The following is a 288,358-nucleotide window of genomic DNA, read 5'->3' on the forward strand; positions in this document are numbered from 1 at the left end:
ATTTTCCCAAAGTTGAGTTATAGTTTCTTTTTGTACTCTTGTAATGGCAGTACTCAAATTTTGCCTGTTGAAAATAAGTAATGACTAACCATTCTGTTCTTTTAATTTTAAAGTTTGGCTCAAATGAATACAATACAATAAATGTGATGAAAAAATCCATGGTGGCTGCGTACGTAATATCAAAATTTCCTATCAATGACATTGTTTCTGTTTCCAGGGCTGGTTCGAGAACATTTTCCCACGTAATCTCTTATTTCCCACCTCCTCCATCCATCCCCTTAAACACTTCCACTTGTGTTGGTTTTCCCAACTAATTTTGATGCGCCATTGTATACAAGTCTTGCAGTTAAACGCCTCTCCTAGCTTGGTGTTTCAAGTGTCCACTACTAATTCCCTCTCAGCTTGGTGCCCCAAGTGGCAACTTGGGCCTTGTTTGTTTTATTAAGCTGTGTCATGAATTATTTCCTGATATGATACCAATAGAACATGTTGTTTGCTGCTCTTGTGTAATTTGTGCATCTCATTATTTCAGTTTCAGTAGTATGTGTACTAAAATATAATAAAACTTACCTGTACTTACAGGTTCCTAAATTTACATTATCACAGTGACAGATAATAAATTTTGTTTATTGAACAAAAAATTTCACACTGCAATCAATAAAATAGAATGACTGGCATAGAGAGAAATATACACTCCTGGAAATTGAAATAAGAACACCGTGAATTCATTGTCCCAGGAAGGGGAAACTTTATTGACACATTCCTGGGGTCAGATACATCACATGATCACACTGACAGAACCACAGGCACATAGACACAGGCAACAGAGCATGCACAATGTCGGCACTAGTACAGTGTATATCCACCTTTCGCAGCAATGCAGGCTGCTATTCTCCCATGGAGACGATCGTAGAGATGCTGGATGTAGTCCTGTGGAACGGCTTGCCATGCCATTTCCACCTGGCGCCTCAGTTGGACCAGCGTTCGTGCTGGACGTGCAGACCGCGTGAGACGACGCTTCATCCAGTCCCAAACATGCTCAATGGGGGACAGATCCGGAGATCTTGCTGGCCAGGGTAGTTGACTTACACCTTCTAGAGCACGTTGGGTGGCACGGGATACATGCGGACGTGCATTGTCCTGTTGGAACGGCAAGTTCCCTTGCCGGTCTAGGAATGGTAGAACGATGGGTTCGATGACGGTTTGGATGTACCGTGCACTATTCAGTGTCCCCTCGATGATCACCAGTGGTGTACGGCCAGTGTAGGAGATCGCTCCCCACACCATGATGCCGGGTGTTGGCCCTGTGTGCCTCGGTCGTATGCAGTCCTGATTGTGGCGCTCACCTGCACGGCGCCAAACACGCATACGACCATCATTGGCACCAAGGCAGAAGCGACTCTCATCGCTGAAGACGACACGTCTCCATTCGTCCCTCCATTCACGCCTGTTGCGACACCACTGGAGGCGGGCTGCACGATGTTGGGGTGTGAGCGGAAGACGGCCTAACGGTGTGCGGGACCGTAGCCCAGCTTCATGGAGACGGTTGCGAATGGTCCTCGCCGATACCCCAGGAGCAACAGTGTCCCTAATTTGCTGGGAAGTGGCGGTGCGGTCCCCTACGGCACTGCGTAGGATCCTACGGTTTTGGCGTGCATCCGTGCGTCGCTGCGGTCCGGTCCCAGGTCGACGGGCACGTGCACCTTCCGCCAACCACTGGCGACAACATCGATGTACTGTGGAGACCTCACGCCCCACGTGTTGAGCAATTCGGCGGTACGTCCACCCGGCCTCCCGCATGCCCACTATACGCCCTCGCTCAAAGTCCGTCAACTGCACATACGGTTCACGTCCACGCTGTCGCGGCATGCTACCAGTGTTAAAGACTGCGATGGAGCTCCGTATGCCACGGCAAACTGGCTGACACTGACGGGGGCGGTGCACAAATGCTGCGCAGCTAGCGCCATTCGACGACCAACACCGCGGTTCCTGGTGTGTCCGCTGTGCCGTGCGTGTGATCATTGCTTGTACAGCCCTCTCGCAGTGTCCGGAGCAAGTATGGTGGGTCTGACACACCGGTGTCAATGTGTTCTTTTTTCCATTTCCAGGAGTGTATATTGCTGGATCTGAGATGTTATATAAACAAAAAACAATACAATACAATGTAATCTTTCACTGTGACTCGGTACATACAAAAGAAAAATTGGGAGACTCATTTTCACAGAGAAAAACCCACAACTTTTTGAGGGCAACAGCTTAACAGCTCCTTGCATCAGTTTGAGATTTGGCATAGAGCAAGTTACATGTTACCTAGCACAGACTAAAACTATATGAGAAACTTGACACTATATGTACAAGAAATTTATAAATAAATATGGAAGTGGATGTAACTCAAATCTAAAAAATAGTGAAGGAGACCTGAAAAATACATGAAAAGTAAATGTTACTGTGGGGTAGAAGATTTCTTGAATGATAACCATGTAAAATGTTTCTAAATAAGTAACACCAAATGTATTGTAACCATAAATGATTTTTTTAAATGACAACCATCTAAAACAGAATCTGTCTGAAGTAGTTTCAACATATGTATTATAACAACATGTACAGACTAATAAGATTATCTAGTGTTACAATTGACAAGTCTCATAAATCACAACCTTTTATCATCTGAGGCATATTTTGTGATGAGAAAGATTTGCTTTAATTTAATTTGATTGACAGTTTGACTTTATGGCCACACATAAAGAATGACTCCAAACTGGAAACAAGGATACCCTGGTAAATGAATCTATAGGAAATGGGTACACAAGCAAAAGACAGGCACTGTAGGAATTGAAGTAAATGGTTGGAGCTCCCATTGTAAGTTCCATTGTGAAGTATCTAATTTTTATTTCTTGATGATAACTATTTTTGGACACCTGTGTCCATTTTCAAACCATCCCTGCTGTAAGTCACCATCAAGAAATAAAAAATGATACTTCGCAATGCAACTTATGATTGAGCTACAACCATTTATTTGAAATAAGACAAGTTGTGGACCTATACTTCATCCTACAACATGTTGTAATTTCATAAACTGTAGGAACATCTGTAACTTCCTGAGACATGAAACAGACAGTTGGTACCAAATAGTTAGATGCTTTCATCTTTAAAAACTATTTCGATATGATAATCATATTTCATATGCACAAACGTGTAGTGTTAAGTGTACTTAACAACCCAATTTTGAAACGTTAAGTCATTCCAATTACGTTTTATGGGATTGATTAATTATGAAGCATAATAACTATGATCAGTATTGCAAAAGATGGGAAGCATAGTATAGTTGTGCAATAGTAAAAGTTTAAATGCCAACTAGCTCGACAGGTGAAGAGATTAAAAGAATTTATGATGAGATAAAAAAAAAATAATTAAGATAGTAAAGGAGAGGACAATGTAAATGTGATGAGAAGCAGGAATTTAATAGGTAAAGGAAGAGAAGGAAAAATAGTAGAATATGGATAGGTTTTTTTTGGGGAGGAGACCAAACAGTGAAGTCATTGGTCTCATTGGAGTAGGGAAGGAAATCAGCCGTGCCCTTTTCAAAGGATGCCTGAAGCGATTTAGGGAAATCATGGAAAACCTAAATCAGGATGGTCACACTCGGGATTGAACTGTCATCCTCCTGAATGTGAGTCCAGTGTGCTAACCACTGCGCCACCTCGCTCGGTAGTAGAATATGGACTAAAGGAAAGAAATGAAAGGGGAACTCACTTGGTGGAGTTTTACACAGATGATAATTTAATTCTTGCTAACACTTTGTTTAAGAACCATATAAGGCATACATAGAAGCAACCTGGAGACACTGGAGGGATTTAGATTGATTATACAACAGTAAGTCAGAAATTTTGAAACTGATTTTAAACTGTAAGACATTTCCACAGGCAGATGTGCACTCTGGCCACAGTATATTAGTTATGAAATGTAGATCAAAATTTAAGAAATTGCAAAAAAGGTAGGAAATTAGAGATATAAGAGCTGCATAAGTTGTAAGAACCCAAGATTATAGGGAGTTTCAGAGTGAGTATTAGGCAACATTTCAGTGAAACAGGGAAAGGAAATACAGTATAAGAACATATGGCTGGCTTTGAGAGATGAAATAATGAAGGCAACAGATGATCAAATGGGTAAAAATACAATGTGTAGAATAAATCTTTGGATAACACATTGAATTTACTACAGTAAAGATATGTACTGCTTTACAGGAAGATTAAAGAGACCTTTGGAGAAAAGAGAAATAACTGTATGAATAGCAAGAGTTCAGATGGTAGCCAGTACTAACAGGGTGCCTGTAAGTAATGAAAATGAACAGATAGTCATGAATGTTGTTTTGTGTGTCAGTCGGGTGCGTCGCAAGTTAGAGCTACCTCCAAAAATGTTGTATCCAGCAGTCCATTTACTAAAAAATCATATATAAAGATTCACCAGAATTCTTAAAAGTTTTTGTTATGTGTAGGTGACTTCAGTGTCCATCTGGGCAAACCATGTTAGCAAAGCCTCTGCTACTGCAGTTTGTAACCCTGAGTGACATGTGGATGTAGAAATTTGGAAGTGTGGCTTCATTGAGTTGTATGTGGCGTACACACCTAGTGGAAATGACATGTAAATTGTAGCTCCACCCATAACAGTGCTGTCATCTCATGTGTTGTTGGACAACCATCAGTTGAACCAGCTGTTTCTTCAATTCTGTCCTCTCCAACTTCTGTTTAATTTTCTTTGTTGCTGGAAGACCATCAGTTGAACCAGCTGTTTTTTTCAATTCTGTCCTCTCCAACTTCTGTTTAATTTTATTTAGTCCGCACCTTTTGGAAAGGCATTTCCTTAAAAAGGTTTTAGTAATTTATACAAAACTATTGTAATTTTAATCTCATTAAAGGTGTTAAAGATGATCAGAGTAAAATCGATTTCTTGCTAGCCAAAACGTTTCCCACACCATATTAGTACTATTCGCAGACTGTAGTTGGGCATCTGTTGAACATTTTATGCAAATGTGACTTTGGCGTTAGTACAAATGACATTTCATGTATAAAAACAAATGAAAGAGACATTCAGCAATGGTTCATTTGTTAGTGTCAAGGCAGCAAAACAAGTTGTCTTTTCCTTAGTAGTAAAAACAGTACCAGTATAGTCACAAGTTTCTTCTGAACAGAACTTGAATGGCAGTAATGAGTTACCATAACTTGCTCCTGCTGCAAACTCTCAAACTCCAGTTGAAGATAGTTCCAAAATAAATTCATTGAAACATATTTTAGTTATTGATGAGGTGGTAACATCTGAAATTATATGGACTATGAATAAAGTCATGTCTCCTTCTTCAGCAAGAAATTCTGGAACCACAACAGACATATTCCAATTACGTTCCCCAATAGTATGATTGCAAAAAAAAATACAGTTTCACAAGGGTAAGTTTTCATATATAATTACTTATGGACTTTGCCCTCATTTCCAGAATCTCCTAGCCAACAAAGTCAGGGAAGTTGGATTTGGAACAATTGGATTTGATGGTTCGTTTCTGGGACGAACAAAATCAATCTATCTATAAGATACATAACATCTGTTTTTGAATTTTGCCGCATCTTCTAATTTACAGTTAAATTTTGTGGAGGATTTGAATGGTTGGAATTTGTCACCTAAGAGTATAATTCAAATTTCAAAGGATGAGCCAAATGTGAACTTGAAGATGTTGCATGATTTGCAAGCATTTCTAATCAGTGACAAAGATGATCAACAATACATGTTTTATTGTGGCAATTGCTCTCTTCATATGGTTGGAATGTTCACGAATTTCATAGGGTGATCTGGTACTTTATGAAGTATTTTCCCTCTCAAATATAATCGGGTTTTACATGTTTCCTCTCAAATTTTGTTCTATAAAAAGGGTTGGAAATGCTGAAGTCATGAAGAGAGCACTTGAAGTTACTCCACATTTGAAAAAGTATGTTGATATGTTGATGAAGTACACAAAAGACCCTGGAAACAAACTTTATTATTTTTTTTTTTTCTCAAACATTACTTAGAAGATAAATTCCTTTGTCCAATATTTGAATTTCTTGTATCATTAGCAGTTGACCTTGAGGAGTTTTTAATTGTCAGTCAAATGACTCTCTCTTCCCCTTTTTTGTACAAAAACTTATTCAGTTTGATGTATACCACTGCTTCTCAGTTCATAAAGAAAACTGGTATGGAAATGGTGACAAATTCAGACACTTTCTGAGGCATCAAGGAACTGTCAATCCAGTATTAGAGGGAAGTGTGGGAGAGGGAATTATTGTAGAGTGGAACCAAAGGATGGGTACAGTAAGCTTTTCAAATGAATGTAGCAGTTATTTGGAGATGAAGAGGCTTGCACAGGATAAACCAGTCTTTGGGCTGAAGATCACAACAGATAGTTCATTATAAACTAATGTGAAAACATGGACTATAAAAAGTGCCATTTAACTAAACAGTATCCATAAATTCATTTGAGGAAAACTATGGGCCTGTGGTGAACAAAACATGAAAATTTAAAAATTGCTGTTTTCAGTGGTTTAACAAGAACTAAAATATAACTTCACCCACAGCTACCAATGAAGCAACCTTTACCTACAATAGAATCTATGAGATCATTCAATTTAATATTCCTAAAACTTTTTGCAACCAGTTATTTTTAAAATTTGTTGCAGCCAGTTATTTGTATGGGGTTATTGTTTCCAGTCGTGATCCACTGATATTGTAATTCCAAGATACTAAGGGTTTTTTTTTCCTTTTGTGAAATGCATAATTTTACAGTGCTGAGAATTAATAGCAAATTGCCCATCTTTGTACTACTTTGAAATCTTATCAAGATCTGACTAAATCAGTATGACCTATAATATAGAGCTATACACATAATGAATGCAGGCACTGCCAGGCTCAATTCTGCTGTGGCATCAAGAAAAGTGTATTGTGCAGTGAACTGACTATATGAAAAATTTTTGAACGTGTGGTGAAATTCTTGCCAGTTTGTTCTGTGTCTTAAACTGTCATATCTTAGAGGGGGACAGTTTTATGCATCTTAAGTTCACTGCAAATTTCCCACTTCTATGTACGAGCTATTTCATAATACTCCAGACTGAATTAACCCATTAACGGCGGAATGAATTTTTTTCGTGATTTTTTTTTTTTTAAATTGTTTTATTATGTCTGTAAAAGGCATAAATTACGCAACAGAGTTGTTTCGACGAAAGTCATTACCGCCATTAGCGAGATATTTGATGTTGCCATACGGCAATGTTAGGCGCTTTCGCTACCTAAATTTATTTGGATTACGACTTCAACTAAAATAAGTAGGTTATTGAAATTTCTTATTACAAATACAAGTTTTGTGCAAATTTATTATTCAGCCTTCATCATACAATTGATACTTTATAACACAGTACAATTAATAATCAAAAATCAAACCTTGAACTCAGCATTATTTTACATGAAATGGAATAAAACAGTCAATACACAGCCCCACATTACACTTTGAACACAATGTTCTCACAATAGATTTACAGTCCTTGTGTGCACACCTTTTCTTCTTCTTTCCTTCTGGATGAGGTGGTCAGTCTTATCAAACCTAATTGAATCTGATATGCGGATGTTGGAACATGCCCTTGATGCAGATGATGCTCCTTTTGGTAAAGCTTGGTGTTTTTGCAAGTACACTTTTGCTACTTCTCTCTTGAAATCAAGCTGAGAAATAGTTTGGTTTCTTGCTTTATTATACAAAATCCACCTGTTTTGTATGGCGACATCTAACATCCATGTAAAGAGACACCAACACCATTTCTTGCTTTTTATTGCAATGCGATAGCATGCTAGATTCTGATCCATCTGATCAGTACCTCCCATATATGTATTATATTTGGCTACCAGGTTTGGTCTGGGAATCATTATACTTCGCTTTTTTTGGTTGTGAGAATCTCTTGACTTGGTCAACTTCTTGTGCACCACAAGAAGAGATCATTGTGACAACTGAGTTGTCCAGCCACCGCACATACAATATTCCATCATTCTTCTCTATTCGGATCTGGGGGCTCAACAAATGCATCACCTTCAATATCGTCATTATAAAGAATCTCGAGCGCCTCAGCAAGCGAGAAACCTCTTCTAAAACAAAAAAAGAGAAAATTCGTCCTTTTACTGAGCACAAGCGCCTAGTGTTGCCATATGGCAACACCGACGTTCAAAAGGCCTAAATGAACGTTATTTATTTCACAGCAAGCAGTAAACTCCAAAGAATATATATTTGAGTATTTAAAGCACAACCATACTAAAAAACCAAATTATATATCGTACATTACTGTGTAAAACATACTTACTCGAACTTATGCTCCATTTTTCTTCGTCATTCAGCAAACGACGACTTCCAACACTGCTTACGCCGCAGAATTTAAATGTATTGTTAAAACTGTTGCATTGTAGTGATCTTTACAGTTTTGCGGAACGAAATCTAGTGCTGCCAATACTCTCGCTTCATTGATGTCATGGAATCAACGATTTTAAAAAAGTGTTACAAACGTTGCCGTATGGCAATGCATGGCACTAATGGGTTAATGCAAATGTGCTGCAACTAACATACAATCCAACATTTCTTTTAACTTCCAGGTTATCACTATTTGTAATTTCCAGGCAGTTTATGTAACACTCAACTTAAAAAAAAAAAAATAATAATAATAATAATAATAATAATAATAATAAATAAATAAATAAATAAATAAATAAATATTGCAGAATTACTGTAATCTCTGAAATGGTTTCACAATAGAACACAATCTGAATTTATATGTTATTAGATCTTTGATGAAAAATATGTTGTTTGAAACAAGTTTTAGACTGTGTGACAATAAGTTAGCAATTCTTGCCCGCTGTGCTGAAATACTAAAAACTGAGTAATTATATTTATGTATTACACAATAAATGTTTCTGTAGTTCAGTTTCTTACAATAAGTTCCTTTAATAAGTGGTGACAATGCTGAATTGAATGGAATCTCTGGGAGAATGAATCATGTAAAAATAATTTTCGCAGGTCATCTGGCTTATCTTCAGATATGCAGTTATAATGAAACATCAAGTACAAACGAAGGCACAATTTTTATTTACAATATTATGTACAATGTTCATTAGTGGGAAATGGCCCATACCACTGTTATCTTAGACTCCACTGTCTTGAATACTCCCATATAAACATGGCTCCTGTAACATGCACATTAAGTGAGCGGATCACACCCAGTTGGGGAATTTCAACACACGTGTCCATTATAGGGAGCAGATTAGCGGGAATGCCTTCTTTCTCATTGCTAAATAGGAGAAAAAAATGTGAACCAATAAGAATGTAAATAACTGATATAAACATTGGAAATGGATGACATATATTGCACATACCCCAACAACACAAGAGACTTCTTTGGAAAGTTGTACTCATTGAGCTTAACACTATTGGAGGTTTGCTCTGCTCCTATAACAATATAACCATGTCTCTTCATCTCCAACAAATAGTGTGGCAGTAGAACTGATTTAACCTAAATCACAAAAGAAAGCAAAATATTTGATGACAAGAATTTAATAACCAAACATGTATGCATATATGAAAGCGGATGACATAAAAATTCACTGAATCTGCAGTCCAAAAAATTCTTATTATAGGATTTATTTTTAAAAATGTTAAATACTCAATACATTTATATGAAAAGTGATAAATGATGTGGATTTTTTTCATTCTATTGATTCTTTTCCCCTTACAGTGAATCACAGTTAGCCATTTTAAGTGTTGAATAATTTGTTTTGGATTAGATAAACCACACACAGAAAAGAACTACTACCAAAAGTGTAGCGAAATTAAAAGACAAACATATTACAACTTCCAATTGTACACAATCCAGCCACCTCTACGTAATGCAGAACTGACCACTAGATGTTATGAGAGGCAGACTCGCCAGTTTAAAAGGAGGCTGGGAATAATGTGTTGTCAGTAGACAAACAGTTATAGCAGAATAGATCTGTGAGGAGAGCTCAATGATTATGACATGGACTAGACATTAGATTTCATCGTAGTAACAAATCCATCAGGAGCATTTCACTTCTAAAACTGCCCAAGTAAACTGTTGGTGATCTGATTGTGAAATGGGGATGCAAAGGAAAAACCACAGCTAAACCAAGGCTATAGGCAGACCTCAGAAACTTAGGGACCTTCGAGCACTGTTGAGTGTGGTGGTAAAATAATCACATGAAATCAGTGGTAGAAAGCACTCTTGAGTTCCAAAGTGCTACAAGCAGTCGACCTAGTAGAGTGACTATGTGTAGGGAGTTAAAAATAAAGGGGAACAATGGTGAGCCGCTACTCAAAAGCCACATTTTTCTGTAGGTAATGCTAAGCGACGCTTCATTTGGTGTAAAAAGCAACGGCACTAGAAAGTGAATGACTGGAAACAAGTGATTTGGGGCGATGAATCGTACATACACTGTGGAGTGACGACTCATACATACACTGTGCAATCCTATGGAAACGTTTGGGTTTGGCGAATGCCTGGAGAACATTACCTGCCATCAGGTGTGGTGACAACAGCAATGTACAGAGGAGCTGGTGTTACAGTATGCAGGTGTTATTCATATTTGGAATGTGGTCACCTTATAGCAGTTACAAAAGTGATAAATGTAGAAGGATATGAACATATTTTACAATGCTGTATACTGAGTACAGTAGAGGAATCTAGAGATGATGATTGTATCTGGATGATAATGCATCCTGTCGTACAGCAGCATCTGTGAGGCAATGGTTTGGGCACAACATTCCTGAAATGGACTGGCCTGACCCGAGTCCCAACCTTAACCCAATGGGATACCATAGGGATGAATTGAAACATTGACTGCTCCACAGCCCAGCAACCAACATGCTACCTTCTCTGGTTTTGGCTCTTGAGAAGAATGGGCTGCCATTCCTCCACAGACAATAAAAAACTTAATTGAAAGTGTCTAGGCAGAGTTCAAGCCATCATAAAGGTGAAGGATAGACACTTCACATATAGTTCCTACATATTGTATCTTAGAAATAGACGCTATACTTGCCCCTAAGCATGAGAAAGACTCACAACTACAATACAAACAGATGAGAATCCAAATGAGCATCTCATAATGCATCGCAAAACAATGCCATGACATAGGAAGAAACCTTTTGCTTTTGTCAGGGGTAAATTAGACACTTAAACAGTAAGCAGATGCAGTGAAAATTTGTGTAAGCACTACTTTAAATGAGAGCCGTAAAACTGAAATGTCACATGCCAAAGAAATTGTATGAATAAGCATACTGTGATTCACCAGAATGTCAGGGAAAGAAATTCTCTGTGTAGCAGGTACCCCAATTTGCCTGTAATAATTTATAAGTACACAATTAGTTTCTGCCTTCTATGCCATCCTCAAGTGATTTTGTGATCCTGCAGTAGATACTAGTTGTGAATTACCAAATTATTATAGAAAAAGTGGAAAGAAGCTACCCTTTTTTACTAAAAAGAACAAAGTCAATGGACCTTATCTGTTAACATAATTTAGATTCTGTTTGAGCACCATGTAAACACAGGAATTTACATGTTAAAAATGTTACTAGGAAGGCAAAGAGTATGTGGTGTGCAAATGTTGTTGTTGTTCACAGGATAAAATTAAAACCATACGGTAAGTTGTGAAGGTAGTGTCTGATCAGCAGCACAAGGTCGAAGATATAGTCAGTTGGTTGTAAAAATATTTATGTTACTCATAAATCAGATATATGTACAGTGTTTAACAATCATTTTCTGAGCATTGCTGGTGAATTAAATAAACATTTGGTTTCTACAGGGAATCATATAACTCTCTCGGCAAATGCCTTTCTGAGATTGATGTCTGAAATACTCCTCTGTGATACAGACAAGGGGTAGATTGAGTTAATAATTAAATCACTGAAAACTAAGGACTCTCATGGGTATGATGGAGTGCCTAGCAGAATATTAAAGTACTGTGCTGCACATGTCAGCCCTGTATTTAGCCATATTTGTAATTTTTTCCTTTAGGAATGGTCAGTTTACTGAATGATTAAAGTACTCAGTAGTAAAGCCGCTTTATAAAAAGAGAGAAAGGGATAATGTAGACAATTTTAGACCTATTTCTATGCCACCAGTGTTTGCTAACATTACTGAAAAGGCTGTGTATGTAAGGATAATTGATAATTTTATATCACATAATTTGCTATCACATGTACGGTTCGGCTTTAGAAGTCATTTAACAACTGAAAATGCTATATTCTCTTTTCACTGTGAGCTACTGGATGGGTTAAACAAAAGGTTTTGAATGCTAAGCTTATTTTTTGATTTAACTAAGGCGTTTGATTGTGTTGATCACAAAATATTGCTCCAGAAGTTGGACCATTACGGAATAAGGGGAGTAGCTCGTAATCGGTTCACTTCTTACTTTAGCAACAGACAGTAAAAGGTTATTATTCACAATGTTGAGAATGGCTGTGTTATGGGGTCTTAGTGGAAGACGGTCAAGTGGGGGGTGCCCCAGGGATCAGTGTTGGAGCCACTCCTATAACTTATTTATGTAAGTGATATGCCCTCTAGTATTACAGGTAACACTAAAATATTTCTCTTTTGCTGATGACACTAGCTTGGTAGTAAAGGATGTTGTGTGCAACACTGGCTCGGCTTCAAATAGTGCAATTCATGACATAAGTTCTTGGCTTGTAGAAAATAAACTAATGCTAAATCGCAGTAAGACTCAGTTTTTACAGTTTCTAACACACAATTCAACAAAACCTGACGTTTTAATTTTACAGAATGGGCATATGATTAGTGAAACTGAACAGTTCAAATTTCTAGGTGTTCAGATAGATAGTAAAGTATTGTGGAAAGCCCACATTCAGGATCTTGTTCAAAGATGTAATGCTGCCATTTTTACTATTCGAACGGTACCTGAAGTGAGTGATCATTCAACACGAAAATTAATCTACTTTGCTTATTTTCATTCGCTTATGTAGTATGGTATTACATTTTGGGTTAACTCTTCCCGTTCTAAAAGGATATTTTTGGCTTGGAAATGGGTGGTTCGGGCAATAAGTGGTGTAAGTTCACGAACCTCTTGTCGACCCCTGTTCACAAGCTTGGGTGCTTTGACACTGGCCTCTCAATATGTATATTCCTTACTGTCATTTCTTCTTAATAATATTAGCTTATTCCCAAGAATAAGCAGCTTTTGCTCTGTTAATACTCGGCAGAAATCAAACCTGCATCTGGATCGGACTTCCTTAATTCTGTTGCATCCATTTTCAATAAACTACCACTAGAATTCAAAAATCTTAGCAGTAATCCACACGCTTTCAAATCGAAACTGAAGAGTTTCCTGATGGGTCACTCCTTCTATTCTGTGGAGGAGTTCCTTGAAAAATTAAGCTGATTCTTGTTGTATTGTTGATTGTGTTTACTTAAACTTATGGATTGACTTTTTTCAGGTTCGACTTTTTTCAGGTTCATAAACATTTTATTTTATCTGTTATTACTTTTATGTTGCAGTTTCATGTACTGACATGTTCCATGACCTTGGAGATTTGCTCCTCAATTTGGTCCTATGGAACTTTGACGTGTAACTAAATAAATCTCAAATGCATTTTATTAAAAGGTTAAATGTGTCACTACTGGTGGTCATTCTGAACAGATAAGAAGCCTAATCAAAATTGTGTGTCATTAGTGAGGTGTTTTTCTGTGGCATGTTTCTGGTATTTATGGAGCATTTGCTGTTAAGAGGAGTTGGAACATCCTATCCCGACAATGTTAAATTTAGTGACTTGGCTTCCCTGTATTTCAGGAACCACTGTAGCCACTGACATAAAACTTTTACAGGACATTAAACTGTTTGTTCTGAGTCTACTGAACAACAATAACTGCATTTCAGCCACTGCCTTCGGAAATACAATTTTTTAATTATATGATTAAAATTATGTGTACTTTTTTGTATGCTATCCTAAATAATTTTAATTAAATAAAACATTATGTTCTTCTTTTAGTTCAGTAGACTCAGGATATGTATGTTATTATTCCCTGAAAATGTAAATACTCTACTCGAAGTGGTTTCTGAGATTTAGGGAAAAATGCAACAGAAAATGTAAATTTTCAGGAACGGCTTCTAAAGTTTCAAAAAAGACTGTAACTCACTTAATATATGCTTAGTTTTTTTTATTTTTAGTCACTCAGAAGCACCCTGCGCCGTACTGTATATCATCCTCTTTATCTTTTTCCAAGTTTTTTCTTCTTTCTGGACTCCTCAGTGGCCAACCAAGGAGTCCAGAAAGAAGAAAAGTGGCCAACTGTGCTGTGTACTCTGCTTTATCAATGCAAACCTTGTCCATCCATTCAAGAGAAGGATTCAGAGAGAAGTACAGCGGGGTGTTAAACACAGCTAAATGTGTGTTTGGTCATCAAGTCGATTTCCTGGGTCACTGAATATCTACATCAGGCTTATTACCACTCACTGAGAAGGTTGAAGCCATATTGCAATTACCCAAGCCATCTACAATAAAAGAGCTATGCAGGTACTTAGGAATGTTCAATTTTTACAGCCGTCGTTTACCACGCTCTGCTGAACAACAGGCGCAGTTGAACGCAGCACTGGCTGGTCCCAAGGTTAAGAGCAGTCCTATAGTACAGTGGACCGTGGAGATAAATGCAGCTTTTGAAGCAACCAAAAAGAGCGTAGCACAAGCAGCACTGTTGGCGCACCCCAAGCTTGAAGCCCCGCTGGCATTAGTGGTGGATGCAACAGCCATTGGTGGAGCCCTCCAACATTGGGTGGATGATGACTGGCAGCCGCTGGCTTATTTATCGCACAAGCTGTCACCTGCACATATGATGGAGCACATATGATAGGGAACTTTTAGCCATATATCAAGCAATCAAGTACTTTTGACCACAGGTGGAGGCACGAGAGTTTGTGATGTACACTGACCACAAGCCTTAACATATGCCTTCAAGAAAAACAGCAATACTTGCTCTCCATGGCAGTACAGCCAACTTGAATTTATTAGCCAGTTTAGTACAGACATCCACCATATGTCAGGCATCGCTAATGTGGTTGCAGACTGTGGCTAGTGTCTCACAGCCTGTGGACATGATGGCACTTGCCAGGGCACAACAAGAATATACCAAGCTACACACCATATGGCTTGACAACACTGCAGAACTCAAGTTACAGCAAGCCGACATTCCTGGTGTGAATATGAAATTGTATTGTGAAGTGTCACATGACAGATCACACCCTTTTGTTCCCGTTGCATTTTACAGGCCGGTGTTCGAATCCTTATATAATCTTTGCCACCCAGGAGTCCGGTCGACATTCAAGCTAGTGTCTCAAAGGTTCATGTGGCCAGGGATAGAAAGAGACTGCTGCGAATGGACGAGAACTTGCCAGCATTGCCGACTTTGCAAAATCACTCGCCACATTCATTCCCCAATAGGAGAGTTCCCGGACACTTCTTCACACTTAGCCTATGTTCATCTTGATGTGGTAGGACCACTTCCTCCATCGGATGGCCAGCATTTCATATTCACATTGATTGACAGATATACGCGATGGCCTGAAGCAGTACCTAAGGACAACATCTCCGCAGAAACACTAGCCAATGCTTTCACATCAACCTGGCTGGCGAGATCACCACCGACAGAGGCCAACACAGTTCACACAGTTGGCGAAGTTTGGTGGCTATGTCCATCACAAAATGACAAGTTATCATTCCGACCAGCAATGGCATGCTTGAACGTTGGCATCAAACGCTGAAGGCTGCGCTAATGTGCCATGGGACATCTTGGATGTCTGCACTACCCATAGTCCTGCGCTGGGTCTACGAGCCACATACAAACCAATATAGAGTCCTCGGCAGCTGAATTGGTTTATGGCGAGACTCTGTGCCTACCTGGGGAGTTTGCTGACACAGGCCTACTGTTAGAAACGGATGACCAACCAGAGTTCCTTTGCAAGTTACGGGAACATGAAAGCCAAATCAAACCCACAAAGGCCTCCAGGCATGGTTGTCCAACAATTTTTGTGCATAACAACCTCGAAAGCTGTTCGCACAATATGTTACGTACAGACTGCTCCAAGCCACCACTGCAGCCACCGTATACTGGACGCCATAGCGTACTGCGCAGACACACACACACACACACACACACACACACACACACACACACACAATGGTCATCATAGTAAGTGGCAAACAGGCCACTGCGTCTCTTAGATGAGTGAAGCCAGCTTACATTTTCAAGGAGGCATCACCCTTCTTATGGTCAAGAGCTCAACATCTGACAGACGCAACACCTCTACTTCCAGCACCGCCGCCACAACAGTTTGATGCAGAACCTACACGCACCACCCGCTCTGGATGACATGTCCGCTTCCTGGCCAGGTTCAGAGAAGATGCACCACGCTCCGCTTTCACCAAGAGGGCTCCTGTAGCGACCGCTTCTTACATCAACTGCTGTGTCCGCACATGTTAGTTCCGTTCGCGCCATCCGTAGATACAGAATTCAGTGATTGCACAGCAACAACTGAATGGTGTAAACCAACAAGTTCAAATCCGCCACTTGGAGCACTAAATAATGTTCTTGCCTACTCCCTGGAGTTACAACTTTTGTTTTTATGTTATTCTGTTCCTTAGTTATTGTTTTTGTTCACAAGTTACCTATAGCAACTGTGCTTCTTTTTCTGTAATACCAAGTAATAAACAGTTTAAGTATATTCTCAGCGCGTGTTTGAATATTTATTAAGTAAGGGTAGCTCTAAATGATGAAAATATATCCGTCAATGAAATAAAAATCCGAAAATGTGAAAAAAAAAATTCTTTTTCGTTCTATCTCCCATTAACAGATAGGGATGAAGAATTACAATCTACTGCAACTTCATCTTCCTAATAATACTGTTGAGGTCAATATGACCCATAAGGACATCTGAAATATACATCTCCCTTGTTTTTAAAATCGTTATTTTAAAATATTTGACTTTCTTTCTCTCTCTTTGTCAATTGTATCCAATGATGTTTTTTTTTCAGTTTTATATTTACAACTCATTAAAATTCATTTGTGGTTTTGCACTGAGCACCACTGGAGTCTGAAAATATGAAATTTGAAAATAATATTTCCTACTTATTTTTGTACCCATTGTTAGTGTTTCTTACCTCAGCCATTGCTTTGTATTGCCTCAGTCATTAGTGTTTTGACTCAATGTGTCATAGAATTACATTATGAGTGGAAAATGTTTCAGTAGTTTAAAATACAAGCAGTTCTGAATGAAGAACAGGAATTAAGTGAAATATCATCTAATGGCAATGGAGAGATTGATTTCTGAAGGCAGTAAATAAGCTGAAGATTTTGATGATGAAACTATTGTTCCTCGAAATTGTCAACATCTCAAATCAGAATATTTTTAAGTAAGTATATTTCATCTATCCATTTACAACAGTAGTAACAACAACAACAACAATAATATGTAAGTAAATGTGTGAGATAGTAATCCTGTTGATTACTTAGCTAGAAATGGAAAATAAATGTGGGGAAAAAAATGCTAGGAAGCCAGCATGAAACATCTTGAAGACTGCTCTATGTCCATTGTGGCATAATGTAAGGAATGTAAATACTGTGGAGTCAGCATTTGACTTATTTATGAATGATTTTTCTGCGTGCAGAACAAGCCGTAGCAAGAGCAAGAACTGCAGCTTCATTCATTCCCCAAAAACGGGGAAGATAGTGACAATATAGAGTACCATGTATTTCACAGATGAAATAATGAAACTGAAACAAAAAAACCTTCTACGACATCTAGACTATAATGCAACTAAGTCAAGTGTAGACACAATGGGCAAATTAGTCAATACCTACACTGCAAAATGTATGACAAAAAGATGGGCCACAGTTATTTTTGATGATGTTTTGTATATTAGCGCCCTCAGTAATTTCATAATTTGGCTGGACTTAAATCCTGACTGGAAGAAAGAAAACCACTTCAAAAGGAAAGAATTTGTTCTTGGACTGAAAACAGCTCTAGTACAGAAAACCAAAATTTGACAGTGAGGTTTCTTTTCTTCTTCAGCACAAGTGTAAAGGGGAAAGGGAGAGGAAAATGTGGACACTACTCGCTATGAGAAGGGTTTCTTAATATTAAATGTAAGAACGTTTCTGGTAAAGTATGAATATAACATGTGTTTATACACATAGTTTTTCTGTTTTCAATTCAGTAATTATGTTTTTATGTCAGTTCATTAAAGGAAATGAAACACAGACAATATAACCTGTGTAAATTAATTGGGGTCTTTATGACCCCAGTGATACTTAGTGAAATAACAAAATGTGGTGGTAAAAGGGTTAAGCTTGTAAAAAATTATATAGTGACTATGATTTTCTTTCAGTGTTTTGTCATTTCTCACTAACTTACTGGTGCTAATGCATACTGGTTTTCAAGTCCACATACTCCTTGGTAAGGTACAACGCCCCCCCCCCCCCCCCAAACAAACAAACACACACACACACACACACACACACACACACACACACACACACACACACACACACCACTTACTTTTAATGTCTGGTTATGTGCTTCATAGATTCATAAACACATTCAAGGGAAAGTGTACCATATTTGTTGTTTCACTTCAATAAGGTGAAGAACCATACTCATGAACCAAATTACACAGAGCAACAAATAAACATGCAAAACTAAAGTAAGTGTATCAAAGTTCCCACCAGGGAGCACGTGATAAGTGAAAAAGCAGAGCATAAAAGTCAAAATTAAGTTTTAAATAGACACCAATTCTCCATCCTCAACCCAAATAAACACTCCATGCATACCTGGGGGAATACACCAGTAACAACCTGCAGAATGTCACATTGATGAACTCATGGACATGCATTCTAAGTGGCCACTTGTTGATGGTGATGATGATGTGATAGTTGCAACAGATAGTGACATGTTTTATCTAGTAATAAAATGCATACATCATAAAGTAATACTTGTTCTCTGACTGGTATCATTAAATCTTTCACGTCACTAAAGAAAGTTGTCAATAATAAACACTGGAGAGTACTGGGTAGAATACAATAATTGTTTGATTAAAGGTAACAGCTCACCATACAACAAAGGTATTAACAAGCACAGAAAGAAGAATGAAACTATTATTAAGCTTTCAGGCAATGTCCTTCCTCAGAACAAACTGACAAAAAACATTCGCACACACTGAAATGCGTGAAAAACTGCCACATCATTTATGATGTTTAAATTCATTACTTCTGTGCTACTAACTCTATTCACAGTAAATTTCACACACAGTATCCACACATGCAGTGAAATACACCTCAAATTTATTTCATAGTACCACATGTAGTTAAGGAGATATAACATCATAAACACTGAGATCTACGAAAATCTGCCGCATTTTGCATGACATTTTAATTTATTACTTTTTTTGCTACTACCTCTATTGATGATTGATGACACATTTTGTAGATCGTATCCACCTACATCTAGACAAATACATCATTCTATGACACACATTTCAAGAGATAAGATGCCCCTTTACTACTAAGACACTCCTACAGTCGAGTCCACTTAAGAAAATCCCTGACACCTTGCTGTGCTTTTGACAGCCTCCAACTGCAAAGTGCAAACAGCTACAGGTGAAAACAATTGCCATCAACAGAGCTATGAAGAGATGCTGCCCTGGAAGTGTTTACAAAAATCGCAATGCCTGGTTTGTCAGATTGTAGTATATACTCACATAATGTTCAATGGTAAAATTTTAGTCACGTTAGATAAATTCTATATTTTCAGATCAAGTTCTATGATCCAAAATGGTTATCGAATTCTTGTTTGTTGTTGTGGTCTTCAGTCCAAAGACTGGTTTGTTGCAGCTCTCTCTGCTTCTCAACCCTGTTTAAGCCTCTTCATCTCCAAATAACTACTGCAACATGCATCCTTTGGAACCTGCTTTGTGCATTCATCTCTTTGTCTCCCTCAACAGTTTTTAATTTCCATATTTCCCTTCAATGCTCCCTTTATGTCACAGAATGTGTCCTACCCAACTGATCTCTTCCTTTAGTTAAGTTACGCCACAAATTTCTTTTCTCCCCAATTCTATTAAGCACATTCGCTTTGGCTACATGATCTACCTATCTAATCTTCAGCATTCTTATGCAGTCCACAGCTCAAAATTTTCTAATCTCTTCTTGTCTACACTGTTTATCATCCACATTTAACATCCAATCAAGGCTGTACTCCAGACAAGCGCCTTCAGAAAAAGACTTCCTAATACATAAATTTATATTTGATGTCAACAAATTTCTCTTCAATACAAATACTTCTCTTGCCATTGCCAGTATACATTTTACATCATCTCTGCTTTGACCATCATCAGTTGTTTACTGCCAAAATAGGAACACTCATATACTACCTCCTGTGTCTCATTTTCTAATCTAATTCCCTAAGCATCACCTGATTTAACTCAACTACATTCTATTATCCTTGTTTTGCATTTTTTGATGTCCATCTTGTATTATTCATTCAAGACATTGTCCATTCTGTTCAACTGCTCTTCCATGTCCTTTGCTGTATCTGATAGAATGACAATGTCAGTGGTAAACGCCAAAGTTTTTATTTCTTCTCCCTGGACTTTAATCCCTTCTCCAAACTTTTCTTTAGTTTCCTTTACTGCTACCTCAGTTTACAAATTGAACAACACTGGTGATAGGCTATATCAATCCTTTCTCAACCACTGCTTCCCTTTCATGCCACTCAACTCTTCTAGTTGCCATGTTGTTTCTGTACAAGTTGTAAATAATTTTTCAATCCCTGTATTTTACCCCTGCTACCTTCAGAATTTCAAATAGTATATCCCAATTGACATTGTCAAAAGTTTTCTCTACATCTACAAAAGCTATAAATTTAGGTTTACCTTTCCTTAACTTATCTTCTCAGATTTGTCGTAGTGTAAGTATTGCTGTGTGTGTACCTACATTTCTCCAGAATCGAAACTGATCTTCCCTGAGGTGAGCTTCTACCAACTTTTCCAGTCTTCTGTAAATAATTCATATTAGTATTTTGCAATCATCATTTATTGAACTGATAGTTCGATAATATTCACACCTGTTAGAAATTGCTTTCTTTGGTATTCAAATTATTAAAGTCTTAGGGTATTTTGCCTGTCTCCTACATCTTGCATACCAGGTGGAATAGTTTTGTCATGGCTGGCTCTCCCAAGGACATCACTAGTTCTGAAAGAGTGTTGTCTATTACAGGGTCTTGTTTGACTTAGGTCATTCAGTGCTCTGACACTTTCTTCTCACAGTAAAGTATCTCCCATCCCATCTTCATTTACATCCTCTTCCCTTTATACAATACTGTCTTCAACATAATTTCCTTTGTACAGACCCTCTATGTACTCCTTCCATCTTTCATCATTTCCTTCCTTGCTTAGTACTCGTTTTTCGCCTGAGCTCTCGATATTCATACAGCTGCTTTTCTTTTCTCCAAAAACCTCTTTAATTTTCCTATAGGCTCTATCTAGCTTCCTCTAATTAAATAAACTTATGTATCCTTACATTTGCCGTCTAACCATTCTTGCTTATCCATTTTGAATTTCCTGTTAATCTCAGTTTTTAGACATTTGTATTCTCTTTCACCTGCTTCACTGTTATATTTTCTCCTTTCATCAATTAAATTCAACATCTCCTGTGATATTCACAGACATGGCACTGGCTTGTTACCTATTATGTCCTCTGCTGCATTCACTCACTGTTTCATCTCTAAGCTACACACTGTGTTACTTACTCCAATTTCAGTCAATCATTGGCAAAAGCTTCCTCTGAAACTCTCAATATCATCTGATCCTTTCAACTTCTACCTATTTGCAGTTTCTTAAGTTTTAATGTACAGTTCATAACCAATAAATTGTGGTCAGAGTCCACATCTGCCCCTGAAAATGCCCCACAGTTTAAAATCTGGTTCCAAAATCTCTGTCTTACCATTATAGAATAAATCTGAAACCTTAAAGTGTTTCCAGGTCTCTTCCATGTATAGAACCTTCTTTCACGATTTTAAACAAAGTGGGTCTTGGCTTTGTGTTTATCTTGGCTACAATAATGCATTCACTATGCTGTTAGTAGTGGCTTACCGCATTCATTATTAGGCATACTTCTGCATTACCCTTATCTGTTTTTGTATTTACAACCCTTTACTCAACTGACCATAAGTCCTCGTCATCCTGCCATCGAACTTCACTAACCCCATTTACTTACTTCAACCTATCCATCTCCCTTATTAAATTTTCTAGCCTACCTGCTCAATTAAGGGATCTAACATTCCATGCTCTGACCTATAGACTGCTACTTTTGTTTCCCGACGATATCATCCTCCAAAACAGTCCCAACCCAGAGATCCAAATGGGGGACTATTTTATCTTCGGAAAATTTTACTACGAGGATACCATTATCATTTAACCATACAGTAGAGCTGCATGCCCTCAGGAGCTGTAGTTTCCCTTTGCTTTCAGCCATTCCCAGTACCAGCGCAGCAAGGCTATGCTGACTGATATGTTGCAAGACCACATCAGTCAATCATTCAGACTGCTGCACCTGCAACTAGTGAAGAGGCTGCAGCCTCTCTTTAAGAACCATACCAGTGTCTGGCCACACAACAGATACCTCTCTGTTGTGGTTCCACCTATGGTACGGCTACTTGTATTGTTGAGGCATACAAGCCACCCTGTCATGGCAAGGTCTATGGTCTGCTGTTTGTTGTTAGTTAACTAAAACACTGTTTGAGGCACACTTGCTGCAGATAAGTTAACTAATGACTGTCTTTATATAATAAATAATTGGATTTGGTACATTCTACTGTGAACTCAGATATTGTACAAATTAATCTACTTACTTCAATAATATTTAGCCATCTCTCAGCTGAAACACTTAAATTTTGGAATTGCTTGTCTTCCAGGTATTTCAGATTACCAATAACATACTGAGCAATTCCAAAGACTTCACATGTTCTGCAGAGCCCACCCAAGTTTGGTGCACGGTCAATGAGAGATGCAATAACTATTAGGCCCTCCTGGGCAACAGCCTTTTTGTCTTGGAGCATAGTTTCTGAGAATACACTCAATGAATCTGCATCATGCAACATATACTTCCAAGGAATAACTTTTTTCTGCACATTATTCATTTCTTCGATGACACAGTCTTCTTCAGGCTGATCTGTAAAATTGGTAATTTAGTAACAACACATCTGTAAAGTAACTGAATGAATAAGACTCACATTTTCATAGTAAACACAAATACATGGGAATATCAAAGTCATAAATTGTGTATGAAGTACAGAAATGGCTAGAGCACTGGAGTGTGTGGCCAATATGCATGGTCTTTAGCTGGTTGTGGGCTAGAAGAATGATGGTCAACAGACATTGAATAGCTTAGTAGAAATAGTGGAAGATAATAAGACACTACCTCACCCTCACCTAATGACATAGTCACTTGTTCGGGGTGTATGGCCTCATGGGTTTCATGGGATTGAGACTGCTTGCACAAAGTTACATAGTCGCACATTATCCAGGAATGATGCACCTCCTTTACTCTCCACTACATCTTGTGCAGTGTTTCCTTATATGCTTAGTAGGGCCACATGCCTGTGTGGTCACACTTGGTGTGTGCATACCCATATGAAGGTCAGTGAGGGAACCACTGATTGAGTGAAACCAAGCTCCATGAAAAGTGTGCAATGTAGAAACAGAGCCACTCACGTGGCTTCACCATTTGGTATCAGTTCTCTAGAAATGATCATCCAAATCTATGGCTAAGCTTATAAATTGTTTCGGCATTGATCCAAAAAAGTATGCATAGTTCTTTAATATAATAATATAAGCTAATTTTAATTTACCAAATACTGTTGATGGTAAAAACTGTTTTAATAATTTGGTCAACACTATATTTATGTTAAATTAAAAGGACAGATTGCTGCTCAACATATTCAGGAAATCTTGAGTCGCAGACAGGCACAAGACTGCTATATGTATAAGTTTTCAGCCAAAAGGCCTTCTTCTGAATAAGAAAACACACACGCACACACACATATTCACAGAAGTATATCTCACATGCACATGACCACCGTCTCTGGCCTCTGAGGCTTGTGTTTGTGGTGTGTGTGTGTGTGTGTGTGTGTGTGTGTGTGTGTGTGTGTGTGTGTTTCTAATGCAGAAGAAGGCCTTTTGGCTGAAAGCCTAAATTTATATTTTAAATTTAATTTCATTGTGCCTGTCACCAACTCAGTCTCTACTCTATCTGGTAGCAATCTACCCTTTTCGTAATACTGTCATTATTCCATCCTGGACTTTCCTTTGCTTGATTTTACATTTATGTTAGTTACTTAGTAGATCATTTGCACAGTTGCACATTTTCTATGAAAAGAATGAACTTGCAAATTGCAATTACAGTTCCACAACAACTGTAAAATATTCCAGAATAAATTAAAATTTGTGCTGGACCTGGACTCAAACCTGGATTTCCCACTTGTCACGAGCAGTTGCCTTAAGCATTTTGGTCATCTCGACACGCTTCCAGGAGTAGCCCACACTTCCATGTATCGTGGTTCAAATGGCTCAGAGCACTATGGGACTTAACTTCTAAGGTCATCAGTCCCCTAGAACTTAGAACTACTTAAACCTAACTAACCTAAAGACATCACACACATCCACGCCCGAGGCAGGATTCAAACCTGCGACCGTAGCGGTCGCGCAGTTCCAGACTGTATGTATCGTGGTGTCTACTCTTCCTTATGCTCACTCTATGTTACCATGATTACTGCTCTGGGTGAGACATAGTTCTGTCTTGTCATTGCGTTGTTATGGCATGAAAAAATACTGCTGTGCAGTGTTGCAGCACTGCAGTACTTGATACTGTAGCAAGGCAAAGATGAGAGAAGACTGTATCTCACCCTGTGCAGTAATGATGATAACGAGCACAAGGGAGAGTACACACCAGGACAAATAGACATGTGGGCTGCTCCTGGGAGCGTGTTCAGGTGACCAAAGTGGTTAAGGCAACCACTCGTGACAAGCAGAAAATCCAGGTTTGAATCCCAGTCCGGCACAAATTTTAATTTGTTTGAAATATTCTAAAATTGATGAGGAACCATAATTGCAATTTGCAAGTTCATTCTTAATTGAATGCAGCTTCTGATCATCAGTGCAGTGTCTGGACACTGCACTATAGAATTCCTGTAAAGAAAGTGTGAATTATGTCAGCTTTCCATATGTCCTTCAATAGCCAGTCAGAGATTATGAAATAGCACATCAGCTTACATTAAAAAAAAAAAAAAAAACACTGTATTATTCATTGAAACTGCCAAAGTTACTAGTGGAACATACTTAAATTTAACAACAAAGTACACATATCTAGAGTTTCAATAACAACTCTTTTATAGAATGTAGTAAGTTCTCCACAATAAATGAAGTGAGATTAGATTTAAAATTTGCTTTGCTACCTGACACACATTTTATGTTATGTGGCAAATTATCAAAGTTTGTGGCTGGGTACCAAACACCTTTCTAAGCCATCACAGTATTAACTGTGAGAGGTGATATATTGAAGGCAGCAGAGAATCAAACAGGTAGAGAGCCAAGGCCTAGAAGAAATCCTTCGGTATCAAGGAGGTATTGAATTTAATTGATCAAAGGAGAAAATATAAAACTGCAGCAAGTGAAAGGGAATACAAACATCTAAAAAATGAGCTTGACCAGATGTGGGAAATGGCTAAGCAGGAGTGGCCAGAGGACAAATTTAAGTCTATAAAAGCATGTATAACTAGGAAAAAGATAGACACCACTTTCAGGAAAATTAAAGAAGTCAAAACCTGGTCCCTGGAGTAGAGGACATTCCGTCAGAACTTGGGAGAGCCAGCCATGATTAAAGTAGTCCACCAGGTGTGCAAGATTATGAGACACGGTAATAACCTAAGACTTCAAGAAGAATGTCATAACTCCAATTACGATGGTGAGTCAAATGAAAACCTTAAATATTTTTTTAAATATTATTTATCGTGCAGAAGTGGTACAAAGCTGTATCACTTTTCAACATAATCTCCCCCATGCTCAATGCAAGTCCTCCAGTGCTTACAAAGTGCATAAATTCCTTTAGAAAAAAATTCTTTTGGTAGTCTGTGCAACCACTCATGCACCGCAACGGTTTCATACCTTCACTACGCAAAAACTGAATAATAGAATGCTGTTCTTCCCTGGTGCAAGTCGCAAGTGGGGCGGCCATCTTTATACTGATACTGCGACGGTATGTGTGCATCTGCACTATGCTGCCACCTACAGTCCATTCTGCATGCTGTTTGTAGCACGCTTACCCACTTACAGGATAACGGTGCAAAATTTTGATTTGTTATTACAGATTTAAGGTTTTCATTTGACTCACCCTCACACAAATAAAGCACATGCTGACAGATAAGAACATTACCCAATTATCAGTTTAATAAATAATTGTTGCAAAATACCAACATGAGTAGTTTACAGAAGAGTGGAAAAACTGGTCCTACAACTTATCTTAGAAAATAGGTTATGGACAGCCAAATCTATGTTTATAACATTTGTAGATTTGGCGAAAGCTTCTGACAGTGCTGAGTGAAAGATATGCTTTAAGTTTCTGAAGGCAGCAAGGGTAAAATAAATGGATAGAAAGGTTGTTTAAAACTAGTACAAAAACCACATGGCAGTTATACAAGTCAAAAGGCATGAAAAGGAAGCAGGGGGTTGAGAAGAGAGTGAGACAGGGTTATAGCCTATCCCCAATTTTACCCAATCTGTATATTGAACAATCTGTGAAGGAAAGCAAGGAGAAATTTGGAAAGGTAAATTACAGTTCAGGGAGAAGAAATAAAAACTTTGCTGTATGCCAATGACATTGTAATTCTGTCAGAGACAGCAAATGAGTTAGAAGGGATGCTGAATTGAATGTCTTGAATGCAGGAAATAAAATGAATACCAACAAAAGCAGAAAAAGGATAATGGAATGTAGCTGAATTAAAGCAGATGATGCTGATATATTATGGCCGAAGTAGAGACAATACAAAATGTACAATGGCAATGGCAAGAAAAGTGTTTGTGAAGAACAGTAACTGGTTAACAACGAATATAAATTTATGTGTTAGGAAGTCTTTTCTGAAGTTATGTGTCTGGAGTGTAGCCTTGTATGGAAGTGAAATGTGGACAATAAACAGTTCAGAAAAGTAGAGACAAAAAACTTCTGAAATGTGAACTGCAGAAGAGCAGGTACTTAATAGAATTGGGGAGAAAAGAAATTTTGTGGCATAACTTGGCTAAGAGACGGGATTGATTGATAAGATTCATTCTCAGACATCAAAAAATCTGAAAATTTGGTACCGGAGGGAAGTGTATGGCTGTAAAAATTGCAGAGGAAGACCAAGAGATTGGTACAGTAAGCAGGTTCAAATGGATGTGGGTTGAAGCAGTTAGTCAGAGATGAAGAGGCATGCATAGGATACAGCAGTGTGGAGCACAGCATCAAACTAGTCTTCAGACTGAAGACCACAACAACAACAACAGCAATAACAACACTGCAGCACCATTAGTAGAATGGAAGGAATACTGGATCATTACTACTCGGGCAAATATATAAATTTCTCTTTCCTGTTTACTAGATATTGGAATCCCTTCTGTATAAGTTGTGAAATTTTTAATGGAATTTGTGCACAGTCTTTTAAGTTAAGTAAAGCTATCATCAACCTGAATATTGGTTTGAAGACCACAGTGCTTTACTGTGTATGCTCCTAATGGACGTAAAAAATTGTGCATTTTTCACATTAACAACCACTTCCAGTGATAAATGACTGATAAAAATAATACGACTAACTGGGGATAAAAACCAATACCTCTGGATCTATAATCTGAAACACTACCACTGAGCCATCAAATCATTTTGGATGGCTACTTTTAAATATTGGCCAGAATTTAGTATGAAATATATTAAACATTAACATCCATTTCCACATATTCCTAATTTTATTTCAATCCTAACAGAGTACCCACTAAAAATGTGTTTTGGTATAATTTACAATCTACAATTCTGTTTGGACAAGTCTAAGAGCTTAAGTGGCTAGACTGCTCATTTGCACAAGCTGTCCACATTGGTCAGACAGTGCACTTACAATGCCGTAAAAATTAATTTTTCAGTCTGAACACTGATTATGAAAATATTATTACATTGAAATCTCACTATCTTGCAGAATACGTGTTTGAATACACATTAATAGAATCAGATTGTAACTGAAGAATAATGTTGTGAACACTGCCCCCCCCCCCCCCCCCCCCCCGCCATAACCTTTTAAGAAATTTATATTGAAATCTCCACAAACTGTTAACAGTTTCTTTTTGGTTGGCTGTTAGTTCAACAATGAAGCTCATAAATAGCTGAAAGTTTTCCAGTGGGGATCTATAAACTGTTAAAATTATTAACAGACATATTCCTCAGTAACAACTCACAATCACTTGTTTCTAAGTTCTAGGCTTGTTACAATGTTTTTCACCATTATCAACCTTTCCGCCAACTCTTCCTTTTTCCATAGTCAGCCCACATGAACGCGATGCTGGTCTGTAACCACTTATTAAGCTTCTGTATCCCTATGATTACATTGCTTTAAGGGAAGCAGTTTTGTGTTTGTGCCACACAGCTTTATTTAAATGAAAATAATCAGTTTTCAAAAACATAATGTAGCTGGATAGATAAAAAAATCTACTCACCAAGTGATGGCAGGAGAAAACATACATGCAAGTTAAAGAAGTGTGCAAGTTTCTCAAGCCAGTGGCTCCTTCTTTTGGCAGAAGGGTTGAAGGGCAAGGAAGAAGGACGAAGGAAAAAGAATCGTGAAGTTTTGGAAATGGGGAGAGTTTGGAAAAGTCACCCAGAACCCTGGGTCAGGGGAGACTCACTGTACTAAACGAGGGGGAAAGACTGATTTGGGAACTGCACCATCCAATAGGCCTTCCCCGACTCAGGGTTCTGGGTGACTTTTCCAAACTCTCCCCCATTTCCTAAACCTCACCAGTCCTTTTGCTTCATCCCTCTTCCTACCCCTTCAATCCTTTTGCCAGAAGAACGAGCCACTGGCTCCGAAATCATGCACATTTCTTTAGCCTTCATGTGGGTTCTCTCTTGCCAATGCTTGCTGAGTTATTTCTTTTATCTATCCAATTATATTAACATTTTATTTTAGCTCTTCAGTGATAGCTAGGGATTAGAGTATATAAATACATACACTATGAAGCATTGAACACCAGTCATTATAGGCCAAATAAATATCTAATAAGGAACATTCAAGTAAGTCCAGTTCTGGAGCAAAACATTGAATACTGGACTAATATAAATTATCCAAAGCGAAGTCCAGCCATAAACAGAGTCCATAAAGTATACCAGAAAACTGAGTCCGCATGAAGTTGATGGCAAACAAAGAATGATCTGTAGTGGCTAATGTGGCCTTTTTATTTGTGAATCATTACCAAAGGTGCTGCTCATGAGACTTGCCGAGAGTGTGGTTTATGGTAATATTTAGAGCTCAACAGCTGTGGTACAACTACTACTCTTGAGCTGTGGGAGAAGCAATCAAGTGCCTGCTGTAAACTTTGGTCTAGCTGGAAGCGGTGTGCCTCTTTAGTACATAATTCAACCTTTGGGCTCATTGGAGGGCGTGGTAAGCAATTGGCATTGGAGTGCTGTGCAGAAGGATGATAATGAACAGAATGTTGAAAATTATTCAGGTGGAGCTCACATCTATGTAACAACTGCCTCTTTTTTTGCAGCAGAAGGGCGAGTGGGCCAAACCAGGTGATGAGAGGCTTGTTGTCCATTATGACATGATGTTCTGTGCCTTATAAGAACCTATTATACTTCAGGAAGAAGGTACGGATATACCACAGCCAGCAGGATGATTCTGAATATAGTAAAGTTGTGTTCAAACTGATCTTCAGACTGAGTACAGGTCACTGTAAGAAAAACCTATTTTACGGATGGTGCAGATTATGCCTGATGCCTGTTTCTCAATTTGGAATAATTCATCTGAGTTGGCATTAATGTTTTTATTGCATATGCTATAGTGGGATGTCCATCCCCTTGAACCATGGACCTTGCCATTGGTGGGGAGGCCTCCGTGCCTCAGCGATACAGATAGCTGTACCATACGTGCAACTACAACGGAGGGGTATCTGTTGAGAGACTAGACAAACCTGTGGTTCCTGAAGAGGGACAGCAACCTTTTCAGTAGTTGCAAGGGCAACAGTCTGGATGATTGACTGATCTGGCCTTGTAACATCAAACAAAACGGCCTTGCTGTGCTGGTACTTCGAACGGCTGAAAGCAAGGGGAAACTACATTCATAATTTTTTCAGAGGGCATACAGCTCTACTGTATGGTTAAATGATGATGGCATCCTCTCGATTAAAATATACCAGAGATAAAATAGTCCCCCATTCGGATCTCCGGGCAGGGACTACTCAGAAGGTCGGCGTTAGCAGGAGAAACAAAACTGGCATTCTACAGATCGGAGTGTGGAATGTTGGATACCTTAATTGAGCAGGTAGGTTAGAAAATTTAAAAAGGGAAATGGATAGGTTGAAGTTGGAAATAGTGGGAATGAGTGATTTTGGTGGCAGGAAGAACAGGACTTCTGGTCAGGTGAATACAGGGTTATAAACACAGAATCAAATAGGTCAAACAATGGAAAATCCAGGATGGAATGTAACAATATTATGAGAAGGATAGTTGCTACTCACCATATAGCGGAGATGCTGAGTCGCAGATATGCACAACAAAAAGACTCTCAATTACAGCTTTCAGCCGTTAACGCATTTGTCAACAATGGACACACATACACGCACAGACTCACGCAAACGCATTTCACACACACGACTGCAGTCTTAGGCAACTGAAACCACACCAAATAGGAGTAACGCAGGAGTAGGTTTAATAATGAATTTAAAAAATAGGAATGTGGATAAGTTACTATGAACAGCATAGTGCACACATTATTGTAGCCAAGATAGATACGAAACCCACTCCCCCCAGAGTAGTACAAGTTTATATGCCAACTAGCTCTGCAGATGAGGAGGAGATTGAGGAAATATATGGTGAGATAAAGAAATTATTCAGGCAGATAAGTGAGACAAAAATTTAATAGTCATGGGGGAGTGGAATTCAATAGCAGGAAAAGTTAGAGAAAGAAAAGTAGTAGGTGAATATTGACTGGGGGACAGGAATGAAAGAGGAAGCCGCCTGGCAGAATTTTGCACAGAGCATAACTTAATTACATCTAACACTTGGTTTAAGAATCATGAAAGTAGGCTGTATACATGGAACATGGTTTCAGATTGATTATATAATGGTAAGACAGAGATTTTGGAACCAGGTTTTAAACTGAAAGACAGATGTGGACTCTGACCACAATTTATTAGTTATGAACAGCAGATTAACACTGAAGAAACTGCAAAAAGATAGGATTTTAAGGAGATAGGACCTGGATAAACTGAAATAACCATAGTTTGTAGAGAGTTTCAGAGGGAGCATTACGCAACGATTGACAAGAACAGGCAAAAAGAATACAGTAGCAGAAGGATGGGTAGCTTTGACAGATGAAATAGTGAAGGCAGCAGAGGATCAAGTAGGTAAAAAGATGAGGGCTAGTAAAAATCCTTGGGTAACACAAGAGATGTTAAATTTAATCGATGAAATTAGTAAATACAAAAATGCAATAAATGAAGCAGGTGAAAGGCAATACAAACATCTAAAAAATGAGACCAACAGAAAGTGCAAAATGGCTAAGCAGGAATGACCAGAGGACAAATGTAAGGATGTAAAGCATACATCACTAGGGTAAGATAGATGCCGCCCACAGGAAAATTAAAGAGACCTCTGAAGTAAAGAGAACCAGCTGTATGAATATCAAGAGCTCAGACAGAAAATCAGTCCTAAACAAAGAAGGGAAAGCAGAAACGTAAAAAGGAATATATAAAGGGTCTTTACAAGGGAGATGTACCTGAGGGTAATATTTTGGAAATGGAAGAGGATGTAGATGAAGGTGAGAAGGGAGATAAGATACTGTGTGAAGAATTTGACAAAGCACTGAAAGACATAAGTCAAAACAAGGCCCTGGAAGTAGACAACACTCCTTTAGAGCTACTGATAGTCTTGAGAGAGCCAGCAATGACAAAACTCTTCTATCTGATGAGCGAGATGTATGAGACAGGCGAAATACCCTCAGACTTCAAGAAGAACATAATAATCCCAATTCCAAAAAAAACACATGCTGACAAGTGAGAAAATTACTGAACTATCAGTTTAATAAGTCACACTTTCAAAATAATAACACAAAACCATTACAGATGAATGGAAAAACTGGTAGAAATCGACCTCAGGGAAGACCAATTTGGATTCCGGAGGAATGTAGGAACACACAAAGCAATACTGACCCTGCGACTTCTCGTAGCAGATAGATTAAGGAAAGGCAAACCTATGTTTATAGCATTCGTAAACTTAGAGAAACCTTTTGACAATGTTAACTGGAATACTCTCTTTCAAATTCTAAACGTGGCATGGCTAAAATACAGAGACTGACAAGCTATTTATTATTTGTACAGAAACCAGATGGCAGCTATAAGAGTTGAGGGGCATGAAAGGGAAGCAGTGTTTGCGAAGGGAATGGGAAGGGCTGTAGCCTATCCCCAATGTTGTTCAATCTGTATACTGAGCAAGCAGTGAAGGAAACGAAATAAAATTTGGAATAGCAATTGAAGTGCAGGGAGAAGAAATAACAACCTTGGTGTTTGCCAATGACATTGTAATTCCGTCAGAGATAGCAAAAGACTTGGAAAAGCAGTTGACTGGAATCGGCAGTGTCTTGAAAGAGGATACAAAATGAACATCAACAAAAGCAAAATGAGGATTATTGAATGTAGTCGAATTATGTAGGAAATCTGACACTTAATGTAGTATATGAGTTTCGCTATATGGGAAGCAAAATAACTGAGGATGATCAAATTAGGAAGGATATAAAAGGTAAACTGACAATGGCAAGAAAAATGTTTCTGAAGAAGAGAAATCTGTTAATATCGAGTATAGATTTAAGTGTCAGGAAGTCCTTTCTGACAGTATTTGTATGGGATGTAGCCATGTATGGAAGTGAAATATAGATGATAAACAGTTTAGATAAGAACAGGATAGAAGCTTTTGAAATATGGTGTTACAGAAGAATGCTGAAGATTAGATGGGTAGATCACGTAACTAAAGAGGAGGTACTGAATAGAACTGGGGAGAAGAGAAATTTGTGGTACAACCTGACTAGAAGAAGGGATCAGATGGTGGGACATATTATGGGGCATCAAGGGATCACCAATTTAGTTCTTAAGGGAAAAGTGGGGGGTAAAAATCGTAGAGGGAGACCATGAGATGAATACAGTAAGCAGATTCAGAAGGATGTAGGTAGCAGTAGTTACTCAGAGATGAAGAGGCTTTGTAGTGCCTCAAGAATTTCGGGGTAAATTCTAGAAACACTCGGCCGTCCACCGTCTCGAACACCAGATATTTTAGGTACGAGTGTGGGAGAGGGAGTACGTTTCTACCGATCCACCTGTTCCTATGTGCAGGTCGGAAGTTCGTTATTAGAAGATTGTAAGAGGGGCGAGTCACTGATGACGACAAGTGTTTGCCGCCAGTGCCACAGAAGACGTGAGGAGAACTCAACGAATAATTATGTCGTATTCTTTGATGTGTTAGTGTCTGTGGTGATAGTAGAAAAGACTATTGAACAGTTGAATATAGAGTGCTATGCACATTCATGTATTGGACTCGCTTGAGACTAGAGACTTTTAAATCATTTCATGTCTTAGTTATGAACAAAAAAAGACACACGTATACAATTTGAATATGTGTAAATAAGTTTAACGTGTAAGGAATAAGTTAACCTGCAGAAGTTATTATCTGTGAAAGTTGAAAATATAAAGTGTTGGAACTGAAAAGTATTATAGGAATACCAAAATTATTTCAATGATAGAGAAGTATTTTAATAAATTCCCTTAACCAGCTATACTCTTCAGAGAAGAAGCTTGTGGGAGATCGATGTAGCTGATTACCCAGAGAAGAGGATCAGATACTCACAAGTTAACTGAATTGAGAGGCGTGTGTGCCTTGCAACACAATACCACACTGTCTCTTGTCATCTGAAAACAATGGAACGCGGCGATCTAAGTGACAGAGCCCGAAGAAAACGGGGATTTAAAAACAGAAATGGAAAGAAGATATTAGGTGTTGCCATAGCAACCAGGCCTAACAAGATATGAGAACTGTTTCCAGAAATCGTATTGAGTCCAATAAAGAAATGGAAGAATGTTGCGAGTGCAATGCTATAAAAGATGTGGGAAAGTAATAGCGAAGAAAACTGGAGAGAAGACCTCAACTTTTCGACTAAGAAGATTGGGTGTGGAGAGTAAGCAGTCTTCACACACGTACATCGCACCGACGCCGACTGAGCCAGCTGCTGCTCACTGGTGCTGACTCCACGTCCGCTTGCTGATGAAGATGCTGAAACCAACGTCTGATGCCGCCAGTGCCAGTGCTGTTCTCCAGTGCTGATTACACATTCGCTCACCAACACAGCTAAAACTCTATGCCGAGTGAGCGAAAAACAATAATGTTTTGATAAAAGTTGAGGGGATGAGTGAATAATAAACTTTTAGTGTAGTTATTGTGCTCAGTGGTGAATTTTCTTTTATACGATTAATAGGTCGAAGATCAATAAAATTATGGATCAAGAACAGCAACAAACTTCACAACCAGCCATGGCAATGAAGAGGGACACGCCAGACTGGACTGAAGTAGCAAATTTAATCAAAGGACTAAGTCTAAAGTTAGACTCGATAAATACTCAACTAAATGCTAGATTAGATGACAAAAGTGCTAAGTTGGATGACCAGAAGGGTGATTCAGCCACTCTAAGTGAAAAATTAAATGCTCAGAATGAAGCCCTATGGAGAGAAGTAGGTTTAGTATATTCTAGTTTAAATGCTCAGAGTGAAACCTTGAACAGTCAAGCAGTGAACATAGTTCTATTAAAGAATGAATTTGACTCTTTAAATGATAACGTAGAAAATCTGAAGTTAGATATAAAGAGTGAACTTACTAGTTCTTTGAATACTCACGTTAAACAAGTATTTACTGAATTTAATCAGAGACAGGATGAGCAACTTCAGGATTTAACTAAAAAATTAGAATTTGACAGTGAAGATAAATGTAACAATTTAGAAAAGGAACTTGCCGAAAGATTAAAATCATTTCAAAGCGTATGCAATGTTACCTTCGACGTTGTAAATCAGAGGTTGCACACCCTGAAGGAGAGTATTGAGAAACAAGATAATTTAATTCCTTTTGTCCAATCACAAATTGCAGGTGTCAAGACTCGAGTTAATATCATGGAAAGGGATTTTAAAGAGAAACTAGCAACATCAGATACCTTAAATATAAGCAATCTAGAGGAACAAGTAGAAAAGTGGCCAAGAGGGTAACCCCTAACAACATTTCTTCAGATTTAGCTTTGGAACTTAATGATACAAAGAAAGGCATAGATAGTTTATGGAAATAATTCAAACTTTTCCAGGATAAGGTAGACAAAAAAGTGACTTCTTCTAACGTGGCATTAACCAGTGAGGCAATAACCGACTTACAATGGGGAGCAAATTCAGGACTATCCAGGCAGTTTCCAAAATTTAAGCCAGAGTATGTGGGGAACAACGAGAAGGAATTTTGACTGGCATTTCACACGGGCAAAGTACTCAGATAAACCCATGGAGGAAGAAGGGTTAGTTAGGATCTTAAGAAGGCAATTACCTATCTATGCTAGGAAAGATATATTATGTAGAGGGTGGAAGGCCGTAGAAGAATTGTTATCCTTTGTAGATGCACTTGATGTCCTAAACAAAGACAGGAATGAGAACGTACATCAAAGTGAAAGTCAGAATTTCCGAAGAAATAACAATAGTAGTAATAGTAATTATAAGAAACATTAAGCTAATCTAGCTAGAGTACACCAACGTAGTCGGAATAGTGGTAACGAAAGTTATCAAAGAAACATTCACCTTTGAATATAGGCCCAGTAACATCACAGGAATTTGTACCTAGTAGCAATAGAGTACAAAGTGGAATTGTAATACCCCAATTTGGTAACCAGCCGGTGATTACAAACAATGATGAAAACATTATGCGATCTGGATCCAGGACCAGGGACCAGGTCGTAGAAATACATTAGGAGGCCTAGCTTATAATAAATATGTTAGCTTTACACATAAAGTACCGACCAACTAATTGTTGTTGCTAGAAGAACCTTGCTTAACTACCGTTAGTCCACAACCAATTATAGTTGGAAAGGTAGAAGAGTTTGAATTTAACATATTTATTGTTTCTGGTAGTGAAGTGTCACGTATTTCTAATGGTTTCTTTAACACACTATGAACTAAACATTGCTATTACCGGTAACAGGAGTGTACATAGTAGGTATTACTGGGACCAAAAGTAAAGTTGTGAAACATGAGACCCAGGTGAACTGTGTCATTGGGAATATCCTATTTCGTCAGACACTTTTAGTAGTGGAAAATATCAATAGAGATGTGTTGTTCGGCACAGACTGGCTTTCAAGATTTAACATCATATAGAATTTTGAGGGAAATTTTCTTTATTTTGGAATAGGCGACGATAAATATTGTGTAAAGTTTGTGACAGACCCTATAATGGTAAACAAATAACAGAATCAGCATTTATCATTAACAGTGACAGCACAATTGTCAACAGAGATTGAAAATGTAAATCATGCATCACATCAAGAAAAGTAAATGAATCCCCAACGTTAACCAACTACCAAAAATTCGATTTATCTAAAATTCTATTGGAATATGAAATGGTATTTTCTGATAGTCCGGGTAGTATTAGTGACTATGTATGTAAAGTTAAGATCAAAGATAATACTCCATTTTTTTGTAGACCCTATCTGATACCGGTAAGACTGAAAGAAGCGATTAAGGAAGAAATAGATAAGATGATTGAAAATAAAATAACAGAACTTAGTACGAGTGTTATGAACAACCCTTTAGTAGTGGTAAAAAAGGCTACAGGAGGCGTGCGGTTAGTGCTGGACGCACACACTTTGAATATGCATATAGAGACGGAACGAGACAGACCAATTAACATCGATGAATTACTGTTCAAATTTGAGAAAGCACAGTATTTTAGCACGATGGACCTGACTGCTGGGTATTGGCAAATTCGGTTACATCTGGATTCAAAGAAGTATACAGCTTTTCTATTTGATGGGAAATCATATCATTTTAATGTGTTACCGTTTTGACTCAATATCTCGGTATCCGTGTTTACATGCGCGCTGGACGAGGCATTAAGAAGGAAATTGTTAAGAGAATTAATTATATATGTGGATGATATCGTTATAATCTCCGCTACAAGGGAAGAACATTGTAAAACCTTAAGGAAAACCCTGAAAAAATTTAAAGAAAAGAGTATTACAGTAAAATTATCTGAATCGCATTTTGCGAGGCAAGAGCTTAAGTTTTTAGGCATATTGTAGGAGTACAGGAAATTAAACCCGATCCGGAACATATAAAGGCCGTTAAGGAGTGTCCATCCCCTAGAAACATAAGACAATTGAAGGGATTTATTGGAATAGCCAGATATTGCAGACGATATATACTAAGTCAAGAGCTGAATGACCCAAGACTTTTGCGTTTATTACGGAAGGCAATACCGTGGAGTTGGGAACAAGAGGCTAATGATGCATTTGAAAATGTGGAAAAAGCACTGGTAGAATCACCTATACTACACCATCCGGTTATGGGCGAGCCATTTAAAATTTCAACAGATGCATCCGACTATGGTATAGCAGCGGAACTTTTTCAAGGAGAATGGGGTCTGGAAAGTAAAAATCACAGATCTATAGCTTTTGCTAGCTGAAGCCTAACAAACATGAATTAAACTATATGGCTACAGAGGAAGAACTATTAGCAGTAGTATGGAGTATCCAAAAATTTCAAACGTTAGTAATGGGGGGTAAGAGATCCATGTATATACGGATAATCGAGCTCTATCTTTTTTAATGAGTAGTCTCTTATTACATAGTAGATTAATGTAAAAGGTTCTGAGAATATAGTACCTGATGCTTTGTCTAGATTACCTGTATATATGAAAGACCTAAAACGTACAGAAGGGCCCGGTGTAATTTTTGCGATTAATTTTATAACAATAGAATATCTGCACAATAGGGTACAAGAAATGGCTCAAAGAATAACAGACATTATCCATCATGATTCCTACTTTACAGAAATATATGCTATGTGTAACAGAAAATCTTTACCTCCTAATCAAGCAGAGAAATGGAAAATTATAGGGCAAAATTTACTTTGGAGAGACAGTATAACACCTTGACAGTGGAGTTTATGCATCCCGAAGTTGATGGAGGACAAAATTGTGTGGTATGTCCATACAGGATATGGACACTTCGGAATAAATAAGTGTACAGCCCACATGAACAAGTTCTATTATTTTAAAAATTTGGGACATAAGGTAGCATCTTTAATTAGAACTTGTGAAACCTTTCAGAAAGTCAAAAAGAGAGTAACGCTCATGTTAGATTAAAAATGTATCCAATCATTCCTAAGGCATTACACGATTTTAAAGCAGTGGACTTCTTCGGACCAATGGACCACAATTTGTCAGTAATGACTTCAAAGAATTCTTAGCGTGGGAAGATATTTGTCAGGTATTAATCTCCAACTATAATCTGTCTTCTAACACGTGTGAAAGGGTTATGAAGGAAGTTGGGAAATTATGCCGTACATACTGTCATGAAAAACATACATCATGCGCAACAAAAGTTAAAGGCTTTGAGCTTATTTTAAATGAATTACCGCATTTGTCAACTGGATTAACATCTTTGGAAGTAATAGGTAAACCTTTTATGGGAGAACTCCTTATTAAATATTTTACTTGGTCAGAACAACCTACTGTTGATTACCATCTTAATCGTCAATAGTTTCTAAAAACTTAGTTAAAAGAGCACAACAACGAGTGAGTAAATGTAATGAGAAGGCCGTCGAACCTAAGTATAACGTTAATGATCTAGTCTTAGTAAAACAGCATCTTCAGAGCTCTGCCCTGAAGAAAGAAACACACTTATTTTTCCAAAAGTATGAGGGACCTTACCAACCCCAAAGCTTTAATTTTAGTGGATCCTCTAACAGGATCAGAAAAAGGAAAATATAATGCAAAAGACATAAAGTTGTGTATCTCCCAGGGACATTAATGTTCTGTGTTAATGCGCAGGGTGACAACCGTCGGATCCCTAGTGTTGTTTTCGGTGTTTCTTCTGTACTATTCTTCCTGCACCGAATTCCCTTCAAATCTTCAACTATTCTGTAATCTATTCTTGAATTCTTATACTATCCTACTATCCTATTGCTTCTGCATACTTGTCTTTACTTGGCTGACAAGCAAAGCAAGTCATTGATATCAAGACCATACTGCTTCTTGTAGTAATAGCAATAAGTGATTGTATCACTATTCATGGTCTCAAATGTGTTACGTGGACTTCTGGTCCATGCTATGTAATCAACACGATAAATTTTGTTGTTATACCGAATCAGAACTGAAGCACCTATTATTGTTTTCATAATTTGCTCCTTACAAACAGTTGGATACGATTTGATAAATCTGCAATTACATCCAGAACAGTCTGTGTTCTCAGTACTCGGTTGTTAGTGCCCGATAAGTATATAAGTCACCTGCATGCACCACTCAAGTCAGCGTTGATCTCAAATCCCTGCATCAGTGTGGAGTTCGGAAGAAGTTGTCTTAGGTATTTAAGTCGTCTTCACGCTTCACTCTAGTCAGCAGTGGTCTCGAAGCCCAGCATCAGAGTATAGTTATTCTTTGAGAGTAATCAATGAATATTAAATTAATAGAAAATGGATCTTTAAATGAATCATTACATAATTGTGATAACATGACACATAATTTTTACCCTTTGTGAGATATAATGTAAAAGGGAGGATTTGTATTACTTTCGGAAGGGGTGGGTAGTGTAAGTACAAGCATGACTAACACTAATCACACACCCCACCTTTTCAGATAACCCTCGCAGACAAGTGTAACTGATTCTTCACTACTTGCCATTCAATAGGTGTTGCTAAGATTTTTCTTCAGGGGCTTCAAAGTTGAAGGCAAGAATGTCCATTCTGTAGGAGACATTTAACATCATACCTCCTCCGGCTTCTCATTCAAGTACCGGCGAAGTACGGATCCTGGGGAAGGAGGATTATCCTGTCTTTGGGGCTATCTTCTTCTTCTTCTTCTTCAATCTTCACAATCAATTCTACTTTTTCCTGTCTTATTTCTCATTTTAGTACCGGTCTATCTTTCTCTCTTTCCATATGCATATACTTCTATCACTGAAGTCCTTATTTTCCGTCGTTTCCAATAACCTTCAACTTATTTCATAAAAGAAGGTCGAAGAATCAGGACACACAAACACACATCTACATACACACAAAGATACACTTAAACACAAACAGGAGAATTACGAATTAGAAACCTGAAGTGATGTCAGAACCACCAAGGGATTTGGGGAATAAAGATATATGTACATCTTTTGAGTCGATGCACATAATACATTGTTGATATGTGATGGTTCTACATCACTATTTTTTTATGGCTATCAAAAATATATTTACATATACCATGCTAGTCCTTTGAGAAAAGGCATACTATCTACTGGGAGTTGATAAATACAGGTAGACATAGCATCTGCTGTGTGTGGGCATGATGTCTGTTTATATGGTAAAATTGAGGAGTGAAAGAGGACTCTAGGGTATTAGATGAGGTATTAGAAAGTGGAATAGAAGTGTACAGTAGGTTTGTAATTTTACCAGAGAATATTTAAGAACAGTATCCATAAAGATGTAGGCTAGGGCAATGAACCAGGAGGCCTACTCAAGAAGGTTACGGAGGGCGCACTGGATGTTTATTGGATGAGAAAAAGGGTGTATAGACAGGCCTTTGAAATGTTGACCTATACTATGCAGACAGGGGCACCAAGAAGGGGATTGACCTGTACCATAGGAAGAGAGGAATAAGAAAGGGGTACCTAACGAAATGGAAGGAGAAAGGATACTACGATCAACCCATGTAAGATATAGGTACTGTTCCTAAAAGGAAAAAGGGCAGTTCGTGACAGAAGTCACACGTTTAAAGGGATGAGTCTGGTAAGTTTGAATTCTATGCAGCACTAGAATTTTTACGTTTTAGATTTACAAGTGTCAGAAGAAGGGAACACTTTATTTCACCCAGAGTTCCTCCGGATTACTAAGTAATGAATAAGTGCATACTTAGTGAGAATAGTATGGGAAGTAAGAACAAAGCAGTAGAGTATTCATGGGTTATGTACCCCTGGACTTTATGATTGGAAGAGGAATAGAAAACAAAGATTTTTTTTTTGGAGATTGAAAAGAGCTAACTCACGACATGGATTGAAAGGTTTATATTTTGTAATTGTGGTAAAATTTGCATGGTTGTTAGTAAAAAAGAGAGGTACTGTTAAAAGATAAAGAATTATCATCTTGTGTAGTATTATTGTACATAATGAATATGTATAAAATATTGCGTGTTCGAGCTAAGGGGAGGGATATGTAGTGCCTCAAGAATTTTGGGGTAAATTCTAGAAACACTCAGCCTTCAACCATCTCGAACACCCGATATTTTAGGTAAGAGTGTGGGAGAGTGAGAACGTTTCTACTGATCCACCTGTTTCTATGTGCAGGTTGGAAGTTTGTTGTTAGAAGACTGTAAGAGGGGCGAGCCACTGACAAAGACAAGTGTTTGCTGCCAGCACCATAGAAGACGCGAGGAGAACTCAATGAATAATTATGTCATATTCTTTGATGTGTTAGTGTCTGTGGTGATTGTAAAACAGACTATTGAACAGTTGAATATAGAGTGCTATGCACATTCATGTATTGGACTCGCTTGAGACTAGAGACTTTTAAATTTTTTCATGTCTTGGCTATGAATGAAACAAGACACATGTCTGCTATTTGAATATATGTAAATGAGTCTAACGCGTGAGGAATAAGTTAGCTTGCAGAAGTTATTATCTGTGAAAGTTGAAAGTAAATTAGTGATGGAACTGAAAAGTATTATACACGTACCAAAATTATTTCAAGGATAGAGAAGTATTTTAATAAATTCTCTTAACCAGCTATAGTCTCTGGTAAAGAAGCTTGTGGGAGATCGACATAGCTGATTACCCAGAGAAGAGGATCGGCTATACACAACATGCAAGTTAACTGAATTGACAGACATGTGCGCCTTGCAACTCAATACTACACTGTCTCTTGTTGTCCAAAAACGTTAGAGCTTGCTGCACAGGATAGAGTAGTCTGGAGTGCTGCATCAAACCAGTCTTTGGACTGAAGACCACAACAACATAGTGGGGTGCACAAAAGAGGGCAGCAGTGCAATGTGTTCTGCATAGTGAGAGACAGAGACTACTTTGTGGCATCACTAGTATTACCTTGGTCTCTGCCCATGCCACATACTCCAGCTGGTAACAGGCAACGCAGGGATGAGTGCTATAATCAGTCACAGTTTCTGCTGCTAACTCTCCTTAGTACAATTTATATGCTTAGAAAAATATTGTTGTCACTTCTTAACATAATAACTGCCATGTATGCCTTATGTCACCCATAATGAACGCTATATTGGCTCAGTTGCTCCACCAAACTTGAACTAACACGAAAATCGACACTAAATATTCTACACGCACCATAATGTGCATGCTACAATGAGGTGCAGATAGATGCTACTGGCTGCAGCGTCATGTGGTACACTGCTCCTTGCCACTGTGCATTGCCCCACCAACTGCCTTCTTATGTGGACACCACAATAGCAGTTGTTCTGAACCATCCTTATTTTTGTGCAAGGGAACTGATCCGACACTGTGCTGGGTCACACCTGACAATAGAAACAAACATTTCTTTGGATTAAATATTGCTAGACAAGAAACCATGACCCTTGCAGCATTTTGGATGTCTTGTGTACCTAAACAAACAGCAGCTGTTCTGACGTTGCAAACATATCAAAGGAGTATCTGTGCAGAAGCCTGAATAACTTAGTTTCAGAAAGAAGGGCAGCAGTCTTTCCAATATTTTCAGTAGTTGCAGGGACAACAGTCTTAATAATTGTTTGATGTAGCTAGGAAACCTTAACCAATATGTCCATGATATGTTGGCACTGTGAACTGCTGAAAGCAAGAGGAAACTATGGCTGTTATATTCCCTAAGGACATGTACCTCTAATGTATGGTTCAATGATGATCCCATCCTCTTGGGTGGGGACTAGTCAGGACAGTGTTGTCATCAGGAAAAAAACAAACCTGGTGTTCTACACATGGGAATCTTAATCAAGGAGGTGAGTTAGAGAATTTAAAAAGACAAATATCAAACAATGGAAAATCCAGGATGGAATGTAACAGTATTAGAGAAAGAGAAGGCAGATAGGCACAAAAAAGATTCACACAATTATAGCTTTCAGCCATTAAGGCCTTTGTCAACAATAGACACACAGACACACATGCACACACACACTCACGCAAAGGCAACTCGCACACAACTGCAGTCTCAGGCAACTGAAACCACACTGCGAGCAGCAGCACCAGTGCATGATGGGAGTGCTGAGTGGGTGGGGGTAAGGAGGAGGCTGGGACGGGGAACGGGAGGGATAGTATGGTGGGGCTGGCGGACAGTGAAGTGCTGCAGTTTAGACAGAGGAGAGGAGAGAGGTAGGGGGGGGGGGGGAGAGTAAAGGAAAGGAGAGAAATAAATAAAAAGAAATAAAATGAAATAAAAAGAATGGGTGTGGTGGTGAAATGATGGCTGTGTAGTGCTGTAATGGGAACAGGGAGGGTGGTTGGATGGGTGAGGACAGTGACTAAAGAAGGTTGAGACCAGGAGGGTTACGGGAACACAGGATGTATTGCAGGGAAAGTTCCCACCTGCACAATTCAGAAAAGCTGGTGTTGGTGGGAAGGATCCATTTGCCACAGGTCGTGAAGCAGTCAACATGTTTAGCAACAGGGTGGTCCACTTGTTTCTTGGCCACAGTTTGTCGGTGGCAATTCATGCAGACAGATAGCTTGTTGGTAATCATGCCTACATAGAATGCAGCACAATGGTTGCAGCTCAGCTTGTAAATCACATGACTGGTTTCACTGGTAGCCCTGCCTTTGATGGGATAGGTGATGTTAGTGACTGGACTGGAGTAGGTGGTGGTAGGAGGATATATGGGACAGGTCTTGCATTTAGGTCTATTACAGGGGTATGAGTCATGAGGTAAGGGATTGGGAGCAGGGGTTGTGTAAGGATGGACAAGTATGTTGTGTAGGTTCGGTGGACAGTGGAATAGCACTATAGGAGGGGTGTAAAGGATAGTGGTCAGGACATTGCTCATTTTAGGGCATGATGAGAGGTAACTTATGTGTATGTGTGTCTATTGTTGACTAAGGCCTTAATGGCTGAAAGCTATAGCTGTGTGAATCTTTTTGTTGTGCCTGTCTGCAACTCAGCACCTCTGCTATATGGTGAGTAGAAACTTTTCCTTCTCTAATATTGTTAAAAAGGCAAATAGATACACTGTATGAATTAATGATGTGTGATGGAGGAATAATGGCACTTTTGGTCAGGTGAGTACACAGTTATAAACACAACTGTGTGGTCCTCAGTGCCGGTACAAAGTCCCAATTTTTACACAGTTCAGTTTTTTTACACAGGCCAATCTAGCCACTGTCACAAATGATGATGATAATGAAATGATGAGGACAACACAAACACTCAGTCCCCGGGCAGAGAAAATCTCCAACCCGTCTGGGAATCGAATACGGGACCCCGTGATCAAGAGGCAGCAACGCTTGACTCTAGACCACGACACAAGCTGTGGGGGCAAGAACAACATGGACTGGCAGAAAGGAGTGAAAATGGGATCCCCCTGGTAGAATTTGGAATAGAGCGCAATTTAATAATCCCTAATGCTTGGTTTAAGGATACTGAGTGAAGGCAGTATATATGTGGAGAAAACCTTGTGTCGCTGGAGGTTTGATACAGATTAAATAATAGTACAACATAATTTCAAAACTAGATTTTAAACTGGAAAATGTATTCATGAACAGATGTGAACTCTGACCATAATCACAGAGTGTGAACTGCAGAGTAAAACAGAAGAAACTGCAAAAAAGTGGGAAATTAAGAAGACGAGATCTGGATAAATTGAAAAGAGGTTTTTGAGGGTTTATAAGGCAGTATTGACAATTGCTAACTGGAACATGGGAAAGAAAGACAAAAGAAGAGGAATGGGTAGTTTTAAGAGATGAAATTGTAAAGGCAGCAGCAGATAGAATAGGAAAACAGACAAGACCCAATAGAAATCTTTGGACAACATGAGGTACTGAATTTAACTGACAAAAGGAGAAAATATAGCAAATTCCGCAGGCAAAGGTGAATTACAGAAATTATAACTGGGTCAGAATAACAAAGTGTTTGACAGCTGGACATGGAAAGGGATGATGATGGCAGTTCGCTGTTACCTGCACACCTAACATGGTCACGGCAGCAACAGCTGTGGAATCTAATACTGAATTCTTTAATATGTTACCCATTAATATTAACCCTCCGCTACATGCGCGATTTTTTTACCTCCGCTACATGTGTGCGGACTGAGAGTCCGCATTGCGTTTTATACAATTTTCATGAACAATTCTGACATTACAGTTGGCAAATATAATATATTCAAGTCTGGATAACATAAATAAAACAATGACTTCGTAAACACAATATATTTCAGCATCAGTAGTGTACATAAAATATTTTAACTCGTAATTTACCCGTAAACCAATAAGAACTTTTATTGTACTCGCTGAAATTTATGTTCATTCTGTTTTTTCACTGTTTTTCCAAATGAATATTAACCAACACTTATCTTACGTTAATTAGTTCAGAAACTTTTTCAGAAAACTATAGTTTACAGCCTCAGTGTCAATTCAAGCAAATCACTCGTGGTGGTTGCCATTTTCACTGCACAGATATGCACTGACGTGTTCCAGGCATACAAATTTATAGCACACATTGCAGGAAAATCTCGTTGGTATGTTTTCTTTCCTATCACAGAAGTTGCATCTTCCTTGAGTTGTTGCTTGTGGAGGTCTAGGAAGAGCTTCAGCTGTTGGTAATCCCAAAATTTCCTTGATACGATTCTTGATGTTCACCGGTGTACTTAGATGATTGACCTTCATTGTCATATAATCATGCAACAGTTCTTTGGCAAGAACTTTTAGATAGTCTTTTCTGGGAATTGTTGAATCCAAATTGCTCTTGTAAATTATGTATCTATTGATTCCAGCAATATTTAGAAGAGAGGAAAAAATTATAAATGGCCTTCTTCTGGTAATTCTTGTCACAGCGCATGTACATTTCATCTCATCAACTTTATCCACACCAGGTTTAGTCTCGCTGTAAAATGTTATTATATCCGGCTTGCACTTTTCCGAATCACTGTCAATACTGTCATCATCAAGTAAAGTAGACAGTACCAGAACAACCTTTCTTAGGTTTATATGAAACCAGTGTTGTATTCTTCCTAAATGCAAAAATGCTGGATTCCACAGGATGATCTTTTGCTACTGTCATAAATGGAGGAATTTCACGTTTATTTTTTCGAATTGTTCTAACCATTGTCAGCTTGTCATTTTCCAACAAGTCAGCCGCAAGTGGAATTAATGTGAACCAATTATTACATGTTACATTTCTGCCAGATTTGGATATGCATTTCACCATTCTTTTGACAATAGCATGAGGTGTGTTATCACAGAGATAAGGCCTATCCACTTGCTTTCCACAGTATATTTCTAAATGGCTGGTATAGAACATCCTTGTATCTGTAAGTGCAAACACTTTTATACCATATTTTGCCGGTTTTGATGGAATGTATTGTATAAATCCACATCTGCCCCTGAATGCATCCAGCATTTCATCTACTGTACCTAGTTCTGATAAACTATGATGTTTCTTGCAGTTTTCATTGAACTGATCTATCATCAAGAATTGGACAGCAGCTAATTTGTCTGTTTCCTTCCAATGAGCTCTGTTTCTGACGTCATCAAATCTCAGACAAGTCAGCAAGAAACGAAAACGGTTTATGCCCATTGAAAGTCTGAAGTACTCCACTCCAGTGCCATCTATAGCCCAGAGACCTGGTAAATTTGTGTGTGATGTTCGTAGCACACCCGCCAAGAAAAGGAGTCCTAAACGAGCTATGATTTCTGTAATGTTAGTGTATGCAGCATCTCTTTCTCTGGAATATTTAGAGCGGATGGTAGCAATGTAAATATTAGTGCAGTGAACAATTTCTTCTAAAATGTCATCTGTGAAGAAAAGTTGCAAACAATCAATTGGACGCTTGGCATTTTTTGCTTCGCCTATGACTCCCGGTAAATGCTTGACAATATTATGTGAGGTCTTCTTACTCTTCTGTTTTGGATTAGAAGTTGATGGCTCCATTGCATACTGTCTTTCCCAAAACACAAGTCAAATTTTTCGATAGAATCTCTTTCGTCCAACGACTGTTCACTATCTGAATAGTGATCACTTTCGAATGTTGACTCCAGATCACTACATTCTTCATTACCCAGCTCTTCACCCAACCACTGCAAAACCTGATCATCATCCACCATTCTTCTGAAAAAAAGAAGAAGAAAAGTGTATAACTTATTTCACTAATCGGTGTAGGTCAATGAAAAGGCTCATAATTGTATGACAGTTTGGATAATAAATAAATAAAAAAGTTTCTAAATATAACTGTCTATGTTTTGTAATATTATAAAGGAAGAAACCTCCTTACCTGCAATACAGCATAAAAGAACTGATGATAGAACCGCACAACACGAATGCACACACGTGGACTGACACTCTGCACCTCATAAGACTGCTGCTTCTGGCAATAATGCCTAATTTCAATTGTTGCCAATAATTCGTTACGGAAGGAGGAGAAGGTAGAAAAAGCCGCTAATGGAAATCTTGAATTTTTAAGTGATTGTTGATGGAAAGATAAAACTGCGGACTCACAGTCCGCGGTGCGTATAACGGAGGGTTAAGGGATCACAATAGACTTATCATTTTCCAGTCACATCCAATATTACCCGCAGACTTGCTTTTGTGTATTATAAAAAAATCTTCTGAAAGAAACAAAGTACATGACAAAAACGAATTACAACAATTATGTCAACAACTAATTTTTGTCGGTGCAGGATATGTCAACAGCAAGCAAAACAAAAGGAGTGACCAAGCTTATTCTAAGCTTCTTTTGTAAACAACTAGCTGTCAATCACTTTCTTATACTGATATGAGTAGAGACTGCAGTTACAAGAATTAAAGGACATGAAAGGGACAGTGGTTAAGAAGGGCTGCTGAGCAGGCTTGTAACTTATCAAATAAACATTGTAATTCTGTCAGGGATGGCAAAGGACCTGGATGATGAGATTAACATGAATGGATAATGTCTTGAAAAGATGTTATAAGCTGAATACTAATATAATAAGTAAATAATGTGAATGTAAAATAAAGTTAATAAATGAGGTGAGTTCTGCTATTTGGGCAGCAAAATAACTGAGGATAGCCGAAGTAGACAGGATAGATATGGCAGACTGGCAATAACATGAAAGGCATTTCTGAAAAGCAGAAATATGTTAGGAAGTCTTTTCTGGAGGATGTTTAACTGAATGGTAGCCTTGTATGGAAGGGAAATGTGGATGATAAACAGTTCAGACAAGAAAAGAATGGACATTTTTGAAATGCTGTGCGACAGAAGAATGTTGAAGACTGGATGGGTGAATTGGATAACTAATGAAGTGATACTGAACTGAATTGGGTAGAAAATAAATTTACTGTACAACTTGACTTAAAGTAGGGATCAACTGATAAGGACACACACTGAAGCATCAAGGAACAGTCAATTTGGTAACGGAAGGAGTAAAAATTATAAAGGGGAGAAAGGCATGTCTAAAGTAAGCAGGTTGCAGCAGCAATGCAGAGATGATGAGTCTTGCACAGGGTAGACTAATGTTAACAGTTGCATCAAACCACACTTTAGTCTGAAAATCACAACAACACACAAGGAGCTAATTTGTGGCTGATTTAGTGTATGGAATGCATTAAAATGTTCCTCAGACCATAGAAATTGGTACCTTTTTACCTTAGTTGATTTAATGGACAAGAAATATGAGGAACTTATGGTAAGAACTTAGCATAGTAATTGATCCTGCCAAGAAATGATTATAATTCTTTGGGATTGTTAGGAGTATGCTGGTTACTGACTGCTTTAATGTGTTTTTGAGTATTTCTCAGGTCATTCTTGCTTAACTCCACTGTGAACTAAGGGCTTTTACGTAAGGTATATTTGAGATTAGCACTTTTGAGAGAGCATAATAAAGTTTCTTGATTTTTAATAGAATTTTCTTGTGCCAAACATGTTACAGTGACATCATTAACATAATTTGCACAGTGATAATGTTATTTATAAATTATTTTAAATAGTGCTGAAAATATCATAGGGATACAAGCAATTTCACAAATTATGATGATGTACTGATAGAGTCTGAAAGATGTATAAACAACCATATCCATTTTTGCCTCATTGGGAAGTAATTGCAGATAGGCACGTGACAAGTCAGTCTTTGAAAAATATTGCCTTCCAGACAGTTTGATCATTATTCTGGTTGGAGTATCGAATAAGTTTTTATGTCTGATTGATCACTGACCATAGATTTTAGGTCACCACTGGCTCATAATGATGTATTGGGCTTATGGGTGACATCCAATGATACCACTGGTTCATTTGATAAAACAAGTGTAAATACTTGGTGTTCAAGGGATCAGTCTAATTCCTTCATGCAGGGCAAATGGAATAGGTCTGGGTTTACACAAATGTGGCAATGAGGATGATTTTCTTGTGATGTGATCTTTGAAGTTGGCTGTACAACTTAAATCTGGTTTATAAAGAGAAACTGTAATCACAGCATAGTACTTCAAGGTCTGCAAACTAGGTTAACTGCATCACAAATTTGGAATGCAAATACAGAGAAGGCATCAATACCAAATATACTGGAAGCCTAAGGATTTGCTGCAACTAATAATTTTAATCTTTACCTAACTTTCTTATACCTGAATCTTGCCTTGTTAGAGTGATTTGTACATAATAAATAAGAAGTCTGTGCTTTATTTCATTAGAACACTGGTGATCCAGCAGTCTAATAACAGACAGAGGCACCAATGCCCAGCTGAAATTGTACTTCTGTATTTTGTATTGTTAAAGTCAGCACTAGCTTCTCACGAAAAACTGTTTTTTGGTTAGGGCCAGAGACTATGTTGTTTACTACTGATTGCTGGAATGGTGGAGATGTTCCTGTTTTCCAGGATTTGTCTGATATCCACCAAAACAAAATGCATAATGTTGAACTAGGGCCTTTCAAGTCAGCCACTCAAGCTAAGTATAACTACAAATGCTTTTTAAAATGCTGCACACATTTCAAGCTGGATGCAACTACATATGTTTGCATACTGAAAGTCGGGATAAAATGGTGCACCAATATTTATGCGAGATATTGCTGGTGGACAGGTATTCTGAATCAACTTATAAAGTTAGTGAGTAAATTTTTTATCTATCCAATTGCAGAATATTTTCATAAAGTTGTGTGCTAGAAGACAACAGGTAGCTACACTGTAAATAAGAATCAAATACATTACTTGCATGGAAATGGAGTCTAAACCAACACTGATAGGAGTGCCAGTCCTCATTTTTCTCATAATCCACAGGGAATTGCATAACCATTGTGGTCTGATTGACTGTGCTCGCTACAGGACCTGCTTGGACAGGTGCTACTTCTGTTATTGTTCTAATAATTCCTACTTTGTGCTTATTGTGCACCAACTGTTATTATTATGTTGTCATGTGCTCTTGATGTCTTTGCCATCATTCAATTTTTCTTGTTGTTCATGCCATAACTTTTTTAAAAATTCTGAATCTATCATAAAGTTCAAGTTCACTAATAAAATGGCTGCTTAAATTATACAACTGTCACTTAATACCTAATCATCAAATTTGGTTTGCACTATACAACTTTATTTACGCTAACAAACTGCAAGTTGGCTTCTGTCTTGAGTTCTTTGGCCACTGTTTCTTTGATGATTTTTCTGATGTTTCATCAGCACGTGTGGCTGCCATTGTCAAAGCTTCACCTTCTATTGTAACTGCTTGCGGAGTATATATGTAGACGCAGACATTGACATAGCTCAGATAACTGGTTCAGGGTGACAACAAATGTAGTGTTGAATGGTAAATACAGAATTGGCTGCTGTGAGTCAAGTGAGATCTCTGAATTTAAAACTGAAACATTCTTTCACTAACAGACTGTTTTTATCACCAATATCATATCCTGTTGCTTCCCATATTGTTTATGTAGTCGGCCGTAATTTTTAATTTTCCAACTGACTTACTTATCTTCAGAAAAGTAATGTATTTGCGTCTTTGTGTGTCTAGCATACCTTCTGCCATTATGAAACAGTACTGATGTAGGGCTGTCTCTATGTAATTTTTCCACCTCTTTCCACATTTCTTCGTCTCTTATTCTTGTTTCTCAAATGCATGTTTTAATCATACCTTAATCTTTAGTTCTTTCCAAACAGCAAAAAATTGAACTTGGCAGTCATTTATTGGTGTTGTATAGTTCACAATATGAAGGAAAACCTTAGGAATATGCAACAAGTCAAGGTACACATTAACAAAGTGAAACAGCTGTTAGAAACTGCATTAATAATTAACTATTATTAAACTGACATAAACGATATTTTTTTGTTAAAGAGCTATTTGAAATTACTCAAGCAAAATTTAACATAGAAAAATTAATAGGAATAAAATTAAAAACTAATGGAAAGTACTAGAATTTCACCATGAAAGTAAACGCATGTACATGAAAAGGAAAAGATTGTCTTTCTAACTTCCATTGATGAATGTGAACTGTTATTCAAATAATAACAGATTGCGATAAAATAAATAGCAGGTTGTTTCTTGTCGCAAATTACATGTTACAGCTGTTATCTTTGAAGTCCAGTTTCCTGTATAGCTTAATTTTCCACTGTGTGACACCATTTCCCACATTTTTGTCTGACTGACCTCTTTCTTCATATATACCATTTTAAATTAAATAAGAAGTTGCCTGCATTATTATTTACTCCCACAACATTATATTTTTTTTATTTACTCACACAATTTTACTACTACTGTTAGGAAAGTGTTTACGTCTCTTTGTTATTTGTTCCATCAACACAAAAGAAAACTGATGCCAGTAATTTTACCTACATTTATTTTGTGACATATTTCTCACAGATCTGCTGGTTTCACAAATGATTCGTACATTGACAGCAAATGCTGATTTCTAGTTCAAGAAAAGCAATACCTCATTCTAAATTACTTCATCAAATATTGTTCTTAGACAAGAAAGACTTTTTGCTTCATTTTTGTTTGTACTGGGCACAAAATCTATCAAATCAAATTAAAATGTGCATACAGATCTGTTAAAATAAACTATAGTTAGTACATATGGTACTATTTTTACCTGAAAGTCCAGAATTACTAGAGATGCTTTCACAGTTTTTCAGTGACTTGTCAGCGTTTTCCAGTAGTATTGTATTATTAGAGTCCAAACCACATTCTTTCAAGGTCTCAACTGCAATCCATTCATCAGAGCAAATACTAGAGAGCCTTGGGAGGTCATAAAATATGGTCTGGAACCAAATGTTAACTATTAACTTAAAATGAATGCTGAAAATGGGTTATAAGCCTTCCTCACTAACAACTATCAAAACTGCAGCACAGACATATGTAGGAGATGTTGGTTAGCTTTTTTTGTATTTCCTGTGTGTGGCGTGCAGTGTTTTGCAAAAACACTTCAGGATGTAAAACATGTCAGTAGTTTTACACATAAGGTACATTTCTGCTGTGAAAACACAGTTACAGGCTGGACATTTACATAACTGGATTTTTTGTTTTAATTTTAATCTACAAAAAAATCTGATGAAAGCAATCCAAACACATACATATTAACTACACAGTAATTAACATATGGACTAGAAGTAGACAACGAGTAAAAATGAGTTCAAAGATATATTTACAACAGAAGAACTTGCAGTGTCACAAAATTTTTAACAACAAACACAACAGGGTGGGGGGGTCTGTTAATTGCCAGCAATTCAAAAGTGCAGTGAATAATGGTACCCATCAGGCAAATTGCAGCAAGGGACAGGGCAGAACACCAGGTGAACTCACTGTGTATGTCTGAGGGTCTCATTCAACAAGTTGAAGAGGCTATTAAGGCAACCTTAGAGAGAACTTGGTGCAACTAACTGCAGATTGTGGCGCACGTTGAAACGAATGATGCCTGTAGTCTGGCCTCTGAGATCATGCTTGGGTCGTTCCAGTGACTGGCAGAGAAGGTTGAGAAGATCAGCTATGCTTACAGTGTTTCAACAAAGCTCACAATTAACAGAATCGTCTCGTGTTTTTGTCACAGAACACAAGAAACTCAAATTCACTGAGACAGAACTGAGGCTGCATGTGTGACTGTTTGGGCAAGACTCAGTATCAGAGGTGGACATAAAATGGTAATTGGAATCCTTCCATCACCCACCAGACACACCTCCTGATGCAACCAAAAACTTTAGAGAGAATCTCAGTTTTCCTGTATGTAAGTTCCCAAATCGTATTGTAATCATCGTTAGAAACTTTAACCAACCAACAATCAACTGGAGAAAATTACAGTTTAAATTCTCTACCGACGTTATCTGAATGACACCATTCCAAGTCGTTGGATTGGAAAAGGAGGAGCAGAAGACAAACTTCATTGCTGGTGGCCTCCCAGCTCTCCAGATCTCACACCTTGTGATTTTGGGGTTATGTAAAAGACTGTGTTCCCCCCCCCCCCCCCCCCCTATTGATGATATTCTTGAAAGTCTGTGACATTGCATTGCTGAAGTTGTGAATTCGATAACGAGAGACCACCTGCTTTGCAGTGGCAGGAAATGAGCCACCATTTTGATACTTGTCATGTAACACATGGTGCTCACATTGAATGCGTAAAATTTGAACTTTTCTCTTTCCAGGAACTTTGGAATTGTGTGTCTATCTGTTCCTTCTTTTGAATAGTCTACGTATGATCAATAAATTAGATAAAAAAGCAGTAGTGTTGTATCTCAATGACAAACTTGAAACCTTTAGCATAGGGCATGAGCATATAGAGGAACTATGGCTAAAGTTTACTAGAATAGTTCACCATGCACTGGATAGATGTGCACCCTATAGAACAGTTCATGATGGGAGGGACCCTCCATGGTATGCAGTCACTGTAAAGAAACAGGGAGTATTGCATAATTTGTGTAAAACAAAGAGTAGGGTTATAGACAGAGAAACTAACATAACAGAATATTGTCAAATGATCTTTCACAAAATTCAAAGAAATTTTGGTTGTATGTAAAGGCTGTTAGTGGCAACAAATTTAGTGTCCAGTTACTCGTGAATGAGACAGGAACAGACTTTGAGGGTAGCATATTGGTACTACAGTGTACAGATTAAGTTCTAGTAAGTTCTTAACTTTTGTTAATATATAATTCTCTTGGCTCGTTCAACATCCCTGAAGATTCTCCTTCTTATTGGGATCTACAGAACATGATTGAAATAATAATAATAATAATAATAAATGTAATAATAATGCACCAGCACTCCTGAAAGAAAGGCTATTGTACAGTAATGGATAGCTTGTCTCCAAAAAGCAAGGTTCTGGATTCGAGCCTCAGTATGGTACACAGTTTTACTCTGCCAAGAAATTTCAATACGGTGCACATTCATTTATAGGTGAAAGATCTGTTCTGAAAATAATTCTCTAGGCTCTGGCTAAGTCATTTCTTCGAAATGTCCTTTCTTCAATGAGTGCTAGCCTAATAAGATATGCAGGAAAACTCCTGTAAAATTTGGAAAGCAGGAGAGGGGCACTGGTGTAAGTGAAGCTAAGAGGGTGGATTCTGAGTCATGCCTGGGTATCTCAACCACTAAGAAAATTCCCTTTGAAAAGCAAGGTTCTGAGTTTGGGTCCCAATCCAGTACACAGTTCACTATGTCAGTAAGTTTCAGTATCTCCTCCCTCCCCCCTCTTGCAAGGTGGTATCCTACCATCCACCAAATTTAGTAATATCCTGGTCCGTTGTTAGGCCACATCTACTCCCAACATTTCGCAGTATGAGTTATATCTGGGTGAAAACCACTGATTCAAGACCTACCCCATGCATGCATCTAGCACACCTTATTCCAGTCCTGTCATAGGTCTGTCCTGTTCTGTCAGAGGCAAGAACATTTTTGAAAGCAGGTGTATCACATAAATCATCTCTACTGAAATTTTATGTGGGCATGATTACTAAGCAGCTATCTACCGACGTGAACCGCCATTGCCAAACTTTGACCAAGCAGAAGCAAACATACCATTGAGCACAAAATGGGTGCTCCACAAGTCATGCCATCCAAACCCCCCCTCAATACAAACTACTCTGAATTCCACTGTTGGGAATTATTCATACACTGCCCTTTTTAATTGCACAGTTCCATGGCCTCAATTTGTGATAGCCCTTAGTCCACTCCCTCCTCTATCACTGTTCCCATACTAACCCCCCCCCCCCCCACCACCATCACTGAAAACAGCTCTCCATTGCCTCACTTCAGTTTGATAAATCAGTCTATTGATCTACAGCCATACTATTCTTTCTCTGTTATCCCCTAGCAACAACCGCCTTAACCCACACATTCTATTTCATCGTGTATGAGACTTGACTTCCACTGCCTATGTATTTGTAAGGTGGGCTTACGGGTGACACCCTCCTATTCAGTTCCTTTCTTGTCCCACCCTACATCCCCTAATCCTCAATCAATCCCTCTCCTCCCCTTTGTTCCCCTCACCCACTTCATCCAATAAAAATTCAGAACACCTCGCCAAAGCCTCAATTATATGATAAGTGATTATCTTGACGCTTTTTACTGTTTCTACAGCACCCAGGACAACATTTTGTACACCCATTCTATTTTGGGAGTTATTCAAAATATGGTAACTGAAACTGCATCTTAACCATGAGGCATGTAAATTCCTGTGTTTGTGGCAGCTCATGTCACTCATTACCATCACCAACACCATCTCCTTTTCCTTCAGTTCACGGGATCAAGCTAACTGCCTATATTCCTCTTCAAAGATTATTGTTCATCCTATCTCAATTTGCGTCTATCAGGATTCCTTCCTCCGTTTGGCCTGAATCTCAGCAGCTGTTTCATCAGTCTTTCTTCTAGTATTCTGCTCACATGCTCTTTCCAGCTGTTTCTGTATTTCTGTTGTTTTGTTTATCCCTGCAACATTCAGTTTTTCTGTAATTTGTTCATTCCTAATCCAGTCTTGGTGTATGCAATCTTTCACTGTTAATAGAAATCTCATTTCAGCTGCCTATATTTCACTTTTATTCCTCTTTGTGGGAACCCAGGGTTCACACCTATACAGCAGAGACATCACAGAGACTCAAGTATGTAGATGAGAAAATCATAAATTACTTGCCATTACTGTACAATCTCCAGAAAACTTAGAGTAAGTAAGACTACTAATTTCAAGAAAATTTGTTACAATAGTTAATAAAGTTTAAGAACTGAGTATTTTAGCAAAGATCCAAGACAATTCAAAACGGTTTGAGTATGAGTCTTTTGATAACGCAGTGCAGCCACAGACTAAATAGAAATTTAGTTAATTTCAAATTTGGTCTCTGTTTTCTGGATTAAGACATTCTGTTTCCTGTATGTTACGTATGAAAGGTTGGTGAGCTTTTTCCCAAAATTCCAGAATGTTCCCACTGATGTAAAATTAGGGAATGGGTTACAAAATATAATGACTTTCTTAAACCAAAGAAGAAGTCCATTTTTTCAATTTGCTATTTGGATCTGTAAGTGGCCCCTCACACACGAAAGAATAAATTGTATTTCTCATTGATGTTTACATTATCAGTTTCCATTATTTTGTAATATGGTTTTGCTAATGAATATTTCCAATTTGTCTGAAAGATAACCCCACCTCAAAGACATACTGCACTGGCAAATGAGAACAATACTAACACATGACACACTGATATTCATAATCCAACTTGTTATTTCACCATACCATTATGAGTCTTCCCCATTCAACAACTTAATAGTCGATGGACTCATTTATGCTTCCTGTAGCTATATGTTGCCGTAACTGTGCTGGAACACCCTATTATTGAACTTCATCATATATGCCTGTGTTAATAAAAATTTAATTTAATTTAATTTAATTTACTAGTTGTTGAGATGAAAGGAATTTTAAATATTTTTATCAACTACAGTTGATCACAAGTAGTTCCACTTTCCACAAAAAGTGCCACACATTATGCACCCAACTTACACCACAATTTTTTTTTCCAATTGATCTTGTACAGAGTGTATCAAAAAGAATCATCTAATTTGGAACATCTATATTTCTGAAATTAATGAACATATACAATGAATTTTGTTTCTTGATGAAATGGAAACTCAAAAAGCTTTTTTTAATACCTTTTCATATGTGTTCGATGTGGTCCCCCTTGAGATGCACGGCACATGTCAATGCGGTATTCAAGTAGTTCCCACACTGCTGTGAGCAGGTCTTGATTAGCAGCTTCCACTGCCGCTGTTGTGCAATGTCTCAGTTCATTCACTGTTGTTGGTAACAGAGGCGCACAAACAAAATCTTTTATAAACCCCCACAAGAAATAATCACATACAGTCAGGTCCAATGAGCCTGGAGGCCAGTAATGTAAGACTGACTCATGTGGTCCACTGGGGCCTATCCATCATTCAGTAATAATTTGATTTAAAATTTCCCATATTTCCATCCTGTTGGTAAATGAAGTCATTTGAATCAGCCTCCAACTGTGGGAAAAGAGAGTTCTCAAGCATATCGAAATATGTGCTTCCTTTAACAGTGTTCTCAGCAAACAAAAATGTACCATGCACCTTTTCCTGTGAAATTGCACAAAACACATTAAATTTTGGAGAGTCGCTCTCATGTTATACAACTTCATGTGGTTGTTCCGTACCCCATATTTTCACATTATGACAGTTCATCTTTCCATTCAAATGGAATGTTGCCTTGTCACTAAACACTAAGTGTGGAAAAAACTGTCCTCCTCCATCTTTCCAAGCACGAAATTACACAACTCCACTTGTTGTTATTTGTCACCTTCACAAAGAGTTTGCAGTAGCTGAATTTTGTATGGTTTCATGTCGACGCAACACACGCCAGACAGACATGGGGGGCATGTCGAACTGCATGGTGAATGGATTTCTGCGATCTTCTTGTGAAACTATGGTGGATGCATTTGACATCTGTGTCAGCCACTCGGGGACAGCCGCGATTTGCCTTTACACAAACAACCTGTTTCTCGGAGCTGTTCATGCCATTGATGATGATGTTTGGATCATGGGGGTGCTCAACTGCGCATTTATCAGTGCCTGTACAAATTTCCAACCTTTGCTCAGTCCAATCTCGCCACCTGCATGAATGATGATGAAATGATGACAGCACAAACACCCTGTTGTCTCGGTTCAGGCCATTGTCTAATGCTTTGTGCTGTAGGTGTATTCATTCCATACCTAGTACAAAAGTCACACTGAACAGTTATTACTGAGCCACACTGCACAAAACTTAGAACACAAAACGCTTTCTGTTGTCCTGACACCATTTTTACTAGAACGGAAGTGGGTGCACACAGCTGCTACCTAGTGGAAAACCATGTAAAACTCGAGAGTCTGCTCTTTCCAACAGTACGTTGTTCACGCACATATCTCAAATAACATAATAATTATGATTTTTTTTTAAGTTGGATGATTCTTTTTGATAACTCCTGGTTTTTATTTCCAACTCACAGACTTAATACAATGTTTTAGCTTGTCAAATGACTCTATTTTGCAGTAATCAATTGTTCTTTAAACAAAATTTCTTCCAACTGCTGCCAAAGAACAGTTCATAGGTAAAAATCCCCTGACTGTCTTTATGCAAAGGCTGTATATGGAGAGTAACACATCTCCATCTCATCTACATCCATAATCTGCAAATCACTGTGGAGTGCATGGCAGAGGTTATCTACCACTGAACCACATGTTAGTGTTTCTTTCTGTTTCATTCACATCTGTAATGTTGAAAGAGTGCTTAAACGCCTCTGTGGGTGATCATTTGTGCTACTCTCCTTTTGATATCATGAATATCTCCTGCATGGTATCTGTCACCCACAATAGAGCCGTATTCTAGGATGAACCACACAGGTCCATTATAAACAATCTTCTTTGTAGACTGCCCGATTTTCCGTATTGTAAGGCTGGATCAAGAAAAGCTTCAGATGACGTTAGAACAGAATGGTTCCATACATTTTTCGAATTTTGTCATGTTCCTACATTAGTTTTAAAAAAGTACATTTTAACTTGTAAATATTAACCTGTAAAAATATACCTAAAAATCTGCATTTGACAAAACATATAGATATGATGGGCATTTATTTACAATATGAACTGCTCCAAGAGCTATCTCAGCTTATTTAGTTTCTACAAATTACATTTTATGCAAGTATGGATAATCTTCTCAATGTAGTCTTAATTTTTTCTCTTTTTATAATCTAATAGCATGGCATCAATTCACTGACTTGGTACTACAAATCAGTATTTAAATGACCAGTTACGTATTAGAATGGAAATACTTATTACCTCAAAAGTGTAGTGCTGAACTGGATGGAACACCCCAAACCAGAAATCATTCACTAATTTATGCACATTCTTGACAGCATTAGCTTGAGACAGACTTACTTCAAGACAACTCAGCATCACTTGGTATTTCTGCAATACTTTTGAGCAATTATGCTTTCTACTTAGATCCCACAACTTTTTTAATGCTACCTGTAATGAAGATTTTTTAGTGACTAACACCTGATCTGTTACTGAGGCCAAAAATAGCACAGAGCAGTACAATGAAGCTAAGGAAAATAAATAGCAAAATACAGACACAAATAAAAAACAATTACATGTACAATGTACTAATAAACTAAAATAAAGCAACACAATATTTAACATTATAATGAAACTACTTTACACAAGAGAAGAGGTGGAACTAGATATAAAACTGAGGATTATCATGAAAGGTTTACATAAACACACCGGCTAAATACACAATTCTGCCAGCACGAGAGTTTTCAGTTTAGCTTGTGTGCCCATTGATGACGGAACACATTTACTATTTAGTGAGTTGTCCCTTTACTCATAAATTATTTAATTAAGTATGGCAGGTTCAACATATGTCTCCTGAAATGAAATGATGGTGTGCCATTCATTGCTAGGAGCCCTACCTGGGGACGTTTGGTCGCCAAGCTGTACGTCTTTTCAGTTGATGTCACATTGGGCGAGTTACATGTCAATGATGATGAAATGATGGTAACACAACACTCAGTCCCCATGGAGAAAATCTCCAACCCAGACAGTTGGTTGGTTGGCTGGTTGATTGGGGGGGGGGGGGGGGGGGGGGGGAATCAAACAGCGAGGTCATCTGTCCCATTACATTAGAGAAGGGTTGGGAAAGTAGACACCTGTGCTCTTTCAAAGGAACCATCCTGGCATTTGCCTGAAGTGATTTAGGGAAATCACGGAATACCTAAACCAGATTGGCTAACTCAGGTTTGAACCCAACTGGTAACTGAACCCACACCTACTGCATGGCAGATAGATGTGCTGACCGCTCAGCTAAGGGGGTGGACATGTACTGTCATAAATCCCTCATGGTATTCTCCCAGTTGTATATTTAACGGTGAGAAGTAAGCCCATGTAAGTGGAGCAGTGGTATCTGATAGGACGTATGGTGAGAAAACAGAAGAAAGTGTAGAGTGGTGAGAGGGATGAATGGGACAGGTGGAGGTTTGGAAAGCCAATGATGGGATAGAGAAAGAAGCAATATTCAGGGTCAGGTTAGGTAATAAGCATGCTGATGGGAACACAAAAGAGAAAAATGTAGGGACAAATAAAGAATAGGAGTGGCCATAACAAAGCCCAGATTGAAATGGAACTGAAAATCTGTAAAACAGTACCAATAAATACATTGACTGCTCTAAACAGAAAGTATTGAAGAATTTTGGATGGGTGTATTAAAAATTAGTATTCAGCACCTGAAAATAAGTGTAGATACCTGTATTTGATGAGTGAAATGAGTAGAAGATGTCAAACACTGGTGAATAACAAAGAGTTCCCTACAAAGTACTAGTATAAACTGTGGTAAATTTGTTTAAGTGACTATAAATTTGATCCAAAGAAAAATGACTTCTGTAATTGTTGTAACACTATACAGTGAGCATACATAATTTAACAGCATACATCTGCACAGCCGGCCTAAAGAAGCCACCTCACTCAGCACAGACAGCACAGCTGGTGCTGAACCATGTGCAAACAGGATATATAAGTCGGCACACTAGGCCCTCAAGTACCTTAATGTTTCTGTGACTAAGGAACATTTCACTGTTAAACAGCACATTTATGAAACACACTATTTCATGTGCTTGTTCTTATTGCAATATCCTTCAGTGTGTCTGTATTTGTCTTTATGTGTAAGCGAATTAAAGTTGTGTTGGTGCAACATTACAAAGCTTTATTTGAACTAATGTAAATACATGCAATCATCCATATTTCCCACTAGGAAACAGTATCACTAGCAAAAGAGCTGAGTGTGCTACTGACGCCATCTAATGGCAGATGTGCAAACCATACATGTGACCAAATGTATACAAAGAACAACAAGACACTTCAGTAAAGTATGTGAACAGTTTGTATATTGTGAGTGCATACTGTAGAAAGACATACAAGGGTGGTGGTGTAGGTATTTATGTTGGAAATAACGTTCAGTGTGAAAACATTGATTGGGTTGAGGAGCTGGCTATGGAGATGGCATTTGAATCAGCAGCAGTAAAAAAGAAGATTGGCAAAAACAGCTGAAAATTGTTGGCCTGTACCTTAATTTGGTACTTGCTCTTTCAGTATTTGATCTGTTTATGCATGTTTTTAGGTTATCCAAGTCTGCACAACGCGATTGTGATTCTTAAATAGATGTATTTGGTCTCTGTTTTCTATGTAGATCAACCTGAAGATGCCTAAATAGGCAAAACGCATAGTTGAAAAATAAAAAAAAACCTAAAATTGCAACCAAGACTGTTTTTAACCAATAATATTCACTTACTAAAACATCTGTCAAATGTAACAACTCCTCCTGTCCTTTAATGAGTGTACTACGGATTAATTCACATGAATTTGCAAAATGGGGTTGAAATTTGTGTTGTGGCACTTATAGTCTATATGGGCAGGACATTCAAGCTTCTAAAGAGAGCAGTTAGGATAACTACTAACACAAGCAAAGACCAGTCCTGTTGGGAATCGGAAACATCGTCATCATCATCATCATCTTCTTCTTCTTCTTCTTCTTCTTCTTCTACTACTACTACTACTACTACTACTACTAATACTACTACTTCCTAAAACATTTCTGCTTATGCAGGTCATTCAATGTAGGGAATGGAATACTTTATAAATTATAATTTACTGACTGTGTATTCATTGTATGTCCTTAATGCCATAATGTTTGTAAAATAGAATGATGAAATAAGCATAATGAAAAGAGGCAGTCATAATTACAATACACAAAACAGGTGTGATTATAATAGAATACTGAGTAATAAATGAGCTACAGCTAACTGGCCACTTGAAGCTGGAAGACAGTTCTGTAGTCGGAGTGTAAAGCTAGTTTGCGTCTGTAGTGTAACACTACACGTGCACCCTGGGTAACGCTAAATGAACTAGCACATACTGGCAGTCAGATAATCTGAGGATCTCCTGACTATAAGATACTTTCAGTAAGAGTTATGTCACCAGACAGACCAAACGGCCCTTCTCAGGTCCCTCTGACCAGGAAACTCGGACCCATGGTTCGAATTTGTCACATAAACATAGAAGGCATAAGCTATGCTAAGTGCCAGTTTCTATCAAAACTATTAAAAAATGACAACATTGACTTGGTTGCTATACAGGAAACTCATTGTGATACAGTACAACAACTAAATAAAAGGGGTAAAATACCAGGATATGAACTGTTGGGAGCGACCTATCATAGGTCTTATGGAGTAGCCACATATGTCAAACAAGATATTGAAAACGGTTTCCTAATTTCTACATCCACCAACGAAGACATTCATAACGTTGTCACAAAAATCGGAAGCATTACTGTCTCCAATATTTATAGGCCACCTGCTACACCTTGGCCAGCCCACGTTCTTCAAACTCGGCCACATCCTGCTGCATACGTTGGGGATTTCAATAGTCATCATGAATAGTGGAAGTATAAAGACAATGATGCAAATGGAGAAGCACTAGCAAAATGGGCAGAAGACGAATACTTATACCATGTATTCAATGCTAAGGATCAATTTACGTTTAGATCAGCTGCCTGGAGACAGGAATACAACCCTGACCTGTGTTTCGTCTCGTGCAACAACAGAGACCAACCTCTCACGGCCTCGCGTAGAGTTCTGTCCGACTTTCCGCACAGTCAACATCGTCCAATCATAATAGAGGTAGGAACTCAAATTCCCCTAATTACCTCTATTCCTCGCCCATGATGGAATTTTAAAAAAGCCAATTGGACTGGGTTCTCTACAGATCTGGACAAATGTTTGGGATGGATACCACCTACTAGCAAAAATTACCAAAGATTTGTTGGTGCCATGATAAGCACGGCCAAGTAGCACATACCAAGAGGGTACCGCAAAGAATACATCCCTGGATGGTCCCAAACCAGCGAAGAACTATACCAGAGCTTCCTTGAATCCAGAGATCAGGAAATAACAGATGAACTGCTTCATAGCTTGGGCCAGAAGACAAAAGTGGACGGGAACTGTAGAAAGCCTCAATTTCCAAACATCTAGCAGGCAAGCATGGTCACTGCTGAGAAAACTAGGTAGCAGCCCACTAGCACAACGACAAAAAGCAGCTGTAAGACCAAATGTCATAGCTGCACATCTAGTTAACACGTCTAGGACACCAAAGGATAAAACTCATACAATCCAAGTGAAGCGAGAACTCAAAATCTTAAAACATGAAGCCACAGAAACTGAACACTCTCGCCCTTTCTCTAGCGAAGACATAGAAAAAGCTCTGAAAGATGTCAAACCAACAAAGGCACCAGGTTTCGGCAACGTTCACCCTGAATTCACAATAAACTGTGGCAAGTATACAAAAGTATGGCTGGCTCAATTTTTCACAAACACAATGCAAACTGGCAATATCCCACAAGAACTCAAACGATCTAAGGTAATAGCTATTCTAAAGCCTGGGAAGCCAGCTGACAACCCAAAAAGCTACAGACCAATTGCCCTGCTGTCTGTAATTTACAAATTACTAGAGAGGCTTATATATAACAGAATTAGCCCAGAATTGTTCAGGTCGATCTCAGTTGAACAGGCAGGCTTTCGCCCAGGAAGAAGTTGTACTGACCAGGTGTTGTCACTCACTACTTACATTGAGGCGGGATTCCAGAGAAAATTGAAAACATCAGTCGCCTTTATTGACCTCTCAGCAGCTTAAGACACTGTGTGGAGAGAAGGCATCATGTACAAAATTCTTAGAGCAATTCCTTGCAAATCTATAGCACGCTTAATAGACAGCATGCTCAATGATAGGGTGTTCCAAATAAGCATGGACACTGACTACAGCTCCATCAAAAAACTAAAGAATGGCTTACCACAAGGACCAGTGCTTGCACCACTGCTGTTTAGCCTCTATATTGTAGACCTGCCGGAAACACAATCAAGAAAGTTCGGGTATGCTGACGATTGGGCCCTCGCTACAAGTTGTAGCACAATTGAAGAATCTGAGAATATCCTAACGAAAGACCTGAAGATAATGGGTGAATATTTCCGTAAGTGGAGACTTCAACCAAATGCTTCCAAAACAGCAACCAAATGCTTCCAAAACAGAGGTTAGTTGCTTCCATCTCAACAACAGTTGCTTCCACCTCAACAACAAACTCACTGGAAAGGAACTCAACATTCGATTTGAAAACACCATTCTCAGGCATAATAAAACTCCGAAGTACTTGGGCATGACACTGGACAGAACACTATCTTTCAAAGAGCACCTAACAAAGACTGCCGAAAAATTAAAGACAAGAAACAACATTATTCAAAAGCTCTGTGGTACTACCTGGGGAGCAACGGTCTCCACTCTCTGCACCTCTGCTTTAGCAATTGTATTCTCGGCTGCCGAATACTGTGCTCCAATTTGGCTAAACAGCCCACATGTAAAAAAGGTGGATGTCCAGTTGCATAACACTCTAAGGATGATTTCTGGAGTAATTAAACCCACTCCAACGCAATGGCTCCCAATATTAAGCCACATCCCGCCGCCACATCTGCGACGTACTGACACCCTTGTACGTGAATACAAAAACATCATGGGAAATCGAAGCCTGCCAATCCACCAAGACACTGAGGCTGCAAACACTAAGAGGTTTCGATCTAGGAACCCGCCAACAAGAACAGCAAGGAACTATGTATAAGAAGGTTTCAGTATCACAAACGCATGGTCTGAAAAATGGAACGCATGGCAAAATCATAACATGCCTTGCGTCACACGAAAGCCACCTGGTTTTGACCAACCACGCAAAACGTGGTCCACTCTAAATAGGATTAGAACTCGTCATGGCAGATGTGCTTACTCCCTGTATAAATGGGATAAAATACCATCCCCTCAGTGTGACTGCAGAGAAAGTCAGACCATCAGCCACAATGTTGAAGAGTGTTCCAGAAGAGCCTATAATGTGAGCCCCGACGACTTCCTGCTCGCAACTCCAGAGTCGATAGATTATATTAATAGACTTGATGTTTGTTTATAATCCATAAACTTTGTTATATTAGTAATGTTGGTTTGCAATTATTAATGTTTGTTATATTAGTGATTTCTCTGTTTGTTTCTTATGTGTCTGTATTGCCATACGATAAATAAATAAAATAAAAAGTTCTGTAGTAGAATACCAAATAATATAAAGTGACTTCACAGCTATCTTTTTACGGACAAATTGAAACAGTTATTAACTGAGAGATGTTTATACTCACAGATTAATCAATAGTTCTACTTATATATACAGCAGTATATTAGTGGTGGTAAATGTTTACATAATATTACGAGGGGCACTCGGTAATTAAATAGCCGAATTGCTGCAGAAAAAAATGTGTTTTTTTACAAAGTGAAACTTTACTTCTCAATATAAACCCCCACGAATATTAATACACTTATACCAATGATGAAGCATTTTTTTATACCTGATGCAAAGAAGTCTTTGTCTTATTGTCTGAGACACTTTCACACAACCTCCTTGTTGTTCGCCTCCTTGAGTGGACCAAACAAATAAAAATGTGAAAGGGCCAAACCTAGACTGTAGGGAGGATGAGGTAGTATCTCCCAAGGTTTTTTTTTGTTTTTTATTTATTTTTTTGGGTCAGCTGGGTCATATGAGGGTAAACATTGTCATATAGCAACATCACAAGTTTTCTTTGAGATCCATAAAGTTTTTGCCTCACTGCTGGCTTTATTTTGTTCAGCAGTATGTCTGATTAGTAGGCGCTGTTTATTGTCTGCTGACCTTCCAAATAATCAAACAAGATAATACCTTGGGTATCCCAAAAGGTGGTCAAACATGACATTTCCTAATGATTCTTGCCTTCTGAATTTCTTTCAGACTGGTGATATGGTGTGCTTCCGTTCCCTGCTTTGCCTTTTGCACACGGGTTCAAGATGGTGACCCCAATTTTCAACAGACATTAAAATCTAGTTTTTAAAGCGGTAATCCTCCCTCACACAGCATTCTTTGAAATCTGTACATACTCTGAGTCTTCTTTTCTTGTATTGTTGCATTAACTCTTTTGGGATTCATCTTGCACGTTTTGCTGTACTTGAGCTTGTCACTGATATGTTATGAACTATGCCAACACTTACTGCAACTGTTTTTGCTACATGTTCAATTGCGACATGTTGGTCTTCATGAGTAATGTTGTTCATGCAGGTTTCAAGAGAAGGAATTGACACTTCAACTGGCCAATCAAGACAATTCTTGTCAATCATTGAGGTTTTACCATTTTTGGATTGTTCTACCCATTTATAAAAATTTCTGCAATTCACACCACTTTCACTATTCATACCACTTACACTAAAATGTAAAATCATACAAGAAAAGATTTTAGCTGGTTTTTCACCTTTAGAAAAAAAAAAAGAATCATTGAACATTGTTCAACTAATGTAGAAACTTCTACATCTACATCTATACTCTGCAAACCACCGAGAGGTGCATGGCAGAGAGTACATCCCACTCTGCCAGTTACAAGTGTTTCTACCTATTCCATCATATATGGAGCATGGGAAGAATGATTATTTGAATGCCTCTGTGAATTCAGTAATTATTCTAATTTTATCCTCACAATACCTATGTGAGGGATACATAGGGTGTTGTAGAATAGCCCCGGAGTAATCATTTAAAGCTGGTTCTTGAAACTTTGTTAATTGACTTTCTTGGGATAGTTTACATCTACCTTCAAGTCTTCCATTTCAGTTCCTTCAGTATCTCTGTGACACACACCCATGGATTAAACAAACCTGTGACCATTTGTGCTGCCATTCTCTGTATATATCCCCTGTTAGTCCTATTTGGTATGGATCCCACACATTTGAGCAATACTCTAGAACTGTTTGCACGAGTGATTTGTAAGCAATCTCCTTTGTAGACAGATTGCACTTCCCCAGTATTCTACCAATAAACTGAAGTCTACCAGCTGCTTTACCCACGACTGACCATATGCTGTCATTCCATTTCACAGCACTATGGAGTGTTCCACCCAGGTATTTGTATGAGTTGGCTGATTGCATCGGTGACTCATTGATATTATAGTCATAGGGTACCACATTTTTTTCATTTTGTGATTTGCAAAATTTTACATTTCTGAACATTCACAGCAATTTGCCAATCTCTACACCGTTTTCAAATCTTATCAAGATCTGACTGAATACTTATGCAGCTTCTGTCAGACAGCAATTCATTATAGATAACTGCATCATCTGCAAAAAGCCTGATTTTACTATTAATATTATCTGCAAGATCATTAATATACAATATGAATAGCAAGGGTCCCAACACAGTTCCCTGGGGCACACCCGAAGTTACTTCTACATCTGATGATGACTCTCCACCCAAAATAACATGCCCTGTCCTCCCTACCAAAAAGTCCTCAGTCCAGTCACAAATTTCACTTGATACCCCATATGATCATACTTTCGACAATAAGCATAGGTGCGGTACTGAGTCAAATACTTTTCGGGAATCAAGAAATACTGCATCTACCTGGCTGTCTTGATCCACAGCATTCAGTATGTCATATGAGAAAAGTGTAAATTGGGTTTCACATGATCGATGTTTTCGAAATCCCTGCTGGTTGGCACTGAGGAGGTCATTCTGTTCAAGATACCTCTTTATGTTTGAGCTCAGAGTAAGTTATAAGATTCTACAACAAATTGATGTCAAGGACACTGGACGGTAGTTTTGTGGATCACCTCTACTGCCCTTCTTGTAGACAGGTGTGATCCGTGCCTTTTTCCAAGAACTGAGCAATTCTCGGCTCATCCCATTGATGTTAACCTCCTACAAATGTTTCATTTCTACATCAATTTGTCTCTTTAACTATTGAATATCCCTTTATATAATGTGCTACTTGTTGTATATGTTCATTATATGTATGGCACAATCTGACTGCTGTATATGTACAAAAAATGATGATGTGCAAGACTGTAAAGTTATAATGGACAAATAAAGATTATTGTTATTTCTTTTCTTTCTCAGACGTTATGTCTGGTTAAAAATGGAAAGTGACGCGGATCTTGATCAAGTGTGACTTCCTTTTAACTGTACGGTATATGTTACATTACATTTAGGAACTTTCGGGTAATTGAACAAGTATCAATAATTACAGATTTCTGTAGTTGTATATATAAGTTTGGATGTAGCTGTATTGCGTTGATGTACTGGTGGATATTGTGTGGTATGACTCCTGTAGTTGATAGTATAGTTGGTATAATGTCAACTTTATCCTGATGCCGCATGTCATTGACTTCCTCAGCCAGTTGGATGTATTTTTCAATTTTTTCTCCTGTTTTCTTTTGTATATTTGTTGTATTGGGTATGGATATTTCGATTAGTTGTGTTAATTTCTTATTTTTATTGGTGAGTATGATGTCAGGTTTGTAATGTGGTGTTGTTTTATCTGTTATAATGGTTCTGTTCCAGTACAATTTGTATTCATCATTCGCCAGTACATTTTGTGGTGCATACTTGTATGTGGGGACGTGTTGTTTTACTAGTTTATGTTGATTGGCAAGTTGTTGATGTATTATTTTTGCTATATTGTCATGTCTTCTGGTGTATTCTGTATTTGCTAGTATTGTACATCCGCTTGTGATGTCATCTACTGTTTCTATTTGTTGTTTGCAAAGTCTGCATTTATCTGTTGTGGTATTGGGATCTTTAATAATATGCTTGCTGTAATATCTGGTGTTTATTGTTTGATCCTGTATTGCAATCATGAATCCTTCCGTCTCACTGTATATATTGCCTTTTCTTAGCCATGTGTTGGATGCGTCTTGATCGATGTGTGGCTGTGTTAGATGATACGGGTGCTTGCCATGTAGTGTTTTCTTTTTCCAATTTACTTTCTTTGTATCTGTTGATGTTATGTGATCTAAAGGGTTGTAGAAGTGGTTATGAAATTGCAGTGGTGTAGCCGATGTATTTATATGAGTGATTGCTTTGTGTATTTTGCTAGTTTCTGCTCGTTCTAGAAAGAATTTTCTTAAATTGTCTACCTGTCCATAATGTAGATTTTTTATGTCGATAAATCCCCTTCCTCCTTCCTTTCTGCTTAATGTGACTCTTTCTGTTGCTGACTGTATGTGATGTATTCTATATTTGTGGCATTGTGATCGTGTAAGTGTATTGAGTGCTTCTAGGTCTGTGTTACTCCATTTCACTACTCCAAATGAGTAGGTCAATATTGGTATAGCATAAGTATTTATAGCTTTTGTCTTGTTTCTTGCTGTCAATTCTGTTTTCAGTATTTTTGTTAGTCTTTGTCTATATTTTTCTTTTAGTTCTTCTTTAATATTTGTATTATCTATTCCTATTTTTTGTCTGTATCCTAGATATTTATAGGCATCTGTTTTTTCCATCGCTTCTATGCAGTCGCTGTGGTTATCCAATATGTAATCTTCCTGTTTAGTGTGTTTTCCCTTGACTGTGCTATTTTTCTTACATTTATCTGTTCCAAAAGCCATATTTATATCATTGCTGAATACTTCTGTTATCTTTAGTAATTGTTTGAGTTGTTGATTTGTTGCTGCCAGTAGTTTTAGATCATCCATGTATAGTAAATGTGTGATTTTGTGTGGGTATGTTCCAGTAATATTGTATCCATAATTTGTATTATTTAGCATGTTGGATAGTGGGTTCAGAGCAAGGCAGAACCAGAAAGGACTTAATGAGTCTCCTTGGTATATTCCACGCTTAATCTGTATTGGCTGTGATGTGATATTATCTGAATTTGTTTGGATATTAAGTGTGGTTTTCCAGTTTTTCATTACTATGTTTAGGAACTGTATCAGTTTAGGATCTACTTTGTATATTTCCAATATTTGTAGTAACCATGAGTGGGGTACACTATCAAAAGCTTTTTGGTAATCAATGTATGCGTAGTGTAGAGACCTTTGTTTAGTTTTAGCTTGATATGTCACCTCTGCATCTATTATCAGTTGCTCTTTACATCCTCGTGCTCCTTTGCAACAGCCTTTTTGTTCCTCATTTATAAGTTTGATCTGTGTTGTATGTGTTATTATTTTCTGTGTAATGACTGAAGTTAATATTTTGTATATTGTTGGTAGGCATGTTATGGGGCGATATTTAGCTGGGTTTGCTGTGTCTGCTTGATCTTTAGAATTCAGATAAGTTATTCCATGTGTAAGTGTATCAGGGAATGTGTATGGGTCTGCAATGTAACTGTTAAATAATTTAGTTAGATGTGAATGTGTTGAGGTGAACTTCTTTAGCCAGAAATTTGCTATTTTATCTTTTCCAGGGGCTTTCCAATTGTGCGTAGAATTAATTGCTCGGGTGACTTCATGTTGCAAAATTAACACTTCAGGCATTTGTGGTATCATCTTGTATGTGACTGTTTCTGCTTGTATCAACCGTGCATGCCTGTTATGTTGTACTGGGTTTGACCATATGTTGCTCCAGAAGTGTTCCATGTCTGTTATGTTTGGTGGATTGTCTATTTTAATGTGTGTGTTATCTATTGTCTGATAATATTTCTTTTGGTTTGTGTTGAATATTTGGTTTTGTTTCCTTCTATTTTCACTTTTTTTGTATCTTCTAAGTCGTTTGGCCAATGCTTGTAATTTCTGCTTCTTTTCATCTAATTGCTCTATCGCTTCTTGTTGTGAGATTTTACCTAACCTTTTTCGTTTTTTTTCTGACATTTCATTTCTTATAAATTGTGTTAGCTGTCCGATGTCTTTTCTCAGTTTTTCTATTCTGATCTGTAGCCTGTGTTGCCATGCTGGTTTTGTGGGTTTCTTCTGTGTGTTGGTTGGTTCTGATCTCTGCCTAGTGTGTATATTTAGTGTAGTGAGTGCTCCTATATAAACCAGTAGTTGTAACTCTTCCATAGTTGTGTTTTCATTTATTTTGTTGTGTATGATTGTGTTGATAGTTTTTATCGTTGTTTCGACTTGTGGGTTATTTGGCGGTCTATGCAAGAATGGTCTAATGTCTGTATTTGTGTCTGCGTGTTGTTCTTTGTTTGTTTGCTCTGGGATGTTTGAGTCCATTACTGTATTTTCTTCTTCTTCTGATTGAACATTATTTTGTTCCAGTATTTGTTGTACTTGTTGTTTGATGTTTTCTAATTCTGACTGGGGTATCCTGTTATTTTTTATTATTACACGGATCTGATCAGCTAGTCGTTGTTCTGTTAGAAAATTTAATTCTGGGTATCTGGTAATAAATGTTGTGTATACTTGTGATCTGTATCCAGTTGTGTTGTTTCCTAGGTTTGTTGCTTCGTAATAACAGAACATGAGGTGTCGATTAACTTCATCTGACCATCTCATCCTCTGACTTTGTTTTCCTTCTAGGGTGGTTGCAGGAAGCATATCCTGCAAAACACCTCTATTTGGATTTAAATCATTTTCCAGTTTGCTAGCAGTGTCGTTACCACTGTGGGCAGGCATAGGGTTCAAGCATCATCCCCGACCATGACGGCACTTGTCCGAGGCTTCTTTAGTTCTGTCCTGAACCAACTAATCACACTAGAAGGGGGGTTAGCCCTATTAGTGGTTTGTTCTTTTCGTCGCCTTTTACGACTGGCAGAACATACCGGAGGCCTATTCTTTTTTTACCGGGCCTCCACGGGGTTTATTGTTATTATTATTATTATTCTCTTTTTATGTACACTGTGATGGCCGTCCGCGCATGCACACGTGTGTGTGTGTGTGTGTGTGTGTGTGTGTGTGTGTGTCACACACACCATCTCGCTTCCATGAGGTCATATGTCCATGTGACACTGCACCTGGTGCAAATGACAGGTATCAAGGTTGCCGCTTGACCACTCGGTGGCCAATTATGCTCCGGGCTCCACACCAACTGTTCAATACTTCCTGAATTTCCATCAGCTGCTCCCGATGGCACTGCTTCTTTGTACCTGTGTGCTCACCACCCACAATTCCAGAGCTCACAAGATTTGGTCACTACTTGTCCTCAGCACCTACTGCTCATCACCCACTATAGCTTTCAGGGACTTTGTCATGGTGAGCACGTTCCAGGCAACGTCAGGGATTGCTCCCGCACATGTATCAGGTAGTACGGATCTTCATCTCCAGGAACTATATTGCTTTCTGTTCTCGGTTAAGTAACAAACAGTTGCTATTGCTAATTGTGCATTTATTGCTGTCTGTTGCAATTCTTGGTAACGGACAGAAAAAATGGCAATAATGCTGCTTCTCTCGTGTGTAGTAGTGCATCTTGCTGGAGCACTGTCGCTCCATTTTTTCTAATTTGTTTATGTGGGCTTTCAAACAGATAGATGTTCATGTGTGTAACAATTCATCACATTGGAGCAGCTTCTTCATACTTAATAGATGTTCATGTGTGTAACAATTCATCACATTGGAGCAGCTTCTTCATAATTACTGTGTCCAACTGTGTACCTGATAAGTATTGTTATACCATAAAATGAGCATGTCCAACTGTGTACCTGAGAAGGGCTTAGCAGTTGAGTTCAACTTGTGTATCATTTTCATTGTTAAGCTGGCATCACAAGTAGACGTGATTTCTTGAATCAATTTCTTAACATTTTTTCTCTCTTTCTCTATGTTGTTTGGGCTCTACCTTTGTGTGTTTGTTACAATGTCAGTTACCTTAATTGATGTTAGCCTGCGTTGTTTTCACTGGTTACTTAGTGTGATTGTCAGACTTCTATGTAAGCTCAGGTTCTACTGTAACTAGCAATGCATTATTTTCGATTCTCAAACTTAGGGTCAAGTTCTAGATCCTCTGACAATGTACTACCATGTTCAATTTGCGAGTGTATTTTGTTTACCATTTCTATGCTGACCCTGTCAAGTCGCCCCTTCTTCAGGTTCCCATTCCCACTGTTGATCTTCCCATTGCTTAGGTCTTTCAGTGCTCTGTCAAACTCTTCATGCAGTATCATATCTCCCATTTCATCTTCATCTACATCCTCTTCCATTTCCATAATATTGTCCTCAAGAACATCGCCCCTGTATAGACCCTCTATATATTCCTTCCACCTTTCTGCTTTCCCTTCTTTGCTTAGAACTGGGTTTCCATCTGAGCTCTTGATATGGGGAGAACAACAGTGGGAATGGGAACCTGAAGAAGGGCGACTTGACAGGGTCAGCATAGAAACAGTAAACTGTATCATGAAACAGGAAAACAATGTCACCAAAAGGGAAGCACCTAGCATCAGCGTACAGAAAAGGCCAATTGGCCACTAAAGGGCTCAACAGGAAGAGCTGGTGTAGGTAGGGCTTGCAGTGAAATTTTCATGAAGGCACAGCCCAAGGCTTGGAAGAACCCAGATTAGCAGTGGTTGCACAAAGTGAAGGCTCCAAGGTGCCACTGTGGGGCACTGGCTGCACAAGGCCGAGGGACCCAGGAGAGGCAAGGTGGTCAGCACCACCAGTTGTTCCTCTCTGTCTTGGCGTGACAAGAGTTCTTGTCTGCGACCATCTCACCCAGAGTGGTGCCTTCCTTCCCTTCTCCTGCAGTACATGCAGGCGAACACCACTGGTGCTGCTGCCACTCTACCAAGCCTCTTAGTTTTCAGGTGTGGGTAGTGCTCCTTTGGTACATGCTGCACTCAGCTCTCCTTGCCTCTCCTGGGTCCCTTGGCCTTGTGCAGCCAGTGCCCCACAGTGGCACCTTGGAGCCTTCACCTTGTGCAACCACTGCTAATCTGGGTTCTTCCAAGCCTTGGGCTGTGCCTTCATGAAAGACCTAAGTCGAAACAAGGCCTCGGCGTAGACAACATTCCATTAGAACTACTGACAGCCTTGGGAGAGCCATTCCTGACAAAACTCTACCATATGGTGAGCAAGATGTATGGGACAGGCGAAATTCCCTCAGACTTCAAGAAGAATATAATAATTCAAATCCCAAAGATAGCAGGTGTTGGCAGATGTGAAAATTACTGAACTATCAGTTTAATAAGTCACAGCTGCAAAATACTAACGCGAATTCTTTACAGACGAATGGAAAAACTGGTAGAAGCCGACCTCGGGGAAGATCAGTTTGGATTCCGTAGAAATGTTGGAACACATCAGGCAATGCTGACACTACGACTTATCTTAGAAGAAAGATTCAGGAAAGGCAAACATACGTTTATAGCATTTGTAGACTTAGAGAAAGCTTTTGACAATGTTGACTGGAATACTCTCTTTCAAATTCTGAAGGTGGCAGGGGTAAAATACAGGGAGCGAAAGGCTATTTACAATTTGTACAGAAACCAGATGGCAGTTATAAGAGTCGAGGGGCATGAAAGGGAAGCAGTGGTTGGGAAGGGAGTGAGACAGGGTTGTAGCCTCTCCCCGATGCTATTCAATCTGTATATTGAGCAAGCAGTAAAGCAAACAAACAAAAAAAAAAAGTTCGGAGTAGGTATTAAAATCCGTGGAGAAGAAATAAAAACTTTGAGGTTTGCCGATGACATTGTAATTCTGTCAGACACAGCAAAGGACTTGGAAGAGCAGTTGAACGGAATGGACAGTGGTTTGAAAGAAGGGTATAAGATGAACATCAACAAAAGCAAAACAAGGACAATGGAATGTAGTCGAATTAAGTCGGGTGATGCTGAGGGAATTAGATTAGGAAATGAGACACTTAAAGTAGTAAAGGAGTTTTGCTATTTGGGGAGCAAAATAACTGATGATGGTTGAAGTAGAGAGGATATAAAATGTAGACTGGCAATGGCAAGGAATGCGTTTCTGAAGAAGAGAAATTTGTTAACATCGAGTATTGATTTAAGCGTCAGGAAGTCGTTTCTGAAACTATTTGTATGGAGTGTGGCCATGTATGGAAGTGAAACATGGATGATAAATAGTTTGGACAAGAAGAGAATAGAAGCTTTCGAAATGTGGTGCTACAGAAGAATGCTGAAGATTAAATGGGTAGATCACATAACTAATGAGGAGGCATTGAATAGAATTGGGGAGGAGTTTGTGGCACAACTTGACTAAAAGAAGGGATCGGTTGGTAGGACATGTTCTGAGGCATGAAGGGATCACAAATTTAGCATTGGATGGCAGCCTGTAGGGTAAAAATCGTAGAGGGAGACCAAGAGCTGAATACACTAAGCAGATTCAGAAAGATGTAGGTTGCAGTAAGTACTGGGAGATGATTCTTGCACAGGATTGCTGCATCAAACTAGTCCCAGGACTGAAGACCACAACAACAGATGCAGTTTGGTGTATTCACACAAATTGCGCTGTGTTATGCGGTAAATGGTTGTTATGTGTTTTTTCTATTCCCGTTTTGCGCACTTGGGTGACAGATGTCAGATGTTTCGAGCACATGAAACCTCCTGGTACATTAAAACTGTGTACTGGACCGAAACTCAAACTTGGTAACTCTGCCTTTTGCGGGCAAGTGCTCTACCGAGTGAGCTAACCAAGCACTACTCATAACCCATCCTCATAGCCTGACTTCAATCAGCAGCTGTGAGAATGGATTGTGAGTCGTGCTTGGGTAGCTCAGTTGGAAGAGCACTTGCCCATGAAGGGCAAAGCTCCCGAGTTCAAGGCCCTATCAGGCACACAGTTTTAATCTGCCAGGAATTTTCATATCAGCATACACTCCGATGCACAGTGAAAATTTCATTCTAGTTATAACCCCATGCTGAGCAGTCATATTTCTTTGTATCTTGTATTCATCTTCAGAGGCTGCTACTTTTTTATGGGTTGCTCTAAGTCTTTTCATTTGCAGTGTGTCTAGTGCTTTGGATGTTCAATAACTGTGGTATGTGAGGTTGTGTTACAGTCAACAACAATTGTTTGGTTATAAATTCTCTGGTGTATGTTTGAAAACTGGCTGCAGGTACTAATGCTTCGTTCAAATCGATGGGAAACTCTGCTTTGGTGGATGAGTTTTTCCTCCTCCATTGAGTGTCGCCCTTTCTGAGATGGCTGCACAATCTGTCTCAAGGTGGGGAGGGATGAGATACACACTGTGTTGCACTCCTGGATATGCTGCCATCACACTTACTGACGTATATTGCGGACAAGTTACGGTTCCTGCTACTAGCGACTGTACTCTGGGACATTGCTTGTAAGTAGAAGATGACTACATAATTCACTGGGTTGTTTTCCTCCAAGCCGCCTGCAGCTGCCATAACAACAGGTGACACAAGCCATCCAGATATGCAGCATGCGTGTCATGGTAAACAGTGCTGCAGCCTCAGACATCAATTCGCTACCACGAGGTCATGTTTCTGTATGACGTCTTACCAGTATTTATCCGCTGACGGATATTTAGGTCACTGCTCATCCACTTAGTTGTCAGTTACACTCCACGGTCCACACTGAGTGGTCGACACTACCTGGACTTCCACCAGCCACTACTGAGGACACTGCTTCATTGCAATTGCATGCTGACTGCTCCTAAGATCACAGCCTCATGAGACTGGGTTACTTCTTATTCTCGGTACCCTTCCACTCTTTGGTTGACTGCTCATCAGCCACCGCATCGCAGGACAAGGTCATTAATCCTCCTCAGCACCTACTATGGCTTTCATGGTCTTTGTCATTGTGAGCATGTTCCAGGGAATGTCAGGGATTGATATTTCAGTTGTAATCACGTAGTGTGGACCTTCATGCCCGGAAACTGTACTGTGTTCAGTTATAGGTTAATAAACAAATAGTTGTTACTGCATCTCTTGGTAACAGACATTCCATCCACCATTCGATCTTCTGTTCTTCATTTAGTGCTGACTTCCTGTCTGAGCTCTTTATGATCATAAAATTGCTTCTCTTTTCTCCAAAGCTTTCTTTAGCTTTCCTACAGGTGGCATCTAAAGCTTTGCGTTTCTCCTCTGTTCATGTTTTGCATTTTGTACCTTCTATCAAATTCATTTTTCAGATGTCTGTATCCAGTTTCAGTTGATTCATTTGCTGCATTTTTATATCTTCTCATTTCATCAGTCAATGGAAAGTCCAGACTGGAATAAAAATAATATTATGAAAAGGATAGACTGCTACTCACCATAGAGAGGAAGCAATGAGCTGCCAACAGATACAATGAAAAGACTGCTAAAAGTGCTGGCTCTCAGCCAAAAGGCCTTCATCGGAAACAGAGAACAAACACCCACACCCACACCCACACCCACCCACCCACCCACCCACACACACAAACACACACACACAAGACCACTGTCTCCGGCTGCTGTGACTGGACTGCAAACTGCATCTGTGTCTGACAGGAACATAAATCTGAGGTGTGTGGTAGGTGGTGGATGCAACAAGGAGGCATGGGGCCAGGAAGAGGAAGGATTACGGGACTGTGCAGGGACGCAGTTGGGACAGGATAGGGCTGCTAGATGCAGAGTCAGAAGATGGCGGGAGAGGGGGGGCGGGGGCAAGGAGTGAAAAAGCACACCAACTCCCCCCATCCCCACCCTGCTATTCCTCCCCCTCCCTGCTCCATGTCTCCCTCTTTCCTCCCCCATCCTCCTCAGATTGCTGTTCCATCCAACAAAGCTGCAGTCCGCAATATGCCCACAAAAACCAGAGAAGCAATCATCTATATGAGATGTGCGTATGCGAATGTGTGTGTGGTTTTTGTATGCAGTATGGCATGCCTTTTGCACTGATGATTTTTTAATTATTTTCACACGTCTTTGAACTGTTGTAATAATCTTCAATGAAGTGATCAGCATAATGCCTTTACTTGTGGTCAGCCACTGATGTTAAAACTATTAACCGATGGAGCAAATACACTTTTTCTCATTCAAAAACACAATTTTTCCCTCCCACAGGCTTCCAAATAAATTATCTGCACTAAATGGTCTCATAATACGAAAGTTAAAACAATGTTTTCAGGTCAGACATTAGAGTATATTTGTAACAGCAATTCACTGAATAAAGAAGCAGATGATGCAAGAACTTACTTGAGCATACAGGCGAACACTGAAGTGCTGTCCCATGCAAAAGGGAAATATTTCACTCATGCTCTTGTCTAAAAAGTTCTCTTTGTCTAATTTATCATCAAGGGTTTGTGCCAGGAACATCACAACAGCTGTAAAAGAACACAGGCTACCAGTCCTCTTCTCACAAGCCTGTTGAAGAAATGTGCTACATTTCAGCAAATTGTATCATCAACTTTTAAAATATGAATATAAATTATTTCCAAAATAGCCTGCAATGAAACAAAGACAGAAAGGAATTTGAATGAAAATATTGGCACATACATAACAGGTGACACAATTATTAGAATTTGGAACCACTGTTGGGGACCCTTAAGATGGAATAACAAGAAGATGACTTTATTCTAGAACTTAAGAGGAAATGTGACCAGGATCATTTTAAATATAAATATTGCACTTCAAAAATGTGTGAAATCTTATGGGACTGCTAAGGTCATCAGTCCCTAAGCTTACACACTACTTAACCTAAATTATCCTAAGGACAAACACACACACACACACACACACACACACACACACACACCCATGCCCGCGGGAGGACTCAAACCTCTGCCGGGACCAGCCGCAAAGTCCATGACTGCAGCGCCTTAGACCGCTCGGTTAATCCCATGGGGCTAAATATTGGACTTTAGTGTGAGATGATTGGGCACACTGTATTTAATACGTTTTCAGCAACTGACTTAGTGATGATTTTGATTTCCACTAGCTATGTTGTGCATGGCAGTGACCTACCTAGTTTATGTCAAACTAATGCAAAAACTAATACATAAAAATTATCTCTATCTGTAATTTCATTTTACAACTCTCTTCTGTTACTTTAAGTACAAAGAAGCATTTGACATTAGTTAATAAAGTTCCTTAATTTTTTGTACCATTTACATGCTTTTATTCATTTGTGGGGGACACACAAAATGTCATTTCTTTACCTCTTACCTAGCTTCTACTGGTACATAGTCAATACACTGTAATGCTTAACTACAATAATTATAGTAATAAGAATTTTTCCATAAAATGTTCTGTATTACTGTTGCAACTTTTTATAGGTGAACAATACAAAAGTACTGAATTATGATGAGTGGATTAACTGTTTTGTATTGATTTACTGATCTGCTTTTGTTGTCCTTTTTTATTTTCCAGGCACTTGGAAAACTGATATAATAAAATTTCCAAACTCAAAAGAAAAACTGAAGAAACAGAAAAATGATTTAACGTTTCTTATTCGTCTGAAGGTCACTGTCAGTACAGGAACCCAGTTCTAAACACTGTTTGCCAAGTTCTAAACCAACAAAACAGAATTCCAGTGGTTCAATGTTCAAATCATACACTCTTTTATAAACTCACCTCTTTCAGTTTTAGCCACATGTCATCAATTAGCTTGCGGTGGCGAAATAGAATCTTAACCAGCAACCATTCTTGTTGATGACGCACACTTGGTTGATGATTCTCATTGTGCAGACTCACATATAGCCATGATGCAAGTTTGAGATCAGCATCCTATATATGCAGGATTAATTTGGTGAGTGCTTCCCATTATTTGGATAAGCAATTGTTAACGGCAGATTATGGTACGAGTAAAAACAATGGAAAACATGGAGTATAGTACACAAAGTCACATTTCACCATTTCATTTCTCAGGATTTAATTCTGCAAATGCTATGTGATGTCATCAATTTCTGGTAGCTGTTAAGAAATGTAACTAATGAAACTGCAACAACATGTTTAGAATGGTTCACTGGAATCATATTATTCTTTTACTTAATGGGTGCCTTTGTTTTTGGGGAAGAGACAGTTAACATGAACCGCTTCCCCTTCCATTACCCATTTTAATTCATTGTTCAACCTCCTAGAATGGCCTATACCTGCTATCTTCCGATCCTAGGCACGCCCTTTGTACTCTTTATATTGAAATATATCCTATTTATTGCACTTAATTTCCTGTTTTGTCATTTAACAGCAGCCCTGGATTCTGACCGCTCAACCTCCTGAACACTGCCGCCACAAGGCATATTTAACAACCTTCTTCCCCCTTCCCTGCCATTTTATACATTAACATTGCTGTCAGAAGTTTCTCTCCCCACCCCCAAACCACGTACTCTTTTACAAATAGGTGTCAGGAGTGGGATGTAACAATTATATCCCCCCTTCCTGGCATGAACTCTTTTACAAGACAAAGCCTTTGCTAAACTTAGGATGCTGTGCATGTCACAGTCTATAGGGTTCAAATGGCTCTGAGCACTATGGGACTCAACTTCTGAGGTCGTTAGTCCAGTCTATAGGGTACTCCACAAATAAACCTCCAGTGAGAGTTGTGATGTCGAGTAGTCTGTCACTGTCTGATGAATAGAAACAAATTCTCAAACTTATCTTCCTCTCATTTATGATTAGACTCGGACTGTGTCCCGTCAAGATTGTACTTTTTCATGTAGAGGACTCAACATATGGAAACATTAAATTGTGTGTATGCTAATGCTCTCTGGTTGTTCATCCAAATCACTGGGAGTGTTATTATGAGAATTAAGGAGCTTCAATGAAGCTGTATGAAAAGATAGGAAATAGGAATTGATTGAAACATGTTGCAAGTGACCCAGAAGTTGCTTACTGATGAGTATTTCACATAAACAATTTCTCAAATTCACAACCTGTAGCTCAGCCTGAGGTTGAGGTGTCTTCCCTTTATATATAGAGGCTCAACATTCAACTGAAAGATCACTGGAGCATGCCTAGAGTTTACAACAGCACAGTACTAGTATCACTGACTAGTCTCCAGTTCAGTTGCTCGAAGTTTGACAGAACTAAATCCAGTCATTTTTGATTGAGTGTGCATCTAACATTGCTCAGAAGCACATTTGGCTCTAAAATGTGATGGATGTAGTGGTGAGGAAAGTAGGCTTTCATATACATGGTGTAAATGCTAGGAGAGGGAGAGGAGTAGAAATCTTATTCTCAAGATACGTAAAAAACAGAAAAATGCAATAAAATTATAATGCTTGCAGTTCTATCGCAAATTAATAGTTATTATCCCCTTTAAATTATCATTCACATACTATTGTACCAGCAATGTAAGCGAATGGGGAAACAGATTGCACAAATAAAGGAGAAAATGCATGAAGGGGACAAAGAATTATGAAAGAATTGTTAGAAGAAAACAGAAAAATAGTAGAAAAAGAGAAAATAAAACAGAAAACAGGGGTATTGATGAATGAATGTTAATAAAACTTGAAAATAAACACATACACACTTGCCACTATTACTGAGAATCAGTCAAAAGTTTTCGTGGCAGAAGATATTACAAATTACTGCAAAGTGTGTGATTTAGTTTCTTCATGCTCACTATGGTACTGAAACTTGTACATGTAGTTGGTACAATGTATGAAGATAGGGAGACATGTAATTGCCACTTCACACCAGAACTGAAACAGCAATCAAACCAGAGGATCAGAGGCGGTGACCCTACATACAAAAAGGTACAAAGTTGACTGTATCTCCCGGAAAGATTATGCCCACTGTCTTCTGGCTTACATAGCCAAATGGTTAACAACCACCGCTTTCAGTGCAGAAGGACCCAGGTTTGATTCCTGGTACCTCACCAGATTTTTTTCTGAGGTAGTGAGGTCTGTAACAGGGTCCACTCAGCCCCATGAGGCCAAAAGAGGTATAGCTGGATTAAAGAAGCAGTAGCACCAAAGGATTCATCTACTGGCGATAACAGCTGGAGGAATTGGTGACATATTGATCACATGCCTCTCGATCATAGATCATTCTTCGTACTGTCAAGCAGGCAACAGCCGGACAGCCAGAAAAGGCCTCAGGTTTAACCCTAAGTGGCGTTTACCTTTTACATATTCTGGTTTTATAGAAGGTAAAAGGGATTCTTCTTACTGATTATTACGTAATAGATAAAACAAAAACTGATAAATACTACACAATTACACTCCTGGAAATGGAAAAAAGAACACATTGACACCGGTGTGTCAGACCCACCATACTTGCTCCGGACACTGCGAGAGGGCTGTACAAGCAATGATCACACGCACGGCACAGCGGACACACCAGGAACCGCGGTGTTGGCCGTCGAATGGCGCTAGCTGCGCAGCATTTGTGCACCGCCGCCGTCAGTGTCAGCCAGTTTGCCGTGGCATACGGAGCTCCATCGCAGTCTTTAACACTGGTAGCATGCCGCGACAGCGTGGACGTGAACCGTATGTGCAGCTGATGGACTTTGAGCGAGGGCGTATAGTGGGCATGCGGGAGGCCGGGTGGACGTACCGCCGAATTGCTCAACACGTGGGGCGTGAGGTCTCCACAGTACATCGATGTTGTCGCCAGTGGTCGGCGGAAGGTGCACGTGCCCGTCGACCTGGGACCGGACCGCAGCGACGCACGGATGCACGCCAAGACCGTAGGATCCTACGCAGTGCCGTAGGGGACCGCACCGCCACTTCCCAACAAATTAGGGACACTGTTGCTCCTGGGGTATCGGCGAGGACCATTCGCAACCGTCTCCATGAAGCTGGGCTACGGTCCCGCACACCGTTAGGCCGTCTTCCGCTCACGCCCCAACATCGTGCAGCCCGCCTCCAGTGGTGTCGCGACAGGCGTGAATGGAGGGACGAATGGAGACGTGTCGTCTTCAGCGATGAGAGTCGCTTCTGCCTTGGTGCCAATGATGGTCGTATGCGTGTTTGGCGCCGTGCAGGTGAGCGCCACAATCAGGACTGCATACGACCGAGGCACACAGGGCCAACACCCGGCATCATGGTGTGGGGAGCGATCTCCTACACTGGCCGTACACCACTGGTGATCGTCGAGGGGACACTGAATAGTGCACGGTACATCCAAACCGTCATCGAACCCATCGTTCTACCATTCCTAGACCGGCAAGGGAACTTGCTGTTCCAACAGGACAATGCACGTCCGCATGTATCCCGTGCCACCCAACGTGCTCTAGAAGGTGTAAGTCAACTACCCTGGCCAGCAATATCTCCGGATCTGTCCCCCATTGAGCATGTTTGGGACTGGATGAAGCGTCGTCTCACGCGGTCTGCACGTCCAGCACGAACGCTGGTCCAACTGAGGTGCCAGGTGGAAATGGCATGGCAAGCCGTTCCACAGGACTACATCCAGCATCTCTACGATCGTCTCCATGGGAGAATAGCAGCCTGCATTGCTGCGAAAGGTGGATATACACTGTACTAGTGCCGACATTGTGCATGCTCTGTTGCCTGTGTCTATGTGCCTGTGGTTCTGTCAGTGTGATCATGTGATGTATCTGACCCCAGGAATGTGTCAATAAAGTTTCCCCTTCCTGGGACAATGAATTCACGGTGTTCTTATTTCAATTTCCAGGAGTGTATTATGGGTTATTTACATGAACAAATACATGAGAAGAGGCTCACATTGCAATAAGGAAAAAATAATAAAAAGTAAATAAATTCAAATACATGAGAAGAGGCTCACATTGCAATAAGGAAAAAATAATAAAAAGTAAATAAATTTGTAGATGGAAAGTGTTTTGAGTTTGATACAAAGCCATAGCATGTGTTTTACATACCTTCGAGATTATACTTCAGGGATGAAGTGTACTTGCTGGAAATAAATTAGAGTGCAATGACCTAAAAGTTTGAAAGTTTTGTCACTTTTAACATTGAGACATCACAAAATGACACTTGCTAACATTCTGAAAATAAATTACCAATGTTTTATTTATCACTCAAACAATGTGAAATTTGGAGGTTGTATTACTCTGTAGTATAAGAATTGCAGGGAGAAAATCTCATACCTTTAGGTAAAACCATCAATGCAGGGGAGAAACAGTTCACCATTACACTGAATATCACATAAAGGGAAAGGACATGGGCTCTCTCCTCCAAATTTTCATGTAGCCAGAGTGAAAAATTCAGCAGATGTTCTCAAAGCAGACTTAGGACTGTTGAGGTATTAGATATGCTATAAGAGAAAGCCAGAGATGCTGAGATGCTCAAAGTAAAAGAACTTGATCTGGGGTTAAAGTTCACTGCACTCTAGGGGACAAATGCTGGGAACTAAGATTACAGATATTCTTCTAAGGTTCTCATTAGAAATTAAGTGTGCCCATTATTTCAATGGCACAGCTACGTCAATTCTTCAAGAGAATCTAAATCTGGAAGACTGAAATATCTACATCTACAACCACAGTGACTGACAAAGTGTAACAACACACAGTATCTTAGTATCACTGGCAACAAAGCCACTGGCTGTCACGGGCTTTCTTTCAGTTTTCCTTTAATCCGGCCTGGTGGGGGATCCCAAAAACTCTAACAGTACTCAAGAATGGGCAGCATAAGTATTCTATACATGGTCTCCTTTGTAGGCGAGGTACACTTCCCTAAAATTCTTCCAATAAATTTAAGTCAACAATTCGCCTTCCGCATTACCGTCCCTACGTGCTTGTTCTGTGCCACATTCACTTTGCAACATTATGCCTAGACATTTAACTGACGTGACTGCGTCAAGCACCAGACCACTAATACCATATTGAAATATTACAGGATTGTTTTTCCTACTCACCCACATTAACTGACATTTTTCTATATTTAGATCAAGCTTCACCCCAATTCTATCGAAATCATCCTGTCCAGTGATACAGTCACTGAACGATAATACTATCCCACATAATACAGTGGCCTTTTCCCTTATACTACACTGTCATCTGCAAACAGTTGCACTTTGCTGCTCACCCAATCTGTCAGATCATTAATTATGTACATAGAGACCAAGCACACACAGCAAGGAAATTGCCAGCAAGACTGAAACACGCAGAAACATTGTATGTTCCTGAAGAACTGTCTCCTGAATGAAGATTCAACACAGATGTGTTTGAAATTCTTGATCTCCTTCTGAATGAGAATGATCAAAGGTTGAACTAATGGAATCTTAAGCACCTATCCCATCTTGAAGATGTAGGTGTTATGTCCTTCACAACAAATACATCTACATGATGTTTGGAAGAGTTGCTCTGAGCACACACAGCAGATTTTGTAAGATGGACAGGCTTCAGGCACACCTTAAATGCTGTGAACCATTACAACTGGTGTACAACCTTATATCTCGTATTGTATGACAACTTCTTGCTGAATGTGGCAATGTTAAAAAACTTATCCAAAAGTTATGTGCCTGATCAATCTGATCATAAAAATTCCAGTATCTCAGCATCCTCACAAGGTCATTCAGTACCTTGTGACAACTTAAAACTTGCCTTGGATCAACAAGACTTGGTCAAGACTCACCCATCTATTCCTCCTCCATGTTCACCAAGCCAAGGCTGGGAAATTAATATTATGGATGTCATGAAAGAATTTGTTTCAGAAACAGAGAAAAGGAAAATTACATTTGCAAATTGTGTGTGAAATTTTTGGAGTCTAAAAAGAAACAAAATAAATTCATTCCTCTTTTCCAGAGAGACTACATTTTTCCTTTTTCCATTAAGATATGATGCACACTTTCTGTAAACTATTATTATTATTATTATTATTATTATTATTATAAGGTTTAGCTGAACTGGTGTCTTCCCAGCTATATATCTTTTTCAAAATTAAAAGAATGAAATTGTTTCCACAAAGAAGGACCTATAAAATCTAGTACATATTTATTACAGTGGAACCTCACTTAATGAGCACCTCCCAAAATGTGCAATTTGCATAACAAGCAAAAGAAATTATAAAAAAATTAATCACTTAAAGAGCAATGTTTTGCATAACGAGTGACAATGATTTAGTGTGATGTCGTCAGCCATTGCATGCGGAGGGGGAAATGTTCAATAATATGAACACCTTTCATCGTCGGCAGCGGCATATGAACAATGTCTTTAATACGTACTGCAGTCTGGGTTTAGCGCTCTTTCTGCTACCACCTCAGTGCAGCTTGTGATCAAACATTTTTCTAAACTTGTGTTCACGAAGTGCTTTTTTTTTTGTGTGCAAATTTTGATAACCTACATAGAAATGCCCCAAAGATAAAGCCACAGGAAGACAGCCATAAGAGAAAGAAAATGTCTTAAAAAAGAAACATAAAATCATTGACAAATGTGAATGTGGTGTGAGAATTGCTGATTTAGCCCGCACATACAACTGGTTTACATCAACTATTTGCACTACCCTCAAAAACAAGAGGAAGATTAAGGAGCTAGATGCTTCAAAAGGAGTGACAAGAGTATCTACACAACACTTTCATATTCTGGAAAATGTTGAAAGGTTGCTCCTTATATGGATAAATGAAAATCAATTGCAAGGAGACACTATTAATGGGAATATCATTTGTGAGAAGGTGAGAATGACTTTTGCTGACCTCATTAAGAAGATGCCGGGATCATCAATGGCCGAAGAAGTGTTTAAGGGAAGCCATTGGAGAAGTTTATGAGAAGAACCAGCATCCACTGCATTGTAAGGCACTGCGAAGCAGCCAGTTCTGACAAAAAGGCAGCAGAGAACTTCATCAGCAACTTCAAGATGCTCACAGAGTTTGAGGATTATCTGCTGCAACGGGTTTTTATTTGTGATGAGATGGGTCTATTCTGGAAAAAGATGCCGAAGTGTACCTTTATAACAGTAGGTGAAAATGCATTGCCCAGTCACACCCAATGAAAGACCACTTCCCACTGCTATTCTGCGCCAATGCAAGCAGTGAGTTGAAAATTAAACCACTGCTTGTTTACCATTCAGAAACTCAACAAGCCTTCAAGTGCAGATTAAATGTGATGTTATGGGTCTAACAACAAGCCTTGGATAACACATGATCTTTTTTGTGATTGTATCAATGAAGTTTTTGGTCCTTCAGTGAAAAAATATTTGCTTGAGATGAATCTGCCACTCCAAGTCTCGCGTGTTATGGACAATGCTCCTGCCCATTCTCCAGGCCTACAAGACCACCTCTTTGAAGAATTTCAATTCATCATGGTCCAATTTCTGCCTCTCAACACCACTCCGTTACTCCAACCTATGACCAGCAGATTATTTCTAACTTTAAGAAGCTCTATCCTAAAACACTCTTCGAGCATTGCTTTGAGTTTAATGAAGCTACCAATCTCACTTGCAGAGAGTTATGAAAATATCACTTCTACACTGTTGCCTTCATCAAGACGATCAAAAAGGTGTGGGAAGGGGTTACCAAGAGACCTCTCACTTCTGCTTGGAAGAAGCTTTGGCCGGAGTGCATTGTTGAATGTGACTCTGAGGCATTTGAGTCAGTACCTGTGGAGCCTGTAGTCAATGAGATTATGCCTTTGGCCAAGACCATGGGACTAAATATGGATAACAATGATATTGATCATTGTGGAAGATCACAGCCAAGAAATGACCACCAAAGAGCTTATGGAGTTGCAGTGTGTTCCATGGCAGGAAGCTGTAGAGAGGAGTTCTTCAGGGGAAGAGGAGAGGAGTGGGGGAAGGAGGAGGGGGGTAAGGGGGAGGGGGAGGTGGATGGGGGAGGAGGAGGAGGGGAAGGTAACAGCTTAGCAGCAATCTTCTGGCACAATAAGAGAAATGCTGAAGGCAGAGGAATTGGTTGCATCATACACTGAAAATCACCACCCAAATACAGCAGTAGCTAGGCGCACTACAAATTTATTTGATGATAATGCTGTGTCGCATTTTCGCCAAGTGTTGAAGCATTAGCGGAAACAAATGACTATAAATAGCTTCCTAGTCAAAAAGAATTAGTAGTGTATCATGAATAATAATGTACATAATTCTGCGTGTATAATTTTCTTTCAATAAATGGCATGACTAAGATAAAACTGCACTTTTTCTTCATGGAATGCATTATCATATTTTACATTAATTTATATGGGATAAATTGCTATGCTTAATGAGTGTTTCACACTACAAGCAATATTCTGGAATGAATCATGTTTGCTATGTGATGTTCCACTGTATTTTCAATATTATTGAATTGTTTCTTTTTGGAGAGCAATGTAGCACTGATTGTCTAACACATCTTCTCCCACAACATTGGTCTCCATATGTGCTTAATGGTTTTGCTGAAAGATGTGTGTCTAATCCATATTAGGCAAAATCTGTGAATATGGTTGGGGGGGGGGGGGGGGGGAAGAGGTACACCACTGTTCACATATGCTATATTTGTAGCCTGAGAAGAAAAGAGAAGGAAGGAAAACCTGATTTCGGTAGATCAATATTCAGAACTATCATCTGCCTCCTGCCATCAGCAAATTAATTTTCCAAGTTTCTGGATTGAATGAAAATATAATTATTTTAAAATGTAACATGGAGAGTGATATAGTAATATGGTTTTACTTACGTATGACAGGTAAGGTTCCAAAACTAACAAAACCTGCATAAGTCGATTCTTCAAGCGATGATGATGGGAGTCTGAGAAATATCGGGCTTTCTGAAGTTGACACTTGTCTTTCTGCAGCAGCATTTCAACTATTTGAATCGGGATATCTTGTCTCACTGAACATAAATCAAGCAAGATTTGTAATGCCCTGGCCCGAACTTCACCATCTGAGATGCAGGGCCTGAAAATCAAATATCAGGTTGTGAAGCTAATATTCACTGCCTGCCATAAAAATTGCAACGAAGGGGCACATAATGAATATCAAACTGGCATGATGTCTGATGCATGCTGGGATATGCAAATGATTAGTATTTCAGTGCAACCACACAAAGCACATAGGAGTGACACCGTCTACAAAACTACAGGCCAGGCCTATCTCTAATGTCAGTCTGTTGTAGTATTTTGGGACATGTTTTATGGTCACTCATTAGGAGGAGGAGTGCTCAATTGTAGTTGACAAAAACATTGTTCCTATTGAGGTCAAGGTTGAGCATGACAGTGAAGTCATTTGGTCATGTATAATAGGTCTAGGAGAAACTAATTTAAATGGTGGATGTTTTTACCGGCCATCTGACTCTGCTGTGACAGATCTAGAGTCCTTCAAATGATGTCTACAGTTAATAGGGTATAAATGTCCAGATCATGCATTACTAGTTGAAAGGCGACTTTAATCTACCAACTGGGATGTCTATGGGATTCACTGCAGGGGGTACTGACAGACAATCTTGTGAAGAACTTTTGAACATGCTGTCCGAAAACTGTCTTGTGTGCTACTTCGGCAGCCCACATGTGGAAATACCTTAGACCTTGTAGCTACAAACAGGCTGGATCTTATTGACAATGTCAGTATAGAAACGGGTATTAGTGACCATGATGTCATTATAGCAACTATGGTTATGAAAGTTAATAGATCAGCTAAGAAGGCTAGAGGAATGTTTCTGCTAGAAACAGCAGATAAGCAGTTGTTAACATCTCACTTAGACAGCAAACTGACATCACATCTTACTGGTAAGATGGACATAGACGAATTATGGGTGAAGTTTACGCAGATTGTAAATGGTACTCTGGAGAACTATGTGCCTAGTAAGTGGATTAAGTACAGAAGAGAGCCACCATGATTTAATAAGATTCTTGAACGTGAAATTTAAAACTTCGGGTTTCATTTTGCTATCTCCAACTGCGACACCAGACTGGTCAACAAGTGACTGGATGGAAGTGGTCAACGAGTGACTGGATGCAAGCCTTAGACACAATTAGCGATTCGACATAGGACCAGAATTTTCTTGGTTTCTCTGCAAAATGAAAACTGAAGTTTTAAATTTCATGTTCAAGAAATTGTTCACACAGGACAACATCACAAATGTATCGTTGTTTGACCATTGAACAGACTCCCACATGGACAACATAGTAATAAGAATCCCTGATGCAGAGAGACAACTGTGGGAGTTGAAAAGAAATGTCACCAGGTCTAAATGGAATCCCAATTCGGTTTTTCAAATAGTACTCTATGGCACTGGCCCCTTACTTAGCTTGGCATTTATCATGAATCTCTTGCTCAGCACAAAATCCTAAGTGACTGGAAAGCAGAGCAGGTGACTCCTGTATGTAAGAAGGGCAGAAGAATGGACCTGCAAAATTATAGACCGATATCCCTAAGCTAGGTTTGTTGAAGAATCCTTGGACATTGTCTCAGTTTGAATGTAATATGTAATATACAATCAGCATGGTTTTAGAAAGCATTGCCCATGTGAAACTCAGCTTGCCCATTTATCGCACAATGTACTGCGAACTATTAATGAAGGGTAACAGGTAGATTCCATATTTCTAGATTACAGGAAAGTGTTTGACATGGTGTTTCATTGCAGGCTGTTAAAGAAGGTACAAGCATATGGAATACTCAAGTGTTCATCAGAGACAAGGGTTTATCAGGAGTGCCCCAGGGAAGTGTGATAAGACCACTATTATTCTCTATATACATAAATGATTTGGCGGTCAGTGTGGGCAGCAATCTGCGGTTATTTTCTGATGATACTGTGGTGTACAGTAAGGTGTTGAAGTTGACTGTAGTGACTGTAGGAGGACACAGGATGACTTAGATAAAATTTCTGGTTGATGTGATGAATGGCGGCTAGTTCTAAATGTAGAAAAATGTAAGTTAAGGTTGATGAGTAGGAAAGACAAAACCATAATGTTTGGATACAGCATTTGTAGTGTCCTGCTTGACATAATGGTTGACTTTGGTTTATTGGGAGAATTCTAGGAAAGTGTAGTTCAGCTGTAAAGGAGATCCCATACAGGAAGCTAGTGTGACCTTCTCTTGTGTATGGCTCCAGTACTTGGGATCCGTACCAGGTTGGATTAAAGAAAAACATTGAAGCAATTCAGAGGCGGGCTGCTACATTTGTTATTGGTAGGTTCGAACAACATGCAAGTGTTATGGAGATGCTTTGGGAACTCAAATGGGAATCCCTGGAGGGAAGGCAACATTGTTTTTGAGGAACACTACCGAAAAACTTTGGACAACTGGTACTCGAAGCTGACTGCAGGAAGATTCTGTTGCCTCCTACATACATTGAGCATGAGGACCACGAAGAAAAGGTACAAGAAATTAGGGGTCATGTGGAGGCATATAGACAGTCATTGTTTCCTCATTCTATCTGCAAGTGGACCAGGAAAGGAAATAACTGGTAGTGGTTTGGGATACCTTCTGCCATGAGCTGTAAGTTGGATTGTGGAATATTGATGTAGATGTAGATATTATGACATTTCTGTAGGAACCATCACGGGTTCTGAAAACAACTATCATGCCAAACTCAGCTTGTTCTGTTCATCCGTGAGACCCAGAAAGCAGTAGACGTAAGTGTCCAGATGGATTCCATGTCCTTGACTTCTGAAAGGCACTTGATGGCAGTTCCGCACTGCTGCCTAACGAAAAAAATAAGAGCATATGGAAATAAGATCAACTGTGTGGCTAGATTGAAGAGTTTCTAGAAAACAGAAAACAGCATGTAATTCTGAATCGAGAGAAGTCTACAGATGTAAAAGTAACTTTGGGAGTGCCCCAGGGGCGTTTTATAAGACCTTTACTTTTCACAATATATAGAATTGGCCTATCAGATAATGTCAGAAGTTCCATGAGGCTTTTTGTGGATGCTGTTGTATACAGAAAAGTCACAACACTAGAAAATTGTAATGAAATGCAGGAAGACCTGCAGAGAATCAACGCTTGGTGAAGTGAATCACAACTGTCCCTCAACATAAACAAATGTAGTGTATTGCAAATACATAGGCAGAAAGACCCTTTATTGTATGGTTAAAACATTGTAGAACCATAACTGGAAGCAGTTACTTCCATAAAATATTTAGGAGTTTGTATAGGGAGTGATCTGAAGTGAAACAACCATGTAAAATTAATCACAAGTAAAACAGATGCCAGTCTGACAGTCACTGAAAGAATCCACAGGAAATGCAATCCACCAACAAAGGAAGTAGCATATACTTGGGTATTGCTTGTCGTCCATATGGGATATGTACCACATACAACTGACAGAGGAAACAGAACAGAGCCATAGATGAGCAGCATGTTTCATTACAGGTCCATTTAGTAAGCACGAAAGCATCACAGAGATGCTCTCTCAACTCCAGTGGCAGATGCTGCAAGAGAGGCAGTCTGCATCACATTAAGGTCTACTGTTAAAGTTCAAAGGGCATACAATACTAGGAGAGTCAACAAATATATTGCTTCCTCCAAAATATATCTTGCGAAAAGACCATCAAGATAAAATTAGGGAGATTCAAGTCAACAAAGAGGCCACGAACCATATGTTACTGTCATTCAGAAATTACATTTGAAAGTTGGTTTTTGTGAGATCATCATCTTACGTCTCGTGCAAAGGCGGAGAAATATCTATCAGCATGTGTCGGAATTTTACAGCAGCAGGAATCTTGGCCTTTTGGGACTGAGGTTTATTGTTTGGTGATACTGATGCTTGTGTCAGTCAGGATCCTATGACTGTCATGTGAATATGGAATTGATGGCTTCAGGAGGGCCATACTCAACATCATGCAGATCTCCATGGCTAGGAAGATGGACATATTGTTCTATTGGCTATGCAGGACTATACAGCTATGACACATATCTTGAGTCAGGAAATGGCCTTTATTGCAGCAAGACAGATGAACGAGGTGTGAAATGTGGGGCAGGTGCTATTGAAGAAGATCGGAATGCGACTTAGAAGGAACTCTATGAAGCCACGGGAATTCCCACATCATCAATATTCCGTGTTCTGACAAACGATCGATCTCAGTTGCTTGAGGTTGGGCCACTCATTCTCCACGAAAATGTTTGCCCACATATCAGCACTACTGTAGCCCAAAAACTGCACAAATACGGATGGGAAATGTTGCCACATTCTCCCTTCATCCCAGACATGAGTCCACCAGACTTTGAATTGTTCCCGAAGTTGAAAAACCCTATGTGTGGACATCATTATCTGGAAGAGCTTTCTACCACCATTACCCAACCATTTGACATATGAACAGAAATGATGTCCTGGATGGAATAATAGGGCTTCTGAGATGTTGGGATTCAGTCATAAAGAAGCAGGGAGGCTACATCAAAGGACTGTAAAGATCTATTTAAAAAAATAAACATGTAAGTAAAAATAATTAGTGTGCATTGTTTAAGAAATGACTATCGTACATACATCACAAGCCACCATATGGTGCATGGTGGAGGATACATTGTACCACTACCAGTCATTTCCTTTCCTGTTTCACTTATATATAGAGTGAGGGAAAAAACGGCACTCTACATGTCTCTGTATGAGCCCCAATTTCTCTTATTTTTGTGATCCTCGTGCGACTCAATGCCCAGCAGAGTTACAGTCATTGTCACTGCTAGAGATGACAGCTCTGTATGTTAAATTTTGCATCCTGTGCACCCCCACAATCACTTACAAATTTATTCATGTATTCCTTCTGCTACACTCTATAGGCACAATTAGTAAAATTTTGTTGTTTTCTGTCCTTCTTGGTGTTGTAATTTTAATGGCTAGCTGTGTACACTATGAGTTACTGTGAATGTTGAATATTTCCAGTTAATGCATTGATGGAAAATCCTGAATGGAAGGCCAATGATCATATGAGAACAAGCTGACATTCATTTCAAGGAGGAAGCACTGACTGGAGGAGAAAGCCACAGAGCAGTGATGGTTACTATTTTTCAGCCTCTAGTGTTATTTAAAGGACTGGATTTGCATTCACGAGAACTGGGGTACAAATCCCAGTTTGGCCATTTAGATTTAAGTTTCGGATGGTTTCCCTAAATCACTTGAGGCAAAGCCATAAGTCTTCCTTTGAAAAGGCTATAGTTGCTTCACTGTCCCCTTCTTTTCCAATCTGAGTTTGTGATTCGACACAATGCCACCAACAGGATGTGTGATTCTAATTTACCTTTCTTCACTGTACATAAGTAATCCTCTCGTGCTTGTTTTCTTTACCTTGTGTTGTCAGTGTCTCTTCAAATGTTAAAATTACAAAGAGAGAAAATGGCTGTCCACTACTTAGCTACAAGAAGTAAAATTTCAATACAATAGCAATAGACAATGTAAAAGTGAAAAAAATTATTATATCTTTCAGAAATATTAGTTCGAACAATGGAAACTCCAGGTAGGAATACCAACAGTGTAAGAAAAGACAGACTGTTACTTACCGTAAAGATGACAAGTTAGATTGCAGACAGGCACAATTAAAAGACACTCAAATATATGCTTTCGGCCACAGTCTTTATTAGAAAAAGAAAGAGAAACACACACCACTCATTCAACACAAGCAGCACACCTCGCGTTCAAATGACCGCTAACTCCAGTAACTCGGACCACAATATGCATTCAGGTCCAAGTTGCGCGAGTTGGTGGTCATGTGTTTATGAGGTGTGCTTGCTTGTGTGAAGAAATATTAGTTCTTTTGTCAAGGAGGAAAGAGGGCTACATTTGCTGGAAGTCACCCAAGCCTCAGGATGAGTGAGAGAGGCACCTGTTGTATGGATGATGGGAGAACAAGGATACAATGAGGGAGTGTGGCTTCAAAGAAAATAGAAGGTCAAAGACATTTTACTGATAAGCCCCAAGATAACATAAGGTCATAGTAAGAAATAAATATGGATAGAGGACAAGGAACGAGATGTGAAATGAACAGTGGAATTAAAACCTGAAGAGAAGACAGGAAAAGAGAGTGAGAGAGAGAGAGAGAGAGAGAGAGAGAGAGAGAGAGAGAGAGAGAGAGGGAGAGGGGGGAGGGGGGAGGGGGGAGGGGGGGTATTGGGGAGGGGAGGGAGGGAATGGACATAAGAAAGGAACAGAGAAAATAACTGAATGAATAAACAAACAAAATATATAATAATGACAATAAAGGGATTGAGGGGACTGTGTGTTATTGGAGGTTAAGTCCAGGAGGGAGGTGGGATGAGAGAGAAACTTCACAGGGAAACTACGGTAGTATCAGGTGGGAGAATCCAAATGGCCTGTGTGGTGTAGCAGGCACTCGTGTCACTTGAGAGATACTGCAGAGCATGGTCAGCAACTGGGTACTGGGTGTTCTCAAGATATAATGTTCTACCACGTTCACTTGCGCACTCAGTCAGTTTGGTTGATGGTACTCCTATATATAAATGTCATGCAACAAACAGATATACATTGATAAACAACATGTGTGGTTTCATATGTTGCTCTGCCTTTTATATTGTAGGATTTACCCGTGGTGAGGCTAGAGTGAGTGGTGACACACAGGTGCACAAGGTAGATTTTACAGCCGGAACAACTGCTGGGCTAGCAATTTGGGAGAAGAGATACATATTCGACAGTGTATAAGATACTGCATTGTAAAAGATGCACCCCAATTTTTAAGACTTTTTTTAGGGAAATAATTTCTCACTTGAATACATCTAATACAAAACAAATGCGACACATGTGCACTTCACAGCATAAATATGAAAAAGTGCTCCTCATTTTAATTTTCATCCTCAAATCCACAAAATTCATCCTCAGAGCTGAAGGAAGAAATACTTGAAGCTACTATGTCAGAATCTAAATCCTTATAAAATAAATTACCCTCTGTACCATCCAATGCATTACTAATTCCACACTTATTAAACAATTTAACCACTGTTCCAGTTTTTATAGTCCCCTGAAGTTTTGACACATTCACAAACTTGAAAAATGCTAGGTCTCTTCCTCCTTCTTGATGGTGTAGTTCCAAAATCTATATATTGCATCCACCTCCCCCCCCCTCCCACCCCTTTTGTAAGTCCCTTAAACAGTCTGTTGACACATACATGTTTGAAGTAAACTGGTTAGCCCTCCTGGAATTACAGCTAACTGAGTTTTCAATTCATTCAGAATATTTTTAAAGTCTTCTGTTATGTGAGAATGAAACTGATCCCATACTAACAGAGCAGGCTTCTTCAGTAGACCTCCATGTCACCTACACCAAATTTTATCTATCCACAACCTATACCTCCTCCATCCATCCAGCCTTTATTGTGCACATGGACAAATACTTATTTTGGCAATTGTTCCTTAGGAAGCATTTTTCTTTTAAAAATCAAATGTGGCAGCAATTTTGTCCCATCAGTACATCAGTAATAATGACTGTTAATGAGTCCTTTTTTTTGCCTTGAAGTTTTAAAAATAACGCTCTTTGTGCCCTTGGAATCCACAGTTGTGTTAGAAGGCACTTTGCAAAAGTTCAGACTTTACTGATTTTCTTGCGCTGATGACAAATCAATGAAATTCAACAATTAGATCTTCGTACTTGGCTGGCATATTCTGTGATATTTTCTTGTTGGTTCACATACATAGCCTCCTAATAAATCTCGAACTTCATGATATTGATCCAGTAAAGTCAGCGACTCCTTTGTTAGTGGATATCACTTTCGCTTGGTGAATGATCATGTGTGTAAAGAGTGAAATTCCCACCTGTCTGCTCTCTAAAACCACAGTATTGAATTCTGCTTCAAATTTTGGTCATTTAAATAATTCTACCTCTCAAATTTTGTTTACTGCAAGGTGCTTTCTTTAAAACATCTTGCGGATTCTACCAAGTTATTATCATTTTTTCAGTTGGAAGTGACCCGAAAAAGTCTTTCTGCAGCCCTGTTTCCATGCTCTTTAGCATATGCAATCACCTGCAGCTTAAATGCAATAGGATAACAATGCTGTTATTCAACCATAGTTTGCAAATATAACAACAATATGGGTATGACACACATGGATCTCCACAGTATGCACAACAATAACTGAAGCTTGAACTAACAATATAAAAATTATTAAAAATTGGTGCATGTGCATCCACTGAAATTTATACAACTGGAACACTCAAAATTAACAAGGAAGCCAACAATGAATCACTTCAAGCCTAAACATACAAATTTTGATGAAATGGTGCTTAAAGATACACTACCTTAACTTGCTACATCCAGTTTTCCGGCCTATTTTCGAAGTAAAAAAAAGTACATGTTATATTTTGGTAAATATAACAATGGTCTGGGATTTTCATGTGTCATACTAGGAAATTAGAGGCCTGGGTGACAAGGTGGTTGCTTCTAAGTCAGCATTTCTTAAACTGTGTTCTGCAGAATGCTGGGGTTCTGTGGAGATCACTCAAGGGTTCTGTGAAACTTACATCCATTTTTAATAACATTTGAAAAAGTAATTTTAAAAAAGCGATAAAAATTAATACCTTTAAAAAATTTTAAAAAAGTATAAGAGCTAACCATTGCTTCCAGTTACTACTCTGAATTTTCAGCATCACTGTAACAAATAACACTATATTATCAGGGAACAGAGAACAACCTTGCAGATGGCAATTCAACAATGATCGAATGACGGCACAAAGTGTGACTGTATCAGGTCATTCAAACTGTAAGTGCCGTCCATCTCAAAGTGCACCTGCATCTACAGCAGCCCTTATCATTTTGTTATCTATCATCAGGAAGGTGAGCCACGTTTTGCTCTGTAACTGAATAAGTATGTATGAACGTATGTGTGTGAATTTTTGTTACAGAAATTTACAGTTTGGTTTCTAGTTTGAAAAATTTTGAACAACTGATCCTAAAAAAAATTGACTAATGTCTACAAACTTTGTCAGTTTTGTGCTGCACACAATCCATTTACAGAATGTTGAATTAAAACATGCAATACAAACACGACCACAGGGTCCACAATAAAGCATTTCATTAAAAAGGGCTCTACTTAGCAAAAAGATTGAGAAACATTGTTATCTGAAAGTAGGAGCAGAATTAGCCAGAGAGTATGAGGACAATTTTGTGCTCAGATTTGTTTGTGGATAAAGATCTGAGTGGTAGTTGTGAGAGAGGAACAGCTGGGAGATAGTATTGGTATAGTGTCTGAGGGATGTAATGTTGAAACAGATATATTTGCCACAGATGCCTAAACTATAACTGAGGGATCATAGTGTGTAGGCTTTCACGGCCGGCGTCTTCAGTAATTAAAACTTCCGGGCTAAGAGGCCGTGGTCCAATAGTAGAAATACTTCTCCCTGAGTCGTAGACTCACCTCAGATGATGTTGCTCGCAGCTGGCAACGAAACGTCAGGGAGAAGTATTTCTACTATTGGACCACGGCCTCTTAGCCCGGAAGTTTTAATTACTATAACTGAGGGAGTTTTCCATGTGAAAGGGATGTCAACAGTTGTATTGAAGGGACCGTTAGTTATTGCCTTGTTTTCTGTGGACTGAGATTTGGATATGAGCTTCAGTGAGATGGAGGTAAACATCAAGAAAGATGGCTTTGCAATTGGAAAAGAATAAAGTGAATTTGAGATGGGGAAAGAGGTCAATCTGATGCACAAAGCAAAGTAGATCATCTTCACTGTGAGGTCGGACCACAATACTGACATGGATAAATCTGCGTAAAGTCCGGATGCCCAGCTTCTCGATCTTGAGGAATGCTTCTTTCAAACTGACCATGGAAAGTTCAGCATAGGATAAGGTTGTTCTGGTTCCCATAGCAGCCACATTGATTTTTTTGTTTATTTTAACATGGGTAAAAAGAATTGCTCTTACTAACAACTAATACAAAATCGATATACAGACAAGAGTTTTAAATTAATAACATCACATGAATACAACAATGGTATACTGGGTATTATACTTACTTTCTTCTAATTCCATTTAAAACTGTGTCTTCTTCCAATGACCTTATATACTTGCATGTGTCATTTTCTGCTCTGTAAGGAAATAACAAATCTCTAAAGATTTGAACTTCATGATTCTAAACAACAAAATATTGCATTAAAGTACATGTACACTGTCTCAAATGTAGCTAGACTTCATGTGTGAAAGAATATTTACACTTTTTGGTAAAGGCACATATCACAATTTTGCGGTCTCATTCCTATCCTAAAAATATTGGAATTGCAGTTTTGCTGGGATTGATGGCTACATACTTATGCATGTCCTCTTTCTACTTACTTTGCCCTTAAATACATATAGAACAATGCTATTTTAATCTTAAACAATGTTAATACAATATAATGAAAAGGATAGATTGCCTCTCTCACCATATAGTGCAGATACTAAAAGACTGCTAAGCAAGTAAGCTCTTGGCCAAAAAGCCTTCTTCACACACACACACACACACACACACACACACACACACACACGACCTCTGCCTCTGGCTGCCAAGACAAGACCCTTGCCATGACAGCCAGAGACAGTGGTCATGGTTGTGTGTGTATGCAAGTTGTGTTCGCATGAAGGTGCAAGAGTGTGTGTGTGTGTGTGTGTGTGTGTGTGTGTGTGTGTGTTGTTAGGAAGAACGGTTTTTGGCCAAAAGCTTACTTCTTTAGCAGTCCTTTTATTATGCCTATCTGAGACTCAACATATCCACTATATGGTGAGTAATAGTCCATCCTTTTCATCATGTTGTCGTTATTCCATCCTCGATTTTACTTTGTTAATACAGGAAGATTTAACAATAAGTGGGATCATGAAATTTAGCATGGATCAGTGTGATGGACCAAGACTTACGCAGGCCTTGTGAATGGCGTTGCAATAAATTAAAGCAGCGCAATCATGAGAATTGTTTACTCACTCTTATTTACTTCAATTTAAGAGAATCACATTTCTGTCGTTGTGGACATCAATGCCCTTACACAATTGAATTAAATTGCAAATTATGTTTATAGAGACCATAGAATGCCAGTGAAACAACAAAAGGTACATAGAAATGACTGTACAGTAAGCAACTACTATAATTTATATTAGTGATATGTTTTGAGCCATTTGTGCTCATCATCAGGCATCATGGCATACAAATCACTTACATTAAATTAGATTCAGTTTTTGTTCCATAGACCCAAAAACGAGATAATTCTCGTGGGTGCGGAACATGACAGAAAGTATAACATAAAAAAATAGAATATTTGAATAGAATATTCACTTCCCTGGTCATTTGTGAGATCATCTGTGAGTACACTACAGTAAATTGGAACTGCTAATATTTACAGAATTAATACACTGTCAGAATGAAACATAGTTATGCACTTTTAATAAATTTATGATACACAAAATACCTAATCTTGACTGTTGTGACCAAGTGCTGTCAAAACTGAAATCTGACAGACATTTTTACTTAAGATGGTCTAACAGTCCGTGTTAAGATATTCATCTATAGAGTACAAGGAGTTGCCTATCAAAAAGTCTTTCAGACTGTTTAAACCATGCTTTACCTGAAACCAAGTTTTTAATGGTTGCTGGCAATTTATTGAAAATAATGTGTTCCCGAATATTGGACCCCTTTTTGGACCAAGGTAAGTGATTTTAGATCTTTATGTAGATTGTTCTTATTCCTAGCATTGATACTATGTATTCTAGAAAAGCTAATACATGTGAGAATTACTGATCATCTCATGAAGAATGGAGTTCTCAGCAAGAGCCAATTTGGCTTTCAAAAGGGCTGTTCAACAGAAGACGCAGTCTACGCACTTGCAAATGAAGTCCTAGAAACACTTAATGAAAAAATGCTAGCACTTGGTGTCTTCTGTGATTTATCCAAAGCATTTGACTGTGTTCATCACCAGATTCTCTTGCAAAAAGCAAAATTAGTAGGAATAAGTGGTGTTGCAGGCAATTGGCTACAGTCGTACCTCCAAGACAGAAAACAAAAAGTTGTGTTGAATAGCTCGGGTGGAGTATGTGACACTTCCTCAGATTCTGAATGGAGTTCCATTACATGTGGAGTGCCCCAGGGCTCAATTCTTGGGCTACTATTATTCCTGATTTTTATAAATGATCTACCATCATGTACAAGCCTGCTGTGTAAATTTACATTATTTGCTGATGATACCACAATTTTTATGAGCAGTAGAACAGACAACAATCTTGAGGAACTCATTAATCACATACTCTCAGATATGGTTAATTGGTTCAAGGTGAATGGTCTCTCATTAAATTCCAGTAAGACCAGCTTTATTCAATTCTGTACAAAAACAGAAAAAGAGAGAGAGAGATAAGTGTGACATGTGGTAATCAACCAATAGTTAGAATGGAAACAACAAAATTTCTTGGAGTGCACATTGACAAGAAAATGAACTGTTCTTCACATATTATTGATCTCTGTAAGAGGCTTAGCTCTGCTACCTATGCTTTACGGGTTGTCACTACATGTGTTGAACCTAACAATGCAAAAGTGGCATATTATGGCTATTTTCATTCTCTCATTGAGTACGGAATTATTTTTTGGGGCAACCAGCCATTAGCAAGGAAAGTGTTCATTGCACAGAAGCGAGCTTTAAGAATTATATGTGGATTGCACCCAAGAGACTCTTGTAGTAATAGTTTTCATAATCTTAAAATATACACAACTACATGCCAATATATTTTTTCTATCATGTGTTTTGTTTGTAAAAATATAGATATATTTCAACCAAACAGTAATTATCATGAGCATAACACATGGAGGTAGAATGACATACACAGTGAACTCAGAAATTTGAGCTTGGCACAAAAGGGTGTCCACTACACTGGAGCAAAACTCTTCAATGCTCTTCCTCCCAAAATAAAGACAAAGATTCATAACAAGAGTGAGTTTAAGAAAGCACTAAAAATATTTCTGCTAGAAAAAGCTTTTTACAGTCTAGATGAATTTTTAACTAAATAAATTGTAATATTTTAATATTATATAATACAAGTTGAATAATGCCACTAAGAATTTTATTTAACCTGAGCTCTGTATCTGGGTGTGCTCTGTATCTGTTTTCTGTAGCGTTTTAATGATTCTAAGAAAATATGTATTTTCTTTTTCTGTATTGCTGCCCAAAGAATTGACTATAAATTTTTATATAATTATGTACTTAAATTTCTGTATATGCTATAAGATTATCAAATTGTATTTGTAAAAAACTGACTCGTTCCACGTCCTTGTGTATCCAACACAGTTGGACCTATGGAACACGAAATAAATCAAATCAAATCAAATCAAATTGAGCTATTGGCTGGAAACAGCCAATTTGAAACAAATTTCACTAAACAATACATATACTAAGAAGCTGTGGTTAGAATACCCAGTTTCTTGAACAAGTTTACACATGATGTTCTCTAAGTTGCACTACAAATGAGTCTTATTACATGCTTTTGCACTTTAAAAACTTTTGCTCAGTTTGATGAGTTACTCCAGAATATGATTCCATATGATATAATGTAATGAAAGTAAGCAAAGTATGCAACTTTTTATATTTATACCTCCTACATCTGACATCATTCGCATTGCAAACACATACAGACATTATTTATGTCATTAATATTATCAACCAGATTATCAGCTATATTATAATCTGGTACTATAAATTCCAAAATTGTTCTGTATGCCGATGACACATCCATTGTGTGTAAAAAGGAGTCATGTAATGAACTAGAGGCCGAGTGTAATAATGTGATAAGAAATTAAATTACATTGGCAACAAATTGGTAAAGAAAGTCTAGTGTAAAATTCCTTGGCCTAACAATCCAAAGCAACCTGAAATGGGACACACATTTTGGCTACCTAGCAACTAAGTTGTAAAAAAAAAAAAAAAAAAAAAAAAAAAAAAAAATTGCAATCAGTACTATTAGCAAGTTCTGTAAAGACACTGTAGTCCTAAAGACTGCATACCATGCTCTTTTCTCCTCTCACTTGAACTACAGTATTGAAATTTGGGGGGCAACAACCAAAGCTAATCTAGATAAGCTACTCATTCTTCAAAAAAAGAGTGTGAGAATAATCTGTGGAGCAAAATATAGGGAATCTTGTCGTGACTTGTTTCCAAAAACAGGGGTGTTAACTGTTCATTCTAAAAGCCATATTGTTTGTGAAAAGACTGCACCCAAACGCTTATTTGGATTTGCACCAGTACAATACTAGAAATAAAGAAAGATTTTACATTGGCAGCCACAGAACAGCACTTTTTGAAAAGGGACCTCAGTATGCAGGTATAAAATTAGCTAATGAACTGCCTAGTGAAATCATGGCTCTTCCTACAATTAAACTGAAACATCTGCTTAAGAAATTTTTAGTAATACACCCTTTCTACACATTAGAAGAGTACCATACTTATATGAAGAACAACAAATGCTTTGTGAAATTATGTAAATAGAAATCAGTAAACATCTTATTGTAATTTTGTTGAAACTTAATGACGCATTCATAAGAATGTGTCTTGTGTATTGTACAAATAACTGTAATCATTACTGTTTCTTTGTACATGTGCAGTGTACCATTTGATGTTGAAAAAAAGCTATTATTATTATTTCTTTCCTTTCTCAGACGTTGTGTCTGGTTAAAAATGGAAAGTGACGCAGACCTTGGTCAAGTGTGACTTCCTTTTAACTGTACGGTATATGTTACATTGCATTTAGGAACTTTCAGGTAATTGAACAGGTATCAATAATTACAAATTTCTGTAGTTGTATATATATGTTTGGATGTAGCTGTATTGTGTTAATGTACTGGTGGATATTGTGTGGTATGACTCCTGTAGTTGATAGTATAGTTGGTATAATGTCAACTTTATCCTGATGCCGCATGTCATTGACTTCCTCAGCCAGTTGGATGTATTTTTCAATTTTTTCTCCTGTTTTCTTTTGTATATTTGTTGTATTGGGTATGGATATTTCGATTAGTTGTGTTAATTTCTTATTTTTATTGGTGAGTATGATGTCAGGTTTGTAATGTGGTGTTGTTTTATCTGTTATAATGGTTCTGTTCCAGTACAATTTGTATTCATCATTCGCCAGTACATTTTGTGGTGCATACTTGTATGTGGGGACGTGTTGTTTTACTAGTTTATGTTGATTGGCAAGTTGTTGATGTATTATTTTTGCTATATTGTCATGTCTTCTGGTGTATTCTGTATTTGCTAGTATTGTACATCTGCTTGTGATGTCATCTACTGTTTCTATTTGTTGTTTGCAAAGTCTGCATTTATCTGTTGTGGTATTGGGATCTTTAATAATATGCTTGCTGTAATATCTGGTGTTTATTGTTTGATCCTGTATTGCAATCATGAATCCTTCCGTCTCACTGTATATATTGCCTTTTCTTAGCCATGTGTTGGATGCGTCTTGATCGATGTGTGGCTGTGTTAGATGATACGGGTGCTTGCCATGTAGTGTTTTCTTTTTCCAATTTACTTTCTTTGTATCTGTTGATGTTATGTGATCTAAAGGGTTGTAGAAGTGGTTATGAAATTGCAGTGGTGTAGCCGATGTATTTATATGAGTGATTGCTTTGTGTATTTTGCTAGTTTCTGCTCGTTCTAGAAAGAATTTTCTTAAATTGTCTACCTGTCCATAATGTAGATTTTTTATGTCGATAAATCCCCTTCCTCCTTCCTTTCTGCTTAATGTGACTCTTTCTGTTGCTGACTGTATGTGATGTATTCTATATTTGTGGCATTGTGATCGTGTAAGTGTATTGAGTGCTTCTAGGTCTGTGTTACTCCATTTCACTACTCCAAATGAGTAGGTCAATATTGGTATAGCATAAGTATTTATAGCTTTTGTCTTGTTTCTTGCTGTCAATTCTGTTTTCAGTATTTTTGTTAGTCTTTGTCTATATTTTTCTTTTAGTTCTTCTTTAATATTTGTATTATCTATTCCTATTTTTTGTCTGTATCCTAGATATTTATAGGCATCTGTTTTTTCCATCGCTGTGGTTATCCAATAAATAACCTTCTTGTTTAGTGTGTTTTCCCTTGACTATGCTATTTTTCTTACATTTATCTGTTCCAAAAGCCATATTTATATCATTGCTGAATACTCCTGTTATCTTTAGTAATTGGTTGAGTTGTTGATTTGTTGCTGCCGGTAGTTTTAGATCATCCATGTATAGTAAATGTGTGATTTTGTGTTGGTATGTTCCAGTAATATTATATCCATAATTTGTATTATTTAGCATGTTGGATAGTGGGTTAAAGAGCAAGGCAGAGCCAGAAAAGACTTAATGAGTCTCCTTGGTATATTCCACACTTAATCTGTATTGGCTGTGATGTGATATTATTTGAATTTGTTTGGATATTAAGTGTGGTTTTCCAATTTTTCATTACTATGTTTAGGAACTGTATCAATTTAGGATCTACTTTGTATATTGCCAATATCTGTAGTAACCATGAGTGGGGTACACTATCAAAAGCTTCTTGGTACTCAATGTATGCGTAGTGTAGCGACCTTTGTTCAGTTTTAGCTTGATATGTCACCTCTGCATCTATTATCAGTTGCTCTTTACATCCTCGTGCTCCTTTGCAACAGTCTTTTTGTTCTTCATTTACAATTTTGTTCTGTGTTGTATGTGTCATTAATTTCTGAGAAACGACTGAAGTTAACATTTTGTATATTGTTGTCAGGCATGTTATGGGGCAATATTTTGCTGGGTTTGCTGTGTCTGCTTGATCTTTAGGTTTCCGATAAGTTATTCCTTGTGTAAGTGTATCAGGGACTGTGTGTGGGTCTGCAATGTAACTGTTAAATAATTTAGTTAGATGTGAATGTGTTGAGGTGAACTTCTTTAGTCAGAAATTTGCTATTTTATCTTTTCCAGGGGCTTTCCAATTGTGCGTTGTGTTGAAAGTTTGGTTTTGTTTCCTTCTATTTTCACTTTTTTTGTACCTTCTAAGTCGTTTGGCCAATGCTTGTAATTTCTGCTTCTTTTCATCTAATTGCTCTATCGCTTATTGTTGTGAGATTTTACCTAACCTTTTTCGTTTTTTTTCTGACATTTCATTTCTTATAAATTGTGTTAGCTGTCTGATGTCTTTTCTCAGTTTTTCTATTCTGATCTGTAGCCTGTGTTGCCATGCTGGTTTTGTGGGTTTCTTCTGTGTGTTGGTTGGTTCTGATCTCTGCCTAGTGTGTATATTGAGTGTAGTGAGTGCTCGTATATAAACCAGTAGTTGTAACTCTTCCATAGTTGTGTTTTCATTTATTTTGTTGTGTATGATTGTGTCGATAGTTTTTATCGTTGTTTCGACTTGTGGGTTATTTGGCGGTCTATGCAAGAATGGTCTAATGTCTGTATTTGTGTCTTTGTATTCTATACATGTCAGCTGAAATTTTCTTCTATATCTAGCATGTGTGTCACTTCGTGTTCTATTTGTGCTTGTTCTGGTGGCTGTCTTAAGATTTCGTTTTCCTCTGATTGTTTAATTGATGCGTGTTGTTCTTTGTTTGTTTGCTCTGGGATGTTTGAGTCCATTACTATATTTTCTTCTTCTTCTGATTGAACATTATTTTGTTCCAGTATTTATGGTACTTGTTGTTTGATGTTTTCTAATTCTGACTGGGGTATCCTGTTATTTTTTATTATTACACGGATCTGATCAGCTAGTCGTTCTGTTAAAAATTTTAATTCTGGGTATCTGGTAATAAATGTTGTGTATACTTGTGATCTGTATCCAGTTGTGTTGGTTCTTAGGTTTGTTGCTTGGTAATAACAGAACATGAGGTGTCGATTAACTTCATCTGACCATCTCATCCTCTGACTTTGTTTTCCTTCTAGGGTGGTTGCAGGAAGCATATCCTGCAAAACACCTCTATTTGGATTTAAATCATTTTCCGTGTGGCTAGCAGTGTTGTTATCATGGACGGGCATAGGGTTCAAGCGTCGTCCCCGACCATGACAGCGCTTATCTGAGGCTTCATTAGTTCTGTCCTGAACTAACTAATCACACTAAAAGGGGGGTTAGCCCTATTAGTGGTCTGTTCTTTTCGTCACCTTTTACGACTGGCAGAACATACCGGAGGCCTATTCTTTTCCCGGGCCTCCACGGGGTTTTTTATTATTATTATTATTATTATTATTAACCACTGCTTCTCGGTATATTTATTCTTCAATGAAATTTGTTGCAAGTAATATATACCTATTTCCAACCAATACCTCAATACATAGTATCGATACCAGGAAACCAGGAATAAGAACAACCTACATAAAGACGTAAAATTAGTTATTTTGATACAAAAAGGGGTCCAATATTTGGGAACACATTATTTTCAATAAATTGCCAGCAACCAGTAAAAACTTGTTTTCAGATAAATCATGGCTTAAACAGAGACTGAAAGACTACTTGACAGGCAACTCCTTGTAGTCTATAGATGAATATCTTAACAAGGACTGTTAGACCATCTTAATTAAAAATGTCTGTCAGATTTCAGTTTTGACAGCACTTGGTCAAAACAGTCAAGATTAGGTATTTTGTGTATGATAAATTTATAAAAGTGCATAACTATTTTTCGTTCTGACAGTGTATTAATTCTGTAAACATTGGCAGTTCCGGTTTACTGTAATGTATTCACCGACAAATGATGAGGGTGGTCAGTATTGTGTTTTCTATTTATTTATGTATTTATTTATTCATCCAGTAAATCTCTACAGATTGTTGGATGTCATTTGCGTGACACACACACACACACACGCACGCTACATATAACTTCAACGTTTATTTTAATAGTACAATAAATTAATTATATTTGATCTTGCTTTAGCAGCAGTAGCAATGTTTGCGTATTCTTGCTTCATGTCTGTTTTACTTCATGTGGTTTAAGAATTCTACCCTTAGGGATTTGTGAAACAGAGAAAATGAAGAAATAACTTTAATTATATGTGGCAAACTATTGTACATTTGTCTTGTGCTATTTGTACTGGAGGTTTTATGAGCTGTTGTCCATGCTGACTGAACATGGAGTTTGTCTTTCTGCCTGATATTATGCTCATGTTCTTTTATGTTTTTCCTCACATATTTACAATTTTCTAGAATAAAAAGACATTCTTTCTGACATGTTGCACACCCACGAAAATCGTCACTTTTTGGGTCTATGGAACTAAAAGTGAACCTAGTCTAATCTATTCTTGAGTTGCCACAATCTTAATTAGGTCTAGAGCATATGCCACCCTACATAGAAATAGAAAACATGTATGGTGTATTTCTTGACAATGTTGTATTGTCGTGTAAATGTTTATGGTCATACGACGCTCATGGCTTACCACATGCATGTCCATTGCTTGCTGTGAAGACTGAGCACCAGCTTAGTACCACAATAAAGATTTACATAACAATATATTTTTTGTCAATAAATATTTAACACATTTTCTATTTCTACATAGAGAGGCGCGTGCTCCAGAACTAATGAAAACCGTGGCAACTCAAAAAATTTGACAATGATCTAATAAATAGTATTCATAGCACATGAACCATAGACCTTGCCGTTGGTGGGGAGGCTTGCGTGCCTCAGCGATACAGATAGCTGTACCGTAGGTGCAACCACAACGGAGGGGTATCTGTTGAGAGGCGAGACAAACATATGGTTCCTGAAGAGGGGCAGCAGCCTTTTCAGTAGTTGCAGGGGCAACAGTCTGGATGATTGACTGATCTGGCCTTGTAACACTAACCAAAACGGCCTTGCTGTGCTGGTACTGCGAACGGCTGAAAGCAAGGGGAAACTACGGCCGTCATTTTTTCCCGAGGGCATGCAGCTTTACTGTATGGATAAATGATGATGGCGCCCTCTTGGGTAAAATATTCCGGAGGTAAAATAGTCCCCCATTCAGATCTCCGGGCGGGGACTACTCAGGAGGACATCGTTATCAGGAGAAAGAAAACTGGCGTTCTACGGATCGGAGCGTGGAATGTCAGATCCCTTAATCGGGTAGGTAGGTTAGAAAATTTAAAAAGGGAAATGGATAGGTTAAAGTTGGATATAGTGGGAATTAGTGAAGTTCGGTGGCAGGAGGAAAAAGACTTTTGGTCAGGTGAATACAGGGTTATAAATACAAAATCAAATAGGGATAATGCAGGAGTAGGTTTAATAATGAATAAAGCAATAGGAATGCGGGTAAGCTACTACAAACAGCACAGCAAACGCACTGTTGTGGCCAAGATAGACACGAAGCCCACGCCTACGACAGTAGTACAAGTCTATATGCCTACTAGCTCTGCAGATGACGAAGAAATTGAAGAAATGTATGATGAGATAAAAGAAATTATTCAGATAGTGAAGAGAGACAAAAATTTAATAGTCGTGGGTGACTGGAATTCGATAGTAGGATAAGGAAGAGAAGGAAACGTAGTAGGTGAATATGGATTGGGGTTAAGAAATGAAAGAGGAAGCCACCTGGTGGAATTTTGCACAGAGCACAACTTAATCATAGCTAACACTTGGTTCAAGAATCATATAAGAAGGTTGTATACATGGAAGACGCCTGGAGATACTAAAAGGTATCAGATAGATTATATAATGTTAAGACAGAGATTTAGGAACCAGGTTTTAAATTTTAAGACATTTCCAGGGGCAGATGTGGACTCTGACCACAATCTATCGGTCATGAACTGCAGATTAAAACTGAAGAAACTGCAAAAAGGTGGGAATCTAAGGAGATGAGACCTGGATAAACTGACTAAACCAGAGGTTGTACAGAGTTTCAGGGAGAGCATAAGGGAACAATTGACAAGAATGGGGGAAAGAAATACAGTAGAAAAAGAATGGGTAGCTTTGAGGGATGAAGTAGTGAAGGCAGCAGAGGATCAAGTAGGTAAAAAGACGAGGGTTAGTAGAAATCCTTGAGTGACAGAAGAAATATTGAATTTAATTGATGAAAGGAGAAAATATAAAAATGCAGTAAATGAAGCAGGCAAAAAGGAGTACAAACGTCTCAAAAATGAGATCGACAGGAAGTGCAAAATGGCTAAGCAAGCAAGGCTAGAGGACAAATGTAAGGATGTAGAGGCTTATCTCACTAGGGGTAAGATAGATACTGCCTACAGGAAAATTAAAGAGACCTTTGGAGAAAAGAGAACTACTTGTATGAATATCAAGAGCTCACATGGAAACCAAGTTCTAAGCAAAGAAGGGAAAGCAGAAAGGTGGAAGGAGTATATAGAGGGTCTATACAAGGGTGATGTACTTGAGGGCAATGGTATAGAAATGGAAGAGGATGTAGATGAAGCTGAAATGGGAGATATCATCCTGCGTGAAGAGTTTGATAGAGCACTGAAAGACCTAAGTCGAAACAAGGCCCCGGGAGTAGACAACATTCCATTAGAACTACTGACAGCCTTAGGAGAGCCAGTTCTGACAAAACTGTACCATCTGGTGAGCAAAATGTATGAGACAGGCGAAATACCCTCAGACTTCAAGAAGAATATAATAATTCCATTCCCAAAGAAAGCAGGTGTTGACAGATGTGAAAATTACCGAACTATCAGTTTAATACATTACAGCTGCAAAATACTAATGCGAATTCTTTACAGACGAATGGAAAAACTGGTAGAAGCCGACCTCGGGGAAGATCAGTTTCGATTCCGAAGAAATATGGGAACACGTGAGGCAATACTGACCCTACGACTTACTTTAGAAGTTAGATTAAGAAAAGGCAAACCTACGTTTCTAGCATTTGTAGACTTGGAGAAAGCTTTTGACAATGTTGTCTGGAATACTCTCTTTCAATTCTGAAGGTGGTAGGTGTAAAATACAGGGAGCGAAAGGCTATTTACAATTTGTACAGAAACCAGATGGCAGTTATAAGAGTAGAGGGACATGAAAGGGAAGCAGTGGTTGGGAAGGGAGTGAAACAGGGTTGTAGCCTCTCCCCAATGCTATTCAATCTGTATATTGAGCAAGCAGTAAAAGAAACGAAAGAAAAATTCGGAGTAGGTATTATAATCCGTGGAGAAGAAATAAAAACTTTAAGGTTCGCTGATGACATTGCAATTCTGTAAGAGACAGCAAAGGACTTGGAAGAGCAATTGAACGGAATGGACAGTGTCTTGAAAGGAGGATATAAGATGAACATCAACAAAAGCAAAACGAGGATAATGGAATGTAGTCAAATTAAGTCAGGTGATGCTGAGGGAATTAGATTGGGAAATGAGACACGTAAAGTAGTAAAGGAGTTCTGCTATTTGGGGAGCAAAATAACTGATGATGGTCGAAGTAGAGAGGATATAATATGTAGACTGGCAATGGCAAGGAAAGCGTTTCTGAAGAAGAGAAATTTGTTAACATCAAGTATAGATTTAAGTGTCAGGAAGTGGTTTCTGAAAGTATTTGTATGGAGTGTAGCCATGTATGGAAGCGAAACATGGACGATAAATAGTTTGGACAAGAAGAGAATAGAAGCTTTCGAAATGTGATGCTACAGAAGAATGCTGACGATTAGATGGATAGATCACATAACTAATGAGGAGGTACTAAATAGAATTGGAGAGAAGAGGACTTTGTGGCACAACTTGACTAGAAGAAGGGATTGGTTGGTAGGACATGTTCTGAGGCATCATCAAGGGATCACCAATTTAGTATTGGAGGGCAGAGTGGAGGGTAAAAATCATAGAGGGAGGCCAAGAGATGAATACACTAAGCAGATTCAGAAGGATGTAGGCTGCAGTACGTACTGGGAGATGAAGAAGCTTGCACAGGATAGAGTAGCATGGAGAGCTGCATCAAACCAGTCTCCGGATTGAAGACCACAACAACTACAGCACAAATAATGAAATTTCATGGTCAAATCAAGGGCATTTACTGAATTCTGGAATTGTTCCTTCATGACAACAATAACCCACACATGGAAAATTCCTGGCAGGTTAAAACCGTCTACTGGACTGAGACTCGAACTCGGGACCTTTGCCTTTCACGGGCAAATGCTCTACCATCTGAGCTACCCAAGCATGACTCATGCCCTATCCTCACAGCTTCACTTCTGCCAGTATCTCGTCTCTCGGTCCAGCACACAGTTTTAATATGCCAGGTATTTTCGTATCAGTGCACACTCCGCTGCAGAGTGAAAATCTCATTCTGAACCCTCACATTGTTGCAAAAATGCATCTGTAGTAACAATGGCCTCAACCACTTGCTATGCTGCTCAGTTCAGATTAATCCTAATTATTACCTACTATAGTGAGGAAGATGTTATCACAGTGATGATAACCTGAAAGAAATGGTTACTACACTACTCAACAACATGATATTCTTAGAGTAGGTCTATTCATGACAAGTCTGTAGTCTGGATTCTGAAGCATTCTTCTATCACATTTAGATGGCTGTCTTTTCTAATCAATGAATTAATACTTTAAATCACCTAGACATCGAGTGACACATTGTAATAAAAAACTCATATAAACATCGTTCTTTTTTGATAATAAAATAACACAGGACACTATAATAAGTGTAAGCTCTCTCCATGTGGTTGTGGGTAAATAATTTACCATGTTTTGTATGTTAGTTTTAATCACGCCATAGATAAATGCACCTTTAAATTTCAATGTTGCTCTTGCATATAATAAAGTTTTAGCTTCGTGCCTGTTACTATAAGGTATAGATGAGAAGCTAAATTACATGTCTCCTGATTTTTGTTAGTGTAATTTTCAATATTATATAAAACTTTTTACAATTTTATTAAAAAAATGTTACTTTATAAAAATAGAGTCCATATTATTGCAGATCGCCCCCCCCCCCCCCCCCCACTGTTACAGTGTTAGGAATATGTATGCCTGTAGTTAATAAATAAAACAGTTTCTTCCAAAAACGTTGCAGGTTTTATTTTAATAGTAAGTGACAAATAACTTTCTAGATATTGACTCATTTATTTTGGCTTAGAACAACCGTTTCACTACAGTCTTCACAGCTGATTGTGAGTAAAGAAACTACTGTCTACTTATGGCAAGATGTGCAATATCCAAAATTAGGTTTGTTGTGAACACTATACATGAAGTTTCAATTATTGCATACTCCTTTTTTGAAACGAAAAGTTAATCTTTAAAGAAGAATTTTGCACAGCTCATATTTCAAACATAAAATTTCTAACCTCAGATCTCGCCTGTGTGAAGGTCCATAAAGCAGTGCTTCTAATAGGATTTCCGATAATACATCAACAAAATTAAGTTTGTGGTCTTGATTGATATTCTGTATAGTAAGCATTAGAAGACTACAAACACCTGACATAGACTCTCCAAGTTCCATTATCTGCTGCGCGTACTGAAAAATACAATTTAAAAAATATTTAAGTGCACACATGAAAAATGAAAGAGAAATACTACAGTAAAAACTGCAGACTTGATTTCATGATCCAATAAAATGTTGACAGATTAAACCAAAAGAATTACTACCTAAACAATAATGAGAAATTTGCTAGTAAAATTTGACCACTCAGATCCAACCTTCTAAAACATATGGACCAGCAAGGAAGTTAGCCAAATCATTACCTCTGCAAAATTTACATTCTGCTACCATATGGTATTCACCTAATTTTCAGGATCCTGATGATATATGACAACCTATTATGCAAAATGATCCATGAACATACAACTAACTAATTCTCCATCCAAAATAACATGCTGCATCCATCCTAGCCAGAAATCCTCAGTCCTGTCATAAATTTTCCTTCATATCCCAAAAGATTGTATTTTCAATAACGAGAGTATGTGTGCTACTGAGTCAACTTATTTTTTTGAAGTTCAAGCAATACTGCATCTGCATGATAACCTTGACCCACAGCTCCAAGTACCAGTGTTTCATGTGAGAAAAGCACAAATTGAACTTTGCACGACTGATATTTTCAGAATTCATTCTGGTTGCCATGGAAGATGTTATTCTGTTCTCGATACCTCATTATGTTTGAGCTCTGAATTATTAATAGTAATCTTAGATTTTTTGCAGATGATGCAGTTATCTTTAATGAAGTACCACCTGAAAGAAATACCTGTGGTAACACTTTGTAAGGATATGAAATGGAATGATCACATAAGCTCAGTTGTCGATAAAGCAGGTGGAATGCTGCATCTATGCTCTGCAAACCACTTTCAGGTGCATGGCAGAGGGTACGTCCCATTTTACTAGGTATTAGGGTTTCTTCCTGTTCATTCATGTATGGAGTGTGGGAAGAATGACTGAATGCCTCTGTGCAAGCAGTAATTATTCTGATCTTATCCTCAAAATCTCTATGGGAGCAATACATAGGGGATTGTTGAAAATTCCTAAAGTCATCATTTATAGACAGTTTTTGAAACTTTCTTGGGATAGTTTACACTTATCTTCAAGATTCTTCCAGTTTAAGTCCTTCAGTATCTCTGTGACACTTTTCCACAGATTAAACAAACCTGTAACCATTTGTGCTGCCCTTCTATGTATACCTTTAATATTCCTGTTAGTCCTGTTTGGTAAGGGTCCCACACACTTGAGCAATATTCTACAACTGGTTTATTGGTAGAATACTGGTGACGTGCAATCAGTCTATAAAGGAGATGCTTACAAATCACTTATGTGACTGCTTTTAGAATATTGCTCAAGTGTGTGGGACTTGTACCAAATAGGACTAATGGGGGATACCGAATGTATACAGAGAAAGGCAGCACAAATGGCAGGAACTCAACTGGAAGACTCTTAAAGATAGACGTAAACTATTCTAAGAAAGTCTATTAACAAAGTTTCAAGAACCGGCTTTAAATTATGATTAGGAATTTACTACAATCACCTACATATTATTGACATATGTGTTGTAAGGATAAGATTAGAATAATTACTGCATTTACACAATCATTCTTTCTGTGTTCCGTGTGGAAATGGAACAGGAAGAAACCCTACTAACGGGTACAGTGGAAAGTACCCTCACAGTGGTTTACAAAGTATAGATGTAGAGTATAGAGTAGAATATGTTCTAAGATCCTGCATCAGATGGCTATCAAGGGAATTGGATAGTAAGCTTGTGGGTCACTTTCTGCTACCCCCCCCCCCTTTTTTTTTTTTCTTTTTTTTCCATCTATGGGGCACAATGTTTCCTTCACGGCATCTACAATATATTTTGATTAAAAGAGGTGCTACCTCAGCTAAATTTCTGTGTAGAATCTGACAAGGATTACATCGTGCATTGAAGCCTTGTTTAGTTATAGCAATTTCAGCTCTTTCTCAACATCACTGGCACTAATACTTCTGGATTTTCCATTATAAAGGAAAATTTGAAAACAAAGTTCAGTATTTCTGCTTTTGCTTATTACCCACAATTTCAGTTCCTGTGTTATCCACGGGTGTCTGGACATTAACTTTGGTACCACTAACAGATTTTCCACATGCGATTTTCTTTGGGATTTGTAACACATCTTTCAACAAGAGTATGTTAAGAGAGTAATTCATCAAGATTTGCCCTCTAGAGAAAAAAAAAAGTGTTTCATCCACTATCTGTCTGTTCAAAGCTTACTTTATTTTACACCTTTTATCTCTGTTTCTTTAGAATTTTCTTTACAATGATTTTATGCCATGGAGGCCCACCCATCACGAACTGTTCTAATGGGTATATATATCTCCAGTGCTTGGTCAAGTACATTTTCAAACTTAAGCTACAGTATTTACATGCTCCTTTCCAGAGCTCAATGTTTCAAGTTCTTTATTGAGAGTTACATTTGTTATGACTACAAGTACACACATATAACAATAAATACAACATTTTATTACTTGAAGAAAACAGGTATACAAAAGCACTTGCCACAGAGTGACTGTAGTACTATTCCAAGACACAAAAATGGCTCTGAGCACTATGGGACTTAACTGCTGTGGTTATCAGTCCCCTAGAACTTAGAACTACTTAAACCTAACTAACCTAAGGACATCACACACATCCATGCCTGAGGCAGAATTCGAACCTACGACCGTAGCGGTCACGCGGTCCCAGACTGTAGCGCCTAGAAACGCACGGCCACTCCGGCCGGCTCCAAGACACATGTGCTGATTGTCAACGTATAGGTGCGTTTACACTGCGATTTGTAACGGCACATGTATGAGATACATGTATATGCGACTTTGCGACATGTATCGCGACTTGTATGAGTTGACAAGTATCAACCTTATACATGTATGAGCGTGCGTTTACACTGGTTGATATGTATCACTGTGCGATAGCTTCCGACGACGATTTGGAAGATTTCACATTTTTATGTGCTGATACACTTGCTCTTTTGGAAGATGATAGGAAGAAAAGGCGGAGGAAGCGTAGATGGTGGCACAGAGAGTTTCTCGCGAATTAACGCTAGAGGATGGCGCATATTTTAGAAATTATGTTAGGATGAGTATGGAGGATTTCCGCGGTTTGTTATCGCTTGTGGCTCCTCTTGTGTCCAAAACCAACACAAACTTTCGGGAAGTGATACCACCAGAGGATCAGTTGGCAGTAACACTCCGTTTTTTAGCCACTGGGGATTCCTCGTAAAACGAAGATTTCATGACAAAACATTTGCATTGTCGCGCGATTGCTAATGCCAACGTCTCACACACGATTGTCGGCATCCGTTGTCAACATTATCACGTGAGGCCGCCGGAATAATAGCAAAACATTGATATATGTGCCAGATGCATGAAAAAATTATATAATGTATTACATACTCTGATATATATATAAAACTTTTAACTTCACTTCTTGGGATAAAACTTGCACAATGGTCTCGCAAACACGAAGAATAATGTTGCATATGGCACTTTTTGATATTCTATGCAGATACATTAACGTCGAAACGACAGTCGGCACCTTCAAAACTCAAACAGCCGCCAAAGAGCCTGGTACTACGCATGCGCTAATCATCGGAATAAGCGGCAGTCGACAAGACGACAGGAAATGATAGTACTGCGCATGCGCGAGTTCTTCAAATGTCGCTCATACTTGTCGCGTATATGGCCAAAAAGCGATATACAAAACGTATATGCGACATGTATGAGCTCGAGGGTCCGCATACAAGTTCCGTGAGTTTTTGTATGAGGTGATGTATCGCGACGTGTCAAATTGACATGTCGCTCATACATGTCACGATACATGTATCCCAGTGTAAACGTACCTTTCGATTGACAACGAGGCTAGCCAGGCCTGATTCTATAAGCCATCGGCTGGCCACAGAGTGCACTACGGAGAGGCTGCTTGTGCATCGAAGATTGAAGGCCTCTGCCAGTGCTAGCATATTGCAATTCCTGTGGTGTGCCGTACAGCTGCACACCCAGATTGTGTGTGTAATCTTACATGGTTCACCACATGCCTCCCCTCTTGGGGGCGGATCGTCACTGATTCCGCAGGCAAGAAGAGGATGCCTGCGATGTAAAGATGTTGTTCAAATCCAAGGAGGCCTCAGAGGCAAGGGAGGAGAGCAATTCCTGGTTGTGGTGACACTGGAATATGGGCGAAAGTGGCCAGCATGAGGAGTGCCCTGCCACCCCAGAGAAGCAAGAGATGACAGGACTGTCAACGGGCAGCCCAAGCTGGGATCAATGTCCAGTGGCAGGCAGGCAGGAAGGTGGAGGTGGCTCCGGCTCAGGCTGGGGTCACCCAGGATACATCAAATCGGCAAGGGGCATGTCCAACGGCTGGAGGGCACCAGAGCTGCTGGCGGAGGCTGTGATATCATAGTCTCATAGGGTGGCATTGACACAGGTGGACACTGAGGCTGCAACACCTGTGAATAGGCAGCACAAAGTGACTGGGGCACCAGCAAAGGTGGTGGTGCAGCTGGGACAGGTGGGTGGGTGCCCACCCAGGCTTGGAGCTGATTTTGTCTGCAGAGTGTAAACATGGCAGCCATTCTGATGTACAATGATTGCTGGTAACTAACAGGGGTTGCTAACCAAAACCATGTGCCCACTCTGCCTGGCAGGAAGTGTGATACAGCGTAACATGACGGTGGGCAAGAAGCCGGATGAAGGTCATGGAGCAGCGTCCACGGCTGGCACCCATGGGGAAGCTCTGTGGAGCAACAGGGACCAATGAAAGCCATCCAGTAAGCCATCAGAATAGCATTAACGCCTCCTTGATGGGAAAATAATGCAGACAAGTTTTTCATCTGAGTGTTAAACATGCCAACCATGTGCTCGGCCTTCTCATTAGATTGGGGTTGAAAGAGAGGAGAGCGAACATGGTGAATGCCTGATCGCATGCAGAAATCATGCAATGTGTAGTATCTATGAATCCTGCATACTCAGTTCGCTAGATAAACAACCAAAACAAGTGAGTGTTATTGAAATAAGAAAATTATAATACTTCACTTTGGCCATTACACAGATGTGTTGCAAGCAAATGGCGACATATGAAATAATCAATCTTCTTCAGCATAGACAATTCCAAGTCTGTGCTACATAGAGAATAGAAGCGAAGTGACTAGCACTGACGCCGCTATCAAAGTCGCTAGTCTTGAAGCTGCTATTGAACTGGGCGGTCACCAGTCGGTCGCGGCGCTTATGTCGTCTTCACATAGGCGTTGCTGCCAATGTGTTGTCATCCCGGACGGAGGTCTGGTCAGCGTGCGAATGGTGACTTCTTCTCACAGCCTTCCCTTTCCTATCATTCCCGCCTGGCGTGCCGACGCTTGACTTTACGCCGTAACATTCCTCGCCCCCTCCTCCAAAGCAACGGACCATAGTCGTATATAGTGCACAATAACAGGAGGGGAGGCAGGAGCGTGGATGCTTTGATGGACTGGAAGCTGTGGATGCAGGAAAAATCAGACTTCGGTCATACCCCACCATCCGGCCTTCGCTCTGGTGGAAATGTCCCCCAGAAAATACCCAGAAGGGTACACGTCCACCTCCTGAGGCCCATACCATGATGTAGAAGGTGTCAGCCATTGCAGTGTGGGCGGGTAAAGCTCCATCGGTAGGACAAGAGGAAGTGGAGGAGGCAAATGCTCCGTCTCCATGGGGTCACCCATGATGTCATGATGACACCCTCTGGCAGCTGCTGTGGCCATGCTGTCCTCGGGATCCACGAATGTGGAGGAAGACATGCAAAAGGATCACCGTGCACATGACAGTGGCAAATTTGATTGTGATGTCGGTGCTGCAATCCATATGGGCCTAAAATGAGATAAATGTATGCGCCAAGTCGATGAAGGATCTCGCCCGCACCAACCGTCTGCTGCTGCCAAAAACCCTGTAAAACACAATATCATGCGGCGCAAGGCGATACTTGCAGCCTTCCTTTGGCACCAGATGCTAGGGAGGGTAGAGCAGATGGAGCAGTGTCCAGTAGCGGTGACCGTGAAGCAATTCCGCCGGCAATAGTCCATCTTGTGGATGCGAACGACCGGAGGTGAGGAACAGTTGCAATGCTTGATCCCTGGTGTGTGCGATGTGAAGTTTGGCCATTGGCTGCTTGAAGGTTCTGACAAAATGTTCCGCTTTGCCATTTGACTGTGGATGGAATGGTGCATTTGTAAGGCACTGTATGCCATTGCATTCACAGAATGTTTCAAATTTCATTTGATGTGAACTGAGGACTGTTGTCCGACACTATGACATCAGGCAAATCTTTGAGTCAAAAAATAGAGAACAATGCCTAAATTGTGCTATGTGATGTTGTTGAGTTCACTTGCACAGCAAAAGGAAACTTACTATAAGAGTCTACTACAATTAATCAACGAGTGTTCCAAAAAGGTCCCACAAAGTCTATGTTCACACGTTGCAATGATGATTCCAACTTAGGTCAAGCAGAGAAATTTTGTGGCAGAGCGGACTGATTTTCCACACATGTGTGACACTGTGATGTCATCTGTTATATTTGAATGTCCATACCGTGTCAAGTACAGTGCCGAGGCGCTAACTGCTTCGTACGAACAATCCCCCAGTGTCCTCGATGAAATAACTGCAACACTTCTTTTTGCAAAGCTTTAAGGATCAACACATGTGACTGTCCACTGTCTTTCTGAACAAGAACCACTCTTTGCTGTGTAGTGTGGCTATGCCGACGTGCAAAGTATTGGTGCACTACAGAGTTCTTTATGCTATGCAATGAGTGTGGGCAAGCTGTGTGAATGTGGTGTAGCAAAATGTTCAAATCAGAATCAGCTGATATGGCCTGTGCAATTTTCCTATAGCTCAGAGGAAAAGATTGAAGCAATTCAGAATCCTGAGTATCAATATGACAACAAGATGCAGCTGCTATTGAACTGGGCGGTCACCAGTCGGTCGCGGCGCTTATGTCGTCTTCACATAGGCGTTGCTGCCAATGTGTTGTCATCCCGGACGGAGGTCTGGTCAGCGTGCGAATGGTGACTTCTTCTCACAGCCTTCCCTTTCCTATCATTCCCGCCTGGCGTGCCGGCGCTTGACTTTATGCCGTAACATTCCTCGCCCCCTCCTCCAAAGCAACGGACCATAGTCGTGTATAGTGCGTGACTGCGTGTGAGATCGCTCTCTAAGTTTTCATCTATTTTTAGGTTTCAGATATATATTTTAACTGTTTTTGTGATAATATTTACTACATAAGTGACTTATTAGTGGTTTCTTCATTCACCTCTGCATTTCTTGTGTTGTGGCCTGATATTTGTGAGTGTTTCGTATCGAGCAACTTAACCTCTTACCCGTGTTTACATTCCGCGCTGACCAGTTGCAGCTGTAGCGGCGCATCGAAAGCTAAGTACTAATTAATTGTTTGTGTATAGTAGTTTATTTAGGAACTTTAGTAGTCTTCAACCGGTGTTCTTGGTGTTTTCCGGTGAAATAACTTCAGAAGAAATTTTTGCGAACTGCTTTCAGTTTCGTTACTGTCATTAGACGTTTAATTTTCTTTCTGTGTTAGTATTTTGTTATATTCTCATTTGTTGTTGATTAATACTGTCAATAATAGTAGTTACTTCCCTTGTAGAGCAAGTTTGTGATTATTGTAGTCAGTTTTTAACATCTTCTTATTGTAGTAGCAGAACTTAGATAAAGTTGTTTTCTTGTTTCAATAATTGTAAAATTTTACCATGAGTGAGAAGTGTGGGCTTTGCCGTAGGTTCGTGAGTAGTGGATTGCGGTGTGAGACTTGTTCGAAGTTTTTTTACTGGGGGGAATGCAGTGGGGAAGCCAGTGGGCATCCTGGTGAGATCCTCTCCTGGAACTGCAGGTTATGTAGCAAGAGTAAGTTGATAGAGGAGCAGGAGCGTAAGATCTGTGCCCTTCAGGTGCAGTTGAAAAACGCACAGGAGGAGCTAGATAGGATGAGGAGGGAGAAGGGGGTTGGGGAATGGGAGCTGGCTGTTGGCAAGAGATCTGCTAGGAGAAGGAGATTTTCAGATAGTTTTACTATTGGTGTTTGTAATAGATATGACCAACTGTCAGAGTCTAGTGGAGAGGGATCTCTAGTAGCTGTAGATGTAGGAAGTATGCAGCAGACCTCAGCAGTTACGGTGGCTAGGACAGTTGCAAAGTCTAAGAGAAAGAAGAAGGTTCTGCTGTTAGGTAGTTCTCATGGTAGAGGTGTAGGCCAGCAGTTGCAGGAAGTTTTGGGGAGTGAGTACCAGGTCACCAGCATTGTGAAGCCTAATGCAGGATTGGCTCAGGTGACTTTTAACATAGGGGGGTTATGTAGGGATTTTACTAAAGAGGATCAGGTAGTGATTGTGGGTGGGGCTGGTAATAGTATTGATAGGGATGGGGAGTATGACATAGATGGTGACCTGGAAAAGATAGCCACTCAGACTGGCAACACGAATGTGCATTTCGTGGAACTGTTTCAGTGTCACGATCGGCCTCATCTTAATACAGCCGTCAGGCGTAATAACATGAGACTTGGGGGTGCGCTGATGACAGAAGGCATGAGTCACATTTCAGTGGTGTCGGTGGAGTCTATCAGCAGGACGGGTTTCACTAGACATGGCCTGCACCTCAACAGGTATGGGAAGGGGAGGTTGGCAAAACTTATAGGTGACAGCATAGGGGGTGGTGGGATCACTCATGGGAAAATTCCGGTAGTTGTGGGTGTTAGAGCTGTACCTTTTTTAGATTGAAGTCAGCTGATAGGTATTCCTGCTTAAGGGAAGTCTCTCTAACAAAGAAACCACTTTCTACAAAGCTTGGGTATCCGATTAATGAGGGAATTAGTATATTTCATCAAAATATACAAGGTATTAGAGATAAAGTTAGTGAACTGCTTATAGATGGTGACTCTGAAATTATTGGTATATCTGAACACTTCTTAAATAAGGAGATAATTCAGAGGCTTCCTTTACCAGGATACAGGTTGGCTGGCAGCTTTTCTAGGAGCTCTCTGCGGTGTATGTGAAAAATGGTATCCCATTTGAGTCAATTGATGTTTCAAAGTACTGCACTGAAAAGGTGTTTGAATGTTGTGCAGGTGTGGTTAAATTTAGTGGAGCTAAACTTCTTACTGTTGTTATTTATAGATCCCCAGACTCCGATTTCACAACATTTTTGCTAAAGCTAGAGGAGGTTCTTGGTTCACTTTATAGGAAATACAAAAAGTTAGTTATATGTGGTGACTTCAATATTAATTGTATAAGTGATTGTGCAAGGAAAAGGATGCTGGTAGACCTCCTTAATTCATATAATCTTATGCAAACCGTATTCTTTCCAACGAGAGTGCAAGGGAACAGTAGAACAACCATAGACAATATTTTTGTTCATTCGTCATTATTAGAAGGGCATTCTGTTAGCAAAAAGGTGAATGGCCTTTCAGATCATGATGCACAAATTTTAAGTCTAAAAGATTTTTGTGCTGCAACACATGTTAAATATAGTTACCAACTTTTTAGGAAAGCTGATCCAGTTGCTGTACAGACTTTTGTAAACCTTATCAAGGAACAAGAGTGGCAAGATGTTTATAGTGCTGATACAGTAGACGATAAATATAATGCTTTCCTCAAGACTTTTCTCGTGCTCTTTGAAAGTTGCTTTCCATTAGAACGTTCAAAACAGGGTACTAGCACAAACAGGCAGCCTGGGTGGCTGACTAATGGGATAAGAATATCTTGTAGAACAAAGTGGCAATTATATCAAAACGTCAGAAACAGTCAAAATCTAAATGCAGCAGCCCATTACAAACAGTATTGTAAGGTGCTTAAAAAAGTTATTAGGAAGGCAAAAAGTATGTGGTATACAGATAGAATAGCTAAGTCTCAGGATAAAATTAAAACCATATGGCCAGTCGTAAAGGAAGTGGCTGGTCTGCAGAGACAGGTCGAGAATATAGAATCAGTGCGTAGTGGGGATGTCCGTGTTACTGATAAGTCGCATATATGTACAGTATTTAATAATCACTTTCTGAATATAGCAGGTGAACTAAATAGAAACCTAGTCCCAACAGGGAATCATATAGTGCTCTTAGAAAAAAGTGTTCCGAGACTGTTACCTGAAATGCTCCTCCATGATACTGACAAGAGGGAGATTGAGTTAATAATTAAATCACTAAAGACCAAGAACTCTCACGGATATGATGGGGTATCTAGCAGAATACTGAAGTATTGTTCCACGTATGTTAGCTCAGTACTTAGCCATATCTGTAACTTTTCCTTTAGGAGTGGTCGGTTTCCTGACCGATTAAAGTACTCGGTAGTGAAGCCACTTTATAAAAAGGGAGACAGGGATAATGTTGACAATTATAGACCTATTTCTATGCCATCGGTGTTTGCTAAAGTTATCAAGAGGGTTGTATATACTAGGTTACTGCAGCATTTAAATTCACATAATTTGCTGTCAAATGTACAGTTTGGTTTTAGAAATGGCTTAACAACTGAAAATGCTATAGTCTCTTTTCTCTGTGAGGTTTTGGACGGATTAAATAAAAGGTTGCGAACGTTAGGTGTTTTCTTTGATTTAACGAAGGTTTTTGACTGTGTTGACCACCAAATATTACTTCAGAAGTTGGAACATTATGGAGTAAGGGGAGTAGCTTACAATTGGTTCGCCTCCTACTTTAAGAACAGAAAGCAGAAGGTAATCCTCCGCAATATTGAGAGTGGTAATGATGTTCAGTCCCCATGGGGCACTGTTAAATGGGGCGTTCCCCAGGGGTCGGTGCTGGGGCCACTGCTGTTTCTTGTTTATATAAATGATATGCCTTCTAGTATTACAGGTGATTCAAAAATATTTCTGTTTGCTGATGACACCACCTTGGTAGTGAAGGATCTTGTGTGTAATATTGAAACATTATCAAATAATGTAGTTCATGATATAAGTTCGTGGCTTGTGGAAAATAATTTGATACTAAATCACAGTAATACTCAGTTTTTACAGTTTCTAACTCACAATTCAACAAGAACTGACATTTTAATCAGACAGAATGGGCATGTTATAAGCGAGACGGAACAGTTCAAGTTCCTAGGCGTACGGATAGATAGTAAGCTGTTGTGGAAAGCCCATGTTCAGGATCTTGTTCAGAAACTAAATGCCGCTTTATTTACCATTAGAACAGTATATGAAATAAGTGACATTTCAACACGAAAAGTAGTATACTTCGCATATTTTCATACGCTTATGTCATATGGTATTATTTTTTGGGGTAATTCTTCTGATTCAAAAAGGGTATTTTTGGCTCAAAAACGGGCTGTTCGAGCTATGTATGGTGTAAGTTCGAAAACCTCTTGTCGACCCCTATTCAATAGTCTGGGAATTTTGACATTGCCCTCACAGTATGTATTTTCTTTAATGTCGTTTGTTGTTAGCAATATTAGCTTATTCCCAAGAGTTAGCAGCTTTCACTCAGTTAATACTAGGCAGAAATCAAGTCTGCATGTGGAATGCACTTCCTTGACTCTTGTGCAGAAAGGAGTGCAGTATTCTGCTGCATCCATTTTCAATAAGCTACCACAAGAACTCAAAAATCTTAGCAGTAGCCCAAACACTTTTAAGTCTAAACTGAAGAGTTTCCTCATGGCTCACTCCTTCTATTCTGTCGAGGAGCTCCTGGAAGAGCTAAAAAATTAAGCAAATTCCAGTGTTACATTCTTGATTTTCTTTATTTAAACTAACGACTTGTCGCCTGAATATGTTTCTTATATTTCATTTTATCTGTTTCTACAATCGTGTTATAATTTCATGTATTGACTCGTTCCATGACCATGGAGACTTCTCCTAAATGTGGTCCCACGGAAAAATAAATAAATAAATAAAAAAAATAAAAGTGTCAAAATCTGTATGAGGGCCAATCGGAAGACATGAAAGTGTGTTCAAACTACCATGTTGAGCTGTCTGATGATACACGATCTCATACTGGTATTAAGACAACAACAAACCCTATCTTTGCAATTTGTGGGCAGCTCGTACAGGGACCGGCTTCATCAGATGAAACAAAGACTGCAATGGCTTGTGATCATTACTAAGCAGAATTTTCTGCCATACAAATAGTGGTGGAATTTGGTGACACCATACACAATAGCCAGTGCCTCTTTCTGTATTTGTGAATAGTTACACTGAGTTTTGGACAATAATTTTGATGCAAAAGCAATAGATCTGTGTTTATCATCAATTCTCTGCAAAAGCACTGCACCAATTCTGCAAGAAGTAGTATCAACTTGGAACACAACAGGTTCGTCAGATCAAAGTGAACCAAGCATCGATCACTGAGCATAGCTTCTCGGCACTCATCTGCCCAAACAAAGGGGATGTTATTGTGACACAAGTGATGCAATGGAGCTACTATTTGTGCAGCATCTGGTATGAACCGAATACAATAGTTGATTTTCCCTAAGACTGACTGCAAATCTGTGACAATGCGAGGAACTGACAGGTCTCGTATGGCTAACAAATGTAACTGAAGAGGATGTACACCTTGACTGTTTATGACATGATCAAGATACTGCAATTCAGGTTTAACAAAGGGACCAAACTGCTGAGGTCATCAGCCCCTAGACTTACATACTACTTAAACTAACTGATGCTAAGAACAAAACACACACACACACACACACACACACACACACACACACACACACACACCTGAGGGAGGACTCAAACCTCCGTAAACCGCGCAGCCACTCTGAGCGACTACACTTTAGTCCTGTAACAGATAACACACGAAAAAAAGCATGCAGAACTGCAATGTGTTCTTCAGATGTACGACATGCTATGACAATATCGTCCAGATAGTTTGACCAGGTTGGTACTTGAGCAGTCAGCAGTTCCAAATACCATTGGAAAATAGTGGGTGCAGAAGCACTGCCAAAAGGCAAACACAAATATTTAAACAAGCCGAAATGAGTGTTCACAAAACACACGGTTTGAAATTGTTCATCTAGTGGTATCTGAAGATAGGCGCCGCACAAATAAATTTTTCAAAAGTAGCGTCCAGCACCTAATCTGTCCATGTGATTCTCTGGGCATGGCAATGGATAAGTATCACTCACAGTTTGTGGGTTGACTGTAGACTTAAATTCAACACAGATGCGACTGCGACTGGAAGGTTTGGGGAGCAAAACCAGTGGACTTGCCCATTGACTAGCTTGTACAGGTGCAATAGCTCCTCTATCTTGCAATTCTTTAAGTTCAGCAGCCACTTTGTCCCATAATGCAATAGGAACAGGTCTGGCCTGGCAAAATTTTGGCTGAGCAGTATCTTTCATAATAATATGGACAACAAAATTGCTAGCCTTGCTTAACCTTCAAAGAAGAGTTCAGGAAATTCTTTGAGCAAGCTAGCTACACTGTCTTTGGCATTGAATGCAGTCACTGACAACACATTGTCCTGAATCAAATTAATCAAGGCCAAGTATGTTCTCACAATCACGCGGTTGTAACACAGTGAGCGTCACAGTTCTCGTATGCGAGCGATGCAAATGAACAAAAAGTGTATTGAACTGGCATAGCACTGAAGAAACTGTTTGCTTGCGAGTTTTGCTAATGCTTGGAGCAGGTGTGGAATACACAGTATTGATTACATGGGCCTTGCAACTAGATTGTTGTGAGTGGGCAGAATTCCTATGTTTGTTCCGTTGCAAACATACGGACTGTATGTGACCTTTCTTGCCACAAGCATACACTGTGCTTGTCTGGACGGATAGTCTTGGTGTTTGTGCCATGAACAGCACTGAGGGCATGACTTAATTCCATTCGCCTGTTTAGAGAACTGTTTACATGGCTTGGTGTGCACATACTGTTGCTGCCTACTGGGCTGGTCATGAGCAAGGGATGATTCATCCGGACAAATTGGCGGCTGCTCAAATTTATTGGCTAATATGGCATTGGAATCATACTGATCTAGAATATGCACTACATGCTGAAATGATGGATCTGACTGTTTCAAAATCTGTTCTCTATGTTTGACATCAGTTAACACAGTACATGATCGCGTCACGCAGCATAACATCTGAATATAAAGCGCCACAAGCACATCTGAATTTGCATTTTCTCATCATACCCTACAAATATGTTACCCACTTGTGGCGAGTTTGTTCTGACCTTTTCTTGCAACAAAAGAATTAGTACCTAGCTGCCACCACATTCACTTGTCAGTCATAATAATTAGATAGAGAACCTACAACATGATCATATGAAAGTTCACTCAGAGTGGTGTTAGGGAACAATTTCTGATTGAGATGAAAAACTGCACTTCCTACAGTTGACAAAATGTAATGTAGCTTCACAGCACCTGATACATAGTGAGCAATGATGTGCGCTTCATACTGTTGCAACCACTCGAGCTATTACTCTTCATTTTTGTAAAACTGGCAAAAAGGCGGTATGGCACTCAGAGCTACAGTTGTTGCCTGTTGCGCATGGTTCATTTGGTTTGCTAGTAACTGTTGTACTGTACTGAGAAGAGAGACAATCTGAAACTGAAACATCTGTGATAACTGCACTGCATCTATTGCTTGCAGCCGAGGCACCTGAGCAGTGTGTGGGAGAGGTAGGTTGCTCATTTTGGAATAGGCAAATGCAGTAAACACACTATGCAAGCAAAAAAACTAAGCACACAAGCAAAGAAACTTTCTGCAGCACCTACCTGAAAACACTACTAAAATATGTAAACACACCCCTGCAAAGAAACGACAAGGTAGAATTAAGGTGCCAGTAAAACACAAAAGCCCACGACAAAACAAAATTGTGGCAGCCAGGGTCTGAGTTGTCACTGTGGTATTTGTTCTCCTTGTCGCCAAATATGTAGTGTCTAGGAAGCCTGCATACTCAGCTTGCTAGATAAACAATCAAACAAGTTGTAATAATGAGTTTTATTAAAATAAGAAAATTACAATACTTAGCTTTGGCAATTACACAGATGTGTCACAAGCAAAGTGCGACATATGAAATAATCAATCTTCTTCAGTATAGATAATACTAAATCTGTACTACATAGAGAGTACAAGCGAAGTGACTAGCATAGACGCTGCTATCGAAGTCACTAATTTTGAAGCTGCTACTGAAATGGGCCGTCATCTGTTGGTTGCGGCGCTTATGTCCTCTTTACGTAGGGGCAGCTGCTATTGCGGTGTCGTCATGGAGGGAGGTACGGTCAGCGTGAGAATGTATGACTTCTTCTCACAGTCTTCCCTTTTCTATTGTTCCTCCCTGGCTTGGTGGCACTTGACTTTATGCCATAACAAAATGCTTGGGATAGGAACTGAGACCTATTGTCAGAAGTGAGAATAAATGGGAGGCCTTCCAAAGAAAAACATTTTTAAGTGTCTGAATACTAACTTTGATAGTGGCTGAGAAGCACTGTACCATATATGGAAAATGCACCAATGACAATCAGGTAAAACGCATTCAGAAACGGACATTCAAAATCCGCATGAATGAGTTCTCAGGGTTGGGTTGGTGGAGACCATGAGGAAAACAAAGCCATGGGAGCTGCCTGTTGATTAGTGCACTGGGAACATGCAGCAACCAAATGCTCCAGCTCACAGTTACTGCTGGGTCAGCACATATGTCTGTGATCCAAGGCTTTGGTGCAGGAAACTCCTCAATGACCCTCATGAAGAAACTGTAAGACCTCCCACTGCAAACTCCCAGGAATGACTCCCCTGGGAGCTGTGTCCTCCATGGAGAGGAGGAGGACAATGTCTAAGACCATGAGTTGGGGGCACAAAACAAAGTAGTTATGAAGCAGATCTGAAGCACATATGACAAGATGACCAACCCTGCTGGATAAGTTGGATGACCTGCTTGAGGATGGGGTCAGATACTGGGGCCTTGGTGACCTGGGTACTAGAGACTGGGAAGTCGTCTATCACTTGGCAGGAGGCGACGTCCAAATAAAAATACATGAGCTCCTCTCAATGAAATCAGAGTTTGGACCTTCACACAGCCTGGATAAGGTGTCCGCGTTGGCATGGTGATCAGTGGGGCAAAAATGGATGTCACAGTGCTATTTGGAGAGGAACAAGGCCCACCGCTGCAATCTATGGTCTGCCTTATTGGGGAGGGCAGATGAACTGAGTAATGAAACTAATGGCTCATGGTCTGTAATGGATTGGGATTTGGCACCACAAGAGAACCTGTCAAATTTGGTGACAACATAACAATGCCCTGGGCCTCCTTGTCGATCTAACAGTAATGGCCCTATGCTGGACTGAGAATTTGGGTTGCTAATGCCAGTGGGTGCTTCAAACCATCTGCATTCTGATGGGTAAGGACTGCCCCCATGGCGTACTGTGAGGCATCTGTAGCCAAAATTAACCAGTGGTAATAGGAAATTTTACCCAAGGAAGCCTGCAGTTCATGCAGTGACCCACGGAATGGCAGGTCCGCAATAGCCTTGACCAGATTCGCCAGGGGCTGGACACAAGGGAAGGTTGAAAAGAAATTTAGACTTCTGTAGATTGCAATGCAGATCCATGGTCTGAAGTTTTAAAAAAAGGCCCGGAGATTGTGCAGGTGGCCGCTCTTAACATGTCCCGTAATAACAATGTCGTCCAAGTACTTGAAACAGTGAGGAATACTGGATGTGGAATGTCCCAGACAGCGTTGAAAAATTGTGAGGGCACTTGCCACGTTGGTATTGATACAGGTTGAAAAGCATATTAAGAACCATGAGACACTTGGACTCCTCCTCATGGGTAAGTGGTGATATGCTTCAGAAGGATCAAGTCTGGAGAAGAATTGACCCCCCTGATAAGCCTGTGAATAGCTGTTCCAGACATGGCAATGGGTATGTGTCGACCATGGACTGTGAATACACGGCAACCTTACAATCACCACAAAGTCACTGTTTACCAGAGTTTCATCATGATAACAAGATGTGTAGGCCATTCACCAGAGGAAATGAGAACCAAAACCCTGAGAGATGTGGGCCAGTTCAGCTCTGCCTGGATTTGGGAGCAGAGGGCTATCGGAACCTGCTGAGCATGAAAAAATCTAGACCGAGACGACTGCTTCGAGGTTATCCTAAGCCTTCTGCAAAAATACCCTGACATTCAGAGCACGGAGATTCCAATGATTGATAGGGGATGCCAGCAGGTACCAACTGTATAGAGTCCATGACTGAAAAGCAAAAGGTCTGAAAAGATTTGCTGGACTAGCATTGATGAAAACAATAAATGTAATAGACAGAATCACTGATCTATAGGTAATGTCAGCTGTGCACTGGCAAGGGGATTTGCTGTTTACTGTATCCCTATAGGTACCTTTTTACCAGCAACAGCGGAAAGCGGAGGTCTGAATATGTTTGGGTATTAAGCAGGGAAACTGCCACACAGGTGTCCACTTGCAGACACAGCTACCATGAGAGAACTTATTGGAGACCTAATCAGAAACTGCCCCTGACAATGACACTTCCTAGACATCCATAGCCATGTTCTCTGATACTGTGTTCTGTGCCTCTGAGTGGCAGACTACCACAATGTGGCCTTTTTTTCCAACACTTATAGCAGATAGCTCAGTGCTGAGTACACTCTAAAATATCGCGTTGAAAGTAACACGATGCACATGACAGCAACAGGGAGCAGCTGCTGGAACACCGTCCATATGCTTCACAGAAGCCATGAGATTGGCCGGCTTACACTGCCACTACATCGTTCTCCCCAGACACAACTGGGCCACCATGCACCACTGTGACATCACACCAGCCATCCAGTTGCTGACCAGCGGTGTGTGGCGTCTCATATGACTAGGCAGTGGAACAGGTGTCATCAATGGGTGAGTTTTGTAATTGGAGGGCCCATTGTCAGACTTCCTTATCAGGTTCAAATGGTTCAAATGACTCTAAGCACTATGGGACTTAACATCTGAGGTCATCAGTCCCCTACACTTAGAACTACTTAAACCTAACTAATCTAATGACATCACACACATCCATGCCCGAGGCAGGATTCGAACCTGCGACCGTAGCAGCAGCGCAGTTCCGGACTGAAGAGCCTAGAACCGCTTGGCCACAGAGGCCAGCTCTTTATCAGGGTCAGAGCAGATAATGACATCACTAATCATGACATCTGCATACAACTCTATTGACTGGAAATGACAAAAAGGAAACACAGCTGGAGATGAAGGGTAACACAGAAACACCAGCACAGTCTGTCACATGACTGTAAGAAGTTCCGTCTCTTGTTGCACAAACATTTGAAGCAGAGCTTCTATGTCACAACAAGAGAAATGTCCACAATCAAATGCAAAAAGCACCCGCATTTGTTGTTACAAATGCCTGATGTTCCAACTACTGCACACAGTATTTTCTTCAAGATGTCTACAATATATTATGATTAAAAGAGGTTCTAACTCAGCCACAAATTCTGTATTGAGTCATACTTTCTGTTCAGTTATAGCAATTTCAGCTGTTTCTCAAAGTCACTGACACTAATATCTAGGCACCCAAGTGGGACAATGTGAGGGAACTTATTCTTCACCAGATTCAATGCAGCTTTCATGTTGGGTGCAGCAGTGTCACCTTTCGCCACCAGGAACTTGACTGGTCCACACTTCTCCAAGTGAGCTGAGCAAGGTACTCGGCATTGTGGCTGTTTTTTTTTTTTTTTTTTTTTTTTAAGTGGTTCAGGCTTTGAAACTGTTAAGTTAATAACTGATTCATTTCTGAGACTGCTCCAACCATCACACTGCAGATGAAGATATCTTGCCGCCTTTAGTTGCTTATTCATATGACTGTGCAATGAACGATACACGTAGGCTTAAGTGTAAATATTTACTAACTTTTAATATTGCGAATATCGTTCCATTCAATATTTTAATTGGTATATTATACATTCTAGCAGTAAAAACTTCAAAAAGTACTTTTTCTGTAAATGCTCAAATCTTGGGCATTTAAAACTGCTTTGGGCAAATTCCCAGCAAGCTGTGGTGGTTTTGCCTTCTTTTATTTCTTCGTTAATTGTCCTCAGTGTTGACGTACAGGCTGAAAAAATTGGGTTGGAAGTGCAACTACCGTCTACTGTACATAACATAGCCAACAGACGCACAGTTGTGTTTCACAGTCTTTTACCTTCACTGTTCACAACCTCTCAATAATAAACAGTTATATATGGCCAGTGCAGTACTGTTTAAACTTTCCATAAGCCTCATTAATAGTTTGAAGGCAAACCTCCACATACTGCTACAATAGTTTACTACTGAACATCTATGAGCAGTAAAAACCTAACCACAAAGGTCACAGTTCTTGAAGAATAGAAAGATACGTATGAAGCAGACACTGACATTGTTTTAACACACAGCATAATTGTGTAACACTTATTTCACAATTAAGCTGAAGCATTGTTGTTGTTCTAACCAACACAGGTTTCTCACCTGAAACTCGGCCATGGTCTGACTGACTTGGGACCAAAAATTGGGCCCTTATATATCCTCACAATAATAGGTGCTGAAACTACACATTGTTCAAAGTTAAATTTACAGAAATTACAATTAAAACTTAGCTCATTCACTTAACCGTATACACCGAAAAATTCGTTCTTTTTAACAGTTTCTTGTACTACCAGGGTTAGGCCGAATTATTTGTTTAAATCACAAAATTAACAAACATACTTACACAAACAATACTTTGGACAAAACTGTTAATTATTTTGGAATTAATTAATGGGCTGGCTTTGCTTACACATTTTCGAATACAGCCAGATAGATCCTTTAAGAATACTAAAAGTTGTTCCTCCAAATGTTTATAATTAGTACAGAATTTATATTTGTTTATATGTCAACAATAGAATTTAAGTTATGAAACAATTACTGATTTCACCCTATAATGAAAGATACTAACTAGTAATAGTCAAAATAAATTAGAAAACCAATTACATACCTAAAACTAAGCAGAAATGCAGATTATACTCAAGTATGTTAATCGTAATTAGTCATACGTGAAAAAATGAATTTTAAGGAGGCAGATGGCAAACCAAGAGGGGAAGTAAAAATACCCAGCTTGCTTCATCAGAAAGTGTCCATTTGTAAATGTCCGGCGCACTGGGCATTTGCCTGGCCCACATCATTATTATGTTCAGAGCTCAATGTTTCAAGTTCTTCACTGAGGTGTTACAGCAGTATCACCTCTGTGTCTAGTCTGCCAATCATACAAATCTCTCATATTGTTTTAGTACCCTATGTGCTTTGGTAATCATTGTTGCTACAAATACCTAGTGTTCAATGATACCAGTTTCAATATGGACAAACTTAAACAGATCAGTCTACTTGTTGATATGAGGTTTAGCACATTTCCATCATGAGTGGGCTCCTGCTATCTGCTCTAGGTGCAGGAAGCATTTGGTAATGTTTTGGGGGGTTCCTTGCTGCCCACCACTTACTAAACTGTAATCACCCAAACCAAAACAATCTTGATCATGTTGAACACCACAACCAAACTGACACTGATTTTAATGAATAATAGAATACACCCTCAGCTATATTATTATACATTTATTGCACTAAGACCAGTTTTGTTCTTAGAATGTCTTCCAGTTGTTAAGTTGTGATAGAATCATGATAGAGCTGGTCAGGTTATCATATATAATGTTAAAGACCAACTCCAGAAACAACAATCACAAATATTCTGCCAACAGCCTGGTAGATGTATGGCGAGCAGACATGGCATGATGCACACAATGGATCAGGCTGGCCATAGGCACCTGCAGAAAAGGTTCAATTGCCAGCCAGTGTGTGGAGGCTGGTGATCTGCCACCATCCATCTGGTGGCAACTCAACATTATGTATCAGCCAAAAGATTCTTCTCTCATCCAAACTCACTGAAATGCCATCTGGTTGATCAAATACAAATGGCAATGGCTTTAACCGACTGCCCATAAGTAACAATGCTATTTAAGACACATATGAAGCTTCTTTTATTTCTTGTATCTGTCACAAAAATTAAGGTTGTTAGGGCACAATAAATCATGCTGGCTCTAAGCAGTCTGCAGCTGGACATTTATTACTAGGAGTCCGTAAAAATATGAATTAATATGCCTCACATTGTGTGACATATATGATACAAATAATTTTATGTAGACTCAATGTACAACATAAGAGTCCCTCACAGGTTGGTAGGATAACAGACATTAATGTAGGACACAGTTCTAATATTTCACTTTACATGTAAAATTCATAGTTGTGACCATGGCCAGTTAATTATTAACTGTACTCACATACATTCTCGGTGAGGCCAATCTAAATGTCTTTCACTTCCCAGTCTTTGTCTAAATGCCAGTTTATCAGTACACCTGTCAGCACTGTTTCCAGAATTGTCCAATTGTCCGCCCCCAGTAGCTGAATGGCTAATGTGACAGAATGTCAATCCTAAGGGTCCGAGCTCGATTCCTGGCTGGGTTGGAGATTTTCTCCGCTCAGGGACTGGGTGTTGTGTTGTCCTAATCATCATCATTTCATCCCCATCGACGCACAAGTCGCTGAAGTGGCGTCAAATCGAAAGACTTGCACCTGGTGAACGGTCTACCCGACGGAAGGCCCTAGTCGCACGACATTTTTTTTTTTTTATTGTCCAATTCTGTAGATGGGAAAGTTGTACAAGTTACACCAATACCTAAGAAAGGAATTATGAGTAAACCACTGAATTACAGATCCGTAGCACTAAAGTAGATTTGCGGTAGGATTTTGGAACACACACTGTGCTTGAACATTATGAATCACCCCGAAGAGAACGATTTATTGACAAATAGCCAACATGGATTCAGAAAATATCATTCTTGTGAAACACAGCTAGCTCTTTACTCTCATGAAGTAATGAGTACTATCAATAGGGAATACCAAACTCATTTCATATTTTCAGTTTTCCAGGAGGCTTTTGACATCATTCTGCATAGGTGACTCCTAATTAAATTGCATAGCTATGGAGTATCGTGTCAACTGTGTCACTGGATTTGTGATTTCCTGTCAGAAAGGTCACATTTTGTAATAACTGATGGAAAGTCATTGAGTAATATCTGGCGTTCCCCAAGGAACTGTTATAGGCTCTCTGTTGTTCCTGATCTACATAAACAATTTAGGAGACAATCTGGGCAGCCCTCTTAGATCATTTGCAGATGATGATGTCATTTAGGCCTACCATCATGTAAAGTCATCAGATGATCAAAACAAATAGCAAAATGATTTAAACAAGATATCTGTGTGGTGCAAAAAGTGGTAATTGACTCTAAATCGTGAAAAGTGTGAAGTCATCAACATGAGTACTAAAAAAAATTCACTAAATTTCAGCTGCATGATAAATCACATAAATCTAAAGGCCGTAAATTTCACTAAATATTTAGGGATTACAGTAACAATTAACAAAACTGGAACAATCACATGAATAATGTTGTGGGGAAAGCAAACCAAAAACTGATTTATTGGTAGAACACATGCCTATTAAAGAGACTGCTTACACTACACGTGCCAAGCTCTTCTGGAGTATTGCTGTGTGGTGTGGAATCCACTTCAGGTAGGATTGATGGAGGAAACTGAAAAAGTTCAAGGAAGGGCAGCTTATTTTGTATTATTGTAAAATAAGGGAGAGAGTACCATGGATGTGATGCAAAAATTGGAGTGTCAGTAAGTAAAATAAGGGCTTTTTTCACTGCAGCAGGACCTTCCCACAAAATTTTGATCACCAACTTCCTCCTCACTGTGTGAAAATATATTGTCGGTGCCCTCCAACATAGGGAGAAATGATGATCATAATAAAATACGAGAAATCAGAGCTCACACTGAAAGCTTTAGGTGTTCGTTTTTCCCATTTGCTGTTCGAAAGTGGAATGGTAGGAAGCAGCTTAAAGGTGGTTTGGTGTATCCTCTGGCAGATACTTAATTGTGAATTGCAGAGTTCTCATGTAGATGTACATATTTATAAACACAGTAGCCATCTAGCCCCCCAACCCCTTTTTTTCAGTGTCATGTCTTATTCTATTCTGCGTCCAAATATTGCTTTCATCTGACTCCCTGCATCTTTTGTGTGATATAGCACTCTTGAAGACAGAATTGCTGGTCAGCACTTACCTTCAGGAAGTACAAGCTGTACAACTTTGCTTCCGCCGTTTGCTGATAGGTGGCGACAACGGTAAGCAGCGGTCGAAAGAAACAGATCGCCGACATCAGGCAGTTAGCTTGGACCTCAGCCAACATAACCTCATTCAAACATTAGTCAATTTGTGTCTGCATCATAAAGTTGTTCTTGATTGAAAATGTCAGTTTACGAGCCTAATTCTCGTAATTTGCATGAGGTGTTACTGTTTTGTTTCAATATGAAGAAGACAGTGGATGAGTCTCATCGAATGCTATCAAGTACGTATGGTAAGGACGCTATTAGTGAAACAACATGTTGTGAGTGGTTTCAACGCTTCAAGAACGGTGATTTTAATGTTGTAGACCGGGATAGTGGTGGAAGAGAGAATTTTTTCAAAGATTCAGAACTGGAGACATTTCTGAGTGAAGACTCGTGTCAAACGCAAGAAGAATTGGCACGATTAGTGGGAGTGACACAGCAAGCCATTTAAAAACATCTCAAGGCTATGGGCATGATTCAGAAAGAAGGAACTCGAGTGCCTTGTGAGCTGAAACCAAGAGACGTTGAACGACATTTGTGTGTTTGTAAACAGTTGCTTCAGAGGCAAAAACGGAAGGGATTTCTGCATCACATTGTTACTGGGGACAAGAAACGGGTTTATTACGATAACCCTAAATGCAAAAATCATGGGGATATCCCGGCTATGCTTCCACTTTGACAGCCAGGCTCCAAGATCATGCTCTGCATTTGGTGGGACCAGCTCGGCGTCGTGTACTATGAGGTGTTAAAACCAAGTGAAACAATCAGAGGTGCTCATTATCGAACGCAATTAATGCATTTGAGCAGAGCATTAAAAGACAAACGGCCTCAATACAGCGAGAGACACAATAAAGTGATTTTGCAGCACTACAATGCTCGACCCCACATTGCAAAAGAGGTCAAAACGTACTTGGAAACGTTAAAATGGGAAGTCCTACCCTACCCGCCATATTCTACAGACATTGCTCCCTCTGATTATCACTTGTTTAGATCAATGGCGCATGGCCTGGCTAACCAACACCTCCGATCTAATGAAGAAGCCATAAATTGGATTGATTCGTGGATCGCTCCAGAAGATAAACAATTCTTTCAACGCAGGATTCGTACACTACCCGAAAGATGGGAGAAAGTAGTGGCCAGCGTTGGAAAATACTTTGGATGATACACGTGTAACCAATTTGTTTGATTTGAGACTCAAATGTTAGGGAAAAAATGGTGGAAGCAAAGTTGTACACCTTGTAAAATTTGAAATACTGCCAAAAGAAACACCTTTAAGAACAAAACAATATCCCAAGCTTTTGGAACATGCATTTTCCTTTCTCAGGAAGGAAAGAAAGATTGAAAGGGAAAATTTGGAAAGGAGGGGCAGGTCAGTTGATATCAGATCAATCAGATTTTGTTACGTTGGAGAAGGGGACAAAAAAAAGATGATGATGTCACGAAGTCAGTCAGTGATAGTACACTGGAAAGCTTCCTGCCAGTTTCAAGTAAAACATTATGGAATGGACAGGATGAGAAGTAAAGGGTGGAGTAAGAGTAAGATAAATGAAAAGTGAAATATATACTAGGCATAGAAAGCTGGTTATAACCTAAAATTGATAGCAGTCACTTTTTTGGGGAAAATTTAAGTGTGTATCAATGGGACAGGCAGTAGACAAGAAACTCAAATCCACCAACGTAGAAATTGAAGCTGTATGTGCGATTATCTATTCAAGGCTCAGAATCAGGGGTGGCCATAATCTTATAATCATACCTTTCTATCGCCCACCAGGCTCACCCCCAGATGTAGCCGAAACCTTAGAGAAAACCTTAATTTCCTAGTACGAATGTTCCCAATCATACTGGCATCTTTGGAGGAGACTTCAATTAGCCAGGTGTCAATTGAGATACTCATTTTAATAATTAATGGAAACTATCTCACCTGTATTATTACATATTTATAGTGTTAGGCTGGTTTCTTTCTTAGAGCATCTTCCCGTTGCCGAGTTGTGTTAAAATGATATAAATGGTCTGATTGTCATGCGTAATGTTGAAGAAAAAATCCAGGAACAATGATCACAAACATTCTGCTGACTGACTGGCAGAAGTCTGATGAGTAGACAAGGCATGCTGTATAAAGTATCATGTGGCCAGTCTGATCCGTACAGCATGCACATGCAATCAACCCAGAATCACATTAAGGCTTTATAAAACTGGGGTATATGTGCTGTACCTGCATCCCAGGACTTGTGGCTAAGACATTGTAAGTACTTTGAGGGACTGAGCTTTTCATCCTCAAGGTGTGGTAGGCAAGAAAACTTCTTATCAAATAAAACACAAAAAACTCTGTGACTCAAGCTTAGGGAAATTCTCTCTTGTGACCACTTTCCACGGACTGTAAATAGGCTCTGAATGGTGGAAATGGACAGACAGTTAGGTGAAAATGTGAAATCAATGTGTATAATCCTCTCAACCAGCCTGTTGATTATCACCTGCAATTGCTGTGTGGAGGGTTTAGGAGTGATTGAGGACATGGGCAATAAATCTGTTTAGGGACAATGTTTGAGGGCACTGTATGTCTATGAAGGCCGTCACGAGACCTTCAGCATACCAGCCAAGGGAGTTCTCATCATTGCAGGTACACGATCATGCACAGTGACAAGCATTCCCTTGCCCAGTTTGCAGAAGGTCTCCCAAGGGCCTTCACAGACAGACAGTACTCCTCAAACCTGGTCCGCAAACAGATTTCCTGTGTCATATTCGTAGACACTCCATTCCTCTCATCACTCCCAAGAATCAGCTATTAAGGGTCACCCCCCTTGTCACCCAATATCACCCTGGACTGGAACAACTGAATCACATCCTTTACTAGAGTTTTGATTACATATCCAGAAATGAGGGACATCTTACCTGAGATCCTTCCCACGCCTCCTAAATTGTAGTCTGTCGTCATCCACCCAACTACACGACATCTTGGTCCATATTTATGCCACACTCATTCCCCAATCCTTACCACAGGGATCATGTCCCTGTGAAAGGGACAGGTTTTCAAGACCTATTCAATTCACTGACCCAGCACTTTCTGTTATAATCCTATCACATCAGAGGTAGGGCCACCTGTGAAAGCAGCCATGTCATATACCAACTCTGCTGCAATCGCTGCACAGCTTTTTATAGCTTTGACCCATGATATAATGGTGTGTGACATCATTATGATGCTGAGTTTCTGACTTGGTTCTGTTTTGTTGGTATTGTGATGATGTACTTGATGGTGCCCTCTGGTGGTGTTCATAGGCATGCCGAGTTTAATGTGTGGTATTGGGTTCATTTGAATTTTGGTTGTCATTGAGCAGATTTGGTTTTGAGTTTACATAGTTGGTGTGGTAATGTGGGTTGTGGACGCATTTTCAGTGAGTTATTAAAGTTAGTTTTTTTTATGTCTTTGGCATTTTTGTTAGGTCTAATAAGTGTGGTTTTGTTGTGTGAAAAGAAGTACAGTTTTTTTTTTCTTTTTTTCGGCTTTTTTGATATGTATGGATATGACAGTGAAGTCCGCGAGTTATCATTACATTCTGAGATGAGTGACGATATGATGCCTGTCATACAGTTTCTGAAGATGTTCAGTCTTATTGCTGAATATGTTAGTGTCATGCCTATGGCTTCAACATGACGTCGATGAGAGTTCTGGCGGCTTGGACCAGGGACCTGTATAAGTGGCATTGTGTGTGTGTGTGTGTGTGTGTGTGTGTGTGTGTGTGTGTGTGTGTGGTGGCGTGCGCGCAAGCGCGTGCACATGCCTGCATAACATCTGAGGTCATCAGTCCCCTAGACTTAGAACTCCTTAAACCTAACTAACCTAAGGACATCACACACATCCATGCCCAAGGCAGGGTTCAAACCTGCGACTGTAGCAGCAGCACGGTTCCAGACTGAAGCACCTAGAACCACTTGGCCTCAACAGCTGGCAGCCTAGGTGGTACTGCTCGAGGCTTTTGTTGGTAAGAAATTTTTATTTTGGTTTTATTCTATAATAATTGTGATATTTTGTGTTTTGTATATTTATGGTGGGTTGGTTGTGTTTTAATTGATGTAGTGAACATGAAGTATTTGGGTCTCCGAGTTGATGAAATTCTGGTTCGACTTTTCGGAGTTGTGGGTGTTGGTGTTTTTGGTATCGATAGCTACGGTTGAGCTATATATGCCAAGGGAAATGCCCGATTCCACTTTCTGGGGTTGTATTTTTTTTTTTTTTTTTTTTTTTTGTATTGGTAGCTATAGTTGAGATATATAGGTCAAGGGAAATGTCCGATTCCTGTGCTTTTGTTGGTGTAGCAGAATGCTGTAATTTAAATTATTTTTGTATATTATTTGTTCTGGGATGGTGAGGGCTTTTGTATTGTTGTATATTTAGCTTGTCCCTGCCCTAAACCCACAATTTTCTGTAGTTGTCCTGTTACTTTCATTTTATTTGTGGTGTGAGACGTTATTGTGTCATTTTTATTTTTGTTCACATTTGATGGCTTGTGTATGTAGTAACATCATTGTCGCCATTCTGTATATGCTGAAAGTAGCCATTTCCATCATGTTAATGATGTTATGGGTCAAAGGAGATAGATGGAATCATACACTTCTGCGATGCCACCGTCTACCTGTGCACAAGAACAAAGTTGAAGGCTCAGCGGCACAACATTAACATAGCACCACAATTTCAATTCCAGTAACAGCTAGATAACCCAGGTTGTCCGGATCCTTCCCTCCACCACCAGCTTCTCTGAACTAAGTGCAACAGAGTGTTACTCGCATATGTCCTTCGTTCCGACAACCCTCCTGGCCTCAACCTCTGTTAAATGACTATTCCTACACACTCCACCCCACTGTTTCCCCTTCCTCTGACCTGTCAACCACCCCACCAACACAAACCATGTCTCGGCATCACCTTCAGTACACCAACTTGACAAAGGATGATTCTGAAAGCTGGCAAGTTTTCTTTCTCTTTTGTATGTGCTTGTGTACAACTTGACACTTCAGTTATTTGGTGAGTAGTCTCCTTCACTCCCACGTTATTTACAGTCTATCAGAATATTCTTACATATTCATAAAGTGATCTATCAAGTTTACTGCCTTCATGGGTACTAAACCCTGCATTGTGTGAATGTCTGGGTTGGCCATTGGGATCTACTCTGATTGGCTCCCTTAACACTTATTATGAAGTAATTAACGATGTCCCTGGACTCCAACCCCATCATTCCTTAGTATCAGCTTTCACAGCCATGTCCTATGTGTACAGTCTAACTTGATACTCTACATCGAGGTTGCTGGAATTAATCTTATGAGATTCTGTCTATTCCACCATCCCTTTCACAGAGTTTAAAGGTAGACTGTACATGTTGTTAACATATATACATGTGTAAATATCTATATAATATATTTACATGTCCCACACTATTGTGTTAAATGATCAAATGACAAACAAAATTCTAAAATTTAAAGGAACGTACCTGCAGTATATAAGGATGCATTCTTCTTTCCTGAAGAAATGATGGGTGGAATGTTAATTTCATAAAAACCTCTGTTGTGCCCCAGAAGTATTCTGTCCACCTCATTTCAAATATGTTCATCCAGCATACTGACAGAAATCGGCCAATGTCGCACAATATTTCTTTGTCATACCAGTAATGAAATATTATCCTCATAGTGTTCATCACAGGTATACACACTCCCCTGCCACCAGTTTCTATAGCATTTATAGCTGTTTCTAGCAATGATTTATCAACAAACTTAAATGGGCTGACATAAAGATTTGTTTGATGAGAAATTTCTGTACACAAACTCACTGTACTCCAAAGAGCAGAAGTGTATTCACATGCCAATTTGCCTCGAAGTCGTAGATTACTGGCTTCAGTTATTTCGTCAAATCTTTTATATATAGGAATGTCTAATTCACCACTCTGCACTAGACTTTCAATGAACAAACACTGTTTATACATAATTTCATTTTTTGAATCATTGTGGGAACAGGACATATGATTTCTGAGACAACTGGACACCCACTCAATAACTTTCATAGCAAAAAACATGTTCAAAGCTGATCCAATTTTAGCTTTACTTTCATAAATTTGTAGCACTGCATTATGTAGCAGATAAACATGCTGCTCTACGAGTGGGAGAATATTCTGGTCTTCAGAGAAAGCTTTCAATGCAAGTAAATAATTATTTACTGTTTGAATGTCCTGTAACCCTAACAAATTTGTGATTTTTTTGCTAATGAGTAAAAATATATCATTAACAGTACCTTGAAATATTTCTAAGAGTGTTGTTCTCACACTGTCATTAGGATCAACTTTTATACTCACACATTCTTCCAACATAGTGGCTAAGAGACTTATATTGATAGCTTGCAAATCATCACCATTACTGTCAATGTTACAAAAGCTTTTCCATGTGTTTCTAAAGACTTCTGCCACAATGTCCCCGGAGTTACCCTTAACTTCAGCTGACGTCAAACATTCACTCTCCAAAAGCAGAACTACCATCCTCCCAAATGCCTTAACAGAAATACCAGTTTGTTGTTCTTCACTCAAAGTCATACTGTCCACAAAAGTGAACGCAAATTTTATGACAAAATCTTGAGCATCAGCTTTTGTGATAAATGATTTTAGCCAATTCACAATTTCATTCCATATGAAAGTACCTCGTTTCAGCGATAATTTTGAACTGAAACTATTTAGAAAATGACAAACACTTTTCACTGTGATAAGTTTCCGGTCTGCAAATTTAATAGCACACTCAAGCAATGAACACTCAATAGCTGCACGAATGTATACATTCTGATTTACAATAGCACTTCTGGCTAATTTTCCACACAACAGCAAATGAGTGTCACTCCATACTGGTGTTATAGGTGATGATGCTAGTGTCTTTGCTATATAAAACATAGGTACTGGACCCCAAGATCTTTTGGTCAATTCTTCTATAAACTTACCAAAATATAAACGACAGTTCTTAATATGCAATTGACATATTGCATGAAACAGTGTCATCAAGCTTTCTGCTGTATCAGATAGTTTTAGTGTGCTATCTTTAGTGGCATACAAAGCAGTGTTATTTATTGCATCCATGAAATTAACAAATAACATATTGGTGCAAATATCACCCAAAGCAGTGAAGTACACCAAGTTCAGATTAATGAAATGGGTTACACCCCACTTCACAACTATGTTGTTGTCATGATTCAGTAATCTCTGAAATATGCACAGAGTCCACGACTTATGCCATTCTGACGTACCTGTGGACAATCTCTGAATCATGGGTAGCACTGGTTTTATTAAATGAACTTGTTTTTCTTCCAAGGTTTCCAATATCAAGAACAAGTCAAGCCACAGTTTCAAAAAATCTGACCTCATCTGACAACTTCTCCACACAAGTGATTCTGGAAGATTCTCACTATTGGAGTTATCTCTTTGAAAAGTTATATCTACTGCTCTTTTAGTTAAATAGAGAGCTTGTTTCCTCACCGATAAGTCAGAATGCATTAAACCTATCTGGCAAAGTTTCCAAAAATCACTGTATTGAGTGAGTGAGTAGGAATCAGTAGACTCTGAACATGGCAAATACATATTGGACAGTGAACACAGTATCAGAAATGGGACAGATAAATGAGAATCAACAGATGCTGCTGAACAGTATCTTATGGACAGTTGCGTCCACACCTGCTTAAGTAGGTCGACACTGTTAACAAATTTCAGGAGTTTTGGAATTATGCAATTCAGTATGTGCACTACTACAGCGTAATTAGAGTTCGTAAGAAGTCTTACAACTGACATGTGGATACTGAAATCAGTCAAAAATTTGTCTTTCATCTTTTCCCTATTCGGTAAACAATTTTGCTCTAAAATATACAAGATTTGAATAATGGCCTCTATAAGGTGCAAGGCTGTCAAAAAATTTCCTGGCATAGAAATATCACCAAAATCGGATTCACTAGCAGAGAAAGAGAGTTTATTTTCACAAAACAGCAACATTTCGTGTACATGGGCAATTATTTTGTCATCTGGTAGCAAAACAAGGCAGTGCGACAACACGTCAATCACAACTGGTTTTAATTCAAAGTTTTCTTCTTCAGTCTCGAGTATAGTTTTGCATTTTGTAATGATGCTCTGGAAAACTTCAATGTCGTCATTCGAAAAATGAATATGTTCTTCGCGTTTTGGTTCTGTAACGGCGATTTTGAGGACTGTAGCTAACAATTCCAGGTGTTTCTTGCAGCTGTCACTAGGCTTAAAAACGTTTTGCGAACACAAATATGATCCCGAATAGAGAAGAAAATCAGTAAAAACGCTTTTTGCTGTTTCGGGACACAGCTTTTCAATTAACAGTGTCAAATTAGTTGAACAACAATCCCTGAATCCAGTATCTGCCATTGTTGTCGAGACACCAATTCACAACAAAACGCAGCACACACTACAAACCCAAGTGTTTTTGACAACTTCACCACGTGCTCAACACATGGTGTATACGAACCAAAGATCTTCGATTGCATGACATATTCTTAATTTATGTAGAAATTATTTACTCTGTTCTCTACCCACCGGTTTGCAATTTTTAAAGACATATTAACTCCCGATGCAATTAATTTTTGCCACAATAAATACAAGAACTTCAATTTGTTATTTAACATGATACCAAATCTGCGCTCTTTGTGCTTAAAACTCTATGTCGAAAACGAAAATGTGTGTCGCTGGAAGATTCTATGGGGGGTGATGCGAATTATTGAATGCTGATGATTTATTGAAGCGTACTATGCCTGAGTAATTGTTTCACTATTTTAATTAGTGTACGATGGAGGACAGTAATGATTTGCATAATAATAAATTCGATCCAAGTAAGTTGTTAGTCGGTTGTCAAAAGACTCTCGCGTATTGTCAAACAGTTAGACCAGTTGCCTTATTACTATAAACATACTGATTAATAGCGGATTTTCTGTATTCCCACTGTACAGGTGCCAACCAAGATGAGCTGATTTTGCAGCAACAAAGAAGAATAGAAAAAGAAGTAACTCATCAAATTATACTCTGCATGTTAAGATGATGTGACTTGGTAGTTTCATTCAGAAGAAAATGTTCTGTTTAGATTTCAGAGACAACGCCTCTTGTTGGTGATATCCAAAGCATTTCTTCGTTGGAAAGCGAATATTCGGCCGACGACATATATAGGCAAAAAGTACTGGATTTAGCTAAAAAATATAAGAGTATTCGGCGAACGCGACCTGACGGAAATTGCTTTTTTCGTGCCTTTAGTTACGCCTATCTTGAACGTCTACTCGGGAACCGCGAGGACTATGAAAGGTGATATAAAATTTCAAACATCACTATTATAGTTTTATTTGACCGGAACAGTGAGTAACTTAAGAGAAATATTTTCACTGCATATATTATTTAGTCATTAGCAATGAATTATATGTAACTTGCATTGCATTTACCGCAGGGTGATTGCACTGGTCTTTTGTTTATTTAAAAGAAGTATTTGCAGTCATTTTGTCCAGCTGTTAACACACTGTGGCATCATTTAACAGATACAGGTAAATTAATGTTAAACTTTTTAATTGGAGTTTTTCACAGTTACTATATGTCATACCCATTTTTCCATCGGTATGTTAATTGTGATAACTGTTTTTACATGGTAAGAGACATGTCATCCTTCCCTGAGGTGGTATAAAATTGTTCATTTGACGTGTATGTCCCCCCCCCCCCCCCCCCTACACACACACACACACACACACACACACTCTCTCTCTCTCTCTCTCTCTCTCTCTCTCTCTCTCTCTCTCTCTCTCTGTGTGTAATCTGATGACTTCTGCATATTATGTACATATGCCAATCATGAAATATACCTTAGGACTCATTGTGTAATCTGTACAGAGTTTTTGTATTTAATAAATGTTATGGGACACCCTTCTACTTGGATGATGATATAAACACTTTCTGCCTTCTTGAAAAGAATTAGCTTAAATAAGTATAAAACATTTAGTAAATGGTGAAACTTGGTGCCTTCTTTGTGTCGCGATAAGTGTTGCTCACTTTTGATTATCAGGTTCTTTATTATATTCCCTGTGACTGTTTTAAAAATGTGGAAACGGAACAAACCTGTCTTCTGTAACTGAGTGTAATTTTGATAAAAGTGCTCAGTAAGTAGCTAATTAACTAGACCATGGTCATTTTTAATCTTGTTACATCAACTGAGTAGGCATTGCCAGATAATTTCGGGGGAAAAAAAAAAAAAAATTCACTCAGTGCTAAACCTACAATTATCATCAAAAGTGTGATTGTATGGGTTATCAGACAAAGTTTGACTGCATTGATCATTTTTTGGTAGGGACGATTCAGTGTTTCATCTTGTGTTGGAGAGTCATCAACATATGTAAGAGGAACTTAGGGTGTGCCACAGGGAAGTTTTGTTGGGACCCATGCTGTCATGTCCCCCACATTCAGTTATGGGCCCTGGAGCCCAGGACCAGAGACATGCTACCCTTATTTTACAGTCGCATGCTACATAAATATTGCATGGTTATTTCTTTCCCACACTCTTTTTAGTACTTACGAACCTGAAGACACAGGGGATAATAATCGTAACAATTTGCAAGTCCGAACTAAATTTTATTTAGAAAATAATTTTACTTAAAAAGGACCACAGTAACTATATGATGTGGTCTTCAGTCCTGAAACTGGTTTGATGAAGCTCTCCATGCTACTCTATCCTGTGCAAGCCTCTTCATCTCCCAGTACTTACTGCAGCCTACATCCTTCTGAATCTGCTTAGTGTATTCATCTCTTGGTTTCCCTCTACGATTTTTACCCTCCACGCTGCCCTCCAGTACTAAATTGGTGATCCCTTGATGCCTCAGAACATGTCCTACCAACCGATCCCTTCTTCTAGTCAAGTTGTGCCACAAACTCCTCCCCAATTCTATTTAGTACCTCCTCATTAGTTATGTGATCTACCCATCTAATCTTCAGCATTCTTATGTAGCACCACATTTCGAAAGCTTCTATTTTCTTCCTGTCCAAACTATTTATCGTCCATGTTTCACTTCCACACATGGCAACACTCCATACAAATACTTTCAGAAACTACTTCCTGACACTTAAATCAATACTCGATGTTAACAAATTTCTCTTCTACAGAAACGCTTTCCTTGCCATTGCCAGTCTACATTTTATATCCTCTCTACTTCGACCATCATCAGTTATTTTGCTCCCCAAATAGCAAAACTCCTTTACTACTTTGTCTCATTTCCTAACCTAATTCCCTCAGCAACACCCGACTTAATTCGACTACATTCCATTATCCTCGTTTTGCTTTTGTTGATGTTCATCTTATACCCTCCTTTCAAGACTCTGTCCATTCCGTTCAACTGCTCTTCCAAGTCTTTTGCTGTCTCTGACAGAATTACAATGTCATCGGCGAACCTCAAAGTTTTTATTTCTTCTCCATGGATTTTAATACCTACTCCGAACTTTTCTTTCGTTTCCTTTATTGCTTGTTCAATATACAGATTGAACAACATCGGCGATGGGCTACAATCCTGTCTCACTCCCTTCCCAACCACTGCTTCCCTTTCATGTCCCTCGACTCTTATAACTGCCATCTGGTTCCTGTACAAATTGTAAATAGCCTTTCGCTCCTTGTATTTTGCCTCTGCCACCTTCAGAATTTGAAAGTATGCCAGTGAACATTGTCAAAAGCTTTCTCTAAGTCTACAAGTGCTAGAAACGTAGGTTTGCCTTTCCTGAATATTTCTTCTAAGATAAGCCGTAGGGTCAGTATCCAACATTTCTACGGAATCCAAACTGATCTTCCCCGAGGTCGGCTTCTACCAGTTTTTCCATTCGTCTGTAAAGAATGTGCGTTAGTATTTTGCCGCTGTGACTTATTAAACTGATAGTTCAGTAATTTTCACATACGTCAACACCTGCTTTCTTTGGGATTGGAATTATTATATTCTTCTTGAAGTCTGAGGGTATTTCGCCTGTCTCATACATTTTGCTCACCAGATGGTACAGTTTTGTCAGAACTGGCTCTCCTAAGGCTGTCAGTAGTTCTAATGGAATGTTGTCTACTCCCGGGGCCTTGTTTCGACTTAGGTCTTTCAGTGCTCTATCAAACTCTTCACGCAGGATGATATCTCCCATTTCAGCTTCATCTACATCCTCTTCCATTTCTATACCATTGCCCTCAAGTACATCACCCTTGTATAGACCCTCTATATACTCCTTCCACCTTTCTGCTTTCCCTTCTTTGCTTAGAACTTGGTTTCCATGTGAGCTCTTGATATTCATACAAGTAGTTCTCTTTTCTCCAAAGGTCTCTTTAATTTTCCTGTAGGCAGTATCTATCTTACCTCTCATGAGGTAAGCCTCTGCGTCCTTACTAACTATATTTAATGCACTAAAAAAAAAAAAAACTAAAATTAGGGTCTATGTCAGTCATAGATGCTGGCTACAAAATAAGACCCCTTAATAAAGACTTCTGAGCTGTTCAGTTACGTTGTAAAAGTTGAGTCTTGGACAACTCATTATCAGTTGCTTTTTTTTTTAAAAAAAATGTTTGCCAGTTTACTAAAAGATCTTTCAGCTATAGATACTGTTACTGGAACTGTTCAAACAAGTAATTGCAGAGCACTGGTTCAAAGAAATTTATTTCTTGAAGGTTTTTCTCATACCATTGGGTCCTTTTCTGATTGGAAGACTGTACTGTAGATGCTCTTCATGTGTAGAATTTCTTCAACTAAGCTGTCTGAACCTGCCAAGTCTGAAAGATACTTTTAGACAAGATTGGTGGTTTTAACTTCCAGTTCATAATTTTCTAGGTTCATGAAAGCCAAAACTCATGGGAACAGTCACAAATTTGAGCACAGCTTACAAATGTTGTTGTCAAATCTACCATGATAAAATTTAAAACAGGAAGGACAATAGAACATTTGAATTCATTTGATGCTTCCAGCTGAAGTTGTTCAGAAGTCTTTTTCACTTGCCTAGGGTTTTTTTTTTTTTTTCGATAACAAATTCTGTGAAATGTGAACTATCCGGTCAACTGCTTTTGCAAAAGTGTTTCCCATGAATCTTTTAGAACTTGCATCTGATTATGTAAGTATTTAATTAGTTGCATCTCTGCATTAAGGGAAATTCCTGTGTTCTGTATAATGACATTTTTGTGACCACTAGATCCCAGAATTTTGTGCCAAAATGATGACATCGAGAGGCCTTTGAGTATTGGAGGAATGTTGGATAAAAGTTGTCACCTTTGGCCAATGATCTAATGTTAATGGCTAGTGTCAACTCGAAGTTTTCATGCATACATTCACAGTTTAGTTGTTAATAAAGCCAACGAATATGAAGGGAAAAAAGATAACAGAGTAAAAAAAAAAGAACTGGTTGTTCTTCGAAGATAAGTTTGGTTGCGAGTTAGTGAAACCAATGAATGTGTTACTAAAATACCTGTTTGTGATGACAGACTGATTTGTAGCTTAGCCCATTTGAAAGAAATCGCCAATAACATCACGTTACAGTTGCCATATTGTTTACAATGTATGTTGCATGATTCATATGTCACTGGTCAAAGCCAGCAACTCAGATCAAACATTCCTATATATCCTCCTTTTAAAGACCCAAAATACTCCTTGAGTTCCAAGAGAGATGATTGAATTAATATGACGACCATATTCATCAGGAACAGCTCTAAAACTTTGAGGATCAAAGGATAGTGCTTCAAAATTGAGCGCACAGCTTGTAGTCTTTAACTCCAACGAGTTTCAAAAAGGCTTTGTGCAGACAAATGGATATGCTGTTTCAGCAGTTGGGGCTGCCAGAGAACAAAGAATAAAATTTTTCAACATTTCCAAAAAATGTCACCACATCATAATTCAGTTTAGCAGTATTGACACCAACTCTGTTGCAAGTGCGTACTCCACAGGGAGAATAAATGGCAGACTTTCTTTTCCAACTATTCTTGACTAAACACCACTAGTAACTTTGCATCTTGGAGCCATTGTCATAGCTCTGAGCACAGCAGTCCGCCAAGTGGAACTCCCAAGAGTTTCTAATGTGGACAGAGCTATTGACATAGCTCTGAGCACAACAGTCCACGAGTGGAACTCCCAAGAGTTTCTAATGTGGACAGTATTTCATCAGTTATGGCCTTACCTGTTTTACAGCTAATAGTCATAAACTCAATACTCTTTCACAAGCTTTGGATGACCTTATGTTCCCCTCCCTTATATTTTGAAATGGATATCACAGAAGAGTACATTCAGCTCATTTTGGGAAATGTAATTCCATAAACGACAGACTCTCTCTTTGATGTAAAACGACTTTGAATAGTTTCTAACCACATAGAGAAATAAATTCATTATGCAACTACCATGATAGTGGGCTTGACCCATCGTACTCTTGTTCATCAGTCAGTTTTCTTGTACTTTGGCTGGAGGTTTCACAATTTACTTCTTTGTATTTTCCAATATTCCCAAAAAACTTCCATTGTCAAAATCACCAATCTGTGTATTTTCCCCTTGGGGAAACTAAGCTACTACTACTCGGGAATAAAGTTTCGTCCAGAATTCTTTGTAGTAGAGCTTCCTACCTTGTTCCTTCGCAGTTAATCATTTGTTGGAGGTTGCTGTTGACACCATGTCCTTTCAGTGATTTTTTTCGAAGAGTTTTCCATTCTAAGTAGTGTTTTCTATGTTTGGAACTGTTCTCATGCGTTGGTAGCAACCAGGTCATTCTACCTGAAGTGGACCAGATTGAGAGGTGGTCCCCACTTGACTATTTCTGAATGCAATGAAATTTCTTGTGTAGGTTCAACAGTGTCTTGAATAGATATGTGCAAAGCTTTAGCTCGATATCTCCTTTGGTTCCTTTTCTTCAGCCTCTCGTAGATAGGGGTCCCAAGTTTGCATCACCTGTAAACATACCAAGTGCCAACATTGGATAACTTTTGTTAAGGATACTTTTAACTTAGGAGCCCCTGCTTTTGTATACTTTAACAACTTTTTATGGTGAATTAGAGTACATTACTGATTAAATTTTTAAATGCATCTACTGACATCTCTACTACTTCAGAAATGGCAGAAAATACATTCTGTGACTTGGAGACATCATCTTTAACCAGCCGTAAATCATAATTTTAAGCACGGATTCGACCAAGAATTGTACATTTTGGGTGCCAAATTTGGGTAGCTTTGGGGGCCCGTATCTCAACTGTGCATTCTTTAACCTTTTTTATCTTGCTGTATCTAGAAATAATAGTCTTTAAGCTTCAGAAGCTATGTAGTTTAATGTTTGATCCATGCCTGCTTGTGGCTGGAAAACATCACTTAAAAAGTTATTACTTTTCATACACAGTTACATGCTTGAAAGTGCCATTAGTCAGTAAATGGAAAGTAAACGTAATGAAAACTGGTTTTGTGTCCATCAAAGTGTAATTGTTGTTGTGTACAAATAAAATTCAAGCAATAAGCAGCAATAAAACAAAATCCAGGAAGTTTGAACTTTAAACACGCTGTATGGCTAGAATAATTCTTTTGCGCTTCATATTGAATAAACTGCTAATACTGTCTTGTTAACATTCTGAGTAAATATATTGCTTTCCTGATGTTGATGGTGCTTTTATCATTTTAAATGTGTGATGCTCTAGAATCCAGCAAATATCTTTTGTAGATGTATAGGGGAAGGAATGGATGAGACCATGGGGAGGTATAAAGCTGACCAATGTTGAAATTTCTTCATCTGCTTTGAATACTTTAATTGTGATTGCTGCAGTATCATTGCAAACATTGCTTAGTCTGATCTTATATAAACCAGTGGGCTTTAACTGATGATTTTTCTCTTGTGCCAGCTGTTGTGTGGCCTTTGCAAACCTTCCATCCTGATCAAACTGGATTTGTTAAATTTCTGTCTGTGTAACATAAAAGAATGATACTTGAAACATTGTCATCGCAGAACTTAAGCAGATCAAGATGCATCAATATTTGCTTATTTAAAGACCTCTTCAAACTAGCATGAGCTACCAGTCTTTCAGCTGTTATTCCAGTTTCAGTACGGGTTGCAAATTCGTCACTAAAGTAGTAAATGTGTCTGATTTTCTCCTATTGTTATTCCCAAATATTTAATCAACTTCATTATAAACACATGAACTGTAGTGATATCGTAACAAGGCAGTTGCTAATAATGCTGATGTAGTGAACCATAAAGGAGTGTGATGTGTCTTGGCTCTTCTCCCAATGAAATCATCTGACATTATCTTGAATGACAAATGAATAGATCTCAGAAAAAACTGTCAAAATGATCACTTTACCACCAGCAAGATTGCCCTTTAAACTAACCATACCAAACCCATAAATAACCTTGCCGATTTTGTGCCAGTGTGGGACAAAGCCACAAGAAGAAGAAGAATGATCACTGTTTTTGGTAAAGCAGATGACAGACTTTGGTTTCTTACATATCACTCCTGTGATCCATCCTAGAATATTGCCCAAGTATATGGCAACCGCATCAGATAGGACTAGCAGGAGATTGAACGTACAAAGAAGGTCACAAGTTTGTTTGACCTATACGCAGAGATCCTGAAGAAACTGAACTGGCATGAACTTGATAACAGACACAAACTATCCTGAGAAAGCCTATTTAAAAAAATCTTAAATAAAGTACCTGCTGTAAATGACTTGGAATGTACTACAGTCTTATTTATTGCTCCCATAAGAATTGTGATGACAAGATTAGCCTAATTACATCACACACAGATGCGTTTAAACATCCATTCTTCCTGTACACTCTAAGTGAATGGAATGGGAGAAGCAGGTACAATGGGAAGATGCTATGCCATGCACATCAGTTGTTTGCAGAGTAAGGATATCAATGGAAACACATTTGTCTTTAGGAGGATAGCTCACTGTATCAAAATAGTTGTAATAATCTTAATATATTTGGGAAATATACAGCTGTGTCAAAAATATACCTTAGATATTGTGCGAAGTTGACAATGGAACTTCGTAGGAATATGTTTAATGATATACACAGAATATCCCGGTAGGAATGGTCAGTATTCAGGTATATCACAGGAATGATCATTCAAAGCAAAAAAAAGTCCAGTAAACATAGGTTCTAACATGCATACCTTAACAGCTATGGGCACTTATTCATCTTTACTATTGTGCAACACATCTCTTCTATGGAAAATGTGTTCATAACTCTTAAGGTATGCATTTCAGAGCCCATGTTCACTGGTCTTTTTTGTTTCAAATGATAATTCTTGTCATATCCTTGAAATATTGACCATTCCTCCTGTATCTGTATTGGTAAACAATATACATTTATTTCATCTACAGCTACATGGATACTCTTGCAAATCACATTCAAGTGTCTGGCAGAGGGTTCATCGAACCACCTTCACAATTCTCTATTATTCCAATCTCGTATAGCGCGCGGAAAGAATGAACACCTATATCTTTCCGTACGAGCTCTGATTTCCCTTATTTTATCGTGGTGATCGTTCCTTCCTATGTAGGTTGGTGTCAACAAAATATTTTCGCATTCGGAGGAGAAAGTTAGTGATTGGAATTTCGTGAGAAGAATCTGTCGCAACGAAAAACACCTTTCTTTTAATGATTTCCAGCCCAAATCCTGTGTCATTTCTGTGACACTCTCTCTCATATTTTGCAATAATACAAAACGTGCTGCCTTTCTTTGAACTTTTTTGATGCACTCCGTCAGTCCTATCTGGTAAGGATCCCACATCACGCAGCAATGTTCTGTATTGCATAAACACACGGCACTGAGGACTCAAAGCAGCAATCCAGTTAATTATTGACTATATAGGTACTGAAATGAAAAATAATGTAAGCTGAAATTGAGATTTAATTCTTCAGACATATATGTAAGGAAAAACATTGTTAAATCATTGCCTCTTTTTATCATCTTACAGGCATGAAATGTGGAGTTACAAAAATTACAGGACTGTGTATGTATACAGAACCCATTTTTAATGGAATAAGTTCCTGTTGTGACGTGCCGATCTTTCAAAGTGCTACCACGCAGTTACACGCGGCCTCTATATGCGGCGCTGTCTGCCAGCCATGCAGCAGCAGCGCCACCTAAGCAGCCAGCCAGCGGCCGTTAGACTCGGACTCAGTGATGATTTGACTGTTAAAGTGACACGTCTTACTCTGTTTACTTGATCTGTGACTTTCATGTCTTGCGTCGTCCTTGAAATATATTTGTTCAACTTGAAGTTAAAACAATTGGCGACGAAGTAGTGAATTTTTCTTTTTCATCATTGATTCACATGTTTCCATGGCTACTTTAGAGCAACTATTGCAACGTCTCATAGAACAGCAAACGCTTCTCACAAATGCGATTCGTGATTTCGTCGCTTCATCAAATGCGGGGCCTCTCTCGTCGTTGTCTGTACCTCCTTTTCCTCCTTACGACGAGATGACAGAAGACTGGTCTGATTACGAAAAACGTCCTCGACAGCACTTCTTGGCATTTCATGTCGCGGGCGACCAAACATGTAAGTCTCTGTTCCTTTCGTGGATTTCACCTCAAATGTATCGGTTGTTGTCGCAATTGGCTCCTTTGAAAGATCCTGCGTCTTTGTCCTTTGCTGAAATGTGCTCACTTCTGTCTGTATATTTTCAAAAGCATACGCATGTGGTAGCCTCTCGTGTTGCCTTTTATCGTTGTCAAAAACAAACGAATCAATCCTATCGCACTTGGGCTGCTGAACTTCACGGCCTCAGTAGAAAGTGTCAATTTGTTACTGAAGTTCACAAAGAATCCTACGCCGATTCCATGGTACGGGATGCTATTATCCGATTGGTGCCCGACAAAGAAGTTAGGCAACGTGCCCTTCAATTGACAAATCAGACTCTAGATGAAGTCCTATCCATCGCTCAGTCTTTTGAAATTTCTCGCACTGCTGGAGCGCAAATAGAGGTATGGGGTGACGTCGGGGAAATAAAACCTCTGTGCGCTGTTGACGAAGCGTGTGGCGTGTCCCCGCCGGCCGACGTGGCCACAGTACGCTCCCAAGCGCAGCCTCGGTGTAACCATAAACAAACCTCTAAGAAACTGCAGCAAAACCCACGGCAACTTCCTTCATGTCCGCGGTGTTTTATGAAACATTCACGAGAGAATTGTCCACAACATTGGGCCATGTGTCACAAATGCAAAAAAAAGGGGTCATGTGTCATCCATTTGCAAATCCGACCGCATACATGATGTTCATGAACATGGCGCTGATTCTGATTCTTTGTTGTCTGTCAATTGTACTTCTTCCCTTTCAGGGAAGTTATTCCTCACTGTCCAAATACTTGATCGAGATGTTCGCATGCAGGTGGATACTGGTTCTGCTGCCACTATCATCAATTCTCAGACATATCTTCAGTTGGGTTCTCCAATCCTGTCACCTGTCACTAGGCAATTACGGACTTACAATAAACAGAAGATTTCTCTCTTGGGACAATTTGATGCTGAGGTATCTTACAAATCTGTTGTTCACACTGTTCCCATATTTGTGGTCGACCATAGTAACGCGGAGAATCTTTTTGGTTTCGATGCTTTTCGCGTTTTTGGGTTCTCCATAGATGACTCTGTCAATATTGTCTCTGATGCTATTCCTTATGCTCAATTGGATTCCTTGTCAACGACTTTTTTGTCCGTTTTATCTCCTGGGTTAGGCCGTGCAAATGACTTTGAAGCTCATATCACGCTCAAACCCACTGCTCGGCCTAAGTTTTTTCGGGCTCGGCCCATTCCTGTGGCCCTTCGTGATCAGGTCAAACGGGAGTTGGATCGTCTCACTACTTCAGGGGTCTTGCTTCCTGTCACTTCCAGTGAGTGGTCCTCTCCTGTCGTCGTTGCTAAGCCAAATGGTGATATTCGTCTCTGTGGCGATTTCAAAGCCACTGTAAATGCTCAATGCCTTATTGCCACTTACCATATGCCTCGACCTGAAGAATTGTTCACTAAATTTGCTGGAGGCCAGTATTTTTCTAAACTTGACCTGTCAGAAGCTTATCATCAACTTCTTCTCGACGCTGCTTCCCGGAAGTTTCTGGTCCTTAACATGCCTTTCGGCCTCTATCAGTACCAACGATTGCCATTTGGGGTTGCCAGCGCCCCTGCTCACTTTCAGCGATTCTGTCCCTGGGTGTATAAATTACATGGACGCCATTGTTGTCACTGGCTTCACCACTGAAGAACATCTTCAGAGTTTCCGCACGCTTTTTCATGTCGTACAGACTGCCGGTCTTGAGTGTAATCTTCAGAAATAAAATTTTTTTCAGGCATCTATCACGTGCTTGGGGTTTCAACTCTCTCGGGATGGTATTCGTCTGCTTCAGCAAACTGTCGCTGCGATCGATGCCCTTCCTCGCCCTACATCTGTTAAGGAACTGCAGGCCTTCTTGGGGAGAATAGCATACTATCACAGGTTTTTACCATCTGCTGCTTCGGTGGCTCAGCCGTTGCATCACCTGTTGCATAAAATTGTGCCTTTTCACTGGTCCGCGTCATGCAATGTGGCTTTCCAGAAATTGAAGACCATGCTGAAACAGGCCCCGTGCCTGGCTACTTATCAACCTGGCCAACATCTTTTTCTTGCCACGGACGCCTCTCAATACGGGGTTGGTGCAGTCCTTGCACACCATTTTTCTGACGGTCCTGAACAACCCATTGCTTATGCCTCCAAATCGCTCACGGATGCCCAACAAAAGTATTGTCAAATTGAAAAAGAAGCTTTGGCCATTATTTATGCTCTGCATAAGTTTGGTGTTTTTCTCTATGGATCCAAATTTCATCTTGTTACAGATCACAAACCACTTGTTTCCTTGTTTCATCCATCAACGTCACTTCCCGACAAGGCTGCACACCGCCTCCAGCGTTGGGTTCTTTACTTGTCTCGTTTCAATTATGTGATTCATTTCCAGCCGACGGCTCAACATGTGAATGCTGATGCACTGTTTCACCTTCCCATGGGTCCTGATCTGGCATTCGACAGGGACGAACTTTTGTGTTTCCACCTGGATGTTGCCGAGCAGCGGGTTGTGGACAGGTTCCCCATCACCGGGGACCAGCTGGCGGTTGCTACGGGTTCTGACCCTACCCTCTCCCGGGTTTTACGCTGTATTCAGAAGGGTTGGCCAGATCGTCTGTCAGCTAAGACTTCTGATCGGTTGTGGAACTACTACGCTTTGCATTACCGCCTCACGGCTAGGGATGGTGTTATCCTCCTTTCCACCGAAAATGCTTCTGCGCGTGTTGTTATACGTGCGTCTTTGCGTGCTTCGGTGTTGCGCCTCCTTCACCAAGGGCACTGGGGTGTCTCTCGCACAAAATTTCTGGCGCGCCGTCATGTGTACTGGCCCGGCATCGACTCTGAAATCGCACACATGGTCGCTGTCTGCGGCCCTTGTGCGTCACAGGCCGCCGCCCCGAAGTCATCTTTGTCACCGTGGCCTTCGCCTGAGAAGCCCTGGGAGCGTATTCATGCTGACTTTGCGGAACCTGATTTAGGTACTTATTGGCTTCTCGTTATTGACGCCTACTCTAATTTTCCTTTCATTGTCCGTTGCATGTCGCCTACCACTGCGGCAACCACCAATGCTCTAGCTCGCATTTTCTCTTTGGAAGGCCTTCCCTCTACTCTTGTTACTGATAATGGTCCGCAATTTGGCTCTTTAGATTTTGAAGATTTTTGTGCCCGTCACGGCGTCATGCATATCACGGCCCCTCCGTTCCATCCACAGTCAAACGGTGAGGCTGAATGACTGGTCCGCACATTTAAGGCTCGAATGAGGAAACTCCTGACTTCTTCTGCTGCTGATGATGCGCTTCTCCAATTTCTGGCTTCTTACCGTTTCATCCCCATGGGCGACCACAGTCCGGCTGAGATCTTACATGGCCGACAGCGCTACACGCTACTTCATCTTGTGCGGCCTTCCACATCACGGCCGCGGGTGCCTTCACTTGGCCGGTTCACCGCCGGCGACCTTGTATGGGTACAGGGATATGGCAGGCGGCCAAAATGGAGTCCTGGCCGCATCTTACGACACCGTGGCCGACGCCTGTATGAAATCCAGATGGACACGGGTGTTGCAGTGCATCATTCGGACCAGCTTCGGCCTCGTGTGCCGGCAACGCCTGTTCCCGATGCCGCTACACCACCTTCGGCTCTACCTGACGCTCGGGATCCTGGAATCTCTCATTACTCACAACGCAGTCCTCTCACCATCATATCGGTGCCAACACAAGAACTTACACCAACAGGAGATGTGCCCATGCAGGAACCAGATGACCATCATCTGTCGGAGCAACTCTACTCGCCTCCTCCTCCTCCTACGGACGCGGACACATCGCCCATGTCTCCTGTTATAACAACCGGACTTGCCGTAACGGGCAGATTGGTGCACGGGGCCCCAGCAGATTCGACCCCCACGTCTCCTGTCATCTCGACCCGTTATCATCGGGGACACTTCCGTCGGTACGGGAAGCCTCCTCCTCGAGACTTTACGGCCAGTCAATCAACACCTATTGACGTTAGCAATGTACAGGCCACCTCCATCAAGACCTGTGCGAAAACTTCAAAGGGGGGAAAAGTGTTGTGACTCGCCGATCTTTCAAAGTGCCACCACGCAGTTACGCGCGTCCTCTACATGCGACACTGCCTGCCAGCCATGCAGCAATAGCGCCACCTATGTGGCCAGCCAGCCAGCAGCCGCTAGACTCGGACTCAGTGATGATTTGAATGTTAAAGTGACACACGTCTTACTCTGTTTTTGCATGATCTGTGACTTTCATGTATTGCATCGTCCTTGAAATATATTTGTTCAACTTGAAGTTAAAACAGTTCCGTGTTAAGTAATTATGATCCTTTCTTAAAACATGAAATACAAACTAACAGTTCTTATATATGAGCACTGCAGATTCCACAGGCTGTGATTGTGCAGAGACAGGCTCCTCAAGTTTTTTCACAAGATTCAAAAGCATTTTAGTCAATTATGCTCACGTTGAACAGCCTTTGATAAAGTTTGTCATTTACCCAAAATAATAAATACTTCTAGATTACTGAATTCTGTATGAGACTGCACTGAAAATCACTTAGGCAGTGCAGTGATCTTACCAAAGCTGAAGTAGGATCAAATGTTCTCCAGAAAATGTTCATTCGCAGCACATACATGTAATTTTTATACCACTCTTAAGATTGTTTCAGCCAACACTACTGTATACACAAAGATGACAACAGTAGAAAATTATAGCAAAATACAAAAGATTTGTATATTATTATTACTTAGTGGAAGAGTGGTAGCTGATATGCCACATAAGCAACTGTAATCTTATGCATTTCTATATGTATTTGAGAGTCTAGGGAACACCAATAGGGCTCCAGTTCTGGGATAAGTTTTAATGACTTTATAGAGGACAGGTAAATAGATGAAATTAGAGGCATTGTTTTGTCCTGGAGATGAGAATCTTGCTGGTAACTATGAGTGGACATCGATTAATGGCACAAAATGAAGAACATAAGAATAAATTCATCAATCGGAAACCCATATGGATACTCCCCATTAGAGTACGATGACAAATACAGAAAATTTTTGTGTAATAAGAGGTCTCCCTCACCCACCCTCTCTGAATTTATTGGGTAGAACAAGAGGAATCTGCAATAAATGCACTCTTCCTAATACGTTAAAATTTTAAAGAAAAAAAGGCCTGTTTGAGATGGGTGTTATTACAGTAGCTGAAATGAAATTGCCTTATAACAGTGATTTCTGCTGTAGGAATTGTATAAATTTTCATTTGGAATATAATAAAGAAAGAGCAGAACAAGTGGTGGTGTGCTAGGCGGAGAGTCGGGACAGATAGTGAAAGGATACAAGCAGTACACCTGTGGACTGTTTGAAGAACTAATACACTAGGAGAACACAAAACCATCAGTTGCTTAGAATGTAAACTTCCATGCGTGCCTCCACTCAGAATGAAGACAGTGAGGGAAAATTATCAGTGAGCTGAATGAAGTCGCTAGTGGTACTAAGGGTGATTAAAACCTCGTTGTAATGGGTGACTGGAATGCTGCTGTAGGTGAAGGGGACAGTAGTTAAATAATTATACACTTTGCATTTGGAGAAAAGAATTAACAGACAAGTTGGTTGGTTGAGTTCTGAATCAGAAATATACTTTCGGTGGGTTTAGTGTCGTCTACGTAAATGATGTGGTTAGAATGCCCCAGGAGACTTGTACAATTTTGACTATGTGTTAGATTCATGATTGGGCCATACTTTCAGGCACTGTTGATAAAAAACACTATTTTAAACAACACTATCTTCATAAAGTCTCCACAGTTTTAGGGTACTACCTTTAAATGCCTCACTGATATTTTTTTAACTTTTTATTTGGTATTTTTTTAATGCAGAGGATGAACAGATAGGTGCATAGTACAGTTTTAAATAATCAAGATAATCCTGGCAAATTTAAACTTAAATTTGAGACCTGAGTTTCTCCTGGCATGTACAATGTACAAATAATTTACAGGAATGCAGCTGTGTGACACTGTCAACAACTGCAGATATTTTGACAGGACCACACCCTCTCATTTTCAAGACAAAACCGCAGTAAGTAAGCGCTATGCAAGCGAATTTAAAACTTCTGTTAGCAGAACAATACCAGAAAGATGTAACACACACACACACACACACACACACACACACACACACACACACACACAGAAGCATACAACATACTGTAAACCCTAGCACCACCACACAACCAAAGATGACTGATGTCAGAAGTTACTGATAGTGAAAATTAACAACCGAGGTGAGGTAGCATTCATTCTGTCCCTCTGTGTTTGACAAGGGAGAAAGCAGGACTCAATGCAGAATTTAAGCAAAACCTCTATCTCTATTTATAAGGTCACTTAATAATTTAATTTCAACTACTTCCTTAATAAATTATCCTAATTAGGTGGAAATGCATGCTAGAATCTCCTTGTTATATTCCGTAGGACGACTGGTGCCAAGACAATGTTCTGCAGTAGCAGATTTGCTCGGCTGCTGTAAGCGTGTGTGACGCTTCTGCACAGTACGCCAATCCAACAAATACAGTAGACAGCCACCTAACACCAACCAAAATCATTGTTTATGGAACCTAAAAGGACCCTAATTTTAGATGGTGGTTGAAAAATTCATTTCACATTATATTTTTGCAAAATATGATCAATCCTGCTGGAGATGCTCCCTTTGAAAGCTAAAAGGTCATGGAATTTTGATGCCATCTCAGTATTATCATCTCTCACTCGGTGCACAATTGGTCAATCTGTCTTTTCAGTATAACCATTCTCACAAAAGATTACTTCAAGATGGGCTATCTCATCTAACACTCTCTCACTGCGTGACAGGATGTGGGCAGTGTGAACCAAGGTACGAAGTACACCTTTGTGCTGAGCCAGATGGTGACAACTATTGATCTGTAGATACAAATAGGGTGAGTAGGCTTTCTATAAGTGACATGTCCCAAAGTACCATCAATCTTCTTTCTGACCAATACATAAAGGAAGGGAAGGCAGCCAGCCTTTTCCATCTCCATCACAAAACAAATGTTTGGGTGGATTGAATTCAGGTGTTCTCATTGAAGCAGAGGAGTGTAATAAATTTGTGGAATCACTCTCAACATTTTATACATTGTAAAATTACGCTCCCCAAGAAAGGTTATCCAAGGAAAGAATTCTAATTCAAACAGCTCCTCTGGTGTACATGATATCTATCATTGCCTCTCAGTTCCCTGAAACATTTGATTCTGTGTGCTTTTTATAATACACAAAATCGATTCATCAAAAAGAATTCAGGAGGCAGTAATGACAGAGTCGTCCACTTCATGGAGGTACATGCAGTGGGCCCTTCTATCTCCTTCAGGATGTTCAAAGCAGTTCCTCTTCCAGGCAACAGTGTGTTAGCGACACTCCGTTCCAATCCTTGTATACCCATCATCTTTACTATTGTGCCACTTTACCGAGTCTGTTGTGGCAAGAAATGAGATGAGGAGACATCTAATGATACTAACCCCTCCTCAGTCTCACTATCTTCATAATTGGCTGTCCCTGACAGGAAATCACCATCTGAATCTGATAAATCACTTTATGATGCAGTATCTGAGTTCTCCAGAATACACAAAATCTGGCAGGATAAATTGAAAATTGTTGTTTCAGGCAAAAAACACTAACTGAAGAGGCGAGTAGCAGTGACAACTTACAAAATACCACTGAAAAGTTATGTTACAATGTTAATTGTGAGAACTCCAATAATGTTTGGATGTAGATGTAGAATCATCATTTGAGGCTGCAATTGTTGACCAAAGCAAAATGCAAAGCAAGTACCTTTGTAATTATGGGCATAGCAATATTTTAGAATGGTGTTATACTAGGTGTCAGTTAACTCCTCTCACTATTCTAGAAGTAGTTCATTACATTTCCATGAACTTCGTAGAATCACTCTCAACATTTAACTCCATTAGCTTAGGAATTGCAATTACGAACAATTTAAATTGGAAAGAGCACAGAGAAAATGTGGGAACACAAACCAAAGACTGTGTTTCATTGGCAGAAAACTTAGAGAATGTAACAGATATACTAAAGTGACTGTGTACACTACGCTTGTCCATCCTGTTTTGGAGTAGTGCTGTGTGGTCTGGGATCCTTACCAGATAGGATTAATGGAGTACATTGAGACAGTTTAAAGAACAGCTGGACGTTTTGTGAGAGGGAGAGTGTCACAGACATGATGTAGGATTTGGGGTGGACATCACTAAAACAAAGTACACTCCTGGAAATGGAAAAAAGAACACATTGACACCGGTGTGTCAGACCCACCATACTTGCTCCGGACACTGCGAGAGGGCTGTACAAGCAATGATCACACGCACGGCACAGCGGACACACCAGGAACCGCGGTGTTGGCCGTCGAATGGCGCTAGCTGCGCAGCATTTGTGCACCGCCGCCGTCAGTGTCAGCCAGTTTGCCATGGCATACGGAGCTCCATCGCAGTCTTTAACACTGGTAGCATGCCGCGACAGCGTGGACGTGAACCGTATGTGCAGTTGACGGACTTTGAGCGAGGGCGTATAGTGGGCATGCGGGAGGCCGGGTGGACGTACCGCCGAATTGCTCAACACGTGGGGCGTGAGGTCTCCACAGTACATCGATGTTGTCGCCAGTGGTCGGCGGAAGGTGCACGTGCCCGTCGACCTGGGACCGGACCGCAGCGACGCACGGATGCACGCCAAGACCGTAGGATCCTACGCAGTGCCTACCGCCACTTCCCAGCAAATTAGGGACACTGTTGCTCCTGGGGTATCGGCGAGGACCATTCGCAACCGTCTCCATGAAGCTGGGCTACGGTCCCGCACACCGTTAGGCCGTCTTCCGCTCACGCCCCAACATCGTGCAGCCCGCCTCCAGTGGTGTCGCGACAGGCGTGAATGGAGGGACGAATGGAGACGTGTCGTCTTCAGCGATGAGAGTCGCTTCTGCCTTGGTGCCAATGATGGTCGTATGCGTGTTTGGCGCCGTGCAGGTGAGCGCCACAATCAGGACTGCATACGACCGAGGCACACAGGGCCAACACCCGGCATCATGGTGTGGGGAGCGATCTCCTACACTGGCCGTACACCACTGGTGATCGTCGAGGGGACACTGAATAGTGCACGGTACATCCAAACCGTCATCGAACCCATCGTTCTACCATTCCTAGACCGGCAAGGGAACTTGCTGTTCCAACAGGACAATGCACGTCCGCATGTATCCCGTGCCACCCAACGTGCTCTAGAATGTGTAAGTCAACTACCCTGGCCAGCAATATCTCCGGATCTGTCCCCCATTGAGCATGTTTGGGACTGGATGAAGCGTCGTCTCACGCGGTCTGCACGTCCAGCACGAACGCTGGTCCAACTGAGGCGCCAGGTGGAAATGGCATGGCAAGCCGTTCCACAGGACTACATCCAGCATATCTACGATCGTCTCCATGGGAGAATAGCAGCCTGCATTGCTGCGAAAGGTGGATATACACTGTACTAGTGCCGACATTGTGCATGCTCTGTTGCCTGTGTCTATGTGCCTGTGGTTCTGTCAGTGTGATCATGTGATGTATCTGACCCCAGGAATGTGTCAATAAAGTTTCCCCTTCCTGGGACAATGAATTCACGGTGTTCTTATTTCAATTTCCAGGAGTGTAGTTTTCCATTGCATTGGAATCTTCTCACGAAATTTCGATCATCAACTTACTCTTCTGAATGTGAAAATATTTTGTTGATGGCGACCTACATAGGGAGAAACTGTCATCATAATAAAACAAGGGAAGTCACCATCATAATAAAACAAGGGAAGTCACCATCATAATAAAACAAGGGAAGTCACAGCACACATGGAAATATATAGGTGTTCGTTTTTTCCGTGCACTGTTCAAGATTGGAATAATAGAGAATTAATTTGAAGTTGGTTCGATGAACCCTCTGCCGTGCACTTAAGTGATTTGCAGAGTATCCCTGTAGATGTAGAAATTGTGAAAATTCAACAAAGTGCAGTATGCTGTTGGCAAAAGTAGAAAAAAATCATAAATTTTGGAGGAAAGATGTTAAAAACTTAATTCTATTTTGTGGAAAAAATAGTTGAGAGGTGTCTTTTGACCTCTCCTGCTATTCTAGTGGTGAGGGTTTAACCTCCAACATTCCATCCCATACAGTGCCTTATTATTATTATTATTATTATTATTATTATTTCTTTTCTTTCTCAGACGTTATGTCTGGTTATTATTATTATTATTATTATTATTATTATTATTGTTATTAATGACACCATCCTTCTGAGACCTCATGTCCCAGAGAGGGACTGTTTTGTATCTGGGAACTTTTACTCGTCATGCCGCCCTCATTAAACCAAACAGTAGAGCTACATGTAATTGAGAATTAGTATGACTGTAGTTTCATTTGCTTTTGCCACTTTGCAGTACCAGCATAATGAGGCCATGTTGGTTAAAGTGAAAGGGACAGGAAAGTTAATTATCCTGAAAAGGCTGCTGCTCCTTCAGGAACCATATGTTTATGTGGCCTCTCCACAGAGAACTCTCCATGGGGCTGCACCTGTTGTGGACTTATATGTATTGTTGAAGCATTGAAGCCATCTCATTCTGGCAAGGTCCATGATTCATAGGAGGGTTTAATCCAAATATGTAGGACAGTATGTATGTTCTTATCAGTCATTTGCACAAAAAACACAAGGTTAAAGTAACATGCTGAGCTGCCAAATGTACCTGAATATCTCTCTGAAAATTAATTAGGATAGACATGGAATTGCATCAGACATTATTTTTCTATGAATACTGGAAATGTTGCACAGCAGGTGGAATGAGGTCAACAATAGCACTGTGTCTGCTGTTGTATTACAGTATTGTTTACTGCCATGGGTTTGCAGATGTTGCTGGAAACATAGTATTCTTTGTCCAGAGTCTTGTGACTTACGTGGATTTAGGAGTGGAGAATCAAGAAGCAAAGCAAAATTTAGTCATTAATAATAATTTCATGTCAAGATAGTTTTTCATCTGGACATATCAGTGTATATTTGTAGCTACAAATTGTGAAGCAGTACCTTTTTGTTTGCATTCTGTTATGAAGGTATTTTAATTTTCAGATTTCGTGATTGGGCACTCAAAAGCAAGGATAATTTAGTGGCTCTGGGTTTTCCAGAATTCACAGTTGAAGATTTTCACGATACTGTAAGTAAGTTTATGAAGAAATTAAAATGTAGAATAATATGTGGTAAGAATGATACTATTTTTTAAGCTTTGGTAAAGGGGAAAAAATGCATCGGCACAATATTCTCTAGCATTGTAATAAACAAGATAACTCGCAAGAGTATTTCTGAAATATCCAAAATGGAATAGTGGCAATATTATGAAAAGCTATCTGCCATATAGTGGAGAGGTTGCGTCACAGACAGGCACAACAAAAAGACTGCTGTATAAGCAAGTTTTCAGCCAGAAGGCCTTCTTCCAAATTAAACAACATACACAAACACACTCATGCGAACACAACTCGCACACTCATGACCACAGTCTCCGACTGGCCTCGGCATTGAGACAGTTGTCGTGTGTGTGTGTGTGTGTGTGTGTGTGTGTGTGTGTGTGTGTGTGCGTGTGTGTGTGTGTGTGTGTGTGTGTGTGTGTGTGCACTCGCATCTAATTCAGAAGAAAACCTTTTGTCTGAAAGCTTGCGTGTTTAGCAGTCTCTTTTTGTTGTGCCTGTCTGCGACTCGACATATCCACTGTATGGTGAGTAGCAATCTCATCTTTTTCATAATATTGTGAAAACAGTACTTTTTCAAACTTCAACACAGTTGAGATTGTACTCCAGAGAAGATATGACACAAAAAATTGTTCTTTGGGATGCATTTTATGAGTTGAAAGTAAATGGGCATCGGTAATGAATTTGTGTGTGTGTGGGGAGGGGGGGGGGGGGGCAGGGGCAAAGTAGGTCTGAAATGGTAGGAAAGAAATTTACTTAATGTTCATTAATTGTAAAACAATTGGTTTTATCAAAGGAGATTGTAATAGTTGCTAATCCATTACGTTCAGAAATTGAATTTGTAGGTTAAAAATGGTCACAATAATTTTTTGATGGGAGGGGAGGATGGGGTTGATACAGTATTTTAAAACATGGCTTACTGTCTTCGTTAATATGTTGTAGTATCAGTTTCCAGTTTAAGTGCTCTCCCTTTAACACTGTTGGAAACTTGGAAACTAAATCAGAGTTCTCTTGCTCGCATCTTGACATACCTGGGAATAAATTAATCACAATTGTATGTTCCCTAGAAGGTTCCTTGCATATTTTAGCATAACAGATATTGATGTTTTAGTATCTGAATGTATACCCCAAACATGAAGACTGTTATTTTTTGCCTGTCACATTTAGCAATAGCAGAAGCAAGACACTCATAAATTTATTACTAAACAATAAATAGAAAGTGTAAAAAGTAAAAGACCCCCCCTCCCCGTGTGTGTGTGTGTGTGTGTGTGTGTGTGTGTGTGTGTGTGTGTGTGTGTGTGTGTGTGTGTGGCTGTGCCCACACTTGCACATTATACACATTATACCACAGGAAAATTTTGACTTAAAGGTGACAGGGAAACTGTAACTTAAAGGTGGTAGTCCATGGCGCTTATCCTCCCGAAACTGGATGTGACTGGATTCTGCACTGAAATACAGTGGCAAACTAAACATACTCTGTAATACTAAGACAGGAAAAAAAGTGGAAAATAACCTTGTAATTGGTGCCTGCTTCAGGAATATTATTTCAAAGATAAAACAGGATTTTAAATATGTAAGGCATTACATTTGCCTTGGCTGCTGTGAAATCATCAGACTCTCAAGAAAATATTAACGATTATTATAAGTTTGGTGTATAAAGAATCTCTTGCCAGTACACCATGTCATTACTGCAATTTGATTTGTAGTACTATGGAAATTGGGTAGTTCATAATCAGCATTATTATATTACTATTAGTATAACTACTGATGAGATTTGAACACATTAGGATTTAGTGAAAAACATGCAGGTGCCTCAGCTAGGCAGCAGTTTCTCATAGGAAGTAGAAAAGATTAAACCGATGCAGAACATTATAAATAGAAGTGAAAGAAAGTAACTGCTCAGCAGACTGTGGAAGCCTTCTTTTATTAAAACAGTAAGAAACAAGTATAGATTCGCTGGAAGGGAAATTGAAATAACAATAAGAGTAGCAGAACTCTGGTCCTTAGAGTAGCAGTGCATCTAATACATAACCTGTGCAGTCAGACAAGAAACAGGAAATCGGCCAGAACCAGGAAGATGGAACTATGTGAAAACACAAAACATGCAGGATTAGCCCAAAAGTAACAAGTCGAAATTGAAATTGCTAAATACTGACAATAAACTGCTAGAAAGTTATAAGCAAAAAGAGTTAAATTCTTAAACCATGACTGAGCAAGGTGGCGCAGTGGTTAGCACACTGGACTCGCATTCGGAAGGACAACTGTTCAATTCCGCGTCCGGCCATCCTGATTTAAGTTTTCCGTGATTTCCCTATATCACTTCAGGCAAATGCCGGGATGGTTCCTTTGAAAGGGCACGGCCGATTTCCTTCCCCATCCTTCCCTAACCCGAGCTAGTGCTCCGTCTCTAATGACCTCGTTGTCGATGGGACGTTAAACACTAATCTCCTCCTCCTCCTCTTAAACCATGCAGAGCATATGGAAAAATAAGACCTAGAAAGGGACAACAGAAGTGAGAAAAGGGTGAGGTAGGGGGAGATAGCAGCAGAAAAATAAAATAAAATAAACATAGTAGTAATATCTTCAGTGTATAAATAATAATTGATATAGAGTGAATGCAAAAGTAAGTATAAGGCAAACAAGAATGCTTGGAAAAACATGGAGAAGTGAAGGCAGGACTTCAAAGGATAGTAGATACACCACATATGTACTCTCCCTTATTTTAATTATGCAGGGTTTGCCTGTTGTGAATCTGGGGTGTGAGATACAGACAGTAGTAATGGCATGCTGAGGTCCACAGATATCTAGTGAATCGCGGAACATTATTGTGGACAGTATAACAAGAATTCTTTGTAAGGTCTTATCTTTTATATGACACGAGCTAAGGCTGCGAAACTTTTCGTGAAGCAGTTGTTTAATAGACTGTAATTCAATTATTTATAGGATAATTAGACAGAAACACTGTTGTATGGGAAGAGACCTACTTGCACAAAGCTCATGTGGAAAGTTCAGAGACACACGAAAATGTAATAGGGAATAGATCGCTGCTGCTGCTGCAATGAAGTACAATGCTTGATGTGGTGGTGGTGTGGGTATTCCTCTATGGATCAATTTTACAAGGATATTGGATGTGTTGTGACTGTTTGCCTTCTTTATTTCTTCATTGATTGTCCTCTGTGTCGACGTACTGCGTTGCTATGCTGACTGAAATATGAGATTTGTAATTCTGACACTGACTACTGTAAATAATGTAGCAGACAGGTGCACAGTTACGTTTCACAGTGCTTTAATTTCACTGTTCACAACCCCCCAATGATACACAGCTATATGGTCAGTGCACTATTGTTTAACTTTTGACAAGCCTCATTAATAGTTTGCAGACAAACCTCCACATACTGCTACAATAGTTTACTATTGAACATCTATGAGCAGTAAGAACCTAACCACAAAGTTCACAGTTCTTGAAGAATAGAAAGGCACGTATGGAGCAGACACTGTCATTGTTTTAACACTCGGCCTACTTGTGTAACGCTTATTTCACAGTTAAGTTGAAGCATTGTTGTTGTTCTAACCAACACAGGTTTCTCGTCTGAAACTCGGCCGTGTACGGACTGTCTCGTGACCAAAAATCAGGCTCTTATATATCATCACAATAATAGGCCATGAAATTACACATTGTTCGATGTTTAATTTACAGAAATTGCAATTAAAACTTAACTAATTAAATCAACTGAATGCATCGAAAAATTGGGTCTTTTTAACAGTTTCTTCTACTACAAGAGTTAAGCCAAATTATTTGTTTAAATCATGAAATTAACACATATAACTTTGCTAACATGTTTTCAAATGGAGCCAGACCGATCCTTTAAGATTATTATTAGTTGTTGTGCCAAATGTTTATAATTAGTACAGAATTTATATTTGTTTGTACGTCAAAAATAGAATTTAAGTTACGAAACAATCACTGATTTCACCTTATAACAAAAGATACTAACTAGGCATAGTCATAATAAATTAGAAAATCAATTACATACATAAAATAAGCACAAAATTAGATCTGGTGTTGTATTCTTTAAAACTGAGGGCCAACCTTCCTCTTTTATGAAAATACAGATTACAATCGCGTTTGTTAATGGTAATTAGTTAAAACTGAAAAAATGAATTTAAGCAGGCAGATGGCAAAACAAGGGGGGGGGGGGTGTATTAGAAAGATCCCAGCTTGCTTCGTCACAGTATCATAATATTAAAGCTTAAGAAAAAGAAATAAAACAATATAATTTATATGTGTAGGCGTTTCCCGACTTAGGTTGAAATGGATGGACAGGTAGTTACAATGCTCTTACAGTACAGTCCATCCTGGCATTCGCCATAAACAATTTAGAATACCTAGTACTTCAAAAACACATTTCCATGGCACAGGCATCCCAGAAACATCTCGGCTCCCTGTGCAAGATAATGCTAGTGTGCAATCCCTACTAAATACATCACATCTCTGAAATTGATTCCCATGCTTTCCAGCACCTCAATGAGCATTACAGGCATAATTTCCGTAAGTTATCCAACTGCTGACATTGTATATTGCCATCTTGGGGCACCACTATCCTACTTGTATCCTACCCACAGTGTTCCACCTTATTAACCCTTCTTGATACCCAGATCCTGCCTAGCTGACCTTCCCAACTTGCAACATTCCCTAAAATTTCCTTCCAACATGCCACTAAATCCAGAGCCAAAACAATCCTGGAACACTGTTGTTAACCTATCCACAAAATCCTTAGCCCCACAGAAGTTTGTCCTACCCAAAGGCCTCACCTTCAGCCCTAAACCCAAATTTAATCATGTTGGACCTGTCAAAGACCTGTTCTCCTTTTACTGGTCTCTGCAATGGGAACAGTTCTTTGCCATCAATCCCACCAACCAAAGCCAGCCTAATTCCAACACTGAACCATGCCTTTCCCAGGTCATATCACCATCCAACCGTGATCCTGACTCTTCCCCCCCCCTCCCCCCTTCCTCCCTGATTCGCCTTTCAGGGATTCCTCACCTCCAACCTGGCCTCACCATCCTCCTTCCCCAAGTCTGTTCCTAAAAACACCAAACTTCCAGCAAAAGAAAGGACGTCCTTACACAGCCTCAAAACAGAGCCTCACATAATATACTACCTGCAGACAAAGGTTCCACCACTGTCATTTTGAATTTCAGTGACCACTTGGTAGGTGACATCTGCGAATTGTCTTACTCCTCCACCTATAAACTCTGCCAGAGTGATCCCATCCCAGAAGTCCAGTATAACCTCCAATTCCTGCTTAAAGCCTTAGGCTCTTCCCAGAACCTCCTCCATGAATTCATTTCCTTCATCTCTCAGTGACACTCTGCACACCCACCATCTATATGCTTCCCAAAATCCACACACCCAACAATCCTGGATGCCCCATTGTTGCTGGTTATTGTGCCCCCACTGACAAGTATTTTGGCACTCACTGTCCAACACCTCCAACACATTGCCAAAATGTAGCTTCCCATGTTGAAGATACCAACTGCTTCCTTCTCCGACTCTTCACTATCCCCATCCCTTGACGTCCAAAACCCCAACTTGTCACTGTTAATGCAACTTCCCTTTATACCAACACTGCTCTTGCCCCATGGTCTTGCTGTTATTGAATACTGCCTCTCCCAACATCCCTCAGACTCCAGACCCACTACCTCATTCCCCATACACCTTACTGACTTGCTTCTAACACAAAACTACTTCTAGTATGAATGAAGGGCATACAAATAAATCCACGGTACAGTCATGGGCAGCTGCATGCACCCTCTTATGCCAGTCTGTTTATGGGCCATCTAGAGGAAACCTTAATAGCTTCCCAAGGTCATTATCTGGTTCAGTTTCATTGATTATCTTCATGATCTGGACTCAAGGCTGAGACACCCTCTTGTCGTCCCTCCACAACTTTGAAAACTTCTTTCCCATCTATTTCACCCAGTCCTTCTCAACCCAGTGTGCCACCTTCCTGGATGTTGATCTCCACCCCTGATGGCTCCATCCACACACCTGTCCATACTAATCACTCTAAAACCATCAGCATTGTCTGCATTTTGACAGCTGTCACTCTTTTCACACACAAAAATTGCTTCCCTACAAATGAGAGGTAGGCACTACCCCAAGTCCACAAACAGATTTCCTTTGCTACTTCCTCATACAACCCTAATCATCCTACCACCCCTCAAGAATCAACTATGGAAGAGCACGCTGCTCCTCACCCAGCATCGCCCTGGACTGGAGCAACAAACCATATCCTTCCCAAGGGCTTTGATTATCTCTCATACTGTCCTGAAATGAGGAACATCCAACTCAAGACCCCCTCTCCTCAAGTGGTTTTCCATTGCCCACTCGACCTATGTGATATCCTTGTCCATGCCTATGCCACGCCCGTTCTGAACCTTTTGCCACAATGGTCATATCCCTGTGGAAGACTCGGGTGAAAGACCTGCCTTCACTTACCCAGCACATTCTAACTGCAGCCCTGTCACAGGCTTCTCCTTGCTCATCAACTGTCCACCAGAATGAATGGCTACCGGAAAACTGTCCAACAACCATATTGACCATCCAGTAGCACAACACGCTGTTAGTCACAAAGAATTCATTGGCTGTTTCACATCTCCTGCCATCTGGAGCCTTCCCTCTAGCACCAGCTTTTCTGAACTGTACAGATGGGAGCTATCCCTGCAACACATCCTTTGCTTCCGTAATTCTCGTGTCATCCTAAACTGCTGTCTGGACACCATCTAGCAAATATGCCACACGCACCAGCTCTGCTGCTCACGTCTCACAGGCCTAGTCCATGCATCCTACCACGTCTGCCCATCCTCCTCATTGCTACTGAACTTCATCTATTGTATTCCTCCCAGATCACTTACCTCTCCACCAGATTAGACATGAATTATATGTTTTCGTGCATGCCGTCCCTTACTGATATCAGATACTTCATTGTATTCATTTTTTTAAAATAAAACACTGTCAAAGGCTTTTGTAAAGTATACATATAACTATTTAGTGAGTTTTTTTAGTAAAAATCTCAACATTTTTCAATTACTTGTTCTAAACTAAAACTGGTATCAGTTCAGTGGTCTTCTCTAAAACCCATTCTGTACTCAATAAGCTAATATTTAGCTACTGCTTTGAGTTCTTCAATTTCATCAAACACCAATGCTTTGAGAGCAATTTTCAAAATAACTGCTCTGTTGTTCTATAATATGAGATAGAATTGATGGCCAGACGTACCTCTGGGAGAAAAGTCAGTACCACCAATGGACAATACTGCAAAAGGACATATACTATCCTAGGTTTGAGAACTAATAGTTCCTTAATCAGAGAGGCGAGATGGATAGAATCCCAAGGATGAGAGGGTCCCACAATTGGGTGCCACACGTCACCTTCCCAAGTCTGGGCAAAGATCAAATGTCTTTTCTGGTACCAGGCCTCAACAGCTGTCCCCGCTGTTACCATAAATGGTGAGGTATGTACCGGCGCAAACGCGATTGCTGAGCACTTTGCTCGAGCCTCTGCGTCCGAGAATTACCCCCCAGCCTTTCGCACACTCAAACGGCGGCTCGAAGGGAACATCCTGTCATTCACTACACGCTTCGGTGAATCCTATAACGCCCGATTTATAGAGTGGGAGCCCCTCAGTGCCCTCATTGCCCTGACATTGCTCCTGGGCGTGATCGCATCCACAGCCAGATGATTAAACATCTATATAATACTGTTTTCTCCATGCGGGAATTCCAACACGCACTCTCTTCTTCTCGCTCTTCCGCCCCAGGACCAGATGGTGTCCACATCCAAATGTTGCTGCATTTATCATACCATAGTCTGCGTTACCTCCTTCGCCTTTATAATCGAATTTTTACAGACAGTACTTTTCCCAGAAGATGGTGGGAAGCTATAGTTGTTCCTGTTCCGAAACCTGGAATGGACAAACATATCCCATCTAACTGCCGCCCCATTTCTTTCATGAGTAGTGTATGTAAAGTTTTGGAGTGTATGGTGAATTGCAGTTTAGCCTGGTGGCTGGGGTCCCGAAGCCTTTTAATACTTGACCAATGCGGTTTCTGAAAGCATCGTTCTGCAGTTGACTATCTTGTTGCACTATCCACTTATATCATGAACAATTTTCTCAGGAAACGCCAGGGACAGGCATCCTCCGCACACTGTTCTCTTGGGGCTTTTGAGGTCGGCTGCCCCTTTTTATTTGTGAATTTATGGTAGAGTGCACATTTAAAGTGCGGGTGAACACTACTCTGTCCCGTACTTTCTCCCAAGAAAACGGGGTACCCAGGGCTCCGTGCTAAGTGTTGTACTGCCATTGCCATAAATCCAATTATGGATTGTCTCCTTCCCGATGTCTCGGGCTCCCTCTTTGTGGACAATTCTGCGATCTACTACAGCTCTCAACGGACCAGCCTTCTTGAACGACACCTTCAAGGATGTCTCGATTGACTCCACTCTTGGAGCATTGAAACTGGCTTCTGCATTCTCCCCAGTAAGACCGTTTGTGTCAGTTTTTGGCGTCGTACAGAGTTTCTTCAGCCTTCCCTCCATCTAGGCGCTGTCAACCTTCCCCTCGCGGACGTCACTAAATTCTTGGGTCTTACGTTTGACAGAAAACTGTACTGGTCCTCCCACGTTTCCTATCTTTCGGCTCGCTGTCTGCGATCCCTCAACACCCTCCGCGTTCTGAATGGTACCTCCTGGGGGCCGGACTGAGTGGTCCTTCTCCGCCTCTATCGCCCCTTAGTGCGCTCTAAATTGGACTATGGAAGCATAGTTTACTCCTCTGCTTGGCCGTCTATTCTTCGGCGTCTCGACTGTGTCCACCACCGTGGATTGCGTTTAGCGTCTGGAGCTTTTTACATTAGCCCTGTGGAATGCCTTTATGCTGAGACTGCTGACCCTCCGCTGTCCAATTGGCGAGCTGTCCTTCTGAGTCGCTATGCTAGCCATCTATCTTCCACATCTGCTAATCCGGCCCACGACCTTTTTTTCAATGCCTCCTTGGATTTAGGGTATGCAGGCCGCCCTTCCTCTCTACTACCACCAGGAGTCCACTTCCGTCAACTGCTACATTCTCTTTCCTTCCACTTCCGTAAAACTTTCTAGACAACTGGGGTTACAGCACCGCCTTGGCTCCGCCCGCGGACCTACCTGCTCCGTGACCTTTGTCAGTCTCCCAAGATGGTACCCCTCCTCTCGTTTATCGTCGGGCATTTGCTACTCTATGCATACAAATGAAGGATGCCGCATTTATTTACACTGACGGCTCAAAAACATCATTTGGTGTTGGGAGTGCCTGTATTGTTGGCGACACCCCTAATCGATTTCGGCTTCCCGACCAGTGTTCGGTTTTTACTGCGGAGCTTTACGCTGTTCTCCAGCTGTCCAATACATCCGTCGCCATCAGCGGGTACGGTATATTATATTCTCAGATTTGCTCAGCTCTCTCCTCAGTCTCCAAGCTCTCTACTCTGTCCACCCTCTGGTCCACCGGATTCAGGACTGTCTCCACTTGCTCCACTTGAGGGGCGTCTCTGTGGCATTCCTCTGGATCCCAGGACATGTTGGTATCCGTGGAAATGAGGTGGCCGATATAGTGGCCAAGTCTGCAGTCTCTCTTCTTCAGCCTGCTGTTTGCATATTTCCCTTCGCCAATCTACAGAGTGTTTTATGTCATTGTGTTGCTCTTTTATGGCACGCACTTTGGTCTACGCTTCCCACTAATAAATTGAGGGATGTGAAAGCTCTTCCCTGTGCTTGGACCTCTTCCTCCTGAACTTGTCGTCGGGAGGAGGTAATTTTAACTAGACTCCAGATAGGGCACTGTCTTTATAGCCATTGACATCTTTTAAGTGGCGATCCTCCCCCCGCTTTGTCCCCATTGCTCTCAACTGTGGACGGTGAGACACCTTTTAATTGAGGCCCCCTATTTTACTCCGTTACGCGCCCGTCTACAGCTGTCGCCTGATATATCTTCCATTTTAGCAGATGACACGCGCTCAGCCGATCGTGTCCTCGAGTTTATTAGTGTCAGTGAGATGACGTCGGTCATTTGAAGCTCTTTTTGGGGAAAACAACCCCCTCCCATTCTATAGTGGTTTTCTAAGCTTTCCTTCTGTTTTTTAGTTTCCCCACTTTTTGAGTTTCGCTCCCTTTGCTGCTAATTTCCTTTTTTTTTCCCCCCCCTAAGCCACAGACCGGGCGCTAATGACCATAGCAGTTTTGCGCCCTAAAACCAAAACAAAAAAACAGAAAGCTCCTGGGCCTGATTGCATCCACAGCCAGATGATTAAACATCTCTCATATGACTACAAGCGGCATCATCTCATCATCTTCAACCGGATCTGATGTGATGGCGTCTTTCCATCGCAGTGGCAGGAGAACACCATCATTCCGATGCTCAAACCTGCTAAAAACCCACTTGATGTGTATAGCTATCGACCCATTAGCCTCACCAACGTTCTTTGTAAGCTGCTGGAATGTATGTTATGTTGGCGGTTGGGTTGGGTCCTGGAGACAAGTACGTGGCTTGCTGACTCCATGTCAGGGCGGCTTCCGCCAGGGTCGCTCTACCACTGCAACACCTGATTGCTGTCTTTTTGAGTTACGACACGCTTGGCGACATCATATCCTTGCCACATTGTACGAGTGGGGTCTCCGGGGACCATTCCCAATTTTTATCCAAAACTTCCTGTTGCTCTGTACTTTCCGTGTCCAAGTTGGTGACACCTATAGTTCCATTCATATCCAGGAGAATAGAGTCCTGCAGGGCTCTGTATTGAGTGTCTCTCTATTCTTAGTGGCCATTAATGGTCTAGCACCAGCTGTAGGGCCATCCATCTCACGCGCTCTCTATGTAGACGACTTCTGCATTTCGCACTGCACCTCCAGGGAGCCATCCAGAAGGTGCAGTCAGGGGCTCTAGCCCACGGCTTCTGGTTTTCAGCCGCAAAGTCATGTGCCATGGACTTCTGTCGGTGTCGTACCATTCATCCGAAACCCGCACTTCACCTTATTGACGATCCACTCACTGTGGTGGAGACATATCAATTCCTAGGACTGGTTTTCAAAGCTCGATTGACTTGGCTCCCTCAACTTTGTCAGCTTAAGCAGAAGTACTGTGCAGTACCTCAATGCCCTCCGTTGTCTGAGCAACATCAATTGGGGGTGCAGATCGCTGTACGTTGCTGAACCTCGAGAGAGCCCTTGTCCAATCCCGAATTGACTATGGGAGTGTGGTTTATGGTTTAGCAGCGCCTTCAGCATTGCATTTACTCGACCCTGCATCATTGTGGGGTTCGATTAGTGACAGGAGCTTTTAGGACAAGTCCGATGACCAGCGTAATGGTGGAGGCTGGTGTCCCTCCACTGCAGATCAGACGTGCGCAACTGCTCGCCAGTGACGCAGCGCACATTCATAGTTTCCCTGAGCATCCGAATTACCGTCTCCTTTTCCCGTCCGCGGCAGTCAATCTCCCGCATCGGCGGCCCAGATCAGGGCTAACGATTGTGGTCTGCGTGCGGTCCCTTCTCTCTGAACTGGAGTCCTTACCTTTACCACCTCTACTTATGGTCCGTTCACGTACGCCTCCATGGTGTACTCCTTGGCCACAGCTTTGTCTGGACCTTTTGCATGGCCCTAAGTACTCCGTTAATGCCACCGCACTCCGCTGTCACTTCCTTTCAATTCTTGACGAGTTCCGGGGTTCTGAAGTGGTTTACACCAATGGTTCGGTGGCTGACAGTCATGTAGGATTCGCATATTATCATGGAGGACATATTGAGCAGCACTCCTTGCCAGTTGGCTGCCGTGTTTTCACTGCAGAGCTGGTGGTCATATCTCGTGCTCTTGAGTACATCCGCTGATGACCTGGCGAGTCATTTTTCCTGTGTACTGACTCATTGAGCAGCCTACAAGCTATTGATCAGTGCTACCCTCGCCACCCTCTGGTAGCGCCCATTCAGGAGTCCATCTATGTCCTGGAACAGTCCCGCCATTCCGTGGTGTTTGTGTGAACCCCAGGACACGTAGGAATCCGTGGCAACGAACTTGCCGACAAGCTGGCCAAACAGGTGACGCGGAAACCACTTCTGGAGATAGGCATCTCCAAAGCTGACCTGCGTTCTGTCTTACACTGCATGGTTTTCTGGCTTTGGGAGACGGAATGGCATAACAGCACGCACAACAAACTGCATGTCATTAAGGAGACTATGAAAGTGTGGAAGTCTGCCATGCAGGCCTCTCGCAGGGAATCGGTTGTCCTCTGCCAGCTCCGCATTGGCCATAAGTGGCTAACGCATGGTTACCTACTCCGTCGCGAGGACCCACCTCAATGTCGCTGTGGCTCCCAAATGACAGTCGTCCACCTCTTGCTGACTGCCCACTTTTAGCCGCTCTGCGGCAGACTTTTAACTACCCAGCACCCTGCTTTTGGTGTTGGGCGACAATGCCTCCACATCAACTTCAGTTTTACATTTTATCCGTGAGGTTTTATACTTCTATGTGGGGTTTTAGCGCATGTGCTTTGTCCCTCTGCATCCTCCACCCTAGTGCTTTTAGGGTGGGGGTTGTAATGTGTTAAAGAGTTGCTGGCTTTTTATTTTCGTGGTTGGCCAGCCACTGTAATCTGCTTTCATGTTTTACTCTCTTCTGTTTCTAGCGTCTCTGTTGTTTTCTTGCCCTCTTTTGTTCCTTTTAATGTTCGTTGCCTTCCCTTCGTTCTGGTGGCTTTTCCTTTCTTTACATTTTGTGTTATATGTTTCGTCCATTTTATTATCACACTTGTGGCATTGTTTTATTAGGAACAATGGACTGATGACCTTGTAGTTTTGTCCCTTCTCCTGCCTTTAAACCAACCAGCCAACCAACCAACCTACCTACCTGTGGTGGGGATTTGCATGAGGGTGATTGTCCGCCTCCTTCTCCCTACTGTATCAACTGTAATGGTGGCCATGCCACCTCTTCTCAGGATTGTCCCGTGTATCTTGATGAGCTGGCTGTCCAAGAGATCCAGGTAAAGGCAAAAGTGCCTTACCCAGTCGCTCTCAAGTTACTGACTAGTCGCAAACCCTGTGTTCTCTTGCCTTGCGCCTATAGTTCTGTTCTTGTCACCCCTTACTCCACGAAGGACATGGCCACACAGACATGGCGACCTCCAATTCAGCTCTGAGGTTGCGAAATCACCCAGTGTCAAGGTAGCATCGCCATCCCCTCGTTCAGCTCTCCAACAAGCCGTCAGACTCTCGCCTCAAGGGGCAAAGCAACAGCTACCCTACACAACCAGTAGGCCGGAAAGAACAGGAGTAGTACTCCTGTGAAGACTTCCTCCATCCCTCCAACCAAACACCACCAGACTTTTCCTCAAACCGGAAAGGCTCAAAGAAGTCCACCAAAGGCAAATGGTCTTCTCATTTGCCAACTCACAGATCCTCTTAGATGGTGTCGCCGGTGTGCACCACCAACCGTTTTTCAGTGTTAGACTCCACAGACCGACCACGCAAGCAAGTTGACACTTCTGTGGACCCCATGGAGCAGGATCATCCTGCTTCTGTGCCCTGTAGTAGGGACTCTTCACAGACTGTCACTCGGCAGCCACTGAGGTGACGCTCCATCTCTTCCTCATCGTGACTCTCCTCCAATGGAACTTTCATGGCGAAGAGCATTTACGGCTGCTTTTAGCATTGCAGCGTCCCCTAGTAGTCTGCCTTCAGGAAATGAAATTGTGCCCCCACGACCGCTTTGAGCTTTCACATTTCTTACTGGTTTGTTTTGACCTTCTGCCTGAGGTTGGCATTCCATTTCTTGGGGGCATCTTGCTGCTCATACAGGATGACATTCATAGTCACGCCATCTCCCTGACTACCCATCTTCAAGCTGTTGTTCGCCTTTCCCTACCCACATGACTTTTTCCCTCTATACCGTTTATGTCCCTCCGTCATTCGGTATCACCAGGACAGACTTCCTTCATCTTCTTGGACAGCTACCTCCCCCATTTTTATTACTCAGCAATTTCAGTGTGCATCATCCCCTTTGGGCTTCTTCCAGGACCTGTCAGAGAGCTGCCCTCTTGGCTGACCTCCTTAACCAACTTAACCTCTGCTGTCTTACCACTGGAGCACCCGTTTTCCTTTCTGGCTTCTCGCACACCTATTCCCATTTGGACCTATCCTTCTGCACTGCCCAGCTTGCCCGTCGTCTTCAGTGGTCCATTCTCTCCTGACACCTACTCAAGTGACCATTTCCTGTGTGCTATCCGTTTGCTGACTCCTACTCCGTCTGTGTGCACACCCAAATGACAGCTTACTAAGGCTGACTGCCTGCTTTACTCCTCCCTGGCGACCTTCGAAGAACAAGATTCCCCAGCTGTGATGACCAGTGGAATATGTCACAAACATCATCCTTACTGCAGCAGAACGTTCCATTACTTTCATTTCCTCTTTACCACATCATGTCTCACTCCCTTCACTTCAAAACGATTTTACACAGAGTATACGAAGGAACTTGCCCCCCTTCTTGCAGCGGTGTACCGTAGGTCTCTAGAAGAGCGTAGCGTTCCAAAGGATTGGAAAAGGGCACAGGTCATCCCTGTTTTCAAGAAGGGACGTCGATCAGTTGTAGAATTTTGGAACACGTATTATGTTACAGTATAATGACTTTTCTGGAGACTAGAAATCTACTCTGTAGGAATCAGCATGGGTTTCGAAAAAGACGGTCGTGTGAAACCCAGCTCGCGCTATTCGTCCACGAGACTCAGAGGGCCATAGACATGGGTTCAAAGGTAGGTGCCGTGTTTCTTGACTTCTGCAAGGGGTTCGATACAGTTCGCCACAGTCGTTTAATGAACAAAGTAAAAGCATAAGGACTATCAGACCAATTGTGTGATTGGATTGAAGAGTTCCTAGATAACAGAACGCAGCATGTCATTCTCAATGGAGAGAAGTCTTCCGAAGTCAGAGTGATTACAGGTGTGCCGCAGGGGAGTGTTGTAGGACCGTTGCTATTCAAAATATACATAAATGACCTTGAGGGTGACATCGGAAGTTCACTGAGGCTTTTTGCAGATGATGCTGTGGTGTATCGAGAGGTTGTAACAATGGAAAATTGTACTGAAATGCAGGAGGATCTGCAGCGAGTTGACACATGGTGCAGGGAATGGCAATTCAATCTCAATGTAGAAAAGTGTAATGTGCTGCGAATACATAGAAAGATAGATCCCTTATCATTTAGCTACAAAATAGCAGGTCAGCAACTGGAAGCAGTTAATTCCATAAATTATCTGGGAGTACGCATTAGGAGTGATTTAAAATGGAATGAGCATATAAAGTTGATCGTCGGTAAAGCAGATGCCAAACTGAGATTCATTGGAAGAATCCTAAGGAAATGCAATCCGAAAACAAAGGAAGTAGCTTACAGTATGCTTGTTCGGCCACTGCTTGAATACTGCTCAGCAGTGTGGGATGCGTACCAGATAGGGTTGGTAGAAGAGATAGAGAAAGTCCAACGGAGAGCAGCGTGCTTCGTTACAGGATCATTTAGTAATCGCGAAAGCGTTACAGAGATGATAGATAAACTCCAGTGGAAGACTCTGGAGGAGAGACGCTCAGTAGCTCGGTATGGGCTTTTGTTAAAGTTTCGAGAACATACCTTCACCAAAGAGTCAAGCAGTATATTGCTCCCTCCTACGTATATCTCGCGAAGAGACCATGAGGATAAAATCAGAGAGATTAGAGCCCACACAGAAGCATACCAACAATCCTTCTTTCCACGAACAATACGAGATTGGAATACAAGGGAGAACTGATAGAGGTGCTCAGGGTACCCTCTGCCACACACCATCAGGTGGCTTGCGGAGTATGGATGTAGGTGTAGATGTAGACTGAGACATGCCGCGACGCAATTCGTGCATGGAGATGTGCTCTCTGCATTGTTAACCATCATCCTACGATGGCAAACAGCATTCATTTTAAACAGATGTGTGCCAAGTGTCGTCGTGTTCTTTGGGATAGCAAAAGAGTTAGCTGGATTTCATTCACTAGTTCTTTTAACAGTTCCACTCCTTCCTCTGTCATGTGGGCCAACCATCAATGGCTCTCTGGGACCGCGATCCATTCCCCAATTTCCAGCCTGACACTAGCAGACGATGTCATCGTGGACCCTATTGCTATCTCCAAAACCTTGGGCCGCCATTTTGCAGACATTTCAAGCTCTTCCCCGTCCTCCATCGGAAACGAGCGGAGGAGGCTCGGGCGATACCCTTCTCTTCTCTGAATCATCAGCCTACAGTGCCGCCTTTACTGTGAGGGAGTTAGATCATGCCCTCAGTTCATCCCAATCCTCCGCTCCAGGGTCAGACGCTGTCCACATTCAGATGTTGCAGCACCTTTCTGTTGCAGACAAACTCTTTCTGCTTAACACGTACAACTGTATCTGGGCAGAGGGCATATTTCCCGGACGCTGGCTTGAAGCCACCGTCATACCCATGCCTAAGCCCAGTAAGGACAAAAACCTTCCTTCTAGCTACCGCCCCATCTCTCTTACCAGCTGCGTTAGCAAGGTGATGGAACATATGATTCATGCCCGGCTGGTATGGTGGCTCAAGTCTCGCAACTTACTGACGAAAGCACAATGTGGATTTCAAGTACAGCGTTCTGCAGTTGACCATCTCGTTACTTTGTCCATGTATGTCACGAATGGTTTTCTCCGGAAATCCAGATTGTGGCTGTGGTTTTTGATTTAGAGAAGGCCTACAGAACCTGCTGGGGAACTGATATCCTCCACACTCTTTACACATGAGGCTTCTATGGCAGCCTGTCCCGTTTCCTTCAGGGATTTTTAAAAGACAGATCTTTCAAAGTGCGTGTGGGTACTGCCTTGTCAGACACCTTTATCAGGGAAAACAGTGTGCTTCAGTGTTCCGTCCTAAGTGTCATCCTTTTTGCTATTGCCATTAGTCATATAATGGCCTGTCTCCCACTGGGCATCTCTAGTTCCCTTTTTGTTGTTAATTTTGCCATCTGTTGCAGTTCTCCACGAACCTGCCTCACTGTGTGGCGTCTTTAGCGATGTCTTGAAGGTCTTCACTCCTGAAGCATTGACAATGGCTTTTGCTTTGCCACTGACAAAACCATCTGTCTGAATTTCTGGTGACGCAATTTGTTTCTCCCACAGTCTTTACATCTTGGGCCAGTTGCCCTTCCGTTCATTGAAACTGTGAAATTCCTGGGGCTCATGCTCGGTAGGAAACTCTCTTGGTCCTCCCATGTGTCTTACCTGGCAGCCCGCTGTATGTGGTTCCTCAATGTCCTACATGTCCTCAATGGTACTTCCTGGGGTGCCGATCGAACAACCGTCCTCCGTTTGAACAGGTCCCTTGTCCGATCAAAACAAGACTATGGCTGCTTTGTTTATGCATCTGCATGTCCATCTCTCTTACGCCGGCTCAACACTATCCACTATTGTGGCATCCATTTGGCCACAGGTGCCTTTTACACTAGCCCTGCTAGCCCAGTTGAGAGTCTGTATGCTGAAGCTGCTGATCTACTGCTGTCCTACCACTGTGACTTTCTCCTCAGCAGGTATGCATGCCATTTGTCTGCCATGCGTTGCCACCCATCCTATGCCGCCTCCTTCAAGGATTCCTTTGATCACCAGTATGGGCATGTCCCTCTTTGTTACCTCCAGTAGAGTTTGCTTTCGGCTCTTGCCCCGGCAGCTTAACTTCACGCTACGTGCCACTTTCCTAATGGGTGTGAACTCTTCACCACCTTGGCTTCGTGAAGCGGCCCATGTTAACCTTGGCCTTCATTTGCTTCCTAAGGACACTACTCCAGCCTCGCTCTATCGCCTTCAGTTTCACGATCTTCACATGGAACTTTGCGATAGTGCCTTTGTATACACTGATGGCTCTCCGATTGACTGTGGGGTCGGGTGTGCCTTCGTCATTGACACCCGTGTCTTTCGATTGGTTTCTGGCACACTGCTCAGTATCTACAGCCAAGCCCTTCGCCCTGTATCAGGCCATGGAGTACATCTGGCGACATAGACTTTTCAGTTGTGTCCTCTGCTCAGACTCACTTGGCGCCCTTCAAAGTTGTGCGCTGTACACTGCCCATCTCTTAGTGCAGCGGGTCCAGGAAAACTGTCACTTGATCACTGTTTGTGGAGCCAGTGTGATGTTTCTGTGGGTTCCTGGTCATGTCGGTCCGCCAAGAAATGAGGCTGCTGACACTGCTGCCAAGGCTGCAGTCCTCATACCTCAGCCCACAAGTTCCTATGCTGCCATCTGTCAGGAGGTGGTGTTCCTTTGGCATTGCCAATGGTCCTCCCTTCGCGGGAATAAGCTCCGGCGTATTAAGCCTCTCGCAGTGACTTGGACGACCTCCTCTCGGCTCTCCCGCTTGGATTTGCCGCCAGAGTTATCGGCCATTTTACCTAATTATGCATGGGCTGTCGACCGCATTTTACTTTTTATGCGCCAAAGCAATATGGTGAAGGCCATTTAATTTATAGTTTTGGACCTCCGTTTATGTATGATGTCTATTTTAGCCCTTTTTCCACATGCTTGTTTTTAGCTGTCTTCTCTTATGTCACTTGGGACTCACATATAGTCGTTTTTTAACTCCTCTCTGTCTTCATTTTCTATAGTTTTGACTTGGACGCATATGACCCAAGTTGTTTTTTGGACCCTAAAGCAAAACAAAACCAAGTATCTCCTCTGCTCTCCTCGCCTCTCTCTCTCTCTCTCTCTCTCTCTCTCTCTCTCTCTCTCTCTCTCTCGTCTGTCAAATTATTACCCAATCATGTGGTTTACACAGCCTAAGAAGGATCAATTAAGAGGGACGAGTAAGTCAGAAAACATAAAGGGTGCCCAAGTTTATAACAGGTTTGTTTGTTTATTTATTGTACATGTCCAGGATGTGAAATTATTACAAAAATAATAGAGCATTAATAACATACAGAGTACAATAACATTCAAATAATTGATTAAAAGGAGGTTCAATAAAATACAGACAGAAAATAAATAACAATAAAAATACATTGTTTAATATGTTCAAAAAGAATTTATAAAATACAGACAGGAAGATAAGAAAATGAATCAACAGCAACATCATTCTATCTGTGTTCTGTGGACGCCAAGTATTTGGCAGTGTTGACTGCTGTTTTGTTAGCTGCAGCAAGATCACAGATAGTGCATGTATCCTGTAGGTCACCACACTGGCAAATTTCATCATCAGTGCTGAGCCACATTTCCGGATGTTGACTTTGCATCATGACTGCTCAGTTCTCACTGTGTTCAGCATCTTTCATGTCATATAAGACAGGTGTGAGCATGCAGCAGGTTCCTGTTTGACATTCGTTGGGTGTGACTCTGGCAAGTATCGTGCCTGGAATATTGTTCTCGATGAGCAAAATGGTTTTCAGACAACCATGACCAAAAACGACTATGGCTTTTTTTTTCAAAACCACCCTTTAGTATAGTATAAGTTAATAACAGGTGAAATAATTTTAGTAAAAGTAATAAAGTTGGAGGTCTCCTGCGTGATGGGATAACACTGATGCAGTTGGAGGTCTCTCCTCAGTTTGAAGAGCCACCAGTCAAACAAATGGTTAACACTCAACAGTTGATAGACTGCATGCGTATAAGACATAGTGTATAGTGGGAAGATAGGTGGAAAAGCCCCTGCAGTTATAAAATACTGATAATAAGTTATCTTCTTCTGTCTGTTTCAGTACACTCTTAGAACTTTGAATAAGAGTTTGCATGCATGATGGGAGACTATTCACACTTTCGTGGCATTTGTGTATTACAAAGAATTTCTCTTTTGGTTATTTTTTTTTTTTTGCGCCAATTGGAGTTCTATGATCTGTGACAAGCACTTGGGAGAAAACAATTGTTCTTTGACATGCTGTTCATTATTTTGAGTTTTTGTGTGATGCCTTATGATGCTATGGCGACATTTTGTACTCTTATCTGAAGTATAAGCTTTAGTTTTGGTTAAATTACCTATGAAATTTCATTTCTTGCAGTTCATGGAAGTATTGGATCGTGTTGGAGAAGGCAGTGATGTATTTTCACAGAAAGATTTACATAAACTATTTAATGAACAAGGCTATTCAGATTATATTGTAGTGTATCTCCGCCTAATAACTTCTGGACAGCTTCAGAAGGATTCAGAATTTTACCAACATTTTATAGAGGGAGATCGTTCAATTGCTGATTTTTGTCATCAGGTGAGAACATTTTTTTTTTTTCTTTTATAAAATGTAACATGTAAGGGTAAAGTGTTGTCAGAATTTCGAAACATAGTTACACTTCAGTTTAAAGTATATAAATTTACTGGACTTCGTAGATTAAAAAAGAAAACTTCCTATTAAATAATAAGCAGCCATAATAATTAGCTTTCCATGTTCTTATTAGACAAGCCTTTGATAATTATGCTGTTGTTGAAGATCATGACTATTTTCAGTAACAGTCTTGGACAGTATTTCAGAAATGATTTTGGTGTTATTTGTGAAGTTTAAACTAGTTTGACTAGTTGTATTTCCAGGCGGTAACTTGAATTCTATGGATATATTGTTTATGCAATTTTAAAGATGTCCTGATGAGTTGTGGCATGTAACAGTCTATTCTTTCCCTAATATTGTTGATATTCCAACCTGGAGTTTCCATTGTCTAACTTTATAGTAACGTGTATTGCTATATATAGCAGTGAATGTCAAATGGCTCATAGCCCATACTAGAGATTGTGAGAGCTGACAGTGTATGGTAGAAATTAATCTTGAGCAATTTGTTGATAGAAAATGTTTTGCTCTTGTCTGCATCTGTTTTTTTCTGTAGGGAACAGTCAAATGAAAACCGAACACCCGCCACAACAGGACCAATGATTCCATTCAAAAAGAATCACTGAACCGTTCAGATATTTATCCCACTGGAAGACAAAACAATCAATTCCTGTTTTGTTAAACATGGTTTGCTGTTGATGGATCCACAGCCGCACCCACTCTTCCTTGCCCGACTGAAATGGATTTTCACACATCTCTTTTCAGGTTGCCAAAGATTTAAAAATCGCTGAAGTGTAGCTGTCATCTGATTGGCAGTGTGGGGGTGAGCATTATCGTGCAACAGGATGATTCTCCGACAGCATTCCTGGGCATTATGTCTGACACATTGCAGATTCTGCAAAGTTTCTTCATAGCGCTGTGCACCAATTGTGGTTCCACGATTGAACTCGATAAGCGAAGGGCCCATTGCACTCAAAGGAGGTGGCCATCATGAGCTTACCAGAACTTGTGTGAACAACTTTGGATTTCTGGTTGGGGAAATGTGGGATGTTTCCAGTGTTGGCTTTGGCATTTCCCATTGGGCTGTTGGAATCACTGTGTGATTTTTACATCTTTGGCAACTTGAGGTGAGACATACGTGGACCTCAGTTTGTCAGATGAGGAAGTGCAAGAGTGGGTGCAGTAGTGGATCAGGCAGCAGCCGACTGTAATCTACAAAACAGGAATTGGTAGTCTCGTCTTGTAGTGAGATAAATGTCTTAATGGTGTGGTGATTACTTTTGAATGAAATCATTCCATAGTCCTGTTGTGGTGAGTGTTCGGTTTTCATTTAACTGATCCTCATATATCGTTAGGCTAGAGGTTGATGAATGCCACCAGCTCTCCTGTACTGTAGAGAGGGGTTACTGGCAGAAGTAAACTGTGAGATTGGATCGTGAGTTGTGCCTGGGTGGGTCAGCCATTAAAAGTGTAGCTTGCAAAACACAAGTTTCTATACTTGAATCCAAACTGGACATGTAAGTCTAACCTAGCTGGATATTCGAACACTTCCAGTTATTTGTATGGGCCATCAGCAAGCAAATATCAACCCAACCAAAAGTGTCATACTTTATACTGGTTGGGTAGAGAGAGAATTGGATTTTCCAGATGTGCAGTAACTGTTAATGCACGTCTAGCTGCACCAGGAATTGGATGCCCAGAAACACATGCAGGTATAGATACATGCTTGTTAAGAATGTTGTGCAATTCTGAAACATTACTTAAGTGTAAACTCCTTTTGTTTTTGGTGTGCGACTTGGTATTTACCTTTTCTGCTGACGATGTAAAACAATACCAGTGTACCAGTGTGGCTGCAGTGGTTATTCTGTCTTAGAGTTGACTTCCTCTTGGAAGAGCTGAATTTTAAAATGCAAGTCCCAGTCACTTTGGGAGAAGGAAATTGGGATGTAGCTCGATAGTAGAATGAAAACTTGAGACTTCCACATGTTAGAACTTTACACAATACTGAGACGACTCAATTGCATATGTCTTTCATCAGCTCAGAAGACTGACAGACACAGAGATCGGTGGAAAAAGACAAATGAGTTATGTAAGAAAAATCATAGTTTTCTCTTCAACAATCTTACTCAGATAATCATGCCTCCCTACAAATCTTTGCAGCACGGGGATGGCGCGAATATTTGTTTGTATGCGCAGATGCTTTAAAGAACATACATAACTTCTAGATCTCCAGATAGGCTCCATTAGCATAGATCGTGTGAATAATAGTACAGTATGCACTTTGGTCTACATGATGTGTGTTTAATAATTAAGAGGGGCAGTAAGAAATTTTTGAAATATCACCTCTTTTATATTTTAAAAAGCCCTTCAATAGACAATAGCTCTATTGAGGGAAGTCATTGTCTCCCTAGACTGTTCTTATTTTTTAAATAAACACTTTATTTTGGGCTTTTTCGCTGTTAGATAATTTTCAAGCTACCTGGTAGTGAAGCGAATGACAAAACTTACAACAGCTTTAAGAATAGAAAATATAGTCAGAAAGCTAGATATAAACTTTCTTCACACCTCTGTCACAGTGAAAAATTGTAATCACTTATCTTACCTTCCACATATTATAGTGGAGGAAGCACCATCTAATCCTAACCCTGACAAAGATTACTTATGAATGTGGTGGTAATGGGCACAATCTACATATACCTCACTAGTTAGCAAGATTTACATAAAAAAGTAAAAATATGAATTATATTTGGTATTACTATCAAATGACATTACAATTTACTTTCACAGATGTGAAATCCGTTCGTAAAATGATAAAATCAAACGCTCATGCGGGTCTTTGTCACTGTGCCAACGTCGTGAACCACATTAAAATTCATTAGTTCACATTTCAAATAAAACTAGACGTGACGTTGTTGCCATCGAAAAATCAAATGGAATACATGTCAGTGAATATGACAGATAGCTGAAACAAAGGAAATAAATACATGTTTATAAAGCCTTACATGTTGTACTACTGTTTTAAGAGATGCTAATTTACAAGTTTTGTGGCAGTTTTGTGACTGAGGGATGTTTTTATTGTAATGCAATTTTGTCATATGATGACATGTTGGAGACCGTGGCTGTTTTTGAAGACAAATGTTGATGGTGTTAGGACAGCAACCAGCCACAAATTTACTTTGAGTTCCTTTATTCAAAGGAAACCGTTACCGGTTTCGAATCGTTGCGATTCATCATCAGACGGTTTACACGCTTTCTTTCTACATTTGGTGTGTTTTTATAGATTAATTGTCCTAAAATATAAATAAAACATAATTAAAAACACGCCACACACAGATGGTTGCGTTGCAACGAAAATCTGCAACGCAACCATCTGTGTGTGGCGTGTTTGTAATTATGTTTTATTTATATTTTAGGACAATTAATCTATAAAAACACACCAAATGTAGAAAGAAAGCGTGTAAACCGTCTGATGATGAATCGCAATGATTCGAAACCGGTAACGGTTTCCTTTGAATAAAGGAACTCAAAGTAAATTTGTGGCTGGTTGCTGTCCTAACACCATCAACATTTGTTTTTATTGTGTTTTGGCTGTCTCTTCGCTCCCTCACACGTGTAATAAGGAGCTCTTACATACCCCACATTATGGCTCAAAAAAAAAATTTAAAAGCCCCGTGTCTCAGGTGTAGGTACATTCAAGATTTCCTGCATAACTTTAGTTTAGACGTCTGTAGTAATGATCTTGACCAAATATTTTTCTTTGGTTTAAGCTACTTTTCTATGTCTCTGATGACACAGTTGTGGAGTCATATTTGCTGACACGTATGCCATTTGATTTTTAGACATTGACCATGTCATGTCCAGTTTTATTTGAAATGTGAACTATTGGATATTAATGTGGTTTATGTTGGCACAGCAATAAAGACCTTCAAAAGAATTTGATTTCATCATTCCGCATATGAAATTCATATGTGTGAAAGTAAGTTGTAACATCATTTGACGGTAATGGCAAACATAAATCATATTTTTACTTTTTTATGTGAATTGTACTAACTGTTAATGTGTATGCTGGCTATGCCTATTGCCACCACATTCATAAATAACCGTTATTAGGGATAGCACTTGATGGTGCTTCCTCCACAGTAATGTATGTAAGATATTATTTTCCATTCTTGAAGCTACTGTAAATTTTGTCATGTGTTTCACTACACGTAGCTTTACAATACTGTAGGGGTTCAAATTAACTAATAGCAAAGAAGCGTGATATAAGGTATGTATTTCTAAATTTAAATCACCCTACACAGAACAATAACTTCCCTCAATAAGTTCTCAGTGGCTGTGGAACCATACATGCAACAGATAGAAATAGCTATTAAGAGATTTTAAAATGGAATTCCATTCATTGAATCTGACACTGTCTGTTAGTTGTATATATGCAGACCAAAGCGACAAATGAAAATTTGTACTATGGCCTAGATGAAAACCTGAGTGTATATCTCACTAGGCACATGCACTAATCACTATGCCTCCCAGGCACTAGAACAGCATTGCAGAGGCTCTTAGACTGTATAAACCCAGGTGTAGCAGTATTAATCAAATGAAACTATATGATTACAGAGATCTTTCCAAGTCTCAAACATCTATGATGCCTATATGGAGACTGAAATGACGAAGCCTCTGTGCAACAAGAAATAATATTTATAATCATAAAGATGGATTTGTGCACCTAAATTCACACTTTAAAATACACTGAGGCGATAAAAGCTATCTGATAGTGGTATGCACATTTACAGATGGTGGTAGTATTGTGTACTCGAGGTATAAAAGGTCAGTGCATTGGTGGAGATCTCATTTGCACTAGGGTGATTCATGTGAAATGGTTTTCCAATGTGATTAAGAGCTGCATGATGGGAATTAACAGACTTTGAATGAGGAATTGTAGTTGAAGCTAGATCCATTTTGCAAATTGTTAGGGAATTCAATATTCCGAGATCCACAGTGTTGAGAGAGTGCCGAGAACACCACACTTCAGGGATTACCTCTTACCACAGACAACACAGTGCCTCTCCTGGGCTCATGACCATATTGGTTGGACCCTATACAACTGGAAAACTGTGGCCTGGTCAGATGAGTCCTTATTTTAGTTGGTAAGAGTTGATGGTTGGGTTCGAATGTGGTGCAGGCTCCACAAAGTACTGGACCCACATTGTGAATAAAGCATTGGGCAAGCTGTTAGTGGCAATTGTGTGGGCTGAATGAATTGTGTCGTCTGGTCCAACTGAACCGATCATTGACTGGAAACAGTTATGTTCGGCTACTTGGAGATTATTTGCAGCCATTCATGGACTTCATGTTCCCAAACCAGGCCACAATTGGTTTAAAGAAGATTCTGGACCAATGAAGTGAATGACTTGGCCACTCAGGACACCTTGCATGAATCCCATCAAACAGTTATGGCACGTAATTGAGAGGTCAGTTCCAGAATCCTGCACCAGCAACACTTTCACAATTATGAATGGCTGTAAGTGGCAGCTTGGCTCAGTGTTTCTGCAGGGGACTTCCAACAACTTGTTGAGTCCATGCCATGTTGAGCTGCTGCACAATGCTGGGCAAAAGGTCTGATAAGGTATTGGGAGGTATCCCATGACTTTTGTCACCTCATTATATGTACCACAGGTAGCACCAGTATAGGATGCTGTTTCCCTCATTGGCCATTTTATGTCGTCGTCAAGGATTTTTTAATAACATCCATTATGTGTAAAATTTTGTTGTTATTACAATTGCTTTAGTAACCTATCCTACAAAAAGTTACGCCAAATTTCATAATTCATGTAACGCAATTCTTAGACAAATAAGAACTGTTGTAAAGGTGAGAGATGGTCCAAAGTTTTCATAAATGCGTATGTAAGATGATTAAATCTATTTATCGTTTTGTGCAGACTTTAAATTTGTGAATTTTTTCCCCCTTACTTATGTTATGGAAATGTTATACCTGTATAATAGAAGAAATTATTTTTTGATTATTTTTTAGGAAGTGGAACCTATGTATAAGGAGAGTGACCACATCCATATCATAGCCCTTAGCTCAGCTTTGGACATAGGTATTCGTGTAAGATGCATGGACAGAGGAGAGGGAGTGGAGGTGATTGCTCATGATTTTCCAGAAGGGTGCAGCCCAGCTGTTCATCTTTTGTACCGACCAGGTCACTATGATATATTGTATCCATGAGCGCAGCTGGCTAATCGTATGCTAAAAGGGGCTTGAAGTATGATGTTCTTTTGTGCACCGTTTTTATTTTCATACAAATTTTGTCACTGGAGCACCAACTGTGCTGTACAAGCATTTTGGATATTTCTGTATTCCAAAGTGTGTTCTACAGAAAATTTGTATTAAGTTGCTATGTACATTAAAATAAATTTTTAATAAAATTTTCTGTATTGTTACTCCTGTATTAACTATACATCTTGACTGCTCCTCTTCTGAAATGACTTTCGTGACTTACATGTACACAGAGCAACTTGAATGCCAAATTAATGACTGTAAAAACACAGTTTCAAAATTGTATCTGTTCTTGACACCAATGATCAAATCTCATGGATGACACACATTAGTATCAATATGATTATTAATAAGAGAGGAAATGCCACTACTGCCTATAAATAAGTGTTTATTGTGGGCTTAAATTTCATAATTATTTTCTCCCTGATCTCACATTTATTAACATGGCCGAGAGAGCTGAGCATCTTGCACTTTATGAATCAGCAATATGAAATAGTGAAATTTCAGTTTGACCTCATGTTTCTGTCATACCGTATTTACTCGAATCTAAACTGCACTTTTTTCTGGTTTTTGTAATCCAAAAAACCGCCTGCAGCTTAGAATTGAGTGCAAAGTAAGCGGAAGTTCTGAAAAATGTTGGTAGGTGCTGCCACAACTAATTTCTGCCGTCGATTATATGTAGCACTACACAGACATGCTTTGCAGTCAAAAAGATAAATACTGGCGCCAAAACCTCTGCGTAAGTAAATTAAAAAAAAAGGTGAAAGACAAGCTTTTTTTTCTCCGCCCCGAGTTTCGACCACTGCATTTTCATACATTATCCAACAATGTAAATACAAATCCCATATTGTTCATCTTCGAATGTAGCAGCATTTCAATGTACTACAAAAATCCAACTGGGAAGACTGTTTGGGATGTTTGTCAATATGGCCAACTCTACGTTCTGAATTTTTTGCTACTTGTGAGAATAGATGGTTGCTAACAGGAACTTTTATGAATTGTGAATCAGATGCAGTATTCTCTTCACCATATGAATAATATGAATATAAACATTTTGCCATGTATTATTTCGTGTTTGCTGCTATCTCATTTAAATCCTGTCTGCCTAATAAACTATGAAACTAGAGTGAGACAACAGAAAACGCGGAAGAATATACATATCATGTCATGTTCATATTTGTATTATTCTTATGCCTAAGAGTGATACAGTCAGAAATGAAGCACGACAATTGACTAGATTTTTAAATCTAAGATGACTCTTAATTTCTATACAGAATGTAATGTACTAAAGAGGCGTCTGCAAAGGTTTTCAAACGCAGAAAAATTTTTGCTAAACTCTTGTTCAGAACATCTTCTATCATACACAGTCTATTACTTGCTTCTTGTTGATCATTATCAAAAAAAGCAGCAGTGTAAGTAACAACAAATAGCAGTCTCTTGTCATTGTTTTGCTAATGAGACAATTCCTCTCTCTTTTTAAAAAAAAGCAGCGCTAGTGTGCACAAAGGCAAACCATGCCGCGAGCGGCGACAGGCCGTAAACACTCATTATCGGAATGCGACAAACAATGCGTGACACAGTACAGTAATGCATTTTCAGCTTAGAGTGACATAAACACCTATAACAAAGAGAACGGCACTTATCAGATCAAAGTAAAATAAGCAATCAATTCAAACCAGACGAAGCACGTGAAAAAGGAAGGGTACCCATATAAATACGGACGGAGCGTCTGATGCATAGCAATGGCTACCTGGTAAAGCTTAACTGCTAAGCTTACGACTCGAACCAAACTACTTTAGCTGTATCGTCATTCATTCGACATAAATTGTGTCTCATATTACAATGGACCAACTTTGTTTCGATTTGGAGGTGCAGCCTAAAACTTTTCTCTCCCCCTTGAATTTAGAGTCTCAAATTTCAGGTGCGGCTTAGATTCGGGAAAATTTTTTTCCCTTGATTTCGGGTCTCATTTTTCAGGTGCGGCTTAGATTCGAGTAAATACGGTAATCTACTTTCCAGTTGTTGAGAGCATACTGTCTGCATTAGGCCATTATATGAAATGGGAATGTATCCTACTGACCCATATTTTGCAGGTGAGCTCGCTCACGTGTTCTTTAGAAGCAATTTGTTTACATTGTGAGAAAAGTGTAGTATCAGTTTATTTTTAGCAGCATCTCACTCACAAAAGAACAAAAAGTAATCAAAGATTGGTGAGTAGGAGGTTTTAAAACAAAAAGTCATTTGTACCTGTTTGAAGAAGTTGTGTTTTTTCCAGGGGACTTCTTACAAATCCAAAGAACACCCTTTTTCCTCTCCAAGTAGATTTTCTGATTCTGAATTCTTTCATTTTCAGAAACACTCTCCAAAAGCAGTAAAAGACAGTGAAAAGAAATTCTGAAAATAGAATCACCTAACTTTCACTTAATGTTCTTCCATGGTACTACACATCATCACCACAAAAATAAAGCCATCATTTGATTGCAGATCTTGACCATAAAGTGAAATAGTTTTATTTGTGTACGGTTCTTACATTCTGTAATAGTATTTAATAAGTATAGTAGTTAGGTCATATTCCCAACAACTGTGAGAGTATTTAGAAGTGTTACAGTGTTGCACGACTGGCAGTCAACAAGAGTTCTATACTGTTATAGTAAAATAACAAGAAGTATCTGCGTTAACACGTAGGGGGCCTGAGGGCAGTGTCTGGTCTATCAACTTCACAGATTAGGAACTAAAAGGGTTTATCTAGTTTCTGGATGATTCCCCCATCTCAACCAAATTTGGGGATACCCACTTTACCATAAGAACCTTCAATGCCATGCAAAGGGTTTGTGTGCCTCAGTGAAGCTGAGGGCTATGGCAGTGGTAGTGTAGCAAATGGTCAGGCCATCCAAGTCAGACAGGCATCAGCAGAGGCCGAACTTTTGTCCCATACTTTAAGGATGGAGGGACTGAGTGTTTTTTTTTTTTTTCTCTTAGGAAGATCCACGAGCAAGGTTAGGAAAGAGCATGATGAACACAAGATTCACAAGATGGGGGCTGATCAGTGCTGTTGGCCCTCTTCTATGATAAACTCTGAGCATTCTTCAGAAACCATTGTTAGGTGTGACAACAGAACATTGTTTTTCGGAGAAAAGGCTCTTGGCTTACCCACTTGAGTTGTGAGGTGGGTACAAACCTCCGTATAAAAAAAAGAAGAAAAAAAAAAAAAAACAACCAACCCTAACCTCAAGGTGTACTGCATGATGATGGAGTGGATAGTTGTTGAGGCGAAAAATTTGCTAGAGGACAATCTGTGGAGACCTGCCACAGTGCAGATGTATAAAGGGCCCCATACACAATCAAACTTGTTTGTTAAATTCGTTCTTTTCTATCCATGAATTTGTCCGACAAGCCTGTACACATGCGAAAAAAGGTTGGCAATTTAACATCACTTCTGAAGCAGATGCTGTACCTGTCATGAAGTATTTTGACACTAGTGGTAATGGCTACCAATGCAGACAAAGCACTTCTTGCATTGACTTTAGCACTGGGTGTAAAGGACATAAGGAAGGGGTTACGGGAAAGAAGGAGGTCTTCTGATAGATGTCTTAGTGGCTGCACAACTAGATGGAGTACAGAGGATAGAGCATAAAAGAGAGAAAAGAGAGAGAGGGGTGGAGGGAGTGGGGGGGGGGATAAAAGAATAGAAAAGTAGAGAGGGAGTTGATTGTAACATGGCTGTCATTTATTAGGCATGAAATGCTTGTGAACGTAATGCAGTAGAAGGTGATGGGTGGATGTATGGGACAGGTCTTGTACCTGGGTCAACGACAAGGGACTGACCCATGGGTTGTGCAGGATTGGAATAGTGATGGATAAGGATATTCTGTAAGCTGAGTGGGCAGCAGAACACGACTGTGGGTGATCTGGGTAGGATTTTGGATAGGGTATTCATCTCGGGCCTCAACAAGAGGTAGTTGAAGCGCTGGTGAAGGATGTGGTTAAGCTTTTCAAGGCCAGGTTGATACTGGCTGATCAGAAAAGTGCTGCTAGTGACTAACAGGGTAACTTTTGTCAAAGAAGTAGGCAGCACGGGAGATCTGTTTATTGATGAACTGTGTAGGTTATTGTCTGTTAATAAAGGCTCTGATACGATTATTGGTATATTTTGACAATTCCTGTTTTCCACTGCAGGTGCAGTGTCGCAGCTGGCAAGGCTGTAAGGAAGAGATTGTCTGAAATGGAATGGGCAACAGCTATCAAAGTGAAGGTACTGCTCGTGGTTGATGCACTCACTGTTAACAGACATAGCTATGGAGCCACCTGAGAGGTGGAGGTTTGCATCTAAGAAGGTGGCGCATCGAGTTGAGAAGGGCCAAGTGAAGTGGGTTTTGGAGTAGTTGTTGAGGTTATGGGGGGAAGAGTAAAGGTTGTCTTTGCCATGACTCCAGGTCATAAAAATGTCATCAGTATCTCTGAACCAGACAATGGGTTTTAGGTGTTGATTGGATAGCAAGGATCCCTTCAGATGGTCCATAAATAAGTTGGCATAGTATGGTGCCATGGCAGTACCACTGATTTGTTTATAAATTTGGGCTTCGAAAATTGAAATATTTGTGGGGCAGTGTGTGTTAGGAGGGTTAGGAAAGAGGTGATGGGTTTGGAATCAGGATGATGATGTGAAAGGTAGTGTTCCTTCACTGTAAACCATGGTATGGGGTAAGGTTGGTGTATATGGACATCACATGCACAGTGACCAACTAGGAGTCTGGTGTTAACAGGATAGGAACTGTGGAGAGGCAGTGAAGAAAGTGAACAGTGTCTTGAATTTAGTATGGGAGGCTACGGACAACACTCTTTAAGTGTGTCAACAAAGGCAGATGTTCATTCAGGTAGAGCATTCTGGCCAGCCACAATGGAACAACCAGTAGGGTAGGGAGACCTAAGGGGTTAGGTTTATGAAGTTTGGTAAGTAGGTAAAAGTAGAAGTGTTCGGGAAGTAGGTAAAAAGAAGAGTGTGGGAGGTATCCCACACATCTCCCTTGCTCTCTCCTCTCTCTGTCACCCACTTCATCTCCAACTTCTGTGCCCCCTCCCCGTATTTCTGTATCTGTTTAATGCTCTATCCTGTGTACTTTTGACTTGTGCAGCCACTGATTCCTCTGTCGAAAGACCTGCCTCTTTCCTGCTATCCCCTCTCTGTGTCCAATGCTACCCTGTCCCCAATTTCTTAGGACCAGGAAACTGATTTCAGTAATCGATAATCAAAAATAAATCCTGCCGTTGCCACAGGAGTATGTCTTTGGGTGTCTGTGGTTGTGTTAGTGAATGTGCGTACTTTTACTATAAAAAGCCAGATGGCTAGTGTGAATAGTGTTTGTTACATGTTTCTGAGCTCCACACGTCAGACCGCTATAGATGAGCGGTTGCCGTTTCCTTGTATTATGTATTGTTGCACCCAGGCATTTCCATTATTATTAAAACATGTTGTACGTGTGACATGTCTGTCAAGTGGCCAAATATTTCACAAACCTGTAAACGTTCACAGGTTAGCAGGACACTGCCTGAGTTGACCTTTATTTCCCTAACTGATGTGGGATTCCAGGGAAACCAAATCTAACCAAAATTACTCATGATGGGACAGTGACAGACAAGTAGCACTTACATCCATCAAAGAGAGCACAGATGGTCAGCTCACTTGAGAAGTATCAAAACGATAGAAAGAGGGCACAAGTTTGTCACTATACATACATAATCGAGGAGGAGTAGTGTCATATCTCAATAAGGAATTTAAACTTCCAGCACAGGCCAGGAGAATATAGAGGAACTCTGGCTCAAATTTAAAAGAATAGTTGACCATGCACTGAATAGATATGTACCCTACAGAACAGTTCATAATGGGAGGGAACCACCATGGTGTACAGTCACTGTAAAGAAACATATGAAGAAACAGATTACTGCATAATAGGTGTAAAACAGAGTGCAGGGCTATAGGTAGAGATATGCTGATTGGCTGAATGAAACACATTTGACTGTCAAGGGAGCAATGCATCATGCCTTCAATGACTACCGTAGCAGAATACTGTCAAGTTATCTTTCACAGAACCCAAAGAACTCTGGTTGTATGTAAAGGCTATTGTTGTTGTGGTCTTCAGTCCTGAGACTGGTTTGATGCAGCTCTCCATGCTACTCTATCCTGTGCAATCTTCTTCATCTCCCAGTACCTACTGCAGCCTACATCCTTCTGAATCTGCTTAGTGTATTCGTCTCTTGGTCTCCCTCTACGATTTTTACCCTCCACGCTGCCCTCCAATGCTAAATTTGTGATCCCTTGATGCCTCAAAACATGTCCTACCAACCGATCCCTTCTTCTAGTCAAGTTGTGCCACAAACTTCTCCCCAATCCTATTCAATACCACCTCATTAGTTATGTGATCTGCCCACCTTATCTTCAGCATTCTTCTGTAGCACCACATTTCGAAAGCTTCTATTCTCTTCTTGTCCAAACTAGTTATCGTCCATGTTTCACTGAAGGCTATTAGTGGCACCTACATTAGTGTCCAGTCCCTAGCAAATGGGAGAGGAACTGAAATTTAGAGTAGCAAAAGCTCAAATGCTTATCTCCATATTCAAATGTTCCTTTACAGAGAAAAACCCAGGAGAATTGCCACAATTTAATCCTTGTACCGTTGGAAAGATGAATGCAATAAATGTTAGTGTCAGTTGTGTTGAGAAACAGCTGAAATCATTCAAGTCGAACAAAGCTCCGGGCTATGATGGGATCCTGTCAGATTCTGTACTGAGTTTGCAGCTGAGTTACCACCTCTTGTAACTATACTCTGTCATAGATCCCACAAACAAGCCCAGTTCTTGGAAAAAGGCTCAGGTCAAACCCATCTTCAATAGGGGTAGTAGAAGTAGTCCACAAAACTATCGTCCAATATCCTTGACATCAATTTGTTGTAGAATCTTATAACATGTTCTGAGCTCAAATGTATTGAGGTATCATGAACAGAATGACCTCCTCAAGGTCAATCAGCATGTGCTTCGAAAACATCTATCATGTGAAACCCAACTCGCACTTTTCTCTCATGACATACCGAAAGCTTTGGATCAAGGCAGTCAGGTAGATGCAATGTGTCTTGATTTGTGAAAAGCATTTGACTCAATGCTGCACCTATGCTTATTGCCAAAAGTAGGTATCAAGTGAAATTTGTGACTGGATTGGGGGCCTTTTGACAGGGAGGATGTAACATGTTATCTTGGATGGAGATTCTTCATCAGATGTAAAAGTAACTTTGGGTGTGCCCCAGGGAAGTGTGTTGGAACCTTGCTGTTCATGTTCTATAGTGATGGACTTGCAGACAATATTAATAGTAAAATCAGGCTTTATGCAGATGGTGCAGTTATCTGTAATGAAGTACTGTCGAAAGAATGCAATAAATTAAGCAGGTGAAAATGAATACAAATGTCTCAAAAATTAGATTGACAGGAAGTGCAAAATGGCTGAGCAGGGATGGCTGGAGGGCAAATGTGAGGATTCAGAAGCATATATCACAAGGCGCAAGATAGATACCGCCTACAGGAAAATTAGAGGTACCTTCAGGGAAAAGAGCACCACCTGTATGAATATCAAGAGCTCAGATGGAAAACCAGTCCTAAGCAAATAAGGGACAGCAGAAAGATGGGAGGAATCTATAGAGGGTCTATACAAGGGTGCTGTACTGGAGGGAAATGGATGAGGACATAGATGAAAATGAAATGGGAGATATGACACTGCGTGAAGAGTTTGACAGAGGACTGAAAGATCTAAGCCAAAACAAGGCCCCGGGAGTAGGCAACATTCCATTAGAACTACTTATAGTCTTGGGAGAGTCAGCCAAGACAAAACTCTTCCGTCTGGTGAGCAAGATGTTTGAGACAGGTGACATACCCTCAGAATTCAAGAAGAATGTAATAATTCAATACCAAAGCAAGTGTTGACAGGTGTGAAAATTACTGAACCATCAGTTTAATAAGTCACAGTTGGAAAATACTAACACGGATTCTTTACAGACGAATGGAGTAACTGGTAGAAGCCAACTGTGGGGAAGATCAGTTTGGATTCCATAGAAATGTGAAGCAATACTGACCCTACGTCTTATCTTAGAACCTAGGTTAAGGAAAGGCAAGCCTATGTTTCTAGCATCTGTAGACTTAGAGAGAGCTTTTGACAAGTTTGACTGGAATACTCTCTTTCAAATTCTGAAGGCGGCAGGAGTAAAGTACAGGGAGTAAAAGGCTATTTACAATTTGTACAGAAACAGATGGCAGTTATAAGAGTCGAGGGGCATGAAAGGGAAGCAATGATTGAGAAGGGAGTGAGACAGGGTTGTAATGTATACCCAGTGTTATTCAATCTGTACATTGAGCAACTAGTAAAGGAAACAAAACAAAAATTTGGTGTAGGAATTAAAATCCATGAAGAAGGAATAAAAACTTCAAGATTTGCCAATGACGTAGTTCTGTCAGTGATGGCAAAGGACCTGGAAGAGTGTTGAACGAAATGCACAGTGTCTTGAAATGAGGATATGAGATGAACATCAACAAAAGCAAAACTAGGATAATGGAATGTAGTCAAATTAAATCAGATGATGCTGAGGGAATTAGATTAGGGGATGAGACACTTAAAGTAGTAGATAGGTTTTGTTATTTGGGAAGCAAAATAACTGATGGTGGTCAAAGTAGAGGTGATATAAAATGTAGACTGGCTATGGCAGGGAATGCATTGTGAAGAAGAGAAATTTGTTACCATTGAGTATAAAGTGTCAGGAAGTCCTTTCTGAAAGTATTTGTATGGAGGGTAGCCATGTATGGAAGTGAAACATGAGACAATAAATAGTTCATACAAGATGAGAATAGAAGGTTTCGAAATGTGGGGCTACAGAAGAATGCTGAAAATTAGATGGATAGCTCATGTAAATAATGAGGTGGTATTGAACAGAATTGGGCAGAAGAGGAATTTGTGGTACAACTTGACTAAAAGGAGAGATCACCAATTTACGACGGTTGTTTAATAAGTAATGCCCCACATTCCTTTAAAAGTCCATTAATGTACGAAGACAAATGTCCTTGCTGGTGTAAAAAATCTTCATGGGTTTGCTGCTGGATCACGTTGTGCAAATTCCACAATATATCCTCGGAGCAACTGTCCGACATTTTCAGGTGGTTCAATCTTGCTTGTGGCTAGGTACGACTGATGGTATCCGCATGTCGACAATCCGTTTCTTGAACGAGTGTGCGAAGAATGCGCCAGCGTGGAAGTCACTCATGTGCAATGATTTGCAGATAGATGGTGCCATATTCAAAATCCCTGTGCTGAAAATCAGAGAGCGGTTCTCCTGCACGTGCGCTGTACGCTGCATTTTCCAACAGTACGGCCAGACGTTACTCACCAACGGCTGCACTAGGCCAATATTATGATGGGCCTGTCATTGAAGAATCTTGATTTTTCGCAGCGTGATTTATAGCAGTCAATGCAGGGTTCCAGGCTGTGCTCAGTTGAAATCCCGCATCCCTATTGATGAGGTCATCAGCTGTACAGATATGTATTGCTTCCTTAATGACGCAGTCCCAGAAAGATGATGTTGGGGATAAAACTTTCATCTTTTCATAAAGCATCCGATGTCCTGTATTCAGACAGTGTTCCGCAATTGCCAAATTTTTCCCATTGACGAAGGTGTGTATGACGCTGATGTTCATTGCAGAGTTCTTGTACTGTGCGGCATGTCTGGCCTATATACGCTGCTCCACATTGACAAGGAATCTTCTACACACCACATTTCCTCAGGCCAAGGTCATCCTGAACTGAACCCAACAGATTTCCCTGTTTTGCAGATGGTTGAAAAACACACTTCATTCCATATATGTCAAGGGCTCTTCCGATTCTTGACGATGTGGCACCTAAATACAGCAAAAAGGCCAAAGTGGTGTGTGTTTTCGTATCTTCATTCTGCTCCATAGATTGAACTCGCCTGGGCCTGAAGGCATTATATATCTGTTTCTCAGAATAACCATTTTGTCTGAGCACTGTCATCAAATAACGTATTACACTCGACAGGCTTCCAGAGTCAGATACCACATCTTCTATAAGAACTTACGTATTGTGCAGGATGATGGCAGCTTGTGGCCTGCAGATACAGATCTGTATGCATTGGCTTGCGGTAGACGCTGCATCCCAAGGTTCCATCTGCTTTCCTTTGTACCAAATCTTCAAAAAAAGGTAAATTACCATCTTTTTCCACTTCCATTGTGAAGTTTATATTCGGATGGAGCGAATTCAGATGCTGAAGAAATGTAGGTAGAGTATCAAGTCCAAGAGTCCACACCACAAATGTATCATCCGCATACCACAGAAAACAAAGAGGGTTTGAGAGTGGCTGACAGTAGTGCATTTTCTTCAAAGTCCTCCATAAAATAATTGTCCACCACAGGAGACAGAGGGCTTCCCATGGCGAGACTGTCCACTTGTTCAAAAAATATTGGGTCATGAAATAAGAAGTTTGTTGAAGTAAACATGAGTTCAAATAATGCTACTATGTCCTCCTCAAACTTGTTGCTAATGAGCTCCAAAGAGTCCTGCAAGGGCACCTTTTTAAATAAAGACACAACATAGAAACTTACTAAGAGAGCCGATGATTGCAATATAAGAGTTTTCAGGTGACTTATGAAATCTTCAGAGTTTCGGATGTGATGATCGCACTTGCCTACGAGAGGTCCCAATAGTGATGTCAGGTATTTGGCAACAAAATAAGTAGGTGTTCCTATGTTGTTACTTACAATTGGACGGAGATGCACCCCATTCTTATGAATCTTGGATAGGCTGTAGAGTCTAGGAGGAACTGCAGCTTGTTGACGCAAACCCTTAGCGACTTTCGCTGGAACCAATCTCTTCCTGATGAGTTCCACAGTCTTTCTGTGGATCCTACCCATTGGATCACTTTTTAATTTACTATATGCAGTATTGCTGAGCAGTTTGTTTATCTTTCTGTTATATTCTGTGTGGGAGAGAAGCACAGTAGCATTTCCTTTGTCAGCAGGTAAGATGACGATGTCTTGGTCTTCTCTCAATTGTCGTACAGCATTTCGTTCGGCTGAGGTGATGTTAAAGTTGGACCTCTTAGATGAAGCTTTAGTCAAGATGCAGCATGTGTTATGCCTAATCGCTCGGGCAGCATCCTTAGGAAGTTTCAAAACAGCTTGCTCTATTCCACTAATCACATCTTGGATGGGAATGGTCTCTGGCGTAGGTGCAAAATTAAGACCCTTCTCTAGCACCAAAACTGCAGCGTCATCCAAAGTCTTCTCCGTGAGGTTAAACATGGTACATTTTCTTGGCAAGATCCATAAGAATGGGGTGCCTCTCTATCCCATTGTAAGTAACATAGGCGCACCTACTTATTTTGTAGCCAAATACCTGACTTCACTATTGGGACATCTCATAGACAAGTGCGACCATCACATTTGAAAATCTGAAAATTTCATAAGTAACCTGAAAACTCTTAGATTTCAGTCATCGGATCTCTTAGTAAGTTTCAATGTTGTGTCTTTATTTACAAAGATGCCTTTACAGGACTATTTGGCGCTCATAAGCAACAAGTTTGAGGAGGACATAGTAGCATTATTTAAACACATGCTTACTTCAACATACTTCTTATTTCATGACCAATATTTTGAACATGTGGACAGTCTTGCCATGGGAAGCCCTATGTCTCATGTGATGGATAATTATTTTATGGAGGACTGTGAAGAAAAAGCACATTAGTCAGCCACTCTCAAACCCTCATGTTTTCTGCGGTATGTGGATGATACATTCGTGGTGTGGGCACATGGATTTGATACTCTACCTACATTTCTTCAGAATCTGAATTTGCTCCATCCAAAGATAAACTTCACAATGGAAGTGGAAAAAATTGTACTTTCCCTTGTACCAAAACATCAAGAAAAGGCAAAGCAGATGGAACCTTTGGACACAGCGTCTACCGCAAGCCAGCGCATACAGATCTACAGGGTGTTACAAAAAGGTACGGCCATACCTTCAGGAAACATTCCTCACACACAAAGAAAGAATATATGAAATGTGGACATGTGTCCTGAAACGCTTACTTTCCATGTTAGAGCTCATTTTATTACTTCTCTTCAAATCACATTAATATTGGAATGGAAACACACAGCAACAGAACGTACCAGTGTGACTTCAAACACTTTGTTACAGGAAATGTTCAAAAAGTCCTCCGTTAGCAAGGATACATGCATCCACCCTCCGTCGCATGGAATCCCTGATGCGCTGATGCAGCCCTGGAGAATAGCGTATTGTATCGCAGCTGTCCACAATACGAGCATGAAGAGTCTCTAAATTTGGTACCAGGGTTGCGTAGACAGGAGCTTTCAATTGCCCCCATAAATGAAAGTCAAGAGGGTTGAGGTCAGGAGAGCGTGGAGGCCATTGAATTGGTCCGCCTCTACCAATCCATCGGTCACCGAATCTGTTGTTGAGAAGCGTACGAACACTTTGACTGAAATGTGCAGGAGCTCCATTGTGCATGAACCACATGTTGTGTCGTACTTGTAAAGGCACATGTTCTAGCAGCACAGCTAGAGTATCCCGTATGAAATCATAACAACGTACTCCATTGAGCGTAGGTGGAAGAAACTAAAATGAGCTCTAACATGGAAATTAAGCGTCTCCGGACACATGTCCACATAACATCTTTTCTTTATTTGTGTGTGAGGAATGTTTTCTAAAAATTTGGCCGTACCTTTTTGTAACACCCTGTATATCCGCAGGCCACAAACTGCCATCATCCTGCACAATGCAGTAGTGCATTACATATGTTAGCTCATAGAGCAGATGTGGTACCTGATCCTGAAAGCCTGTTGAGTGAAATACATTATTTGAAGACGAGTGTTCCGACAAAACAGTTATTCTGAGAGACAGATACTTAATGCATTCGGGCCCAGGCGAGTTCAATTTATGAATCAGAATGAAGATACAAAGACACCCACCACTTTGGCCTTTTTGGCGTATTTTGGTGCCATGTCATCAAGAATCTGAAGAGCCCTCATAATATTATGTTTTTCAACCATCTGCAAAACTGAGAAATCTGTTGGGTTTTGTGAAGGATGACCTTGGCCTGAGAAAATGTGTGTACAAGATTCCTTGTCAATGTGGGGCAGCGTATATAGGCCAGACATGCCGCACAGTACAAGAATGCTGTGATGAACATCAGCATCATACACACCTTTGTCAACGGGAAAAGTTGGCAATTGCGGAACACTGTTTGAATGCAGGAGATTGAATGCTTTATGGAAATATGGAAGTTTAATCCCCAGCATCATCTTTCTGGGATTGCGTCATTAAGGAAGCAGCTGATGATCTCATCAACAAGGATGCGGGATTTCAACTGAATGCAGTCTGGAACCCTGCGCTGGCTGCTATTAAATCACGTCATGAAAATCGAGATTCTTCAATAACAGGCCCTTCATAACATTGGTCTAGTGCGGCTTTTGGTGAATAATGTCTGGCCGCACTGTTGGCAAATGCAGTGAACATCGCACGCACAGGAGAGTCGCTCTGTGATTTTCAGGGGTTTGAATATGGCACCATCTATCTGAAAATCATTGCACATGTGAAATTTCCGTGCGTGTTCTAGGTACGGGGCGTCGACGTGCAGATACCATCAATCGTATTTAGCCACCAGCAAGGTTGAACCACCTGAAGATGTCAGACAGTTGGTCCAAGGAAATATTGTGGAATTTGCACAACGTGATCCGGCGGCAAACCTGTGAAGACTGTTTACAACACATCCGCCAGGAAAGCGTGAACAGTCATGTCCTTGTCGGTGCTTCATATTTGATGTTTGTTCTGTGTGCTGGTGAAGTTTTGAACCATTCTGGCAGGTGGCAGAGCCGTAGTACAGTGTCAAAATGGTGTCTATATATGACTCACATTACAAGCAGCATGCTATTATTGAATTCTTGTGTGCAGAACAAGAAACCGTGGTGCACATCCATAAACATTTGTGTGCAGTGTATTATGATGCTGCAGTTGATAGGAGTACAGTTGGGTGATTGGTAAAGAATGTTACAGCCTCAGGAAATGCAGAAACGGAACTCCATGATCAGCCATGCTCGGAACGTCTTGTCCCAGCCCCTTCATTGCCTCATCCACCCTACAGTCCAGACCTGGCACCCTCGGACTTCCATCTCTACAGGGCACACACTTAGAAGATGATGAGAGTGTCAGTCAAGCAGTGAAAACATGGCTACACCTACAGGACAAGAGCTTTTACAGCAGGGAATACATGCTCTTCCACAGCACTGGCGTATGGCTTGATGTAGACTGCATAGAAAAATATTACATGGACAAGACATGTTGTATATTGTTACCAAATTCTGACTCTTAACAATAAATATGTTCTGCATAAAAAAGAAAAAGAAAAGTGGGGCAGGGAAGCGTGGAGGATAAAAATAATAGAGGAAGACCAAGATATGAATACAGTTAGTAGATTCAGAAGGATGTAGGTTGCAGTAGTTACTCAGATATGATGAGGCTTGTACAATCGAAAGGAGCTGCATAAATATTCAGTCAGATCTTGATATTATTTCTAAATGGTGCAGATACTGGCATCTTGCTTCAAATGTTCAGAAATGTAAAATTTTGCACTTCTCAAAATGAAAAGATGTAGTATCCTATGACTATAATATCAATGAGACACTGTTGGAATTGGCCAACTCGACAAATACATGGATGTAACACATTGCAGGGATATGAAACTGAATGATCACATCAGTCGGGGGTAAAGCAGGTGGTAGACTTCAGTTGATTGATCAAATACTGGGGTAGTGCAATCAGTCTACAAAGGAGATTGCTTACAAATCACTCGTGACCAGTTCTAAAGTTTCAAGAACCGGCTTTAAATGGTTACTTTAGGAATATATAACAATCCCTACATATCGCTCACTTAGTGGTCATGAGATAAGATTAGAATGATTTCTGCATACACAGAGGCATTCAAACAATCATTCTTATATGTGAATGGAACAAGAAGGAATCCTAATAACTGGTTCAATGGGATGTACCCACTGCCATGCTACTCATGGTGGTTTGCAGAGTATGGATGTAGACGTAGGTGCAGTCGTAGATGGAGGAGGAGGGGGAGGAGAGGAACTTTGGAAAGATCTTCCCTTTCTACATTCTTGTATGTCTGGAGGCTGTAAAACTTGTTTGTAATAGTATTGTACTAGTAGAGACAGTCTGAGTACACAAAGTGTGTTAGATCCTATGGTGCAAGAAATTAGATGACTACCTTATAATAGCTGAAATCTATAACACCTTTAACTTTAGTGAGTTGGTAGGTTCCCACCGAGATGGAGATGTATTGCACAGAATAACAAAAGGGGAAACCTCAGCATCACGGAAATGAGAAAAAAAACTGTATGCTAGAGTAAATGGTGATAGTGTGTTCCTGCATGTTCCGCCTGAGTTGTTTCTATTTTCTTTAGTGCAGAATATGGAAGCAACAACTCACAGAATGCCTGGAAGCATATTATAAATCAGTTGTGCCCAGAAAAACTGGGACATCACAAGCATATGGGGTGTTGGGAAAAACAGCAATAATTATTTTAACCTTTGGTACACCTGTACCACCTGATATAATATATCTGGTTATATCCGCCTTTAAGTTTGACCATATATCCCAAAACTGGTGTGATGCTTCAAATATAAAAAATTTGGCCATTCTACTGTGGCATATAATGATAAATCAGTGGCTGAACTGTTTTTGACATCACTACATCAGATTCAAAGAAACGGTATTGGTGGCAACTGAGAGATTTATGGCAACTAAATTAATAAAAGTTGGTTTTGAGCCCCTGTGGTACAAACAATAATTCAGATCACTGTTGTGGAAGCAACAAAAACAGCATGCCATATTTAATTAAATCTTCAAGATTGACAATGTTTTACTGAAGCTCAAAACTTAGCATGGCAAGATGCTTTTAATAGTTTCCACAATGTATATAAAGTACACCAACAGTAAGAGACAATACCTTCTCTGTGCAATAGCAATGGTAATGTTACTGTTGACAGCGCCACTAAATCAGAGTTACTAAACATGGTTTTCCAACATTCTTACACCAAAGAAGGCAAAGTAAATATTCCAGAATTTGAATCGAGGCAAATGCTGACATCTGACATGCATAACTTAGAAGTAGATATCGTCAGTGTAGCAAAACAGGTTAAATCACTCAATAAGGACAAATCCTCTGGTCCAGATTGTATACAAGTTAGGTTTCTTTCAGAACATGACAGTAGATTAGCTCCATACTTAGTAATTGTATACAACCACTCGCTTGATGAAACATCTGTACCTAAAGACTGGAAAGTTGCACAGGTCACACCTATAATCAAGAATGAAAATAAGAGTAATCTGATGAATTACAGACACACATCACTGATGTTGATTTGCAGTAGGATTTTAGAACATATACTGCATGTGAACCCTATATTACCTTGAAGACATCAGTTTACTGACACACAGTCCACACAGATTCAGAAAATATTCTTCTTGTGAAACACAACTGGCTTTTTATTAGTACGAAGTAATGAGTGCTATTGACAGGTGATCTCAAATTGATTCCATATTTCTAGATTTCCAGAAGGCTTTTGACACCATTCCTCAAAAGAGACTTATTATCAAATTGCATGCTCCTGGAGTATTGTCAGAGTTACGTGACTGGATTCGTGAGTTCCTCTCACAAAGGCCACAGTTTGTAGTAATCAGTCGAAACACCAAGTAAAACAGAAGCAATATCTGGTGTTCCCCAAAGGAATGTTAATAGGTCCTATGCCATTCCTAATTGAGTACTGCACAGATCATTTGTGAAGTGAGGTGTTGCAAAAGCATTTTTCAAACTAACATGTAACAAATGCCACTATAAAAAGTTTATTTTCATAATAAATTAGTTAACTGACAATTTGGATGTATATTTTATTTGTAAACATGTATCATGAGTTGGATGGACATGGCATATGTGCAGTGTGGGGAGATGACAAACATCAAACCACATTTGTGGTTACTGCTAGTCGAGAAGTTTATTCCTAGCATGGAGATACGCTGTGTGCCACAAAGAAACATCACTGGGTCAACAGAAAACTTGTTAAATGGATACACTCAATTGGAATCTGTTAAGACAGAATGTTTTTGCAATTTTCTGAATAATGTAACAGCTCTGTAACTCACAGGTATTATAAACAAGAATACAATATACAAGATGTTGACTGGAAGCCTCGTTTTTGTTTCGAAATTTGGATATTGGACTTGTAGTCTTATCTTCCAGCAGTAGCTGCAGTACTTCAGGAAAAGAAGTTTGGTAAGAAGAGGTTGGCTTGTGTGCTGAAATAACAAGGTGAGCAAGGTTAAATAACAGGACTGTCTTAGCTCCTGATCAGACTTTACTTCACCACCCAATATCATGGTAAAGGACCAACGGAACATGATATGTGGCGACCGTGACAGAACATGGAACAAATATGACTGGAGTACCTAAAATTTACAAAGAACAAATAGTAAACAGAAATCTGAAATATTAAAGAGAATTGGTGAATTTTGAGTAGCTATATTTGTGGGAGTTGATATCAATAGCAGTCATAGATCACAGCTGCGGCACATCAACCTACAGCAGTAGCAGTATCTTCGGTGCAGTAACTTCCAGCAACGTAACAAATTCTACACAATGATCCAGCTTCCTGTTGGTATCTACTTTGATAAAAATATTTCATGCACAGCAAATTTTGAAGCATTTCTAAGGGATTTTTTAAGTGTTTTCAATGAAATGTTTCCACAAAAAACGTATTTTAATAAAATGACAAAATTAAAATGGATCACTAAAGGTATAAAAATCTCTAGTGCTAAGAAAAGGCAGCTACATAAGGAACTAAGACATAATAAAAAAATTGAATTTATTGAATATGTTAAACAATACAAAAGCACATTTAAGAAAGTTGTCAAAGCAGCAAAGCAAATGACAAATAATAAATTAAGATGAGATCATTGTAAATCCGGCTCAAATTTCAGAGCCGGCCGGAGTGGCCGTGCGGTTCTAGGTGCTACAGTCTGGAGCCAAGCGACCGCTACGGTCGCAGGTTCGAATCCTGCCTCGGGCATGGATGTGTGTGATGTCCTTAGGTTAGTTAGGTTTAATTAGTTCTAAGTTCTAGGCGACTGATGACCTCAGAAGTTAAGTCGCATAGTGCTCAGAGCCATTTTGAACCAAATTTCAGAATGCTTCAATGAGTTCTTCATTAATGTAGTGAAACCAGAGGTTAATGTTGCAAATTATGAGAACAATGTATGTCCCTTTGGACTAAATCATAATTCTGAATGCCTCACAAAATTCAAAACAGTTTCAACAATAGATGTAGAAAAAATTATATTAAAACTAAAAAACAAAAATTCTGCAGGTTGGGGTGGAATACCAGCAAAAGTCCTTAAATTTGTATGTAAAATAATAGGATACCCACTACCTAAATAATAAACCAATCCTTTGAACAAGGAAGCTTCCCAGAGGTGCTGAAGTATGCAGAAGTAAAACAGTTGCTCAAAAAAGGGTCAAGAGAGGATATGGGGAATTATCGTCCCATCTCCCTCCTTCCAGTCCTATCAAAAATCTTTAAAAATGCTGCTGCTATGCAGAGTCGAAATTTTATCGAGAAAAATGATATTATTACGGAAAACCAATTTGGTTTCCAGCATGGCAAAAGTACTACTGATGCAATTAATAAGTTTATCGACAAGATCAGCACATCATTAGACAACCATAATAAAGTTGCAGGAATATTTTGTGGTCTCACAAAAGCCTTTGACTCTGTAAATCATGCACTGCTCATCTATAAGCTTGATAAGTATGGGATCAAGGGTAATGTTCTTAATTGGCTTACTTCATACTTATCAAATAGGAAACAAAGAATGATCGTCTCATCAAATGCAGCAAATTACTATTCAAAATGGAAAACAGTAGCCCAAGGTGTCCCTCAAGGCTGGATTCTAGGACCTATTTTGTTTTTGTTCTATGTTAATGATTTGCCGAACAATATAAATGCTCCATCAATTTTATTTGCAGATGACACATCTGTATTAATTGAAAACCAGGAGCCAGCAAACATCCCTCTCTACATAATAAACACAATGAACAAACTAGAAACATGGTTCCAACTGAATGATTTAAGATTGAACATCCCCAAAACCCACATGGTGCAGTTCAGAACAAAACAGTCAAAGCCCCAAGAAATTAAAATAACTCATAAAAATCAGGATATAGAAGAAGTGGATTCTGTGAAGTTTTTAGGGTTAAACCTAGATAAAAATTTAAGTTGGAATAAACATGTTGACTACCTGTTAAACAAATTATGTAGCTTTGCATTTGCTATGCAAATATTAGCTGGTGCAACAGATATGAATACAAGGAAAATTGCATACCACAGCTGCTTTCAATCAGTTGTAAGGTATGGTATTATGTTTTGGGGAAATTCAAGCAATATATTGATCATACTAAAGTTACAGAAAAGAATAATAAGGAACATGTGTACTGCCCATCCAAGGATATCATGTTATCCACTATTTGAAAAACAACAGTTATTGACAGTTCCCTCCTTATACATCTATGATATTATCATCTTTCTACATAGCAATTTAGAGTTATTCAAGAAAAACTGTTTCAATCACGCGTATAACACAAGAAACAAAGACAATTTTATGCTTCCCACTCATTGCTTAAACCTATATGTGCAGTCTCCTCAATATATGGCAATGAAAATTCATAACAAGCTAAAAGGAAAGAATGTTCTGAGTATGAATCTAGAGACACTGAAAACAAAGCTATATGATATACTTGTCAAAAGCTGCTGCTACACTGCTGAGGAGTTCATGAAGGATGAACTGAACATTTGAGCAGGATAAATTTACATATAGTCTCATGTGTAAATGTAGCTGTCCTTCACAAAAGGGAGGAAAGAAAAATAAAAGTTTATATTAATGTTAAAATTCTTTGTACCTATTAGGCAGGTCTAAGTTGTGTTATCCATTTTTTTGACGTGTCTCCTGTACACTAATCATATGATTAGAAATTGTATGTTATGAGACGAATAAAACACTATTCACTATTCTACTTACACCAAAATTCTGGTCAGCTGTATATAATCCAGGTTCATTAATTTCCAAAAGTGCCCCCTTTTTTTTTCCCTTATGTTTGTGTCGTGGGGTGAAATGCAAATGGTTTTTGCAACTGGAGTGTATGTGTGTGCAATAGATGTTTAGATAGCCTTGCTGCAATATTAAGCTGACACTAATTAAATGTACGTTATTGTATACATTGTATGCCTTTGCTGCTGAGAAAAATTACTACAGAACTCTCACTTTGGTTCAAAGTATTGAGTGAACAATGGGGTAATGATATAAGAAATACTAAAATAGAATTAACAAATGGAATAAAAACAATTAACACCAAGCTAGAACAGCGTATTTCGGAGTCACTTAAGACCTAGGAAGAAATCTGAAGTAGCATACTGCTATTACAGATGAAACTTGCCACGTTACTAGGGGAGCTAAATTTGGAAATTTTTGAAACAGTGGGATTTAATTCAAAAGGAAGTAAATGAGTAGTTTAAAGATGTGAACAAATACTTTAAACAATTAAGATTTAACGGAGCAGGTATTTAATACAATACACCATCAAATCTTGACGTCGGTTTGCAGTAGGGTTTTGGAGCACATATTGTATTCAAACATTATGAATCACCTCGAAGGGAGCGATCTTATGATACGTAATCAGCATGGTTTCAGAAAACATCGTTCTTGTGCAACGCAGCTAGCTCTTTATTCGCATGAAGTAATGGCCGCTATCGACAGGGGATCTCAAGTTGATTCCGTATTTCTAGATTTCTGGAAAGCTTTTGACACCGTTCCTCACAAGTGACTTCTAATGAAGCTGCAGGCCTATGGGGTATCATCTCAGTTGTGCAACTGGATTCGTGATTTCCTGTCAGGAAGGTCACAGTTCGTAGTAATAGATGGCAAATCATCGAGTAAAACTGAAGTGATATCAGGGAAGCGTCCTACGACCTGTGCTGTTCCTGATCTATATAAATGACCTGGGTGACAATCTGAGCAGTTCTCTTAGGTTGTTCGCAGATGATGCTGTAATTTACCATCTAGTAAGGTCATCCGAAGACCAGTATCAGTTGCAAAGCGATTTAGAAAAGATTGCTGTATGGTGTGGCAGGTGGCAGTTGATGCTAAATAACGAAAAGTGTGAGGTGATCCACATGAGTTCCAAAAGAAATCCGTTGGAATTCGATTACTCGATAAATAGTACAATTCTCAAGGCTGTCAATTCAACTAAGTACCTGGGTGCACAAATTACGAACAACTTCAGTTGGAAAGACCACATAGATAATATTGTGGGGAAGGCGAGCCAAAGGGTGCGTTTTATTGGCAGGACACTTAGAATATGCAACAAGTCCACTAAAGAGGCAGCTAACACTACACTCGTTCGTCCTCTGTTAGAATATTGCTGTGCGGTGTGGGGTCCTTACCAGGTGGGACTGACGGAGGACATCGAAGGGGTGCAAAAAAGGGCAGCTCATTTTGTATTATCACGTAATAGGTGAGAGAGTGTGGCAGGTATGATATGTGAGTTGGGATGGAAGTCATTAAAGCAAAGACATTTTTTGTCACAGCGAGATCTATTTATGAAATTTCAGTCACCAACTTTCTCTTCCGAATGTGAAAATATTTTGTTGAGCCCAACCTACATAGGTAGGAATGATCATCAAAATAAAATAAGAGAAATCTGAGCTCAAACAGAAAGGTTAGGTGTTCATATTTCCCGTGCGCTGTTCGGGAGTGGAATGGTAGGGAGATAGCATGATTGTGGTTCGATGAACCCTCTGCCAAGCACTTAAATGTGAATTGCAGAGTAATCATGTAGATGTAGATGTAGACAGGAGTAAGGGGGAATGTTTCCAGGGTGAAATTTTCACTCTGCAGCATAGTGTGCGCTGATATTTCAAAGGTGAAATTGTTGGAACAAACCATAGATTCAGTGGTAGCCACTATTTCAAGCTCTACACTTGGTATTTTGGATGAGCGTGTAGTTGACCTAGTCAGTTATAAAGTATGAGGAAGGACTGAACTGTCTACAGATACAGCTCATTCTAATATGGAAACAGATAGGACAGAGAGAGAGAGAGAGAACCACAGAAAATTTTGGATGAGTTAACAAATACTAAAAAGGAATTAAATGAAAGGAAGTTTAGTGTAAATAGTGGACTGTTACTGAGCTGATAGAGGAATTGCACCTAGGAAATGAATCTACTATATCCAAACAATTCCCTAAATTTAAGCCAGATGGGGAGGTATTTTTAAGGTATTTTTGAGAGTTTTACTAAGTCTTTGCCCAAGAGATGGGATGGTTTGAGGAGAATTGATTTCTCATTAAGTTATTTAGAGTGTGATACTGCAGAGTGGGGAACTGCTCATGCTGAAGAATTTTATCCTGGAACGATTTTCAGCAAAAATTTGAAATGAAGTACTGGTCTCCTATTACTCAAGAAAAATTAACACTTGAGATAGTTACACCACACTACTATAATAATAGTTGAGGAGCTTATAAGAAATATATTGAATGGCACTTAACATGATTTAAATATTTAGATGACCCAATAAAAAAGCATCAATTCATTAAAGTTCTGGTGCATAGATTACTGTTTCATGTAAGAAAAGAGATTTGGTATAGGGGATGGTAAATTGCTAGTGGCTTGTTGATGTTTATCAAAGGTTTGGGTTCATTAAACAATGAATGTGGACATTATAATCAGGAGAAACTCATTAAACCGATTACAATAAAGGTAAGTTATCATCCATGATTCTAACAAAAGAATAGTGTGAAGTAACCAAAATATCAATAGTTGAAGCAGTCTATGGAGTAACCAGTCACCAGCATTTTCCACAAATAATATAAACAATACAGAGTGGGGAACTGCTCATGCTGAAGAATTTGATTTTGAATCAGTCGTTGGTAAACCACATACATTCTGGAGACTGCACCAGAATCCGGAATATGATGATGATACAACAGGCCCCAGAAAAAGAAATTTGTAGCCTTCACTAACTTTAGGCATATGCATGAATGGTTGTTGGAGGAAAGAAATTTATAGAAAGAAGAACAGGTAAAAACTATTATACAGGGAAAAATTTACAAAAGGAGATGGATATTCAGTCTTTGGTATCACAGTAGTTAATGATAAATATGTATCATAAATATAGCGGCCCAACACTAACCATAACTGGAGTTTATGTGTTTGGAATGACTGGGAGCAGAGGACAGCTTATTAAGGAAGAAAAAAGATTACTATTAACCATTACTAATTTTAATTTCAGCAGACATTGCTATTCCCAATTCAGTAGCAATGTGTCAACATAACACAACAGAGGCTGCTCTCATGGAATTAGTTAAGTCACAGGAATCTAATAGACTAACCCAGGAAGAGAGAAACAAACTAAATGAAATGTTGTGTAAGTTTCAAGCTGTATTTTCTGAAAAAACCTGGAGTGATTGGTGATTACACTTGTATGATTAATACAATAAGACATTTTTTGCCAACCATATGCTATTCCTATGAGTCTTCACATAGTTGTACAAGCAGTAGTACAGAAATGATTGAAAAGGATGTTATAGAATGTAGTCTAAGTGCGTTAATAGTAAGTTAATAGTGCGTTAATATTAGAAGTGATCCACAAAACTACCATCCAGTATCCTTGACACTGATTTGTTGTAGCACCTTAGAACATATTCTGAGCTCAGGCATAATGAGGTATCTTAAACAGAATGACCTTCTCAGTGTCAACCGGCATGGACTTCAAAAACATTGATCATGTGAAAGGTAACTCACACTTTTTTCAAATTACATACCAAAAGCTTTGGATCAAGGCTGTCAGATAGATGTAGTATTTCTTGATTTCGTACAAGCATTTGACACAGTACTGCACCTATGCTTATTGTCAAAAGTACAATCATATGAGGTATCAAGTGAAATTTTTTACTGGAGTGAGGGCTTTTTGGTAGGGAGGATGCAACATGTTATCTTGGATGGAGAGACTTTGTCACTTGTAGAAGTAACTTCGAGTGTGTCCCAGGGAAGTGTGTTGGGACCCTTGCTGTTCATGTTCTATATTAATGACCTTGCCGACAATAGTAACAGTAAAATCAGGCTCTCTGCAGATGATGCCGTTATCTATAATGAAGAACTATCTGAAAGAAGCTGCATGAATATTCAGTCAGATCTAGATCAGATCTCAGAGTAATGCAGAAATTAGCAACTTGCTTCAAATGTACAGAAATGTAAAATTTTGCACTTCACAAAATGAAAACATGACTATAATATCAATGAGACACTGTTAGAATTGGCCAACTCACACAAATACCTGGGTGTAACATTTTGTAGGGATATGAAATTGAATGATCACATAGGTTCAGTTGAGGATAAGCTTGGTGGTAGAGTACTGGGGAAATGCAATCAATTTTCAAAGGAGACTGCTTACAAATCACTTGTGTGACCAGTTCTAGAATATTGCTCAAGTGTGTAGGACCTGTACCAGATAGGCTTAGCAGGGGATATTGAACATACACAAAGAAGGACAGCATGAAGGTCATCAGTTTGTTTAATCAGTGGGAGGGTGTCACAGAGGTGCTGAGGAACTGAAGTGAAAGACTCATGAAGATAGGTGTAAACTATCCCAAGAAAGTCTTATTAAAAAAGTTTCAAGAACTGGCTGTAAATGATTACTCTAGGAATATACAATAAGTCCTACACATTGTTCACATAGGGATGGTGAGATAAGATTAGAATAATTACTTCTTATACCTGAATAGAACAGGAAGAAACCCTAATAACTGGTACAATGGGACACATCTTCTGCCATGCATCTCACTGTTGTTTGCAGAGTACGGATGTAGACACAGATGTAGAAATTTTTGTAAACCCCAAACTATCGATAATAATTCTTTTTCTGTGTCTGTATAATTTAATTCATGTTTGTTAAGACTTCTGCTGGCAAAAACTAGTATATTACATTCTCACTTATTGAGCTCCCAATTCTGTTGAAGCAATGCACATCCAAATCCATATTCTGATGCATCTGTTGCCAATTTAAAGGTCTGATGCATCCTAAGATGGCTCAGAATTTTGGCTTGCAATAAAGCCTGTTTAATACTGTTAAATGTTTTCATTGCACTATCATCCCAGATCCAATGGAATCATCATTTCAAGTGTTATTTGTCATTCATAGATTGATCTTCTATAAAACACCTATAGAAGCTAGCTAACCACAGAAACAAATGAAAAGTTTTACATTTCATGGAATTGGACAGTCTTTCACTGTCTGAATTCATCTTGGGTTAGGCTGTAGACGTTTTAATTCTACAATATGCCCTAAAACTTTAAATTCATCTTTTCCAAAATGACATTTACTTAGATTACTGTTATCTCATTCCCTTGCAATCTTTTTAACGTTTTAATGAGCAGAGTGCAATGTTCTGTCCATGTTTAGAAACCAACAGTCTATTGCCCACATACAGGGTTATTTTCTGTATTACTTCATAAATGTCTTTTCTTATTACCTTCAAATAACATGCCCAGTAACAAAGGCCAGTAGCAAAGTCACCAACAAAAACAAAAACTAGATAACAAAAGGTATTTTAGTCTGTAGAGACAAAATAAAAATATTGCACAGGATGTATAAAACCAGAAATTATGAAAAATTTAAAATTTATTACAGAAAATACAAAAATATACATGCCAGTGTACCGCATGCAGCCAAACAACAAGAAGCAAAAACCTACATAAGTAATGCTGACTATAAGGGCAAGGCTTACTTGTCTATTATAATTGCTAATCGTATACCATCAAGCCCATAGGAACACAGCAAAATACAGTTTAGGATAAGCAAAAAGATGATAATAGAACAGAATAACACTGTCAATCTCTTCAATGGCCATTTTGCCACAGTAGGCCAAAAACTGAGAGAAAAGACAAACTGAAGACACAATAGCACAAGGAATACATATATTCATCCCATTCAAAAAACTATGGCTCTATTTCCAGTGACAGAAGAAGAAACACTGTAGATAAAAAAGGTCTAAAACAGACAATCTCATGTGGAACTGATGGAATATCATCCATAGAAATTAAATATTGCATGCAGGAACTCAATACACCACTTACACAGCTAATCAACAAGTCATTCTTGGAAGGATTTTTTCCAAACTGTTTGAAGACAGCATTGATCTACATCTACATGATTACTCTGCAATTCACATTTAAGTGCTTGGCAGAGGGTTCATCGAACCACAATCATACTATCTCTCTACCATTCCACTCCCGAACAGCGTGCGGGAAAAGCGAACACCTAAGCCTTTCTGTTCGAGCTCTGATTTCTCTTATTTTATTTTGATGATCATTTCTACCTATGTAGGTTGGGCTCAACAAAATATTTTTGCATTCGGAAGAGAAAGTTGGTGACTGAAATTTCGTAAATAGATCTCGCCGCGACGAAAAATGTCTTTGCTTTAATGACTTCCATCCCAACTCGTGTATCATGTCTGCCACACTCTCTCCCCTATTACTTGATAATACAAAACGAGCTGCCCTTTTTTGTACCCTTTCGATGTCCTCCGTCAATCCCACCTGGTAAGAATCCCACACCACGCAGCAATATTCTAACAGAGGACGAATGAGTGTAGTGTAAGCTGTCTCTTTAGTGGACTTGTTGCATCTTCTAAGTGTCCTGCCAATGAAACACAACCTTTGGCTCGCCTTCCCCACAATATTATCTATGTGGTCTTTCCAACTGCAGTTGCTCGTAATTTTAACACCCAGGTACTTAGTTGAATTGACAGCCTTGAGAATTGTACTATTTATCGAGTAATCGAATTCCAACGGATTTCTTTTGGAACTCATGTGGATCACCTCACACTTTTCGTTATTTAGCATCAACTGCCACCTGCCACACCATACAGCAATCTTTTCTAAATCGCTTTGCAACTGATACTGGTCTTCGGATGACCTTACTAGACGGTAAATTACAGCATCATCTGCGAACAACCTAAGAGAACTGCTCAGATTGTCACCAAGGTCATTTATATATATCAGGAACAGCAGAGGTCCCAGGACGCTTCCCTGGGGAACACCTGATATCACTTCAGTTTTACTCGATGATTTGCCGTCTATTACTACGAACTGCGACTTTCCTGACAGGAAATCACGAATCCAGTCGCACAACTGGGACGATACCCCATAGGCCCGCAGCTCCATTAGAAGTCGCTTGTGAGGAACGGTGTCAAAAGCTTTCCGGAAATCTAGAAATATGGAATCAACTTGAGATCCCCTGTCGATAGCGGCCATTACTTCGTGCAAATAAAGAGCTAGCTGCATTGCACAAGAATGATGTTTTCTGAAACCGTGCTGATTACGCATCAATAGATAGTTCCCTTCGAGGTGATTCATAATGTTTGAATACAGTATTTGCTCCCAAACCCTACTGCAAACCGACGTCAATCATATAGGTCTGTAGTTCTATGGATTACTCCTACTACCCTTCTTAACCACTGGTGCAACCTGCGCAATTTTCCAATCTGTAGGTACAGATCTATCGGTGAGCGAGTGGTTGTATATGATTGCTAAGTAGGGAGCTATTGTATCAGCGTAATCTGAAAGGAACCTAATCGGTATGCAATGTGGACCTGAAGACTTGCCCCTATCAAGCAATTTGAGTTGCTTCGCAACCTCTAAGGCATCTACTTCTAAGAAACTCATGCTAGCAGCTGTTCGTGTTTCAATTTCTGGAATATTTCATTCGTCTTCCCTGGTGAAGGAATTTCGGAAAACTGCATTCAATAACTCCACTTTAGTGGCACAGTACCATCGGCACTGCACAGCGAAGGTATTGACTGCGTCTTGCCACTTGTATACTTTACATAAGACCAGAATTTCTTCGGATTTTCTACCAAATTTCGAGACAATGTTTCGTTGTGGAACCTATTAAAGGCATCCCGCATTGAAGTCCGTGCCAAATTTCGCGCGTCTGTAAATTTTAGCCAATCTTCGGGATTTCGCGTTCTTCTGAACTTCGCGTGCTTTTTCCGTTGCCTCTGCAACAGCGTTCAGACCTGTTTTGTGTACCATGGGGGATCAGTTCCATCTCTTACCAATTTATGAGGTATGAATCTCTCAATTGCTGTTGCTACTATATCTTTGAAATTGAGCCACCTCTCGTCTACATTTGAATAGTCAGTTCAGAAGGAATGGAAATTGTCTCTTAGGAAGGTTTCTAGTGACACTTTATCCGCTTTTTTAAATAAAATTATTTTGCGTTTGTTTCTGGTGGATTTGGAAGGAACGGTATTGAGCCTAGCTACAACGACCTTGTGATCACTAATCCCTGTATCAGTCATAATGCTCTCTTTTAGCTCTGGATTGTTTGTAGGCTAAGAGGTCAAGTGTGTTTTCACAACCATTTACAATTTGCGTGGGTTCGTGGACTAACTGCTCGAAATAATTTTCGGAGAAAGCATTTAGGACAATCTCAGAAGATGTTTTCTGCCTACCACCGGTTTTGAACAAGTATTTTTGCCAACATATCGAGGGAAGGTTGAAGTCCCCACCAACTATAACCATATGAGTGGGGTATTTATTTGTTAAGAGACTCAAATTTTCTCTGAACTGTTCAGCAACTATGTCATCGGAGTCTGGGGGTCGGTAGAAGGAGCCAATTATTAACTTAAAATGAAAAGAGAAATTTATATCAACCAGAAAATTATAGACCCTTAGCTCTTTTACCAGTCATATCAAAAATATTTGAAGGAGCCTATTCTCAGAGGTTCATTGCATTTCTGATGAAATATGGGGTAATCAATAAAAACCAGTTTGGCTTCCAGAAAGATAAATGTACTATAGATGCAATCATAGATCTATTTGAGACTGTCGTAACCAACTTAGACAGTATTAATAAATGTGTAGGGGTATTTATGGATTTAACAAAAGCTTTTGACTGTGTGGACCATAAAACATTAGTAGAAATATTAGATGCATACTGGATAAGGGGGATGGCAGGAAACTGGATTCTGTCATATCTAGAAAACAGGAACCAATACACAGAAATTAAAAAAATGACAGGAGATCTAAAGAATTCTACACTTCTCTGTCCTACTGGGATCCATAGTTGGCCCATTGCTCTTAATTTTATATACAAATCACATCCCAAATACTGTAAATTATGGAAATATAATTATTTATGCAGATGATACAGCTCTACTATTCAAGGAAAATAACAAAGAAAATCTGGAAATAAAAGCCAACTTGGAAATAAGTAATGTTATCCCAAGCTTTGCTCAAATAAATCTGTGTAACAACATTGCTAAAACACTTTGTTTAAATTTCAGACTAAAAAACTAATACATTGAAGATATTAACATTTGTATAGCTGGGTACCTTGCAGAAAATTCCAAATACAGAAAAATCCTTTGGGATAGTAATCGATGAAAATTTAAACTGGGCCAAGCACACAGAATACATAACTGGAAAGCTCAGCTCTAACCTATATGTTCTCCACAAATTCAGCTTCCTAAAAGACATAAATATTATGAAAATTACATACTACTCAATAATTCATTCCATATTAAGCTATGACATAATTTTGTGGGGAGGCACCTCCAAAGCAATCCTAAATAGAGTATACAAAATGCAAAAAAGAGCAATAAGAATAATACCCAACCTTAAGTGGAGAGATCATGTTGATCAGCATTCAGAGCACTCAAAATACTAATGCAACCAAGCATTTACCTTTATGAATCCTTGTGCTGGACAAAATTCAAATATGTATCCGATACTCAAGATACCAAGTCCCAGTATAGCCATGACACTAGAAAGCGAAACCCAGACATAACACCATGAATTCAAAACAAAGCCATCCTATGCAAGTCCAAAAGCCCTTGAAAAACTTCCTTCACACTTGAGAGAGATAAACAATTAAAATATTTTCAAAAAGTCTCTCAAAACATTTTGGATAGAAAATGATTTCACATGCATAGCAGAATAATCCAAAATTGTCATTCTAATAGTGTGTACTTTATTATACTTTAATTAATTAATTAATTAATTTGTTTATTTAAGAAATTTGTTTAAGAAAATTCTCTGCTTCTTATTTAATTTTGGTATGTTTAGTTATGATTTTCATGGTTTTATTTAGGTTTTAGCTTCAGTCTTTTAAAAGCTAAAGTCTTTGGTTTTAAATACCACAGGAGAGCTAGATATATGTCCCGCAGCAACAATCTCACTGATACTCCTTGTTGGAACTGCTCCACCTGAAATCTCTGAAATGTTTATTTCGCTACGAAGATTGTTTGGCACAACTAGGTGTTATGTTGTATGATGCATATGGATTGATGTGTCCAACTTTTTTATCAACAAAAAGTTTATTGCTTCTGAGATATTTTCTCGAAGAATATTGACCGTGAAAAGATGCAGGCTCGCACTATCATTCCACACTGCACCTCCGATTGATCTATGTCACATGATATCTGAAGAATGTTTGTCAAATCTTTTATAAATTGATAAATACAAACCTTGAATGCATATTATTTTCTTGAATTTGTTTATTGTTCCATTGACTAACTAAATATTCACAGTGGAGCGTAATAGCATCACACAACAATAGCAAAATCTCTCCAACATTAAACATATCCAATCCGTGTAATCGCTTCACACAGAGTCCTCAAATATACATCTTTGGTTACTTATTCCAGAGAGATGCGTCCATAGCATGGAACATCCAATTCTTGCAGGCAGTTTATACTACACTCGGCATTAATAATTTTCCGCACCTGAGTCAAAGTTTTTCACCATTTCCGATCCATTACAATGCCCCTTTTTGGGCATGGATTTTCTTTATAAGACAATATGGGGCCAAAACTGTAACAAAATTGACCCTATTGTTTCCTACAATATTGCTGAGTGGAATATGCTAATGGCTGATGACAACCTTTGGTGCTTATGAACTTTGTGTAGCTTTCATAATCACTCACTGCTTCTCATAAGGTTAAATATTTTGACATTAGCCATTTAAGTAACTCTGTAAATGGCTCATGTGGCCATGAACTTTCGATCAGAAGAGCCTTCCCATTTGGGCAAGGGTTGCTGAGGGAAACCTGGTACAACTCTAATTTAATCTTATGTTCCACCCAGTAATTTACAAAAATTAATTAAAAGTTCAAATATCAGATCTGACATTGTCTTTTTATAGAGTGTTCTTGCATTGGTGTAGGTGGGTAAATTTGAAGATGTCTTGGTAGTGATGTCAGCTCAACGTCTAATGGAAGTTACATGACAGGTGTGTGTAGAGACGGAGAATGACCCTCTTGCTAGTGTGTGTGTGGGATGGTAGGGGTGGTCAGGAACAGGGTTGATCCTCAGGTAGGAGAATGGCTGGATCATACCCTCATAGGTCCATTCACAGTGCAGTGATGTGTGAACATGTAACATACCCCGGAACAAGTATCAAGTCTAATCATTACTGATGGGAAAGCGCTGTGAGAGAACGGGTTAGTACATATACTCTTCATTCTCACGCTACTGGTCTGAATCTAGTGATTCGGAAGACATAATATACATTTTATTACTCAATATTTGGGCAATCTTTTGCCACAATTATCAATTATTTTCTCATTTATACATTTGTTTATTAATGTCAGAGTACCATGTCCACACTCATTGTCCTTGGTGAACTCTAGTGATAATTCTCTTTCATGACTTCACCTTTTTCTTCAATGAAGCACAAAATTGTTTTAGAATATGATGCACATGAGTATATACTTGCTTATTAGCACACAGATAACCACTCTTGTGTCTCATCATCACTAGTTTCTTTTTATGGCACTGCACCAGCATGTGTTCATAATTTAGTTTGTACATGGAAACGTACAACACTTCACATGAAGTTTGCTGCTGTTCAAGGAATCCATCACTACTCCACACTTCTATCAGTCTGCAAAATTAGCTTTAACCTTTACAGAATATAATTATGAGTTTGTCTACTTCCCCTGAATCTACACAAATTCAGCCCAGTCATTTCTCTTCGTCATTTATCATACTTCAAATAATTACAGTTTAATACCAAACACCCCACAATGATCACACATATCTCTCTCTATCTGGTCCAGCATTTACCTTCCAAATACTTTCGTTGGTAATCTATCTCAATAAAATGTCATGAAACTCCATCCAGTGAATTGAATTTATTCTTTAAAATAATTAATCAGCTATATTGCTGAGTCATTGCTTTGTGTATAGCATTTGCATGAAAACTGAAACAGATATCCAATATAACTAAATTTTTACTGAAATAAAAGAAAAAAATTATAATTACTTTTCCTTAAGAATATACAAAGTCACGTTGCTGACAGAAAACATATATATTTACATAATCATTATAATTCATCTCTTATGGATCCCTGTTGACCCATCATAATCTTATCTGAAATTATGAAAAAATTTACTTATATTATTATTAGAAAAATAATCTTCCTTTTCTTATACTTCTTCATTTCCTCGGGAATGAAACTTTTTAAAATCGTGATGAGGATTTAATCCCTTTATATTTCTGGTCTCAGCATGTCCTAAGACACATACTCCTGGATTTGGTATCCTAATCACTTCAAATGGTCCTTCGTACATGAACTGCCTTTTTTTATTTGTCTTGTTTAGCAGCGACGCACGAGGTTGTGTACGTAACAATACTCTTTCGCCAATGACAAAAGATTGTTTGTGTGATATTCTTTTGTCAAAATCTACCTTCCTCTTTCTAGCACTTTTGGTCAGATTTATTAAAGCTGTTCTTATCTTATCTTGCCGTTGGGTTTCTCCTTCTGATATCTTAGGAATCTTATCTATCTATTCATTTCTTTCTCTTCTCTCAAACATTAGTTCAGTAGGTATAAAGTTTGTGGTCATATGAGGCAAATTGTTCATGATTTCTTCAAATGTATTGAGATATTCTATCCATCTTGTCTGCTTCGTATGGCAATATGTCTGCATAAATCTATTTAATTCATGAAAAGTTCTCCCGATCGGGTTTGCATCTGGGTTATAACTGGATGTTAATATTTGTGTGATTTTGGCTCAAGCTAATGCATGCCTCCACCTGCATCCAGTGAAATTTGTAGCATTGTCAGATAACACTGTGTTCAGCTTTCCAAAGCACAGTTCGGAATTGGCAGTACTGTAGCAGTTTTCATTGGACAGAATTTGACATATTTTGTAAATATGTTCAGAAAGCTACAACATATTTACTGACTCCTCTATCCCTCAGTAATAGTTCACATACATCCACTGATAAAATAGCTAACGGCTTTTCTGCGATAATGGAATGTAACAGGCCTTTACTGCCTCTGTTATTTGGTTTTGTTTTCTGACATATTACACATTTTCTCAGTACTCTCCATACTTTTCTACATAAGTCTGGGAAGTAACAGTACAGTCACAGTTTGTTCACATATTTTTCAACATTAAAGTGTCCCCAAGTGTTGTGACCATACGTTATTAACTTCTCTGCATATTCCTCGGGTATACATCCACACCAATTCTGACTCATATTACTCCGATGATGGAACAGTACATCATTCACTACTGGTTTATTTTATCTTCCTGTGGATATTCTAATTTCTGTTGAATCTTCATCCATCTTGGATCACTTTTTTGGAGTCTTGTCATATCACCACATAACTCTAAATAGTATCTTCGGTTTACTTGATCGCTCATCAATAATATTGGAAATTAATATTCATTTTCATCCGAGATGATGCCTTCTTCTAATCCTTCTGGAAGATGGGATAATGCATCTGCTATTATATTCTTCTTCCTTTGTATATCATCATCATCATAATCATCATCATCATCAGCCAATTCAGTCATTAAATGATGTGGCCTCTTCGAGTCGTGGATTCAGGTAGGCTTTCAGCAGTCTTCTCCAAGTGGGACAGTCTTGGGCAGTTCTCTGCCAGGTGTTACCAGCGATCTTCTTGATGTCTTTGTCCCATCTGTCTGATGGTCTTCCTCTAGGCCTCCGGTGCTCCCTCGGACTCCACTCCAGTACTAGCTTCGTCCATCTGTTGTCTTTTCTTCTTGCGACGTGGCCAGCCCACTGCCATTTCAAGGAACCTACTGTCTCTAAGATGTCATTAACCTTCGTCACAGACCGGATGTCATCTGCCCTTTTCCTGTCCTTTCTTGTATAGCCCAATATTGATCTCTCCATGGCTCTCTGTGCTGTCCTAAGTTTTCCTTTTGTAAATGAGTTCAGTGTCCATGTCTCGCAGCCATACGTCATCACAGGAAGAATGCATTGATCAAATACTGCTTTCTTCAAATTTACTGGCATTTTTGATCTGAACACTTTTGAATTCTTCCCAAATGCTTGCCAGCCAAGCTTGATGCGTCGATAGATTTCTGGCCTTATGTCTCCCTTCATATTTATAATCTGGCCAAGGTAGACATATTCACTGACCTCTTCTAGCAGACTGTCCTTGACCTTCACATCTCCAGCTGGGACCCATTTGTTGGACATTACTTTTGTTTTGGAAAGGTTCATGTTCAAGCCAACCAGCTGACATTCCAATGCAAGATCTGTAACTAAGTTTTGGAGCTCTGCGAAGTTTTTGGCCAGTAAGGCAATATCATCAGCAAATCTCAAGTTGGTAAGCCTTCTTCCATTAATTCTAATTACCTTACCTTTCCACCTCAACTGTGACATAGCCATTTCCAATACAGCAGAGAACAGTTTTGGGGAGATGGGATCGCCTTGCTTGACACCCCTCATGATGCGGAATTCTTGAGTTGATTCGCCGATGTTAACATAAGCTGAAGAATTCTCGTAGATTTTCCTGAGCACTTCAATGTATGCTGCTTCCACTCCTTGCTCACTCAAAGCTTGGAGGACAGCTACATGGCTAACGGAGTCAAATGCCTTTTCAAAGTCAACAAAGGCAATGCAGAGAGGCAGTTGGTATTCATTCGCTCTGCTTATCACTTCACCAATTTCATATTGTATATACACAATATGAAATTGGTACTCTTGAAGAGCGAGCGTCCATCTTCCTAATCTTGCATGTAATAGCTTACGAGTTTGTAAAAAGCTAAGAGCTTGATGGCCACAATACACGGTGGTTCATGCTCCATATAAATAATAATTAAACTTTTTGAATGCCCACACTACTGCAAGAGCCTCTTGTTCTGTGGTAGTATACGATCTCCCGCAGCTTGACAGTGTCCTACTAGCGAAAGCTATTGGGCAAAAGGTGGGCTTGCCATATATTTTTTGAATTTGGAACAAACAAATGCCCAAACCAACAGATGAAGCATCTGCCATTAATCCAAATTCCAAGGAAATATCAGGATGAGAGAGAATCTTTGCATTAGACAAAGCTTGCTTGATTGCTTCGAATTCTTGTTGACATGCCTCAGTCCAATGCCAATGCACGTTCTTCTTTAATAAATTTAGTAATGGCACAGAATTCATCAACCAATCCTCTATGAACTGACGAAAAAATTATGCAAGACCTAAAAATCCTTTTAATTACCTTTTCGTTCTAGGAACAAGAAAATTTTTATCGCAATTATCTTCTTTTCATCTGGTAAGATGCCTCTTGAATTTATTAAATGCCCTAAGAATTTTATGTTCTCCAGGCAGAAATGTGACTTTTTGAGTTTAGCTGTTATTCCCCCACTATAAAATCTCTCTAATACTTGTGTCAGTCGATTCATATGTTCTTCCCAGGTATTTGTAGCTGTCAAGATGTCATCCACAATGTTAGTTGACTCCTTAGTTCAGGTCCCAATGCTGCATCCAATGCGGATATGAATACTCCTGCACTGATATTAAACCAGACGGAAGACCCTTGAAATGATAACTTCTTCCAGCATATACAAATGCAGTATACTTTCTTGACTCTTCGTCTAACTTGACCTGCCACTATGAATCACACAAATTGATTGTTGTAAAATACTTCACTCCATTGAACTTTTGGATCAGCTCATCTATATTTTCTGGATGGGTACATACTGGTACAATAATTGTTTTAATTACATGAGCATCTAGTACAAGATGTACCTTTCCACCTGGTTTCAGCACAACAAGAAGCAAACTGCATAAGGACTGTTTGAAGGTTCAAACAAAGTAAGAGCCTATGGAATATCAGACCAGCTGTGTGGCTGGATTGAAGAGTTTTTAGCAAACAGAACACAGCATGTTGTTCTCAATGGAGAGACGTCTACAGACGTTAAAATAACCTCTGGCATGCCACAGGGGAGTGTTATGGGACCATTGATTTTCACAATATATATAAATGACCTAGTAGATAGCGTCAGAAGTTCCATGTGGCTTTTTGCGGATGATGCCGTAGTATACAGAGAAGTTGCAGCATTAGAAAATTGTAGCGAAATGCAGGAAGATCTGCAGCAGATAGGCACTTGGTGCAGGGAGTGGCAACAGACCCTTAATACAGACAAATGTAATATATTGCAAATACATAGAAAGAAGGATCCTTTATTGTATGATTATATGATAGCGGAACAAACACTGGTAGCAATTACTTCTGAAAAATATTTGGGAGTATGCTTGCGGAACCATTTGATGTGGAATGATCATATAAAATTAATTGTTGGTAAGGTGGGTACCAGGTTGAGATTCATTGGGAGAGTCCTTAGAAAATGTAGTCCATCAACAAAGGAGGTGGCTTACAAAACACTCGTTCGACCTATACTTGAGTATTGCTCATCATTGTGGGATCCGTACCAGATCGGGTTGACGGAGGAGATGGAGAAGATCAAAGAAGAGCAGCGCGTTTCGTCACAGGGTTATTTGGTAAGCGTGATAGCGTTACGGATATGTTTAGCAAACTCAAGTGGCAGACTCTGCAAGAGAGGCGCTCTGCATCGCGGTGTAGCTTGCTGTTCAGGTTTCGAGAGGGTGCGTTTCTGGATGAGGTATCGAATATATTGCTTCCCCCTACTTATACCTCCTGAGGAGATCACGAATGTAAAATTAGAGAGATTCGAGCATGCACATAGGCTTTCGGCAGTCGTTCTTCCCGCGAACCATACAAGTTTATTTTACATATTTTGTGATTTTGTATTATACATTGTGTTTAGTACATGCTATTACATTGCAATTTGTCTTACTTTAGTATATTTCTTACATCTCAAACTTGTCTACATCTATTTTTTTTGTACATACTATTAAAATGCCAATTTTGGATTATTCTGCTATGCATGTGAAATCATTCAGTGCGTGCGCATATTATATCTGTATTATATCTGTATGATGTTTGGTTCATGTGAAATAAATAATTGAAAGTGTTCATGGACTTTATGTTCACCCTGTATATCTGTAGAAGTTTTCATATGGGGTCTTAGATGAAGTTTTGAACAATAACTTTATTTATTTATTTTATTGGATCTGTAGACAAATACACACACACACACACACACACACATGTGTAATATATCAGAAAACAAAACCAAATAACAGAGGCAGTAAAGGCCTGTTACATTCCATTATCGCAGAAAAGCCGCTAGCTATTTTATCAGTGGATGTATGTGAACTATTACTGAGGGATAGAGGAGTCAGTAAATATGTTGTAGCTTTTTGAACATATTTACAAAATATGTCAAATTCTGTCCAATGAAAACTGCTACAGTACTGCCAATTCCGAACTGCGCTTTGGAAAGCTGAACACAGTGTTATCTGACAATGCTACAAATTTCACTGGATGCAGGTGGAGGCATGCATTAGCTTGAGCCAAAATCACACAAATATTAACATCCAGTTATAACCCAGGCGCAAACCCGATCGGGAGAACTTTTCATGAATTAAATAGATTTATGCAGACATATTGCCATACGAAGCAGACAGGACTTATTGTATATTCCTGGAGTAATCATTTACAGCCAGTTCTTGAAACTTTGTTAATAAGACTTTCTTGGGATAGTTTACACCTATCTTCATGAGTCTTTCACTTCAGTTCCTCAGCACCTTTGTGACACCCTCCCACTGATTAAACAAACTGATGACCTTCATGCTGTCCTTCTTTGTGTATGTTCAATATCCCCTGCTAAGCCTATCTGGTACAGGTCCTACACACTTGAGCAATATTCTAGAACTGGTCACACAAGTGATTTGTAAGCAGTCTCCTTTGAAAATTGATTGCATTTCCCCAGTACTCTACCACCAAGCTTATCCTCAACTGAACCTATGTGATCATTCAATTTCATATCCCTACAAAATGTTACACCCAGGTATTTGTGTGAGTTGGCCAATTCTAACAGTGTCTCATTGATATTATAGTCATGTTTTCGTTTTGTGAAGTGCAAAATTTTACATTTCTGTACATTTGAAGCAAGTTGCTAATTTCTGCATTACTCTGAGATCTGATCTAGATCTGACTGAATATTCATGCAGCTTCTTTCAGATAGTTCTTCATTATAGATAACGGCATCATCTGCAGAGAGCCTGATTTTACTATTACTATTGTCGGCAAGGTCATTAATATAGAACATGAATAGCAAGGGTCCCAACACACTTCCCTGGGACACACCCGAAGTTACTTCTACAAGTGACAAAGTCTCTCCATCCAAGATAACATGTTGCATCCTCCCTACCAAAAAGCCCTCACTCCAGTAAAAAATTTCACTTGATACCTCATATGATTGTACTTTTGACAATAAGCATAGGTGCAGTACTGTGTCAAATGCTTGTAGGAAATCAAGAAATACTACATCTATCTGACAGCCTTGATCCAAAGCTTTTGGTATGTAATTAGAAAAAAGTGTGAGTTACCTTTCACATGATCAATGTTTTTGAAGTCCATGCCGGTTGACACTGAGAAGGTCATTCTGTTTAAGATACCTCATTATGCCTGAGATCAGAATATGTTCTAAGATGCTACTACAAATCAGTGTCAAGGATACTGGATGGTAGTTTTGTGGATCACTTCTAATATCCTTTTGCAGACAGGTGTAACCTTTGGCTTTTTCTGAGAACTGGGCATGGTTTTTTGTTTGAGGGTTGTATGATTGATTATAGTTAAAAGAGGGGCAAACTCAGCCACAAATTCAGTATAGAATTTGACAGGGATTCCATCAGGCCCTGGAGCTTTGTTCAATTTGAACGATTTCAGCTGTTCCTCAACACCACTGACACGAATACTTCATCTTTCCAGTGGTATGAGGATTAAATTGGACCAAGTCTCCTGGGTTTTCCTTTGTAAAAGAGCATTTTAAAATTGAGTTAACCATTTCAGCTTTTGGTTTGCTATCCTCAATTTCAGTTCCTGTCTCATTTGGTGTCACTAACAGCCTTTACATATGACCAGAATTTTTTTGGTTCTGCAGATCACTTGAGAATATTCTGCTACAGTACTCACTGAAGGCATCATCCATTGGCCCCTTGACAGCCAAATGCATTTCATTCAGTATCTCTCTTATCTGCAGCCCTTTACTTTGTTTTACGTCTATTATGCAGTATTCTCTGTTTCTTTAGAAGTTTCTTTACAGTGACTGTATACCATGGAGATTCACTCCCATTATGAACTGTTCTACTGGGTACACATCTATCCAGTACGTGTCCAACTATTCTTTTAAACTTAGACCAGAGTTCCTCTACATACTGCTGAGCTGTGCTGAAAGTTTCAAGTTTCTCATTGAGGTATGAAATATGACATTACTAATTTTTTTATCTAGTTCACTGAACATATATATCGTTCTGCTTGTTTTAGTAGTCCTTTGTACTTTGGTAATCACTGTTGCCACGTCTGCATCATGGTCACTGATACCAGTTTCAATGTGGACATCCTCAAAGAGGTCAGGTCTATTTGTTGCCATTAGATCCAATATATTTCCATGAAGAGTGGGGTGCCCTACTACCTGTACTAGGTAGTTTTCAGAGAAGACATTTGGTAAAGACAGGATGTCTTATCATGCCCACCACTAACAAAACTGTAATTTTCCCAATTAATTGTTGGATGATCAAAGTTTCCACCAATGATTAAAGTATAATTGAGGAACTTAAGTACAAGTGAACTGATGTTTTTTCAAATGTTTTCAGTTACATCAGGAGATGAGTCTGCTGGATGATAGAAGGATACAATTAACATTTTATGCCCAACCCTGATACTGAGGCTTGCCCAAACAGTCTCACATGGAGCTTCAGTTTATATCTCAGCGGATTTGAGTTTCTTGCCTACTGCAATAAATATGCTATTTCCATTTCCTATTTGCCTATCCTTTCGATATACACTTCAAATTTACCCAAAAATCTCACTTCCATTTATTTCAGGTTTCAATCAATTTTCTGTACCTAGTATTATGTGAGCCTTACTGCTTATCAGGTGCACTTCAAACTCTGGCACTCTACTGAGAATTCTTTGGCAGTTTACCACCTGGATTTTAATACTCTCTCCTGTGGGAGCCATTTCTTTCAATCTTACATTGATACTTCTTGGTTTCCTACAGGTATCATTATCTGGATTGGACTGAGAGTCACCTAATCTAAAAAGCCCTTGTGTTCATCCCACACATTCAGCTACCTGAGTAGCAGCCTCTGATGCGTAGTGCTCAACTGACCTATTTAGGGTGACCCTACAGTTCTCAACCCTACAGTGCAAGTCCACAAAATTACAGCCTAGCTTGTCACAGAACCATCGAAGTCTCTGGTCCAGTCTTTCCACTCAATTGAGAACCAAAGGGCCACAATCAGTTCTAGGGAGAATACTGTAGATTGTGAGCTTAGCACAATCTGCAATTGGTTGCACCCTGTTCCCTCAATGGCTGCCAGAATAGCCTCTTCAACATATTGCATGAGGACCCCAGGCACACACACTGAGTGCACCTATTGTCCTTTACCATCCCTTGCTGCCATTTCCCTAAGGGCTACCATAATTTGCTCTTTGTTTTAACTGCTGATGAGAGTGAAAGACAGTACTTCAAACTTGTTGGTTAGGAGGTTGGTACAACACCCTGAGTCCTCCCTGGTCCCCGTCCAGCCTGTACAGGATACCTAGATCTACCATTGACACGCCACTCGCAGTCAAGTGGGTGGGTAATGACAGATCCTGTTCCACCTGCAGAGGGGGCAGGATCCACAGGAGAGGACAGTACTTGAGGAACCTCTGGTACAGATATCACAGGTATACAACTCCCAGAGCTCTTCCAACACAGTGATTCCCAGTAGCTGCCATTCATTTGATAGTAGTCAGGGTGATTCGCAGCTGCTTATAAACATCAACCAACTCATCCTGTGTTTGAGAACATCATTCACAGTAGGGCTGCATTTTGCCTATTGCAGTGTATTGTAAGGCAGTGAGCAAATAACTTTAAATTAAATCTGTTGGTTTTCTCTAAATTTGTTGAGCTAAAAAGTTGCTAATTCCTACAAAAATTGAAGCAGATACACAAAATGAGATTTCTATTAAGGCAACACAAAAACCTGGGATTGTGAGACTGTAGCATTTATCCGTGCTCCTGACATCTGTTGATCTTATGGTTTATCTGTACTGTAGGCCCACACTGTACATGTATTTGATCATTCACGGAAAGCTGTCTCACTGGTTTCTTTGATATTCACTTAAATAAGGAAGAGGGGGTGAAGATGGTGTGCTCTTGGCCTTTATGGCTCTCAGCACCTCATTTGTATTCTGGTCAAGTGACCTTGTTGGTAGATGGTACTACTTGAATTTAATCATTTCGGCAAATGGTAGTTTGTATTTGGAATTGGTTGTCTACTGTGCAGGAATTGACTTTCCTGTGGAGTGTCAACATGAAATCTGTTGAACCTGTATTAAGTGCTAACAGAAAAGAAAATTACAGGAAAAGTTAGCTCCAAAGAAACTACGGCATTTCAGACCAGATTCATTGTCTGAGAAAGTGAAAAAATCAAATAAGTGTGACTACAAGCAAACATTTAACAAAGGAGTGTACAATATGCATATGTGGGTGCAATGCAAGAATGCCTGTTTTCAAACCAGAAGTTAAATCGTTAACTAATACATGAAACAGGGATCTTGTGCATTTGTCAGAAAAGATAAAAAAGCAGGAAAACTCCCACTTACACAAAAATGTGAAATGGAGAGTAGTGAAAGCTTAAACATTATTTAATTCTTGCCATAAACTATACCTAATTATGTACAAAACAACAAATTCCACAAAACAGTTCTTCCTTTTTTCAGACAAGTTATGCATATTATTATTATTATTATTATTATTATTATTATTATTATTATTATTACTACTGTAGTGGCTTAAGTTGTATGAATATGTTGATGAGTGTAACTGTTATGCAGTAGATGCTATTAATTTTGTGCTCTCATAGTTACCTGTATTTAAAAATTTGTGAGCACCCAGAATGTATATCTATGAGTTGCCACTGCTGTTGCAGCATGTAATTGGGGGGCATTCTTTGAAATATACAATATGAGGACATTCAGATTTACAGTAAAAAGTATGTAAAGGGGATGACGATGAATACAGCACACAGGACAGAATTTAAAAAAAAAAAAAAAAAAAAAAAAATTGAGGATAGGAACCCGTGTCTGGTAACATAGCCCAATGATGCTACAAAGCATCAAATCTATAGGTGCCAGTGCCTGCCAGCAGGCAACCCCTTTGGCAGCAAATGTGTCTTTGTACACTGACTTACTGACCATAAGCAGAATATCTTGCAATGTTATTTGTTATCCAGTGATTGTGCCACAATTGTCAGTGGAGAAGATGGAGCTAGCTGCTGCATAGACAGGCCTTGTATCCTATAAATCTGATGCACTGTTGCTTGTGGATGACAGTTTTGGACATGTGTTTCCCTGGTTTCCCTGTCATGATCACTGAATAACAAACAACATTGTGAGAAATTCCATCTACAGTTCATCAGTGTACAAAATCATGCTTGCTGCTGAAGAGGTGGCCTAGTGGTGGACGTCAGTGCCTCTATAGCACTCTGTAGCGTCATTGGATGATGGCTCTGGACACAGGTTTCTAGCTTTGATTTGTTTTTCAAGACATTCTCTATAACCCTAGAAGTTTGTCACAACATTTTGGGAACACCGTGTACAGAGATAATATTTCTGTGAAGAGAGGTGTATCCTGATGGCTATTAAGTAATTTGGTACCACTAGTTTTGAGGTTCTGCAAAGTAGCACAGTGAATGAATTTAACTGAGTTTGTTAATCTGTTCCAAATGCTACTTTAAAGATGACATAAGGTACTTCAAAGATGGCATAATAAAGAGACAAGTGCCAGAGTTTTGTATGCTGCTCTCCAGGTTTGGAAATGTAGAAAACTGATTACAGAATGTCTGACAACAAATACTTGTTAACTGGTCAAATCCTATTACCTGCTCTGGTTTGGTGGCAGTTTATGAAGGCTGAAGGTGTTTGATGAGGAAAATAGCCTTATAACAATTAATGTGCTACTTGTAACAACTATGCAGGGGCTTATCCCTGTGTAGCTCTGTAGTTTCATATACTCTTTTTAACAAGTAGTGTGAGTTTAATTTGCTAAAAATTTGTTTTGCCCAAGGTGTAGCACACATTCATTGATTCTAAAAGTTTTATAAGAATAGCTAGAAAAACTAGGGTTCTGGAATAAATATTTCATTAGATGAAATATGGACAATTTGACTAAATGGCTGCTGGACTGTAGGTCTTAGTAATGAGTACATCACAAGAGAAAACTGTTTATTGATCCAGATGGATAATAAATATTTGTCATCTAAGGTCCCAGATCCATATCAACAGACTGATTACCTGGTGTAAATGTCAAGAAATTTAATCAATGTGAAATATACATCTATGAACAATGGTTTACAATTTATTTATGAAGCATTCCACAGTTAATAAATTTAAATTAAATAAAATTATAACTGTCTTTGTACATTAAAGAAACAAATGATAGTAATGCTTGTAGTGAGAAGGTTAAAACTAGTCTTGAATTCTGAATATTTAGTGCTTCGTTAACATTTCACAGTAGTGATGACATCATTTGCCTAATGGCAGGAATCTGTAGTGTAACATATCACTTTGGTGAGGTGATGTGTTGAAAAAGCATTTTTCAAACCGGCAGATGATGATCGCCAATATAAAAATTTATTTTGGTGATGAATTAGATAACCTACTGTTTGTACATGTTTTATTTATGCACATTTATGATGAGATCACACACATGTATCATGAGATCATGCACATGTATCATGAGATGGATGCATGCAGCGTATCTGCATGCTGGGAAGACAATAAACATTGTACCATGTTTGTGGTACCTGTTGGTTGAAAAGTTTGTTCTGCCTTTGGTTCCTGTCATGGAGATATGGTGTGCACTGTAGAGGAAGAGCAGCTGTGGCAGTACCTATAATTTAATGGGGACAGAGAAAATCTTTTTATTTTGATACACTCAGTTGGAATCTGTTAATTAAGACAGAATGTTTTGGGGTTTGTCCTTATTAGTGTTTTTATAATATAACAGCTTTGTAACTCACAGTTATTACAAACAAGAGCACAATATACAAGACATTGGTAATGAGAAGCTTCACATTTATTTGGGTGTTGGTCTTAAACATTTAACTACCAGCAGTAACTGAAGCACTTTGAGAAAATAAATTCGATCAGAAGAGGTTAGCAAATGTGTTAAAATAAAAGGTGAGCAAGATTAAATAACAGAAAGTCTTAGTTCCCAGTCAGACTACTCCATCACTCGATGTTGGTTGGTTGGTTTGGGGAAGGAGACCAGACAGCGAGGTCATCGGTCTCATCGGATTAGGGAAGGATGGGGAAGGAAGTCGGCCGTGCCCTTTGAAAGGAACCATCCCGGCATTTGCCTGGAGCGATTTAGGGAAATCACGGAAAACCTAAACCAGGATGGCCGGACGCGGGATTGAACCGTCGTCCTCCCGAATGTGAGTCCAGTGTCTAATCACTGCGTCACTCGATGTCATGGTAAAGAGTTATCAGAACATCATACTATCAAAATGATTTAGGGGACAATCTGAGCAGCCCTCTTAGATTATTTGGAAATGATGTCATCATTTACCAAACAATAAAGTGATTATAAGATCAAAACTAATTGCAAAATGACTTAGAGATGATATCTGAATGGTGCAAAAAGTGGCAGTTGACTCTAAATAAGGAGAAATGTGAGGTCATCCCCATGAGTATGAAAAGGAATCCATTAAGTTTCAGTTACATGATACACGACAAATCTAAAGGCTGTCAATTCAGCTAAATACCTAAGAATTGCAATTATGAACAACTTAAATTGGAACAACCACAAAGTTATGGGAAAAGCAAACCAAAGCCTATTTTTTATTTGAAGTATGCGCAGCTTGATTTGTAGTGTTGTGAAGAAGGAGAGAGTGTCACGGATATGGTATGCATGTTGGTGCGGTAATCATTAAAACAAAAGCCTTTCTTATTGCAGAAAGCTCTTTCCATGAAATTTCAATCACCATCTTTCTTCTCTGAATGTAAAAATATTATACTGATGCCAATTTACAAAGGAAGAAATGATCATAAAAAATAAGAGATATCAGAGTTCATACAGAAAGAATTAAGTGTTAATTTTTCCCATGCACTGTTCGCAGTGGAACAGTAGAGAAATTGTATGAAGATGGTTCCAGGCACTTAATTGGGAATTGAAGAGTAGTCCTGTAGATACCTCCAGAGTTCCTGACATTCATCAGAATCATGAGGTGAGAAAAGGCAAGCTGCTTCTCAAATAATGAGTCAACATACAATCAACCATTATTGATGTGTGAAATGAAATATGCTCTGTAGTACTAGAAATAGCCTCAGGACAAAATCAGGTTCATTATGCCATGTTATGTCACCTGTGCCTTGGGAACTAAAGATATTGTCATTTATTGTTTCAGTCAATTGGATGACAGAAGTTCAATCTGTTACAGGACTAAAAGCATGTGATCACAAAAGATGTTTCACTGCAAACTATTCAACTATCTTTACCTCTTTCCATTGTGACCAGCTGACTGCAGCCCATAGTATAAGGATTTATATAGGGGCAATAACATTTTCATCACAACAGCCTTTTTCAGCAGTATCTACAGCATATTAATGTTGTGGAGTCTTCATCTTTCATGGATGCACTGACTTATTTTAGATGCACTGGATGCTGTGAAACCTCAAGTCATTGAAAACAGTTCTGGAAGATGGAGTTTTTGAGATAAACTAATCAGACTTGAAATTTTTGGGAAATGTTTTTGTAGAATACCCAACTGACTGGTTATTTTTTCTTGTAGGTATGAGAAGGGGGCAAATGTTATTTCAATGATACTGATGACTTAGACTAGCAGGTTTCAAGACCCTTTTTTGACTGATGATAATGTTACAACATATCACTTTCTCCGTCTAGACAAGATAATTTCTAGGAGATGATGCAGAAGATAACAATGTTTAAGATGAAGCAGCTATGGAATGCAAATCAGAACCTGTTCCTTTGAACCATTAAATCCTGGATGCAATTAATCTGAATTGCAGAAATTTGGAGCAAATGTTAAACTGCTTAGTTACATTAACTGAAGGCTTAATTGCTTATGAAATTTGTGCTTAAAAACTAGAGCAGGCTGTTCCACCTTGCAGAGAAAGTTAGGTTTTGCTGTTGTGTTGACTGTTGACTAAAATGTGTAGGGATCCAGGAAGAACATACCCATCCTTATAGCCAAAGCACCTTCTCCTATAATGCTGGAAACTTGCTTTCAAGAAAGTCTAGATAATGGGACCCTATAAGACAATGTGGTACCACAACAAGCCCAATCAACAGATCATCTCTTGTACAATACCACACATTTAGTAAATTTGTCTCCAAAAGGGTATGCCGATGTTTATTGGATGACTGATGTGTATTACAGGTGTTACTGGTCCCATCGTAAGTGAGAGTGGCTTCATTAGTGAGAGTGGCTTCATTAGTAAATTGTATTAAAGAGATTTCTTTGTGATCTGCAGTTAGTCAACATCAAAATCTTCATCTCCTTCTCAAAAGTGTTGTAAATGATAAGGATAGAGACTGTGTATATATAATGACCACCATATTATGGTATGTGGAACACTGATACAAGTACAAATTTCCCATGTGCTTTTTGAAGGAACACATTCTACCACCTGAATAATGTCTTCTACTTCATCCAAACACTATTCATTTGCACATTCATAGGAAATATGGTTGTTGGGTACTGCACTAGTCTCATGCAGTTTAGTGAAAACACAAGTAAGTGCTCTTGAATCTTATAATCTGTCATTATGAAATCATCTCTCTATTCTCTACTAGTGTGAACTCTTTCCATTATAAATCCCACACAGGAATATCATATTGGCATGATCATCGTTTGTAAATATGTGTAGCATGCTTAAATGACACAGTAGGATTGGCCAAGAAATCACAGTCACAGTTGAAAAATTTAATTATGTAATCTCAAGTACAACTTCTCAACCTGGACTTCAAAACAAAAATGACAATCAAAAAATTAAGCCATAGTAACTGGAATACCAATATGGAAAAGGAAAAATTAAATGGGGAAACCCACTGAAATAAATGACTTAAGGATGGTGAAATCAAGAGTAGCTGACAAGGTCTTGGTCATCCATGCTTCATCATAGAACATGGAGGTCAGAAACTTGCCACGTCTATGAAGCAACAGCAGAGATCTGTTGCATACCCAATGACAGATTACATTGCTGGTGCAGAAAAATAGTGCACATTGTTCAGTGAACATTGTTGAATGTGAGGCTCCATGGCTGATGACCCCTGAATGTTCCCCTATTGACTCAGTGATGTCATTGATATCATGAATTATATGCAGTGGGCACAGGATCATCAAGACTGGACCATGGATCTATGGAAACATATCACATGGTTGGATAAATCACATTTCTCATTGCATTCAGGTACATTATTCATAAATTAACTCTATTTTCAAGTTTGTTAGTGACTATAATTAACCTCAAAAAGCTTTGGTAAACTAATACTTTTGACCTCATGTTTTTCTCTTGTTTTAATAGAAATCTCATTTTGTGTATTTGCTTCAGTTTTTATAGGGAAATAGAATTTTTTTAGCTCAACAGATAACATTGCACCAAGCACAATGCAATACCACTGTGAATGCTGTTCTAGAACATAGGCTAAGTTAGTTGACGTTAATAAGCATCTGGAAATCCCTCTGACTGCTGTCAAACAATTACGGAGGAGGGCAGCATGGATGGTCGCATGTTTGATTGACCCATGGGTGAGTGTCTCAGAGATACTGAAGAAACTGAACAGGCAGACTCCTGAAGGTAAACTATCCCAAGAGAGCTACTTATAAAGTTTCAAGAGCTAGCTTTAGATGATGACTCTAGGAATATGCTCCAATTCCCTACATATCACTCCCATGGGGATCGTGAGGACAAGATTAGATGAATTACAGCATGCATGGAGGCATTTGAACAGTCATTCTGTATGTGAATGGAAAGGGAAGAGACCCTAATAAATACAATGGGACGTACCCTCTGCCATACACTCCACAGTGGTTTGCAGAGGATGGACTTAGATGTAGATATTCATGTCTGGTTATGTCGTTATCTGGGCAACAGCTTCTCAAAACAAGCACCGTGCAAGGAAAATAATCCTATGGGGACAGTATTATGCTATGGTGGGTATTCACCTCGGCTTTCATGGGACCTATGGTAGTAATCAAAGGCACTATGACACCTGTGGATCACGTGAACATTATTGTGGGCCACCAGAATCCCTTCATGGTTAATATCTTCCCCAATTGCAGTGGCTTCTTCCAGCAGGATAACTGTCTGTCTCGCAAGGTCATAAATGTGCTACACTGTTTGAGGAGCTTGATAGTGAGCTCACACTGATGTCTTGGCCACCAAGTTCACCTGATCTGAGTTTGATGGAACTCACCCATGCCAGCTCCACACTAAAAACAGATGGTTTGTGATTTATGGGAAACTGCCAGACCTCTTACGCCATATACCTCAAGAAATCTACAAGAACTTTTCAAATCCATGTCAGAATGCAAAATTGTATTCCAGAGATTGGTCAACACTATTAAGCAGATGGTCTCTCTGTCTGTCTGTTTGTTTGCCTGTCTGTTTGTTCTGCAAAATCCATGTGGTTGATGGTCAGATAGCTGTACAGCAATTAGTTAAAGACATTTTATCAGCATTTGAGGACCATGCTCATACACAGGTAACCTTCTGTGATTGGAGTAAGGCCTTCAGTTGTGTTGATCACTACTTTTTGCTACATATTGTTACAAACTCACTGAACTACCAAATTTAAGTGTAACAAATATACAAGAATGAGTACTACTCTGCTCTTACTGCAGAACAGCTTGTTGCTAGCAAACTGATCTTATTCTTTAGAAGAATTTTTAGAATTATCAAACACAACAATGTAAATAATGTCAATAGTATTTTGTAATATTATTAAGTAAATGTACTGATGAAGTCTATTGCATGTACAAATGCTGAATAGTTATAAAGGCTCTGAATGTGAATGGTCAACTGAAAAGCAATGTGGTTCATCGTCTGGTAATCAAATGTTGCTTTATGGCAGCTTGCTAAATGTAGAGTACTTTGCCACTCAATTTCCTTCTCGCACACTAGAAAATTTAAAAATTTCGCCTACAACACAGCAACTGAGAAAAGAAGTGGAACATGTGTTGTCAAAAACATATTGGTCATCTCCTTCACTGGACATGGGATCAACCACTATATCTTCTCTACTCAATATAACCACTTTGCAAATAACCATTCCACCAGCATCTAGCGAATCTCTTTAGTATGCTGCACTTCTCTCTGGCTTTGGACTGGTAGTATTTTCCATTCTTGAAGGAAGGAGGACTAGAATTTAAAAATATATAGTTGAAGAGGTTATCCAAGACAGAACATGAGCTTGGATATGATGCGAAAGGAAATCAAGTGTCTTGATCAAAGGATCCCATCCTCCATCAGTGGGATTATTCTAACTCTTTTCAGCTGGCTCTAGTGCTGATTTATTGTAATTATAGGCTTGGTTTCATGATATACCATCTATATTTACACACAATGCCATCTATATTTACACAGAATGGTTCAAATGGCTCTGAGCACTACGGGACTCAACTGCTGTGGTCATAAGTCCCCTAGAACTTAGAACTACTTAAACCTAACTAACCTAAGGACATCACACACATCCATGCCCGAGGCAGGATTCGAACCTGCGACCGTAGTGGTCGCACGGTTCCGGACTGCGCGCCTAGAACCGCGAGACAACCGCGGCCGGCTTTACACAGAATGTTCAGTATTTTAGAATCAAAATCACTCACATAGTATAGAATTCAAATTTAAGTATTTTAAAATAAAGTAATGTTCTGAAATCAATATTTAGCTTTTATTATCAGAAAAAACTTACACCTTGTAGATCACAGCAATAGTTCTGAGTGACAACTAAAAGTCTCACTGCATGCATTACATCATAATACATTCAAAGAACTAAACACTGAGTTCAAAATAATTTGGACCTATCACCTGAGATGTAACAGTCCATTGAAACCCACTTAAAACAAGTATTTTTTGATCCCATTTGAAATAAATAGGAATCACTGATGTAAACAAAAGGCAGTGGTATAGGTAAACCTATACTTGCAAAATTGTTACAATGATTAAATTATAATTGTATTGAAGTATATACATCCTGTAATTGAAGGAATATTTAGGGTTAACGTAATTAGGTGAAATCTGGAAGAAATGATCGAGTGCATTGGTCAAAGTCATTTCTTTGAAACTGAGATGGATTTGTGTTAAAACAATAACTGAATTAAAGTCTGTTGTATTTAAACAAAAAAACCAACTGAGAGAATCAAAATTGATTAGAAAATTAAAATATAATTAGCGAAAATGTTATAAGTGGAGTGTAAACATAGGTAGTTCTTTAGGTATTTTGTCAATAATAAATAAAAGACATATTTTGCCACATTCAATGGGAGACTTGTAAACATAGATATTGGTAGGAACATTTTCTGACCCATGTATCTTTTGCATTTTATAAAAATAGTGAAAGTATTGTTAATACTTCATAACCTGTTAAGAAAAAAATGCAGTGTGGGATTGGTCTGATGAATGTCAATTAGCTTTTGAGGAAATTAAGAAAGAGTTGATAGAAAGGCCTTTACAGGCCTGATTTATCATTACCATTTTGCTTGATGACTGACAGTTGTGATTATGGTTTTGGGGTACATTTGGTCCAAGAAAAGGAAATCAATGGGGAAATAGAACATCATTCTATAGTATTTGCAAGTAGAACATTTCAAAAACATAAGAGAAATTATATGATTACAGAAAAGGAGCTTTCAGCAGTAGTATGGGGATTCAAAAAATATAAAAATAATTTGTTTGGGCATGAAGTCAAAGTCTGTACAGATCATAAAGCATTTACATACATACAGGAATGTAAATTATATCATGGGAGGATTACCAGGTGGTTAATGTTCTTACAGCAGTGTAGATATACAGTTCATTTCATAAAAGGAAAGGAAAATGTAATTGCTGATGACCTGTCAAGAATGCCAATGGGAAATGTAAATGGTTGTGAAAATGATAGTCAAGGAAAGAATTTCAAAATTAAGTACTTTAAAGATGTGAAAGAAGAAAATGAAATTAGGGAAATCTGTAATCAATTGAGAAGATACCAAAATGGTGATGATCATTGGAAGCTTGTTAAAAGTTATTTAGGGAAGAAAGGTCATGAAAAGGTACAAATGCAATTGCCAAGTCTTCAAAGGAATTCTGTTTTATAAACACAATGCTGACAGTGATATATGGAAAGTATGCTGGCCAGATTCTCACATCAATATTTTAATAAAATATACACATGAAAGTTTCGGACACTGTGGTGCATTGGAATGTATTCAAAAATCCAAGAATGTATATATTTTCACAACATGTCTAGGAGGCTAAAGATTTTACTTACCAGTTGTGATCGATGTCAAAGAACAAAAGTTAGTAACAAAACCAACAACAGTCTTTTACAAAATGTGATACCTCATAAACAGTTGGATTTAGTGGGAATACTTCTTAGAGCTAAAGCAGGGTTTCATTACATTTTTGTTATTGTAGATTTATTTTCAAAATATGTAAAATTTTATCCTTTAAAGAAAGCAACTAGCAAGAAAATAGTAACCAAATTTGTGAAAGACTACTTTATTAAAGTGGGTATACCAAAAGCAATTTTATCAAACAATGAGAGTCAGTTTACTTCAAGGTTTTGGAAGGGATTTGTAGAAGAATATAATATCAGACATATCCTAATTTCATCTTATTCACCAAAATGTAACCCGACTGAGTGTTATATGAGGGAAATTGGAAGATTATGTAGAACTTACTGTCAAAAGGATCACACTGACTGGTTACATGGTTAAATTATATTAATCATTTTGAAGATATTATGAATATTTTACAACATACTACCACAGGATACTCTACTTATGAGATCATGTTTGATCAAAAGCCACATTACTTAATTGAAGAACTTATAGAGTTTCCAGCATAGAAAAGCATAACAGTAGCTGAAAGACAGGAAGTAGTTGGAAGAACCATGAATGACTATTACAAAAAAAAAGAAAGAGATGGCATGATAAACACATAAAAAATACAGAATTCAAAGTTGGAGATCTAGTTTTGACAAAAAGTTACACCAAATCTAAAGCTCTAAATAACGAAATTAAAAAATTCTTTGACATTTATGTAGGACCATCTGAAACTGTTGAAAACCCACATCCAAATGCATACAGACTTGTAGATCCAAAGTCCAAAAGGTTATTTGGACTTAGGAGTATTACACAGCTAAAATTCTACAGACTACCTTAATTACCCATTTAGCATCATGAGATTTGTTCTTTGATATTTGATGCACCATCAGAAATTTATTTGAAATGCATCTTACATTACACAGTCAAGATCATACGGTATACTTTAGCAAACCCTACGGTGAGTAATTTAACCCAGTGAAAGTGAAATAACTAATAGAAAGAAATTTATTCTCATCTCTGTTGTCACTGAATATTTGAACATTTTTTTGAATTCTTATATCCATCATGAATTATGGGTTAAACAGTGATTTGAGGAGTTGATACAGTTGAGACTACATTCTGTGCACTATATAGTCAAGGCAAAATCTGGAGGTGAAAATCCTCTCAGAAACATTTTTGCAGTAATTTTGTGGTGAAATTTAACAGTTAGGGGATCTATGGTACTTTCATAGATTCACCATGTGGCATATGGTGCTTTACCCCAGCCAGTGACTTCATATTTATTTTCTGAAATCACTCATCTTCTACTATCCTATCTAGATAGTAAGAGCAGTTAGGTTTCTTCTACTATCATAGGGAATACAGTGTGCAACATGTAAGACACAACATTATATCTTCACCAGTCAAATGATATCCATTTTTCTTATTAAGATTCAACATGCAGTAATTTGCCACTGTGTACCAGTAAAATGTAACAGAGTAAGAAAGATTTTTGTGGTAAGAGGCGGTAAGATTTTATGCTGATTTTGTAAGCCATGCTTATGAAAAGTAAGACAGGAGAACATATGTGATGCATGGACCAGAATTCTGTAACTTGATTTGTATCTCTCAGACCTGCCTCCTGAAAGAAAATACTGGCCAGAAATGATACATATTCATAAGTGAGCATTTTTCGCACTTGGATGATTAGCCCAAAGAGGCATTCCACTTTGTCTATTTATTGATCTGAAACTTGTAGTGATTTGATATGATATTTGTGTACCTTATTTCTATATTTTAATGTTTATGTATTAATTATGTTTGATCTGAACCATATATCAGAGGAACTGTTTGTAAGTTAGCTGGTTATATCTAGCATTGTATACGCATATTAACCTATACAAAGTTAAATATTTCAATTACTTTGCCTAGCAGAATACTATTGTTTACCCTTCTAGGGAGTGTTGGGGTTAATTTTTGGGGACTGGGGAGGTGAAGCTGTGGGAAGTGCATTCTTTAGGGAATGTCGAACACACTTCTCCCTCCGGCACCACAGTGAAGTACCTGAACAGTGGGGGTCCAGGGTAGGGGGGTTTCCTGTCTTTGGGGTCTGTCATCTTTTCTTCTTCAGCTCCAACACTCTAAATCTTCAATTTAATTTCTTACCTCTCACCAGTGTACAAAGCTGTCCTTCCCTCTGTCCACATGCAAATGTCTCTATTGCTGAGACCCTTCTCATTTGCCATGTCAGTTTTGTCTTTGTGACTAAAGCCTTTTATATAGGAGGATCTGGGAAACACGTCAGCATTTCTCCATTCTTAAATAACCATAGTTTCAAAGATGTTACATGTATAGATAATCTTTGATATAATTGATGATACACTTATGCTAATCTAAGAGCAAGTATACAGTTTTCAACTTGATGTACTGGTGGTTTTTGATAATGGTGATTTAAACATGTATTATGTATAGATGTATAACCATAGTTCCAAAGATGCCATTATGTATAGATGTATATATGCTTTTGCTAATCTGGGAGCAAGTATACAGTTTTCAACTTGATATACTGGTGGTTTTTGATGCGGATGATTTACACATATATTATGTATAGATGTTTAACTATAGTTTCAAAGTTTGAAAGATGTTCGTCAGTGCTGTAAGCATGTCAGTATAATTATGAAGTGAATATAACAGAGGGAAACATTCCATGTGGGAAAAATATATCTAAAAACAAAGATGATGTGACTTACCAAACGAAAGTGCTGGCATGTCGATAGACACACAAACAAACACAAACATACACACAAGATTCAAGCTTTCGCAACCAACGGTTGCTTCATCAGGAAAGAGGGAAGGAGAGGGAAAGACGAAAGGATGTGGGTTTTAAGGGAGAGGGTAAGGAGTCATTCCAATCCCTGGAGCGGAAAGACTTACCTTAGGGGGAAAAAAGGACAGGTATACACTCGCACAAACACACATATCCATCTGCACAAACACAGACACAAGCAGGGAAAATGTCCGCTTGTGTCTGTGTATGTGCGGATGGATATGTGGGTGTGTGCAAGTGTATACCTGTCCTTTTTTCCCCCTAAGGTAAGTCTTTCCGCTCCCGGGATTGGAATGACTCCTTACCCTCTCCCTTAAAACCCACATCCTTTCGTCTTTCCCTCTCCTTCCCTCTTTCCTGACGAAGCAACCATTGGTTGCGAAAGATTGAGTTTTGTGTGTATGTTTGTGTTTGTTTGTGTGTCTATCGACGTGCTAGTGCTTTCGTTTGGTAAGTCACATCATCTTTGTTTTTAAATATAATTATGAAGTGACTTAGAATAAAGGTTCTGAAACTTAATGTTTGTATTTATTACTCATGGTGTAAAAACTATGTTACAGTCAACAACATGAGCCTGTGGCAGCAGCAGATATAAAGCAAATGGATGAGTACACCCTGCCACATTATAAGCTTTGTTAATAATAATTTCACACACTTGAGCACATTACATTTGCTACAGACATAATTGCTGCTACTCCAGTACTCCTGACACTACCCTTTGAAATGTGCAAACTGACAGGTGCTTATTGATGAATCTCTAAAATTCTGTTTTATGAACAATTCTTTGTCAAGAAACTTGGGCTGCCTCTCCTTGACAATTTCGTGTATGTACTATCCATAGTGACAAATTTCATTTAATTGGTATCATACCTATTGCAAAGTTTTCTTTGTACCATAATTTCTCTTTTTGGACACTGCATCATACTGCAGCACAGAGTCTGCAAGTTCCTGTAATGAGTAATGCTCCATCTTTGACAACCAGTCATGAAATGAAAACAGGACACATCACAGATGATTACATACTGTTTTTCAAGATAGTGCCTCCAATGTATGCAATTGAACTTTTGTGATGTTTTGAGGTGGTGCAATGGTTAGCACATCAAACTTGCATTCAGGGGGATTACAATTCAAACCCCCATCTGGTCATCCAGATTTAGGTTTCTGTGATTTCCTGTAATTGCTTAAGGCAAAAGTCAGGATGGTGCCTTTCTAAATGGCATGGCCAGTTACATTCCACATCCTTCCCTAATCTCAGCTTCTGCTCCATCTCTGATGACCTTCTGTCAATGGGGCATTAAACTTACTCTTTCTTCTTTCTTTCCTTTCTCTGATGTTTGGAAAAAAGGAGATGAAAGTGGTGGAAGGATGGCAATGGGCTTGCGGCGCAAGTTGTGTTTGCATAGCTCAGCCAGTATAGCATTTCCTGGTTTGAGTTTTGGTCCAGCACACAGTTTTAATTTACCAGAAAGATTCAAATCAGTGCGCACACTGGTGCAGAGTGAAAATTCATTCTGGAAACTGGCTCCCTAGGCTGTGGCTGAGCCAATCCTCCACAGTATTCTTTCTGAGAGGAGTGATAGTCCCACAAGATATGCAGGATATCTTTAGTGAAGCTTGGAGAGAAGGAGAGAGAGGTACTGGGAGAAGTAAAGTTGTGAGGGTAGGTCATGATTCGTGACTGGACAGCTCAGCCAGTAGAGCAGTTGTCTGCATTTCACTCCTGGTCTGACACACAGTTTTAATCTGTTAGGAAACTGAACAAATGAAAATTGTTGTGGTTGGAGTGAACACCCAATACAATTATAAGAAAAATGTTCTTCTGACATTTAATTTCTGTCTCCTTTTGTACAAAATATTATGCATTGTAACTGTGTTAGTCAGATGACATAAAATCCCCTTTCTGCAATCCAGATTTAATTTTTTTTTGGTTTGGCATAATTCTTTAATGTAAATATCTGAATGTTACCTTTTCCAGCCTACGATTGTGCTCTGTGTAGTCATCTCATTATTGATGAAGCATTAAAAATTAACATTCCTGCTTTGTTTTGTTCTGAAAAAGCAAATATGATGTGTGTGAGAGCATTAATGGCCAAAAGTAACTTGTCTGAAAGCAATATTAATAACAACATATGATGAAATAAAATTATTCTTAACAGTTTCTTACCAATGCTCAGTATGTTGCACTGGCCAATGCCAATGGAAGGGGTCAGTAGCTGGCCTCACTATCATTAAACTTTCTCTATCTAGGATAAACCATATGTCTTAAGTATTTCCATATTTTTGGTAGGCTAGAAGTTAAAAATGTTGATTATTATTACTGTGAAAGAGTTTCTGGGACTTGTTTTTATAAAAGAATTACTTAGAAAAGTGTTTAAATAAATTATAAAAAAATGATTTACATGTATTTATATTAATTTCACAGTTACAAGGGTTACTCAGTTTCACATTCAGAATACTTTACAATACAAGCAACTTCTACCTTCTTGGTGTGTGCAGGGCAAGTATACTTCTTGCAAGAAGTGCAAGCCTTCATGTACTTACGGTCTTTGCTTCTGGCACATAAGTAACAGTGTCCTTTCTGCTGCAGCCACCACAGACACCTACTGCAGCAGCAACACAGCAGACAGACCAGCGATGCATATTGCTGAATCCACTGCGAAGTCTGGCCGTCGCAAGAGTGTTTACAAGCAAGTAACACAGTTGACAACAAACACTTAGGTGAAGCCAATGTCCAACAGAGGACATCAACTGGCAGCAGAGGAATGAGGCACGATGATCAACAAACTATTTCCTGCTGATCACGTGTATGCAAATAGTCCCCGAAATATCCTTCTGCCCGGGGCTAGATAAGCCAGCACCCAGCTGTTCAGCAGGCAGTTCTCAACTCACTGAGTGCAGAGAAGATTGGCTGGTCCAGTGGTGTGCCACCTTGACCATCCTCTCTTCTGCAATGATTTTGCTATGTCTCTTCTGTCATGTTATGATATATACCAGCTGCTAACAGCCGACTTTGATGTGGAACAGTTGTATGGATATACAGTCAAAAGGCACTCTGATTGTAAGAATTAGTGGTTATATGCTTGATCTACCTACTAGGTAGAGCACTCCTTGAAAGGAAGCAGATCTAACTGGACACTGTTCTACCAGCTAACTGTGTTTGAACACTGAGGCAGCATCTAGGAATGGGTGGACCGCATCACACAAGGGGGCCATCATGCTGCTGACTTACCTGTCTCTAAGCACTCAGGTCATCCTAGATGACAGCCTGTACGTTGATGGACTGAGCCATGCTGCTCAGCAATCTGTGTCAGGTGTGCAGTTCTGTGACAGTTTAAGTGTTGTCAAACAGCAGTAAATCTCCCAGCTTTTCATGTAACATGAGCCAAAGCTCATCACATAATCAAGAAGAGCAAGAAATGCTCGCAGCACGTGTTCCTGGACTCCGTCAGTCGCTCCACTTGTTCTATGGGAAGCTATCAGGAGGATTTCTGATTTATGCAGCCAGTTACATAAAGCAGTGGTGCTGAAGAAAGGGTGTCTCCAAACAATCACTATAGATATCACTCAAACAATGGCAGAGCTTTTTGCAATACCTACTGCCAATGACTACAGCCACTGCCATCCAGGATCCTTTCAGCTTTCCACCACTTCCATCTGACCATGGAGAGAGGGAGATCCAACAGTAACGAGTCATACAAGTGCCCTTTCTCCATGCTGGAGCTGGATTCAGCACTGCCTGACATTCCTCACACTGTGCACAGTCATGACCAAATTCAATACAGGATGTTATGAACTTCCGAACAGCATCAAAGGAAATACTCTTAGGATGTTTCAATTCAGTATGGCAGACAGGGCAATTTCCCAACTCATTGAGATAGTCAATTTTGGTACTTTTACCAGGAAAGGACTGAATGTGTCTTAGTCATAATTGTATAGTCACCTTGTTGAGCTATGTAGGAAAGACCTCTGATCAGGGCAGCTCCTTAACTGCTCTAAGTACGGATTCAGGAGATAACGATCTACTGTCAACAGCTTGAACCTGCTACAGGCAACCATCCAGCAGGCTTTCCTACACAAACAGCTTTGCATAGGGATACTTCTTGACGTTAATAAGGTGACACTACTTGGAGGCACAATATTCTTAAACAGCTCTATCAGTGGGTCTTTTGTGCACAATTCCTCATAGTCATTTAGTCCTTCTTATCAAAATGCATCTTTAGTACCAACTTGCTGGTGTGGTGTCAGACAATGTTGAACAGGAGACTGGTGTTCCCCAGGAAAGAGTTTTAAGTGTCACCTTCTTTGCCATAGCCATTAACAGTATAACATCTCAAGGAGTCATTCGCAATGCTTTTTTATTTGTGGGTGATTTTTCTGTTTTCTGTTCCTCCTCCAACACTGCAACAGCAACTCATAAGTTACAACTTATAGTGAAGAGAGTGGAGGACTGGGCTGCAAAGAAGGGTTTTACATTTTATGCACTTAAGTGTGTACGAATTGTCTTTTTAATTTACCTGACTTGCATGTGAGGGACACTATTCTACATTTTAAATACTTGGTGAGGATTCTGGGTCACATTTCTTATTTAAAACTGTCATGGTTACTATACCTAAAGGACCTGTAAACAAGGACCCAGAAGGCAATGAATACCATAAACTGCCTGTGTCACAGGCCTTGGGAGCGAAAAGGGCACATCTACCCCAGTTTAGAGCTTTTGTGCGACTGTGGTTAGACTATGGGTACACAGCCTGTGGATCAGCAAGACCTTCTTATCTGAAGATCATTGATGCAAGCCACCAAGAGGGGATCAGGTTGGCCATGGGTGCCTACAGGATCAGACTTGTATCCAGTCTGTATGCTGAGGTGAGAGAACGACTACTCTCCACGTGATGACAACTTGTAATTTCACTAAATCACTTAAGGCAAATGTTGGCATGGTTCCTTTGAAAGGGCACGTCTGATTTCATTCCCCAATCTGCTTGTGCTCCATCTTCAATGACCTCATTGTTGACAGGACATTAAACACTAATTTCCTCCTCCTCTCTGGTGGCAGTGCCTCATGATGCATCAAGCATATAATTCCCTCACTCCTCCCAATTCACCGGCGTGCCATACTGTTCCTTATCCAACTATAACCTGCCTTTTCTCCAATTGTCCATGAGAAACAAGGCTGTTTGGGTATCATGTAAAGCATGTGCTGGATTCATTTGGTGTGGGGTAGGTACAAACCCAAATCCAGGGTTTTAACTAGGTGGCACCCTGGTTACTGCAGAGGCTCAAGGTAATTTTAGATTTAATGCAGTGCAGAAGAGGCTGCTGAATTACTTTTAATATGCTTTTTACAACACTTTAAAAGAGCATCACAACTGTATAGCTGTATTCATGGATGGGTGAAAGCAGGGGACACCACTGATTGCTCTGTTGTTTTTCCTGACTGTGTCTTCAAGAACCATTTGCCTCAGGGATTCATGGTATCTGATGAGGAATTTTATGCAATCTTGCGGGTACCAGTGCAGATGAGATGTGTTATGCCTGTTAAATTCCTTGTCTTTTCCAACTCCCTGCATGCCCTTAACTCTCTACAACAGTTGTATCCAACATATAAAATAGCTCAGGATGCCCAGGATGCCTTCCTCCATCTACAAAGGCTGAGGAAGGTGGTGTTTTCTGCTGGGTGCTAGGGCACATGGTATTAAGGGAAACAAAATGGCTTAGGTAGTTGTCAAGGAGATGTGTTGAGATACTCAGACAATTCAATGTGCTTTCCTCACTGTTGAGGAAGTGAGTCATGCATTGATGGGAAGAAGAGTGGCTGGAAGTGACAGACAATAAGCTGCACCTGATGAAATCAACAACTTCGTCATGGTGTACCTCCTCCCAGTCAAGCTGAAAGGATGAGGTCCTTCTCGCTCATCTTCACTTAAGAGTCCTCTGATGCAGGGCTTCATGCTCTAGCTAGAGGATCCTCCAGTGTGTCAAACTCATGGAGTACAGATCACAGTTTTTTTGAAACTGTGTTTTATATGCAGCCAAGAGAGTAGCAGATCATTTGCCAACAGATTATTCCTCTATTTTAACTGACAATCAAATGAACATATCACAACTTTTAAGAGTTTATGGGAACACCCAACTTGTTCCCTAAAATTTTAGGGGAAAGCTTTTAATCTGTTACTTGGGGGGGGGGGGGTGAGTGGGAGGGGGTGCAGCTCATCTCTGTTTTCTTTTTCTCAGTGATCTGTTGGTTACATTCCTCTACGTAATTATTTAAGCTTTCATCTTATATTACTTGTGTTTTATCTGCCTGTTTTTATGCTGTCTCAAAGGATGTGAGTTAGCTTGATTGTGTGGATGACCGTGAGTGATGTTTGGATGGAGTGCATGTCTTTGTGTAAGATCTACTCTTCCTTTTGTTATATGACATTTTAATAACAATTGTTATTTTCCTGGTGCTAATAACCTCTCCACACACACACACACACACACACACACACACACACACACACACCAGTGCATGCGTACTTGCACTAGTGGGATGCACTCAGCCTTGAGAGGCCAATTGAAAAGCTACATGAATGAGTAGTTCAGAAAGTTGTCTGGCTGGTAGAACAGTGTGCTGATGACATGTTCCTCTATATTGCACTCATATGACACCTAAGGCAGAAGATGAGTCATATACTATTCAGTACTGTGTGGTACTAAGAGACTGATCACAGATTTAGTTAACATTACTCAAGCATTATTAGTCTTTTCCTCCAAGCTTACTCTCTCTTTTCTGTCAGAAATGCAAGTACCAAATGTTATGCCTTTCTAAATGCTATTTTTCAATTAAAATACACAAATATCTGTAATCAGTCACTTTATTTAGGCTTACAAGACATGTTTTACAGAATTGTACCTCCATCAGGTTTCATGAGTGAAAATTAATGTGTGTTGATTTTGTGTGCATATCATGCCATCATGGTCACTACTAATCCCTGTCCTTCTGGTGGCACTCTAAGAAGGGCAAGTTCAGAGCAGGTGCTTGATAATGCATTCGGTAGTACTTTACAAGGCTTAGTACCACTAATATATGTGATTTTTCTAGTTGATACTAGGCAAATTGAAATCACTCCAAAAGATATATTAAAATATATTTTTCAATAATGTATAACAGAATTTAAATGATCAGCTAGCATTTCAAAATTTTTCCACATTGATTTAAATAATATTAGTCAATCTTTTTAGAGATGTTGATATCAAGTGACGTTTTTCAAACTGGTAGCACCTAGTGGCTCAACCTACACTCTCGAATCACTATCTCTATTGCGCTCTAATTGACATTTACCGTTAATGTTTTGGTAGTGTAGGTATAAGTGATTTGCAGTGGCAGGAAGAACAAGACTTCTGGTCAGGTCAGTATGGAGTTATCAACACAATATCGGATAGGAGTAACACAGGCATAGGCCTAATAACGAGTAAGAAAATAGGAATGCAGGTAAGTTACTGTGAAAAGCATTATGAACACATTACCACAGCCAATGTAAACACAAATCTGACATCCAACACAACAATTTTGTAAGCCAACTAGCTCTGCAGATAATGAAGATAAGGAAAGGATGTTTGATGAGCAAAAATGATATTATTCAGATACTTAAGGAAGAAAAAAATTTAATGGAGGTTATAGACCAGAATTCAATAGCAGGAACAGAAAGAGACGGAAAAGCAGAAGGAGGATATGGACTAGGGGAAAGAAATAAAGGGAAAAGCCATCAGGTTGTATTTTTCACAGAACATAATTTAATCACCACTAATGTTTAGTTTAAGAAACATAAAAGAAGGTTATACACATGGAAGAGACCTGAGGAAACTGGAAAGTTTCAGATTGATTATGTAGTGGTATAATAGTGATTTGTGAACCAGGTGTTAAACTGTAAGACATTTCCAGTGGCAGATGTGGACCCTGACCATAATTTAGTTGCTATGAACTGCAGAGTAAAACTGAAGATACTGCAAAAAGATAGAAAATTAAGGAGAAGAGACCTCAATAAATTGAAAGAACCAGGGGTTATTGAAAGTTTCAGAGGGAGCATTAGCATACACTGGACTGAGACAGTAGAAAGGGATAGAATAGAAGACAAATGACTAGCTTTGAGAGATGATATACCGAACATAGCAGAGGACCCCATAGTTAAAAAGAAAAGGCCTAGTAGAAATCCTTGAATAAAACAGGATCTATTGAATTTAATTAACCAAATGAGAAGGTTAACAAATGTAGCATATGAATCTGGTGAAAGGAAATATAGAAATCTAAAAAATGAAATTGACAGAAAAGGTAAAATGGCTATGCAGGAACGGCTGTAGAAACACACACAACTGGAGGAAAGATAAGTGTAGCCTATAGGAAAATTAAGAAGACCTTTGCACAAAAGAGAAGCAGCTGTATAATTTAATCACCACTAATGTTTAGTTTAAGAAACATAAAAGAAGGTTATACACATGGAAGAGACCTGAGGAAACTGGAAAGTTTCAGATTGATTATGTAGTGGTATAATAGTGATTTGTGAACCAGGTGTTAAACTGTAAGACATTTCCAGTGGCAGATGTGGACTCTGACCATAATTTAGTTGCTATGAACTGCAGAGTAAAACTGAAGATACTGCAAAAAGATAGAAAATTAAGGAGAAGAGACCTCAATAAATTGAAAGAACCAGGGGTTATTGAAAGTTTCAGAGGGAGCATTAGCATACACTGGACTGAGACAGTAGAAAGGGATAGAATAGAAGACAAATGACTAGCTTTGAGAGATGATATACCGAACATAGCAGAGGACCCCATAGTTAAAAAGAAAAGGCCTAGTAGAAATCCTTGAATAAAACAGGATCTATTGAATTTAATTAACCAAATGAGAAGGTTAACAAATGTAGCATATGAATCTGGTGAAAGGAAATATAGAAATCTAAAAAATGAAATTGACAGAAAAGTTAAAATGGCTATGCAGGAACGGCTGTAGAAACACACACAACTGGAGGAAAGATAAGTGTAGCCTATAGGAAAATTAAGAAGACCTTTGCACAAAAGAGAAGCAGCTGTATGACTATCAAGCACTCAAATGTCAAGCCACTATTAAGCAAAGAAAGGAAACCTGAAAGGTAGAAGGAATAAACAAACTTGACGATAATATTATAGAAAGAGAAGAGGAAGGTGAGATGTGAGATACAATAGTGCAAGAAGAATTTGACATAGTATTGAAAGACACAGGTAGAAACAAGGGCACTGGAACAGACGAAATTCCTTCAGAATTGCTGAAATCATTCAGAGAGCTGGTCATGACTAAACTATTCCACCAGGTGTGTGACATCTATGAGCCATGAGAGATACCCTCACACTTCAGGAAGAATATAAGAATTCCAATTCCAAAAGATGGCAGGTTGCAACAGGTGTGAATACTATTGAACCATTGGTTTAATTTCATGGTTGCAAAATGCTGACATGAATTATTTACAGAAAATTTGCTAAAACTTGTACAAGCTGACCTCAGTGAAGATCAGTTTTGGTTCTGGATAAATGTAGGAACATGTGAGATAGTACAGACCTTATGTCTTATCTTAGAAGACACACCAAAGAAAGGTAAATGTACATTTATAGCATTTCTAAATTTAGAGAAAGCTTTTGACAAAGCTAACTGGACTAAACTCTTTGAAATTTTGAGGATAGTAGGGATAAATACAGAAATAAAGGTGATTTACAACTTGTCTAGAAACCAGACTGCAGTTATGAGTCAAAGGAAGCAGAAGTTAAAATGGGAGTGAAACAAGATTGCAGCCTATCCCCGATGTTACTCAATCTGTACATTGAGCAAACAGTAAGGAAACCAAGGAGAAGTATGGTAATGGAATTTAAGTTCAAGCAGAAGAAATAAAAAATATGAGGTTTGCCAATGACATTGTAATTCTGACAGAGATTATAAAGCACTTGGAGGAGCAGTTGAACGGAATGCATAGTGTCTTAAAAAGTGGTTATGAGATGAACATAAATAAAAGCAAAACAATGGTAATGGAATGTAGTTGAATTAAATAAGGTGATGCTAAGGGAATTATATTAGGAAGTGAGAGATGTGTGACACCATATGTTGTAGATGAGTTTTGCTATTTGGGGAGAAAATTAACTGACAGTTGCCAAAGGAGGTGAATGCTAAACACAGACTGTAAATAACAAGGAAGGAATTTCTGAAACAGATGAAGCTGTTAACAGCCTTTAATTGTGAAAAGCATAAATAACTTAAATAAATGTTTCAATAAAAACAATCAATTATTGATAAAATTCTTCTGCCTGAAGAATGACCACTGGCTCTGAAAGCTTGCCAATCACAACAGTCTTTTATGTGTGAGTTCTACCACCACATGGTGAGTAGATTTTTTTATCTAAATAATTTTACAGAACTGTTTGCTACAGCACTGAATGAAGTGTATTTTCAAGTTTTATTTCCTCCTAACACTGTTAGTTTCTGATATTTCCATTAACTGGCATGCATGAATAAATTATTCCAACTGTCATCATGGAGTCATATAACAGTGCCAAACATGCACAGTGCTGCTTATGGTTTCATGAATCCAGATCCGCTACTACAATTCACAGACAATTCGGGACTAAATATCGCAAGCCACCATCTCAAAGACAAAATGTTATTAATTGGTACAATTGTTTCACCAGAGCTGGCTGTGTATCATATAGGATGCTAAGTCAGCTGTAGCAAGGTTTATGGTCCACTTTTTGTTAAGTCACCGGTAACTGGCTAATCATACCTGGACATGCTTGAATATTATCTAATGCCTCCATTACATGATATGGGCACAGAATTTATTTTCCAGCAAGATGCTCCTTATTATCATTGTCAAGTTGTTGCATGTCTCTGTAGGAACATGCCAACTTGGATTGAACAGGGTGGAACACTATCCTGGCCTCAACAATAACCTGATTTAACACTAATGGATTATTGTGTATAGTGTTACATGGAAGACAGAGTGTTTGTTCCTCCGCTTCCAGGAAACATTGACAAGCTATGATAGCTGATAACACAAGCAGTTGCCACCATAAATCAAGACTCGTGTCATAGGATTTGGCAGGAAACTGATTACAAATGGGACATTTGTCGTTCTACAAAAGGTAGCCACAGTGAATATTTGTAAATAAAACTTGAAGATGTACTGCATTCAGGACTGTATCACACATTTCTGTAAGTTATTTTCCTTTTTTTACAATCAAAGGTTACTTTTATATAACTTATTTATAAAGCCACTTGCTCATGTTCGTCAGTATATGCAGGCTAATCTCAGGAACTGCTGTAGGGATTTTAATCCAGTTTTGACTAATAGATGCACAGATTCACAAGGAAGGTTTATGTATACAATTTAAAAATATTCCCTCAAATTGTCTGAACTTTAATGAATTAAAGTTAAGTTGTGAAAACAATGCCACTGCCACCCAGCAAACAGCTGCCATAATTCAGGAAAGTAGCAGTGCTGAATGCAGCAAGCAGGATCTAATTTGCATCTGGTGTGGTGGTCTAGGGGTGCTGGCACGGTAGCTCAGTGTGTTCAGTCAGAGGGTTGTCTAACCTTGGGAGTGCGGGGGGGACCTGAGTGAAGGAATCAATGATGAACTAGAATGGTTGTCATATTATGTCAAAAAACAAAAAGGAAAAAGAAAAAGAGGGGAGCTGAGGGGGAGGAGTAGAGTGTGTGACTAAAAACCAAAAGGTTATGAGATCGAGTCCTGGCTGGGTGATTTTTTTCCACTCTGCCTTTTAACCAAGTGTTCATGCCTCAATGATGTGGAGATCAGTATTTCAAAATATGATGACGATTTCAGACTGCCAATATCTGTTTCCCTCAGATTAGCAACAAAATTCGCACTCTTAATTCACTGCAAATCTTTCGAATGATGAACAGTGTGTTACTCAGCTTTAATGTAATGTAATAAATATGACCAATAATGAAAAGATAACCACCTTATCATCAGGATATGATGTATGACTTACAACAATACCAGAGAAGGGAAGTTCCTACTCACTATATAGTGGAGATGCTGTGTCAAGGTAGGCACAACGAAAAGATCCACGCAATTATAGCTTTTGGCGTTGAACCTTTCCTCCAGAAGCCTGAGTCCCACAGAAATATCAGTCCTTTCCAAAGGCCTCAAGTTTTTCCCCACTCCCAAATTCAACCATGCAGGACTAGTTCAAGACCTTCTCTCCTGCCGGTCCCTACAGTGGAAACACTTTTCTGCCACCAACCCGACCAATCAGACTCAACCAAAGACGAATATTGAACCTTGCCTAACTCAGTTCACTCCCCCATCCAACTGTGATCCACCCCCACTGCCTCCAAACCACCCCCTGTTAACTTTCCAGAATTTATTAACCTCCAATCTTGCCTCACCATCGTTCCCAAAATCCCTCAGCATGCAAACTAACCTTACATCTGCAGAAAGAACCACAGTCCACCATCTAAAAAGTGATCCCAACCTTATAATCCTACCTGCAGACAAAGGCTCCACCATCGTTGTTTTGAACCTCAAGGATTATGTGGCAGAAGGACTCCATCAGCTGTCAGATACTTCCACCTACAAACCATGCCACAGTGATCCCATTCCAGTAATCCAGCAGGATCTCCAGTCACTATTCAAATCCTTAGGCCCATCCCAGAACCTCTCCCCAGAGTCCATATTTCTACTTACCCCTACCACTCCCCGCACTCCCACCTTCTACATGCTTTCTAAAGTTCATAAACCCAACCACCTAGGACGCCCCACTGTGGCCAGTTACTGTGCCCCCACTGAGAGATTCTCTGATCACATAGACCAACACCTTCAACCTATTACCCAGAACCTATCCTCCTATATAAAAGATACCAACCATTTCCTCGACTGACTCTCCACAGTTCCTGTCCCTTTACCACATGGTGCCCTGCTCATCACTATTGATGCCTCCCCCCTATACAAAAAATGGTTCAAATGGCTCTGAGCACTATGGGACTTAACATCTATGGTCATCAGTCCCCTAGAACTTAGAACTACTTAAACCTAACTAACCTAAGGACAGCACACAACACCCAGCCATCACGAGGCAGAGAAAATCTCTGACCCCGCCGGGAATCGAACCCGGGAACCCGGGCGTGGGAAGCGAGAACGCTACCACACGACCACGAGATGCGGGACCCCCCCCCCCCCCATACACTAACATTCCTAATGCCCGTGGCCTTACTGCTACCAAACACTACCTTTCCAGACACCCTATGGATTCCAAACCAACAAACTCCTTCCTAGTCTCTTCACCCACAATTACTTCTCCTTTGAAGGCATTACCTACAAACAAATTCGTGGTTCAGCTATCGGCACCCACACGGCACCATCCTATTCTAAACTACTCATGGGCCATCTAGAGGAATCCTTCCTAAAAAACCAGAATCCTAAACCCCTCACCTGGTTCAGATTCATTGATGACATCTTTGCTATCTGGATTGAAGGTGAGGACACCTTATTCACATTCCTCCAGAACCTCAACAACTTCTACCCCATTTGCTTCACCTAGTCCTACTTAACCCAACAAGCCACCTTCCTAGATGTTGACCTTCACCTGAGAGATGGCTACATCAATACCTCCATCCATATCAAACCTACTAACCACCAGCAATACCTCCACTTCAACAGCTGTCACCCATTCCATACCAAGAAGTTCCTTCCTTCCATCCATACAGCCTAGCCACCCATAGTTGTTGCATCTGCAGTGATGACCAGTCCCTCTCAAAATATACTGAGGGTCTCACTGAAGCCTTCACTGACTGTAATTATCCTCCCATCCTTGTACAAAAACAAATCTCCTTTGCCTTATCTTTCCAGTCTCCCACCACCTCCCAAAGCCCCACAGAGGAGCATTCCCCTCGTAACTCAGTACCATCCGGGACTGGAGCAACTGAATTACATTCTCCAACAGGGTTTCAATTACCACTCGTCATGCCCTGAAATGAGAAATGTCCTGCCCACTATCCTTCCCACCCCTCCCACCGTGGTATTCTGCCATCCACTGAACCTACACAATATACTCATCCATCCTTACACAACCCCTGCTCCCAATCCCCAGCCTAGCCACCCGTGGTCGTTGCATCTGCAGTGATGACCAGTTCCTCTCACAATATACTGAGGGTCTCACTGAAGCCTTCACTGACTGTAATTATCCTCCCATCCTTGTACAAAAACAAATCTCCCATGCCTTATCTTTCCAGTCTCCCACCACCTCCCAAAGTCCCACAGAGGAGCATTCCCCTCGTAACCCAGTACCATCCGGGACTGGAGCAACTGAATTACATTCTCCACCAGGGTTTCAATTACCTCTCATCGTGTCCTGAAATGAGAAATGTCCTGCCCACTATCCTTCCCACCCCTCCCACCGTGGTATTCCGCCGTCCACCAAACCTATACAATATACTCATCCATCCTTACACAACCCCTGCTCCAAATCTCTTACCTCATGGGTCATACCTCTGTAATAGACCTAGATGCAAGACCTTTCCCATATATTCTCCTACCACCACCTACTCCAGCCCGGTCACTAACATCACCTATCCCATCAAAGGCAGGGCTACTTGTGAAACCAGTCATGTAATTTACAAGCTAAGCTGCAACCACTGTGCTGTATTCTATGTAGGCATGACAACCAACAAGCTGTCTGTCTGCATGAATGGCCACCGACAAACTGTGGCCAAAAAACAAGTGGACCACCCTGTTGCTGAACACGCTGCCAAACATGATATCCCTCATCTCAATGACTGCTTCACAGCCTGTGCCATATGGATCCTTCCCACCAACACCAGCTTTTATGAACTGCGCAGGTGGGAAATTTACCTGCAATACATCCTATGTTCCCATAACCTTCCTGGCCTCAACCTTCATTAGTTACTGTCCTCACCCATCCAGCCCCCTCCATGTTCCCATTCCAGCACTGCACAGCCGTCATCTCACCACCACATCCAGTCTTTTAATTGCTTTTTCTTTACGTTTCTCTCCTTTCCCCTACTTACCCTCTCTCCCCCCTGGCCCCTTCTCTCCTGCCCTCCATCCATACTGCAACATTTCACTGTCCGCCACTCCCACCACACTATCCCTCCCCCTTCGCATCCCAGCCTCCTCCTTACCCCCACCGAGTCACCACTCCCACTGGTGCTGCTGCTTGCAGTGTGGTTTCAGTTCTCTGAGACTGCAGATGTGTGTGCAAGTTGCGTTTTTGTGTGTGTGTGTGTGTGTGTGTGTGTGTGTGTGTGTGTATGTGTGTGTGTGTGTGTGTGTGTGTGTGTGTGTGTGTCTATTGCTGACAAAGGCCTTGATGGCTGAAAGCTATAATTGTGTGAATCTTTTTGTAGTGCCTACCATGACTCAGCATCTCCTCTATATGGTGAGTAGCAACTTTCCTTCTCTGGTATTGTTACATTCCATCTGAGATTTTCCATTGTTTGATGTATGACTTACGATTTGAAATAACCAAATATTTGAGTCGCCTAGATGCAAAACTGGCCGTGTCCTCCATAACCAGTGTGGAGAAAAAGTGGAAAAACTGTTTTCACTGGGTAAATACACACTGCCCTACACTGTATGTTGTATACATAAGTATGGATTAGTACAAAATCATTTGGACTATTGAAAAAAAATCAGGAACTCAATGCATGTAAGATATAAGCAAAATAAAAATGGACTTGGACGGTTTTGCATCTGACTTTGCAGATGGCCACTTTTGCATGCAACTGAAATGGACATGGACAGTTTTGAACCTGATTAGTTGTGCATGAGGAGAGGATATGGGGTGAACATAAAACTGTGTTTTCAGTTTTAATTTCTTTTAATATTTATGAAAGTACATGGTGTAACAACTGACAAACTGCAATCCACTTAATACATCATATCTTTAACAATGTCATCATCTTCTCCTGCTAGGCCTTCTGATTCAACTGATGCCCCTGACCCACTGGAACCTAGTAATGTCATGTACCACGACAGGGATTCAGGTTCCCTCCAGGACTCACCATAGTGTTTCTCGAGGAGTTTTGAAACATCCTCCATTTTCTTTTCATTAATAGAAACGACCGTGTTCGTAATGCAGCTCGAGTTTGTGTGTCCTAAGTGTTTCCCATGTTTGCATACAGACACTGGTAGGTTGATTTCAGAATTATAATTAGGCTCCCCTTGGACTTCTATAGCATCCTGAGATTCACGGATGATGATCACTCATTTTACTTTCGTTATCTGTAAGGGGAATGATGCTGCGGTTTTAGTGATGTTTTGAATGGCTCCTTTCCTGTCAACTATCTTCCAGTCTCTTCAATAGAATGTGAAGGGTCCCATACTGTTCCAAGATGGTATGGTACTCCGATGGCTGAACTATCACTTCTCGTTTCCGCAGTTGCCTTTCGATGAGCCCAAAAACTCTATCAGGAGGCATGAATGAATGTCCAATTACAGGATAAATAACTTCTATTTTGTTTACTCCTGGTGCATGTTTGTACATCCAGTGACACAGCATTGAGACATCTATTGTGTTCTTTTTTTGCCCAGGGCATCCATCGGCAATTAATCTCAAAGTTGTATGTTGCTCATATCTGTATGGCACAAACTGTGGTAAAGAGCTAAACATATTTCATTTGACCCCTTCTTACATTCATGTTCAAGCCAAGTGTACATGAAGACATTATTAGTGGTTAACTTTGACTTAAAGGAACCTACTACAATGGCAAAATTGTATAGGTACAATTGCCTACTGTAATAGACATTCTGATCAGGTATTTTTGACAAGGGTAAATTCTTTTGGCAGTCAAAGGACATAGTCAGAAGGTTGTCTTGCTTTTCCTACAGCACTGAATAGAAACTGTTTGCTTTAAGGTTATGAAGTCTCTTTCAACACATAAGTTGAGCTTTCTTAATGTCACACTTTTCAGTTTTGATCTTCTCCACAAGTCTGATGCACATGGAACAAACATCTGGGTTTGGAGACCCAAATCCAATGTTACATTTTGTATTAAATGTGTTCCTAAAAAAATTTTGCATGACTCGCTTTTCCGGAGTAACCACGGAATTGTAATGTCGCCACATCTTTCTAATGTTGAGAGTCGCAGGTAAATACACGCGACAGGTTTTCTCCCTGCATTACAGTCATATGACCCCAGCCTTCAATGTGATTTGTCAAAAGGGACAAGGTAAGTTTTGCACCCAACTTACTGATGGACATGGACAGTTTTGAATCCAACCACACTTTTCGTGAGCTGTTTTCCATAGGACATGGAGAGCTTTGAGCATAAACAGCATTTCAAGCATGTGTAAAATGTCATGCTCTACAATCCAGAGCTGCCAACTCAATTTTTTTAAGAAGTGGACATGGACAGTTTTGCATCTAAGTGACTCATTTTTAACCAGTTGTTTCCCTGCAATCATTTGAGAACAATTGCACAGCAAATCCAAAATATGTGATGTTTTATTTTTTATGTTACAAGTAAAACTTTTTCCAAAAAATTACTTCAGCAACTTTTCTTCATTTACATACAGTATGTTCTTTCAGCAGTGAGGCAGATGGCTTAACTTTCAGCTTCCTGTGGACATGATTTTTTGTGACACAGAAAATAAGTCTGCCATAAAGACTTCATGACCAAGAATTGCAGCAATGTGTCTCAACAACACATCACAGTGTGTACAAATCTTCACAATAGGAGAGCTGTAACATAAGCTTAACATCTACACACACACACACACACACACACACACACACACACACACACACACACAGCCCTGTTCACATTCAATTTTCTGGTGTAACATGTCGATTCTGTGAAATAACATGTTCCACTTCTAACAACTTACCATTTAGGCTGATGAAAGATGTTCATGGAAAACAAAAACATTTAGATAGGTGTCAAGTGTGGAACATCCCACTGTGTGCACTCTGGTTTGCCATAAGTGCAGAATTGGTATAAAAGAAATCAGCTCAGAACATTGACAAGGTGCGACAGTGAGCGAGCATGCATCTTCACCTGCTGTGGAGGCCCACTTATGTTTTGGTGCCATGGCTTGGAGGTGACTTGGAAGCCACAGAGGAAAGGGTGCTGATGATAACATCAATGCCAGAACATTAAAGATGACAGATGGCAACAGTGATTTCCTAATGCAAAATCAGAACAGCAGTACATGTTATGATCTATTGTGAGCTACACATTGTAAACTGTCTATATCTCCACATTTGTAAACAAATCACTTTGATTATAATATGGAAGAGTTATTCCAAAACTAATTGTCATTTTAGTAGCTTGAACAGATTGGAGCTCTCTTTCAGCATCTGCCCACTGCAAAAGATGAAGTCTCATGTCATGGTCTAGTGACTCTGCATAGCAGGTCCACCATAGAAAATAACTTCAAGAAAGAAAAAATGCAAGATATTTGTAAGATAAAAATCATCATAAGTGTCAGCAGAGTGATTGATCATGCATGGAGTGGACCACATCATACCAAAAACCATTAATACTTAACACTCCAATATTTATATCGGTTGTAGACTTATTACTTACATCATGGTGTGCTCTCATCATTGCCACGAGTTGTCACTCCAAATGACAATTCAGTAAGGAACACTCAATAGGCATGCCCACAGAAAACTTTCCTGCCATGCATTGCTTACAGTACATAAATTATATGAAATTGATGATATTCAATTATTTAATGTTGTTCTCTTTAATTTATTCATAAATCTAATTAGTTGCCCCCATACAAAGTATGTTACGCCACACAAGTTGTCTGGCCACAGATACTTAATGCTACCAATTCAAAGCTATACCAGATAGTATAACATAAACATAAGTGTTAGGAAGTCTTTCTGACTGTCTTTATCTGGAATTTAGTCATGTATGGATGTGTAATGTGGAAGACAAGCAGTTCAGACAAGAAGAGAATAGAAGCTTTTGAAATAGAAGAATGCTGAAGATTAGATGGTTGGATCAAATAATTAATGAGAAGCACTGAATCATATTTGGGAAAAAGGAAATTTATGGCACAACTTGACTACAAGAAGGGATCAGTTGATACGAGATGTCCTGAGGTTTCGAGGAATAGTTAATCTGTCAATGGAGGGAAGTTGAGGGGTAAAAATTGTAGAGGGAGATCCAGGTGGTTCAGAAGGATGTAGGTTGTAGTAATTATTCAGAGATGAAGAGGCTTCCACAGAATAAACTAGCAACTAGCATGGAGAACTGCATCAAACCTTTCTTGAGACTGAAGGACACACCAACAATGTTACAGATACATTTTTGTTTTTGGTATTAGCAGTTCTGTTCATTGTAATATGGGCATGCAAAGTTTGTAAATGTCTCACTAGAATGCATCAGGATATGGTAACACAAGTGTCACTGCCTAGCAAGAGTTTCATGAACTGTGAGATGAAATAATGGTGCAAAACGCGTCATTACTTTCTTCTGGTAAGTTCCTTGCTTGCTAATGGCACTGAATGCAAATTTCTGTTTAAACTTGAGGTGCAGTTTGATGTTTTTCACAGTGTATGCTTTAGATAGAGCTGTCATAAATATGTATTTTGAGACATAACTGAAGGAGACAAAAATTGGCAGGACTCTCCAGTATTCAAGAAATTGACCACATTGGTAACAGATTAGCAGTCTTCCCTAGTACTAAAACCAAGAGCTGCTTCAGGTTATGGAAGTTATGTGCTATCAGATTTAAGGTATCTTTCAATGACTCTACAACTATCGTATGCGAACTGGTAGCTGGCAGAAACATTCTGTTATTAATGTCAAGTCCATCACCACAGTTACTTATTTCTATGAAATCACAGGTCAGATTAAATTTGGACCTTGTTACATATAATGTTTCTGATTGTGGTACAAAATCTAACACACTGTGCATCTTGTGAAGATAACTGTTGTCCATGTGTTTTGAGACAGGTAGTGCACTTAAGCAAGATTTCATCAGATTATAAACGGTTAACAACTCACCGAACAGTAAGCACAGACACAAACCACTCCCTTCACTGACTCTCAGCCATCCTCACACTAATACCATCTAGATACCTACTCATTACTGTTGAAGCCAACTTGCTATAAACTTGCAGCCCCCACACCCTTAGCATTGCTGCTGTGGAACATTACCTCTCCCAAAAGTCCTTTTTACTCCATATCCACCAGCTCATTCCTTATACATCTAACTAACTACATACTCACACATTACTACTTCTCCTTTGATAGGAAGGTATACAAAGAAATCTACTGCACAGTCATTGGCATCCACATCATGCTTCCCTTGGCCAGTCCGTTTGTGGGTCATTCCAGGAAACCTTCTTAGACATCCAAAATTCCAAACATCTTATCTGGTTCAGTTTCATTGATGATATCTTTGTGATGTGGACCCCGTCCTCATTCCTTGACACCCTCATCATATTTCCCAACCACTTCACCTGGTCCTCCTCAGACAACTGTACCACCATCCTAGATGTCGACCTCCATCTCTCTGAAGGCTCCATCACAACCTCTGGCCATATCAAGCCCATGACCATCAACAGTACCTTCATTCTGAAATCTGCCATACTTTACACATGAATTTGACCACCTACAGATGGCATATTCCCTTGCCCAGTATATTGAAGGCCTTCACAGACATGCATTATCCCCCAGAAAAATCGGCAGACAATTTCCTGTGCCATTTCCTCAAACACCCTTAAGTCTCTGACCACCCTAGTAAACAGATGCAAAGGACCATTGTCCTTATCATTCTGAACTGGAGCAACTGAACTACATTCTTCACTAGGACTTCAATTATTTATCATGTTCCTGGAAATGAGGAACATCCTACATACTATCTTTTCCGTCATTCTCAAAGAGTGTCACACCACCCATCCCATCTTTGCAATATCCTAGTCCATCCTCACACCACACTCGCTCCTAACCATTTGCCACAGTTGTCATACCGTAGTGGAAGACCCAGGCACAAGACCTGTTTATACACCAACACAGCACATCCTACTCCAGACCCACCACACTCCTATTCTATCCTATCCTGTCCTGTCAGAGACTCAGCCATCTGTGAAAGCAGTTATGTCATGAACCAGCCCTGCTGTGACTGCTGCACAGATCTACATTTAAATGTACATCTGTACTATGTAAGCCACAATATGGTGTGTTACGGAGAGTGATTTGTGTACCACTCCACTTTCTGCATTTGCTGTTCTAGTGACAAATGGTCCGTGTGAAGAATGATTGTTGGTAAGCCTCTATGTGAACGCAAATATCTTTAAATTTTCCTTCATAGTCTCTTTTGTAAGCTCTATGTAGGAGGAATCAATATACTGATTGACTTTTTAAGCTCTATGTAGGAGGAAGCAATATATTGATTGACTTTTCTAGGAATGTATGTTCTCAGAATTTTAACAGTATACAACACTGTTATGCAGGACACATCTGTGGTGTTTCGCACTTACTAAATTAACCTGTAACAAAACGTGTTGCTCTCATTTAGATTGCCTCTGTTTCCTTTATCAAACCTATTACCAACTGATGTGCTTATTAAACTAATGCTTGAATATTGCTCGACATGGTCAATTTGAATGACTGCTTTACATCTCTTGCAGTCTGGCTAATTCCTCCCAACACAATCCACTCTCTGAATTATGTAGATATTGAACAGTCCATGTAACACATCCTTCAGTCTCATATTACTCCTTGCATCAATCTCTGGTAACCCAATCTTTTCCCTGCAGTCCTCCTTTCCCCTCTTCTATCACCACCTCCAAATCCACTCCTCGGTATCATCATAGGGTGCGCACAACTTTCTTTGCCTGTGGCCAATATGAGCTCACTATAGCGCGCGTCATTAATGTTGGCGGCCGAGTTTAGGTTCGTTCTGCACATCTGACGTCACAAAATAGTCAGCCAATGAACAGAGAATGACGTTGCCAGATCTCGACTGCAGTGCAGAGCATGGACGAGTGTCTTCAGTTTTAGAAACGTTCAGTCATAAATAAAGTAACAGAACAAAAGCAATGTCTTGATAGCAGACTTTCTTTTATAGAAAGTTTGGAAAAAGCATTTTTATACCAATTGTTTCATATTCTATTAATTAATTAAACCAAACAAGCAATAAGACTCCTAATTCAGGCGATAGCAAGGAAAGGTGTTTCTATCAATCTCATGAACCAGTTTTTCGCAATAAAGAACAGTGGTAATTGTTTATTTCCTATTGTACTTCGACGAAGCATGAGTAATTCATAGTCATACCAACAGTGTTTGTGAGTATTTTGCGTGACGTGTTAGAGTTCTAATGGCTTTCTATAGTCACATGAGCTGCGTTAGCGTAACGGTTAAGGTATAGGCATTCTACGCGAAAGGTTATGAGTTCAAACCCTGTCTTTCACCCAGGAGGCTGCCTGGCAACACTTGTGCTGCTCGCTATTGTGCGTCCCAGGTAGCCGAGGATTACCGGCTGCCGAGCCGTCGCTGCCCGACATTCTACCGCCCCACGCACGCCGCCTGCCGGTTCCCGTGCCGTGCCAGCCGTAGCCGTTTCGCCGTAGGCAATCTTGTTTCGTGTTTCAACGATTTGGTGAGTGCCCTACAAAAAAAATGACAACGTTCAATCGCTCAAGTACGACGATTCAGTGCACGTGTGATCGAGAACACGAACGGCCGTCCTCTTTCGATATAGAGGAATGGATGTTTCACGAACTTAAAATTCAGGAGGGCGAAGTAGAGGGACTGCAGCTGGATTTCACGCTGCTTAGCCTGTTCCTGAAGTTGAAAACGGATGTGAGATGCGAGACGCTCGTCAATGTAAGCGGAGGTGTGAGAACGTTCAAACACAGGGATGGCCGTGTCAGCGATGTAAAAATCCCGTACGCCGGACACGGCGTGAGAAACATCAAAGTCTATAACCTCCCCTTCGAGGTGCCAAACGAGGAAGTTGCACGCTACCTCAAGCTGTATGGTGAAGTTCTCTCTGTAACGAGAGACTTCTGGGGTGCCGGGCACCAGTATAAAGTGGACTCTGGTGTTAGGTCCGTCAGGATGGTCCTAAGAAAACACGTGCCATTGATCATTGTAATAGGGGGACACAGAGGTGTTGTCCAATATAGCGGACAACCACTGACGTGCTCCATTTGTAGCTCCACGGAGCATATGAGGAGCAGCTGCCCGAGGAACAAAAGAGTGGCTCAGCTGCCGCGTGAAAACGCGGACAATGCAACGGAGCAGGCGGCAAGTTACGCCGGAATTTTGACGGGCCAGAGCCCGCACGCCAACGACAAGCCTGCCGTAGCGGAAGCCGCGCCAGCCGAGGCCACCCAGCCGGCAACACCGGCCCCGGCAGTGGCCGCCGCGGTCAACGTGGGGGAGAAGCGGCACCTGAGCTTCGACTCGGACAACGAGACCACAATGGAAGCCGAGCCGGCGACCGCCCCCTCCTCCGCCACCCGGCGGGTGAAGGTCACGCGCGCCGCCGCACCTGCCCAGCCGTCAGCTGAGGCTGTCATTCACGGCAGCCAGCAGGCCAGGCCGAGCGCCGAGTCCACGCCCACCTCGTACACCGAGGCGCGCGAGATCGCCATCAAGAAGCAGGTGACAAAACTCGCCCGCATCTTGAAGGAGTCCGACGACGAACTGAAGGAGTCGCAACCGGCGTCCAAAGCCAAAAGGCGGCGCAACAGATGGCGAAGCCGCAGCAGCAGCTCAAACGACGAGAGGATGGAAACCTCCGACGGGGAAGCGTCGGACATACTGTCCGCAAATGTGGGGAAACAAGTCTCCAAACCGGAGGACGTCGTTCTCCGGCCGGACTGCCCACAGCAAGTACAACTCCCGCCTCCATACAGCGCTTAGATGCAGACACGCTCATGCTATAACGTCATCACGTGCAACGTAAATAGGATGAATTCGGTTGTCAAGATAGAAGCCCTCACAGAGTTCCTGCAGCACCGAGCTGCTGATGTAGCAATGCTACAAGAAGTAGTAACCACCGACATAGAAGAAATACCGGGATTCGACGTCTTTACGAACATAGACGCAGAAACGAGGACTGGAACTGCGATAACGGTGAGAAATTGGATCGACGTGGAGAACATCAAGACCCTGACTGACGGCCATGGCATAGCGATCCAAATAGCCGACACCTACCTCGTCAATATCTATGCGCCGTCAGGCACAGAAAACAAGAGGGCCAGAAGTTCTTTAACGAAGACGTCTGTGGACTCCTTCCACACAACAATGTCAACGTTGTGTTGGGAGGCGACTTTAACTGCGTGGCTGCTCCAGAAGACCAAGTCCCAGTACCAAATCTGTGCACGGAGCTGCAGGAACTCGTAAGAAAGCTAAAGCTAGACGACTCTTGGCGTATACTAAATCCAAACACAACCGAATTCACTTATTACCACAACTGCAGAAGAAGCAGGATCGACAGGATGTATGTGAACAGGGAGTTGGCCACCTCTGTATCGCATGTGGAAGTCTGCCCTGTGATCTTCTCCGACCACTGTGCCTACACTTGCAAGCTACAGCTGTCAACGAGGAAAATCTCAGGAGGAAGATCAGTGTGGAAGCTTAATACGCAACGCCTAAGTGACGCCAAATTACATCAGAAGATTGCGCACACCATAGAAGAAAGCTTACTGACGAGACAGCAATATCCGTCCACCACACAATGGTGGGTTGAACGTGGGAAACCACAAATAAGGAAAACACTGATTAGGCACACTGCGGAGAAGGCATTCTGGAGGAAGAGCACGGCAGACTTTTACGCGCAGTGTCTAAAGGACGCGCTCAACTGTCCTTCAGACGACGACCTGCTTCTCACGCGAGTTAGAGCAATAAAGGCACTCCTACTGAACATCAAGCGTCAACAGATGAAGGCGTCGTCGTCCGGAGCCAGACACATGGCGCCACCGAGGACGAACCTGCCACACTGCACCACCTGCACAGGGAGAGGGAGAGGGCTCATAGCAGAGCTATCAGGGAGCTCAGCGACGCAACTGGCCGCAAGATAACAACTAAATGGGACATTATGCGTCACATAGAAGAGCATTTCACTGACCTTTTCAAGGGCGATGTACCGGACGATGCAGAAACAGCGAAAATTCTAGAAGAAACTCGCAGACAGCTGAATAACGGTGATCGCGCTTTGCTGACGGAGTCAGTGTCAGAGGACGAAGTAAGAGCTGTCCTCAAAACCTGCGCCAACGGCAAAGTACCAGGAGCGGGCGGAATACCGTCCGAATTCTACACCACCTGCTGGGACAAAGTAGGTGGAATAATGACTGAAATCGTCAATGAAATATTAAATGGAAAGGAAATACCACCCCCGTTCCTGGAAGGGACCATCACTCTGATCCCGAAAACTAAGGCGCCAAAAACATTAGCAAACCACCGCCCAATAACTCTTCTAAATGCGGACTATAAACTAACAGCAAAATGCGTCGCTGAAAATATGAAGCTCACCCTGAAGAAAGCCATCAGCCCGTGGCAGACATGTGCAGTGTTGGGCAGAAACATCTTCGACGCCGTCTGCACGTACAGAGATGTTATAGCACACGCCGCATCCAACAGAGCGACTGCAGCGATCATTTCTGTAGACTTCCAAAAGGCCTTCGACAGGATCGGTCGCCGGTACCTACTGAAGGCTTTGACGAGACTAGGTTTTGGCGCCAAATTCGCTCAAGTCATCGAAAACATATTGACAAATGCCACATCACGAGTCACTGTAAACGGCTGGATATCTGCGCCGATAAAACTGGGGAAATCTGTGAGGCCAGGGTGCCCAGTGTCGATGGCACTATTCACAGTAGCACTCGACCCAGTCCTCAGGAAGCTCGCCGCCACCATCAACGGCTACAAGTTGCAGGAAGTTAAAGTAACGTGTATGGCATATGCCGATGACTTGAGCATTTTTGTGGACGGAAAGGAGGATATTGACAGTGTCCTCCCAATAATTGAATCCTTTGGCAAGGCATCTGGGGCGCAAACCAACCCCAAGAAAACCGTGCTGCTCTCGATAGGGAACGTGAAATTGAGAGAGGCCAGACCATGGTACCAGGTGACCGACAAATATAAGGTGCTAGGTGTTCAACTGCAGGCCTGCCCACTGAAAATGGCCGCAGAAAACTGGCGGAACATCCTGAACACCACCAGAGGGCTCGTCATGACACACTCCAACAGACACCTAACGTTGGATCAAAAACACAGCTTATCAATGCAACGATCCTGGCGAAGGCTTGGTACAAGGCACAAGTCATAAACGTACCAATAGAAATAGGGAAGTCTATAAGAAGCGCTGTGTACTGCCTACTGTGGAGGCGGGAAATTTTCAAAGTGTCACAAGCCACCAGCACTCTTCCTAGAGAAGAAGGGGGGTTTGGTTTAATAGACGTCACAACAAAATGTGCGGCACTGTTGCTCCATAGAGCACTAAAAATGGAGGACAGAAGTGTAGACTGTACCATGTCGTCTCTACTGAAGGAACACAGACCAGACTCCGAGGAAGCGTCGGTAGACGTCAGTCGGATACCTTTTAAGATGCGCTACCTAAAACAAGTAATAATGGACAGCAGCTACATAACATCCACCCTAGCAATCAAGGAGATGAGAACTGCAGGGAAAATCTACCGAGCGCTACGAGGTAAACAAGTCAGAAGCAGAACAGAGACGAATCTTCCAGGCCACGACTGGCCACAAGTCTGGAAGAATCTCTCTGAAAAAGCCATACCTCCAGCAGCTAGAGACACGTGATACAAAGTCGTACGCTTAGCACGCATCGGCATGCGGGAGTCGCCGAACTGCGAAGCGTGCAACCAAATAGACTCACTGGAACACCGCTTCACATGTCGGACAAGCCAGCAGATGTGGGAGACGTGTAGAAGAATGGTGGCACACATGAACAGGGCGGACCACCGCAACATAGAAATCACGTCTCTCACCATCCCAGAGGCAAAAAGCTTCCCTCGGCCAAAGCGCGTCGTGACCATGTGGACACTTGCTATGACAGCGCATGTTATAATCACCAAAAAGCAGACGGACACAGTACAGTTCCTCACAGATCTCTGGGAGGAGCACAAAAGGGCCAGGCAGAAAAACAACTACCAGCAGACGTTCCAGAACTATCTACAGATCGCGCTGGACGCTGCCTTCAAAGATGCCCTCCGTCCCCACATGCCGCGACCGACGCCGCCTACGCCGCCGCCACCGCCGCCGCCTCCACCACCCCGACACACCACGCCCTCCCATAGCCCCTCAAGACCCCACCGTTTGCTGACGCAGACACCCTCCCATCCTCCAACATCCTCAAAGTGCTTGATAAATGAGTGTTGATTGTGCTTGTGTGTCAAGTGGCAGTGCATCATCTGCGTTCTCACATGTGAAAAAATGCGATACAGCAATCATATCGTCACACAACTAGGGAAAGTGCTTCAATATTGGTGATCTCCTGCGTGTCCAAAAGTGATTATGTAAGTACTGCACAAATTCAACTAACATTCATTTTAATAATCGTGGCAACCATAAAACAGATGTGACTAAATGCAAAATGACGATTCGCAATGATTTATTACCATCTATGAAATTATTTCCTCTCTCTCTCTCTCTCTCTCTCTCTCCCAGTCACAATCAAATAACTCTCCCTAAATTTACTACCCATATATATGTATATACATTGTTTTGTTGAGTGTACCATAGAAATATGTCTTAGTCAATAGGTTTAACCAAATTTAAAGGACGCCATCTTTTGGCGCCAACCAAATTAATCCCATTAAATGCCATTAAATATTCATAAAAAAATACAGCACTAATTAGTGCACACAGAACTGGAGCTGAAAAAAAGACTAGAAAACAGACAAATATAAAAATAAAAAATAAAATAAAATAAAAAGTACATGTTTAGAAACAAAATTTGCTTAATAGAGAGAACTAAGTCATAAAGAAAATACAAGGACTATAGGAAAAGAAAAGATACGATTACTGTATGTGTAAAACCTAAACGTGCCTTTGATCAAGCGATGAATTTTGTTAATTTGTAAATAAAAGTTTATTACGTTACAAAAAAAAAAAAAAGTGCGGTGCTTAATATTTTCATTATTTAAAAACAATATCGTAGTGCCTTACTTCACGAAATATATTCGTTTGAATGCAATTTTTTGAAATTTCTAATGCTTTGTCTCTTCATAAACCCTTTCGCTGCTGCAGACACGTGCTCCCCGCATTTGTCATCACTGCACTGCTCACCTGTGCAGACACATGGTGCTCCCACTGCTTTGACACACTTATCATTCGATTTCACAAAAACTATTTGGCCAAAAAATTTGATTTTTACACGTCTTCTTGACTGATACCTTCCCCCCATAAATGACTTAATTTTGTTTCGATGTTCAACGCAGTTATTATGCAGCATTAAATGTAGTAAACCATTGCACGAAATTTTGAAGAGTTTGCAGAGGTAAAAGTCCATAGCGTATACTTTCCGTATGATCGACTTTAGTTGCCACAATGTTGTGAATGCAATGTGGACAAGATACCTAAATTTCATGTAAAATTTACTGTATAACAATATCTCATTTAATTTAAGTACCACACAGGTGTCATGTGTAATATTGAGAAATATTCCCTCTTTCGCGACTGTAATAAAAGTTTTATTTACACCGGACGCGTTTGGCCTTATTCTAAAGCACTTCAGTCAATGAAAGGTATGGCACATACACAATGGTACTCATGTTATCTTTCTTGTTTTTGTTCCACAGTCGCAGTTTTAGCAATGGCATTGAAATATATTCCTCTTCTGCAACTGTAATAAGCGAATATTTAGACCAGACACGTTTCTCTCTTTTGAAGCATCTACAGTGGACAGTATTTTGTCTCCTCCATTGCCTAATCACCTTTCGTAGTTTTGTGCTGCGGTAACACAATATTCAACGTTTGTGTTGGCTGATCAGTGTTTTAGCAAATAAGTGTTGTTTGTGTGTGCCACACACAAAAATTATATTTGACATAGCTCAGAGCACTTCACTGATAGACAGTATATTCAAGTCCTAATGTTTTTGTAAGTCCACAGTTTTGTTTAACATATTTTGTCTACTTCCTTTTGATTGATTGAAGTGCTTTAAAATAAAGCCAAACGTAGCCAGTGTAAATAAAACTTTTGTTACAGTCGCGATAGATGGAATATTTCTCAATATTACATACGACACCTATGTGGTACTTAAATTAAATGAGATATTGTTATACAGTAAATTTTATATGAAATTTAGGTATCTTGTCCACATTTCGTTCTCAACATCGTGGCAACTAAAATCGACCATACGGAAAGTATACTCTATGGACTTTTACCTCTGCAAACTCTTCAAAATTTCGTGCAATGGTTTACTATATTTAATGCTGCATAAGAACTGTGTTGAACATCGAAATAAAATTAAGTCATTTATGGGGGGAAGGAATCAGTCAAGAAGATGTGTAAAAATCTAATTTTTGGGCCAAGTAGTTTTTGTGGAATCGAATGATAAAGCTGGGTTCACACAGGCAACAAAAGTATCGCCACTGCTAATAGCGAACTGCAGTTGATTTGTAGTTGCATGTGTGAACTCCTAGTTTTCGGTGGCGCCATTTAAGAAGCGCAACTTTTGTCACGCCACAAAAAGTTGAACTTGGTTCTACTTTGTTGCGCCATTTTGCCTTCTCCACAATCAAATAACGTCATTCGATTGCTACCTCGCAGCTGGATTCAAACCTTTCTAGTGCGTATTCGTTCGCAGATAGTGCTTTTGCTATTAATATGTCAAAAAGTGGTCAACAGCTACAATTATGAGATTCTTGGAGGTGTATCAAGAACGAGAATGCCTTTGGAACCACAAAAGCGAATCATACAAAGACAGAAATTTGGGGGATGCTGCATTAATTGAAATAGTAAACAGCATGCGTGAATATGTACCTGGAATTGATGTAGCTACAACAAAATTAAAAATTCGAAGCATTCGAAATGCTTACATGAATGAACATAAAAAAGTACTGAAATCACTTAAGAGTGGTGCGTCTACAGACGGTATTTATAAAGCCAGCCTTGCTTGGTTTGAAGCTGCCGACCGGTTCTTAAAACATGTAGTCGAGACAAGAGAGACGAGAAACACTTTGGTAAGTAATATTTTACATTTATTATGTTTCCAAAACACCTTATTTAGAAATATGTACAGCCGTTTAATCAGCTGAGACAGGTGACGCCATTTTGGAAACTGCGCAATGACAAAGAATTTGTGGCGTCTTGTGTGAACGGTACCTCACAGCGCCACTCCAGAATGACTTGACTCGTGGCGATACTTTCGTTGCGTGTGTGAACCCGGCTTTTAAGCCGGTCTGCAGCTTCAAACCAAGCAAGGCTGGCTTTATAAATACCGTCTGTAGACGCACCACTCTTAAGTGATTTCAGTACTTTTTTATGTTCATTCATGTAAGCATTTCGAATGCTTCGAATTTTTAATTTTGTTGTAGCTACATCAATTCCAGGTACATATTCACGCATGCTGTTTACTATTTCAATTAATGCAGCATCCCCCAAATTTCTGTCTTTGTATGATTCGCTTTTGTGGTTCCAAAGGCATTCTCGTTCTTGATACACCTCCAAGAACCTCATAATTGTCGCTGTTGACCACTTTTTGACATATTAATAGCAAAAGCACAAACAAAAGCACTATCTGCGAACGAATACGCACTAGAAAGGTTTGAATCCAGCCGCGAGGTAGCAATCGAATGACGTTATTCGATTGTGGAGGATGCAAAATGGCGCAACAAAGTAGAACCAAGTTCAACTTTTTGTGGCGTGACAAAAGTTGCGCTTCTTAAATGGCGCCACCGAAAACTAGGAGTTCACACATGCAACTACAAATCAACTGCAGTTCGCTATTAGCAGTGGCGATACTTTTGTTGCCTGTGTGAACCCGGCTTAAGGGTGTCAAAGCAGTCGGAACACCATGTGTCTCCAGAGGCGAGCTGTGCAGTGACAAAATCGTGCACAGCGAGGAATGCAGGGAGCACGTCTTTGTAGCAGCGAAAGGGTTAATGCGGCCGTGGTGGCTTTACTTCATGAACTGCGCGCTCCCCCCTAAACGTAAGCTTGCGAACTATGCTATACCACAGTCTAACATAACAGTCGCGACACTTCGCCTCGATTTTGTTGCCAGCAGCGCTCCAAGCGGCCAGTAGGCTGAACTGTGAGTTCGGCGCGATCGTGAAAGCGAATAGTATTGTTTATTTTGATTTATACAATGGTTTTTCCCACCGGGAGCGTTTGCAGCGCAATAAATTGCAGCAGCAATAGGAAGAAGACACCACAGCTGTCTTTTTTAGGTTCCCTAAGGATCCTGAGAGGTATATACCATCATGTTACTAAACTGTATCGTCAGGATTCACTTGCAAATGTATGTGTATGATGAATGTTTCGTTTTAGGAGCAAAAAAATGGCTAGTTAATAGCAGACGAGAAGACCTTATGAAGAAAGACCCGGTTTAACTGTATAATAATATTAGGTTTTGTTCGCTACATTTCGAACAAAACCAGTTCATGAACGCAGACAATAACAACCTCATGTGGAATGCGGTACCCACACTGTCTGACATTCCAAATAAGCCACCTCAACTGACGATGAAGAGGAAACTGCCACAAAGATTCGACAGTCAATCTAAAGCTGTAAAACAGTCCTATGACATAGAAGCAGCCAGTTCAAATCTCCATGTATTAGTGCCAGATTCGTGAGAATCGTCAATACAGACCTGCTTTGACGATGAAGTGGTTAGATTAAGTACAGCTGTTCATGTCTTACAAAAGCGTGAGAAGTGTCAGAATGTGCAGATCGCTAGATTTCGAGCGAAACTATTATGGGACAAGGAAAGTGCCTACAGACAGATTGTTTGAAAATTATTCAAATATTTGGTTTTTCGTGAAATGTAATCAGCTCATTATAATGTTTTCAGCATATTTCTCCCACTATTTGCCAGTTGCTTGTCCCACTTAGAATAAAATTAAGATGAAAGTCATACTTGTGGCAACAGGCGACAATGACAAACACAGTAGGCCTACAGAACGATAAACGAGCTGTCCATCGCTTTTGCATGTAGAGGTACATGTCTGTGCTTCTTACATGTGAATCTGTCCAATATCACAAGTGTTTCTTCACGGATGTGTTGTAGCTTGCCACTCTATTCATGGTTTTTGTCCATACTAGCGCTTATTTTAGAATCATTTTTAGAAACATATATGCCTTCTGATGCTACACAAACTCTTGGAGGCAAGAAAATAACTCGAATAATTCGGAAATTACGTAGGAAATGCATGCAAAACAAACATTATGCTTACGACGCATCTGACGTTCACCTTACCTCCGCTGGGAGCGCTAGTGTCGCTCCATCTGTCAAACGGCAACAACTTTTACAGCAGTGAATGTCGCGGCTGTTATGTTACAGAGATGGGTCGAACTCCTTGATTCCCGTGAACTACTTCATTCATTTCACTCTTTGCCGTGAAGCGTGCAAATGAAGTAGTTCATTCATGAAGTACGGAAGCCTGGCGAAGTTGCCCAGTTCGCCGCTCAGCCGCGGCTACGCTCGCTTCGCCTCGCTCGTACAATAAAGGTTCGTAATACTTCATAATTTTACCAACAGATGGCCAACTATGCAGTAACGTGCACGCAGCGTTTTACGCTCTTACAGCGTCTCAGCTAACTTAAATAGAGCGTGGTCGAAGGGGACAAAGGTAAGATAAACAGAGAAGCCTGTCACATATAAAGAAGGTATTACATTTAATCTTGCTCGACATTTTCTCATGAAACGCCCAAAAAAGTCTTTATCAGACAAGTGAAACATTATTTGTTGTATTCATGGACTGAAAAACTAGGGCTACCAACAAAATGCAGTCCAATTTCATGTTCCTTTTAAAATTTAATCCAAAATAGAGTGAGTATGTTTACCACTGTCACAAAGTCTATATATCTACGTTAAGTAATTATTCAGAAGTTTTCCTGTAGATTTTATTTTGTTGAGAATAATATAACCCTCCAAATTCAAAACGTAAATTGTCACCTGTAGTAATTGGTACGATTTCAGGTAAAATCCCTCTTTCAGTGTTATTAACAAAACTTTTATTTTCATGTTGGCTGTATCTGTAATATTAATTTGTCCGAAAGCGCTGCCAACGCTAGGCTACCGATTGACGCGAAGAATAACTGAACTGCACAAATAGTCACGGGTAATGATGTCAGCTAGTGATGGGGAGCTCGTGAATGAGTCGTTTAAATGAACGCTTCACTCCAGTGAAGTGTGATCTAACCACTCAATTTCAATGAACCGGTACTTCAAACTCTCCACAGATAGTACACTCCACACTTTTTTTCTAGTTCGTTCACTCACTCTCTTCCCCTCTCTCTCTCCCACTACATTGGCGCTACGTCACTCATTCTCCCTTCACTACAATCCTCCCTGTACTGCCTGTCGACGAATCGTGCGGTGAAATACACTTAGAACAACAGTTGCACTTTGCTTTCACATAACCTAAATCGGCAAAGAAACCCCAAATTTCACTACTTTTACGCGATCGCGTGTTGCTAGCCATTGTATAAGCGTGAACAGACACAAAAACTGCTTTCGAATAAAATAAAGAGGGATTTTACCTGAAATCGTACCAATGACTACAGGTAACCGCGGCTGAACGGCGAACTGGGCAACTTCGCCAGGCTTCCGTACTTCATGAATTTAGAGGGTTATTATTCTCAATAAAAATAAAATCTCCAGGAAAACTTCTGAATAATTACTTAACGTAGGTATATAGACTTTGTGACAGTGATAAACATACTCATTCTATTTTGGATTAAATTTTAAAAGGAACATAAACTTGGACTGCATTTCGTTGGTAGCCCTAGTTTTCAGTCCATAAATACAACAAATAAGGTTTCACTTGGCAGATGAAGACACTTTTTGGCGCTTCATGAGAAAATGTCGAGCAAGATTAAACGTAATACCTTCTATATATGTGACAGGCTTCTCTGTTTATCTTTCCTTTGTCCCCTTCGACCATCCTGTATTTAAGGTAACTCAGACGCTGTAAGACGCAAAACATTGAGTGCACGTTACTGCATAGTTCGGCCATCTGTTGGTAAAAATATGAAGTATTACGAAGCTTTATTGTACGAGCGAGGCGAAGCGAGCGTAGCAGCGGCTGAACGGCGAACTGGGCAACTTCGCCAGGCTTCCGTACTTCATGAATGAACTACTTCATTTGAACGCTTCACGGCAAAGAGTGAAATGAATGAAGTACTTCACGGGAATGAACGAGTTCGACCCATCTCTAATGTCAGCACTGCAGGAAGCAGCTGACGCTGCCTTCCCATCGCCCCTCACCTCCCCAACCCCTCGCAAACCTATAGTTTCCCACAAACGCCGCGCGATTCGTCGACAGGCAGAAGAGGGGGGACTGAAGTGAAGGGAGAATGAGTGACGTAACGTCGATGTAATAGGATGAGGGAGAGGGGAAGAGAGTGAGTGAACTTGAAGAAAGTGTGGAGTGTGTTATCTGTGAAGAGTTTGAAGTACCAGTTCATTGAAATTGAGTGGTTAGTTCACACTTCACTGGAGTGAAGCGTTTATTTGAACGACACATTCACAGGCTCCCCATCACTATTATGTTAGACTGTGGCTATACTATGGCGCTGCTTCTCTTGGCGCGTGCATCGTGTGCAACTGGCAACGCAGCAATCTCCCGCGTCTGGGCGGGCATGCGCGAGCCGCCAAGATAAAAAAATTGAACTATAGTGCTGCATTGCTATTCCAAGCATCTGTTACATCTCATTCCCAGCTATCACCCATCCTCTCCCTACTTCCTTTCTACCCTCACCCATTCCACCTAACACAACCCACATTCTATTGCTGTGAATAAAGACTCATCTGAAAGTAACAGTGCTTTCAGCTGTGTTTATGTATCTTTTCAAAACGTAAAACCTCTACTAAGGGGTGGGTTGTTGCCTTTATTCCTTAAGTTATTTGCAAATCCAGGACATTCCATTATCATTTTCATGTTAGATTAGGCACTTCATGCTCAGCTCTAACCTCAGCTACAAGACATCATTTGGCCAACATTATAATCCAAAATTTGTTACTAATACCTGTGAACACCCTGTATAGATTGGAAAGTTGAATATGAACAGACAGAAACTGTTGTAAATAGAAACAGTTTCAGAAGAATGGGTCAATTACAGATGCAAATGTGAGTTGTCAACACACAAATCTGATGGGAAGGAAGAAGGGGGTGGGGAAGGGAGTGGAATAGGAAGAAGAAGAAGATGCAGTAGTCTTGTTTTTTGTGTGTTGTCTTTGGCAAATATTCAGGTGACTGAAGGGAAATAATTTAGATACAATTAACACACAGGAAGATAACAAGAACTGAATGTATAATGCAACATTTATGACTAATGGGGTCACAATACCTTAAGAAAGATAGGAATTTTCTTTTTTCACTTCTGAAAGAGGAACTTACTATTGCTAAGGTTGCTGCAATGACCTGCCTGTTCATGGCTGAAACTAATTAGCAATTTTATGTTATTAAAGAAAATGCTGTAAATATTCATGTGTCACATTGAAAGGACTCTGACTTACGTGGCTCCTTCCTTCATGACCCCTTAATTAAGTAAAGATGCCTTTATTTCTTAATGAATTCTGGCTTTTTCTGTGATTATTGTTAATTATTCTATGATCTACCTGAGTGTGCAGCAGTCAATAGGGAGATATAGGGGATTTACATCTCAATTTTTGGGTAAGATCACCACTGCTCATCTATCGGAGGACACTAAATAGAACCTTGTGGGGACTCAAAACTGTTCCAGATTATTGTCAGGTAAACAGGAGTTACTGTCAACAGCAGGTTGACACAAAGTTACTGGATAGCTCTTCTACATTGATAAATGGTACATTCATTATGTTGTAACACATCTCTGTGGATTATGATTTTGATAAAGCTATGAAGAATAATTTACACTACAAATTTTAGCCTTCTCTGGTAATTGTCCTTGTATAAGGGTCCAGAATTCAACTGTTAACTTAATTATGAAAGTTCAAGCCTTGACGGACTTAAAACACAACTAAGGAGAAATATCAGAATATAATAATCTTGAAATTTAACAATGTCTCACGAAACAAGACCCATGTTACCAGTTGCAGCCAGCTCAAGTCACCTTCAGAATGTATTTACCTCTGAGTTCTTTCATAAACATGGAAGTGTGCGTATGCCATTGATCTTGAGAACAAGAAAGCTAACATGTATGTATACTGTGAAGCAGTGGCATGAAGCATAAAAACTCCACAGAAGGCATATCCTGTTTCAAAATTCTAAAACTTGCAGGCGTCAGCTGAAATCAGTTGCATTTACTTCTACATCTACACTCCGCAAGCCAACTTATGGTGATGTTGGAAGGTACTTCCCATAATACTATCACCCTCTTTCCCCCAAGTCTTTATCCCATTTGCCAATAGAACAACTGTCAGTATACTTCTCTATTACCTCTAATTGTTTGGATTTTCTCGTTTTCGTTGTTTTGAGAGGGATTTAGGGGGAAGCAATATGTTGCCCAAGTCTTCTTAGAACATACACACTTGGGATTTCAATAGGAATTTTTCCATGATGCACAGTGCTACTTGTGTAGCATCTGCCACTGGGAATTTGTTGGGCACTTCCGAAATGCTCTTACACTTTGCTAAATGAACCCGTGAAAAAACATGGTTCTCTGTGTTCGGTCTTCTTTACACCTTCTACTAATTCAGGCTGGTAGGTGTCACAGACTGATGAACAATACTCAGGATCTGTTCTTAACAAGTTTTTCATAAGCCACTTCATTTGTGAATGAATTACATGGCATGGACAAAAATATTGAAACACCAGAAACACAACACACTACCCTGCCTAATATGGTGTAGGAAAACCACTTGCATTCACAACAGCTTCCAGTAATCTCATAATGGATAAATACAGACCTTGTAAGGTTTTCAAAGGAATCTTATACCGCCCTTCCTGCAAAACAGTGGCAAATTCAGGTAATGATGGAGATGGATAACAATCATGCATCCTTCTGCCAAAATTAGACCAAAATGGCTCAATAATATTGAGATCTGGTGACTGTCATGGCCAGAAGTTCATTCTTGGGCTCACAAAGCCAGTCTTAGACAATGGGATCCATGTGAACAGGGACCCAGTCAGCCTGGAACACCTCACTATCACTGAGGAACAAACATGGGGGGGGGGGGGGGGGGGATCTGATCAGCCAAAATGGTCACATAATCCTTGGCAATATCATAATCTTGCTCAGCAACCATGGGTCTCATGGAATACCATGATGTGCCTACCAAAATCGCCATCAAACCACCGTCAAGTTCCACTCTTGGGTCATAAACTCAGAGGGTGGAAACACCGTGAAACATCATTCATCTAACCAAATGACATTCTTCCATTGCTCTATAGTGCAGATTTTATGCCTTTAGCACCACATTTTCCAGTTATTGGTGTTTGCATCATTAATGAGTTGTTTTGGAATTCCAACTTGCCCTACAATTCCCTGCTTATGGAGCTCCATTCATATTTTGGTGCCAACAGGGTTCAAGACTGGGCATTAAGTTCCGAAGTCCTGCAGGGACTTCTGCATCCACCGTCCGCTTATTTTTCATTGCAGTCCTCTTCAATGACTGTCTCTCAAGGCCACGCAACAGACACTTCTGTCCATGTTGCGACTTAGCGGATGATTTTCTCCTTTCCCTGTATGCAGTATAAATCTTCATTATGGTGCCTCTTGAAACATCAAACACTAACTATCTTGGTTATGGAAATGCTCACCATACGAGCACAAACCATTTCCCACATTCCAATTCATTAAGCTTGACTTAATGCACTCACAACTATACAGACCACTGTTCTGACCATAACTGATACCTGCAACGTACTGAGGACACTGTACAGGCACCATTCACGGTCAAATACAACAGTGCAACCTGCAGACTTGGCTAGTATCAACATTTATGTTCAACCAGACAATTCTGATGGTGTTTCCATATTTTGTCCAACCACTGCACATTTCCTTATGGTTCTTCCAACAACTCTCAGCCTGGCAGCTGCTTTTCCTACATGTAGTTATAAGTGTTTCTACTTTATGTTGCTCCAGATTGTCACTTCTAGGTTTGTAACTGGTGTTGCTGTTCCGAGCGATTTATCGCCAGTAGTGAAAGTCAACAGAAATGGACTCTTCACCTATTTATGCACAAATACAATATATTTATTTTCAACTGCCAGCAGCTGCACCGATCATCAGTCCGCCACCAGTCTTTCTCTAATTTTTTATAGTCTTCTGTATATTGCAACCTTCAAATAGATGACAGCATTGTTGAGTACCCAACTAGATCATTTATGCATACTGTAAATAGTAAGGGCCCTATAACATTTCCTTGGGGTATTCCCAAAATTACCTTTACATTCATCAACTTCATCACATTAAGAACAACATATCTGTTTGGTAGTCCTGAATCCAATCGCAAATCTAGTGTTATACTCAGTATTGCATTGCATCCTCTAAATGAAACTCAGAACTGTATCAAATACTTTATGGGTGTCAAGGAACAAGGAATCTACTAGGACACCTTTATCTATGGCTCTCTGGATTTCATGGACATGCAGAGTGAGATGAATTTTGCAAGCTCTCCATTTATGGACTCCATGTTGATCTGTAAGAGGAGATTAAGATTCATCAAAAACATCACAGTGTGTGAGCATAAACCATGTTAACATAATTCTACAACAGAATGGCATCAGTGTTGTACAAATATAATCATGTGCAGCTGTATGATGACCCTTCTTGAAAACAGGATGGACCTATCTCTTCCAATCTCTTGGTTCTTTCTGTTGCTCCTATAACATATGATAAAGTACTGCTAGAAGAGGAGAAAGTTTCTTTGCATAATCTCTATAATTTCACAGGTATCATCTGAATCAGATGCCTACCCATCCTTCAGCAATTGTTTATTTTTTATTCTATAATTACTTACCTCTATATCTGCCATTTCTGTGTTCGTGCAACGATTGTACGTAGGAACTGTATAACTGTATTCCCTGATGAACTATTTTAGAAGATCAGATCCATAATTCTGTCCACCTCTAGGTAAATGAATAGATGATTTTGATCCAATTATTGACTTTGCAGAAGACCAAATATTCTTATGGGGTTTGTTCAGATTTGTTAGCAAAACTTTTCTTTCGAATTCATTGAATGCTTATGAGTTTCCTATTATTTTAAGTAGAATCTTATTTTCTAAATTTTACATTTTATTGGACACTGCAGCTGGCAGAAGTTTTCCACTCCCATAAGTGGCACTGCAGAATACAGCAGTAATGAGCGAGATGCTGTTTCCCGCGCCGGAGAAGTCACACGGTGCAGTACTGTTTCATCGGAGCAATGAAGACGACTTGTTTGGCCATCTATACATACGGAAACCACATACTTTTTGGTGTTACCAGAGTCCACTTCTGGCACAGCAAATACTAGGAGGAGAGCCAATGTGTCATCATAGCTTCAATAAGGTAAAAGCACTACGCAGTAAACCAGTTAAAACATCAACAAAAGAATATTGTTAAGCTACTGGCTACGTACAAATAGCTACAAAGTTTTACAACCAGTTCAGTCAGGGACAGGATGTGATCTG

General features: G+C 39.8%; 2 protein-coding genes across 3 annotated transcripts; one reads left to right on the top strand and one right to left on the bottom strand.

Moving 5' to 3' along the window:
* Positions 1-8,893: 8,893 nt before the first annotated feature.
* On the bottom strand, positions 8,894-145,675 carry LOC126195129 (probable methyltransferase TARBP1). 2 transcript variants are annotated; one of them, XM_049933625.1, is made up of 11 exons: positions 142,677-145,675; positions 113,872-114,041; positions 99,704-99,775; positions 89,489-89,708; positions 80,540-80,692; positions 79,163-79,330; positions 60,072-60,260; positions 52,858-53,026; positions 22,975-23,294; positions 9,427-9,563; positions 8,894-9,341 (listed from the first exon to the last, which is right to left on the bottom strand). In XM_049933625.1, exons 1-11 carry the CDS (start codon positions 145,596-145,598, stop codon positions 9,191-9,193), a joined length of 4,671 nt encoding a protein of 1,556 aa, XP_049789582.1. In that variant the 5' UTR covers positions 145,599-145,675; the 3' UTR covers positions 8,894-9,190. The 2 variants fall into 2 exon arrangements, with proteins under 2 accessions (XP_049789582.1, XP_049789583.1); XM_049933626.1 differs by lacking the exons at positions 8,894-9,341; positions 9,427-9,563; positions 22,975-23,294 and adding an exon at positions 46,075-47,926.
* A 204-nt stretch (positions 145,676-145,879) lies between these two features.
* Positions 145,880-193,796, top strand: LOC126195136 (ubiquitin thioesterase otubain-like). The gene is made up of 6 exons (XM_049933634.1): positions 145,880-146,059; positions 146,177-146,229; positions 146,308-146,522; positions 166,907-166,991; positions 187,101-187,304; positions 193,384-193,796. The coding sequence occupies exons 1-6, from the start codon at positions 146,017-146,019 to the stop codon at positions 193,579-193,581; spliced, it is 798 nt and encodes a 265-aa protein (XP_049789591.1). The 5' UTR covers positions 145,880-146,016; the 3' UTR covers positions 193,582-193,796.
* The last annotated feature ends 94,562 nt before the right edge of the window (positions 193,797-288,358 follow it).

Source organism: Schistocerca nitens, chromosome 7, assembly GCF_023898315.1.
Source record: "Schistocerca nitens isolate TAMUIC-IGC-003100 chromosome 7, iqSchNite1.1, whole genome shotgun sequence".
In the NCBI taxonomy this organism is placed as follows: domain Eukaryota; kingdom Metazoa; phylum Arthropoda; class Insecta; order Orthoptera; family Acrididae; genus Schistocerca; species Schistocerca nitens.

Coding starts and splice junctions, on each gene's coding strand:
- LOC126195129 (XM_049933625.1), bottom strand. CDS start 145,598: ATGGCAGATACTGGATTCAGGGATTGTTGTTCAACTAATTTGACACTG. Junction 80,693..89,488: donor TGGAACCTTACCTGTCATAC/GTAAGTAAAACC, acceptor CTGCATATATAG/GATGCTGATCTCAAACTTGC. Junction 53,027..60,071: donor TTCAGCACTACACTTTTGAG/GTAATAAGTATT, acceptor ATTTGGTTCCAG/ACCATATTTTATGACCTCCC.
- LOC126195136 (XM_049933634.1), top strand. CDS start 146,017: ATGGAGGACAGTAATGATTTGCATAATAATAAATTCGATCCAA. Junction 146,060..146,176: donor TAATAATAAATTCGATCCAA/GTAAGTTGTTAG, acceptor CCCACTGTACAG/GTGCCAACCAAGATGAGCTG. Junction 187,305..193,383: donor TTGCTGATTTTTGTCATCAG/GTGAGAACATTT, acceptor ATTATTTTTTAG/GAAGTGGAACCTATGTATAA.